General features: G+C 40.4%; 1 protein-coding gene across 1 annotated transcript; it reads left to right on the top strand.

Annotated features, from left to right (window-relative positions):
* The first annotated feature begins 84,824 nt into the window (after window positions 1–84,824).
* On the top strand, window positions 84,825–255,923 carry MYO10 (myosin X). Its single transcript, XM_068931458.1, has 41 exons — window positions 84,825–85,026; window positions 119,653–119,751; window positions 158,184–158,342; window positions 175,525–175,712; window positions 182,620–182,754; window positions 184,434–184,558; window positions 185,640–185,653; window positions 185,792–185,876; window positions 186,571–186,674; window positions 189,480–189,609; window positions 190,524–190,642; window positions 191,389–191,535; window positions 191,718–191,818; window positions 191,997–192,063; window positions 193,662–193,754; window positions 194,472–194,540; window positions 194,726–194,808; window positions 196,203–196,311; window positions 199,523–199,603; window positions 223,051–223,175; window positions 223,327–223,441; window positions 226,262–226,368; window positions 227,384–227,593; window positions 227,886–227,925; window positions 228,337–229,239; window positions 230,650–230,773; window positions 232,018–232,261; window positions 234,404–234,499; window positions 237,984–238,077; window positions 238,858–238,913; window positions 241,431–241,573; window positions 242,023–242,217; window positions 243,371–243,528; window positions 244,786–244,909; window positions 246,719–247,016; window positions 248,654–248,861; window positions 249,473–249,609; window positions 250,567–250,687; window positions 253,159–253,611; window positions 253,980–254,171; window positions 254,483–255,923. The coding sequence occupies exons 1-41, from the start codon at window positions 85,006–85,008 to the stop codon at window positions 254,591–254,593; spliced, it is 6,183 nt and encodes a 2,060-aa protein (XP_068787559.1). The 5' UTR covers window positions 84,825–85,005; the 3' UTR covers window positions 254,594–255,923.
* The last annotated feature ends 3,150 nt before the right edge of the window (window positions 255,924–259,073 follow it).

Raw genomic sequence — 259,073 nt, 5'->3', positions numbered from 1 at the left:
AGAGATTATTCCTGTGTGCAAAAACACTGTTCTGCTTCCAGCGAAGGGTCAATTATGGAGATTTCTCTGAAATGAAAGTGTTAGCAGCACATCATCACAGAAAGACCCCAGTGCTTCAGACTTGCAAATCCAAGCACCAGTGGCTGCATGATAAGTTATGCGACCACACCTAAATGACCTGTCCTTTCCAACACCAGAACGGGGTACATTCTCAAAGCACGTGCCACACATTTAGCCACAGGATCTTCCGTGTTGGAGCAAGACACACTGTCTGCTTCCTGAATGCTTCTTTGAAATGCTACACTACTTTGATATTTTTATTTTCATGGTTTTACGTGCCAAGTTTAGTTATCAGAGAGGGTGAAAGTGCTTGAGCTTTAAATAAGCCTTATGATATGCACTACCAGCTGTTTGTAGCTGAATGACAGAGGATCTGTAGCTAAGCTATACCTTTGGCCTATATTGGGTGAATTTTGTGGATACTACAAATGAAAGAACAGATGGGAAGTCCTGACATATGGTAGGATCAAGGCCGATACAGTACATAAATTTAATGCTTACACACACAAAATGATTCAAGCTTTACTGAAAAACTTAAGAACGAAAAAGATAAAAGCCAGTAGGTTCTATGGATATCCATAAGCTGATAATTGATTATGCTGCAGCACAGAAGCATAAGACGTCATCTGCTTTATCAACTATGGTTCATTGACCAGTGTAACTGAATGCATTCATGTAACAGAAGCAGACGCTGCTTTTGCTTGCCCAGTGGCTTAGATTTCCTTTAAGACAGGTAATAGCCTTGCTGACAGGCACAGGCTGCTATTGTCACCACCTGGGTCAGTCCTTCAGTCAAGATCAGCAAATTGCACTAACAACACCTACCTGTGAAAATAGTATCTCCAGTTTCCATGTAGTGAGTTAAATGAAGAAAGGCTGAGAAAGAAGCGTCCAGTGGGACAGACAAAGGCGTAATCTTTTCCGATCAAAATCACTGAGAGTCTCCACTGCTGGTAGGTCTGACACAAAGTTCACAGAACAAGAAGCCTGTTTGACTGGAAAGGTGTAACTCTCTGTAAGGAGCAGTTTCCAAATGTTTCTTGGAAACTTTGTCATAGTTCCCAAGTTATTCGAAGTCTCTAGCTAATCTTCCAGAAGAGCTGTGACCAGCTGGTCGCTGTATGGCCTTATAGCCTAGATTTGTATTGTATTACAGCCTAGAATGCATTGTCCAAAAGGACTTATGTGAAGAGGCATATAATTTTAACTCTGCTTAATGAGGTTCATGGATACTATCCTGTCCTGACCCCAGGTGTTCTATAGTCTCAAGCAAATCTGTGTGTTTTAATTTACTTCTCTGGAAAGCAAAGCTAATACCGCGCTTGAAGGTAAGTCAGGGTTTAGTAAGCGTATCCTGATTTCCATGAGCTCCATAAGCCTGATGCTGAGTTATTAATACGCAAAGCTTAAAAGTTAAATCATTAAGGAGTTGTTATTCCAAATATGGTAGCCACCACATTAACAGAAGGGCCTTTAAGCAAGTATTCCTTAGTAGTGAGAAAGTAAACTGGGCAACAGCATATTACAAAATGGTTGACAGTTAGCTGAATGGAGAATTCTTTATTTAGAGTTTAAAAGATGCTTTAGCTTGGCTTGATACTCTCCCTGCCCCTCCTCTCCCCTTCCTTTCTTTACAATCCAGTTTCTTGGCTTCTTAGCCCGAGAGGTTGTGGTACTTAAAAGAGCTACGGTAAGCATTCATACTCGCTTTCACCAGCGAGGTGTAAGGGAACTGAATACATTCATAATGTAAATAAAAGTAAGTCAGAATGTAAGTCAGAATCACAACGCAAAATTGCCATGGTTTCTTTGCTTTCTGATCTCTCACCTGCCTTCTCTTTGCACGTTCTGCCTTGTTGTAGTGTCAGGTCTTTGAGGCAAAGGCAGAAACTTCTTTTTATGCTCATAAGCACCAGTGCAATGCAGGTCCTAGCCCAGTCAAATAGATTAGTAAAATCACAGTGCTGGCTAGGCTTCTGTACAGTGTAAGGGACCATAAAATGTGTAAAGATGAGCCATGCCCCAGCTGAAGGTAAAAGAGCCTACAAGGCAACAAAGTCAGAATTTCTGAGGGCTTTTTCCCTCTGACATATGGGTAGCTAATGATGGAGTAGTTGGCAGAGAGTCCCAGTGTAGCCAGTATGACCAAATTTATATATCAGGGAAAATTACTGATGCCAGAACTACACCTAGAGCAGATAATTTTCTCCTTGCAGAAAGAGAAGGAGGAGGTCAGAGGTGCTATCGGTTCCTAAGGAAGCTTACCTATAGGCCCTATTTTTGGCACAGAAAGCATCAGTAGCAAGGATAATTACTGTTGCATTTAGAAAGAAAAGCTGAGCAGAGCATACTGGGGCAGTCAGATTCTGAATAAATATACTTTTCCACAACTGATGAGAGAGACTTGGTTTAGAGAATTTCATGCTCAATTTGCAGTGATATGTCATGAATAGTCGTATGTATGGTTTGAAGCTCCAGTCTCGTTCTAAATTTTTTCCTTTTTGGTTCTGCCAGTACTACTAAATGTATGTTTCTTTCATCTGTACAAGCTACCGATGTAACTTGAAGCAAGCGCTGGAACAGGTTGCCCGGAGAGTCTGTGGAGTCTCCATCCATGGAGACGTCTGAAAGCCATCTGGACAGGGTCCTGGGCAACCTGCTCTTGCTGACTCTGCTTGAACACGGGAGGTTGGATCAGGTGATCTCCTGAGCTCCCTTCCAACCTCAACTATTCTGTGATCCTGTGAAACCTTGTTGCTTTCTTTCTGTAGGTGTGCTTTTTTTTAAAGACTATTTTCAAACAAAAGTGATTGTATATTTGGACCTGAATAATTAGGCCTCTGTTTGAGTGCAGATCAAATGCAGAATTAGAGGACAAAAGCATAAACTTTCCCCTATTGCCTTCTTAAATACTTCCTTCTATCTGTACAAGCAAGTGCATGCTAGCCTTCACTATATTATTTTGAATACCGTTGCCAGGATTACCAGTTATGGTGTAGGCCTTTCTCAATGAGGAGCCAACAGTAGCTAGCAATTTATTTCACGGCCATACAGCAATTTAGTCACAAGAGCTACTAGCTGCCTCAACCAGATAAGGAAACAGGAAGCTCGAAAGAAGTCTGTCTTCTGCTCCTGTTGCTTGTAACCTTCCAGATTTGTAAGGCTATTTTTGAAATGATCTGCAAAGACACTTTAAGCTGATATGGCTCATGCCTGATCTTTTGTGAGGAATGAAAGCTGATGAAGATTTCCCTCCACTTCTTTCAGCATTCTCATACCTAAAAAAGCCAGAACAAGATTAATCCCTGTTATCTAGTAACTAACAGGAATGTTGAGTCCACCACTAGCTAGTTCTTCTTCCCATGAACCTTGGGAACCTTTGCAAACTCCCTTACCATTATTACAGAGAGGCTGAACCAAATCATTTTTCTTATGAGCCAAGGTATATCAGAGCTGATATTGTAAACAAAAAATAAATGTTAGCAGTTTGACTTGAAGTTGCGTTCTATTCAATTGCTTAATTATCAGTTTCTCCATCTATATTCAACCCAATTTTAATGGTTACATGGAGTTTTCAAAGCATAGGGCCTGAATATACCCTGTCTCTTTTATCTCCAAACAAACAACTTTGATAAATTACTGCTTTGAGAGAAAGATGAAAAATATACCATGATCTGAAATGAATTCTTATTCAGATGTATTCCTATACAGCCTGAATCGTATATCCTTAACTGAGAACATGCAACACAAATAATATAAATTCTTTGGCACACAAGGTTTCAGCTTGGGCTAGAGACAATTTCATCACATACTAGAAGTGCTGTTTGGAGAGGACCTCTGGAGGTGTATTGTCCAGTTTTCTGCTCAGACCGGAAAAATCATCGATACCAAGTGAGGTCCACCATGGCTTTGTCTAGCTGAGTACTGAAAAATTCCAAAGATGGAGATTCCACAGTGTCTTTCATAACTTCTTCCAGTGCTGCACTACCCTCCCAGAGAAGAATATTTTCCTAATGTCAAATTTGTACTTCCCAGGTCACAACTTGCATCCCTTTCCCCCCATCTGCTTTTTGTCTGCTATTGTTTGCTATTCCCAGGAGAAGTTTGGCTTTGTTATCTTTGTAATTTCCCTTCATGTAGTCATAGGCTGCTATTAGATCTTCCTTTAGCCTCTCCTTTGCCAGACTAAACAAGCCCTCCTCTGTCAGCGGCTCCTCATAGCTCACGTGCTGCATGTCCCTGTTCATCCCGAGAGCCCTCTGCTGGACCCACTCCAGTTTTTAACATCCCTCCTGAAGGCGGGGCAGGAGGGGGGGAAGGGTTCCCAAAACTGGACGCAGTAGTCCTGGTATGGCCTCCGCAGCAGCAGCAGCAGCTTAAAGCAAACAAGAACCTCCCCTCTCCTGCTGGCCGTATTCCTCCTAAGGTAGCCCTTAGTGGCTTCCTTTCTCCATGGTGAGAGCGCGTGGTTGGCACGCGTTCAGCCTGGCAGCCACTGTAGCCCCGGCTCCTTTGCGGTGGAGCTGCCGCTCCGCCAGCCGGGTCCCAGCCCGTACTGATGCGAGGGGTTATTCTGCCCCTGGTGCACTTCTCCTTACTGAATCCTGTGAGATATCTGTTGCCCCAGGCCCGGTCCTGACTTTCTGAGGTCCTTGTGGACTGAAGTTCTACCACTTGCAGTGTCACTCCCTCCCCCTAATTTAGCACCATGCACAAATTTTCTGAGGGTGCCTGCTGTCTCATCGTCCAGACTGCTAATGAAACACTGGATAATATGGTCCTTAGTGTTGGTGTCTCAGGGACTTCATTCCCTTCCAGTCAGACCTCAAACCACTAATTTCTTCCCTTTGAGCCCCAGTGGTTCATCCAATTTTCATCCTGTCCAACAGTCCATTTTTCAAGCCTACACTTCCTCAGCTTCTGAATGAGCTTAGGGATACAGTAGGAGATGGTGTCAAACACGTTAGTAAAATCAAGGTATAGTCTCCCTACCACTCTCCCCTTGCCTACATTGTTAGTCATTTTGTCAGAGAAAGTGAATTGGCAGGCAAAGCATGATTTGCACTTTGGAAATCTGTGCTGACTGTTCCTCATTATCTTCTTATGCTTTTAGGCTTTGAAAATGTTCAAGAGGATGTGCTTCTCAGAGCACTCCTGATTGTCATTATTTTTAATAGGGGATAAAGGTATCAAAAGTACATCAGCCAGCTCTCTCAGCATTCATCTGTTCCCATGGACTTGAATACTTCCAGCTTATCTAAGTAGTCCCTAAACTGTTGCTACCCCTTCTTCTTCCCAATATGGGCTGGTAAACACATAGTTCTGGGAACAAGTTTTGTCCGTGAAGACTGAAGCAAAAAAGGCATTGAGTACTTCAGCCTTTTGCATGTCGTCTATCACTAGACTGCCTCTCCATTCGTCCCACTGGCATACATTTTCTCTGAACTTCCTTTTGCAGCTAACATACCCATTAAATACCTTCTTATTACCCTTTATGTCCTTTCCCTAACTAGCTTTAGTTCCAGCCTCACCTTCTGTTTTGGCCGTCCTGATTTCATCCCTATAGCATTTGTCCATAAGCATTGCTGAGAAATGTTTTTCTACTCTTCTTTCGTTGCCTCTGTCTCCACTTCTTGTACGCTCAAGTTTTAGTTCATTGAGAAGCTCCTGGCTTAGCCAAGCAGGCCTTCTGCCAAAATTCCTGGTCTTCCTGCACAACAGGATGGTTTGTTCCTGCGCTCTCAAAAAATTTTCTTTAAAAATCAGCCAGCTTTCCTGGGCACCCTTCCCCTTCATGGCTCCTTCCCAGGGCATTCTGCCTGGCAGTTCCCTAAAAAGTAAGCCAAGTCTGCTCTCCCGAAATCCAGAATCCTAACCCTCTGCTTTCTTTCCTAGCCTTGCTGCAGATCCTGAACTCAATCATCTTTTGGTTCCTGCAATCCCAGGTGCCAACTGTGACTACATTTTCCCCTAGTTCTTCCCTGTTTGTGAGCAGAAGTTTGGTAGAGTATTACCTATGGTCAACCCTCTAACATTTCTGTGTTAGGAAATTATCACCAACACAATCTAGGATTTTCCTGGATTGCTTACAGAATACCATGTTGTCCTCCTAGCAGATGTCCAGAGGATTGAAAACTGCATGAGGGTGAGGGCCTAAAGCAGGAGATATCTGCTAGCTCTTTCTAGAGAGCCTCATCTGCTCTCTCCTCTTGGTCAGGCAGTCTTAACAGATCCATCCTCCGTGTATGTCTCCTCTCTGATCATGACCCAGAGGTTCTCCATGGGCACATCCTCCAGCTTCATGCTGGAGTTCTGGGCAGTAAAACAGATTCTTCATGAGACTCCATCCTTTTCTTCCCTGCTTGTTCTTCCTAAACAGCTTTTGCTCATTCCTGACCATGGGCTTCAGCCTCTGTTCACCAGGGATTCATGTTATGCAACAGGGAAATCTGGGTTCTACATTCAAGTTTTCCTGTAACATCAGTATCTGTTATACTTAGCTTTCAGTTCACTTATACAAGCCATGAAAAACCTGGTTTGTTAAATGCTGTTTCTTATTTTGGAGGGAAAAGAAATCCAGGATCTCTCCTCTTTACCCTTCTACAATACAGAGGTAAATGAAGTTGTGATTTGAAAAGGGGCTACACAGCTGTTCCCTCTGACATAGCCAGACAAGCATTCAAAACTAAGTGATGGCAAAATGGTGCTGCAGCTGCAAGCTCCCTCTTCTAAATTCCATTTCATTATTTATGTTACAATTAGGAAAAAGACATCAATTGCTGAATAAGCCATCCTGCTGTTTTGAAAATACCTCTTACTGTCACTCATCTCTTAATGTTTTCTTTAAAAGTTAAGATTGCTTTAAAAGTTCTTTGTTTATACACCAAGAACTACTGTACTTAAATTTTATAATATCATTCCCTATTTTGGATGCAGCTTCTTTTTTACTTTGCATCTCTTGCATGAATGTATAATAGCCCTGTAAGGATGCAATCATCAGCACAGCTTATGCTGCTCCCCATGACTGGAGCTCGTACTCGGTTCTGTTCACTGGTCATATCCTAAAAATATTACTGCTATGGGAGCAATTCCTGTCTTCTTTTGGGTAGTGAGCAGCTAACGAGGGACACTGTTATCTTCCCTTTATAGCCAGGGTAGACAGAAGACAGTTGTATAGTTTTCAAGGAGCTGAGGGTAACATTGGGCCAAAACTGTCTATTGTAAGGATACAGTAGTATAGACAAGGATGAGAAATGTGAAGGATAAGTCATCACAGAAGCCCCAGCACTCAAGTCCATTTTTTTACTTATACTTGCATTTGTAAACATGAAAAATACAGGAATGATTAGAACAGCAATGACTTTATTTGCACAGTGATACTACAGTTACAGTGCACCCATGATCATTCAGTTCAAGGCAGAGCAGAAAGAGTACTTGCTCTCAACTTCAAAGAAGTAGGTGCATTCCTTTAAATCAAGAAATTCTAATAAAAATGTAAATATAAACTATTCCTATTGTATTTGGTAGTGCCTCTATATTTACAAGCCAGTACACACCAATCTTTTATAGAGCTTCAGAGAAGCTAAATGATTTTGAAAAACTAATGAACATAATGAACCAATTCTTAATGACCCAAGATACTGCTACGCTCTCAACAGATAAAAAAAACATCCTTAGGAAGGACTGACTATCCCTCTTCACACGGAAAGCTTAGTAGGTATGGATTGTAGAGCTTGTGAGTGGGAATCCAGAGCCACTTTCAGATTAGTAGTCATGGATTTCGTTATATGCTTGATTATTTCTAAAGCAGCTAGTTTAAAGTATGTTTCAGCTACCAACAGGGAGAATGATACTTGTGCAACAAACTGTAAGTCAGATTGTGCATGGCTTATGGATCCTCTTGAATTTATGATGCCATCATCATCACTGCCCAATTTCCTCACCACCGCAAATAGGAGTGCACCCGCCTTCTGAGAAAGGTCTAAGTGTATATGTAAATAAGTAGATATCCCCTGAAAAACTAAGAAGTACTAATGACATGCATTTGAGATGACTTTGGATTTATCTTCTCAGTCTTAGAGTGAATGACAACTGTGGAGAATATATGGTTTATGCATTTGCTATTGGCTGACAAGCACAAGAATTCATACTGGGGCAAGAAAAAGAGTTTTGTGGCCTCCAGGGTACAGAAGAACATTGACAGTGCCACTGTTGATGCCCTAGACGTAGTAAGGATTGGATGGAAAATACAGTGTCTCCAAGCAGGAACCACAAAGTCTAAACTTCTTATTTCCCCTACCATCCCTACAGCTTTGAATCTGTTGGGCAGTTTCACCCGAAAGAGACAGACATCTCACATGGAATACTTACATGTGTTCATTAAAGAAATGATCTGTTTTTCCAGAGATATTCCGTTTTTGCTCCACTCCAGAGAAAGGTTGCAGTGTGAGCTTGCACCTCAAGGACATCAGAAAGTGCTCATATGAGCATTACGAATGCCTTGGTTGCAGTAAAAGCTTTGGACAGCGTTCACATCTTTAGGTAGAGAGTGGAATCATGAGGTAAAAAGCTATGAAGAGCATGTTAAGAACATCTTTCTTGTGGCACATGTACATAGCAACTCACCATCTCATATAAATGAGACCAGATGTGCTGCACAGATGTTGAATAGTCTGCTTTCACTACACACCTGCTTCACAGTTGCTGTGCGCACATGCATTGTAACGTGCGTGTGTGTGGTAGACACTGAACACCAGCTAGAGGGTTCTGGAAAACAACCTTCCACTTGTTACAGTAACTTCTATTGCTCACAAAACTCTCTGCTTTCTTGCACAAAACAGAGGGGTTTTTTTGAGATTTTTAAACTAGCAGGGAGGGTAATTTCCTTCAAACATTATGAAGCTATTTAGTGCATAATTCTTAATGCTTCCCAATGTGCTCCTGCCTTGTAGAATCCATAAGCACCACAAACTTAGATACTAAAAATATCACTCAAAGCTGTCAAAGGAGTTCAAGGCAATGTGGTTCTAAGTCCTAGAGAATGGGTAGTCTTGTTGTAGTCTTTGCTTTCTGTAGTGTGTGAACACTCCCCAGTAGCATATTAAGCAAAAAATGAATGATTTGTCATGTGTTTAGCTTCCCTTTTGAGAACAGTTTTCAGGTTACTTCCCTGGGAATAAACAGAACAGTACTGTTTGCTGCACCTGTGTGCCCAACTATCACGGAAAGTGGTGAGCCCTTCAGCTGACCTAATCGTGGTGGCAGACACACTTTGAGAGAGCAGATCAGGGCAGTTCTGTTGAACAGGCATTGCTAGAAATAGCTCCATTCAAAACGTGGCATGCTTCTGCTCAGTTACTGAACCAAAATTCAAGCAGAATGCCGTCAGGGTCAGTTTTTGTCTGGGAGGCAAACGACTTGTTTCTACAATTTGTGATCCAGGTGAACTTTTGAAGGAGTAACATTTTCATCTTAGGTCTCAGCAAATTAGTTACTGATCAGTTACTGATTCCAGATTTCCCTCTGTTTGAATCTGATACTCTTTGTTTTCTATTTTAAACTTACACAGGTGGGATCAGAAGCAGCTCTCAGGCAATTCAGACATCCCAGGTTGCATGCTGGGATGCATGGTGGACGTATGCCAGTGCATAGGCAGTACGTCTCTGATGGCTAATTCTAACTCCGAGTTCTGGAGAAGCTACAGAGATGCATATTGTCTATTTATGCTGAACTCTTGCTACGCCCAGTCCTACCCTACCATATCTTGCAGTGGGAGTCCTGGAAAATCATTGTTCTGTCCATCCCATCTTCCATACTTACCACGTAAACTCTAGTTCCATCCTGTACCTCTTGGCCAATTAAAAATTGTAGTGCATGGTTTGTAGGATCGGGAGTGTCGGCCACAGAACATCTGCTGCATTTCCTCCCAAGAATGAATTACACCACGAGTGGATCTTCCAGTGATACTATAGCTGGAATCAGCTGAGGGAGATAGCACTAAAAGCCGTGCAACTTTCCACAGAGGAGAGAGAACGGAAGACATCTCACTTCATCAGCCAAAAATCACTGCTTATTAACTAACCTGAAGTGAATTAGAACAACTGATTTACTCAGAATTTGACCGTCATAGCAAGGGAAGAGTTTTTTTGCAATAAAAAAAATTCAGTCTTTTCTAAAATGGTGCTTCGTACATTACGAGGACATGTCTTTTTTAATCAGGCCCTCAACATCTTTATAGCTTCACTTCAACTAACAATAACTAGAACTGAATGAGATCTGAATAAGGCCATACTAGTACATTCATTAATAGAACAGAGGCCTATTTGGGAAGTATAAAACATCTGAGATTTCTGAATTGTCTTTAAGGATTGGAACATAATATGTTATTTTTGTTGACATTTATTGTGCTTCTGGTGAATAAATAGGCTGGAAGAATATGAACAGGAAATTCTATTCACAAGATAAGCAGCTGTTAGCCCCTAAAACTTCAGAAGTTCATAAGGGCCCAAAAAATTTCTTTCTATGACGGATTTAATGAATAGTCAGCATTCCACATCAGCCAAAGGAAATGCTTGAGGGCAGTTTTTACAGATGCAATCAAATCTTGTGTTTGTGTGAAGACGGACAGAGCCTGCCATTTGTTTGTGAAATAACAGTTTCAAAGGTTATGCTTTCACCACAAAAATCTTGAACTGTTGTCATCCTAAAATGCTGGAGAACCAGACTATTTTGTAACTTACTGTTCAATTTCTGGAAGCAGACTTGGTCCAGATCATGTTATTGTTTTCAAATTGGAAATCCTCACTGCTTTTAATGCACATTTCTTGAAAAGTGTTCCAGCCTAGCTCATAGTCATCTACTAAATAGCTAACAGAAAACTGCTTCAGTCTTTTGATCTTATATTTGTGGCCCATAGACTCTACAGTTTTGCACGTAAATTCACAAAGGAAGCAGTAACAAAAGCATGTCAGGAGTATTAATAAGAACATGAGATGGATATGTCTTGCCAACTTTCTCACTGCAGTGCAATGAGACACATCTTTTAGCTGGTGTAGATAGCATAACCTCATTTACTACAGCTATGCTAATTTACATCAGCCAAAGTTGCAGACCTGATGAATCACTGGTAATTCTGGGAATAATTCATGCTTCTTCTGAAATATTTGTTCTTGGAAATGTGGTGTTTGTACACAATGCATGATGATTAGGCAATATGATTTTATATGAAATCATGAAAATGAACGTGAAATTCAAACAACTTACTGCAGGTTCTATATGATCTATTTGTAGAAGAATACTGAAACTTTAGAGCCCTGAATTCCTTCCAGTGGAAAAAATATCTAAGGAGATTGGCATTCATGAAATCTTAATCCAAGAAGGCCAGAGAAGTAGTAAGCCACACTCCTTGCAGGGAGGCTGACACAATTACTTAAAACCCTTCACAAGCCCATGACAGAGAACATGACTGGTCTTCAATTAAATTGGACTTAAGTTGTCTTCAACATATAATAAGCCAAATTATAATATTTACGTTCTAAACTTCACTACTCTAACAATAGAATTTGGCATCTTTTCTGTATTTTCTCTTCCAAATCGAGGCTAGAAGGAAGTTTTACTTGCAATGGACAAGAAATGTATATTTAAATGTCTCTATGATCAAAACAATGCAACTCTGCATATGGAATTCTCATCAAGCACAGGGTAGATTTATCTTCTGAAGAAAATATAATGGCCTGAATTGCAATTATACACAAGCATTATGTTACTCAGTTTCAGAAGGAAAAAATATAGTAGCAGACAACCTAGACAAGATAGAATATCTTCAAAATGCATCATTAATTGTTTGATAAACTGAGAAACTCCTCAAGCACGATGGAACTACAGAGTAGAGACAGCACACTGCTCAGTCTGTGTTACACAAACAGAACAGAGCTCTTTTTGCATTCAAACTGCCTCTGGGCCATGGCAATTCCAATCTGATAGGCAGCTGAATACTCAGCTACCTTGGACCAAAACAGATCCAGTAACTGTAATTATTTCCTCTCACTTCCCTATCACTTACACATCCTTGGAAGGTGCAGAATCTGGAAACCATATTGTGAAAAGGGAATAAAAGATTTTTCAAGAATGTCTTTATCTCAACCTGGAAAATGATGCTTTTTTCCCTCTATTATCTAGTATACTGTTTTCCCAGTAATTCCTAAAGTGCACAGCGGTAGAAACAAATTGTGACATTTATACATATTTATTCCTGTCCTCATATTTGGAAGTATATTTTCCCTGGAAAGAATTGAATAATTTTATTTTCTTCTTCTTCTGTTTTTTATAAATACTTTTTTCAAAATGGAAATAGATGTTTCAATTCTGATCAAGCTTGAAAGAAGTATTTTGTTGCAAGAGAAAGCATTATTTGAACTTTGATGTTTATGTGCGTATGTATTTCATTAACATGTGTTTGCAGATGTATGTCATTAATGTCTATTTGTATAGTAAAGCTGATATAAAATTTCGCTAATTAAAGAGTTTCTGCAATGTTTCAGAAACGTATTTATATGTCTAGTCTACAGGAAACTAGAATTTCCCTTGAATCACATTCTAAATTAACAACCTGCATTTTAGAATGAGCATTCTCCAAGACCTAACTGCCAAACTAGGGCGTATCTCACTAAGCTTGGACAGAAGTTACATCTTTTTTCATCCCTGTTTTCCTATCCCGGGCATTTATGCTTCTTTCCCCACTTTTCTCTGAATCATTACTTGGGTAAACTGAAGTTCCTGCTTCCCTGTTGATAAAGGCAACCTTCTGGATTTTGCTGAGTGCTAGCACATGTTACAGTGCTAGCACTGCAATCTCAATGGATTAAGTCAGTAGGCTCTTGTGTTTTTATTTATAACAACCTTTTCATTTGTGTCTGTACTGAAAAAGTGCTGAGGATTCTTGTTTGTATTAGCTGAAAGGATGAACTTCCCAAAGGCTCCCTTGGAAGCGGCAGGACTCCTTGGTCACAGCGGTGAGACTCATATTGAGTTCAACGGGAAAATCCACCCTGAATTGTCTCCGAAACCTAAACAGAAAACTACGTATATCACACTTAGCTGAGCTATTGTCTCAGGCTGTCTGCCAATACTACTTCAGAAAATGTTCAAGTCCAGCTTTCCAGGCTACCCTTCAAATTCATATCGACAGCTGCCAAGAAGCTTTTTTAAGTAAGAGTGAATCTGAAGCTTTATTGACACACAAGGGGAAGACAGCTGGGTTTAGTTATCAGAGATAATTTACATATCACCAGGTATTCCCAGCTAGGCATGGATAGACTGACCTCTACAGAAACCGAAGGCAGCAGTTTTTATGAAGATACATTTGTGCTTGCTTTGCTGTCACTATACCTAGCTGCTGGTGCTCACGCTGTCTCCTTTGCTTGCACAGGAAATCCAGAATATCTGTAACGAAGCACACCCCAGCCTACTCTGAAATACTCTCAAACAAGGTGGCTTCTCCTCTCCCCCCCCCCCATTAAATTATTTCTTTTCAAAATCAATCTGATGTTTCGTAGGGTAATTTTTCATCTCAGTATCGCATTAGCCATGTCGCCACCACACGGGCTGTCACGGAATAAACGGCACCTGCACCATCCAGCTTCCTGAACTCTCCTCTCTCGGCAGACCTTGGTAAATACTGAGTTAGCTAGAGGATACCTTTTGCTCCAGTTCATGAATCAGATAAGCTTCCTGCATCTGCTTGTCAACCTCCTCAAAGGATTTAATGTTCCCCTTCCTTTCCCCTTAGCGATCAGTTAACGCATTAGCAAAATAGTTTGACGTTTTGATGTCTGCAGACTACTTCCCTTTGGGACTTTGAAAACTCCTTGCCATGTTACCTGAACAAATATATTGTATTCGTTCCTCTGAAACCGGAGCAGGCCAGCGGCTGAAGCTGTAAGGCTCTTTGCAATGTGGTTAGAGTTAGGTAGTTACAAATCCAGCCGCTCCCCTGCCTTCCTATCCCTTTTCCCAATGCTCACAATCCAAATTCCTTTTGGCTTCAATTTTCCGCACTCGACCTCAGCCCGAAAGTGATTATGTTGGACGTCTGAATAAAATCTGCCGAGGCATTTTTGAATGATTCAAGTGTGAAAAAAGCACTGCCATATGCTCTGACCAGAAGTGTTATACTGAAATAAAAATAAACAGAGGGAAAATTTAGACCTTTTTTTTTTTCTGCAGAAAACTTTTTTTTTTTTTTATTTCCCTTGCTAAAGAGAGTCTGATACACCGGTTTAGAATGAGAAATTTTGGTGTCCAGGGTAACGCAGCAGATCCCCAGCCCAGCCCGGTACCCCAGTTCTGCAGGAGGGGGCTGAAGTTTCAGCCGTAGGAGCGCACGGGGACACGGGCAGAGGGCGTCGGGCAGCAGAGCCTCCTGTCCGTCCGCGTGCCTCGTGCCTTGCGGGACGTTTACCCCTCCTGCAACCGGCGCCAACCGGCGCCAACCGGCGCCAACGGGCCCAAGCGAGGCGCTGGGCGGCAGCCACGCCCGCGGAAGACTCGCCCGGCAACAGGGACGGGTAGGAAAGGCCATTGGCCGGCTTAAACTGAGGAGGGGGCGGTTTAAACTGTAGCGGGAAGGATGCCCGTGCGTTGGCCTGGGGCAATTGCAAGGGAAGGTGGAAAGAGCGGAAAGGGAAAGAAAGGAAGCAGCATCATGGAGAGCAGGGTGGGAAAACAAAGCGGCGGCACAGGGCCCTCGCGTCACCTACCTGGAAAAACAGGTTAAAACTTTTATTTGTTGAGGGAGCGGCACAGGAATATCTCGTGTGATATCTTGATGTGCCGAAGCCCATCTTAAACCACTCATCTTTGCAGTGAGGGCAGGGGTAGGAGGGCAGGATACCTTCAGCACTGTTTTTGAGCGCCCGATGGCTGGCATACCGCTGTGTCAGCCGCCGCGCCCCACGAAGGCGGCGGTGCGGGCTGTGCGAGCCCCGCTGCCAAAGGGCCCGCAAGCCCCGGTTTTATGGTATAAAACACTCAATATCATAGGACATGAGGGCTCCTCTTATTCTTACGTGAACGCAAGGCATTTTAGTAATATGTGCCAATTTCATTTTCCAGACTCGTTCAAAAGTTCATTAAGTAATTGGGCTTTCCCATCCACTGCTTGCTGGCGTTGAGGCAGACCTGACGTGCCATAGTGGAAGTAATACTGGTAGGTTTGACTCGTTTTTCAGTTAGGACGATGGTTCAGTTTGTATTAGAGAAATAGTGGCTATAATTGTAAAGAAGATTAGCTCCCAGGCAGATAAAATGGAATGGATAATGAAAGACTGTGATAATAAAGGGTCATGAGAGAGCAAAAGGAAACCAAATTTGCTGAACAAGGGAGTGAACGAGGCATCAGAACAAATCGGTTTGTGTTGGAAAGTAATGTGGATGAATTGCTGGAAGCAGCAATGGAAGATGGAAAAGCTGTGATCTTAAGATAGCAGGACAATATCTTTTTTCAATAACTTGAGTACACAACCAGAGTAATCAAGGATTTAGATGGCTAAGAAGGAAGAGCAAGCACTTAACTACTTAGGAGTAATGTATGATCAATGGCTTCATCTTCAAAAGGAGGTTTACAGAAAAAGTTTGTTTCAGTAAGAGGTATGTTTGCAAATCGAAGTAACAAAAATGTTGATATGACATACTTAGCACAACACTACCTGCACCATATGGTAAGTTTTACTACTCTCACACAACCCAAAACCTCCTTGAGGCAGAATGGCAGAATGGTGGTGTGCTACATATCTTTTAGGTGCTGTTAATCTTACCTACTTTTTCTTAGCCCAAAAACATCACAATCCGGGTAAGAGAGTGATCAAATCTCTGTAGCTGGGATAACATTTTTTCTTCTCCTAGTTCTACTTTTTGGGCTAGCCTGTATTGAACACACAACTTTTTTAAAATAAAAGAAAGAAAAAAAAATGGCCTGAATGTACCAGAAAGCACCAGAAAGAGAAAAATATGATTGATTTTGCATTTGACAGTATTCAAAGAGAACATAGCTTACTCTTAGATATACTTATCTTGGAATACAGGGCGTTCTCAATGTCAATGGAATCATGGTGTATTAATGAACACTTGATAGCAAGATATTACAGATGAGGGGACAAAATCCTAAAAAGTAAGATTACATTACTTTGGAGTGCACTATTGGCAAACCTGTGTGAATACTTTTGAGAACTGAATTTTGACTTGGAAAGTGAAACCTGCATGCATGACTTGAAGTCTGAAAGCCATGACTAAGAATGAGAAGTGTAAATTTAGTCGAGTGAATGGAAGTCTACAGAACCCTAATGACTGCCTGTATCACATATAAACAAACACCAGTGGAACACGACTGGCAAACAGAATTGCAAAAACAGTAATTGGATATATTTTGTTTAATGTCAGGATTCATACTGAACATTTTCTGATGTTCCTGACCCTGTTCTTATTATGTTTTATTTAGGTTTATAGCGCTGGAATGAGAATGTTAGAACAGTATATTTGTCAAAGATATCAGGAGACAGAGATAGCCTCAGGGTGCTCCACTGACCATGCAGTAGTGAATTCTGTGTATTACAATGCCTCTGGAGTGAGAATGGTGAATGTCAAGCAAAATCAGTCTTGGATGAATAAGAAAAAATTCTACAGAAAAGCAGTTTCATCTGAAACTAGTAAAAATAATCACTGACCTTGTCAATATCCAGGAGTTCACGTACCTGGTAAGAGGAGAACAAGGAGCGAGTGCTCAAGAGCTGCTGTCTTTTATTGCTTAGCTGTCTTAAAAAAAAATGACTTACTACTTCTGTTGAAGTATGATGTTAAAACTAATAGGTTATCACCAGGGCATAAAACTGAAGGCCACTTATTGATAAGGAAGAATTAGAACTAAGCTGAAATGGGAAAGAAAAATTGCTGGTATTTTTTTTAAAAAAAAAGGAAAGACACTGTGAACATTACTGGAAATCAGGACACTCCATTTGGTTTTCAGTAAGACTTTTCTGTGCTGTCATATACAGTGGGTATTGAGAGACCCGGTCCATAAGTAAGTACAGTTGATGAATGGATCTCCTGTGCAAAGTGGTATGGGAAAGGATGACAGTTTATCTTATCTGGAGATAGCAGTTCCCCAACGGCTTAAATACACCTCTTTAAATAGAGGTGTACTTTAAATGTCCCTTCACTCTCTCCATTTATTTCTGCATGGAAATTTTAGTTTTTTCACTAGTATGGGAGGCTGAAACGGTCGATAGCTTGTTCACCAGGAAGGGAAAATAGCAGGCAGTTCTGACTGAGATGTATACAGAATGATCTTCAGTACAGTCTGTGCGTGAGTGATTATAGACTGAGATTTGAGCTTTCAGGGTCACTGCTTGGTTGCCTCTCAGTTCTTCAGTTAAGTCATCTGACAGCATTTGAGACCTGCAGTGAACTGAGTATATTAACTAGGTGACTAGTGTTCTGATTTTATTCCTGTGGCTCTCATGTCCTTTCACTCTCATACCAATTAGTTTCCAGACTGTAGCAGATACTACTGTGCGGACATACACACTTGGGAATGCTCAGCCAGGTAAGTGTGAAGTGGTTTCAGGTCAACAGAGCTTAAGCCATTTTACACTTGGAGGCGTGCATATGTTTAATCACATGCTGAATTACTTTGAGGAGTCTCATATAGATAAACACATAAATAAATATAAACTTTACAGCAAGTAGTTACATAGTTTTGAAGACCATCAACTGAAAGAAGAAATCAGTACTAGATAAATGGTTTCCTAGAAACCAGGTTTACTTGGCTAGAAGTGTCCTGGGTGCCAAAATCTCATCTGTAAAAGATAAATGGCTCTGCAGGAAAATGGAAGGACTGTGCAGGCCATGCCCTTCCCTTAAGGTATTATAATGAATGGTTCAAATAGCTTGTTAGTTTAAGAGACTTCCAGCAGGAACTGGAGCACTCTGTATACTGTTTATATTTTAAGATAACATGGACTATTTTGTCTCACAGCTCTCTAGGTTTTCCCTTTAAGCAAAAATATGGACCCCAGGTGAATTCCATGAAAAAAAAGAAAAAGCAAAATTCAGAATAAAGCACTGAGAGTAGAGTTAGAATAGTTAGGTAAGTAGCAGCATTTAGTTTTCCAGTTTCACCATCTGCTTTTTAACTTCATTCCCTATGTGAAAAGCTAAAAATTTTGGAAGGGCACAGGGTCACCATTACTTCAGATAACTGGTATTTTAAATATGTTAGAAATACCATGAGCTCTGGCAGGAAGCCATTAGCTTAGAGAGCAGACAAGGAAGCAAAATTTGTCTTCTCAGATTTATAATGAAAAGTTCATGCATTACACTAAAGCCCAACAAGGAAAGATTCTTTGGAGAGCGGTTCAACTCCCAAAAGTGTCATGTTTTCATCAGAATATTCCACTGTCTTGTGTATCTTAAATAGCTGTTTGTACAAGACAATTCATAACCAATATGAACAGAGTTCACACTTTGGTTCTCAGAGCAAAGATTAACTTTAAAGTCTGCTTTTGAATGGCATTTGCATTCAGGTATGTTTTGTGCATCTGCTGTATATCTTGCCATTTCTCCATTTAACAACACAATGTTTTGCTTTAGATTTATGAGTGCAAAGGTACTTCTTAAATGTTGTTTAATTGTTAAGGGATGCTCTTAAAATGTTTAGCCACTCCATCACAGAGTGCAATGACTAAATCTCTGAAGTAGAATATGCCACACCAAGAAACTTTCAAAACTAATTCCTTTTTTTTTAAAAAAAAGGAAAAAACCTAAGTCTTTCAGCAGGCACTCTGGCATTCTAATCCACGACAGAAAAAGGAGTGTGCTTAAAGGTCGATGCAAAGCAGCAGATCTCTTTTGATAATCAAATTTCTTCGTGAAGGTGCTTCTGGATGTCATCTATGGTAGTCTGACTGAAGGAAAGAGGATGTTTTAGACCTATTTAGTTTCAAGTGAAAATTTTGTGTACATGAGGACTTGTTCCCTCCTCACCAAGTCAGATCTGTTTCTTCTTACTCTGGGAAGATCCCATCAACTGTAGCTGAATGGAGGAGGAGAATTTAGCAGCATAAACTGTTTGAAATTAAACCTAGCTCATACTAGTCCATTTCTGATGAACTGGTGCTTTCACGAAAATGATACTTATTAGGGAAACTCTCATTTATCTACCATAAATAATTTGAACTAATATTGCTCGGACAGTTCTTAGAAATGTGATATTAGTTTTGGCAGAGTTTCACCTATTGTCTACCATTTTCCTTAAAATTATGCCAAGCCACAAGTTAGGTCACCAGTGCTTTTATAGACTCAAGTAAACCAAGCTAGCAATAGTCTGCTTTTGGCAATTTTAGAGTTACTATTTTAAAGCTTCTTTGCTTGGAGCTGTCTAGTCTCAGGGGTTACAAAAGGAATCCTCTGCTTTCCAATATAGCATCCCAGACAAGGATATACCCTGAATTTGCAGTAATTGAGAATAGCCATAGGATTAGGCCATCATTTGATACTGTGTTTGGATAAGACCCTCAATTTAGATGTTATTCATATCAGATGTTTATTTTGAAGTGAAGCATATTTAGGGTTTTAGTAGCTCAAGCCAGATGCCACGTCAGCCTTCTCCGCAGGAGCCTCTACTCTATACATAGCCACCATCTGGTGTAACTGCAGCAGCGCACACCCCAAGGCTACAAACTACAGCTCTCTGTGACACCAGGGGAGCTTAGCATGGTTTCAAGCAGGTGCAAATTCTGCTCAAACCACAGCTCTGTTGCTGCAGATTTAACACCAGGGCAGCTCACTGGTGGTCAGTATCTGATGTGCGACAGTGAGGCTGCTGAAGATGAGGCATTTGTTCTGTGTTTAGCTGCATTTATCTAAATTGTGGGCTGAGGAGCTTTAAATGGCATCTTATTTAAACAAGCACACTGGGCCCACTTTGTATAACATTCATAGCACTGGCCCTCCAGTCAGCTTACTCATGGGCAAGGGCTTGCGGGTCAGGTCTCTAGAGAAACCACACATTACCTACAAGAACTGCATTACAACAAAGTTGATGAGGACAACAAAGTCTATATAGATGAAGATATTTACTGTTGGACTGCTTAATCAGTATTCATTAATTCCGTTGGCTGTTGATCTCTCGGCTAGGTCCAGACTATATTGACTAAGTCTTTCAGATGAGACATTGAAACTTGAAATGCTAAGATCTTCACCTTTTAGGGTAGCCTTTGGATTGATATCGAATATCCGACTGCAGCTCTGACATTAATAAACCAAGTATTTTGCACAGCATATAAAGATTAGCTAAAGATGCAAAATACACAGTGGTCTGCTCTGTGATTATATTTCTTTGTGGAAGTCATGATGAACTGGCCTTAAAAAAGTATGTGTAACCTATTTCTAATTCACATGTGACATGTGACACTAACTTCCAATCAAACCCCACAGAAGGATGACTTATCTAGGTAATTACATAGACAGCCTGCATGACCATAATTGCCATGTTTCCTCACTCTTGTTTGCAAGGGTAACTAATTAGAAGCAGCTCATCCAAACATGTTAGAAAAGTGCTTAACACAACACCTGCTGTGTGCAGTTTGTGTGCTGCATACACAAGTAGTGCAGAAGTACACAATGGAGAAAGCCAATGTGTTGTGTTGCTAATCAGTGACCCTGCATTTGCAAAACAGCAGAGCTTTTGACATTTCTGATATACTGAGTAAAATGGAGGTTAAAATTTTGAAATTATCTGTTTTATACTAAAACACAGAACAAGTGAGGGAAGTAGGGATATCAGCACTTTTTTCTTACACTTCTCAGTGAAGTCTACTGAAACCCTTATCAATAACACCAAGTATTATTCATCAAGTCTTCTCTCTGTGTACACGTGATAGCAAAGGTGCTGTTGAATAAACATCAATAGCTATGGTTGCAGCTTACTGTTTGATTTCTATTGGGCTCTGTATTGTAATGTAAAACTGAAACAAAGGAATAAGAGGGTGTAAGGAGAACTTTGAGATACCCTTAGAGAACCATTCTTAAGGGAACTTCCTCATGTTGCAGACAGAAAATGGTGCAACAGTTCAACATGGTTATAACAAAGGTCCTTCCAGCCTAACAGCAACTTCTTACAACAGTTTAACTACACACTGAGTGAAGAGCTCCTTCCTTTTGCTATTTACTTGGAACCTTCTTATTTCTAAGTTTGTCTGATGACCTGCAGTTCTCTCTTGGAGGAAACAACAGAGAGCCATTCCCCATTCAACATCTCATGCCAGTCATGATTTTGTAGACCTCAATCTTAGCTCTCCTCAATTATCTCTTTTCTAAACTGAAGACTTCTAGTCTTGGTTGTTTCTATCAGGGAAGATCTTCCATAGCCTACTGGCTATCTCAATGCCTCTTCTACTTCTGCCATATCCTTTTTGAGATGACAGACCAGAACCGCATGCCATATTCAAGATGCGGGTGTTCCAGGAAATTATTCAGTGACATACTGATATAATCAGTCTTCTATTTCTTTGCTAATAACTCTCAACACTTGCTTTCTGAGCCTTGCTTTCTGATTACCGCTCAGCTGGTGTTTCCACAGATTTATAACCGAAAGCTCGCTTGTGAGTGATAATAGTTTGCTCAGAATCCATCAGTTAATATTTAAATTTGAAGTGTATATTTCCATGAACACCACTTAGTATTTGTCTACAACTAAATTTCATCTGTCATTTCAAATTCCAGTTACTCAGTCCAATACTGGCTATATGCAGTTCATCCTTACTGCTCTGTATAAATTAACGTCACTGGCGGACTTTAATCTTGCCTTGGCTTCTCTTGCCTTTCCAAACTGTTTAGGAACAGCAGATCTCATCACATTTCACCACAAGATGCTGCTGATGACCTCTCTCCACAGCTAAAAGTGAATATGTTCTTCAACTATCCTGCATCAACTCATTAACTACCTATGGAATGATCTTCCCTTTTACTCAAAGGCTGCCTCATTTCCTTAAGAGCCTTCTGGAAACCCAAGCAGATTAAATCAACCACATACTCGATTGCACCTTCAAAAAGCTCCAAGAGATTTATGAGACGTGACTTCCTTTACAAAAAACGTGTTGACTCTTCTGAAGTGTATCATTTACCTAAATATTCAGTAATTTTTCTGTTGGTTTTACTAATATAGTTTAGCAGAAACAACAGCCTTACTGATCTAGTTTCCTGAATCTCCCCTGGAACTCTTTTTAGCAAAAATATTAAGGAAGTTTATCCAGATAATTTTAACATGCTAGCTAAACTTTGCGTGCTAGCCAAAACAAATCAAGATATTTATAAGTTTCTTGCTGAAATCTACAGATTATATTCAGGAAAACATTATGCTCGCATGCAAAGTCTTCTGTACTATTCTTTATTAATTCACAGTAGTATTATAAAGAGAAAATGAAGAAAAAGCTGATACGAAGTAGATAAAAGGTTTTCAGAGGCCAATACATGGTGCAATTTATATATAGTGAAGACTATAGTAGCATTGCACATTTATGTTGATCCAGGATCAATATTTTTTAAACAGGTGTATCAGCAGGGGATGACAACTCCTTGTCTTACTTCGCCTACAAGATTGACTCCTGCAAGAAAAATCATCAGTGCCTAAGCACATGAAGAGTCTGTGATGCAAGGCACCAGAAAACAGTAATTGTGCCTGACGAAGCAGATATGTTTCATCTTGTATTACTAGAAAACAAATCATCCAGACCAGATGATCAGAGGTCACAAGATCACACAAGCCCTGATCAGGTGGCATTTCAGATGCTCCAATACTCTATAAATTGGGCTTTGTGAACATCTGCAGAAATGTTGACCAGGCAATGCAAGAGCTTTTCTGGGCACCCTGTTTGGAACAGATTATTAGGTGTTTACACTAAGGATTTACACTGTATTGATGCAAGAACTTCTCTTACTATCCTCCTTATTACTTAAATATTTCAATTAGAATAGTAGTTGTTGCTGCTGACAAACTGCAAATACTGCAAGATAAAATGACATATTAAGTTATCTCGGCCTCCTCAGTGCAAACCCATAAAGCGTGACTACAATCTGAATAGATAGTTGTATGCTTTAAATTTGCATTCATTTGAATACTGCTGAAAAAAACAAAGATCAAATGACTTCAGTGTTGCAAGGGCAGCTGATTAGTGGGCCAGGACTACGTAAGCTGTAGTGTGTAACTAATATTGACTCCCTTACCTTTCAGTAAGATTTACAATACGGAATAGAGACTTTAATCTTGGTGAGGTCTTTGTTGTACTCCTCTGATATGTTGGAAAAACGAATATATGCCATTATTATTCTGGGAACTGATATGATCAGGAACAAACTGGCAAATGTAAACAGATTTCCAGGCGATCTAAATATATTACCTTACCAGCTGGAGATCTAACTAGTATTGCTATTCACTTTTGACTTAAGCTTCTGTCTCTGAAACAAATCTAGGGATATTCATCTTATAAATTACAGTGACAAATGTCTTAAGTAACAAAAAAATTCCCTTAATAGAGATGATTTTCTAAAGCCTGCTTTAAAACCTTCCTCAAAGATATGAGGGTCGCTATGGAGTTATTGCCGAAGAGACCTAGATCCTACACTCAGGATTTACACTGCATCAATACAAGAACTTCTTTTACTTCATGTGTGACCAGAATTCAGCTAATGCTGATATTGCATCTCTTTGGACAAGCAGAAAACAAAGTTATCAAACTCTATTAAATAAAAAGACACAACTTCTTGCTCAGCACGCCCCTGAGCCACAAAATGTTGGAGGCTGGGAGGTGTTCAGGAGAAGTATCATTACACAGTAGCCTCACTCTTGTATTCTGTATATGTCTGCAAATGGCCATTGCTCTAACTGGCTTTCCCTTAAGCATAGAAACCATTCCCCCTCAAACACCAAATAAGAGATAGAGAAACATCAAAAGAGAGGGGTAGAGACAGAAAGTTCAGGGAAAAAAACAAGTAATCTCACAGGAGATAAGTGTGAAAAGGATGAGGAATCAGAAGGGCAAAATAGCCAGAGGAGGTTATCTGAGACCCCAGCAGTGCACGTTGCTTCATGAGCATTTCCTAGGAGTCAGGGGATGTTGCTCAGGGTGCTCAACCTGGTGACAGGACAGGACAAGGGGACAGAAGTAGGCACCACAGTTGCTGGGGTCTCCCCTTGTCATGCTTTTTTCTTCCAGCGCTGTGGATGGTCAGCTCAGCTAGGACAAGGAGGGCTTGGATGAGGATGTCCTGTGATTTTATGGGACTCCAAAAGGGAAAGGTATTCCAGAAACAAGGGGTAAAAGTGCAGCCAGAACCTCAAGAAGAGGGTTGGAAGTCAGAGGAAGGACTGCAGCCTGAGACACTGAGTATCCAGGTACACTAGGGTCTCCCTTTCACCACTACAATGTCATGAATCAGGCAGTGTGCCTATGCCAGCCACTCTATAGTACATTTTTCAACTGAAGTCCCTGTTAAGCAGTGCTTTGATCTCAACCAGGATGCCTGTTCTTACATATATTAGCTAATATATCGCCTGGCAAAGCCAAAAACAGTACTGCCTTTAAGCTAATTCTATGCAACGCTTTGGAAATCTGCATTCAAGATGGTACTGCTGCACTGTATTGCATTTATGAACCCAGTACTGTGTTCCGTAGTTCCAGTTTTTGGCTAGACTCAGTTTTACTCTCAGCCTCCAGCTCCCTTGAGTTCATGTAGAGATGCATGCACACTAATGTGTAGTAAAGTCAAAGTTCACAAAGGCCAGGGAATTATTTTTTCACTGATTTTTCAGAGAAAATGGAACATGTTTAGTTTTTCATGAAGTATTGCAGCTCTTTGATTTGTAGAAAATCATTTACATTCTGTCATATTCTAATACCCCAAATCATGAATCAAACCATAAGAATTTTTGGTAAATAATCATTAAGAAGTTGTCCAAGATAATACTCTGTACTATATAGACCATTTTTCTGGGCACAGAAAACAGAAGGTAAGCTGTTCTGAAAGCACTTGGTTACAGTGAATTAAGAAATGCAACAGGTTTATTTCTGGTTCATAAACTCTGACATGCAGGATATTTGTGGTAGCTGTAAAGCTATCTTAATATTTCTGCTTCAGTGTGGTTGGACAATCAGTTAAGATTATTTCTATTAAAATTCTCCCTGTAATGGTACTCTTGTGTCTCTCAGGTATTGTGAAGGTTGCTTCATTAATATTGTTAGAGCACACCTGGACTCACTGGCAGAAAATAATTGAAACGATAGGCACTATTTTATCCTAATTCTTTAGTATTAGACATGACTATATAACACCAAGAGAGCAAAATTTCTTTTACTACACTATAGAGCTTTCTCTTCCGTATTTGAAAATAGCAGTACTGCCATAATTTATTTTTAGAAATAAGATTGTATTGGTTTTAGCTGTATCTTTTTAGCCTTCATCACTCCAACAGCACAGTCTCTTAAATTCATCTCCTTTTTGGTGAGTATATGTGTGCATTTACATGGTGACACTATGGGAAGAAACAAGTTGTTATACCGTATATCGATGAGATTTCAACTCTGTCCTTAGATCCAAATGGTACAATTAACTGCTTTTTTCAGCATATTGGTGAGAAATGCTTTGAGCTGGTTGGTTAAAGCTCAGTCTTAATTTAGGTCACTATATTTTAATTTAATTCAGCCTTGCTGATAGGCTGAAAAGAACATCTGAAATAATATTGCTTCCACAACATTACAGAAGTTGTCGTTCTAAGGAAATGCCTTAAAATAGAGAGGAAATCAAATTATATTCAAGCATGAGCACAAGCATTGCAACTGTTGGATGTTCAGAATCCAAACTTGGCATCCTCTGTTATCTTTGGCGCGGAATGTTTGGGTTGAGCTAAATGCTTACATCTGAGAACCACATCAATTTGGAGATCACTTTTCATACCTTTCCTCTCCCTCAGTCAAGATTTAGAGGTCTTTCCTTCTGACATTAAATTCTGAATGTTTTGCCACAGCTGTGGTATGTTTCTCACTTGGAAATCTGACTCCAATTGTTGCTATACTTGGTGCGGAGGAGCAGATGTGCGAGATGGGAGCTGGTACAGGCAATCGACCATACGATCATTCTCAGCCAGCGGTTCATATGAGCTCCTTCCCTTCTCCTCACAAATACGGGTTACCTTGTTTGTGCTGCAGAATAAAAGACTATACAAAGGCAGCTCCCATGGTATAGCAGGTTCACAGTAGCTTGGCAGGAGGAGAGGTTAGCGCTGATATGCTGTGTAGCTCCAACCAGTGTGCACCCTGGACTGTATCCCATAGGCGAGTGCTATGGCAGACAAGGAAGACCAGTGAGATTAGATTTTTCTTTCAAAGGGAAGGGTGAAGGAAGGGATCCCAGACCTACCTGTCTGCCCTGTGGGTATCTGTTAAGAAGTGATGAGAAATGAATTTTGTCCTCAGCAGAAAAAGAGCAATCAGAATCAAGAGAGCCAGGATGACTCCACAAAGCAAAAGTGCATTTCAGCTGCATTGAGGAAAGCTAGCTGAGCTGAGTTCCTCTGTCCCAAGGGAGAAAGAGCAGCCCTTTTCAAACAATACTCATTCTTAACTCTGTGCAAATACAGTATTTAACTGATTTTGTAAATCATGGGACCCTTCTTTCCAAGAGCTGTAGAAAACTATGAAGGCAAGAGGCTTTGCACTAAGACTTTATGGAAAAAGAATGTGTCATTATTCTCAAAGCTCGAACAGTGTCCAGGCTGGACAGCAAGAGCTGTCTGTGCTGACAGTGGAGGCTCCAAATTAGGAAAGAGCATTGCCAACTACATGTGCTGAAAGATGAGGAGTTGTCCCACATGGAGGAGCAGGGAAAGGTTCTCTTCGGAAGGACAGACTTAGGCATTAGTAAGTAGCAGCTTCTATTAAAAGAAAACACATTACACGAGTAGGTGATTATAACTGGGAATAGGCACTGTTACTCTTCATCACTAAATGCGAAAACATTGCTGAGTGTTTGACAAAAAACTGCCACACACGAGTAGGACAAGAGTGTACAGTCTGAAAGTAAGGACTGTGGTTATAGGGCAGAAGCTGATTTTTTTTTTAAGCTAACCTAATCTTTATAGCAGCCACTTGACAGAGGCTTTGGAGACTGCCTTTTTGAAAACTGAAAGACTGTCAGTTATTTTTCATCTCAGAAATTAACGGCAGGATGTTCGTTAGCTTTTAGATCAGGTTAGACACCATAGAAACCCAAAACCCTAGTTTACTTCCTGCTCTTTAGGCTGTGAGTGCAGTTGTATTTCATGACTGAATTCTACATGGCAGCACACTTATTGGGTCCAGATTCGTACCCTCTGAGAATAAGTACCTATCGCTGGCCTTTAAACAAGAAATTTGCATGGAAAATTGATACAAAACTTTAGCTGCAAGGAGCTTGCATGTACTGTTTTAAGCAGGAAAAGCCAAGGTTCATAAGCCCTTGAAAAAGATTAAAGTATCCTTTACAAGTATGTTTTGTTCTTTTTACCAAGTGTCTTGATACTTTGGATTGTTGATAGATATGTCAGCATAGCAAAAGCTGGTGAAAGCTGCTTTTTAAAGATGAAGTTAGAAAGTGAAAAATAAGCATGTGCTGTGACAGTCTTTCACTGTATAGTCCTGTACCAGTTTTTCCTCTGGACTATTTCATTAAAATTGAATGAACAAAGAGGGAGAGCTGACAGCAAGCTGTCATTACTAGAAGGCATTGAAGAAATAACCGCATAAGCTATTTCTACTTAGTTGTAAGCTTTAACATTTGAGTGGAGACTAAAGACTTAATGTGGGGAGTTGATGTTTATAGTGTTTTCACTTCTTGCTATCTTTGACCCTAACTGGGAATACATAGAAGTGGAAACATCCTTTGTTTGCAGAAGACCTGGCCTTGTATTGTTCTTTATACTCTTCTGGCATATTTAAAATGTATATAGGTATAAGAAAAAGGCAAACCTTTGTCCCGAAGGCTTATAGTGGTGCCAGCTTCTCCATCCTTTCCTCTTGGATTTGAATCTACATCCCTTTGTACTTAGTTTGTAGTCAACAGGATACTGCATCATTACCGTTCCTGATGGAGGCTTGCTTCCTTTATTTTTCTAAGGGAGCTGTGATTGCCACATGTCAGTAAACTGTTGTAACCCACTCCTAATAATTACCCTTCTTCAACAGTAAACTTAATACCACATGTGGTATCTTTTTATCCATCACAATATCTGTATAAGATAAGAAAAATACTTTTAAGAAAATTTGGAGTTGTAAATCCCAAGCTTTCAGTCTAAATTAGGAAGTACTGTTGCCATTTTAGCCGTAGGAAAAAAGTGGAAATTGATGTCTGGTGACACAGGTAAGTCATTTTTTCTGGCATGGAGAGCATTCAGTTCCTGGCTCTTGGAGTTGTGCCTACTAGCTGCGATCACAAATGATCCTGCAGTGGAGCAGTGATAGATCCCTATTCCCCCTAACTTGTTAAAGAACGTCCTACTTTCACATATGTGAAAGAGAAAAGACGTCGTTACATGGCATTTTCTTAGAATATATATATATACAGGAAAATATTTCTAGACAAATTTTCATAATAGACCTTTAATTTTGTCCCAAAAGTATAGGGACAAAATCAATTTTTTGACAAAATCAATTTTTTGACAAAATCAAAGCCAATTAAATTGGCTACTATAGGCATATCCACTGTTTATTTTGAGAAGAAGGAGGTTGATGTAATGCCCGTGACTGAAACCTCATTAATATCTGTTATGGGAAATGAACAGTCACTTCCCAAGGACTCCAGATGGGCAGAAGTCCCAGCTAGTGAAGGGAGGGAGTATCTGCTCGCAACTACTGGTGTACTGATGGGCTTGACTGGGTGAGCAAGACCCTATCTGCAGGAATGTTTGTGTTACAGCTGCTGCCTTTTAAAACTGGGCATGCTATTATTTGTGTTCCATGTTGAGGAAGATCCCCCTTCTTGCTCACTGCTAATCCAGTTGCTGTAGGCAGGCCTCCAGAAGCGTCCTGTGAGTCTGAAGACGTGTATCCTGCTCCTGATGTGTACTGTTACAACAGAGCTTGCAAAGGCACAGGGCAAAAAGCAGGAGCCTATAACACTTGTTATGGCACAGATTCTTCAAGGGATAGTCACCCTGCCAAAACCAGCATTTTGAATCCCTTTGCACTATTTTTTCCCTCTTCCACAGCACAAGAAATTTGACACATCTCTTCCTGATGAATAAGACTGGCTTTAAGGGAGGTTAGCTGGCTTCGCTGACACCAAAGTAGGTGGAACTGAGATGGGAGGTTCCTCTAATGCACACTGTGTAAAATGCTATTGGCAATAAATGCAATAATTGAGATGAAAGAACAGATGACTGTTTAGACTGACAAAATGTGTGAGCTGGGGATTTCCAAGGTCTCTGAGGACATAATTATTATGAGAAAAACTGCCAAACAGCTTGAGTTCAAAGGTAGGGAGATACCTTTTTGGTTGACAGGAGGACTCCATACTGAGCCTCAGGGAGGCAAGGCCTTTGTACGTCTTTAGGAGACACGCTGGAGTGCTGTGCACAGCACCTGCCTGGAGCTGGTGGACCTGCTTATATGCAGTGAAAAGATCGTATTGAAACTGAGCTCAAAACAGTATGCTATTACAACTGCAAAAATAAGGCAGTCAAATTTTATTATGTTGGTCCTCTTAATTTCAGGGTAATTTTCCTGGGAGTAATGGTCAGCATAAGGATTCTGTTCTTCAGCCCACTTTTGACGATCAGGAAGTAAACCAAATCTTCTTTGGACATTGCTACATTACGTTTGTGCTATAACCCAATCTTGCACAGTGAAATAAGGAAAGTCTGATTCTCATTTATTTATTTTGGTGGGAGTGAGATTGTCCTGCACTATCTGGTACTGTCATTAACACACTGGGCGGGCATGATCCAGCCACCTACAAGATTCATACAAGGTTCATAGATATAAGTGGAGCCAAATGAGGGAAGGATTTCCTCAATCCTGAACGGGTGGAAAGAGAATCATAGGAGAAGTTGAGGTGAGCAATACTGCTGAAGTTACTTTATCTAAAAGCTAAGCTATATTTTGAGACAGAATTTGACTTCTTTGTGCATGGAAACTGAGGATTTCAAACAAGTCATAAATTTAATGTTTTGATATCTTACATGGCCCTGGCAAGGGAACAATGGATTATTTCATGTTGAATAAATGTTAGTGAATGTATTTCTCCCTGAGTTCCCTTGGATATGTGGGCTGAGCAAGGAATAGACCTACACCCCTGAACTCAGTTGTTATCTTGCAACGTGCAGTGATAAATGTTGGGTAGTGCTTTGACAGATGTAGCGCAGAAATCAGCAGTTGTCAGACTGTGCTGGGAAAATCAAAGATTTCCTTAGGGAAAATCAGCTCAGAGTCAGGTCCCCGAGGGCCCCCCCTAGCCCTGCCGTCCCTGCCCCTGCTCTGGGCCTCCCCACCTGCAGTTCCTGCCCTCCTTTCAGCCCAGCCTGAGGCCATCAGTTCCTGCCCTGCAACACCACAGCAGTGCCAGGCTCCAACCCCACCATGGCCCTGCCCCGTGGAGGAACCTTAGCCCCCTAGTTCAGTACTTGCCATGTCTGGGGCTGTAAAGGGTCCCCAGCTCTGCCTACCCTGTTCAGACCCTGCGAGACGGTGTCATGTTGGGAGGGTGCTGGTGCTGGGGTCCCCTCAGCTCCCAGCTCACCCTCCTTCGTGGAGCAGCTGGCCCGTGTTGCTGCCTAACACCCTGGGTCCTGAGGCTGAACAGCTCAGGGATAGTATAGAAAAGCCACTCAGCAGTCAAAAATAACAGTAAAATGATTGAGCAAGCCTTACAGCTAAGACCTTATTTGGTTAGCAGTAAATGATCTCTGTTTTGAAAGGACTGTGTTTTGTTCCTTTGTAAACAAATTCCTCTTTTGAAAAGCTTTTCATAAGTCTTTAATTTTGTAGCTATTTATCTCTGACTGCAGGATTTTCCCTATAAGCTTATGTATATGCAGTAACAATGTTCTAAAGGTTGTAGACTTCCCTCTAACACAAACAAAATCGTCCTGGCCCAGGCTGGCTCTGTTTAATCCATATTTGACACTTCCGATTGTCACTGGACCAACCAATTAGTCCCTATGTTTGCTGTGTGCAGTTTGGACACTTCCTTTTGTTTTTTCCTGTCTCTTTAAACCCAGCATTAGAGTTGACAGGTATGACTTCTTAAGAGAACAAATTTTTTTGTGTTTCCAGACAAGAGAGAGGGAAGAGAGATGAATAATACAAAGACGTATGCTGGTTTGGGAATTTCAGAAGCCAGGTGTGTTTGATATTTTCCAAAGGGTCAAGTGCATCTAGTTACTGCCAATGAAAGATTTCATATTTTGTTGTTATGACCGCACTTACAGTGAGTGAGCAATAAAAACCTCACAGTTAGTGCATTTTTAGAAAGTTTGATTCAACATGCCTAGCTCTCTGAAGGTGATTAGTACAGCTGTATCCACTAGTCGTGGTCAGGGGAACTTTTCTCCAAACCCTAGAACTGTTCAGGGAGAGGAGCATTCTCAGGCTGACTTTCAACAGTGTTTATCAAGCTCTTCCACACTGTATCATTCCACCTTACGAGAAGAAATTGCCTCAGGACGTTTTCAGAGGCGCTTTAAGGAGAGGTGGTGGCCTTTTCTGGTAGAGTAGGAGCTCAGAAACAAAGAGGAACCAGAGCAGCCTTGATGGTTCTGCTTCTTTGTGACCTACAAGATTCCCTACCCCTTGCATCCGAAAAAGACAGCCAATCAGCTAAAAGTGGATTCTACTATTAAGAGAGAGAAGATGATTTTTTAGAAAAAATGGATGATTTCTTGCAATCTAGAGCTATTATTTTCATAGTGGTAAGTTATTGCAAAGTGAGCATGCACAAATTGCTTTAATTTTAACTTGATGTGGAAAAAATATTTCATTTAAACTCACTCCATGATGGAAGCTTTTAAGATCATATTCTTTAGAAATTGTCAGATGTGCTAATAAATGTTAGTCTGTTCTCTGCTTATGGTTCATTATGGCTCTGGCTGCTGATCTTTCACTGCAGGCACTGAGTTTTTTAATATGTAGTGAAGAATGAGTCTGATCTCTTCTGGGCTGCATGTCTCTTGCGTGGCTGCCTGCAGCAAAGTGGGGCTGGACTTGGTGATCTAGGTATTCTCTTCTGACATTCCTGGATGCGATGTGTACTGAATCCATCAAGTGAGATCAAGCAGAGAAATTTCATACATTTGGTTACAAGGAGGTTAAGAGCAGGGACTATAGGCACTGGCCTGTGAGGAAACAGGATCAACTTAGGAAAATGGAAAGCTTTTTTGCAGAAGGGAGAGAAAGAGAAGATAAACAAAGAAAATGAAACTAGATAGATAAAAAGGTGGATAGAAAACAAGAATGCAGATGAAAAAGAAAAAAACAAAAAACACACATCCCCAATTTCAGGCTAGTAAATCATATACACTCATGTCAGCAGGTTTTCTATTTCCTTGGCAGGCATCCGGCAGCTCTGTAAGAATAAGGCAAGGGATTAAATCTGATAACAAACAAGATTTGAACCTTTTTTTTTTTTTGGTATGTAATAGCGTATGACTGTGCTCAACATCCGTGATTTCCTAGAACCTGCTAACTGGTTATTATGTTATTCATTTCATTGTAGTGTATTGGAGGTGTAAGAAACTAATCTATTTTGATTCTGTTTTCTGTAACAAAAGGAAATTGCAAAGCAATGGAGCACATTTTTGAAAACCATGAAATTATTTTGTGCATATTTGACCGCTCAAGACTTGGCAGACTAGTCAGGGCAAGTGTTTCACCAGATGAATTTACTTGCATGTCCCTTCTACATATTCTCTAATGGGTAGACTTTGAACCAGTTTGGGATCTGGAAGCCATATAGCCATGATAGCACAGTGCTGAGCTCTGCTCATAGCCATGACGCTTGAGTAATGATATGGCAAGGAACACAAAATTTCAGTACCCATGGCAGCTGCATATAATAAATAAATTCTCTCCGTAGCAAAGACGGTGAAAAAGGCAAATCCAAACTGTAGGGCTGTTATAGCTGTGGATACACCTGAACTGACAAACTGTGGCGGTCAAGATCACCAGAAGTTGGTCTATTTTTTTATCTAAATCTAATTGGGCTAGAAATCTTGCAAGATTCAGGTTTCTTGCAAGATTTCCGGTAATAAGTGATTTTTGGCTTAGGAGGAAATACCATAAGAACAGTCTTTTCATAGACCTTTAAGTAATAAATTTTGGTTGGAGCCAGCAGCACTGAACATGATGAGGTGCTTGCCAAAGGAGAATTGGAAAAGATGAAAAACTCTAAACATTTTAGGTAGAAAAATAATGATGGAATTTAAGCCTCAAGGAAGATTCAACTTGGCTGCTATATTATCTAAACCTGTTTCCTTCCCTCGTTAAGAAGATGGCAATCTTCCTATTGTCTTTGTTGTACTTTGAACTGGATCTTTAAGCAGTTATATGGATTCAGTGCAGTTGTTCATTATGAACATGATAAGTGGAGGTTTTGAGGACAAATATATTCAGCCTCTGCTTTTCTTCCTCAGTATGAATACATCTTCACCTCCTCCACACACTTACTCATGCTATCTTGAGTGACTGTCACTCACTCACGAGTATACCAGTACCCTTACAGTCATGACCAGGCTTTCCTTAGGCTTAGCTGCCTGTCTCTGCCAGAAAATACTGTGGCTCTATATCTTGGTTTATAATGCTAGTTTCTTAAGGGAACCAATATTTCTGTATGGGATGGGGCTGTACTTCATGTCATGTCACAGTGAAGTTTTCTTGAGCCTGTAACAAGGCCTCAGAAGTACTACATTTTATAATGTTATTCTTAGAAATTAGAAGTCCACTGTTTTACAGTAGGTCATGGGGGGGAAAAAAGTGTTCCTTCCCAGAGCATATTGCACATAAAGAGTATGGGGTGGCTAAAGTAAGTCAATAGAGGAAATTGTGCCTGAGGTTTCAATCTTTTGGATATCAATCTGTGTGTCTGAGAGATTAGAGAATGCAAAACCGTACCAGTTTAGATTCACATACCAGAATGCCTTGTAAATAAAATTATTTCCAGACAAATAGTTCTTGCTTCTGTTGTGAGGGGGCAGGTATTTTATTTAGCTGATGATGGTCTTCGGGTGTCTTCCTTGAGTTACCAAGATTAGATGAAGGTAGATAGGTTAAACTAAAGGTTTTCTGATGCTACAGACCAAAAGGGATCATCCTTTCCCTACTAGCATTTTACTCAGCTCTGGCTTACCAGGATCTTTCCAACTGTACAGTGTCAATCTGTACATTAATTTCTTGCTTGCTGAAAGTACATCCTTTTCAGTAAGGCTCACAGGGGACTAACGGCCAAGCCTATATAAGTAATTCTGTGAAAATTAACAGGCTCCTTTAAGGAACAAGGACCTATTCCTTGAATAACTGAGTAGCATAAAGTCATCCTCCATCTTTTACTTGATAATGAACCAACGAGCAGTTTTCTTTTCAATTTCTGTAAAATATGCTCAACCTCTCTGCTTTAGCTTTGTTATTGGAGAGAGTAAGCCATAGGTAGTTACACTGTCCCCAACCAGTCGCGTGCATATTTTCTCTTCCCGTGCTCTTTCATAACTTTGATTCTTTGGCAGACTTCAACCAAATTTACCAGAGATATAAAAGTCTATGGCAATTACTATAAGCCTCATAAACATGAATGACTCAAGAGTTTCTACTCAGAGGCCTACTGCAATTTTTGATTTCCTTAGAAGACATCAGTAACCCCATCCAGAAGAAATACTCACAGCTGGGATTACCAGGAGCACACATGCAGGAAATCAAACTTCATTAGTACTCACATTCAAAGCACCTCAAGGTGCTCTGTTCTGTAGCAGCTAGCAGGAGATGTTGTGGAACTTGGCTGCTTTCTTCTCTGGGTTATATGTCTCCTTTTTGCTGTGAGGTAAGGAAATAGAGAAAGACTGTTATTAGTTCTTGCTTACTTGTTGAGTAAGAGCAGAGCTAACAAGGGACAGAGGGATATAGCCAGAGGGAATTTCTTGTCTTGCTGAGAACTACTACAGTGCCTGCTCTATTGCCCTCTAAAATCTCTATTTAATGGGTAAAGAGATCTGTTTATTTGGGTATTTACTACTGATCTCAAAAGAAACTGAGGAAAGAGGTGAGTTGTATGTTTTCTGATAATGTAAGATGTTTTCCTTCTCACTAAAACTATTTTTCTTCATTTTGTGAGGGATTATTTAATGCATTAAATAATATGGTAGCAGAATTCCCCGGGCAGGGTGTGCTATCTGAAGGTCTCTTTTTCTTTTTTTTTTCTTTTTTCTTTTTTCCCCTCTCCAAACTCTGCAGGGCCTCTAATTTTAGGTTTAGTGAGATAACTTACTCCAATGGCTTTGCCACAATTCTAATGCAAAAATAGCTTTTGTTGCTGTGCAATCCAATATAAACAGCCTTAGAAAACACCTTTCAGACTTATAGCAGCCACTTGATATTCCCTTTGGATAACTTTTGCTGTAGTAGAGTTGTAGAGAATCTATGAGTTTTTCACTTACTTGTTTAACAAGTGTACCTCCAACCCTGCAAGGAGCACTAGACCTACAAAAAAGCCAGATCGCTGCTCTGAGCGTTTCTTAAGCAAGCAAAATTTCCACTCTTCTGCCCTCCCCCAACACTTTGTAGCTTTTACTCAGAGTATCCTAGCTTTTCCTTCAGTCTTTTCCTTTTTGCTTTTTTAAATTAATGGGCACTTCATTGATGTTATAGTCCCAGACTAAGTCTGGCTCTGAAGATTCTTAAACTGAGTGGAAACTTGTACTCAAATTTTGGTTCTGAACCAAAACAAAGTCTTGGATGAATTTGGATGAAAATCCTGTTCTCAGAAATGATGTTAAAAGTGGATAGAGATCAAGCTCACAGATTGTTACACTCCTTTATATATGTTTGTGTATGTTGTGTTGTAAAAATTAAAACTTCTTTTATTTCTGTTTATTTACTTTTTCCTGCTGTATTTTTGCAGTGTTGTAGCCCTAATGGCAGTTAACATGAAAGGGGAAATCAATACTGGTGAGAGTATTTGGTGAACTAAATTTCATAGCATTAAAATCAAGTTATCCTCTGCAGTCACCATTCAATAAGAACTAATCAATTCCCTTTCTTATCAGTACAGTTCAAACTGGAACTTGTCATTTAAGTTGGTGGTGTTAAATCTAGAAATGAATTGACATCCTGAAGATGACTGTTTTGACGTGTACCTCATTTCTGGTCCATGTTAAGCAATGATGATTACCCTTTAGATCATGTATCTGATAGCTTATTAGCAAAATACTTCATATCACTTCTTGTTAGTGCTGCCTGCCTACCTAAATTCCAGATAGGTAGTTATGTTCTCTCTGTAGTGAATGAATGGATTGGAGGTGTTTTCAAGCATATTCTAGTTGGTATTCTGGAAGATAGGTAGCTAAACCAGAACAGATTTTATATAAACATAATTGTTGGGCAGTAACAAGTTGGGCAAGTCTTTGGTTTGCTATAATCTCCAGGTTCTTTCCCCCACCCCCCCCAAAAAAAAAAAAAAACCACATTGTCTGAGCTCTCAAAAATGAGCCATGTTCCTCCACTTGCAAGCCTCGCTTTGGATTAGAGCAAAGAGACCATGGTGAGGTGAGGGAGTAGGGACAAACAGGGCTTGGGAAAGATGAACAATATGTAGTGGGGAACACAGCCAACTCCATAGTAACAGTCCTACTAGTGGCTGAGGCAGCTAGCTGCTACCCATCTCATCACAGCAGCTGATGGGCAGGTTGCTACAAGGTATGTTTAAATTCCAGGAATCTGTTACCTGTCCCCAGTTTAACAATTAAAGTTTCCCTCTCTGCTAGTGGACCGCACTAGGCTTTGTGTCCTAGGCAGATGCTTTCAGTTGCCAAATCATCCCCAGCTACTCAGTCCTACTGCTGGTGACTGCTAGCTGTTCTACAATATGAAACAAACCTATCAACTGAAAACTTTTTCTGCTGAGTTTTTCAATATGTAACAGGAGATCATGGAGGACGCATCATCAGGATATTAGCATCTAGATTTGTAGATGTAGGAGAGGCTTTTTTGACCACCCTTGAATAGGTATTTGTGTAAACTTGATGATGAATGTTAACACCCAATGGCCAGCAGTGACAAGAACAGTCCTTTTTCAAAACTCTGAGTAAACAGAGCCTTATATTAACCCAGTTCCCAATCCTATGGGTGAAAGAATGACTGTCAGCAGCTTTAGAGAATAGGGGGAAGTAGCTGTGATAGCCTGAGTGTAAGCAGGCTTAACTTTCTGAAGATAATAAAGCATCACTGAATGTTTCTGTTAAAGATTATTATATTTTAAACTTGAATGAACACTTATTTGCACAGTGCAGTCAAGCATGCTGCACTCTGTGAGTGCATATAAGCTCTATATTGTGGAGCATAAGCCAGTCTCCCAGTATCAGAGTCTAGAAGAGCTGTTTTTGCAGCCACCTGCGTTCTTTGGGATGCAAGTAACACGCAGGTTTTGGATTTGGTAACTTCAGTGCAGGTCTTTGGAGGGACTACACGGTAACCTAAAACTACAAGTTATGCTTTTTGACCTCATCAGCACGGGTAGCTAAAGGCCATTCTTGGTCTTCTGTTCCTGTGTTGTTTCTTCCTTGACATGCTGAGATAAATCCATCCTCCTAGAATTTTGTTTACATACTTCTGTGACTTTGGACAGGTTTGTTTTCTGTTGAGAAATTCTTGATCACAAATATTTTTTGACCTAAACTATGCTGTTGTGTGTTACAGAGCACTAAATAGGTTTGTTTCCCAAGTAATCTGCCTTGAGATATGTGCCTCAGTAGTAGTCAGGGTAAATTGATGAGACTCATACTGCAAGACTTGGACAGCCTGACAATCACTGTGGTTTTTTATTTAAGGGTGGGGAGAAACAGGGTGCATCACAAACACTTCTCTTACGTTTTTCAGCTCCTTCCCCAAAGCAGTCTCCAGAAATTGGACATTAGTCTGTGTCATGGAGCTTGCCCCAGTTCCTCAGGTACTGGAAGCCTCTATCCCATGTTTCATTGTCAAATACAGAGCTGCAATTAGAGCCACGGTTTTCTGTCCTGTTATGGCAGATGTAGTCTTCTTCAAACTGTGTAAGTCAGAAAAAAATAGAGGAAAAGAATCCTTTTTTCCCTCAAATTTACAGTACAGGCTGCTTAGGAGAGATCAGCTATAATTTATACTGATTTGACTGTGAGAGGACTTACAAAGGAGACAGTTGCACATCTTCCCTAGCTATTTGGTGTGGATTGAGTTCAGACTGGAATGCAAGCCAATGCTGTCACCCTCAAGTGAGCCTGCCTGTGTAAATGTTTCCATTAGGGATGAGCATTCAACCATTTCCCCCACACTCCACCCCTTTTCTTCTGTGAACAGAAAGTCATAAAGTAGATCTGGGCTGTGGAGAGTTCAGGGAGCCTCAATTGCTTATTTTCTGTCAGTTTTCATTGCAGAAGTTCTCATACAACCATGGAAATGTTAGCTGGAATGGACACATGGAGAGTCATTTAGTCCAGTCTTCTGTTTAAACCAAGGGCTCTTACTCGCACTAGAGAGGTGGCTTTGCCTAGCTGTGTCTTGAAAACCTCAAAGAGCAAAGTCCACCCCTGCTCTGCATTTTGGATTTTGGTGCTGCACTACGCTCCTGGTGAAGAAATTTCCCTAATATCCTATCTGAGCTTTCCAGGTCACAAATGTGTCTTGTAACACATAGAACATTGGCCCTTGTTATGCTCTTTGCTATTCCCAGGAGAAGTTTGGCTTTGTTATCTTTGTAATTTCCCTTCATGTAGTCATAGGCTGCTATTAGATCTTCCTTTAGCCTCTCCTTTGCCAGACTAAACAAGCCCTCCTCTGTCAGCGGCTCCTCATAGCTCACGTGCTGCATGTCCCTGTTCATCCCGAGAGCCCTCTGCTGGACCCACTCCAGTTTTTAACATCCCTCCTGAAGGCGGGGCAGGAGGGGGGGAAGGGTTCCCAAAACTGGACGCAGTAGTCCTGGTATGGCCTCCGCAGCAGCAGCAGCAGCTTAAAGCAAACAAGAACCTCCCCTCTCCTGCTGGCCGTATTCCTCCTAAGGTAGCCCTTAGTGGCTTCCTTTCTCCATGGTGAGAGCGCGTGGTTGGCACGCGTTCAGCCTGGCAGCCACTGTAGCCCCGGCTCCTTTGCGGTGGAGCTGCCGCTCCGCCAGCCGGGTCCCAGCCCGTACTGATGCGAGGGGTTATTCTGCCCCTGGTGCACTTCTCCTTACTGAATCCTGTGAGATATCTGTTGGTCCTGACTTTCTGAGGTCCTTGTGGACTGAAGTTCTACCACTTGCAGTGTCACTCCCTCCCCCTAATTTAGCACCATGCACAAATTTTCTGAGGGTGCCTGCTGTCTCATCGTCCAGACTGCTAATGAAACACTGGATAATGCTGGCCTCTGTTGTTGATTCCTTGAACCAATCTGCTCTACTGTGCTTGCTTTTGTATGAAAAAGAGGGAGGGACTGTTTCCTTGAGAATTCTCAGACACCTGTGGGGGGAGTGGGTTGGGAAGTGGCACTGAGGTAAAAGTGTTTGCTGGAAGTGATAGGGCACTGGTGAATTGCTAGAATTTCGTAACTCTCTTAACTTTGTCAGCTTCGAATGGAAGTTAAGATTCTGTGTTTAAACACTTCTTAGAATATTTTTAGTATTTTCAGTGCTTGTTTCAGCATGGGAGAGGAAACTATCTTGTGATTACAGATTGGTTAAGAAGTGCAACATCTTAATGCTGAGAGTTGATTCTAACCTGTTCCTGGTTTGAGTTGTGAAACATCTTTCCCTTATGGCCTGGACTCTAGGTGACTGTTGTGGAGAGGAGGAGGTGACCTGTAAAGCTCACCAGATGGCTTCAGCTGTACGACTTAGAGTACTTCTTCCTGTGCTGCTTTCCTACAAGCTGGTCTGCTTTAGCTACTTAGAAAACAGCTGTGGGTAATTTTTAAATGCCATTTACTGACTGAAACCATGTAATATTATTAGAAACATTTTTTAAGTACTGAAAACATAACAATACTGAATGATCTAGCATCTTTGTGGTATTCTGGTACCATTCTCTGAGCTAATGTTTTTCATCTGTAAATTGTGATTAAAAGGGAGAGGGGAGGGGAAATAAACACAACAGTGGGAACTTTTCCAAGGGTAATGATAAGGATCTCTTTTCTTGTCTGGAATTGCCCTTTAAGCATTAGACTCTTAATCAGCAGCAAAAGGAAGCAAAAGCTTCCTTCTCTGACTAGACCTGATTTCAGCTAAGATGTGAGAGTGTCTTTTACAAATACTCCTGTCACAATCTGTGTAAGAGCTATGTTAATAATAAAGTAATTTTAAAAACTTGATCTTTTGCTTCCTTCAGTTGTTAGACTAATGAGAGGCCATCGCCCTTTCTGATGGTCACTTTCATGAATGCGAGGCCGCCCCTGTTTTGGTGAGATAAAGCAGCTTTGGCAGTGTGCACTCTGTCTACTTTGCCACATAGTTTACCTCCTCTAGATGATGATCCTTCTGTAGAAAACTTTCATCTAAAAATGAAACCTACTCATTTTATAGGAGAATAATCTAACTGCAGTTTAGTAGATGGCTGTATTTGTCAAAGCATCCCTTATCTGAGAGGAGTTTTCCAATCCCAGATCCAGTGGGGAATTGGGACTGTTGTCCTAAAGTGGATTTCATGCCATGCTATAAGCTTTGTCATTTCTTTATGTGATGAAAATCATGGAAAGGGCATAAGCTCAGATCTGACCAGCTGAAGATGGGGAAGACCTTGGGACATGCTGAAAACCAGATCATGGACATGTGCATCTATATCTCTTTACTGTACGAGAGATGTTGCCTCTGGCCTTTCCAATGCTGGCAAAGCCCAAAGCCCATGTATAACATGATGCTGAGGCAGTGACTAGGTCTGAAGAATGATAAGCCCATATAGAAGGAGGTAAAAAGAACAGGAAGACTGAAAACAATCGGGATCAGAGACAGAGCAGAAGCCAGTCAGCTGGTGAGACAGGAGAATATGCTTGGCAGGCTTCTTGAATTCCCTCCTTTGAATACAGAGAACAACAGTGAAAAATATGAAAGAGTATTTAAAGATATCTAAGTGATCTGTTTTGGGTGGATAAAAGTTAGATATTTCCCTCTATAGCATCTACCAATACGTGTTGATAATGAGAGAAACTTCTGTTATGGGGTAAAGAATTTGGGTGCTTTTGAAAAGTCCTGTTAACCACTTCTGTGAGTCCTTAAGTGCTGACAGTAGTAGCTTTGGGCACTTGGGAGGCTCTTAGGAATCTCCCAAGAAGAATATTGTTGTTGGTTATGCAGAATAATCATTACTCAGAGCATAATGAGCTGGGCTGTAGATCTGTCATGAAGAGCTCTGAACTCATAGAAATAAGCTATAATTCATAGCAGTTGCTTTCTGGAAAATTTACTTAGGACTGCATGTGGCCATGCCACTGCACAGAGTAGGAAATGTCTGTAAATCAATTAAGTCACTGATTGAACTGTAATGAGGGTTGTTCCATATTTCTTTTTTCATTAGTCAGCTCAGAACTAGAATCCTGAATGTCTTCTTCCTTAGAGGAAAAACATTTTTTCCCTTTGTTTGCCTATCCTTGTTACTTGTATGACCTTTGGCAGCTTCTGAAAAGTGCTATGTTGAAGGCAAAAGAGCTAGTCTCTGATGTATGATTGGTGGACTAGTAACTGTAGGCATATCCATAAGAGATGGAGAATGGAGCTGCATTGTACTTCAAGTGTTTCTATCTGGAGCACTCTTGAGTATTATGTTAAATTCGGTTTGCTGCCAAGTACCTCAGATCAGTCAGGGAAACCTCTTTTCCTGTTAAGGTTTGCTAGCTTTGATGTTCATATCTACAGTACTTTAAAAATGTAAGGTCCACATGGGGAAGTTCAACCTCTGAAGTTAAGTGTGAAGTCAAACCAGTATAAATACCCCCTTTTTGCTGGAACAGTTCCAGTGCTCTTCAGTTATTTGTCTTGCAGAAATTGGTGAAATTAGTGGATTTGTTTGCACAGTTTGCATTTTTGTTCCTGACAAGCTCTCTTAGTTTACAGTTGATATTTAGGTTAAGTGCTGATGACAACACTTTATTTGAACACAGATTGGAGACTGTCCAAAGAATGTTTTCACTAAAAAAAAAGCTCAAGGTTGAAAACCTCGACCTAAATAAAAGGCTTAAATTGAGCATCTCGGGCAGTGTGATCTGAAAAGATTTTAACTTTGCAATGAAAACTTACTAGCTCAGTCAGAAAATGTATTCACCTGTCTGTCAGCATGATGGGAACAAATTCTTTATAATTGATGTTGATGTTCATTGCCCCTGCTGTGTTGTGTAAGATGCTTTTAGCAGACTGTATTGTTCAGCTTAGGTCAAACACAGATCGAGTATGCATTTTTTCCAAGTAAACCTCACATATCCATTGGTGTTTGCTTTTCCTCCAGTTTTAGGCAAACTTCCCAAATAACAGAAATGGGCTGTTTAGCTAGCAGGAGTCTTTGAGGAGAAAGCAGAGCAATAACGAGTGAGCAAGACTATTTTCAGCTGGAAATTAGAAAATGCAAAGTTTATAGATGGCCATGGGATATTCTTCATATTTGATCACACAAAGTGGATCAGTAGTAAAGAGCTGTTAGGACTCCAAAGGGCAATGAGTTTCAGTGAGTAGAGGAACAAAGCTGACAGTGGTGTTTGCATACACAGGGGGAGCGTTGTTACTGTGCTTTTTTATCTAAGTTAGACCCATGAATACAGATGTCACTCAGAAAGAATTTGAAATGTTCAGGTTGCCAGAGTTTGTGAAGAAATTAATAAGGGGAGATAATATGATTGGTCACGTGTTTGTTCTTAAAAGTATTTTTCCCCGAGAAAGCGTTAGTCTGGGTTATCCATCCTGTGCAGAGTGGAGGGCATTCATGCTTATTTTGACTCTGCAGTGCAGAGTGGAGGGCATCCATGCTTATTTTGACTCTGTACTGTTAGATGTTATGCAGTGCTAGATTTGGAGCAATAGTTGTTAGCTGTGCCGGAGATGTAGACTCTGCTCTTCCAACCCCCCCACCTCCATTGTCATTCATTAGGTTAGGATTTGGAGCTTTTTTTGGATGTGATAATACAAGCATGTGTACAAGATAATATATATCTGCAGGGTGCCACTGTTTGTCCTTGCTTTTTGAAATAAACTACTTAGGGGAAAAAAAAATTGTAACTTTCTCTTCAGAAAATAATGGATTGCACTGATGTTACTCACTAAAGGAAGAGTCAGGTTGCAGATAGAGCAATGTAGGGAGAGGGTTAGTTTCTAGAGTTCACTTTTAGTGATTGAATTCCAAACTAAATTTAGAGGGCCTTCATTACAGACTTTTCTAATACTGGCAAAAGATTAGTTAACTCTTACAGACAGCTTGGTAGCTAGGATTTTATATAAGCTTATATTTACCAAATGCTTATATTTGCCAAACACAAGAAATTCAGGCTGAACTTCCTTTGGATATTTGTCTAAGAATAATGTTTTTTAAGTGAGCTTATTTCTATGACTGATACCAAAAAAAAAGCATGAATTTGTTCATAAAAATAAAGCAAATTTGAGAAGATTAATGAAACAAGAATAAAGAGGATAGGACAGGGTAGCAACAGGGTTTTAGTGTGGGCAGGAAGACTAGTAAAGGGACAAGGACTGATGTGGAAGTGAGCAGACAAACAGAAGTGGTCTACAAAGGTAGGATAAAAGAAAGCAGACACTAGGGTCTGTGAAGATCTAGAAATTGGATTATGTTGCTCTGCTATCTGAAATGGCTTAGCACAAGCTATAAGTGTCTCCTCCAGCTATCTCTCTGCACAGGGAAGAGCACTCTGCTGTGCAAATTACTGTCAGCTCAAATGGCAGAAGTTTGTGCCATGATATTAAAATTCCAGCTCTGCTGATGTGTATTGCTGGGATGCTGTATGCTAGGATTTTCTTGTATTAAAATTTGGAAAGTGGCACGCAAAAATACGACATGTAAAATAGTATTAAGTCTGTAACATCAAACTCCCTTGGATCATGTCAGAAATAGTCAGGTTAGTACAGGTAACTATCTGGCTCGCATGTGTTATCCTAATTTCTAAATAGAGCACAGTATGATTTCTTTCCCAATGGCTCCCTAGGTTTTCCTAATATGTTTTCCTAAATGATTTTTTGCCAATATACTGAGAACTATTAGTAGAACCTACTGGAGATCTTACAGATATTTTTGTTGTACTAATGATTTTTCATCTGAAGTAAAGTAAGTTTGTGTGTGTTTTTTTTTTTTTTTTTTGCTGAAGTAAAATTTTGAATTGAACCACAAGAAGAATGCTCTCTGTGTGAAATAAGTTAGGGTGGTTTCATCTTCCCGACAGGATTTAACTTTTTAAAAAGTCTTGCATTTAAAAAAAAATTTATCTCAAAAATAGCTCTTAAAGTTAATTTGATCTTTTGAAACTACCATGTTCTGCAGGCATGTCAGATCTAAAGAGCTTGTAGGGATTTAGTAAAGTACCGTCTTGTAAATGAGCTAAAGAATGCTCAATGTCTCAGCTTTCTCACTGATTACTGTGTATTTTTGGTGACTCCTATTATATTTACTAATTAAAACTAGACTTGACGTGCTTCAAATATATGTATACTGATGTTAGAGGGGATTGTTGGTTGTAGTTTGTAAGGAAGTGCTAAACAAATGATGAAAGGATACTGTTTTCAATTTAATTTATGCTTTTGCTGAAGGCTTATACTGGCCCAATGTTAGTCCATTATTGAATTCATTCCTGCTATGAAGTTTTTAGTATCTCTGACTTCCCTTGAGCCAAAAATCCTTGAGTGGGTCGTAATCATGTTATCGATTTCTAAGCAGCTTTGACATACCAATAGAAAATACTCCTTTAAAACCCCATAAGCCCTGACCTGGAGTTCTTAACCTATTCCTCCTCAGGCAAAAAACACTATTGATTTTAACAGGAATGCAATCAAGTTCTAAATAGAAATTCAGCATCCTTAGAGGTAAAAGGACCAACCTTCCCCCACCACTATCAGCCTAGCGGCACTCAACTTCAAAAAGGAGATATGTGAAAATTGGGAGCTTCTTAAATTGAATCTAAAAGAAGTAAATCTTTGCATAGTACAGGGAGGTTACTGAAGGACACTGTACTAGAAGCCTCGCACCAGTGCAAACCACTTGATATGAAAGGTTTGAATAGGAGGAAGAAGGAAGCAGGCATGTCTAATCAGCAAGATTAGCAGGTTATTAGAATAAGACATCTTTAGAAGAGCTGAAATTGTATCTAAATGAAGAAAAGACAAAGAATTTTAAACTCTGGCAGATTAATTGTATAAATGCAATAGTGCATGTCAAAATAGAGTTCAGGGAACAATGAGCAAAAGGATCAAATGAATACTAACAATTCCTTCAAACATATCAAGAGCTAGAAGCATACCAAAGAGGCTGTAGAGCTGAATGGTGCTCATAGTGTTAGAGGAGCATTGAGAGGGCAAGGCCACTGCTGAGAAGCTTAATGAATTATTTACATAAGCTTTTGCTGTGGACGAAATCAGAGATCCATGTTGGATCCCTTTGGAGAGGGAAGTTGTTCATCAGAGAACATATCTGATGCTAAAGGAGCTACAGAGGTTGTGGAAATGTTGACAAATACCAACAAATTGCTAGAAACGTTGCTCACCAAAGAGTTCTAGGAGAAGTTGCGGATGAAATAGCTGAATTGCTAATGACAACATGTTTTCGTATATTAGGCCTGGACCTGATGGCAAACATTATGCCCATCTTTACAACAAGTTCCAGGGAGGATAAAGGAAATTACAGAAGCGTAGCATGACGCTTACGCTCCCCAAATTAATAAAACTCCAAGAAAGAATAGAATTAGTGGGCACTTAGATATGTGATCTGTGTGGGAAGAGGCAATATGGCTGCTTGATATAGTCAAGCTGGTTTACTTTAAAAGCTTTCAGAAATCCAAGCAGCCAAGGCATATATTGGCAATGAGACATGATACAGGGAATGGAAGTAGGAGCTGCAGCACTTCAGAGATTGTCATAGAAGGTCTGCTTGCCCTGTTCTTACTCCTCACTGGGGTCTGCTTATTGCAGTTGTTGAACAGAGATTATGAAGTAGGAGACTTGGTCAGAATTTGTTTCTAAATGAGCATGCTTCACTTCATGCATACCACTGTGGTTATTCAAGGAAGATAAAATGTACCGTAGTGATCAATCTAGGTTGTCCAAAGTCTTGCATAGTTATCTGCACTTGAACAAATTTAATCCATGATTCAAAAACGGTATTCCTAAAATATTCCTAGAAGCATTCAGCCAACTGCTTTATTGTGGTCAAGGATGTCCAGGACTTGAAAGGCTTAAGGGTGTCTGATATGCCAAAATAAAGATGACCCTGATTATTTAACCATTGGATAATGCTTGTTGTCACCAAAAACAATGTTTTTCCTTTGCAGAGGAAGTTGGATCAAGCACATTGAGACAGAAAGTGTTATCTGATTCAGGGTACGATCAAGAACATAAGGAGAGCTAGACTGATTCATATGAAGGCTCGTCTTGATATCTTCTATCTGACAGCAGATGACAGATGCCTAGGAATGAATATACTGAGGCATAAATGTTGTCCAGAAATTTGTCCAGTGCTTCTCAAATTCATCCACAATCCTAGTATCAGCAACAAAGTTGCTGGGAGTTACACAGCTCAACTGCATGTTATGGGAAGAACCTTATCTCTTTGTTTTGAATCTGCTGCCTACTAGTATTGTTACCCCTTGGTTATCTCTCTTCCAGCTTGCTTAATCGCTTCCCAATAGAAACTGCTCCATATCCTTTGCCCTTCTCTGCAACTTTTCCAGTTATACTGTATCCTTTTTGAGATGGTAAGAGAGCTATTTACAATATAGGTGTAGTAGGGTTTTATATGGTGACATGATATTTTCTGCATTGATCTCCATTTTTTAGCTAGTAATTCCTAACACTTGTGATTGCTTCTGGACACTGAGCCAAGGTTTTCATGAAATTATAATCACTTGATCTGGTTCCTGAGAGGTAATGAGCTCAGAGCCTACTATTGGGTGTGTAAAGTTAGGATTAGTCTACTTTTATCTAAATTGTATTTCACCTGCTATTTTATCCTTCACTCAACTTCATAACATCTTTAGGTTAGCTATTTCTCTTTACTGTCCTGAACAACTCTGTATAAGTGGCAGACTTTGTCGCCTCTTTAAGTCTTTTTTTCCAAACCACTTAACGAAGATGTTGAACAGCGTAGGTCCTAGCTGTGAAATGCATCACAACTCCAACCATTTTCTGTCTTTTAGCCATGCACAGTAAGAACCTTTTCTCTTATCTGAAACCTGCTTAGCTTCTTCAGAAGTATTAAAACTATTGTTCTGGTTCTGTAGGCCTATGCTTGGACTCTGGTCTCATATAAGTATTGGTCTCAGTCTGCATGTAGCTACAGAGAAACAGGGAGCCAGACACTTTCTGGGACTGCCCTCAATGCATTGCTCATAACTGAATCTGTGATTCTGCAGTCACCCTTCAGACGCTTTCTCAGCTGCTGGAATAAATTGTGGATGTTTCTGTTACCACTACATGTAGTAGGGGAGAATCTGAAGAGAATTTGCACTGTTACTCCTAAATGATGCCTTTTTATCACTCATGCAGAATGCTCTTGTCTCCTCTGTTTGTCTCTTGTTAATGACCTGGAGTAGAGGATGTGTCCAGAGAGAGACTGTGTTGCAGAGCTCTGCTTTATTTAAGCCAGTCCTCACTCCATTGCTAGTCCCTTGCTTTCACAGTGCCCTTGGAGAGGTATTTCCTCTCTGAACACTATGCTGAGAAACAATAAGTACATGTGCAGTGTAAAACAATACCATTTACCATTGGTTTCATGCTATGTTTTTCTACAGCAGACCACTGAACGCACCAAAATACTTTGTGAGAACTTGTATGTTGTATTGCTCAGAGTTATGAAGCTTGCAATTGCTGTTTTAAGGAAGGAAAAGCTTCAATGGAAGTCTGACATTTCCCACAGCACTTGAACACTTTTTTTCAATAGCATTGTTGGGCAGATCCTTTCAGGATTGCCGTACAATTGAAATGAACCAAGTGCTGCTTGGTACTGTTTCTCATGGCATGATAAAATGCCATTGTGTGTCATAGTGAACCCTGCAGAGAAAAGGATATATAGTATGTTCGCTCTCCTCTGAGAACTCTTATGATATGGAGCTTTTGATACCATCAGAAGAAAATAAATGTTAGTGCAAAGATGGACCAAGTATAGAATGAAACGGGGGTCAGCAGTTAAGATTGCATACAGATAAACTGTTGCTATCTGTGGGTGGGACATCAGGCTTAGGGAGTGGCTTCAAGGCAGTCTAACCCCATCAAAATCAGTGCTGCCACAATCCTCTCATTCGCACCAGCTCAGGTGACCTCTTGGTAAGCTGGTTCTAGGGCATGACATGCCAAAAACCAACCTGGCAAAACAGTGAGAAGCTTTTCTTTTGTTTTATCATGGACTAGTTCACTACTAGATCAAAACAAGTTAGTAAAAGAAGGGGACTGGGAACATGTGACTGGGAGGAAAGGGAAACCCGCAGTGGTTCACAGTCTATAACATATTCTTAACATACTGCATGATCTCAAAAGTGTTTTTGCTTTGATATCTTTCTTCTACCTGCAAATAGTTTGTAAATTGGTAAGAGAATATTTCTTAAGTGGATAGGGCATAGCACTAAGTGCTACTAAAATCACTTCATCTATTGGCCATTTCTCAAACTTGCAGGTAAAGAAGGGGCAAACACTGTACTCCTCAACCTGGAAAACTTTTAAAGGACCTCTTTAGCTGTGATAGATTTTTCTTTCTGGACTAACCACTTTAGTGAGTAGTAAATAATATCAATTTTGCAGAAGAGTAATTACAAGGGGCCTAGCTGTGCCATTTTCACAGTTCTGCCTGGCAAGATGTATGACTTGAAAGTAAGAGGAGAACAATTGCACTTGTAGATACTGCAGGTTCTCAGATCAGTGATTATCTGTAAGGAAGAACAAAATAGGGCTAGCTTGATAATAAGACAAGTTTGATAGTAGCTAGAGCTGAAATAACGCCATCTGTTTGTTCCTTTCTTCCCTTTGTTGAACTTGTTAAATTTGTCATAAATAGTTCCAAGGAGTGTGGGCAGAAAGGAATTTAGATGACTCATATGGTCACACTGTCCTTTTTTTAGGGCTGTGGAATTTTCTTACAAAATTGTGCTGTTCTGTACCTACAGCTTAGCCTCAAATCCCTAGATCATTGAAGAATTTTCGTCAGTTGCCTGTTTTTAATTGTCAGTCAGCATTTAAGTGGCCTAAAAATAAGATTCATGCATTAGTTCTACACTGAGAAGCATGTTTCTTTAATCTATGCAGATAGATAAATGTAACCTTTGTAAACAATTACAGATCTTATGTTATCAAGAAAATCTAAAGGAAGTAGTTTCATGATTAGTCAGGGAGGAGAGACTTTTGGGATTCCTACTTTTCTGCTTCTTCCAATTGTTTGTGTGGTACCGTGTTGAACGAATCACTTTTCAAGAGAAGTTAAGTGGTATCGGGCTAGTCTCGTTTAAGTGCTGGAATGTACTTGATGAACAAAACAATGAAAACAAGCTATGTTTCACTGACCTGTCTAAAATAAGTTTTCAGTAAAGAGCAGAATTAATAAAGACTAGTTTTGTGTTCCCTAAATCTCCCCAAAGTCTGATATACCAACTGGGCACTAGGCTTGTAGTTTTAGTCAGGTAGCTGGTGGCAAGCAGGTGAGTTCCACCAGGTATAACACAGGAGTTCAGCCTGTGCTTCTTGCAGTATGGACCTTCTCTCCAGTTAATTGCAAAATTGGCCAAAAAAAAAAAAAAAAGAACAGAAGTCAGATCACAGGTTTAATTATTTTAGTAAAATAAAAGTAAATTTTTCCCTTAAGAATAATTTAGATTAAAGATAAGTTCACAAAAATGAAAAATGCATTTTAGTTATGTTTTGCCATTCAAGAGAATCATGCTTCTGGGTTGGGATTTTCAACCAAATACCTGTACAATTCTTAAGCGAAATCAAAGACTTGTGTTTACTTTCTATATAAGATGGCTGATCTTCCACTTCATAAGGATGATGTTAATAATATGGTTTCCTAAATCATTGCAGTGTACTCAAAGGTGCCTGGGGGTTGTACTGTGCATGTAAACAATTATGACTGAAAAATATTCTATATGGTTATACAGCAGTTTGCAGCAACCATAATATGACTCAGATCAGAGTATGATTTCCTGTGATTGTTCACAAACCTACCTCAATTAATCTCTGGGTGGAATGCTGTTTCACCTTTTACAAATGCCTGTCTGCTCTTAGGTCCTAATTCATCGTAATATAGTATCAGCTATTTAGTATGCATATGCTGTATTCCGATGATATTCCTCTTACCAGTGAGATATATTTAATCTTTGCAAAATGTCAGAAGTGGCAGAGGAAAAGTGACTTGCAAAGAAGAAAATGCAAGTATGCACGCTGTTGCATTGTGAAGATGGCCTGGAAACTTTTTTATTCTCTCCCCATTGGTTCTCATACTATATCAGTTCTGTGCTATTTCTTACTAAGAGTGATTAGAGAGAGAAAGAGTTAAGGTACTGAGGAGGAAGAAGCAAGGATGTCTTTAATCAAACTGTTTAAAACTATTGCTTAATCTGCCTAGCCCAATATTTGTAACTCAAACCTCAATGGTCTAGAGAAGGGATATCTTTAAGGGTCAGGAATCTCTAGCTTCTAATAATTTAGTGGAATGACTCTAGTTCTGTCATCTGAGAGACTCTTATCAAAGCAGGAAAGACCTCTGATGTGCTCAATTATGTTCAAAAGATACTCCTCAGGCATTTTATAAAAGAAGTCATAAATGGCATACCCTGAATTTTCAAGAGGTGCAAGGCTTAACTTTCACTGTTTATAGTGAAAGCACATTAGGTATTTGATTGGGTATTTTGAACTCTAAATTATGCAAAGGTTGTTATAGATATCCACACCTCAAAGTATACATCAATTCTCTGAATGTATTTGTAAGTCACTGTTGCCACTTTGACTTCTCACCAAGAAACAGTATGAACTATTCAGCAGAGATGACTTATTGTTGATATAACTGATATATTTAACAAGCATAGCAAAGAAACATCCTTCTGATTTCTTTTATTTGTTTATTAAACAAATGCAATTTAGGAGATAAGGTGTCCTCCAGTACTCTTGAATGTGGGCATACGTGAAAGTGTTTTTTGAGCTTGTCCATGTTATTAAAAGAAAACAGTTAAAAGATGATATTGCGCCCAAATAATATACTTTTTTGAGTTTGCACGGGGGGGGGAAGTGTGGCTGCTTTTTTTCCACTTTGTGATGTAGTCGTACATAGTCTTCAGAATTAGAGTTCTGATTGTAGAGAACTTCCAACAGCCAAGCCCAGACAAAATTAATATGGCCTACATTTATGTTAGGAGAAACACAGCCACAAGCTGGGGAGCGTGACATTAACTGCTGTAGTACCTGAAGATAGTCAATAGTTTATCTTGCGGTAATCCTTACTGACTGTAGCTAACTGAGGAAAATATTTGCTGTATTGGCACTATTAAAAAAAAAAAAAAAAAAGTTCTGTCCTGTAAAGTGCTAACAGACAGAAAGTTCAGGTAGTCTTCCTGGAGCAATATTGATACCTGTTTTATCTGAGCATACCTAAACTAGACACATCAAAATAAAAACTATGGGGTGGGGGGAGAAGCCCTGAATTTTATGACCAATTGTTCTGAACTGGTTTATGGTAGGGAATTTTTAAATTGTAGTCTTGGTGAGGTTTCAGAATAGCGTGTGAAACTCCTGCAGGTGAGAGTACAATTATTTATTCAAAGAAAACTTCTCCTGGAGGCCTGAGTGGAATGAATGGTGAATGGGACATCCATCAGCTGAATGGGTTGGGAGTCTGTTTGTTTTGTTTCTTCCTCATACCTGTAATTGCCTCTGGAACTTGACTGCTGATGCTTTCTGCCTTGGGTAAATCTGTGCCAGGTAAACACAAAATGCTTCCAAGGTTTGTATGTTGTGGTTTTGCCCTCACTTTTTGCGGTCACTATATCGTTATTTTGCATGTATTGATGACTGAAAGGAAAAAGTGTTTGAATTCTCTATTAAAAAGTATAACCTGACAGGAAAAAAAAGATACTTTCTAACAATGCAAGAGTGAAGTCAAATGATAACTCAACTTTTTAGACTTTCTTTCCTCCATTGAGCAGAATTTTACATCTTGGTAGGAAAACATAGGTGTAATGCTTAGTTGCCATTGTGCCTACAGGTGCAATAAAGATAGCTGTAAAAGCACAGGAAGGGTGGTGTGGTGAAAATAAGTCTGACAAACTCTGAAGCTCCCAGTTCTGACCCAAACTGCCAAATCTCTTGAGGGGTACCCAGCCCTGCCACTTTGTGTGTAATTACCACTTCTGTGCATGCTGGGGACCACTGTCTACCGGACACTTTGCACAGAGCCCCATTTCAGAACAGCTGCACCTCTGAAAGCAAGAAAATGAAGTTTAGGAGTGTTATCTCTCCTTTAAACAGTCTGTGTAGCATCTTGACTCCATATCTACAAATTCATCTGTCATATGTAGTTTTAAAGAGGAATGTGAGGAGTAGGAAGGGATTCCAACAAGCTTCTATGGATTAAGCAACTGTTCATCACTGGTGGTGATTGCAAGAGCAGGACTTTCAGCCCTGAGCTTCTAACAGCTGCCAAAAGCAGTTTTGAATATTAAATAAACAAAAGCTAATGTTTGTAAGCAAAACTGGACTTTGGTCAAGGTTTACTATTCTATATTATCTATTTAATAGAGGCCATGCAACTTTCCTAAGCAATTTCCATCCAATACTGTAATTTATGTATGCTTAACATACTGTAAAAACTATTTGAAAGAAAAGTGCTATGTCTGTGTGTAAATTGTATGAGCAGTTAAACTTATTTTAAAACTCGCACCTGATTTGTGGTGTGAATTTTGGCTCTGTTAGCTTCGGCTACTGAATCTTAAGTCTTTCCATGGATAACGAGCTCTCTATCAAAAATCAAGCAAGACTTGATTTTGACTTAAAAGCAAGACTCTTAACCCTACTGCAAATAAACTAAACATAATCAGCTACAGAACTTCTTTCCACTAGCTCCTCCTTGTTTGCCAGTTAGTCCCTTCCCTTTTTTATCTCTTATCAGCTTCCCCCAGTGCTTGTGACTTTTTTTATTCTTAATCTGATTTACCTCAGACTTGGAGACTTTTTACCTGATGCCATGTGTTACCACTGCTTGCCAGTTTGTTTTCACTGTTGGAATACATTGTGCCATATAACCAACACAAAGTTTATAATACCAGTGTTCTATTATTAGCATAAGTATACATGTGCAGATTTTTCCCATGCTTGTCAGAGTCTTTCTTTTTTTGATTATCTGATTTGATTTTGATTTGATTTTTTTAGTCCTGAAAAAAAAGTCTCTCTGAACTTTCATAATGCTAGAATAAATACGCCTATGAACTTTACCTCCAAATTCCATTCACCCCAGTGAAAAGAATTAAGAATAAGAAACTCAAAATACACTATGCTCGGGATTTTAAAGGATGAGCGAAATAACTTCCTATAGTTTTGTCTCTATATGGATTGGTCCTTTTGCAAACTCAATGCCAATTTGGGTCAAGTCCTATATTGAAAATACTAGTCCTTGCAAATTCTTGAGGGCTTTCCAGCCACGTCTTTTAGAGATAAAAGTACATCCTCACGTGAGCATGGGGGAAGTGTGTTCTTAACCGTGTGTTCTGCAACATGATAAAATCCTGTGAAATTCTTATAGGCTATAATTTATGCCTGCATTAAAAAGTTAAAATTACTCCACAGCACTTGTTTTACTAAAGCTGATCTGTTTTAGACATGACATTGCCTGTTACAGTGTTAAGAGCGGAACGTACTCCAGCTTTTTTCTCTCACCTAGTTATTGGATACAGAGCCTATAAATCATTTACCAACTGCTGATAGCATATATGGGTTGTCTTTTGATAGGAAAGTTTACTCAAACATCATTAATTATAGTGAAAGGCATAAACAATTCTTCCTTCCACCTCTAGATGCTGAGCAGGCATGGATCTGCATTTAGGCATGTCTGAACTGTAAAAGTCTACAAGTGTATTTTTTTTTCTTTCAGTCTTATCTACATGGTGTATGTTCTTGTTCAGAAGCTGAATGATAGAAGAAAGCACAAATCCTTAATGCATTCTGAGGGCTCCTTTGTGGTAGGTTGAGCATGCTGCAGGCCACTTCCATGGAGACAGAACAATGTAGACCTGTCGGAACAAGCTATAAACTAGTTAATGTGACCTGTGATTATCACAGTAGCTTGAAAGAGCACTAGGTACAAAACACATTAATTGTCCCATAATTTAAATAGTTTATCAGGTGAGCATTCCAGCCTGGGTCAAGTCTTGCAATATTGCGCTACTCCTCTTGACCAGGCTGGTGTGGTAGGTTGCAGCAATATTCACAGCGAAGATGGCCTCTTAGACCTTGACTTGGAGCGATCTCAGGTCTAGAACTGTTCTGGGTTAGGCTGAAGTCTACATTTTACTGAACACTAAACTAAAAACTTGATCATGCGAGGAAGCATGATGTTAGGAGCCATGAAGTAGCTGAGAGGACTGATGGATCCACACAAAGCAGTGACGCCCAATGGTGTTTCAGGAAGAAGGTCGCTGAAGGCAGTGTAGCTGTTGGAATTGCACTGACTAGAAGTAAAGCAAGAGTGCCTCTTGCATGAGAGGTTTCTTGGATCCTGAGCACGAATTCTCCAATACAGCAATACTCCTTGCATCTCTTGGGTATGCTAGACCTTATCTCATTATACAGCTGCATGCCCTAGGAGAGCTTTTTGTACAAGATCTTAGTCTCCTCGATCCTTGCCTTATGTTAATTTAAAGATATGAAAATCATAGATACAAATATCCTGGATATTCTTGACAAGTGGTATAGAATAATGTCTTTGCAGACATTTCCCATCTCTGTCATAACAAAGGGAGCTTGGGAGAGCTTTGTCTGCCTTCTCCAGAACATTAGTAAAAAATATTTTTTGTCATATTCCCCCCAAAGTCTCAAATAGTCTTAATGTTCACTCTTCAAGTTCTTCCTGTTTATTTTTAACATTTATATGAAACCCTTCCAGTTGTGTAGCGTTCTTGTTGAAACGGGGACCAGGTTTGGTTACACCCCTGATTTATGAACAGCTGTATCCCCCTGGCATTATTTGCTGCCTTGTACATTTGGATATCCTGCCAATAGATTAGCATCAGGCACAGAATGTTACCAAGTTGTCCTCAAAGCCCAGGTGACAGCCAGCAGCTCCCTTCCCTGCAATGATTTATGAAGCTGTAAGCTGGGATGTGGCTGTAGAAGTAGTATCTTGCCCTTTTGGTGAGGGAAAATAGAGAAGGGACTCCTTTCCTAGCAGGTTAGGAAATGTCGAGTAATCTCAACTTTGCCCATCACATGTTACTTTGTCAGCACTGCTTTTCATTTGACAATGTGTTGTCTGCTCACTTACTGAGGTCATCCTATATTTTTTTTTCCACATCTCTCATCTTGATTGTTTGTATCACCTGAAAATGTCACCTTCTCAGTTCAATTTTATTTTCTCCTCTCCACAAACAGTGATACTAAATATTATGAGACATGACATAGTACATAAGACTCCTCTGTTAGCTATTTGTCATGGTGAAAATTAACTATTCGTTATTCACTTCTCTCCTAAATAGTTTTGATCAAAAGAAATGCTTTGCCTCTCATTTTATGGCTACCTTATCTTGTCATCCTGCATTCACATTAAGGTATTATACTGATGAAGCGATACAGCTTGTGCAGTTGCTGCATACTTCAGTTTTCACTTAGAAGTGTGCTGGATTAATGGTAGCAAAAGGTGGTTTTCAAAATAGCCGCAACTGAGAGAACAAATTTTGATATAGTAAAACACCTTAGTGTGGAAGATGAGAAACCAGGTTCAACAAATGTTGGAGTCTGAACAGATATGCATAGCTTTCAAGTCAGGGAGCAAGGAGCTTAAATTACTAGGGAAATTGTGCACTGAAATATATGGTCATGTTTACTGTTCTGCAAATACTGCTTTTTGTCTGCTGAAAATACTACCAAATACTTTGATATCTTTTCCTGGGATGTGGAGATAGCTGATTTCTGTTAAGTTTATTTCTTGCTGAACTAATCTTATGACAAAACCAAAGTATAATTACGTTTCTTTATAAGATGACTGTAAAGTTTAATAGCCTTTAAGGAAGACAATTTGAGAAGCATACACTAGTTCTGCAAAAGACTTGACCATTTTTCAGTTTAAGTTCATCATAAGTCAGGCTGAATTCATTTTAAAATCTCTTCTAAAAGGGGGGAAAAAAGATATGGGTTTCAGTTGCAAAATTTAGATTTGCCCCTGAAAGCAATAACAAACCCTCCACAGCATCACCGAAAAGCTAAGTTTGTTTTGTATCATTTCCTTAGGCTGCGGAGGAGGAGGGAAGGAAGGGGACAGATAAATGAGCCCGGGATCATTTGGGACCTAACTTCATCCTTTCTCTGTGGCCTTCATCCTTAGTGGTTTCTTAAAGAGTGGATAGAGGTGAATGTCCCAGCCTTGCTCCAAATGAGGAAAAAAACTCTTCCATAGTGAGACTAAGTACTTACCCATGAGGAGCAATTGGGTCTGCAGTAGATTAGCAGGTCATTGAATCTGTTGTTCTTTTGGTACCAGATGGTAGGATCAAAATGTAGAAAAAAGGGTACCTAACCTGAACAGCACGCACTCAAAGACGCATTGTTTGATATATTATGTGGGAAGGCTTTCATGATGGGAGTGCTGCAATGGATGGTTACCGACTTGTCAGGAAAGACAGGGAAAAAGAGGAAGGCTTTCCTCTATGCAAAGGAGAAGTTTGGATGTGTGTAGCTCTTCTGTGGGACAGATGACAGTCGAGGTGAGAGCTTTATGGGTCAAGATCTGAGGAGAGGCCAGTGAGGGTGACACAAGTTGGGAGTGTGTTACCAACCATGGGGACAGGGTGAGGAATTAGGCAAAGCCTCCCTTAAACAATTTGAAGTCTCAGGATCACAGACCCCCATGCTCCAGGGGGACTTAAACCTCCTGGTCACCTGCTGGAAGAGCATCCTGGAGGGACACAAGCAGTTGTGAGGATTTCTGGGGAGTGTCAGGGATAATTCTATGACACAGGCCTAGAACTGGGCCAGCCAGGGGTATCACACAACTGGTTCTGCTGGATATGGTAATCCGTGGCGGCCTTGGCTGTAGTGACCATGACGGAGTGGAGGTGAAGATCCCAAGGTGAGTGAGGAAGGAGAGCTGCAGAGTGCAGACCCTGGATGTCAGGTGAGCAGACTGCTGCTTGTTCAGGGAATGTACATGTGGGATCGTTTGGGAGCAGCTCTGAAGGGCAGAGGAGATTAGAGAAGCTGATGAGTCTTGAACAACAGCATTTCCAGGTGCAGGAATGATCCCTCCTGATAACCAGGAAATAATATAGACCTATCAAGTTTGGCTAAGCAGGGATCTCATGGTGTAGGTCTACTGCAAAAAGGCAGTGTACAGGAGGTGCAAGCAAAGACAAGCTGCAAATAGAAATATTGCCTGAGCATGCAGGGATGGTGTTAGGAAAGGCAAAGCCCATCTCGAGCTGACACTTGCAAGGGATATCAAAGGTAATAAGAGCGTTTACTGCTACGTTAGTAGTCAAAGGTCAAAGAAGGAAGTATGGGTGCTCTGCTGAGTGGGGCAGGGGATTTAGGGGCAGTGGACGTGGACAAGGCTGAAATCCCTGATGCCTTCCTTTCCCTAGTCTTCACCAGTAAGGTCTCCCAGCCTCTCTGTTTAGTGTAAAGGCTCAAGAAGGAAAAGAACAACCAGTGGTAGGTGAGGACTGAGTCAGGGAGAGCTTGAGCCACATGAGTCCATGGGACCCAATGAGCTTCATCCACAGGAGAGGGAGCTAGCTGACAACTTTGAAAAGCTGCTTTCCATCATTTTTAAAACTTGTGGAGATCAGGGAAGGGCTCTGATAGCTGAAAAAAGAAAACTGATGCTCCCCATCTCCAAGAAACCCAGAAGGACAACCCAGAGATCTATGAGCCAGTCAGCCTCCCTTTTGGCCCTAGGAAAGGCAGGGCCAGGGAGCAGCTCTGCAGGAAGGGCCCTGGGAGCCTTAATAGGCACAAGCTGAACATGAGTCAGCAGCGTGGCCCAGCTGCAGAGATGGCCAGCAGCATTGTGGGCTGGCTGTGCTCACAGGGGCATGCTCAGGACATCAAAGGGAGGGATTATCCCCTTTTACTCAGCACTTATTAGAGCACATCTGGAACACTGCATCCAGTTTTGGGCTCCCAGTACAGGAAAGGCTGACAAACTTTAGTGTGTGCAATGGCTGGCTACTAAGGTGATCAAAGGCTGGAGGAGCTGAGGAACTGGGACTTGGTTGATCTGGACAAGAGGTTGCTTTGGGGGGCCCTAGCAGTAGCTTTCCCCTACGTGTAGTGGGGGTTATCAAGAAGATAGAGCCAAGCCCTCCACAGCAGTGCATGGCAGGAGGATAAGAGGCAATGGGCATAAGCTGAAACAAGACAAGTTCAGACCGGATATGAAGAAAAACTTTTCCTCCACGAGTCACACAGTGGAACAGGTTGCCCAGAGAGGTTTTGCTGTGTCCATTTAGAGGTTTTCAAGACCTGAGCAACCTGGTCTGACCTCAGAGTTGACCCTGCTTTGAACAGAAAGTTGCATGAGAGACCTCCTGCAGTCCTTCCCAACCTGAAATTATCCTATGGCTCTGTTTAGCAGTGTCATTTCTCATTTTGTGCACTGTATGACTGTTAATTTGGAATTTACAAATTGCTTGTATATTGTGAATTATAAAAACAAATCTTAACACACTAAATCCTAATGATATATTATTGATTCATAAATGAGGAAGTTACAGGAATGTGATCCTCATGAAGAAATATTTGTATGCGGTATATGGCACAGGTTTTTATTGTGTGGCTGTTTCCTCATTGGAACTTTAATTCTTAAGGTCATGCGGGTTTTAGTGCTAACATTAGGTTAATCTTACAATATTATCATGGATAGGTGAAGTGAATAGGTGCTTTTGGAAGTCGTAACTCCAAGGAACAAAAAATGTAATATAGTTTCAAATGAAGTACTGCAGGACTCTGTAGCTGCCGAGGAAAACTTGGAAACACTAAAAGCCTATCCTGAAGAGTAGGGGGTTAAAAGAAGAATGAACCCAAGATGATTATTCAAGTCTTGAAGGATAAGCTTCACTTGGATTTTGAGGATCAAATGAATGTTTTTGAATAGTTTGAAATGCCTGATACAAAGCTGGATTACATTAATGGACAAGCTCTGGTTAGTTTTAGTGAAGTCTACTGTAGTAGGAATAAAATGATAAAGTAGAGGTATCTTTGTTAAAGCACCTCTAACCGGTCTGTTGAAATACTTTCTGATTTCCTGTTAGTTTTAGGTGATGTCATGTTTGTGGCTATAACTTTAATGAAGTATAAAATGTATTGCATAAAAAAACAACCCTGCCTTTAAGGGTACTTAAGTAGAATTGGCAAGCCATATGGGTTGCAGGGGAGCTTTAGCTTCTTTTAAATACAACGAGACTGACTCAATGGCACAGTGTCCCAAGCTATGGTCAGAGAAGAATTTAGCAATATTACTGGAAGGTAGATTGTAAGACTCCTGGTTCTCAGCTGTAAACAGAGTAATGCCTTCTGGGTTGTGGGGTATTTTTCCTTTTGTATTAAAAGGAGGGAGAAAAAAAGTGTTTTGAAGCCTAGGAAACTGATATTAGAAGAGCTGATGCTCTAAAAGAAGCTGGTGACTTGTTACAACCATCTCGTAAAGTGATGCAGTTGTGATGCATCAGAGAAAGAAAGATGGGCTTAAACCTCGTCCTATCTCCAACCAGTGTTACAAGAGGTTAACAGCCCCCATCCTTCAGGAGCTGCAACAGCATTACTTGCGGAGTTCAGTTACTAGTAGTACTGAGCCGGTCCAGATTCAATAGATGTTAATGCATATTTGCTTCCCCTCCTGCAGCTCTTTGCCAGTACACTCAAGTCATGATTTGCATCAACATTGCAAGTCCTGTCTATCGCTTTCCCTGAATAAAAACTATCAATATTTGATACATCCACAAAGAGCTGGAAATGAGGCCCCAATTTTATTTTTGCTACTGATATGAGAATGTGAGTAGCCTTGTTTTTCCAGCAAGAGATTTGATTTGCAAAACAAGTCCGTTCTTCTGACTCACCTCTTTCTCATGGTGTATATTCCAGCTTAAGTAATTCCTTTGCAATCCTTTTAAATACCATCTGTTCTAAATGAAAAATAATTCAGGATGCTGTGTTTATATTCGAATTCCTTAATAGTGTATGTGGATACTACCATATGCTCTTTCATTTCTAAAAGGAAATTCCTTCAGGTCCACCTGGGTAGCAGCTGAATAGGAAACCTACAGAGCTGTTACAGTTCCCAAATGTATTACTTCCTCCCCAGATTTCCATAAGTCCTCTAAACCTGCAGGGCACTGCGCTATACCCAGTCCCTGCTTGTCCTCTGTCTTGCATCAGTCTACTTAAACAAACAAACAAAAAAAACCCTCCTCATCACTTCACTGCTGTTGTAGGATATAGGCATGAGGGGAAATTCTTCAGACTGAGACCTTCTCTGCTTGATATCATTGACTAGGACAGTAGGACCCCACCTGAGATCAACGTTTCTGAGCATTTAGCCGTACAAATCTTTCCCTTTTACACATGGGCAGAGAGAGCACTGTATATGAAACCTGTACTTTAAGATGATGCAGAGACGGACAAATGAAACTTGTGTCAAGTCAAACATATACTACTGTTCACTGTTATGGATGCAGAAGACAATGTGTAGGGCCAGAACCTACTCGTGATAATTCCCACTGCAGGAAACAAAGCACAATTTTAAACTAACTTTGTATTTGCCTAGACTCAGAGGCCTGGGAGCCAGATGAGCTTTTGGTGCAACTCCATATAGCTACAGGCCTAGAACTGGGTGGGAATGTTTTTCCTATACCACACAAATTTGTTTTAAAAACTATTCTCAATCCACCAAAATGGTGAAGGAAGATGTCCTAGAATAGCTAATGAGCCTGGGTGATCCTCTGAGCCGCTTGGATTAAGTTCTTGCTCTTGCATCTTCCTATGTTTATATGGGAACTTGTTACCCCCCCAGGCTGGTTATTTTTGGAAAGAGTAGAAATGGGCAGAATGTTTCAATTTCTCCTTTTGAAGCTTTTCCTCATTAATCATGAAATATTTGGGCAAGCCCAGCTGTCAGGAGTCTAACTTGGGGTGTTAGAAGCTATGGTTTAATTTCTTGTTCCCTAGAACATCATGCAAATAATTAGAAGTAGAACAGCTTCAACAGAAGAGCCAGAGAAATCCACTTGGGAACAGCCAGCAGCCTGGTGGTTAAATTACTGAGCAGTAATTTGAAACTGAACCTAGGTTATTGGCTATTGTAAGTATATAATTTGGATCAGAAATCCTTCCAAGCAAAATTTCCATTGATATTAACATGTTCCTGCAAACCTGTTCTGATTCATTGGTATTTTCTGTCAGTTTGGCTGGAAAATTCCCAGTTGTTTGCACTTGACATTAATTATGGTGATTTATAAAAATAGCCAAAGACTCACAGGAGTAGCTGAGATTAAGAGCCGCAGAAAAGAGCGTACTAGTCACAGACCTGTTGTCAGGGTGAACTAGCAGAGGACCGTACTAACAGCATTGCACCATCTACAAAGTCATGTTCCTGTAAGCAATTCTCTCGGAGGTCTGTAACAACTTCCCACCTCCCCACCCCTGGCTGTTCGTGCTGTTGTGATTATGTAAGAGCATCCTTAGAATTAACGGCTGTTTCAGTTGCTTTCAAAATAAAGATTTGATGCAAATTGAACTTTTATCTTAATTTTAAGAGGGGGGAAAAATGTTGATCTCTGTCTGGTAGTTACCTAAAGGAATTAGTCACAATACCAGCCCAACAGATTAATTGCAAGCAAATTCAAGTACAGGAAAACAACCTCGAAGTTCCTCGACAAGCCACCTAAGTCTTGTCACAGACAATATTCAAGTTTGGCTATGCAGTCACCTATGTTAAAAGGACATTATCTGGCAATTAGACCATCTTAAGAGGTGCCAATATTCCCTGGAAGCTATACATTTAATTTTGCTAGATTCAGGTTAAGTTGAAACACTTTATTGCTTTAGCCCTTCATGTAGACCTGTTGTTTAATCTTGAATCCTTGATGCTTAATTGTACCTCCCATAAGATAATACAAGAAGTAGCATAGGATAACCTTAAGAGATAGAAGAACATGATAATACAGAGCGCAGCTTGGTACATAAGAACAATAATTGTAGGAAGCATATGTTCAGTTGAGTTTTACTTATGTCAAAATAAAATAAGATGACTAGAAGCTGTTGCACATCAGAAGTGAGAAATGAGCAGAGGTTTCCAGAGGCAGAAGTCAGAGCCAGTTGGGTTGCTAATCTACCAGCAAGTTACTTTATACAAGACAGGATAATTCATATTAGCTGTAAATACCTTTATTTACCTTATTAGGGTAATATTCTTTTGTATAGATTAGGACACTTTTACATTATTAATAACAAAAAAGATTAATTTCCAGATATTAGCTGGATTCTGACCTGATATTACCAAATCTTCTTTCAAAATAATCTCTGAATTCAGGGAAAATAATCCTTTCTAACTTGGAAAATGGGTTAGCAAGCTGCTGTTTTTCTGAGCGACTTTCTAGTTTTTAAATGTAAATACTCCATTCACCTAATCATTAATCTTGTGTGTTCTGCATTGCTGCAAATCTCTTATTATAGATATCTTATGAGGTATCTGTTTTGTATTTTTCTTTAACTCACATATGTGTGTTAGAAAAATTAAGCTTTTTTTAATTTTACTATAAAAGCTTAGGTTTAGGGGGGATGGATTCCTTGAGTTCCTCTGGTTACCAGAAGATGATGTCTGGTGATTGATATTTTTGATTTTTCATTTTATGTACTATGCCCTTATTCACTGTGCATGACAACAAGTTAATGTCTTTTCTGGTAGCGGTGAATGCATTCTTTTTCATAAGGTATCACAATCCAGGCACTCTTTCAAGTGTTAGACAGTATATTCATGTTACAGATCCTACTGGAGTCTTAAGTCTCTCACTTTGTAATCCTATTAGTTAGCTAATTTTAGCAGGGCCGACTGAAAGCTTAGTCTCAGTAGGATTGTTCTCTAAGGCACGAGACCAGGATGTCTATGTTCTTTGTCCTTTTTTGCCAAATTACTCAACCTCTTTGTGTGTTACCTTTTGCTTAAAATGGGAGTAACACATGGAATGCTTAAGTGTGTTTAAATTAGTAAAAGGCTTTGAGATCCCTGTACAAAAGATGCTGTCAAAAATCATAAACATTTGACTTTCTAGGTTCTTATCTACAAATGATTTATTTCTAAAAATACTAATGAGTTCCAGGTACCTGTATATGTGAATTGGTTTCAGTATGTTTTGCAAACTGAAAAACAGCCCCCAAATCTCCCTGAAAAAATCATTAGCTTTCTTTACACTTACTTTAAAATCCTGGTTGTATTTAGGGAGAAATTGTGTCAAAGCTGTTAAGTAAAATGCTAAGCTGTGGTGTTTAGCCTGTTAGTGGAGACTGTCAACTTAGTTTATATGTCATACCACTGAAAAATACCTTAATCTTGGAAGCAGAACCCCAAAGTTAGTTGTAGACTCATTTAAGTGCTTTATAGTACCATTTAGCTCTAATTTAAGTTTGGAGGTTTCTTTAGACTTAGGAAATACATTAAGATATTATTAAATTAAGAAATATGAGAGGTATGAAAATACCGGCAAGTGGATGTAATATTGAGATTAATGACTGCAAAGCATTGATAAATTGAATTGGTGAGCTGGAGAACAAGCTCAGATTAAGATGCTGAATGAGCAGTGGGGATGGAAGGTCCAGTATCAAAGGTATTTGTCAAAATATGTTAATGATGCCAAGTATAAAATATTTAAAATATTACTATGATTTTATTTCATTATGGGCCAAATCCTGCTGGTATTTTCACAGCAACAAAAAAAATTGTATTTAACTGAATGGGAATATTAAGATTATTGCATCCTTATGGGGGAATGGGGAGAAGAATACAGATGGACAAATCCTGGATATGCATATGTATATAAACTTGGTGAACATAATCCACTCTCTCATGTTCTTTTTTGCCATTTGGTATCTGGCAAATATTTCGTAAGCACATATAGTCTTGGAAAAATTTTAGTAGAATTTTTAATTGTTAGTAGATTATATTTTATTGTTTCTGAATTGATCTATGTCCCAACCTAAAGTTGGGAAACTAGTCGGGTTGACTAATACAAATGCAGATTTATCTTTATTTAAAAAAAAAAAAAGGCATGCAGGGAAGGAAAATCTACCTTTTTACTAATGTTATGCACTATAAATATCTTGATCAAATGAATTTTGACCTTTCAAATGTGAATTTAGATGTGCTCATGGGATGGATTAAAAAAGTGAAATTAATAGCAAGAAAATCACATCCCCTAATTTAAAGCAGGATCTGGACTTCATTATCTCGCACAACAGATGAGCTACCTTAACCACCAAGCTCTTTTGGCATGTCTTCCTCCTTTCCACTAACACTTTATTCTGGCCTGAAAATATAATTAAACATGTAACACGTTCTTTTTGTTTTTCTAGTGTCCGTTGTAGAAAAAAAGCATTTTGTCCCAAAAAAAAAAAAATTATAGTGTGTCATAGTGAAGCTTCTTACAGGCTTATAATCCTGTGGACAGAACTGCTGAAGTGAATCCATGGTTTAAACCTTGTGAGTGTGCTTTATCTGGATTTTTGCCTCCATCCCAAATGTGCGGTGTTTCTTACCCGCCTGGGGAGGTCCCACAGTGTTCCCCAGTGACTGGGAGAGAAGCTGCGGGTGGGAGAAAAATCCTCCCTGCCCTGGCGCACACTTGGTGCTGCTCTTAGTTGTGTGTTGATAGTCTGCTGGCTCCGACGCTGTAGGTCTTCCTAGGCTGACCTCAGAGGGGGAGCCGCTGGGCATTTAGGGGCCTGGGGCAAAATCCCTTGTTTGTTTTTAATGCCAAGCCTCTAGCACTTCCTTGCACTTCACAGAAACTACCAGCGGAGCTAATAACATACTGTTGTCTTGTTAAATCATGCTTAGCTAGAGAGGTAAAATTTGGGTCCTAAATGAATCCTCCTAAGGGATTCTTCTGAAAATTTTTTATGCTAGTTTGAAGTTATGATCCCCTTATAGACCTTATAAGAGCATGAGGATGCCCATGCCAGGACAGTCCTTGTACCCTGCCACCCACGGAGCCAGCGGCCAGGGGAAGGCAGGGTGGCTCGTGCTCTGGGCCTGGAGCTGTGCCTGAAGAGCGAGGTCGAGTCCTGACGGCCCCCTGAGAGCCGCCCTGGGGGAAGCGGTGAGGGTCACGGGCTGGCGCTGCGGGCCAGGGGCAGCACCCCCTCTGCGTGGCAGCAGCTATGCTGGGGAAACTTGGCGAGGCCGGGTGCCTTTTTGCATCCCCTTCCACCCGGCAGCACCTCACACCAGCCCACATCATGATTTTAAGGGCCCAAAATAAAAGGGAGTTGAGGGAAACTTTTGTCCTCTCTCCCTTCCTGGAAAGCTCACAACCAACTGAACCCAAACATCGGTATCAGGTGAGCTGTAACCCTATTGTTTAAATAGGCAGAAGGTCTTTAGGCTGTACTGGTGTTTTCAGCTGCTTTTAAATTCCATGTCAAAACCTTAGTTTCAAAGTAGCAATAATGTATTTGCCTTTGGGTGTGAAAGCCATTGCATCCTGTTGTAATGGGAGATAAAACAGGGAAAAAAGATTGTCACAAGTACTTTTGAAACTCTTTGATTAACAACCTGATTTTAGTTTTATGGCTGACGTGCTAAATCTTAACACTAGATTTGTTGTAAGGGTTAACTGACCCCAGAAGAGACGTGAGTGGTTATTAATGGATATCTGTGATCTCCTGCTTCGTTCTTCAGAGCCTTTAAGTCAAGAGATTGAAATTCTGAGGAATTTTCCAGATGCGGCCAGAAGGAAAGCAGATTCCTGCTTTTCTTGCAATACTTGCTCATCAGCTTGCAAGGCTTTTAGATTAATTCTATACTTGATTTATTATTATATCATCGTTTGCATTTTATTTATTGCTGTTGCTTGTGTGAGATTTCTGCTTTTCAGCTTTGGTCCATCTATAACTGAAACATACTGAATTTGACACATGCAGAGCCCCTGTATTAACGAATTAATAAGATTGCTGGTTACTCACCAAGTATTCGGTAAATGTCACAGTTCAGATAGCAGGGGTAACCCTGTTTTTTCCTCTGTACTGTCTTTTATTTTGTAGTTTCATGTGGAAGTATTTATCTTGGATAAATTAGTTGCTAATTGACTCTTTATTCTTAATATTTTGTAAATTCTGAAGCTGTTATTCCTCAATTGCTCTAGATGCTTTTTTTTCTTAGCCTGATTATTAGCTTAACTGGCTATAGAGAAGAAGAGGGGATTATAATCTATAGTTTAGTCCTGGGGAGTACTGCAGTTGCTAGTCTCCTCAAGGTACAGACCTAACATAGCTGATCCATTAGAGGTGGGGAGAATAATCTTACTGTATTTCCAGCTGCAGGCTCTGTTAAATCAAAAAATCAACAGCGTTTGTTAGAAACAGTAACTTTACTATAGCAATGTTCTTTTGTCTGCAAATTTCTGAGGGTTCTAAGGGAATAATTTCTCCTAAAAGAGGCCTTTTAAAGAAATGTGGCTTGTATTTGAATTTTTTGCATACTGAAAGACTTTATGTATTAAAAATCAAATTGTAATATATTGAAAAAGTTTTTTCAGTAAAGTCAGAAAGCTCTTGTTTGAAAAATAAACTCAATGGCTAGGAAACTGAAAGGACCTCAACAGTGGTCAGGACTGGTCTTCTAGCAACTTTAGCTTGTTTAGGTTATACTGAGCAATTGGATAAACTCATATCTGCATCCTACAGGTATCATTTTTACCTAAGATGGGCTTTCCTTGTTTTTGTCTGTGATTCCTGGTCCCTCAGTTTTTCCTATTACAAGTGCAAATTGAATGCACAGGTGACCAGTACAGGGCTCTCCTCAGAACTAGAGGATGAGTAAATTTTCATGCAGACTTAGCCACTGTTTTTTGTTGTTATTTTTCCAGCGTGGACCTCCTAGATACCTTGAACCTTGTGATTGCTTGTAGACATCTGGTGAGAAGTCTGCTGAAGGGAGAGTCTTTAGTGTGTGATGACAAAATTAAAGACTGCACAAATGGAGGAAATTAAGGTTGCCTAGGTTACCTTAAGGCATTTCCTGACTTTTCTGTGCTTGGCTCTGCAAACTTGTTATCCAGTCATTTTGATAAGGCATCTGTATGTATGTGAGCCTCAGTGCTTTAAAACTGCAAGCAGAAGGATGTCCTAAAGTGAAAAGTACTGCCACGGGTCCCAAAGATAATTCTCTCCTCCTTTCATGCAGCAGCTTCCCAGCTGCTCTTACCATGGGCCAGGAGCCAGTGGTGCAGAAGGCAGATATGTTGTGAGGCTTGGTCTATCAAGAAGATCCGATGAAGGGTTGGAGCTTGCCAGCGAAGGCAGTTGTTTTTCTGTCTTTGCTTAGGATGATTGAAAGGGAAAGGTATCGGCTAACACTTAGAGTTCTTAAATGTTCTTAGACATTTGGCAGGGAGGCTTTAAAGGGCAGTATTTGCTCTGAGGCTCTAACTGTGTCAATGGATGCAGGGTTGAATGCCTAATCCTCCCATACTTCTCATCACATCTTATGGGACTTAATGTGTTTGGCAGTGTACCACTGCATCATCTTAGTGACTTGTTCGAGAGGAGAATCTTTGGCAAAACTGGGAGCAGAATTCAGGTTTCCACATTGCATATCACATAGGAATACTTCATTTTGGCAATGCTGATGCACTGTTAAGGCTAAGCAGTTCAAAAAGCACAGTAGGTCCCTGACCCTGATACTAATTCATGAGTTATACTTAATTTGATATGCTGTAGATGATATTATGAACAATGCATAACATGAAGCATGGGTGTAAGTCTTTGCAGTGTCGTAGAATAGAAAACTTAAGATGATGACAGTATTGTGAACTGCACATAACGGTCGACTTAATTATTATTTTGTGCCAAACTTGTATGACCTGAAGATCATATTTGTTACTCAAATATATTTTATGCATCTTTACACATCTTTACAATGCTTGAAATAGAGCAGGGTATGTAGGAAGAAGGCTGACAGATTTTTTTCCAGTATGCGCATTTTAAAAGGTTATCATAGTTCTTGTTTGTCTTTGTCTTGACATGACAAAATGGCCATTTAAAGGTGTCTAGTTTTGCCTTGTCTGTGCCATTGTACAGTGCTTTGTGATAGATACAGTTTCCACACATTTTTTCAATTACTTCTCTTGGAGAAATGGGGATCTGTATTATATTAAAGGGGGAAAAAAGTCAATGTAGCATATGGCCAGTTTCCATAGGAGACTTATTGCATTTTCTGATTTGACTTTAGTTGGTTATCCTAATAGTAAGTTAGTGCAGTCTTTGTATGTGATATGTCAAGGAGATCCTCTCCAAAAAAAAAAAAAAAAGAATGTTCAAAAAAAAAATCCACTTTTCTGCATTGGTATAAACGCACAATATAAATTGGATCATGAGTCATGTGTGCAAGATTTTCCATCGACTTAGATGGGACTGTTCATGCACTTAAAACTGAGCATATATTTACTCTGAAGAATCAAAGGTTAAAAAATGAATATGACCTTTTTTGTGTTGATTCATTTTCCTCTGACCAGCTACTCTCCAGAGGAGGAAATAATTCACTGAAATTAGGTCATTCTCTTATGCCAGTTTGTATTTTACTCTTAAAAATACATCTGCTGACAAGCTGATGGTGAAAATGGAGGATTTTCAGTATGGGGAAATTATCTGAGCTTTCTTAATGCCCTTTGACTAAGGAGATATATCTAACAAGATGTTTCTTGCAAGGACATTTTCAATCTCACTAAGTACATTCTATGAACAGATAAAATAGTAAATCAGATGGATGTGGCTTTGGGCTCAAAATGGTGGCCTGCACTTTCTTTGAAATGATTTTTCACGCCAGTTTTTAAAATGGGGTCTGAGATGTGGTCTGCAGAGGCTTTCCCCCCTGCTTTAATTACTGCTAGTCATACTGAAACATAGCTAGTGTCATAAGCATTCATTTCATTTTGTGAAATCCCGGACTTGTGAGCACCAACTTTGATGTGCAGTGTCCCTGCACTAATTGCAAGGGAATTTCAAGAGCAATTTTAATTTGCTCCTTGGCTCTGATCATATGCAGCTGTCATATTTCTGCACCTGTATAATCTGTTTTTGAGTGCCAAATTCTGCAAGTCCTGACTTTTTGCAGCTCTGGGATTGGAGGTCTCATTGCTAGCTATTAGATTTATTTAACCCTTTCAATGTGGTTTGAACTGCAACATTTTAGAAAGCTACAAAAATGCTAAATTGTGAAGCCTGGAAAAGACGGCCTGAGGAGTACCTCATCCGGGTATAAACTGTGGCCTTTTATGCATTGGCATTTCATTAGAGCAGACTTTTAAGTGATACGTCTGATTCATAGAGGCAAGACATGCAGAGGAAATCTGAGTATCATTAATTTCTTTGTAACTCTGTTAAGCAGAAGTTAAGAGACCTTCATTTTTTTTAGATCTTCCATACGGGCAAAATCTGTGGTAAACAAAAGAAAACACCCACTGCATCATGTTTTGAAACTCTTTAGCTGGTTAGCAGTGGGAGCCCTGGGACACTGGTGACTTGCTGGCACTGGGCAGCGCTTATCATGGTACTGGCTGGTGACATGTACCTGGCCCTTCCTCTTGGTTTCCAGGTCCCCATACTTAAACCTTTCAGGAACAAGTACCAGATGAAATATCTTTTCTCTCCATGTAAGAAATGGAAGGAACTGTAGTTGTAGTTGCCAACTATAAGTTATAGAGTCATAGATGTGTTGGATGAGTGTCTGTCACAACAAGCATGAAGGTAACCTGCAGGACGACTTCTGATACATCCTTACTGAGAAGAAAATTTCACCCTATACTCTACTGTGCAGTCCAAATAGGGCAGGAAAACACAAAATGTATCATCAAAAGGGCTGACCTTAAAAATGACCTGGCTTCCTCCTTTAAAGAAGGCAGAAACCCTTTCTCCCAGGGCTGTGGAAACCAAGGAGGAACAGACGGCCAGTGCCTTCTGTCAACCTATATTGATATAAATGAGAAAAGTGGCAGGACAGGGGATGTACCACACCACAGATAAACTAGTTCTCTACCTAAGAGGTGAACACAGCCACTGTCACTGATGGGTTAAGCCAGTCTGCTGGCCTGTGAACTTGTGTCTCACCACTGACCAGTGTTTACTTTTGCTGACTTTTCTGCAGAGCGCGGTTCAAACAGTGATAATGTAAGTTAGAACAGGCACAGATCAGAAGTCTTGACCCTTAAAATTGCAGCTGAACCAGTGGCTACAGTTGCCACTGACCAAGTGGCCCAGTACGAAGGGATGTGAGGAGTCATGAAAAGGAGGGAATGAGAAAGCAGGATAAGTTAAAAGAAAGGAAATCTGGGCAAGGAGGTGTAAATGTACCAACATTTCCTCACAGAGCTTATGTATAAAATTGCAAGTGAAGTGAAAGTTACAGATCTGTAATTCCACTGGGATTTTAGTGAATCAGATTTTTCTCCTGAGGTTTATGACATTACTTAAATCTTTTGATAGAACTACAACCCTATAATTCACAGCTGGTTGTAATTCGTTCCCAATATAAATCTGTCAAGGGCTTTCAGTGATATCATAAACTGACAGCACCATTCAAAATTTAAAGTTATACTGTTTGTAAGTGGGCAAGATGCTGATGTCTGTTAATTTTGATAACACATGGGGAAGCTGAAAACTTGTATTCAGATGTTAAATGCACATGTAAACATACATGTCCATTATATCCCTTTGAGTGTGAATATCATTTATTAAGACCTTTCTGCCGTAATTAAGAGACTTTTTAAATAATCTGTGCAATGCAAATAACAGATTCTGATGTGTCTTATATTTTTGTAGTCCAGCAAGCTATAATATTTATATATTACAAATATAAAGGACATCTGTGTCACTAGCTGTCATCTAGCAATAAGCAAAAGCAGTAAATAACTGGGCCAAGAATGGGTCAGTGGGTATTTCATTGTCCCTGAGCCAAATCAGTAACTACAGCTCGTTTACTATATCTCTTGTCATCTTCCCTTGAGTCAATGGTGTTTTATTGACCTTAAGTACTATAATAAAACCAGTAGAAATGAAAAAAAACTCTGCTCTGTAATGTAAATCTGGTAGCTTTTTCTATCATGCCGTCCTCAGCTATGTCCATGTACAGAGCTATGTTCATTCTGCTCTAGGATTTCATGAGGAGATATGTTGCAAGCTTATTAACTACTACAGAATTTCAGATGAAGTTAATCTTCTAGCATTCCTGTCAAGTGGTATTTCTTCTGCTCTGTTTTGACCATTAATAAATTGAGTCCTCTTTGCTTCTGCCTTATATTGATAGGACTTCTTTAAACCAATGGATTTATCACCGAGGAGAAAAAGTGTAAGTGGAAAGAAAACTAGGTCTCTATTGTATGTCATCTCTCTTCTGTTTGACTAAAATCAGATGATCTTAAAAAAGTTGTATTCAGAATTTAGCCCCCATGCTCATTGCCTAGATTTCATCCCATGAAACAGCTGTGAAGTGCGTGTTCCCTCACTGCATGACTAAAGTACCTAAAGCCACTGGTTTTGAGAGATCTTTCAAAACACAGTTTAACTTCCATAATTATTTGCACTCTGTTAGTGATAAGTATGGTGGTACCAGTTTTGTGATGTGGATATTTAAGGGCTGTTTCAGAACAGGGAATATTTTCTTCATTTTGCGCTCGTTTAGTAGTAAGAGCACGTTTGCTGGTTTCATGTAATGTCTGTGCTTACCATGTGGTAAAAATCCAGTGGTGTTTGTCACTACTTGAATCACCTGTTCACAAGTGCAGACCTCACTCATTACCATCGCTGTGGACTGTGTTCCTGACGAAGCATAGCTCTGTAAAGAAACATCAGCTGCTTCACAAGTTGCATATGTACTTGTGCGCTACTCTCGGGAATATCCCCTACTGACCCTTTGGGGCAGGCTTCCCAGACAAAAACTGGATTATATTTGGAAGCCTGATTACACTTCATTAAGTGATACTACCTCATATACGCTTTATTTTGAAAGGCTTCAAATGCTGAATGCTACTTGTGCCTTAGAATGCTTTCTTGTGTTGTAAGTCCCAGCAGCTGAATCAACTAAGTTTACTAATTTGTATTTCTCCATTGCATAATGCTCAATTTTAAGGCAGGCTAGTTAGGCATAAATTGCCCTTTTTGGCTGCTGTTTTATCAGGCTGAGCATAAAGACCAATTGCAAGAGATCTCATGAGATTATTGTACTGTGAGCACTGATGCTGTCCTGTCAGCATTTTAAATTGTGCTACAGAGCAACATATAGATAAGTCTGATGCTTGGTCAAAGCAATTTGGACAATAAACTTCTACAAAATGAAGACAGTATTCTCTTTGTTAGCCTGTTTCTCAAGATGAGAATGCTTCAGTCTCCATTCTGTTTCCTGCTGGCATTAGTTTTTGGAAAATCAATTCTGCCTTTGTGAATTTTTTAGGAATAGTGTAAGATTGAACGAAGAAAATCTCATGAATGGATCTGATGTAGTTAGGACAAAAGATGCTGGGGGAGGACTACAGAGGAAGAAGTGGTCAGTATGAGTGTCCTGATCATACCACACATTATATAGTCCGGGTAATTTAAGGTCACCCAGAAAACAAAATCTCCTATTCCCTCAAAACCAAAAAGAAACCCACTTTGGAAAGTTTTAAAGCAATAGAAACCTCTTAACTCCTAAATACTCTCCATATGTATAAGTTGAGAAGCCTCCTGTGGAATTATGTTCTTACAGATTAATCCACTCTCCCTTTGCAGTGGAACTGTACTGGTACCTTGCACAGGTCAGGGAGCAGCTCTCTAAAAGCACCTGTGCAATGGCAGGAGACTACTAGAATTCCCATAGGACTCCGGCGTATAGCATACTGCCTTTCTGTGCAAGGACTCTTCAAGCACTGAGGCTAGGCATGGTTTAGCAAGAAGCAAAAGGATTTATGGATTTACCCTATTCACTAAGCGGAGTGTACTGATGAGCAGTTGCAGACTGAGAGCTGAACAGCAGTTGCTTGGCTGAAATTGGGGATACTTTCCCACTACGTTGCTGTTCAGCGTGCAGTCCGACTGTTTGAACTTAATTTGTCCCTCAGTTACACAGTTATAAATCCAAGCACATTTCTAGTAAAACTACAGGAGCACTTCTAGCTAGTCGTGTATAAACAGTATTATCTACCTTAAGTGCTTAAAAAAGGAAGGAATTGAAAATTAACATTTTAAATTGCTTACATGTTGCTTCAGATTCCTGGATTTCATTACTAAACAGTAGTTACACATGATTTAAGGAACAATAGTAGGGCGAGGTTACAGTCATTCAATCCAGTTCAGCTTGAGTTTGTGCTTGAGCACAAGCTGGTCTTCACGCAGCTGAGAGCTCATGCCAAACCAGATGTGTAGTGTGAAGCACATACGTTTCTGTGCTCAGCATAGACTAGACATAGACTGAATTGACATATTCCATCTAAATATTTAAAGCTTAAAAAAAAAACCACTTGAACTTGTGTCCTTTTAAAACCATTTAGACCATTGATAATGATTACATGTTGCTACACAGCCAGGGGTACGATTAAAAATACATACTTTTTGTACAGAATTAGTTATGCTTTTAAAGTAGAGTTGCTAACTTGCTGAGGTCAGGCCAAATATCTGGAAAACATAAAATGAAGATGTTCTGCCTGAAGTACTCTGACAAAGAGAGTCCTTTATCATCTTGCTGCTGAGAAAGTCCATTTCCTACAAGCCACATATCTTGTGCAGCATGAAGACAGAAAATCCTTACAAATACTTTCCTTTGTTAATAGTCTTCATGTCACACTATGGAAACATCAACATGATTCTGACTGCTAGAAGGTCCCGATGACCACCCTTGCATAGCAGAAGAAGGCGACTTTCACTGCAGAATTTGAATTATTTACCTGCTTTCCCTGAAGGCAGACACTTTCTGCAGCAGTAATCCTGTCATCGGAGTGTTAGGAAAAGTTGAATTTCTAATCAAGCTAAATAGCTCAAGTGAAAACATAGCACTGAGCACAAGAGATGTACTCACTGTTAACGTATCACTTCATGGGAACAAAGCAAAAATAATTGCAAGTGTGGAAGTGTAGTGTGCTCCTCTGACCTGTTTAGATGAGGATTGTCTGTGGCTCACAAATCCCTGCTTACACAAACAGGGTGAGGTGACAACTTGCCAAACCAATGTCTGAGTGGGTGTGAAGGGGCAAGTATTTGAAGGCTGCTGAACCCCTGAGTGTTTCCTGTTAGAAAATCTCACTGGTAGCTGAATAGCCTCGCCAGATAATAGATAACAGTTCCTTTTACAGGGCCCTGACTAACTTGAGAGCTTTGTTATGTAAAGTTGTTGGTGTTGCAAAAAAATATCAGATTGACCTGGAAGCTTCTTTATGTAAAGAAAAGGGAAGAGCTGCCCTGGTGTCAGGATTAGTGGCTCAGAATGGGTCCCAAACCACAAGTACTTCAGTCATCTAGTGAGTCAGTATCCTCCGAGAATGCTATTAATAACCAGAAAGACAAAACACACAACCCTAATTTAGCACACATTTTGTTCTTAACAACATCCAGCTTAGTCTTTTGATGTTCCTTTATTTATTTATTTTAACATTAGCTTTTCCCAAGAAGGGTTTCACCTATTCGTCTGAAAATAAGAAACCTTTCCCCATCACTTCTAGCTAAAATCTAGACAAAAGTTGATTCGCTAAATTGCTGTACAAAGCTGAACTGTTTGTCTGTTTTCAGCCTGCTGTTTAGTTAGCTCAATTAGTAGCAAAGGCTCCTCTGAATTCAGCTATGCGTTTGTAGTTTCTAGTCAAGACAAAAGAATCCATCAAGTTTTTTGTAATTAAGAAATGCAACAAGTTTGCTAGTGTGTTAGTCAACTTTAGCCTTGTTGTTCACCCTGGATCAGACTTTAGAGATTGCCTTGTTGTTCACCCTGGATCAGACTTTAGAGATTGCCTCTCCGTGCCAAGTAAGAGTCATGCTGCCAGATTGCTGTTCGGCAGACGAACAGGGTCTGTGGTGCTTTACCTCCCCCTCCCCCCCACCCCCCCCCCCGTGGTTTTCATTCTGATAACTGTGACTTGCGGTCACGTGCTGGCAACAGGCCATTTTTCTGCTGACCATTGAGATGCCAGCTGGGTATTCTTCCAGATTTTCCTTTAGATGATTTCCCTCCCTCTAACTTGAGTCTACTGGGATTTTCACATGAATACATTGGTCTTTGCTTCCTCTCTGAAGAGGTTTCCATTTGCTTTTAAAGCTTCTAAACTTGGAGTAGAATTTGTGTTAGATGTAGAAGAAGCCATTAGTTATGTTGCAAGGTTTATAGAAGGCTTTAGGATGCTTTTGAGTGAAAATCTCTTGTAAACGTTCAGTAGGCTTCTAATGGAAAAATTTACTGATATAATAAATAAAGGACAAAACCCCAAATATACCACATTGTTGTATTCAAACGTCTGCACAAACAAATCTTTCCAGTTGTGGGATTGTGTAGCTAGAAAAAAAAAAAAAAGAGAGAAAACGGGAGTCATTAGTCTCTAGCCATAGGGAAGGTATATCTGGAAATCTACCTATTTTCACCAGCTGTGCAGAAAAGCCATGAGGTTCTGACAGTGGACTGGACTTGATGCATCTACGTAGGTGCTAATTATGTTGCAAATAACATTGCAAAGATTCAAATGGCAGTTATTTCCCAGTTTCCCTTTGAAAGCCTGTTGGTCTTAGGGGCCTAACTACTGCCTTGTTTTTGAGAAATACCTGTTTTGCTCCTGTGTTTGTTACCCAAATGTTAACAATTGTATTTATGGAATAGTTCTCTGCTTTATTTTTTGTTTACAGCTGGCTGCTGCATCCTGTGCAAGTCCTGTAGTTCATTGAATAAGAAAAGAATGAGCATTGCTACTGTTTGTTTTATGGGCCTTAGAGGAGCTGTATACCTGAATCAAGGGAAATAGAAGATACGGTCTCAAATATTCTTTAATGAACCTGAAACTAAACATCACTATGATGGCTTTTCAGTCTGTTAGTTGTCATACGTGGTCACTAAACACAAACACCAAATACTGCTACAGGCAGACTGCATGCCAAGAGCGTAGCTAGCATGCTGCTTGCTCACTTCCCCAGTTTCCTCTACGATCTCGACCAGAAGTGCATAGTATCTGTACACAAAACAAAGGTCTTCCTTTTTCTAAATAGGGACGTAAACTAGCCCAATAGCCTTTGATTCTATTCTGGGATAACAAGGTGAGGTAGGCCAGGGATTCTGCTTTTGTTTATACTAAAGAAATTCTATGTTTATTCATTTGAATGTATCCAATAAGCAAACCTATAAAGCTGTAATTCCACAGAGACCAAAAATACTTCCTAAAACAATGTTTGAATAAGATCTTAAAACACTTGTATTTGGGCAAAATTTAATCTACCAAATTGGTATGTATCGCATCAATGCACTGCCAGAGAAGATTTTGGGAGGACTTTAAGGATGGTTTGTTAAGTTATAAATGTGGTTATGAAAGGATACAATGTTCAAACTTCATTTTTGTAGTAAAAGCATTTTTGAGGGTGCTTCTCAAGAACACCTTCCTCCGTACCGTGTATATTTGCAGTATTCTATGCGTCTCAGTAAGACTGTGTGGTCGCCATTTAAGCACTCTGAGGGTTTGTGGAAAATTCTTTAAAATGGGTATTATGTTCTCCTACACTATAACGAGATTCCTTAATTTCTAACACAGGAAGGAATCTAGGGGAGAGAGGGAAGTATTTTACTCACCATGGCAGATGCATGGAAGGAAATCTCTAACGGAAGAGCACTGATGGACTAATTATTGTGCAGGCTGATAAAGTCTAAATATCTGGAAGGCATAAACGTTCTCTAGAGCACAAGGGATGGTGAAAGGCTCTTCCTCCTGACTTGTTGAAGCTGTAGTCTACTGGGAGAAATAAATGCTAAGAGCAATGCAGGGCACTCTTGTCCTTGCACTGCAGCGTGCCTTTCTCTGCTGTGCCGTTTGTTTGCAAGGTATTTCTGTGAACAAGACAGGGCACCAATCAGAACGAAAACTTTCTTTTTCTGCCAGGGCTTTTTTAAAAAAAAAAAAAACAACAACAAAAAGTTTTTCCATGGTCCCATTTGTTGCACTGACGCATGGCAATGAGAGAGCTGTGCTACATGAGCAAGCAGTGCAGAGAAATAGGAATGCATCTGTAGAGTGAAGCAAGTCATGCTGAGGACCCATTATCCATGCTAGGTGCATTTCAGGAGGGTTTATTTCAGGCTGGCTCTAGTCAGGTCCCACATACTGAACACCCTTTAGTTGGCAAGAGTGCTCCTATTTTAGCTTAATTTCCTAGGGAGGGAACGCGGTGTGCATGCTCTGAGACTGCTCTGCAGTGCAAACCAAAGCATGAGAAGTGGGAAAGATCTGGAAATTCACTTCTAAGGAGCCAAGCTCTGATGCAAAGGTAGGTTCACCCTTTGCATATATTACAGCTGAGGGAGGGCTAAATGGTGGGGCTTGAGCATGAGCATTGTTTAAACTGGCCTGGCACCGTATGTGAAAGGGAAGCCTTTGATTTATATTTGCTAACTGAACAGCTGCAGTGGCTTAACATATGCTTGTCCCTTGCTGTGGTTTGCTGCCCTTTACTGAAGCTTTTTCCTTCCATAGCACTGCCAGTGACACGGAAAGCGTGCGTTCCTTGTTGCTTCAGTAGAGATGAGGACGACCTAGATTAAATTGCTGGAGGAGGTGTTTTGAACTAACCTGGCTTCTGAAGCCACAAAAGGTGCCTTCATATGTTCCCTTTCCTGGTCTCTGCTCTCATGATGGTTAACCGTCAGGAGAGGGGTAGCAATATTTGCACTTGATACTTGATAAATGAACATGGCCATAAGCTGTGACTGAGGGGTTTACAACTCTAAATTGCCTTTAAGCGCCTGTCTTACGCAGACTTCCTGGGAGAAAACAAGGAAAAGGTATTCACAGTCTGGTTCTGAGGGAGATGAGAAAAGCTTTCCTCATTTCTTTTTATCCTTTTCTGTATGCTTTCCCACTGTCTTTGCCCCTTAACTGATTATACTTTTTTGACAGCTTTTATCAGTTACTTCTGGTTTTCTTCCAGCAGAGGTCTTTATGTGATAAACCAATAGGCTTTTGTACAAATACAACTTTATCTAGGTGATATCTTCTGTATGCTTTAAGCTACATTCTAAGGTGATGCACAGAATTACAATGAATAGGTTGCAAGTAAGACTGTAAGAGAGGAAGAGCTGAGTTAAGAGATGCTTGGGAGGAAGAAATGTGGCTGCTATCTTAAATGGGATGAGTCACTGAGGCTGAGACACCCAAGGATGACAGAAGCTGAAGGTAGGGCACAGTCTACCACTATCAGCAGTAATGCTGCTGAAGGCCCAAAAAAGAAACAGGCCATTTCATGATAGGAGGACTGAGTGAGAAGGGAGACTAACTCTCAAGCAAGTGAGAGAAGGCTCTGAAAAGGCAGTGCCTGGGAGATTGAGCAGAATTCAGGAGCTAGATAATAAAAATGGGGAGTTAGAAAGTTGCCCATCTTGATATGTGTATTACCAGCTGTTAAATCAAGAGGTAGCGCTATGTAATTGAGAAAAAAAAAAAAGCTGAATTCTATGAAGTTACATTTTAAAATCTTATAATAGAAATGGGTTTAGTACGTATTAAAAAAAAAAAAAAAACCCACCACCAAAACCCTGAATCTCCCAGGTCGAGGTTCTGGTCAGAAATTGTGTATAGCAATCTAGTTCTCACAGTCACAGAAACACAAACACTAGGGAAAATCAGAAGAGAGACTAATTGGCAGGGCAAAATGTACTTAATGCCTTTTGCCTGATCCCAAGCTGATAGGGCTAGATTTACTAACAGTGTATTTACCTCCACGATAACAGTTTCGGACTTCTATATCCGAAATAAAGAGCTTGCTGCTTTGGATGTGTGGTCAGCCCAGCAGCACAGAAGGTATCACACCTGCTATATCTGTGATTGCCATGTGGGTTTTCTGTAGTTATCTTTTCCTCATCACAGACTCTAAAAAGTATTACTCTGGAAACTAGAGTTATGGAAATTAGGGTGTAAAGAGGTGAAAACGATGGAAAAAGTTGTTATGATTCAGAAAAGAGAGAGGCTCAAGGAGCCAAGAAAACATCTCCCAGCTTTATTTCTCTTCATTCTTATTGCAAGTTTGTTTATATATGAAGGAAATGTTGCAATGACTTACAACTATAGTAGCTATCAATGAAGCTGCTACAAAATTCTGCTAGCTGTTCACTTTTTATTTATTTATTTATTACTCCTGAAGGTTAATAACTAAAGTTCATATGTGAACATGAATAATTAGTTTGATCCATTACTTGTCACACTTCAGGGCTAGACTCGTCCTGGCAAGATGTAGTTTAGTGGAACAAGACCTAATGCTCAGGTGCCTCGCATCTAATGGAGTTCACAGCTGGGAGTCAGACAGTCAGCTCCCTGCGTGGTGCATGCGGACAGCTGGCTAACTAAAAACTGGAATCAAAAAGAGAGGAAGGCTATCCAGCCCAGGTATTCACTTGAAGAGAATCCACTAATTGTTTTGAAAACTAGAATCAAAACCTTGAGCTAGCTTTACAAACCGAGCACATGCTTGCGAAGGAGTTGTGATAGACATGAATGCAAGAAATTTGTTTTTACTTTGCAGAGATGATGACAATTTTGTTGAAGCAATTTTTTATTTAATTATATACTTCCAGAGTGGTGCGGTAGCAAATTGTGCTCCTTAGGCTGTCACCCAGTACAGAAATATTTCTCTCTCCACTGTTGCCTTGCCCCTGAAGTTTGAGATTAAGTTGAATAATGTCAGTGCCAAACATCTACCAGAAGTGAGCTGAAACCTGATTGGAGCGTACAGGTGCAACAACAGCCCTGGAGAACAAATATAAGAAGCAGTTAAACTCTTCTTTTGGAATAAATTTAAAGAAATAGTACTTACCAGAAATGTAGACCGTATGCAAAGTCGGTCTGAATATGAGGTATGCCACAGACAAAGACCCCAGCAGGAAAAATCTGAAAGCAGGTTTTGGAGAAAGTACTGGCTGAAATAAGACCTTGAATTGTGAGCAAAGTCAAGTCACTGCCTCTTTTTGCTGAGAAGAAAACTTTAAGTAAGAAGATTCAATTAACTGAATCTATCATCATTTAATTCTTTGACTGAAAACAATTTGCATGTCCCACGGGCTGCTTGGATCAGAGGGGGCAGCCATGCCATGGGCTGTGGGAGATAGCCAGTGTCCAGGGTAGTCAGTAGAGAAAGGTAAACCCTTCCAGAGGGTGATTGGAGGAAAAGCACTTGTGAAACAAACTTGTCAGGCCCCCTGACTTGCAGTAGTGCCCAATGTCCCCTGGGGCTTCCCCTGGTGCCCTGCTCCCTTGGGGTGGGGAGATGGGCCCTGGTGGCCCCTGCAGCACTGGCCTCATACGTTTATGGTAGAATGAGTGTGATGAGAAAGGGGGGGAAAGTTACCCTGAAAAATGCATCTAGCATTTGATCAGCAGTGCTCAAGGTATTGAATGAGTTAATGGTTTGCTGGGATGTTAATTGCATCTGCAAACTTTGTAATAAAGGCAGGTGTAATAAATCTTTAAAAAAGGCCCTACAAATTTGGTCTGTGGAAATTCCCTGTGAAGAAGCGTGGCTCTGGTGAAACACCTGATCTAGACGTAATTGGGTTGCAGTTGTTAATTTCTGCTCTGGAGGCAAAACAGCTTAAGATCGCTGTGTCCTATGGGAGATTTCCAGTAAATGAGAGACAGATAGGAGTGGTTGAAAAGTGTTAGAAGTCCAGGCTCTTATGACAATTGTAGCTGCAAAGATTATTTTGGAGCTAAAGAAGGAACAGAGGTCTGTTATTTGTCTGACATTTGGGTCAAATAGGGAGTTTAGCAACTACTGGCAGGGGAGGGGAGAAGGTCAGAAAAGCAGGGTGAGATGTGAAATAATTTATATACTGCAGTGTATTTAAGTGAGGAGTATCAAAAGAGTCTAAGAGAGTGGCTGAGAGTAAAACCAATCTAGCAAATGCAGAAGCTGTACTGGGCTAAGCGAGAGAGCTGCAGGGGCCCATTTAATTGGGCAGCAGCACAGAGAAGAGACCCTCACAGCCAGGGAGGAGATATCTCCTCAGAGGTGGGACCGAGCCTTCGGTCCCTTCCTGGTCCTTACCTGGGCTGAAACCAGAGCCCAAATACATGGGAGCAGCTTCAAAAGGAGATAATTTACCTTAGGCACACAATCAGTGAAGGAATTTCTACTGATTAAAAGAAAATTGAAGCTGTGCAGAAAAGAAAATTGAAGCTGTGCAGAAAAGGCCAAGTTCCCAGATGTTCACAGACGTATGGAGTCTGGTACAGCAGATCTGTGGGGTTTTCCAGATTCCAAAACCATTGCATAAAATGAGTAAGAAACCAGTTTTAGGTCATTTTCAGAGCTGGGAAAAGAAAAGCCATGTTTCAAAACCCCTTCCTATGAAACACAGATGCTAGTGCTTACAAACTGTGAGCAGGACAGATGTAAGAACACAAAGAACAAGAAAAGGCAGTAGTTGTCGGGAACGACAGTATAAACTGCTGTTCCCGTTTCCTCTCTGCTCCCCAGCACCCATCTTGCAAGGCCCCTCCTGTTCTTTGCAGTTGTTCTAAATACTCTGAAAACATCTTAAAAGCTTTAGTGTTTTGCAATACATTCACACCACTGGAGAGTACTCATCCTTCCTGTGATATATTTTTAGATGACATAAATCTGGTCCCATTCTATTGGAAATGGTTTCTTGCAATTTACTGAAATACTTATTTAAAAATAAACAGGCTGCTTTTACTGGATGAAAGGAGATGTTTGCATAAGTTTGTAAGCTGTTGTGCTTTACAGGCCTTGCTACATGCAATACAGTAGTCAGACGTGTGCATCGCATTCCTGTAGCATGCTGTCAGATGAAGTACTCAATCAGAGGTCAGAAGAACTTAATAAATATCCCTGATCTGATTCAGCCATTCCCAACTTAGGACTTCCCCTGAGTGGGTAAGCTTTCTGGCATAGTGATAGTGGGAAAAAAACGATTCTCCTGGAGTAACGTTGGAAGGGCAGCAGTTAGTCTGGAATGGAGTTACAGGGTGTGCACATAGGGATTTATACCGTTCAGCTGTAATGGAGTAATGAACTATTTAGGCTAACTGCACCACGACTTGCTGCTGTGTAGACAGGCCCTTACTAACTCAGGTGAAAACCTGTGCAAACCCTGAGTTTTAAAGCAACTGTAGAAAGGAAAGAACTGTATAGTTGGGTGTAGAGACTAAAGTGGGGGGGGGGGACTGGCAAGACAGTGACCCCCCCCCAAGTTGTGGGGTGTCCCATGGATGGCTCCTGGCTGTGCTTGGAAGAGATGCAGCCAGCGGTCCTGGGATACAGTGGCCTGGGTCCTGCTACGCTGAGCTACAGGCAGGGTGGAAGCGTTTCTGCTGTCGCTGCAGGGAACTGTTGTGGCTGGCCATGGTAAGAGGAGCAGAGAAGAGCTGCTGAATTACAGGAGGGAGCTGTGTCTGAGGCAGCTGCTGCCTTCTTGGGTACTTCACTTCGCTTTTTTCTGTCTGTTGGGGTTGGTGGCCACAGCCTCCACGCAGGGACCTAGCAAGTACCGGCTCAGCAGAAAGTTCCCCTTGTGCTGGTTCTTTCCAGCCCAAACTCTTGACTATGCAGCATTTTGCCTGGACATCAGCACAGGAACCTCCAAGACCAGCAGAGGCCCGTTTTGTACATTATTTATCTCAGAGCTAAACCTCCTTTACCTGTTTCTATCTTTATTCTTTTTTTTTTTGATGCAGGATTTGAGAAAAATTGAAGACATGAGAGGAATGATTTTCCCTGCACTGTGTATGTTATTTTAAACTTGCTTTTTAAGTGGTATTTGTTGTGCTCTACACATTCAAGGTGCTGTTAACGCCTTAAAAAGTTGCACGTTTCATGCTGCTTCTTGATAGCCAGGGCTGGTCTCCTGTATTATTAGCATGCTCTAGCTCTCATAGAAGCGTTACAGTTCTGCCTGAGAACAAAAGACTGAACACTGCATTTATTTTCTTTATGGCTGTAACTTATTTTTTGTGCAGTTCTTCCAATCAAAGAAATAGGCCCACCTCAGTAAATTGTATCTGCAAAATTTGATTCTTGTGCTGTGACCCTACAGCAGCGCGGGAAAGCAGAATGATACTAATCCAAAAGGTTAGTGCTTTGTATTTACTTTGCACAAATGCAAACGGCTGAGAAAGCTACAAAGCTACAGAATGAGGCCCAGCACGCGCCTACAAGGTGGCACGAAAGAGCCATGCGATCTTGATCTGTACCGTTTCAGCAGTGTGACTGTTGCAATTTCTGTATTTAGTAAAGGAAGACACGTATGACTGGCAAGAGCCTGCACACCAAGTTGCCACAAAGTTTCCTAAGAGCTCGTCGCACGAAGAAAGCCTGCAGGTACATACTCCTTAAAGGCGATTCAGCTTCGTCAACAACTTTCGTTTGACGGGGAGGGCTTGGCATGGCAAAATAAGCGAGCAGCGGCCAGCGTGTGCGGCCCGGGCCGCTCGCCCTGGGCGCCCCAGGAAGGCGCCGCCGCCGCCTCGGCGCTGCGGCCCCGCAGGCAGGCGGGGGGCTGCCCCGGCCCGGCTGGGGGTCGCCGGCGGGGCGGGGCGGGGGCGCGGCTCCGCCTCTGCCCCGCCGCGACGGGGCGGCCCCGGCGCGGGCAGGAGCGTGCGGCGGGAGCCTCCTTCCTCCTCCTTTTTTTTTTTTTTTTCTTTTTTCCCTCCTCTTTTCCTCTTGGCTCCCAGCGGCGGCGGCAGCTATGCGCTGCCCCGATCGCCCGGGCGAGCGGCTCTGAGGGGGCGGACAAAGGCTGCGGGATGGGGCGGCGCGGAGGCTGAAGCGGCTCCGCTCGGGCCGGGCTGGGGCACATGGTGCGCGGCTGGGGCCCGGCGCTGCGCAGCCCCGCGGGCGGGCCGCGCCGCCGCCGCCACCATGGACAACTTCTTGGCGGAGGTGAGCGCGCAGGGGGCCGGGGCGGGGGGCTCTTCCTCCTCCCCCCCCCCTCCTCCTCCGCGCCTCGGGTTGGCTTTGTGGGACGCGAGCAAGAAAGGCGGGAGGCTGCCGAAAAGCCCTCCGTGAGCACTTTGTTTCTCAGGCTGACGCTTCGGCGTTTGCAGAAATAATAGTCCTCCGCGCCGAGCCCGCTTTGAGGCGAAAGCGTGCGGGGGGCGGGCCAGGTGTGCCCCCGCCGAGCCGGCTCCGCCGCGCCTGGCCGCCGCCTGCCCCCGTCCCTCCGGCCTCCCCCGCGCCGTCGGGCACCTAGCGCTGCCCAGGTGCCGCCTGGCAGTTTGGGTTAGTGACCGAGGGCGAAACTTCAGGAGTCCTGCCCGAAGCCGTGGGCTGCAGTCAGGTTTTGTTGGGACGGTGCTCACAGTTAACGTGAGCTCGTTAAGGCGAGCGGCGTTGGGGGCAGCAAACGGTCCGGCCCTCGGTCTCCTCAGCTTGCCCCCACCCTGCCTGCAGCGCAGACGCTCCCCGTGGAAAAAACTGAGGGCCCGTATGGTCCCTGCGGGGGGAGGCGCGTGTCCCCGCGCAGCGCTGCCGGGCGAGGCGAGCGGGTGGCGGCCGCTCCGGCCCGCGGCTCGGCTCCTGCAGGGCGCTTGTGCCTTGCCCGTCGCTCGGGGGGCGCGGGGGCGGCTGCTGCTGCTTCGCCCGCCTTTCTGTCTCTGAAGCCGTGGCTGTGGGGGGGTGTGTGGGTGTTGTGTTTTTTTTGTTTTTTAAACCGAATCCTTTTTTGTTCCTTTGGACTCGGAGGAAAATGAAATTTATTTGGGGGGAGGGGGAAAGTGATGTGAAGTTATACCAGCGAGATTATCCGGCTGTTTGAGCGCATGCCGAGTTAGAAGCTTGTGAAGTTAGACAGTGAAGCAGCGATGAGGGTGTTGCTGAAGGAGTAAGTCCTGGGGGATGTGGTTTTGTTTGGATTACCACAGGGTTTTAGCTACAAAGCTGAACAGGGAGAGTGTCACCTTTTGTTTAAAACGGCACAAGGTATTGGAAATGGCAGATCTAGCTTCAATTCCTAGCTTTGCTATCGATTTGCTATTTGATGTTGGGGAAATCGCCCTCCTTCTCCAGGCTCCCTGCATAAAGTGGGGGGTATAATTTTTTTCCCCCCTCATATGGGCACGTGGGACTTCAAGTGCAGGCTGTTTTGGAAGCCCTGCTGTTGTTATGTATGCTTTTTTTAAGATGCGCGTATAACGTACATATTATCAAGTACAGATAAAATCTTCTGATGCAAAATGCAAAGTAGGGAAGCTTCGGTCTCGAAAGTAGTTTGAGCGTTAATTATCTTGCCAGTTGTGGTCTTGAAAGTAGTTTGAGCGTTAATTATCTTGCCAGTTGTGACACCTTCGTTATTTCAGGTGAGGAAATCTGATCAAAGACGCTTTGTTATTTAGTCATGGTAAACACTAAAAATAGAAACGTAGGTTCTCTTCTGATCTGTCTAAATTAGTTAAAAGTTTATATGACAATATGTTACCGCAACCCTATGCATAACACCATCACAGCCCTATGGATATCAGGTGTTTGGTATTGATGCGGCTATTTCTCTGCCTGTGGGTATTTTGGGGGGAAGATGACTGGCAAAGAAAGCTTGCACCTGGATTGTGTCTTGTAGTGAAGGACTGCGCGATTAAAGTAATCACCCTCCTTGCTGAAGTAGTTGTACTGTAAAGTCTTAAATACAGGCCAGGCAGCGTTTTTCTGGGACTGTGATTCACCTACAGAACTGTCCTTTGCCCTTATGGAATAACTTCCCTCGTGGTCTCTGTGCTGCTGATGCTCCTACAAGAAAAACAGCTGATCTGTCTACCGGAATAGGAATTAGTCAAACAAAAGGAGGTCATATAGCTTGCTGCTTGTTAGCTTTTCGCTTGTCACACAACAGAAGTTTTGTCAAGAGCAGTAAGAAGGAAGAACTGCAGGATTAACTTTCAAGAAACGCGGATGAAGCAACACTATTGGATTTTTTGTTTTTCCGGGAGGAGACGTAGCCCTCATCTTTCAAAAGCTCGCAAGGCATGAGCAACGTGGTAGTATTAGCCTAGCCTCGCAAAATTAATCTGAAGAGTCATTAGCTCTGACACAAAATGTACTTCCACGCTCTACGAAAGGATGAAGAAGAGAGTTAATGGTTTTGACTCCCCTGTTAGCCAAAATTACATGCCCCAGGCAAAGAACAAGTAAATTTTGCCAGTCTGTGTTAGTATTTCAACATATATTTATGTTAATTCGTGGTTGCTGCATGCGAACTTTGATCTTTCTTAAGAACTCTTACTCCCTTTCAACATGTTGATATTACTTTAAAAGATCGGTAAATAAAGCACCTTGACTTTAATCTGTATCCAGAGTCCCACCCGTAAGAGTAAACATTTTTCTTTGCTAACACTGGAGCATATATAAATTGCATACAGAGCATAACGGACAATAGTAGAAACGCACAGGGCCTGACCCAGCTACCACAGAACAACTTCTGTTCGAGGCACTGGACTGAGCCACTAGCTGGCTAATTTAATTTGCGTGAGGCAGACATCCTGCAGCTGTTCTTTACGAAAATATTTACTGACTTATCTGAGAGAATTATTGTTCTCATTAAAATAAGTTCTAGTGCGCCTTGGTGAAAGAAAGAAGGAAACTGGATGAAAGGAGCAGGTAACAAGACTAATCTGCTCTTGTTTGATGGTGACCTAAGTCCGCTGCTGTAATTATGTTTTGGGAGAGAAGCTGATAGGAGAGTAGAGTGTATACCAGCTTAAAGGGAATTAACGTGGCACCTTACAGGGGGAGCTCCAGCATGCTGCCTGTTGAGCGTGCTCCCCAAACGTCTCTAATCTTGGCTACTGTAGAACCATATTGTACAACTGAAAGGCATTGTAGGAAAAAAACCTGCACATCTTTTTCTCCCGTATTTTTCCATAGCTACATAATAGCTAGATACTAATTGGAAGGCACTCTTAGGATAGCAGTTTATTCACTAGAAGAGAATTACAGAATTGAGTAAGATATTTGTTAGAGCATACGCACGTGCGCGTTACAGAGAAAGCGTTCTTGTTGGTACTTGCTGCCTTAAATGAGATCTAGGATAACTCTTGAGCTCATGCCAATCAGCTAACGCTGCAGTCTTCCACAGCTTCACAGCTCTTTTACTTCTGAATCCTGCCGTTCAGTTTCTGGTTTGCCGTTATTTTCCTTTACTACTTATATGACTTATTTCTTCTCTGTTTCTTTTATTGCTTGTTACATGCAACGAATGGTCCTGTTTGTCTTTAGAGAAGCTTTGACTTCCATCCCTGCCTCAGTTTTCTAACTCAGCCAATTTAAAAAAAAAAAAAAACTGAATAAAAAATTAAGTTAGAAGAGTGAACCCTGGAATTTACCCTTCCCCCTGGGCTGTTATTGCTAAAAGTTGTTAAAGTCATTTTAAAGTTATATTTTAAATACAGAGGAGAATTGTTTTCTTGAGATTTTTGTAACATAAGGTTGACTCTTTGAAACTATTTCAGGCTGTTAGGCTGCATACTAACTTTTTTCTTTTGAAATAGAGTAGGTATTAGACTCTTACTTTTACAGTATATTTACAATGTCATATTTCCATATGTAAAAACTTTAGAAATCCCAGAGATCCATAATAAGAATTAAAATATTAAAAATGTGGATTTGTATAATGGAGCTCTTTGGATGTGTTCCTCAAAGCAGATTAAAAAAACAGTTCCCATATGCTTTACCAGCAACTGAGGTGCTCATAAGGACACATGGTAGCTGAGGTCAGGCTTCTTTTATTTCAGTGAGAATTTCTGTCTTAAAAGGGGATATGTGCGACAAGCTAAGGAGGAGCACCAGCCCAAGCTGAGAAGGAACACAAGGAAACCTGGTACAGAAAAGGCAGAAGGGAAGCCCAAACTGCAGTTTCAGCTTCTGAAGTTCTCGAGTGGTGTTTGCCAGGGTAGCAGAGGAAATGGATGGAGAAGTCAAGTTCATCCTCTTTGTCTTATGTGAGGAATCACTTTACCCTATATATGCAGTATATTACGCTGAACAGCGAGCGATAAGTGACCTTGTCATGTGGCAAGTGTTGAGGTTGCTGGGTGCAGCTGAGGCTGCTGGGGGAGCAGCAGCACCGTAGGAGATGAGAGTGCCAAGTGAACAGTCTGTGGTGGGCCACGGGCCCTGCTGGAGGGGCTCTGCCTCATCAGAAACATCATACGTCCCCAACAGATACAGTTGGAGGCCTTACAAAGCGGTCTCGTCGTGCCTGCTTTTGTGAACAGAGTGGGCCAGAAGTGCTGCGGCGTACACTTGTGGGGGATTGGCACATTGGAGAGGGAGTTAAACCCTGTTCACCTCAGTAGCGGTTCTCCTTGCTGTGCTATTGGGGGTCAAGTGCTCCAGCACGTCCCTGAAAGACAAACCTGCTGTGTAGAATGGGTCCAAGCCTGCCCTCTGACCGCTTCTGCTGAGCTCACGGGGGCTTGGGTACTAAGTGGCAGCTGCAAGATTGCGTTTAGTTATTGGTATTGCTAAAACTAAAAGTTGGAGGATTTTGTTTTCCTTAGTCTCCACGAATAGAAGAGAAGGGGGGAGAACAATACGTGAACAAACTGAAGGGCAGCCTCCTTTGAGGAATGGCAGATGCTGTGTCCCCCAGCGTGCTTCTGCATCTAGCAATACTGCTTGAATTCAGAACGGTTTCCTTTGTGGTTGCTTTCCGCAGTTGAGTATGTTTGCTTAAGTGTCTGAAGAGCAGGTCTATTGGCACAGGGCTCTCAGCATGTGTCCTAAAGGAGCAAATGTTGAACCTCCCTTTGTGGGAAGGATGCCGGGGCAAAAATTAATTCAGAGGTTTTGAACTTAACTTTAGGGGACTGTCAGGGGTGGTATCTGCCAAGTACAGAAGCTCTTATTCCAGATAGGCAGTTTGCCTCTCGTGCTACGCGTTTGGAAGATTACTGCCTTCCAGAGCAGAGTCATTCAAGGAAACCTTTGAGAGCATCACAGTTTTCTGCAGCTGCATGACCTTGACACTGAGAAGTGTTTGGTCCCAAAGTGAACATTTGCTAATAAACTTCAGAATTGCGTATGGATGAGTTCTGGCTGTGCTGTACAGGATAACTTACCGAGTTTAGGACAACCTCAGATGCCTCCATGTTTTCCTTTTAAGTGCTTTACAGGTACGTAAATACTGATCTGATGTTTCAGATTGTGATACAGGGGTAGATTACGCAAGCAAAGCTGCATTTTAGGCTGGTGAGGCAAAACCATCATCCCTTAAGCGATGGCTTAAATGTTACGTTTCTCAAGGACTTCTAGATGCAAAGCTATGCCAATGAGGGGTTGTGCCTCTTTCAGCTATTGACATTGGCTCCGTTTTCAGAAGTTTGAGGTGTGCATACCTCATATTTAAATCTTTTTGAAATTGTTGATTGCTTTGTCAACGGTTATTTTTATGTTAATGAGAGAAGGTATTTTGAGTAGAATGTGTTTCAGGGGGCTCCAACTGTCTTACTGAGTCAGAAAGAGGAGAAAGTTGTTGTAGGTTTGTTTCTGTAAGACAGGAAATCATGTGTTCGGCTCATTGGTAGCACGTAATCTCCACCGCTTACTGCGTATATTTCACATGTGCCTTTCATAAGATGCATTTGTACAACTGAAGCACAGTCATAACTGGGCTGGAGCCTAGCAGCCCTGCTGGCACCGTGAATATTATAAAATGGCACAAGAATTCTCTTAAAGCTATAAAACACGTAACTATAGCAGTAGAAGCTGTACATTGTGCAGAGTCTGCTTGTGATTTTTTTAGGTATGTTCAGTCAGACTCCAACTGCAGGAGAGCTATGAGAACCCACCAATATAAAAACCATGGTTTCTTCAGTCTTTTCTCCTTAACTCCTTCTGACGCTTTACTGAAACAGTTACATTTTTTTCAGTGTTTTCCCCAATTGTATGCTCTTGTCAGCACTTTGTGTATAAGCTATTTTGCTTAATCAGATTTTCTTATTTATATGTATTTTCACGCAGTGAGAGGGGATGAGAGATGCCTTTTTGCAAAGGGAGGGCAGATCTATATGGCCACAGACACCTTGGGAGTGGATTTGATTTCAGTTCGTTTGCTTTGTTGTGTTGAAGCAGGCAGGCAGCGTGTTCCTAAGAGCAGCTCTTGGGCAGGAGAGTCCTTCTTTACCATGTGCCCGGCTCCCCGATGTCCTGCAGTCCCCAGGTGGCCGTGGGAGGTGAGATGAGGCTGAAGCCAGAGCAGGGACTCGGCATGCTGCTGGGCTGCAGGAGCTCTGTCTTCGCACCGTAAAAGCGAGATGTCCAAGCAAGCTTCATCTCTGCCGGATTCCCTGGGTGAACACTTGAGGATCGCTGGTGCAGCTCGGTTGGGTTGTTCTGCCCCCCCCCCCCCGGTGAATGGATGGTATCAAGGTGACATTAAAAACCTCTTTATTCTGTGTGATTTTTTTTTTTTAAGCTGTTGCACAGTCTGCTGCCCAGTAAAAGGAGCTGCATTGGAAACCATAGCCAGTCCCAGTTATTTTTTAAACCAAGCAGCCTGCTCTTTTATCTGAAACGTTCCACAGTTTTTCTGTCCTTCTGTGGAGGTAGAAGGTGCTGTGAAATCTGCACCGAAAACTACTTTAAGAAAAGGAGAGGGAGAGAAGGGGCAGAAAAGAAGAGAAACTTTTTTTTTTAGTCATTTGGAGAGTTTATTGATCAGTGAAATGATCTATGATTATTTTATGAGCTTGAAGTAACTTTTTGTTTGTTTGTTTCCTGAGAAAGCCCATGCTTCAATGCATGTTTGACAAAATAGAGCTCATACTATATTGCTAATAGAATTCACTCAGTGTGGTTTAATACCCTTATCAGATAACCTGGTGCCATGAGTAACCTGAGAAATCCTACAGCCTCTCAGTGTATTTGCTGCCCCAGTATACTGCAAAAGATGGAAGGGAAAGTTTGGGGCCCCTCAGCAATAATTATACTGTCAGTTGGTTCAGTTGTACCACCTTGTGCTTCCACAGTGGTGATTTTAGATGAATCTTAAGTTTCAGCTTGGTAAGACCATATTAGTTTCTCAGGAATCTCTTACATTTTTTTGGCTTTAGAAGATAGTTCAAGGAAAACTGATAAGTCCCTGATACATAGGTACAGTCACTGCTTTTACATAGAACAAATATAGGCCCTTGTAAGTGAATAATGTACCTGGTTTTTCTTTTAATGTGAGGAGTAAATACTGATAAAACTTCAAAAAAAAAAAAAGAATTCTAGCTATATAAATTTCTTTCTATATCTCTTGGGTGTATGGAGCCCCAGTGTGGGTTGTGAGTTAGGAGGAAGCTGCAGCCATCTCCTGTAACAGGGCGTGCTCTGGCAGGCAGCAGCTCCATCCTTTGCACACGCAGCATGGTGTATACAAGCTGGTCTCCCTGGTGCTTCTCTAAAGGTCTGCGAGATGTTTCCTCTGGGCAGTTTGATCTCAGACCTTTTCAGCCACAGGGCTTGTGATTTTCATAGTGAATCACAGTCTCCAATTGTGGTCTCAGCTAGAAACATAGTTTTAGGTGGAGCCTTGGTAAAAGTTCAGGAGGTAGAAAGTTGCTATGAATTAAGACTTTTGCTGGGAGGGGGAAGAATTACCACTCTTAAGTCACTAATTGTGGCTACTCTGCAAGTTCTGGGATGTTGCCTCAAAACTTGCTAGACTGATTATAACTTCTGGCTTGTAATGAGAGGGCCATGGCTTGGGTACTTTCATTTCTCTTGAGCTTCTTCCTCTTGTTTATCATGATATGATAACTTAACCACTAATGAGACATGAAGAAGGATGGCTAGATGTTGAAGAAGCAGTTCTGGGCAAATCACTGATTGTTTGTATTTTTTTAATTCAAATTTTGCCTGAATTGCATGTATTTTTTACTTACCTATGATTTTCTAAGATGTCCTGCGTATATCTCAAATATAAATTTGAGTGTTATCCATGGGTAATATTTACTCAAATAAAAGAATGGGGCACTTCAAATACTTAATAGACTTCTAGCCAAAATGATAATCCAATTAACCTTTCTTAATCAGTGGGCTGTCCGAAACAAATTTTTAAAGATGCAACTTTTCATAGTTTGAATGCAGAATGAGATCTGATATTAACTGTCGTCTTGGTCTATCTTGTGAAGTAAACTGCATCCATGCTGAAGAAGAAATTACTGTTTTGTTGCATAGTAAATTTGAACGTTGTGTTGAGAAAGTATGTAGGGAAAGGATTATTGGGAAAGTGTAGAAGAAAATGAGTGAAGAGCAACACTGAGCTTACTGGTATTTCTAAATGTACCTGTAAAAAGTAGTAGTATGTTGAGGGAGAATATGCTATCCAATCCTAGGCTTATTTCTGCAAAGTCTGTAGTAAAGACTGTAATTTCATGTAGGTTCAAATATAGTCTATGCTTTTTTTTTGATGTCTTAAGCTGGATAGGTAGTGTAGAACTGAATAAACGACATGTTTTGTGGCTGTTCTGTAGGGCATCATTTCACAGAAATCATGATTACCTTGACATTTTCCCACTGCAAACTAATGACTGACTGGACAGGGTTGCTAAATTATTTCAGCTGCGAAGATGTCACTCCTCTGAGGAGGTATGTAAGTACTTATTCTCTGATTAGATGTTGTTTTCCATTGCTGCCAAGTGACAGTTTCTCCATGTAGCCTATAAAAGCCATTTATTTGGCAGAAAATTAAAGGATGGGTTTCTTGCATTGAAATCTCAAACATGAGTGATGTTGGAGAAACGTGAGAACATGTTAAATGACTTACTGGTAGCAGACCTGACTTTGGCTCAGGTTTGAGACATGGCAGATACTGGTTGTGTGTTTAGTTTTACTGACCAAGGTTAACGCTTTTATTTTGTGTAAACTCTTCTATAGAGTGGTTTAACACTCAGTTTCTTTATAAGAACTTGTCATTTCTCCTAATGAATTATTTTGTACTTAGTTATTTCTTGCTACAAAGAAGCAACCATGCTTTGCAATTGGAGGGGGGAACAAAAATAAAACAAGGTACGCTAGCCCTTTTAAAGCTTTGAGGAAAACTGTTTGCAGGTTTGTGTGGAAGAAAGCATTTAGAAGTGAAAGAGAGTGGCGATTTCTATAGTTTTCTGAGCTTGAAGTGAAAATTCAAATCTGATGCATCTGAAGCTGGATTTCGCATGTGGCCCAACCTCCAGTGGATGTATTTCAGTACGTTGGATCAGAGCCTAAATGTGGGAGTCGGTATGACACCTTTTACTCCTTTTTAGGATTAATGACATGCTGAAAAATGAAGGAAAGCAATCCTGGAGGATAGACTTTGAATCAGTCTCCTGTACCATTCAGTAGACTGACAGACTTCAGAGCTGAATAGAGTTCCTACATTTGTATGTTAATATATTTTTGGAAATACAGCATATACTTAAATCGCTTTAGTGGGTCATTTTCTTTGAAAGACGTGTGATCCTCATCTTGTGGTAACCTTTGCTACTTTTTTTTTTTTTTTTTTTGGTCAGAGTAAATGTTAAGCAAAGGTGAATATTGAAGAAGTTTCCTAGATGGATTAAATCTTTCTGTGAAAGTATTTGGGTTTTACTTTTGCATTGTCCCAAATGGAGAAAGGGGAAGGAAGAGAGGGAAGCTTAGCAGAAGACTTCAGGAACTAAGCCGCGTCTTTGTTTGGGTGATCCTGACTAATGGCAAGTGACTGGTTAACTGCTGTGCTGAAGACTCAGGAAATAAAAGGCTAAGTGCGCTTTGATGCGTTAGTGTTATCTCTTCCTATATGTTCTTGGGAAACTATTCATAATCCTTTATTATAGCCCAGTGATATGAGAGTGTGTTAATACAAGAGTCTCTTTGTTTTGCTTTGGAAGATGCCCTTATGGGAGATGCTGCGTACCTTAGCAGAGGAAAACATTGGGTTGTTCGTTGTTTCCCTGGGGGCATAGCTACGTTCCCACCCTCAGCAAGTTTACCAAAGGGGTTTTTCTCATGGCATTTCTGCCTCTGCGCTGGGATAGTTGTTAAGTGCTATGATTTTTTTCTTTTAATTAATTTGACGTGGTTATGCTTGGCAGAATGGCACATATTTGTCCAAGACTGCTATCAGTCTCCAAGTCAGAACTGATTTTGGTGTCAGTAGTGTAACCTTGGATAGAGACCTGAGGCTCAATTGTTTGAGGAGCTGTATATGTCGTTAACTTCAGCTGGAATTACAAAGCTGGGTATTTTTGAAAGCTGTCATTGAAGTCAGACACCCCAAACCCATTGTCTCTTCTTTCTCTAGCACATTACAAAAGGCTTCGTAAAACTTATTTTGATGAACTCTTCTGGCATCAGCATTATGGCAGTTCTTTATATGCAGCTGGATTCTGAACATGGTGCTATATCAGTCTTGTATGTTTTTAATGTTGTATGTTGCATGCATATATCCTCCTTCTTCCTCAACTTGCCAACAGAAATGCTGAGTTCCTTTGGAAAGATTCTTATGCTTTCCCTTTGCGTTCAGTGAAATTGGCCCTGGTTTTGGTGCCAAAGGAGGTAAGGGAAGTGGCCTCCTTATTTCTTCTATTGAAAACTGGCTAGGACGAGAAGTAGGCAAAGATTGTGTAGGTCAGACTTCTTGTTTTGGTGGTTGTGTTTTTGGGTCTCTTCCCCTTATTAAATATAGACTGTGGTTTTGTAATTTCGGTTTATCTCCTTATTACAGCTTTCTGTTGATAAGTACAATGAATAGATTTGTTTGCTCTGTGTAGCGATTTAGCCTTGTATGTTCCATAGAAGAAAATCAGTGTGGCTTTTATGGCAGGGCTTTGAAGGGTGGCATTTCCTGTTTCTTTTCAAAGTGTATATCACGAAGGATGTCTGATGAAGTGAGCTCTTTGTTGTTTAAACTCTGAGAATTTTATTCTGCCATGTGATACTTAATAATCCATTTTCAGGAATAAACAAACTATTCAACACAGCAAATCTATGCTATAAAGCATAATTTGCCTGGCAGCCTTTTTTTTTTTTTTTTCCTTTGCAGTTACGTTGCTAATATTTTACACACCAAATCTGAAAAGTTAACAGATAGCAGATGGAATTTTGATGTGAAGTTGCTTAGCGTTTGCTGCAAAATGATGATTCTCTGGTTTGTATGACAGTGTTGAGTCTCTACTGCTAATTTCCATGTTTACGTTATACTGTTCTTTTTTAACTCCACCATTCTGCTTTGATGATTCAGTACCTAGATGACTACAGCTCTGGCACAGTAGTAAACTGAGGTCCGTTCCCTGGGTTCTTGTACAGGAACCAATGAATAAGCATAATGCATACTGTAGTGTGATGAAATTCTTGTGCTAAGCTTTTGATAACACTCAAATCAGTGGGGTTCTTGCAAGCTTCTAGTGCCCCATTGTTGATAGCTCACTTCTGAGCAGTTCTTACTGTGATTCTTAATGTGCCAAAGAGAAATGCTCAAATATGGGATCCTTTTCCTACAGATAGTAATTCAGTATCTACTGTTTCCCAGGTGCTTCTGGACTCTGATAAATACAAGTTGTAATAATTAATTTGGAGTTCTTCAGCTCCTGTGCTGCTTACTGAAACACTTTATTTATATTGCTTGCAGATTTTTGATTTGGAAAGTGCCAAACTGCTCTATGCAGTCAGAGGCCACAAAAGCTTGCTGTTTTCCTGGGGCTCTCGTCTTTTTGCTAGGAGGCAACTTTTGGTACTCAGCATAAGCTGCAGTTGTCCAGGAGCACAGGGGTCTATATACCTCACACTTCACATATAGATGGGGGTCAGCTCACACACAGTATGAGAAAAGAGTAGGTGGGCATTAATCAGTGGCTAAAATGAAGGGGCGAGAAGGGCTCAGGACTGCGAACTTTGGGACAATTGCAGCCATTGAGCACGAGATTCAGTCATTAAGGGAGCAGCCTGAGGCGTTCCTGGGGGACACTGTGAAGAGTAGCTTGTGTTAGACTCTGAGCAGATATTTAGCGGGACCGCTTGCCCTGTCAAAGAGGTCAGCTCTGCTATCTGTGATCATTAAAAAGTGCTTCTGCAGTGCCTCACCAACTCTTTTGATTACATAATCATGCTTAATAACTTGTGCACGTTGGCAATTAGAGTTTTGTAACACTGTTGCCATGATTCTATGGTCAGTCCTCTATTTAGGACAGGTAAGTGTCTTATTACTGATAGGACAGGAGAAGCATATCTGAAAGCTAACTGAGTAAATTGAGTAAGTTAAGCCCAAACTTTTTTGCCTTTGTAATTCTTACCAAATGTCTCCACATGATCTCCTGCTGCTCTGCTGAGGGCAACTGGAATTTTCATGTCAGTAGGTACTTTGTATATTTTTTGTGGTTGAGTCTCTGGCATGATAACTGCTGGCATCTTCAAAAATCTTCGTTGTTGGGGTTGGGTTTTTTAATCTTTTTTTTGTGCTGTTCAACAACGATGAGTTTTTTGGATAGTTTCATGTAGGCTGATTCGAGAAGTCTGGGGTTATACTTTAGAAAGCTGCTGCAGTAGTGGCAATATTGTGATAAAAATTGTCCTTCCTGTTCTATTGACACTGAAATTTTTACTTTAGTGTTGTTGCCAAGTGATCATCTTCTGCCTTAATTTTGTTCTAGACGTAATACTAGAATAACTAGTAACTGCTGATGAGCTCTTCTTCCCCTTCAGAAGAACAGTCGTGGTGCTGCTGTTTCCCCTTTGGGAATTGGCTGGGTTTTTATCAGATCTGTATAAGTGTTAGAAGAGGGAGAAATTAGGAGTCCTCTGACAGGGTGAGTGCTCTGCATGAGGTAGCCTGTGCTTGAGATCATTAGGAAGTCCATCATTTAGATCTTTACCTGTGGAAAGGGTCTGTGAATTATCTGGAAGCTAGGATGCTCCTTATATGGGCTCAGAAAAGAAAAGGCAACATCAGGAAGCTCAAAGCTATGGCTGCATATGCTATCACTTCTTTTGTGGATAAGTATATTTATTTAGCTTGTTGAGATTTTGTTGTAATCCAGTTACAATGCTGTGTGCTTTTTCTTCCTTTCCCTTTATACCAACAAGGAGGAGAAAGGTGGGGGAAGCAATTACTGTATGCTCATGGCAGATACAGAACCAAATACAGTGTTTGTAGTCTTTGTATATTACCCTGTTGTCTATTGCAAATGCTAATAGTGCTCACCTAACATTCCTGTATTTTGCATGTGACTTTTTGTTTCTTAAATTAAGTGATTGGGCACAGCTGGGGAAATGTCTTTTATTTGGAGAGAACAAATAATACTAAAATAATTCATTGTCATTAAAAAAAAAAAATCCTGCAATTGATTCATTTATCTGCTCTCTTTTACTTTTTGGCTTTCTGTCTCTGGAGTTAACTGAAACAAAAACCGTTGTCTTTTTTTTTTTTTGGTTATTTGTCAGTATCCTGGGAAGCGTGCTGACAGCTCAAAAACCATCCTGAACAAATCTAACAAAAAAATGCAAATAGCTGAAGGCTTAAATTCTGTACTGGCTAGGTGGTTCATTGAGGAGGAAAAAATATGTCAGGAAATGGTAACTGTTGATGTCTATAAATAAAAGTTACTCGTTTAGACTCTCAGATGAATAAAAGAGAGAGGTTGTTCCAGATTTTCATCTTTGCCATGTGGGAAAAGACTAAGGTACAGCCTGCCATGTCATTTTTTTTAAGATAGCACAAGAGCAGCTATTTTTAAAGCTATTTGCACCACAAGGAAAATTAGGGCTCTTCAAGAAAACCTGCAGAAATGCCATATGGTATTTGCCTTCAGTCTGAAATAGATAAGCAAACATAGGAATACATTTCATTTTTAGTAAGTTGTGTTCCCCTCAGAGCAGCGCTGATAAAAACACTGAATTTTGTTCTAAATCGATATCTGTAATCATAGGGACATATGAAAAGAGTATATGAGAACACCTCATGTGTTTGGTGCCCTTGTGCATCTGTAACTCTTGTCTTTTGGAAAATAAAACCTGATTTCCGACTTCTTGCCTTGTGCAGTAGCAGGCATTTTTCTTCCTGCTCTTCTTCAGTCTCCAAGGATTGACACTGAAGGGTTGGGGACAACTTCTGTGGTGCTGAGGGGGATGTGAAAAACCAGTGTGAAAATAGTGCTGTGCTGTGATACTGTTGGAAGAACCCCCCAGCCCTGAAGAGCTGGTACCTCTCCAGAGAGTTTGGGAGCGATGCCAGAGGGGTTGAGGGTTTTTGTGTTCTTTGGGAGTTTGGATAAACCTTTTCCAGAGAGGCTCCCAGAGCATCTTCTACGGTCTTGGTCGCTTGGTTTCTTCACTTGTACTGCATATAGTATTGCTGCCGCAAATTACGTTTCTAGTTTAGTTTTAAGTTTTCTTTTAAAGAAGCAGCTACCTTTGTACACCTAGTTGCGTTTCAACATAATGAAACAAGGAACTTGGGCCTTGCATGAATAGTTAAGTATTAATTAACCTCTCCTTGATTTTTGCTGGTGCAGACTTGGGGTCAGATTAATTCAGCCAGGTCCCTTTGCTCCCTTAATGCTGAGTATATTTGTGGACGTGTTACATTTCAAAGGAGTCTGAAATCTGTCACTGTAAATGCTTGTAAAGATACTATGCGCTCAGGCATATCCTGAGTTAAAAGAAGTTTAGTTCTGGAACTTCCTGCTTGTTCTGGCGCTTTACCTTTTAAAAAATCCTTCTCAGGTAACGTGTTACTTCCTGCTTACAGAGCTGTTACCAAGGTCCCTTCTGAGCTGTGGATAATACAGGCTAACAGACTGTTCCTGACCATGAGTCTTGCTTCTCTTATCAACAGATGTTAGTAGTTTCCAAACAAGTGGCTGTGATAGTGGCTGCTTATTGCACAGGAGGGGGGAAGTAGTTTGCCAAGGAAAGGTGCATGTGTGGGTAGGTTTAAAGGGGCAGGAGGCTTTTAGGGTTTCAGTGATCTGAATTTAAGCTATGAGATCATAGCTAAAGATACTGAACCACCTAAAACAAGCAGTGAGCCTTGGATTTCTAAAATTTGATGCCTTGACTTGCATAATATCAGGATGTGTAACTTTCCTTAAAGGTCCAGCTCCTGATGTTGCTCTTCTTAAAATAAGTGAAGACGTTTTGATTCAGCAAGGTTGGTAATCCCATGTTGAACTTGGGAAACAGAGTTCCGCTTGAATTAGAGAAAAGTCTTGATGTGTTTAAAATTAGGCATGTTTTAAAATGCCTTGTGTGTTTGGATTCTAGCTGGGTACAGGTCTCTTGGATTCCCAGAAGCGGTCGGAGTTTGCTGTGGGAGAGTTAATGAATACTGTCCCTGCCAGTATTCCCTGGAGAAACCCCCAAAGCTCTGAATTGTCACTTAACAGTAGCTGATCAAAATGACTGACATTCACTGGTAACTATTGCTGATCTTGGTACAAATTATATTTAAGTAGTGATAACCATGAATCCAACATAGCTTCTGTAGAGCTATCCTAACGCTTACTGCTCAATGCTGAAGTGCTTTTTCTGCATCACTGCAGTAATTTGTAAGTTGATAATGGAGTGAAATAGCCCCACTTAATGCATACTGCTTTGTCTTTCCTTTAATCAAGAGTATTGATGTGGTCTCTGCAGCCATGTTCATACCATGAAGCAATAGCACAGGAAGTCTGTATCACAATTGGGTCTCTGTGCTCTCTACACAGATGCAGCTTTGTTAACAAGTGACTTTTCTAACTTTACTACAGGTTTTTAAGCCATGTCAGTATCTTTATTACGTTGGTTTTTACGTTGACTGTAGAGCTTCTCTTTTCATAGACGTATTTCTGGAGAGCTGGAGATTTTTTTTCTTTTAATATATGTTTTTTCTTCTTCTTTCTGTAATGAAGCCATCTCCTTACCAGTGCAGTGCAGGCGTGTGTTCATGGAAGAACTGTTACTATTGGTCGTATTTATAGTGGAGATGTTTCAAATGGACTCTGAAGTACCATAAGGGAATTTTTGGCTTTTTATGAAGCATGAGAAGCTTTAGAGATGACTGGCTTTGAAACAGTGAAAATGTTGATATCATATTGGTCCACAGAAGGCTGAGTTTCAATAGTGCTTCTTTTAATTTAGCAAGAAGGAAGCCCAGCAGTGCATGAATTCAGGAGCGAAGGAGAGAGTGTTTTTTGTAGTTCTTAGCTCTGTTGAAGAAACAGAATTGCGTTAGTAGTGGATAGGGGTAATTGCGTGCCATCCTGTGTCTTTCAAGCACCAGATGGTGTGGTGAGAGTTGCTGTTAAGTGAAAATAAAGTCTTAAGTTGGAGGCATTGCATAGAAAACAAGTTTAAAGACAAATTGGGCATCGCCGCCTCCTCAAAATGAGCAGTCATAACCAGAGTATGATAGTGTACGTTATTCCTTGTTGTGTAAAGCAGAAGGAGTAACTGAGTTATACAAGGCAAGCAATGTTCAACGTTTGTGGTGAAGTCTGTGTTATTCACCTTCGCATCTGTCTCAAGAGGAGAGGGTGTGAATGTACGTGCACTTAGGATGATTCATTAGCAGTGTGTGCTCTTTCTTGAATATTCAGTAATCAACATGTTGGAAAAAAATTTCTGCTGGAAATCTTTTTTTTTTTTCTTTTCCCAACAAAATGACTATTGAGTCTAATCACATATTTTTATTTCCCTAAGCACACCTGTAAAATATTTTTAGGCTTGTATGTTATATGGAGTAAAAATAAATATGCTCCTTGTAAGCTGGCTTATTACCAGTTGCTGTTTTACTACCAGTTTAAAGTTCCTTATTACCTCTGGAAATTAGGTGGTTGTTTATGAGATGGGTCTTAATATGGTCTTGGGGAATTAAAACTAAGCATGCCTATCCACAGACTTTTAGCTGTAGGCCTAGATTCTGCATTTCTTTTACAAACATGATCTTGCTTGTGTGAATATGAAGTGGGGATTTAACTCCCAGAATAAAAAGAAAGCATCCTGAAAGCATGTGCATATGTGAAAGCGTATCCAGAGGTTCTGACAATCACGCTTGTGTATGAATAAGCGTTCTTTTGCCTACCTAAAGACGAAAGGGAATCGTAGGCGCTCTGTTCAAAGATCACAGTTCATCACACTGCCAGCGTTAGCTGAACAAATTTGTGTAGTGTTTAAAAACAGTGTACATCATCTGCATGAGTAGCTAGGACTATGAGAAAAATTTAGTCACTTTTGAAAACAAAGACAAGTTGATTCCTGAAACAAGGAGGTTGTGGGAAGAACAGGTAGCACGTGAACAAGAGAGAAGATGATGTCATGTGAATGCTGTAGTGGAATTTGGACAATTTAGACTTCATTGCTGGATCTGTCAAAGACTTATGATCCTGAACAAATAATTTAATCTACTTTTGCCTTGGTTCTCCAGCTGCCAGATACAGCTACAAGACTTCCATTTCCCGAATCTTTTTCCATTTCAGTTTTAAGCACTGGTAGAGAGGCGTAGTTGGGCCTCTGTGGGCCCCTGTGCTCATTTATGAGAAAATTGCAGTATTGCAAACGGATCCATCACTATTCCTCCTTGAAGTAACAACAATTCGTACAAGTTTCTGACATGAATGGCATTTGCTGTTTTCCAGTGAATACATATTTGAATATAAACTCTTTATTTTGCAAATAGATCTAGTTACATACAGAACCTGATCTACTGCCCATGCTAAGGAAGTGGCCAAGTTCTCATTGACTTTGCTGGTGAAGGATCAGGCACGTAATCCTTGTGGTTTTAAATATTTGCTGCTGCACACATGAAACTTCTGTGGAGCCCCAAGGTCTCTAAATTCATTTCCTTGCAGGTGAAGAAAACTTTGTTCTTACCTGCTGAATGGAGTATTTTATATGCTGCAAGGGGTTAAAGGTAGCATGTTCAGTAAGCAGAAGGTTACTGTTCCATTTTTAGTTATTTATGACTTCTTTGGAAGGAAAGCTGTTTATGTTTAAATCCAAATCTTTTTGACCAGAAATTGAAAGAAGTTAATATGGAGCTGGCACTGGAGGAACACAGAGCTGCTGCGATGTTTATTTGCAGTAAAGTGTAAGTGGCTTTCGATGATTCCTACTGTCATAGAGTTGAGAAGCACTGCAGGGGCACCAGATGCAGTTTTGGATGGATTTTCTGGTAGTATTGAGCAAGATGCTTCTCAGATGTTTTGCTGGTCTGAGATTAATAACAACAGGCTAGACTTTTTGGTTTTTGAAGAGTAAAAAGACCATTTAGGCTAAAGCAGCCTGAATAATTAATAACATACTTGGAAACGTCATTTAAAAAAAGGTGATTATTTTTGAGAGCAACCCAATAGGGATAGGCTTTTCTCTAGGTGACCAGGGTTGAGCATTCTTCTAAGACGAGACCTAGATTTTATAAATATTCATTCACATATCTGTGTCTCATTGACATCCACTGAAATCAAGCACATACTTTTACTGACCAAGGAGGCTTTCTTGAATCCCCTTCTGTTCTTCTGTGATCTGCCCAGATAATATTTTTCTTTGCACATTTGTGTGCTTCAGCATTTATGCAAAAGTTGTTTTCAACAGTGTTTAGGTCACTTCATTTTACCTAAATGCTTAAAAAAAAAACCCAAAAACCAACCAAACAAACCAAACCAAAATAAGAGAACACACACAACAGCAAATAGCTTATTTATTGAATCACAGTGTAATAATATGAAGGGTGACTTTACTACTAATATGAAAATAGGGAAAGCTATTAGCAATATTGTGCAAAGGAATGTATTTATATCGGTTTTAGACTTATTTGCTTTAGTGCCATAAAAATCTGATTATGAATGTGTAAGATTAAATATGTTTTAATAGCACTGTGTCACGCAGCCATGGAAAATTCCAGATCTGAGCCTGTGCAGGCATTTGGGTACTATAAAGTTTATAGACTTTGTGGATTTTGTTTGTTTGTTTTGTTTTTTAGAGTAAGATCTCTTTTTAAAAGCACTTCTGTGGGCAGGCCAGAAACAGGAATGCTACATTTTGAACACTACACTTGCATTTTAATTTTGGCACCATGCTAATTTGACTTGAAGTTATTGTGCGGTCACGTACTATTAAATAATTTTAAGCAACATCCTTGTCAGGGCAAGTCTATGAAGTCCTCCCAGGTTTCACAAAGTGGGGAACTGCCCCATCCTGCTGGAAGTAGATGTTTGCAGCATTGTCTAGGTTGACATTTACAACCGAATTGGTTAACTTAGTTTATTGCCAAATAAAAACGCTACTGTGTAAAAGGTGCGTGCTCCCGAGTAGACATATTTCCAGAAGCAGCTAGGAGAAAAATCACGGTTCCCTGGGCTTTAGGGTCGCCGAGGGTTACTTGTGGAAACTTCTTCTCTAGTTTGTAGACTTGAAGCTTCCAGCTTACCTTCCAGGGCAGCATGGTGAGGGAGGGAGCCAGGAGATGCAGAATAGGGATTTATAAGCCTATTAGAGCCTTTTTCCCACAGGATAAAAACATATTTCTGTCAGATTTAAAGTTGCTGTATGTTGCATATATGCTGTCTATCTGTTGCCTGATAGAGGTACATGTTAATTTTGTGAGGAGTTTAAGGTAGTAGATAGCGTATTTTTAAAACATGGCTGCTTCTCGAAGAAAATATGGCCATAGTAGAAAGAACTGCTCACTTCTGATTGTGTTCTGGCTAGCGACTTGACTCACTCACTCAGTGTTGATGCTTCCTTAGCTCTCTACAAAGATGTTTGTACTTCACGTGCAAATGTATTTCACGCTGCTGGGTCACAGTCTTCATTTTATTATCTTCACCAGTCTTAGTCTGTTGTTCTGTCTAAAAGCAGCTGTTTTCTTTTCATGTCTTTCTCTGGTCTAGCCTCTCTTTAATCTAGAGGCGCATGGTTTTTCATAGCCTGTATTTGTGGGTCTTTCCAGGCTGGGGGAAGATGTGACTGTTAGTCACAGCTGGCAAGTCTTTGCATGGAGGAAAGAGCCTCTCCTCCCAGGATGTGCAGGGGGGAAGAAAGAGAGTTGAGAGCCTTGGCCTGAGCAGGTCATGTTGGAAGTAGAGAAGTAAACAGTGTTTTCTGAGTTCAGGCCTGATCCTGGAGAAGAGGGGAAGGTGTCTCTAGTGCAGTGGCACCCTGCTTCTTTCTCAGGCTAATTTACTTGACTACTGGGAAGTTCCCACCTTTAAGTATGCCTGTGCAACTCTGGGAAAATAAAGTATATAATTAAAATCATCTGGCTGAGGCGGGCCTTTGTCCTTTGCAGCTGGTTGACATTCAGCTGTTCAACCTTGTTTTTACTATGCTTGTGCACGTAGGAAGCAGCAATCTAGAACAGAAATCGTAGCCCACATATATTTCCCTGTGAAGACTAGCTCCAAGCTTGGGCTGTGTTTCCATCATTTATCTCTGGGATAAATGCCCATTTTTTTCTCTCAAATATTAATGCCTTAAATCACTTCTGTTTGGTTAATCTCTCCTAATTGCTTTGTGGTTTAATGCCGGATTAAATCTTCTATCAGCCTGCAATTCAGAACAACACACATCCATTAAAAAAAAAAAAAAATTACAGGAGCAACTGCTCTGTTTCTGCTGTCTCTGCTCCTGCCCGAAGTGCTAGGTTGAGGTGGATGTTTCTCCTGTTAACAACTGCCAGCTCATGTAAACTTGTGCTGAAAAAAGTCAGTGTCGCAATGATGCAGGAAGTGTCGGTCCCTGTCATGAAAAAAGGAAGAAGAATGGGAATGCGTCAAATCTCTAGGTGTGCCTGCAAGTGAGGAAATTACCAAACCTTTTTGTTGAAAGGGGGGGGGTGCAAATGTTAAACTTCCTGAAAAAGATGCTAGAAGCCAAAAAGAAAGGTGTATTGTTGCATATCCTAGGAACCTGTGAGTTACTTTCTGTAAGATTTCTCTGTAGATACCAGATTAGAAGTAGGTTAAATTCCAGGCTATGGTGTGAGAGTGAGAATATCTAAGATAGGAGCAGGGTTGTGCATGTTCTGTGTGCTGGTATAAATGCATGGTTCCCCCGCCTCCATTGAAGGTGTTCACTTCTGGCACTTTCCTGGTGAATGAGTTTAAAGAAGTCAGTGTCCATTATGTGTAATTTGAATAAACAATCCCAGTAAAAGAAAAAAATAACTTGCCAAAATGAGTCAGGTGACTTGCCCTGTAGCTGTTTCATTTTATAGTGGTAGAACTGAAGAAAAATCAAAGCTCTGTATGCAAATGAAGTGTAGGATTACTGAAAGGAAATATATCTGGTCGAGGAGAAGGAGGGGTCTATGCAGAAGCAGGAGATAGCTTTTCAGGGGGTTGTGACCTTGAGGGGCTGGATATAATGAATGCAGTGTTTCAGGCCCTCTTTTTACCTTGCAACTGCTGCATACCGCTGGTATTCATCAGCAGGGAAGAGAGTCTGCACGGGAAGCTTTGCATCACCTCATCTCTGAGAGAAGCTTAAAGCTGATAAGATAGAAAACTGTTAAAGTGCATACAGGAAACTACCTTTTTTTCCTGAACTTAATGGTTCTCTAGCTGTACCTAAGATGTAACCTTTGTTGCTAAATTTGCCTTCAATACGGATTAGAAAGTCTCTTTTCTACCACGTTGCACGTTTTGTAGTCATTTATACTGATGTAAAACACCACCAGTCCAGGATGCTTTAGTGTCACCCAGCCTCTGGGAAAGCTGGGATTTGCCCTGATTGTCAGTCTTCTGTGTACACCATTTACCAGACAAATGAGAGAGTGTGCTTGAATTCATTTTTTTTTTTCCCACTGCTGCATCCTAATTGCCCCGTCTCCTCAAGAACTCTGTCCTGCCTCTAGGATGAGGAAGTGATTTTAGGTGGTTTCAAATGCTTGTTGCAACGGATGTTATTTAAAAATGCTCAATCACCCTTTAAGTAGTAACTCATGAATGACTATTTCATACTTGAACTTTGCTGTTTGTTTCAGGGTTGGAAGATTAGAACTGAGAACATTTACAGCGAACTTGCATTATTTAAAAACCGAATGAATTTCGGATTGAGTTAACAAAGCATTAAGGGTTATAGATTTTTATCCTCCAATTTGACATACTTTCTTGAAATTTTAGGGCAGTGGTTCTTTTACATCGAAATGTAACAGTGATCAAATCTTGGGTATTTTATATCTCAGTTCACGGCTGAGCGTTAAAATCTATTGGGAGCTCTTCCTGAGTTTCTAACTTGGAAACAAGGAAGAGGCTTAGTAATTATTGGAGAAGGAGGAAATAGCAACAGCTGCTGCTGGCAGCTAATCTTTCAGCCTACTCTAGAACCAAGAGAAATATCCACTGCAATCTCAGGAGGTGGTTCATTCCAGGTATCTAAATCAAGTCGATGGGGGTGGGTAGGACAAAAGAAAGTAGGGCTTCGGAAAACAGAAGCTTGTATCAAGCAAAGCAGAAGAAAGGACGCTTGTTTAGGGCTGTAGAGGAGGAGATGCAGCAGTTCCAGAGAGTTCTGTTAGTATCCTTTTTCAGCTGCTGTGAATGCAAATTTCCTCTAAAACCGAGAGAAAGGGAATAAACTCTTTTATGTCTCTGTAGCCTTGTGGACCTCTTTACAGATCTGCTAGAGACTCTTAACCTGAGGGTCAGCCTTTGACTTTTTTTTTTTTTTCTCTCCTCCTCCTTCCTGAAAATTTGAGAATATCTGTTTAAGTCACGTACACCCTAACTGCTCCTATAGATGCTTACTTCTGTCTGATTAGTTGTAGCTCTTATAGCACCCTCCAGCAAACACGCATGTGCCTTTCTGCGTAGAACTCATGTAAGTTACTTAGTGGTGTTTTTTAGTTCTTTAATATGATGCTAGGATTTAGTTAGAATAGTGTTGTCTGCTTGATTTTGTTTTTTAAAACATGCTTTGTGTTGTTGCTGTGGATAAGACAATGAGCTTCAGGAAGTTAGAGGGCAAAAGATGTCTGATAGATATCAGGTGCCATAAAAAGTGCAAACATCCTCCTGAGTTATCTCCGAAGAAGGAAGAGACTTTGTTTTTGCTGCATGTCCTCCTCGTTCAAAGAGCTGCCATGGGGCCTGCAGCGAGGCTGGCCACATGTGTACTCTGTGAGAAGCCACGCTGGGCTCAGCAGATCCTCTCTGGGCACCGTGGCGTGCCTGAACACCCTGTAAACGCCAAATTATGCATGAGCTGCGAGTAATTGTGTCTCCTGAACCGTAAGGAGCCAACCAGCGGCTTACCTGCTAGTATTTCTGCATCAGGTACATGGGAAAAAGTCAGTGCTCTGCCCTTTAATGATAAAGTGTTCCATTATATTTTGCTTAATTGGTCATGTTTTCATCAGGTGATCTCCAGGCAGGCAATTTGGAGTTCCTCAGTGATTACTGTGGTTTACAGCATACAAATTAGTGTGGGAAGTTGCTAACACTAGCCTTACAAATCAGTGGTAGGAGCTGCTTTTTCTGTGTTGACTTGAAGCGTAAAAGACAAGGAGGAAAAGCACAGAAGGGTGCTGTGCTGCCCCTTTTTGTCAGGGTCTTAATGTGGTGCTCTGGTATCAGAGCTGTGAGGACCATCCCATCTTCCAAACCTGTTTGTAAAACCCAGCCACCATAGGTGGGTTTCTGATGGAGGGAGTGCTCTGCCCTGAGGCTGCTTGCTCTCCTTCTGAGTTTTTGGTGCTTCCATCCTGGGAGCGTAGTACTAGTTTCCTGCCTCCTCGAGTTGTTTCATAATCCCCATTGGCTTCTCTGTGTGTCACCCGGCAGTTCTGAGAGTGCCTGTCTGAGATTCCAGTACCAACCTTAACTCTGCTGCTAGCAAGTTGTGGACGTTAGTAGTTGCAAGCCGGAAAACTATATTTTCTTGGCTAGGTATGGACGTGGCATGTATTTTTATTTCATATAACTTCCCTGCATTCCCTTAGCTGCCTTTGAGGTCTGCGCTCCCTCCCTCAGTCTTGAGGGAACGCGTGGAAGGGGTAAGCTGTTAGGCTGTGGAACAATTTAAGCAGTTGGAGTTGATGCGGTAAAAGATATTTTTCTTGGATTCAGTACACTGCCTCTGACTTACAGGGAATATGAACAGAGTCGAGTGGGTGGTGTTGGTGAAATTTAATAGATGAATCATCATAGCTTGCTGGCATGAAAGACCTGAGCTCTGTCTGCTGGGCTTGGTACAATGCAAACCCGTCGACTAGTTGCGGTCAAAGGGTAACTAGTAATTTTTTCCTTAACGTAGTCAGATGAGCAGGATTTGCCTTCAGAAAGGTAGGGGTAAAATGGTGGTTGGAATTGCCAGGTCCAATAGCCTATCCTGATTTTCCTGACTTTCAAACTGCTTTTTCTTTTCCTCCTCCTGGTTTTTGTGTTCTGTTACATATTAACCATAATAAGGCCTTATCCTACTGATGTTTACTCATATAAATGGTTCAGTCAACTTTTATAGGACATGGCAGTTGGGCAAAGTTAAAGGGTTCTGGTATTTGTAGGGTGAGAGCTATAACTTGCCAAATGAAATTGATTAAAAAAAAAAGGGGGGGGGGAGGGGGATTTTCTTGGAAGCGTGAACTAACAATCTAAAGAAATAATGCAACGAAATACTTCAAATGCTTTAAATACTTAAATTCCTGTGGTGAAACAAGAGACATTTAGTGATCATATTGTGAAAGTGAAGCTGCAATCAGAAATGAAACTTGCTGAATGATTTGTTGCAAATACAAAGCGAGGGCGGTCAGTAAAATGTAGGAAAAGAAGTTATATGCCGATATTTAAAATTCTTTAGTTTTCAATAACTCTTCTGTTATTGAAATAAATAAAAGAACTGTGTGCTTACTGGTCCATTATTCTCTTTTCTCCTTGCCTTTCATGCTTACTTTCTTAGCCTTGGGATACAATCTTGCTAATCCTTATTTTTCCACATTTTGAATTGGGATTATCCAAAATCCTGAGTTTTAATTTTCAGAAAACATGGGGTTGGGGGGGTGGGAAGGACATTGGCAAAGAACGTGGTGTTGGTTTGCGTTTGTCTGAAAGCCCTCATCTTACAGTTATTTTCTCCTCTCTGCAACAGTTAAGGCTGGAAATATTCTCCCTTTTCACCTATTCTTCCACTTCCCTGACCCAGGAAAATATGAATAATATGTAAATTGATATTTTTGAGTTGCAGGGAGGTGTTTAAACAAAAAATGGCCCAAATACTGTTGAACTTGTAATAGGATCATGAAAATTGGTAATGTGGAAATATGACCTAGACTGGAACCTTTTGTACTTCAGTGCTAGTAACTTGGAAAGGGAAAGCTGTGGTAGTCATGGGAGTATGTTTTAACTGTGCTTATTACCTTGCACAGTCTACTGCTTAATGCAAACAGTTTTTTCACAGAAGAATCCCATTTGACTGACGGTAACTTTTCCAGGAGCTGCCAGCTGGTTAGACGGGGGAAGGGAAAGCGGAGAGAAAAAGACAAGACTCAGTTTTGTAGAAACACGGAAGAGCCCTTGCCTAGCTAATGTTCACTTCCTCGTATGCATCTTCAGGTGCCACATTGGTATTTTACTGATGTTTCTTGATGCAGGAAGACTTTGATAAATTCTACTGGCGGGGGGGGGGGCGAAGGATGGCTGGCAAAAAGTGGTTAATGGTAGAAAATTTATCTTAATCAGAAATTTCACCTGTTTTACAAACTCAAAGCAGGTTGAAGCAAAATAATGTCACTCTAGACAAGGCATATGCCTGTTTCTACAGCACAACTAGTGTCTGTGGGGGCGGTGGGGGAAGCATAGTATAGTTGTTCTGTATTATATTTTGTTCTTAAAAAGTCAGTGTCCTGGTACATCTTCTGTAGGAGAATGTTAAGAGTTGACTAGTTCCTAATAGATCTGCCTTCTCATGAAAATAAATAGTAAATGCTTCTCTTTAGGATCCATGTGTCAAAGGAATTTTTTTTCATTTAATCAGCCTTTAAGTACTCAAATGAAAGATGTTCTTCCTAAGTAACATGTTTAGAATTGAAACTGAACATCTGTCTTTGTGAGCAGGAGTTCCTGTTTTGCCAACAAGGCTCTTCATGGGATTTATAGGCAGTGAATATGAATCTTTGAAGCTCGGTCTCCAGCTAACCCTTATTTCAGCAGCTAACCCTTATTTCAGAGCAGTCCGTCTCTGACTTATTGCTCCCAGCACACCATGTGGTGCTCACAAGTCAGCTCATGGTGCCCTCGTTTTGTCTCCTGTGCAGGTGGGAGGCAAGAGAAAGGTGGAAGAAAATACTAGGACGTTTTACAACAACTGTGAAAAACGTTTCTGAGATCCTTGGCAGCCTGTAACAGACCACGACTTCAGTAGCACAGAATGTTTTAAGCGTGAAGTTTCTGAAGAGCAAAGTTTTGTTGCTGAGCCCTAATAAAGAGGTTAATGAAAAAGAAGATAGTCGTCCTGCCTTGGAGCCTCGCTGGCCTTTCAGACACCAGCCCCTAGAGGGAGGGTAGCTGAAGGAGGGAATGGAAAAAGCATGCTAGGCACCACTTCATGGCTGTTATTTTAGAAATCATGCCCCTCCATGTGGATTTATAAACTTGTCAGGCAGCATATGCAAAGTGATTTTTTTTCTTTTTTTTACATATTTGTAGAGTCATGAATATAATAAAAATTTGTTCGCTTCTGAGAAACTTGACTTCTTGGCACGACTCCGCTGTCATCAAAGACAAATGAAACTTCTTCTGGAATCCGTAAAGGCAGAATTAGGGCTTGTTTACCTCTTAGGATAATTTTACAGTTTCCGGGAGAATACTGTATAGTTCTTCCTAGGAATCCAGATTAGGGATTCAGTCCCTTGATTGTTATATTTTTGCAGCCACGATGCCGTAGTGTAGGTTGAAAGCACAAAGAGACAGTGTTTTGCAAAACGTGTCAAAAAGTAAAGGTAATGCTTGACTCTCTCCTATTAAAGTGTAGTGATTTAGTAACCCTTTCCAAAATACTTGATGGCATCTCATTGCTGGATTTTCTTTTGACGTTATTATAAAGCTGCTTCAAAAAAGTCTGCCGGTAAGAGAGGTAATATTTTCAAGCGTTGTGTACGCCTAGGCCCCAGGAGCTGGCAACCACAGCTTGAGAGCTCCGTTAATGAAGTGCAGTTGTTTTGGGCTTTTGCTCCAAGTCTGTTAATGGTAAGTGTGTAGAAATCGGCCAGCAGAAGGTAAGCAGGTGGGCAAGCACGCGCCTATATGGAGGTTAATCTCTACGTTCTGCTTGTATTGAGACCAATGGAGACTAGTAAAGTGTAGTGTTAAAAAAGTAAATAAATAAACACAAATCAGGGTTTAGTGTAAAAGTAGTGGTCTTGTCCATAATGCTATGTAAGAAGCACTGGTATATTCAAAAGGCTGGGGAAGGTTTTTAAAACAAAAAACAACAAAAAAAAACCCCTACTTCCAGTTCCTCTCAAGTCCATAGCAGTAATAGTATATGTTTTAATTGAGTAACTTGTTTTTAATGCGGCGTGCTCTCGCTGATGCTGCGTTATCTCTAATTACTGAAACAGAAGGAGATGGATTCTGTTCAAGGTTAATCAGCAGCTGTTGCACAGACCTCAGAAGCTGAAGAGCTGATGCTTTGATCTGCTGCGGGGTTTGGATAGACAGCAGAAACGTTTAGCTTTCAAGGAGATTTTATTCTGCATGAAACGAACCCCCTAAGCAGTGCTTATCTCCCATGTAAATATCTCCATGTTTTTGTTCTGCTTTAAAACAGTAAAATAAAGCAGTATAGCTTAGGAGGCAGGATTAAGTCGCTGAGAGAAAGGTGTCAGTAGTTTGCTCCTGTGTGCTCTAAGGAAATTGTAGTTAGTGCCGTAAGTGTTTGAGAATAACTTGGATCCCATTCAGCTGGATTAAAAATTGTGTGCCTAGATTTGAGCGTGTAGTCACTTCATGAAGTTGAGTTTAAGATACTTGGATTCAGATTAAAGAGGCAGGTACCTTCCAAAGCTGTGCTGTTGCTTGCTGTCTGCAGAGACTTTGGATTCAGTTACTCCTTTGCAGCTCCCTCCATCTCTACCCACTCTACCTCTGCTGAAAGAAAACTGCTGGTTTTCTGACTCTTAACAAGAGTAGCGGGAGAATGCCTGGAGAGAAGCAGAGCTTTAGTAAGGACGTTATCTTAAACTGGTTTCTGGAATATTAACTTATTTCCCTTTCATAGGTTGTGCAGTGGTTGTGTACACAGACTTGTGTGCTTAATGTTTCAGTCACCATTGAAATCTTTGTGGAAACGTTTTGCTGATGAGAACAGGAAGGCTAAGCTGGGGAAAACTGGTACTTGCAAACAAGGGGATGTAGATCCAGTGGAATACTATAAATTACAAAGTAATATGAGAGACAAGCGGGTCTTGCCATTTGTTTGTTTCTCTGGGCCTACGTATGGAAGAACAGGTCTGGCTCTCTGTTTAAGAGGCTTAGCGCTTCCTTTTGAGTTGAAGTCAGCGAGAGATGTGAAATCTAGCTTCCGGTGAACTTCACCTGAGTTTGCCACTGACTAGCACACTGATCTAGCCTGGCACGCACCCAGCATAAGATTTTGGGTACCTATACTGGAGAGTTTTCAGTAGTAATGAAGTCAATGTTTTCAGAAGCAAAGGTGTTTATTATCATGAGATTTACATAGTTATATTTTTGTCTGGAAAGCAGCTTTCTTCCTGTGGCTCTCCTCGTGATCAATGTATGAGTTAGTAGTGATGAGGAATGAAGATAAATGTGGGTTTGTTGTTAGGTAGCTTGACCTCGTTAAGTGTCATCTATACCTGTCTCGAACTTTACGTTTATAGCCAAGCTACTGGACTGCGTAAATGAAAGGTCCTCTAAATACATATTGACTGTTGTTCCTTTTGCTTTGCCAAGTCCTAATGATGGAATACTTTTTGGCTGGCAGATACAGCATAACCTACATTCATCGTCTTTGATTTGAAACAGTTTTAACAGGAGCGTTGGTGAGACAACTGGTTTTACGTTATAACGTGTAAATGAGTAGCATTTCGACTTGGATGAAGACACAGTTGTTGTACAGTACGTTCATATACATGTGTATATTTAGTTTATATATAACAATGTAATTATTGTAGAAGCAGTTACTTGTTCAGCATACAACCTTTATACATACAAAATCTAGCTTGTTTGCAAAAGCATAATTTTGTCAAGAGTGCTCTTCCTTTTTACTTGATTGAGATAAACTGCTTAGCTAATTCAGTGATTTCCAGAGCATATTTAAACTAGAAGGTTAAAAAAAAAAGGGGGGGGGGGTAGGGTTCAGCATCTCTGAGAATAAAATACAGAAGAATACAAGTAATAATGTTTCCATTTTCAGCAGTGAAATCTGCAAGGACCAGGGACAACTTTGGGTGGTTTGCAGCTGTGAGATTTACAAACAATTCCTCTCCCTTTTGCAGAGAAATTTATTTGCTATAGAAATGATGGCATATGGCTGCTCTTCTATAAATGCTATTCTAAATGTTTTTACAAGCTCACTTGCTGAAATAAAAAACATTGGGCTTTAATACATGCTTTTTGGCTTGATTTCCCCCCCCCCCCACACACTTTTATCATAGAATAGCTGAATGGCAGTATGCCAAATTGCTTGTCAGGGAGTTCTAAAGTAACAAAGTTATCAGGCTTCTCTTCTAAAAATAGTTTTAGAACAATATGCACTGCTATGTGCGTTCGGTGGAGTCCTTCCTCATACAAGTCTTGTGCTGATATTTGCACAATTGCCTGGCTCACAGGCTGCAGTGGCTGGATCTCCAACAGATACAGAAGCTGGCCTTTCCAGTTAATCTTTGTCGGCAGTTATTCACACCTATCCAGGAGGCCTTCAGACTAAAACAGTTTGGTTTCTGTTCCTTTCCTCAAAGGGCTGCAGGTCAGTCCTCACTTTACCTCAGAGTGAGGATGTCTGTAGCATTATTCTCTGCAGTTGCAGGTAACTTGAAGGCTCTGCGTGCCTAAGAAAGGGCAACTCAGAATCTTATTTCAGTGACCTTTTGAAGTTTATAACTTAACTTTCTTTAGTGGAGTTTAACTAAACATATAGACCCTCTTCAGAGTTGTTGACATCCTTCTAAAATGACCTGCCAGAGATGGTGGGCAGTTTCAAAACACCATTCATTGTACTTGCTTGAGAATTGAAAAATAAAAACAAACTTGGACTCTTTAATCAAAGTAGCCTCACTTGTGGCTTTTGTAGATCCAAAGACTCAATGTAAGTATATCTTAAATCTTCTCCATAAATTAGTTATTAGTGAGGATTTTGTTCTCGAAACTGATTTGTGAGTAACTTGTATATCGCAGAGAGATTGCAGGATAGTTGCGTAGCTAGCTAGACACAGTACAGTTTTAACTTGTGGAGCTTGTATGGAATCCCTTGTGAAGAGTGTCCCCACCACTGAGCGGAGAGTCTTGCAGCGCACCCTATACCCCTGGACAGATACTGTATTGTTGAACTACCTTGCCAGGGAACACTTTGTATTTGCATTTCAAATGCCTCGGGCTTTGTGAACTGCATTGTTCCAGCCTCCTCTGAATAGTAGCTGTTGACCCTTAACAATGTACATTTGTTTAAATCAAACTGTTTCATACTCGCTTTAAAAAGCTTATTTTAGGACTAGCCCAACCAACTGAATGCTTCTGTGCAGGCAGCTTTTTTTTTTCCTTCGTAGTCAGAAGGATGAAGAATGAAATATTTAATTTCAAGATGGAAAACATTCTTCTTATTAGAGACTATTTTGAACGCAGAGGTTTTGGCAAATATTGTTGTGGCTTAATGTTTATAAGCTTTTCATTGACCTTGAAAGCATAAACTTCTTGTCACTTGAGCTAGGAGATTTTGGCAAATAATAAACTAGCTGAACGACAGGGTTTTGCTTGTATTGAAGCACTCTAAGAACTTGTCACATCTTCGTTCCGTTAAATAGTTTTTTGCAACTTATTTATGTATTTAGATAGATCAAATTCGCAAGGGAGGAGGTGGGGTCTGACCAGTGCAGATGCTTCTTGCCCAGCAATAAACTAGCTAAAGCATCTCTCTGGGATTCCAGGGCCAAATTTGCTTCTCTGCTTGTGGTGACTGTAACACATGCCTCCACCCCTCTAGTCGTCAGGTCTCCACAGCTTGGCAGCGTCGGTCACCTTCATTAAAGTTGTTGGGAGAGGAGAAGAAAGCAGAGTGAGGGGAAGCTTTGTTATGCCTTGCTCTTGTGGGAACGTTTTGTCAAGACAGAGGATCCTGACCAAGGGGACATTTGCCACGATTTGAACCATGCCATTACTTCGGTTTCATGCCAGGATGATTCCATTAATAATAAAAATATTCAAACAGTGATTGTCAGATTGAATGGGGTTGTTTTATAGGCTCCATATTCTTTTTCTTTTAGTCTCTTATGTTAATGTAGGAGTATTATGTCTAATAATGCTTTTATAAGTATTTCTGTTTGATACGTAGGTTTAATGACAAGGCTAAGGATGTTAAAAAAAAAAAAATGAGGAAAAGACTTTGTTCCAATTGCTCTGACCATTTTATATAGTAGAGTGTGCTTAGTAGATACTTGAGTGTGCACATGTATGCAATATGTTTTACGCCAGTTGTGTGTATAGCATGTTGACATACATGTTTTTTGTAGCAGATTGCTCTTTATTTGTAAAGGAGTTTCTGAAAATCCCCTTGTTGCAAGGGGAACTTCAGAAATCAGTTTGTTTTAGGAGACAGTATTGGAGGTAACAGCAAGCCAGGGCCTAATGCGTTGCCTGTCAGGGAGCACAGCTGCACAAGGAGGAGCAGCGTGCGGAGGAAGAGCCTGTTTCTTGCACTGCTCCGTGTCCTCTTTCCGCTCTGATAAACTGAGCGACCTGAGTCCGTGTGCGTCCGTGAGAGGACACAGTGCGGTTTTAACTTGTATTTGATCAGGAGGCATGTGCCCGTGTGGCTGGCTTGTTTCTGCATAGGGAGCAAACGAAAACGTGAACGTTCAAGAGCCAGTTGGCAAGGTGGCGAAGGCAGCCACGCTTCCTGGGCAGCAGCTGGCTGCTGGGAACCGAGCTTGTCGAGTTGACAGGCAGCTGCAAGTGTCAGCTTTACCTCGCAGCCCGCTTCTGTCGTCAGTAGGCAGGATGCTTTGGTTCAGAAGGGCGTGCAGCCATATGGGAACAACGGGATCCTGTGGGAGCTGGTACCGCATACGTGAGGGAGGGACTCCCTCTGGGGTGGTGGTGGTCGTGGCGGGGGGGGTGGGTGGGTGATTTACAGACTGTTTGCTGATGGTAACAGCTGTGCTTTTCAGTAGTTAATATGAAAAAGCCTTTGTCTGCTGCACTTGTAGCTGTGGTAAATATTGCTCAATACTGAGGATGTCATCTTCAGAGTTGTCATCACTCTTGAATCTGTGTTGTACTTAAAGGCATAGGAAGAAAAACCTATTTTTTTTATTTGTTGGCTTTAACTGAAACGTAGCAGAGAAAATTCAGATGAATGGCTTGCTGTGGAAGCAAACATCTGGTAGCTCTGAAACACTGTGCGGATGAAAAGGCTTCTGTATCTGTTGGAGCATGTCTGGTTTCACTTCAGCCCTTCTCCCTCTTAAAAACACAAAGTGAAAGGTGCCCTTAAACTGGTCAGTATGAGCGTATTAGTCTTACCTGAGACTATTAAAAACAAAACAGGTACCCTGAGCGTCAGGGTGTTTAGTCTGCCAGAGTCTGATTTGGACCTGAGGATCTTGGTGGAGAACTTCTCACTGTTATCATTGGATTAAATTTTTAAATCCTTTCTTACTTTTACCATTTCTCAGGTGTCCTCTCTCCACTGTTCTCTTAGTTCCCTTGTTCCTTCTTGCCTTTTTCAGTTGCTAGCTCTCTGCTTTCCGCTCACCTCTGCCCTTCTCAACACTGTGTGCTCTTTCCTGCTCTGCATTGACCCTGTGCTTTAAGTCGACATACCACGTGTTTGAACTGCCTTAGATTTGCTATGAACCTGGAAACCATCTGGTTTCAAAGGTAGAATGGAGTACGCTTACAGCCTTTAAAATGGAATGCAGTTTGCCAAAAGATGGAGGGAGAAAAGGCCAGGCCTACTCGTATGTATGTATGTATGTAGTTAAGCTGCTACCATTCAGAGAAGTGAAAGAGCAAAAGTTTCTTCTCCTTGAGAGTATCGCTTTGCTTTTTGATGCTGCTATTTGCCCGACATAGAAACAAGAATAATGTGTATCCAGTAAAATCTGAAGGGTATCCAACTCGTAACACGGCTGAACTCTATCATAGGGCCACTTACCTTCAGTATGTAACAAATAAAAAGGCTGTACTTGTTCTGATTGTCCATAAGGAACCCCCTTCTCCCAACTTTTAGAAAGGTTGTAAATCTAGTTTCTATATGTACACATTCATAGACTGTAGACAGTCTTTGGATGCTGAGATATAAAGTTAATTATTTGAACTGAGTCTTAAGTGATCATTCACACAAATTCACTGATATTTCATAATCCCTTTCTACTGCTCCTTTACTTCTGGAGAGAATTTATCCATTCTGATGAAAAAATCTCTTCTGTAAATACCTGTAAAATACTGCCTTTCTGATGTGGAGCCTGCTATCCAGTTTTGGAGAATGACAGTGTAGTTTGGGTTTAAAGTCAGACCATTGGGGTGCTGCTGCTGAATATCTTGGTGGCAACTGAAGGCTTCTTCTACACTGAAGCAACTTCAGTGGGTATTGTTGATGTTTTGGATGCTGCTTTCTTCTGTAGTCTCACTACAACTACAGCCGTACTGTCAGCTGTAGGTTCCCCCTCCCGTAGAGGAGGCTCCCTCCCACATCTGCCTCCCTTCTTAGTCTTAGCACTGTACACTTCTGCTTTCTGGCTGCTGGATCTACCTTGGAGGGTTGTGAATAGCCAGGTGGAAATTAAAATAGCCTGAGCCTACCCTGTCTTAATAGACAGGTGTAGGTGGCTGATTGTGTTTCAGTTGCCTCCCTAGCTCTAAAAATTAGACATTATTATTCCTTTATCACTTTTTTGCTAGTGTGTGTTTTGTGGTTTTGTTTGTTTTGTTTATTATCCTGAGCTCTTGTGCAGCCATGAGAGGAGGACAGTATAAAGGTCAAAGTGGTTTAGAAAAAATGTGAAACGGAGCCTATGCAGATGATTGGGTGGAAGTGCACTGATCCAAGCAGAGGTTGAAAATAAACAGGTAGTGAGCCTGACAGCTTTGAGGAAGATCTTATAAACTGTGTGTAAAGTCGGACACTAGTTTGTAATTTTATATGTACTAACATGAGGAACATGACTGAGTGAATTAGTTCCAGCTGTTCTTGCTGGCATTTAGGAACTTTTATAAAAGGGGAGACAAAACTGTCTCAGCATTAACTGACAAATGTTTGATAAGAGATTATTTTATTCCTGTCTTTCAGTTGCTTCTTTGGATTTTGCCTTTGTTTTCTCTCCTTTTACCTGATAAATATTTCTCAAGAAAAATATTTGAGTGGAATTCTTTGATCAGCTTTGAATTATGCCATCTGTAACTTTATTTTTTTTATTATTTATTGTAGGGGTCTCGGGTCTGGTTGCGAGAAAATGATCAGCATTATCCAAGTACTGTTCACTCCTGTGCGGAAGGAGTCATCGTATTCAGGACAGATTATGGTCAGGTACGGGCATTTTTTTTTTTTCTCTCCTGCCACTCTGTGGAAAGAAACTATTCCCCTTAATGAGAAGGGGAGGGAGTAAACATGTAAGGTGTGTGAATGCAATATTTATTTTGCGTGACTTGAATGTAGAACTTTGGTTTTAATAGCTCTTTCCATTGTGCATTTGGTAAATTGCTATAATTGTGTACAACACAGCTGAAGAAATGCTATCACGTTTGAGAGCCTTGTTCCACTTAGGCCTTTGGTCCAGTTTACTGGACTTGTCTCTTCATCATAGTCTTCCTTTACAGCAATAGAAAGAGGGGCTGAGCACATGGCACTCAAGCATGACAGTAGTGAAGTGTTGCTAATTCAGTGAGAGGCAGCAATGCAGACCTCCCAAAGCAAAATCAGGACAATGCACTTAGTGTAATTCCATCAGTTCTTATCACCGAAGAACTGTAATGGAGACCGTTACTCCTCTCTCTCTCTCTCTCTTTCTGTCTGTCTGTGTGTTTTTGGGTTTTTTTTTCCCCCCTTCCTCTTCTGGCTGTCAAGTCCTTCGGTCTGCCTAGAAAGATGGGAGTAGATTCCAGTGGCTCCATTCCATTTGCTCAAGTTACTTCAAATATCTCAGGCAATGTATGCCTGCTGTGTTAGCTTATTACTGGCAGCGTCTGGTTGCCAGCTGATTAAGGAGGCTAGACCTCACTACTGTAAACTTGCCCTTTTTTTAGACAGAAGAAAGCAGAACTTGCCCTGCCAGTTGCTGACAGCTTGGAAATGCTCTACTTTCTGGCTTACTTAAATTTTTTATTTTTGTATTTATTCTACTTTCTATTAGGCTGCAGTTTATTCAGACCTCCCTTCTTGCAGCTCCCCTGAAGAAATTTCGGTGAAAATCAAGTTTTAGACTGAGTTGTATATAAACAGCTAAATTGAAAGAGTCATCAACATCTGGAGAACACTTTCCTTGACTTTTGGAGGATGTTTTTTCCCCTCAGTTTGGCTTCCTTTTGTTGGTTATTTGCACTAGATGAAGTTAGCTTCAGGTAGTGAAAGAGTCTGAGAAAAACGTGATAGAAAGGAAAACATGGTGCCTTTTGCTGCAGCCTTTGATAAAAGTCTTTCAGGGTTAGCGTGATGGAAAAGTATTTCTTTCAGAGCTGGGGAATCCTTACTTTTCTTGCATGCCTTTTTCTGGACAGGAAAGGAATCGGACAGAATTGATAAATGTTTTTTGAGCAAGATATAACCTAATTTAAGTTAAATTACTGTTATCGTGGCAATGAAGGCATGAAAGCAGGCATGAAACAAATGGGGTCTGAGGCAGAGAAAATAGTGTTCCTTCTTTTTAGAGTCCCTGGGAGGGTAGCAAAGCTTGGAGACAGGATGACAAAGAGGGAAGTCGCATCCAAGAACCTGTGTATGGTTATGTCTCTGATGGCAAAACTTAGTTATGCTCTTCTCCCTGCTTCTCCAGAGATGTAGATGGAAGTCATTATTATCCTCAGGATCTGAAAAGACAGTCAGGGAGCCTTCGTGTTTGAGCACAGCTCCCTGATTGCTGTTGCTTTCCTAGTCTCATCCGCTGCCCTTCCAAGATTCCCAATCAGCTCTCAGGCCGATATCTGCATCCTTTTTTACTCAGAAGGTTCCCTTGTGACAAGAAGGGATAATGCCCTCAAAGAACCCCAGGACATCTCCTTTTTGGAGAGGTTTGCTTACAGGAGGTAAGTGAAGAAGATAGGAGATTGTTAGCCTCAGAAAACATTTTAAGAATGTTCCTTCTGTCCCTTCTTCATGGGGAGAGATGTTTAAGGAGGAAGTATCTAATAACAAAAAATAAAATAAATGGAAGATGCATGTTGACAGACAGCAATGTAGTTGCTTAAGTGGTAGCAATAATAGGCTGTACTGCATTCAGGTGCCCATCTTTCTCTCATGCAGGATGGCAGACTAGCAGTGAAAATCGGGTCGTACAAAGTTGAAGTACAAACATAATATGCTTTGAGTTATCACGTTGCTTGGATTGGTGACTCGGAGACATATGGTACTGGGGAAGACAACCACAGAAGTAGACTGAGAATAATTACTGCTCAGTGCAAAGCCTCCTCGCAGAAAAACAAGAAGCCAGCATATGTGCTGGTGTATTTACTGTAGGATGCATATTAAATTATGTACTTAATGTTGCTTGAATTTGGAATTTATACGTTTAGATTTTTCCCTTGCCCTGCTCTGCTGAAATTTTTGGCCAAATTGAGCGGAGATGCTGAAAGCATATCCTCTGTTGGTTTCATAAAGCTGAAAAGGAGGAGGATGTATCACATTGAAGCATCACAGGTGTATTCTGTTTGCAGAGTAGGAAGATTGTTTGGAGCGTATGTTATTGTAACAAGATACAGGACAATGTCCAGTGCTGGACGTTACGGTATAAGCGTAAGCCATATCCAGCTTCTCGTAGGAGTGACCCAAATGCTTAGGGAGGAGGGGCTACCTTTAATTTTTCACAGAATTTTGTAATTGGACACCTAGCTGTGAGGAACCAACTTCTGGAAGTGATTAGAATTTCTAATCTTTACATTTATGGGAATTGCAAGTTCCACATACCTCTAAAAATTGATCTATTCTGTGCCTTAACCAAGAATGATAAAGCTAATATTGGCATCCATATTCAGAAAAGTTCCTTGCTAGTAGTCGTGCATACATTACCTGTAATTTTGCCTTTCCATAGTGTATATAAAACAAGCTGAAACTAGGTAATTCGGAAAAGGCTTCAAGTCATTACCTTGATATAACCTGACTGATTCCATTTCTTTAGGAAATTTGCTAATGCTATAAATATCACTAGAAAAAAAAATCTTTTTAGTTTGGCCTGCTTGTTTTAAAAGAAGGCGATAGACACAGCAACCTGTGCTGTGAAACACCTAGGATGTTGGAAGCAACCTTCCACTGTTACCTTTTATTATATAGCGTTTAGATCATGAATGAGTCTTGAGTTGGCTACTGTCCAACTAAAGATATGTTAGCAATTCAGTGACTTTTTCAAGTCTTACATTTTCAAGAGTGTGCTTTGAGTTTAAATGGAATGGGCCACTTGACATTAATGCCAATTAATATTGTTCCCCAGTTACTTTTCTGTATGCGCTTTTAAAATGTCTTCCCTTTCCTGTATTGGTTACTTATGTACTGCATAAGGTACCAAGTGTGTGGAATGAAATTCATATAGTGCGTGATAGCTACCCCTGGAGACTTGATGGTCTATCTGTTGGAATGCTACACATATCACTTTAAAGAATGAGGCAAGGGAAGTAAGGGATGATATCTCAAAAGTGTGGGGTTATTATGATTTTGAAGTGTGGCCTAAGATACTAGTGCATTGATTTTTCAGCCACTTTTGACAACTCCAGCTGGTGTGTTCATATCTAATGACAAACTGATGAAAGTGTTGGGGCTCTATCAACTTTATCATTGTTATTAATCTTCTGATTCAGTAGCTTCTGCTAGGATTTGCAGTTCTCGGCTTTCAGTGACATTTGGAATGAATTCTCAAGATGTGATTGACATGGCAGTGAGGTTAGGAAGGCATTTTTTCTAGTGTGTTGTATTTTTAGAAGTTTGGATTTCAAGTCTTTGCCAGGGTCAATTTGCAGAATAATAAAAAAATCATAGCAGAGGATGTAACTTCTTACTTTCTTCCTTCCCTTCTGTTCTGACTGGTGTAAATATATTTGCTACAAAGAGCTGCAGCATACAGTTGCACTCTGAAGGAGTGCTGGTTGTATAGAATGGTATTGCATGTAAATACTCATGTATAGAATATGCCATACTCTTTAAAGTTTTAACAAGTTACATATCAGGTCATGGATCCCTTCTTTATAATCATATGGGAATATAATTATTCCTTGAGCAAGATTAATTGATCTGGTGTTACCTGAATGTTTCAGTTAAGCAGTCCATTCGTTAATTTTCTTTAAAGATGATTGTGGTGCTCCTTTTTGCTGTTGTCACCGTGTCTGTGAGATGGTTGTAAGACTTGCTGACCGGGTAGAATGAGTGGAATATGAGATATGTAAATCTATTTCAGGAATTCAGGAAGATGTAGGTTCGGGGCTCTCTGAGTGAGTAGCTAAGAAACATTCTTCACTCTTTATGGAAAAAAGAAGAGCGGTACTGTGTTGGAGCAGAGGAAAACCTAACGAAATTGGAGGAGGGGGGATGAGAATTACACTGGGGCCATGTTCACCATGCTGGCTGATGGTAATGGAGTGGCAGATGAAAACTCTACAATCCCTCTGAGCATGTTTGCATGGTGTTGGACTGTAATTAGCTCCGGACCGCCTCTCAAAAGTCTGCTGCTGCAAGCTAGCTTTCAAAATGAGGTGCGATACTCGGTCTGCAATGACTCAGGAAGTTGTGATGAGTGGACAGTTCATACTGCAAATGTCTTTCTCTTTATAAGCAACTCTCTCAGATGCTTTCCAGCAGAGAATATACTGTCCTCATTTGCTGTTCTTGATTTTTAGTTCCATTAGTGTGCACAGACATGGTAAATGAGTCTGTGCCTAATGTTTCGGAAACATGATGTCTGTGAATGTTAAATAAAGTATGTCAGGGCAATCTATGAATGCTCAAGCTTAAGAAAATGAGCCCTCATCTTTCATTGGCTATATATTTTTTGAAGGTTGCATTACTGTTACTGTAATTTTTTTCATGCTTGACTGCTTTTGTTGCATCTGTTTTTAGGGTTAAAAATATTTCTCCATTAGGGGCTTTATTTACAGTAAAGCAGACATTTCCTCATCGCCATATTCAGTAAATTTTTAATGAAGTTGTAAGATTATTTGACATTCACTTGAGTATTTTTATAAAATGCTAAAAGCCCTGCTGTCACAGTATACTTTGTTTGAAATGACTTACTTGCATATTTTCAGCAGAGTATCAATGGTTCAGCTGGGAAAAGAACTCTTTCCAGTCTTCATCTCTTTCTTTTTTAGGTAATATGGACTTCACCTTTTTTTTCTGATGAAATACCAGCTTTTGCCCTTACATTGAAAGAGGATTGCATTGTGCTCTTAGCGTGTTGTACATAAGCACATGAAAATGTCCCCAGTCAAAACATAGCTATTAAAAATTTCACACCCTTTGAGCTTTTTCTATCAAAACAGCTTTTTTGAGTTGCATAGCATTAAAGTCTCCTAATTAGGACTCTTTTTTTCTTTTTGTTTGTACATCTGAATATATAGAAGTACAATGCCAACAAATATGTACTCAGCATTCCTATTAGTTTTTTTTTTTTTTTAATAGTAATTGTGGTTTGTGTAAGCTGCGCTGTGTTTAAGCTAGTGAGTTTCTGGACTTTCTGAACAGTGCCTAATAATAGCACACCTTTTAAATAACACCTGTTCCCTTGCAAGGGAAATTTTCTATAAATTTTCTATAAAAGAAGACGTGACACGTGTGTGCAGGGAAAATCTGCTGTGAAGAAACTCATACAGAGTGAAGGAAAAGTTGAACTGATTGATGCACACTGGTTAGAGTCTGACATGAAGATTTCAGGTACTTAATTGCATACTGGCTTAGCTGACTGAGAGAAACTTTTAAATCAAATATGTTATAAATAGAAGCAGCTGAGCTATAATATCCTAAAAATGTAGGTTCTTTTAAAAACAGATGTCAAATATCAGCAGTAAAGACTTTGTCAGTTAAAACGGCTTTTTGTGAACTTTCTTTACAAAGAAGTCCTTTATGATACAATATTATGTCAGCAAACAGAGTGCTGCTCAGAAGCCTTAGCTTCAAATAAGAGGCACCTGCAAATGGTTTGATCAGCAACAAAAGTATTTTTTCCTGCGTTTTTAACTTAATATGGCTCTGGTGGGGCATTTATGCACCGCAAGAATGGGAAGGCTACAGATGTTCCTTGTTAAACACAACTCAAGTATGCTTTCCAAGGAGGTTTTCACCTTTCTTTTTTCCTCCTGCTTTGAGGGCTGAAAGAGTTGATGACCTCATTCAGGCAGGTTAGACATAGGCTTTGCTTGAGCTTTTGTTTTTGTTTTTTGGAGTCAGTGATGGAATTACATTGAAGTTACTGTAATTATTCCAGTGGGGTTCATGTTTTCCTTGTTTGTTTATTTAAAAAGAAGTCCAAACCTGCAGACAAAAGGATAAGCATTTATTGTAAATGCTCTTTCCTTTGCCTCGTGTCCCTTTTCACTCTGCTTTAGGATTCTCTTGTGCTAATCTTCACTGCAGTGAGTTGTCCTTTAAACAAGAGTCTTCCCTGTATATTCCCGGGGTATGAGTAATACCGTGGAAATTATTTGGCTTGATGTTTAAGGTGGTGAAGTCAGTAGGGCTTTTATCAGTAAGCGCTGTGCTTGACTGCATAGGTTGTAGGATCAAGCAGGTAAGAGGTAAATCCTTCTGGAAAAGAACTCTGGATCATCGGTGAAAAGCATCGTACTTGCTTTAGTTCCTCCATCGGATGAGTTGAGTGTATTTCCGAGCGGTGTTTTTTGACATTTCCCTGAATTTAACATCTGTTACCCCTGAAGCACACCCTTACAAGGAACCGTTTTAAAGAAGTCCTTTATGCTTTTCCTTGTCTGTACCCCCTCTTAAGAAAATACACAATTACACTCAATGGACTTTGGTCTTGGCTGTTTTTAGTATTAAACGAATCAATCTCTTTCTGTAAACTTCATTTCTGAAGACTTTCATTCTTCTTAGTTCAAGGGTGCTTTAAAAAAGTTGTGACTACTGACTTTTAAAGTTACGTGGTTCATGCACGTTTCAAACAGCAGATTCCCTGCCTTTAGGGCATAGGGTAAATTCCAAATTCAGCAGCTTTATATCAGGAAATCGAATTCCATCTGTCTAAACATTGTAAAGTTCATATTATTCTGCAGTTAGTTATACTTGGCTTAGCTATAGTAATTCTCATAATTATTTCTAGTGTCCTTTAAAAGCTTATTGCTGTAGCTATTTGGATGTTAGTTTGGGGAGTATTCTGGGTTTTCTACTGATTTTGTGTGGGGCTTTTTTGTTTTTTTCTTTTCAGGGATGTGTGAGAATTTGGGGGGAGGGGAGGGGCGGATATTAAGGAGAACCAGAAGTTAGCCGGACGCCTTTTAGTCCCCTGGATTTATTTTCTGTTGAGAAATGTTTACATCTTTATGCGGGATGTCAAAGTTCAGTGTCTCTTGCTAGGAGCCTCTGTTGACACGCTTGTAAACAGAGCTAATGACAGATGTTAACTGGCTGCTGCCTGGCGAAGCGCGCTCCGTGCAGCAGTTGCTTGGGAGCGAGGGGAGATTGCCTTCTTTCAGAGCTTGGGCCTTTGAGAGCTCTGTCCATCCTTGCAGAGTTTTGGGCCCAGCCCCCTAAGGTGCAACTGCCAAGTTGGCAATGGCATCTTTGGATCCTGCTTTTCATCCTGCAGCGTGTGGGTCATCACCCAGAGGGGGTCACAAGGAGCTGCTGGGGAGAAGGCTGTGCCGGACTCGCCCTTGCTTTGTCTGATACTCTTTAGAAGTAGAGCTCTGTGAGCTAATTCATTCTCCAGAAGCCCTGAGTGTCCTCCAAGTCCACTGAGCTGCGTCGTACAGTCCCTCCTAGGACGTGTTTGATGGACTGTAACTGAAACGCGCAGAAGCCTCTCCGTATCTTGTAAGGGTTTCATGCAACTGCACACCTCACAGCAAATGTTTTCCTTAAAAGAAATGCTGTTTCAAAACCCTATCCTTTTATTTTTATATTAAAGTATTATAATATCTTGTCACTGATTCAAATTAAATCACTTAGCTTGAGCAGTGTTTTTCTGATGCGTCATTGTTAAAAAAAAAAAAATAAATTACTTACTAATTAACAAATCATTGACTTATGCCTCTTAAATTCTCCAAAATATTAATTACTATAACATAGAAATATTTAAAAGATATTTCATAGTCCCAAAATCCAGTAGTATTTTTAAAGGAAAACTTTTTTTTCCACGATAGAGCTAATTCAGCTTGCCTTGTTACTTGCTTTATGTCAAGGGCAATATTTTTATACATGACTTATTCTCTGAGTATTTGTTATAGGGTAATAGGGAAAAACTTTGTGTGTCTGTTTGTCTGGACTACTGTGAATTTATTACTTCATAACCTGCTCTGTATTTTTATGTATCTTCTGAGATATGTTGCATATGTGCTGTCTTTACTTTTTTCCTCTTATTTGCCTTTCTGCCAAAACCGCTATCAGTTTGATTAATTCCAGGCAGGGGAAAGTTTTAATTCTGGAGTGAGATATTATAAAATAAAGATTGAATTGAAAGAAGTGACCGCCAGAGCAAGCTGATTGTGTTACGGCTGCAAAGTTAACGTTCTAGTTACTAGCACATAGCCACTTTTTTGTCAGAAATTAGGGAGCTTAAAAGTGGCCAACCCAGAGTGGTGTGGTTTTTTTTTTTTTTTTTTTTAATGCAGAAGTGATGGGGGCAGATGGGCTAAGCAGTGGCCATAAATAACTTCTTTAACATTGGCTTTTCAAGGGTTTTGTTCTTTGTTTATTAAACATAATGGTGGTGTTTGCTTTAACTGTACTGAAATTAATTCATTTGGCATTAGTGTGACTGTTGTTAAGTGTTTTAATAACAACATAAATTAAATCTGTATGGAGTAAAGCGTTTATCGCTACTGAGCAGGGAATTTTTTTATGCTCTTTATGAGGCCTCACTGAAAGCGGTTAATAACTGAGATGCTGACAAAGAGGTACTCTTTGTGTCTCCTTGGTCGGCTGCGGCCACGTAATCGGTTGTGGCTACGTAAACAAAGATGTCAGTCTTCGCTGTTGCTTTCTGCAAAGAAAATCTAAACCATCTGTCCTTTTTTTGTGTTTTCATTATGCTTGTACTAAAGATAGCAAAACTGCTTTTGTTTTAAGATTAAAGCAGATGTACACAGGCTGCCGTATAAATTTCTTCTGTAGGAGAACGCAATTCAGCTGTTCAGAAAACATGGAAGGGAATTCGGATTCCGTTGTGCCAAAAAAAACTGTCCGTGTTGTGACGTGTAAGCTTGTCTCTTCAACTGTTTTGTTAGTAAATTCTCTTGGATGTGGAGCTGGTTTCATTGTTGAGTATTTTTTGGTGTTTTAGAACACATGATTTAGGTTAAGCAAAATGGCACATTAGGATGCTCTGCTCTGCAACGGAGCAGTGCCTAGTTTTGTTTTGGTGAGATTTTGTACTTTACAGTTCAGATAAACCGTGAGCTGAGCAGTGAGATTTTTACTCAAGGAAAACTCCCAGCAACCTGTATGGGAATTTGTCCCCATTAAAAGTTGAGTGAAAAGTAATAGAAGAGTGCCCCAATAATTAAAAAAAAAAAAAAAAACCCCTCAAAGAAATGACTGGGTAATTATGAAATTACACAATGAGGCGTTGTGAGTAAACGCTAATGTATGTGAGCAACAATTTTAAAAAGTAGTGTAAGTCCTGAAGAGAGACGGTCCTTACCTTATGAAATAGTTGCTCTCAAAGCTGTAAGCCAATCATTTTAGCCTGCAGTGTTTTGCATCGTGTTTTGGTGTGCCTGGATTTGAGCTAGCACAGATACCAGCATCTCCGAGCTTCGAGGGGAAGTCTTGCTCAGTAGCAGCAAGAGCATGCCAGATGCAGATGGATTTTTCAAAGGTGTTTAGCTGCTAAATATCTGAGGTTCTTCTGAATGTTCACCTTGGGATTTTTTCAGTGTTTTATAACTTTGTGGAACTGATGACTTTCACAGGAAAGATAAAGTCTTGCCTCTTGCAAAAAAAAGAAAAAAGAAAAAGAAAAGTCAGTCTCTTAAATTAAACATAGCTACTCCAAAAACATGATCTGATGCAGTGTTCAAATATTGAATCACCAGGTTTAATGTATGCCTGAACAAGAGAGAAATATTGTTTTCCCCTCCCTAAGTTTTGCCTATGATGATAAAGTTAAAATAAGCTACTCTGAAAATATACTCATTCTTGATAAGATGCAAACCTACAATTGAATCTTTCCTCTGAAGCTTTCCAAATTTAGCAAAACTGTAAGCTATTGAAAACAGATTGAGGAAAGCAATGTTTAGCAATGTTAATAGCTGGTATCCTGCAATCCTCTAAGAAAATAATAAAAATAGAGACTCTGTATTCTACTGCTTGTTATTACTCCTTTGGAAGTGCAAATTTTCACTAGAATCAGCAAGGAGTTCTAATTAGGAGTAATTCACAAAATCTGTTCTATTACTAATGCTGCTTTCAGGCAGGCCTTTAATATACACTGAAATCTCATGACCAGACGTTGTTGACATTGTAATTCCATCATCGTGGTCTTAAATGCAGTTACACAAGATATCTATCACCACAAGATTTACCCAGGAACTGTAAAGTTCAGGCAAGGACAATTCAAGGTCTCCTCAACATTTGAGGTATGTTAGTATTTTTCACGTGTCCTCTGGAGAGAAAAAAAAATATATATATATATATTTCTTTATAATCAGGAAATGTGAACAGAAAACTGTGATACGGGCAGGGGATGCATCGAGTAAAGCCTCTACAGAATATTAAGGGTAGAGGGAAAGGCCAAGAAGACGACGACTGCTATGAGTCTAGCTTTTCTTAGACGCCATGTCTTCTTTTTTATTCTGGGATGTTTCCCTGGGCAGTTCTCAAAATATTCGCCCAGGTTGCCGAATGTATGGCAATGGTAACAGAATAGACCAGCCACTACTGTGCATATTCAGTTACTCTAAATCGGGTGCTGATATCTGTTAATCCAAGGCATGCCCACAGTGTATGTGCAAATGCGTTTGTTCAAATGCTTTCAGAAAGTAGCTGAGCTATTGCAGTGTAATGCAGCCGCTGCCTCTACTCAGTTGGTACAGCACTTCTGGAAAGTTTTAGGTCTTATGTACGTGTGCTGTGTAGATGATGGAGGAGACGGGTGTATACAGGTGCACACAAGCACATCTAGTCTGCACTGAACTTAAAGATGTGTACTCTACATCCTGTGCACATCCATTTCTTTAGAAAAAATTGTGCACAGAAGTGTAGCAGCCTACTGGAATTGTCTAAGAGAAGGCTTGATTTTTGGGGTATAACATCGTGCTATTGCTCGATTAAAACAAAAACTCAGACCCGACGGTATTCACCCTGTGATGCTGATAAGGTCTACAGTCAGAGTTTGAAAAGTCCTTGAACATCACTGCCTGAGTCAATGCTGTTTGAATACAGAGTCCTTAAATCTGACTGTCTACAGGCTGAACAAACTGTTTGCTGTACCTGATGTCCTTAGAGTAGATTAGGCAGCTTGAAGTAAACAAAGATTTAGACACCACAAAGGTTTAGAGGAGCTGAATTGCTGAAGCTGCTCCAAATCATGCATTTTTACATGATGTTTAACCTCTGTGCAATGTGATGTTGTTATCAGTTACAGTGTGGACATTGTGTAAATATTAAGCAGCCTATCCCAGGTGGGGCCGCGTTGCCGTTACAAGCAATGCTTCCTCTATTCATAAATGAAACGAAATGGCTGATTAAAAACGGTCAACTGATTAGTGAACTAGGGGCAAACACTACTGAATTTATGCTTGAAATACAAGTTCACCTTTGCAGTGATAACAACTGAAAACAGTAACTGCAAGAACTCGCTTTTCTGAGAAGTTACTAATTGGAGAAAAAACTGTATTTATAGTGGAAGGTGTAATTGACTTACAAGGATGTTTTTAGGACTTGGTTCCAGATTTTTTTAAACTTTTAAGTTGCACTCTTGAGCTCTTAGTGCCAATGAGTCAATGAAGATGATCTTTGCTGTGTTAGAGAGAATCTAATGAACCTTGTTCTTTTAAATAGTGAAAATTTCAGATGGTTGTAATTGGTATTTGGATATGTTCTAAAAGTCACTGGTCTAAATAGCTTAATAGAAGTCTCAGTCAACTTCAGTGTCAGCGTGACAAGAATTTCCTGTAACATCCGTAGGAATCCCACATAGGGAGGGATATAAAATAACAGCAGGACAGAGTTCCTCCTTTTACAGCAGGACAGAGTTCAAGCAAGTAAGTTACTGACAGAGATAACCTTTCTCATTCAGTTCTCTGATTGATTTTTTTTTTTTTTTTGGTAGGTGTAAAAGATAGTAAAGCATAAGTTATCTAAAGAGAAATAGCTACCCTCCATACCTCCAAGTTTACTAAATCAATCCAAAATGCACTTGCCTTTTGGAAGAGTTTGTGAGATGGAAAAGCAGGTGAAAATCTGGATGCTAACCTATTAGTTTTGACTATTGCTATAATTAAGCCCTGAGCACTTGTAGTTTTGTTGAATCTGTTTTATTTGAAGCTAATTAGTTCAGTCTGGTGGGAACTGTCCACTTAATGTCAGCTTTTTGTTTATCCCTCTTAGCGCAGTGCATGGTTTCAGGAGACTAGTACATTATTTCTGTCTCCTGAAGACACCCACAGTATACTGATCTAGTTCTTGAGTTGTACAGCTATCAGCCTGCATGTCTGTAGGGTGAGTAGCAGTTCTTTAGAGTACATGGATAAATATTTACATCTGATTCCCTCCCACTTGGTAAAATACTCCATTTTTGTACAGCACAAAGTGCTTTGTTTATAGAAAAAAAAAATGCTGTTTAGTTCTTCAGTTTTGTTTTGAGGGGGTGTTATGTTTTTTTAACAAAGACCAAACTAGACAGAGCGTGCGTTTTGCAATGAAGTCCTGCTTTCATCCAGTTTCGCAACTGGGCTGACAGATTTATTAAGAGGTGGTGGACTTCCTCAGGGTCATGCAGTGAGTTGGTGGTTGAGTAGAACCCCAGGTCATGCTGACTCCAGTGCTTCGTTTCGTAGTTAGAACGTACAGCTTCGCCTTTGCAAATGATTGCAGCAAATAAACCAAAGGTATCCGTTATCCCCACCCCACAGTTAATGTCAATAAACAATATTTATTCGTGGGCTGTTAACGCTCATTTAAAATGAGGTTGGTTGGTATGGATAGGCTCAAACTTGTCCTGACGGTGGGTTACTCTGAAAATGAGTGTCATGATTCACTTTGACTCATCAAAGATTTGAGTTCTTAAAAACAGGTAGTTAATGCAGGTCAGTTTGTGTGCTGGTTACTGCTGCGTTGTGCTAACTGTGAAGTAGTAACGCACAGAGCATAATTGGTTTGATATTTCTTTCTATTGAGTACTGCATAAGGGCAAGTGGCAATTGTGAGGAAATTGTAGTGCCAGATCAATATGAAAATTCATTGCAGGCTTGAGCCAGTGTCTGCCTGTGCTCTGTTACAGTTGGGTAAGGTGAACTGTAGATAAGAGGGTAGGCTTGGGCCCTTTAACAGTGACATTAACTGTGTTCCTAAGGAGCAAGTTCTTCCTTGGAGTAGGCCAGCAACTACAGGAGAAAAATTGATCTGGATAGGACTTCTTGACATTTTCATTTAAGTGAATATGGTGTGTGCTGTATGGCATACATATTGCTAGGAAGGCTGACTTTTGTTCCTGTGGACTTGCAGGTTCCTTACCCTTAAAGAGAGTGTATCAGGTATGTCATGCTTGAGATGGTAATTTTTTCCTGGAGTTTGCGTAGAGAACAGGTTCTGGACGTTGCCTTCAGCTAGGGGCACAATGGGATAGATGCTTGGTGACTAAGGCAGAAACGGGTTCATGAATCACATGCAGCAATTTCCAGTAAGGAAACTTCAAAAGTGATCTGCGTCCTATTAGAGAGAGAAAAAAAAAGTGGTCCACCAATTGTAAAAGGTTTAACATCTACCTTAGCACAGCTTTGCCTACAGCAGAGCATCCAGTAGTGTTGTCCTGGCATGTCAGCACAGTTCAGAGTCACCTGGAGGGATGTCACTTAACTGATCTGTCAGCACCACCTCCAGCTTCCTTCCGCGTTTTCCTGTATGCTGCTTCACCCAACTTCGGACCTGGCAATCCCTGTTTGAATACATAAGGTCTTATGAGTTTATAATGTGGGAGGTTTATTAATAAAGTTATTGTTTACTGAATTTGTTTATTTATTAATTTCTTTGCAAGCAGTATTTAAAACAGGCATAAGTTTTAATTAATTTTCTCATCCAACAACATGTGTGCTATTGCTAACAGCAAGTATTAAAAATTTCTTTTGTGTGTTGAATGTAGTATTCTTGGGGCTTTTTTCCCCTGAATTACGTTTTGTTTGGTTCCCTTGCATATGTACGCAGATGCAAGTGGATATATTCATTTCACTTCCTTTATGATAACAGGAGTTTTGTGCACGATATGAATTCCTCATATCAGTTGTGTCTGCATGCAGAAGTTATGGCACGTCATGAAGGTAAGGAATGCTCTTGCTATCTGTCAGTTACAAGGCAAAAATAATATCTCTAGCTTCATGCCTTTAATTTATTATAAATTAATAGAGATGTTATCAGTTGGTAGAGATGCATATTGCTAAGCTCAGCTGAAAACTTGATGTGTGGTAGGAAATCAAGCTCCATCCGTTCAAAGGAGCAAGCACAGCGAGAGGCCAGGATAATGAGAAGAGTATAAAGGGCACAATGGATTTTACTATTAGACATAGTTTTAAAAGCTCATTATGGAACAACAGGTTTGTGAAGAGGCTTGGGAGACAAGCCAATTCTATTGTTAGAGTACAAATGGAGGCGGAACTTTATTTTAAAAGATCCTGAATCGCTTACAAGTATTTGGAACTACATGGTAGTGGTAAGAGTCTGAGTTTTGGTCTCTGAGCTCATGGAAGACCTTATTTCTGAGACTGGACATTTAGCATTAAAAGGCCTTTAAGGCCTTACAAGGCCTTAAAAGGCACTTTTTGCTTTGTATTTGAAAGTAGGTCTAAGGACCAAAAACAAGAACTGTGCTCTGTGCTTTTACATTCCTCTTGAGAAATGTTGTGGGGTTCTTTACTGTAATCAGTTGGAAACAGCACTACAATCATGGGAGTGTAAACATTTTTCTTAATAGAAGAGAGAATGAAACTTCTTGGCTCCCATTGAGTTTCAAACGAAACTATTAGCTGCCTCAGGAATGATGTTTAGCAGCTCTATATGCAGCAGTACTCCAGGCAGTGTGTGCATTGCATTTGCACAAGGAACGTGCTTACATGTGTGAGACCTGATTCAGGGCTTGGTTTAGTCAAAGGCTCCCATTGACTTCATCAAGGTTGGGATCTAGCCTGGAGCTGGTTTAAGCATCCAGCCGGGATGAAAGTTGTGTTACAGACATAGATTACAGTTTGAGTGTTGGTGCTAGAATAGGCCGGAATATGCATTCCTTACAGTCCCTTCCCACTGGAAATAAACATTTTGTGGTTGCAAATCTTAATGCACTTCTTAGGGCTCCCAGCTAGCAGCATTTGTGGGGAGTGCTCGTTCGAACTTGTAACAGCAGTATATCTTTTGTGATCTTTAACTGAAGATGGCAACCTCTTGCTAACATTTAAACTCCTGCGTGTTTTGGAAGTCTGTCCTTTGCCTTTCCTTTGTAGTAAGTTGCTGTGTGTACGCTTCAATAGCTCGAACTGTTAATTTTCATTCTCGGTCTTGAGTTTTTTGTGTGAAGCATCTGCTTCACATAAAACATTATACTTCAGGGGTATATATCTGTAATGATTCAAAATGTCTTTCAGATCGTATAGTTGATTAGACTTTATGTGCTGACTCGTATTTTGGCACAGTCATTTGGAAGTAAGTTTGCCTTTCTCACCAAATCTGGTACGTAAACAAGTGCCCTTGTTCTTGGTACTTATTGAAGAATCTTCAAGATTGGAAAAACATACCTTTTAATTTGATTCTGTGCTGAAGTTATTGGCTACTGCCAAAAGGAGGTACCTCCTTTTGGGGGCTGTTTTACAGGATAACTTCTAAACACTTGAGGCATGTCCAAAGAAAGCTATAAAACAAATTGTGACTATGCGCGTTACCGCTACACTGATCGACGTTCTGATGTTAGCATTTTATTTTGGTTTAAAAATGTCTCTCCCCCCCCCCCCCCTTCCCAGCACTTTTACATATTGCTTTCTGGGAAGTGGTTTGTGCTAAGTCAAAATAAAAATATCTGTATGGGCACTGATACCATTAAGACTTCAGCCGATACAGTATAGTGGTTTAGGAACAGTGGTGTGGTTGTACCAGTAGAAGGACTTACTTGTAGTTAAGCACTGTATTCTGCTGAGGCAAAGCTGCCCTTGGATCCCGTGTAACTCTGTAGGGAACTCCCCTGAGGTCCAAGGACCCAGGGTTTGCCAGCATATTTTTAGTCTCAGAGGCACATGGAAAAGGGTCAAGTGATTTCTACAATAGCGAGACAGCTTTATTGGAAAGGATTTGACTTGTGTTACTTGTGCTATAGTAGAGTGAAAGACCTTTAGACTCCTGGAGCCTGCAGCACTGAGAGAAGAGTTTTTGAGTTTTACTACTTTTGTATGTGTTTTAATTGGATTGAACTGTGCCCCAAAGGGCCTAGAAAAAATTTTGGCAGATGTGAGCCCTTCCTGGATAAGGGAACAGGCCGCTAACCTTGAAATGAGTAACCCTAGTAGCCCTATGAGCAAAAGAAAATCCACTGGAAAAGCACACTCTGTCAGTGTAATTATGCTGAGGTCAAGGGCCTCTGCTAGGAAAACTTCTCATATTTATGATTCACAGAGCTACATCAGCAGGATCTAGTGCAGACCTGTCTTAATGGAAAAACCTCTGATGTCGACCAGTTAATTTCTTTGGAGGCCAGCGCTTACTTAAGTTTTGTCAGCAACAGAGTGTATCTGAGGTATTTGAATTACCTTGCTGTGAGTTGCAACAGACGGAGGGGATCAAAAAGAGTGCTTTTTCAACTTTGTTATCTGGCTTAATCTAATTGAAGGATTGTACGCCCAGCATATGCTTTCTTTGACTTGTCCTCTAAAGCAGTGCATTCTGGTAGTCTAGCTATAAACCTTCCTCTTAACAACAGAGTTCCTCCGCGCTCCTGTAGCTCAAGCACCGGGGAGGATGTTTCCCTGCCTGAGAACATGAAATAATATTTGATAGACATGATCTAGTGGTGGGGTGGGAATTCTCAATTTTTAAGCAGTCTCTGATATTTGGTCTTGGGCAAATCAGTTAAATCAAAACCTATAAATAATGGTAACTGAAATCTCTGATTTAGAAAACTGAATGTGAACCTGCATAGCTTGTTCTCAGGGATGCTGATTTTTCCTAGCAGTTTACAATTATTTAGTGCCTTATACTAAGATTTTGTGCCTAACTTCTAGCACCTGGCTTTGAACCTTTCTTCTCTCTCTTGATCCATTTCCTTCTCTGAAAAATTCCAACTGCAGTGGAACATAGCTAAAACGAAACTGTGGAAACCGTTTTGTAATTTGGCACATTGGAAGCTTGTACTTTAATGGCTTGTGTGGTTACTGCAAGTGGGTATTCTACAGGTACGCTCTTGCAGGACTTTTTTCCTCCTCATAGTATAAGTAGTATTTGTCCGTAAAAGCAGAATCAACGGGTGAATTTCAGTTGCATCTGCTAGCCATACAAGGTTTTGTGGTGATAGTGGCAGCAAATTTGTTTGGTTAACGGAGCTATTCAGATGAGTGAATTCCAGAATTGAGCAGTTCCAATAAAACAGCAGCTATTAGCTTAAAACACAGGGTTCTCCTGAAAATAACTATATAAATTAATTTTCAAACTATATCAGAAGTAAGTATGATTTTCTTATACATGTATAAGAAGTCCTCATTATCTCTTCCTTCTTTGTAGTCACTGAACTTGGTCGATATAACTGACAGTTGAGGTTTTTGGATACTTTGCCTGGTTATCCATAGCTTGTTTTTATCAGTGTGGATGTTGACAGAAAAATGAGTGAAGATGTTGGTGTAAAGATTTGCATTTGAAGCTATATATGCAGAAGAACAAATAGTAAATAATGGATCTTATACGTTAATAGTTGGTGAACGTTCTACTGTGCTCAAAGGAAGGAATATGTATCTCTCAGTGGACTTTGTTAGGAATTTTTTCTTTTTTTACAGTTTAAATAGTTTATATACATTTTTGTTTGAATTTCAGAAATCTGCTAGTGGGGCAGCTGATGCATGTTTTGATCGTGAGAGAGTTTGCAATGCAGATGTTAAGGCTTTTTGGTAGGATCACAGCATTTTCTGCATTTTGCGACTGATTTAGAGTCAGTCTTCAGTTATGAGTCATGTGAAAGTGAGTCAGCTCAATATGATTTGGCTGCTTTGTCATGTCTTCTTATTTCCTTTGATGTGGGGAGGTGATAGTCAGGACTGCAGATCTAATGTCACACTGACTGCTACTGCTTTCTTGTTAATGGGAAATAGGACTCACTGTTGTGTTGTCTGCTGCTCCGCCTCAGTTCCATAGCTTCAGTTAGCGTTTGTGGAGATAAAACAACTCCAAATAAAATACTTACTGGAGGTGTTTGTTTATGTTTATCTCTTACTAATGTGACCAATTTTTTTGCTTCTCGTTTGGGATTACTTTCACCTTTTTGTCCTGGCTGGGCCCAGCCTAGCCAGTAATCAGAAGGCACAAGTCTGGCCCTTATTCCAGAGCCTTTGAGTTTAAAGAAGAGATGATGGCTTGTTAAGGGTCCATCCGTGCTGCACGTATTGGTATGGTGGAAACCAGTCTCACGATGCTGTCTCTGCAGATGGTCTTTGCTCACGTGCAGCTTTGCGAGGCATGATTCTTTATCGATGAGGATGTGTTTTCATGACTGCCTTGATGGTGTGCAGAACTGCTCTATAACTGCCACATACTACCTCAGTTATGAGGTGGTACCTTTGTACCCTGTGTATGGGTATCCAGTTATGCCCGCCTAACAAGCTTTACTTTGCACACTATTCCTAATGCCTTCCCTGTATGTTGTATACTGTGGTACATGGTCAGTACCATAACGTGGCGGTTCTAGGATGAGTACAATTGAGGCTGAGAACGGCTTTTAAAAACACTCTGTGCATCGCAAAAGAGAATATCTAAACAGATGATAGTAAGTAAGAGCTATTTTAGTGGGGAGAGGAGAGATTTGCAGTCTTTCAGGGTTGAGACTTTACTAAATAGAAATTTAATTTAAGCATGTCTGTTCTCTGTGTTGTGCAGCTGCTCCGATTAAAAGATCATAATGTTCTCCCTAGCTTCATCATCTTTCATTGTAAGATTAAAACATGTCATTGTAAATGTTTCTAGAAACTTCTGATTTAATCTGCCAGACTGAAGCTAAATGTAATGAAAATCGTCACATCATCAGAATAAGAGAGCTTATGCATGGAACTAAGTCACTGAATTTTGCCAATGTGTCTTCTGTAAGTCTAAGTCTCAGTCCTGAACCATACACAACTGAAACAGGAGAGGGGAGAGCATAGCTTGAATTGTGTTAGATAAATACTTTCAGGGGAAAATGGCATTAGCTGAGGCTTTGGCTAGCTAAACTAAGTGGTTATTTAATGCCTTCTTTTTCTAATCTATTTCTATATTTATTCTGCAGAGGAATTTTCAAAATTATAGCTTGTTTGCTGTGCCTTAGTAGATGAGGGCAAGTAATATTCATAGCTTGCAAGTTATGTGGATAAAAATATGTAGAACAACTCCATTCATTTTATTTTTCTTCTACACCCCTTGCAGCAGAAGTTGCTTTGCTTCCTTTTGCCTTGGAGTGGCAATAATTAAAAAAAAAAAAATTCCTTGCTCACCTTGCATTCCACCAGAAATTGTAGTAAGTGAGATAACTTCTCTGACTGAGAATTTGAAATCTACGGTCAGTTCTGATGTTTGGAGGAATAGGGGCTGGCATGGGAAAACAGAGATAACCTGCGCATTATGCAATGTTCTGCGGTGCATGGTGTCAGGACTCAGCATCCCTGGAGTCAGCAGGGTTCTCCAGAACTTATTTAGCATCGGTTGAACTCTGTCCCAGGGCACGTGCTGCTTTATTCCCTAGTTTTTGAGCTTGTCTCATACTAAAGACAAAATAATCTTGTAAGTATCTGTAGTGAGAAGAACAAATAGTTGGTATGCTAAGACGACGACTGCGCACTTGACAGGATCATGCATGTAATAAGCTGAGGGTGTTTCGGGAGGTGAAGGGGGTGGCATCCATAGGGGAAGTGAAAATTAATTTTGATATGGGGAAAAAAAGCCTCTTGTCACTTGCATGACAGTTTTTTCCAATGAGCTCTGAAGATGAGTTTATTTAAGATGTGATATTTGTCAGAAAACACAATAAAATAAACATTTTTGGATAGTTGAGAGTAGCCTAGGAAGATAGGTAGAATGTGACGCTGTTTACTAAAATGCATATATCTGTGACACAATCTTTGCTCCCATGCAAGCAATCAGAAAAGGCAGTCCGATTTTAATCTGTTTTGTCTAGCTTTAGCATGTTCTTAATAACATGCCAGGGTAATCTGATCATATTTCCTGTTGAGCTTATATTTAACGTTTCTTTTAAAGAATACAGAACCAGGGCTTTTAGAGCTTTGTGTGCTTGAGGTTTGTCAAGACAAATTCAGAAACAAACAACAGTATCCTTACAAAGACAGAGAAATGCTGGTGTATCTCTCTCTGCAGCAAAAGGTTGGATTTTTCTTTTTAGGACTATAAGCATTACAGTTACATACAAGCTACCAAGTAATTCTCTTAGGTAAGAAAGTTGTTTTATATTATCTCCTTCATAATTCTGGCACAACTGCTAAAGAATTCTGTCCTTACGTGCAAAAAGGTACTTAGGAATTGCTATTTGCTTGTATCATGAGAACTGCTTGTAGTTGGGCTCCTCAAACATATACATACATGCTCTCCGGTATATAATACAAATATTTTTTTGTACATGTAAGCACGGTCTAGCTGTGAAACATTACACTGGGCATGTATTCCGGTGAGCAGGCCACCTCTGTATGTTTTAAATTTGCTCTTTTGCTTCTTGCTAAGTAGAAGGGTCATAGTTCAAATGCAAACCAATAATATGATGATTTTATGGGAGCGGGTTATCAAACAGCGTCTGTCAAATTTTTACTACCAAGAGCAACAACTTTTCCTTATCGATGTATAATGCTTGTGCTCACACATGTCAAAGCAATATCTATCTCATAAAATTAGATATGTTTTGAAATATAATGCATCTTTTGACCACTCCATCTGCCCTGTTCCCGTTGATCCATCCCCTGGAATGACTGATGTTCCGGTCTCCTGAGCACATTCTAGCAATGCCGCCTACTTACGTATCTGTTTATTTTGTTAGCAGAAGCCTACCACAGATGTATGGCCCAAACTGGACATAGCCAAACTTTCTATCTGTCTTTTTTTTTTTTTTTTTGGAAGAGGTTTAAGGTTTTTATTTTAACAGCCACAGGCTTTTCACAAGTGCAATAAAAAAAGATTCTGAGCTTAATAGTAACAGTTTTTTTTTCCAACATAGGTATATTAAGATGCAGCAGTGTTTCTGTATTTGTACTGCAGTATCTCCGAGAGCTTTTGCAGTCTTTGTGTGAAACACTGTGCAGTTTTGCAGTACACAGCTTTTGTCTTAAGATGCTTTCATTCAAAGAAAGAGCTCAGTCTGGCATACCTAAGAATGTATACTTCTATTTGTGTAATAATAAAATTTATTAAAATACCTTTGAAAGAAGCTAAGCAGTTAGCGCCTCGCAATATAACACTCCTGTTCAGCGTAAAATTGAAGATGACTACAGTGTGTTGCTTATAACGAAGGAGAGTTTCTGTTGTTCCCAGTCTACACTTAAAGATTTTATGTTTCAACATAAGTATGCATTCACGGCCAGTGCAAGTATTTTCTTACAAACGAAAATCTGATTAAAAATTTGCATTTACAAATAACTACTGCGACGTGTACATATAAGCCATAGTCATCTGGGCATGTAGTTCAAACAAATACACAAAAATCTAAAATTTCTCTGAATATCCAGATTACAAATATGCCCTCCTCTTCATTTGTGTATATTTTAAAGATACGGTAAGTTTTTTGTTGTTGTTGTTTAAGGTGTGTATTCTTTCTTCTTTTTTTTTTTTCTTCCTGAACTACTTCCCTTTCTGTGCAGCGTGGTTTCCTGATGATTGAATCATTGTGAAACACTCAGCTGTTTTTGTTGAGCTTAAACCAGAGAGCTGTCCATGGGCAGAGGAGGTCTGGAAAACATTAATTGTGTAGCTCCTTCCCCCTCCCCCCCCCCCATAAAAAAATAAATAAAAAACAAACTGGAGAAAAAAAAGGAGTTACAACAGGAAGATCTGGACAGATTAGAAGTTAACTGTCAGTAGCACTTTAGCTCCTCTGACTCAGCTAAGGCTGGAGCGTGGCCTGGAGAAGCCTCTGGTCTCGGCCGCGTGCAGGGACGTGTGATCTCAGTTGACAGCAGCCGCTTGTGCTCCCGGGGCGTGGATCTTGGTTTCGTATTTGTAATGAGAAATGCGTAACTGATGCGGTTGCTGTCGTAAGATACCCGCAACTTATTTTCCCGCTTGTCCAAACCTGTCTCTCTCTTTCTTGCAGCAGCCATCCTTCTTATTTCAGTTAACAGTGTTCTGGGGGGAGGGATAGCCAGTCCCGGTTATGCTGATGTAATATGTTCAGATCGCGCTGCTGGTAACGGTTGTGGTGACTGTGACGATTTAAGGCAACAAGACATGTTGTTGGTGGGTGCATTCTTGGGAGAGTACGACAATAGAAACAAATGCAAGAGTCCTGGCTGTCTTGAAGTTTTAACCTTTGCTTTGGGCCGCACCTAGCAAAGCGCCTTGGCAATTTTTATGAGGGTTTCTCATTGTGTACCTCAGGGTAGAGCAGAGTGAAATGAGGCCCTGCTGCGACAGGCTGACGTATGTAGCATTACTAAGTGACTAGCAGTGCTTTCCTTCAAGCATCCCATGGCTGTCTGCTGGAATTGGCTACTGATGTCTAACCATGGTTTTTCCAGAGAAAAGCAAGAGTCTAAGGGCAAAATAAGCTCTTCAAGACTTTAAAGAACAGTGGCTTTGTGCTTTTGGACACTAATAACATTCATGCTGGCTTAGGATGACAAAACCGCCTTGAAAATTTAACCTATCAGAATATGTTTTGCGTGTTCTTCTTGTTCCCTTCCCCCGCTTTTCCCTTGTCATCTACTATTTATGTCAAGTCATTTGAAAGCCGTATGTAACAGTGGAAGGACTCCCCTGTCCTCCTGGGTTCAGTGGATCTTAAGCACACCATCAGTGGGAGAAAGGGTCACACGCGACCAGCGCAGCAGCCCGTGGTTGTCTGCTGGAGCGGGGAGGCTGGATCCATTGCTCGGTCCCCCTGCAGACACAGGGCTCTTTGTTGAGGTTCTGCCAGCAGCATATGCAAGAGCCCTGGAATAAATTCCCCTTGAGGGGGATTGTTGCAGAATTATGATTTCAAGAGATTTGCAGACTTGAGCAGCCATCCCTGCAATAAGTCATACATTGGTAAGTTCCCTGTCAGCGTATGAAAGCTGGGATGTCTGTTTTTTTTATTTCTGTATTGAAGGTGAAAATCTGGTATACAGCCAGCTCCCCATCTTCTAGAAGAAATGGGAATGTGAGGCACCCCAAGTTCATGCAGGATGTGCTGAGAAACTCGGTGTAGCCATGCCCAGCCATCACTGTGGACATGGAGGTTGCAATTCCCAGTGTCCCAGACTCTGGAAGGACTGGTTCACTGTGATGCTGAACTGAAGTGGAGCTGCTTCTCTTCATTTTTGCAGTGCTATGGCAAAGCCAGTAAATCCTTCCAGCATGCTGTGTGAAGGCTGCTTCTGTCACTGCCTCCTTGTCCCCTTTTGGGACTGCCACTGGTTGTAACTAGCTTTACTGCTAGGCCCAGAGGGATCAGCAGTGGAACCCAGCAAATGATCTCCTTTTAGGGCCTAGGCTGGTTTCATACACAGACGATCATGTGTCTCTGAACTGTACGTACAGGGTTCCCAGTTCATAAGCGATGGTCAAAGGAGACTCTACAAGAAGTGCATGGAGGCAAGTGAGTTTTAGCTCAAGTGTAGGCTGTGCAAGTGTGACTAAAGCATCTTCTGACCCTTGACTGAGCAGATCTTGCCAACAGTTTTACATGTTCCACATGCCATACCAATGGCATTGGCTAATTCTGAGCGTGGATAAACTACCTGCACATATTTTTCCACCTGACTGCTTCCATGCATGGACATCTTTGGCATTGCTATACGATGTAAAGGTCAGATTGCTAACAGCAAAAAGATTTTGCTGACGGTTGCGTGCTTGGGTCAGGGGATACTGTGCAGTTTTGGGATATAGCCCTGATTCAGATAGGTGGAAAGGCAGCTTTGGAGACACGCTGAAGGTTGGTCTGTCCTGCCCACCCTGGAATCACTGCTGAACTGGGCACGGAATGGAGGAAGGGTCCTCAGGGACCCAGACCCCTTCCCGCAGTCACCAGAAGTCATCTTCCAATTGCCTTCAGTTGGAGCTGGATAAAATCCTGACTGCTGTTTGACTGAATTAGTGAATATAGCAAAGGAGGAAGTGGCCTTGCTATTGTTCCTCAAGTAGCCCTTTTCTGAAAGGCGTATTATTTGTTCTGAGATTACGATAGAAGTTAACTTTGAAATGACATAGCCTTATAAGCAAGTCTGCCTTTACCTAGAAACTGTACGGTAGGCTCAGGTTTGGGGAAAATGCCATATTTTAGGTTTAGCTATCTGTATTCTGCTTTGTACATTCCCCATTATGTATTATGTGTCATCATGTACATATTTGCTTTCATAGATATGCGTCCTTAGGAGCTTATTGTGTTCAGGGCTTGAATTCCCCTCCTCTCCCCCCTCTCCCCGCCAGCCACTAGTTACCATTATGAACTTGTGCATTTTGAGAAAGGGAGTTGAATAGACAGCTGCCTCTTTAAAGGAGCATGTTCCTAATGAACGGGCTTTGAGCTGTGAATAAAATGCGTCCTTGGCTGTCTAGGTAGCAGCATAACCGTGTTAAAACCTCACACCGCAGGCAACCTGCAAGAACAGCTGGTAAACACTGGCTTAATGAAAAGCACCTCTGTTCCTTTAAAAAAAGAATTAGAGCGACAGAGGGAGCTAGGGTTTGCATTGCATTTGGATCAGTTGTTATCTGGTCCCTGTTTTCTGGGTTAGAACAGTAGTAAGTGGCAGGGGTATGAGAAGTAGTGCAGAGTACATAGTGCCAGTCAGGGGTGTTTTTTGGGCTTGTCTTTATCTGCTATTTGGTGATACTGTAGACAAAGATTAGACTGATCTTTGTTTTTAAATATGTAGAAAGGGACTCACGCTTTGATATCTGCAGGAGGTGCCCCGTCCTTTACAGAGCAACGACCAAATCAGTTGCTTTTATGAGAATGAAGAGTGTAGTTGCTAAACATTGTGAGAATTCAGCAATATATCTGAATCATGACCAAAACTGAGCTGGTGCTTCTTAGATGTGTCCCATACCGCTCTTCTGTGTGTGATATCACACTTATCTGATGTTTTGATGAAATTTGAACTGGCATTTTGGTGTCTGTTCAAATGAATAGCTTCAATTCGGATTTGTACTTCCAGGTTCTCCGCAAACTCATACAGAGTTTTGTATTGATCATTTTCTGATTTTTCTCTTTGCTCATAACTATAAAAGAAAAGAAAATTAAAACTATTATTTTTTAAAGGATCAAAGGTGATGCTAGACTTGTATCTAAAGTTTGCCAGAGCCGAATCAAAAGATCTAAGAAATCAGCCCCCAAAGATGATTTCGGAGCACTACCAATTCATTGCCATGTTAACCTTTTACCTATTATGCTTTTCCGGAAACCTGTTCATACAGAAAGATCTGAAGGACTTTTTTGAAGTAAGCTGGGAAAGTCATAGTTAAACAGACACGTTGCAATGTGAACAAAAAGTGATTTGGCGAAGAAGTGATTTGAATACAATCAAATAATGTTGCTTTGAGGTGTGCAGTATTTACAGTAGGAGAAACCAAGCCAAGATTTGGAGAGACTATAATAAAATGGAAACAAATATTTTACAAGAGTTTCGTAATGTCAGGAAATCTGAAAACCAAGATTGCATATATCTGAGCTTCATTTATGCGTGCACAAGCTGTCATGTCTTTCATTCACAAACTGTTTTACAAATCATGTAATGCAACGGCATTTTTTGACTTAAACACTGGATTCATGAGTAACATCTGGCAGGATACACTTCTTTATATTATTTTATTATGATGATGTTTCAGGGCACCTCACTTAAAGTTTGCCTTCCTATTTTTAGTAAGGGCTCTATGTTGTTCTTTGTCAGCACTTGTGTGTTACTCCTTTTGGTTTTTTCTAAGGTTATATCCCTTTTTAGGTGTGGGCAGATCAGAAGAAGAATCAGTTAACTGAAAACTTGATTTATTTTCATTTCTGTCTGTGTTTCAGGGAATGGGTAGTTTACTTTAAAGCTAAATTTAAAATTAATTTTACCCACGGATTTGAAAGTAGCTTCTTGCCTTGCCAGACTAGCCATATTTAGAAGGTTTGACTGGAAAACAGTGACTCCAAAGAGAAGTTTGTCTCTATGGAGAGAAGAAAGTGGGGAGCAGGGGAGGATGGAAGGAGAAGAGGGAAGGGAACCGAGAGGGTAATAGAGGAGAAAGAAATTAGTATGAACAGGGAAAGTTTGTAGCTGGAATACAGAAAAAGTTGTTAATGGAAAATCCTGGAGAGCATGATTCGATCGTTAGTAAGTGATGTAACATCTGCAGGAGGAACAGGCAGAAAGAAATGGGACTGCTAGGTGGACTGTGAAGATTGCTGTTTCAGACTGTTGTGGATGCCGATTTTCAAGACTGTGATAATCCTGGGTCATTAGATCTCTGTTGGCCCAACTAACCTGTTTTGCCCTAAGAGTGCACTCGATCTTGCAGTAGCTCTGTGGTTCTCTCATGGGCCTTCTTCCAGCCTGACTCCAGGATTCGTTATCTCAGAGCGTCCCGTATCTCTTGTGACAGATGTGTGTGGCAGCCTGTCAGCATGCTCTTGTAGGTCACTCAGCCACACTTGCCTCTGAAGGGTGCGAATTCCTGTTGGCAGGAGCTATCCCGCTGTCGGCACGGCTGCGTGGGACGCTACACACTTCTCACCCTGTTGGGTCAAGCGGGATGGGGCTCTGGCAGAGCACCAGCTCTCCAGGCTGCTGGATCCCCTCTGATGAGCACTGCGAGGCCAGAGAGGTTCCCATAGTCCAAGCCTCCTCCTTGCTTGTTGTGTTTTCTTTTCCTTTCCTCCCAGTCATTTGTAGCAGTCTTTCTGAGCACCTGGGCCTATTGGGTGCTGCCTCTCTTTTGTAGGAGCTGAGTGAGATATGCTTCCAGCTTCAGCTGGAGTTGGGGACCTTTAGCTTTTAGAGTTGATGCTGTGACAAAATCTCTCTTTTGGTGATAAATTCAGGAACTTTTTTTGACAGGAACTTCTAATGAAGTTCACAGTGCAGTTACCTGGCTGTCACTCTCCAGATGAGCAGTCCTGTGCAGGGGACTAAGAGCCTAGTGGTGCCACTGCAGCACGAGTGCTGCACTTGCTGTCACACAGAGAAGGCTTGTCCCCACCATACTGACTGTGCAGCACTTTGTCTTTGCTCTCCTGGAGAGTTGCAAGCAAATCAAGCGTATGTAAATGAATGAGTCAGACGGCAGCCTTTGGGGGGTGCAAGCGATATCCTTGTTCTTGGAGCAATTTTGCTTGCAGACCTTGCCCGTCATCCTCCCTCACCTTCTGATGGGTGCAACAGATTAGGGAGGTTATCAAAGTGTGAAGAGGGGAGAAAGAAAGATCCGTGCAGGGTTTGGGCACCATCTGCTCCTGCGGGTCGCAGTGACTTCCCTGACATTCTGGGAGGTTGAGTTCATACAAAGTGTTGGACTGAAAGAAAGGTAGGAACGAAGCCAAAAGGTTCAGGTTGATGTTGCTCGGGTTTCGTTTGTAAGGTGGAAGGCCCGAGGTTGCTCTGGTACTCTAGGACTGCTGTGAAACGTCTCCTCATAGTTCAGAGGAGCTCTGCTTGTTCTGCATCCCAGCAAACCTCGTCAGAACAGAACCTTTTTCACTTAGTTCAGAACAAGGCTTGCTTGATAGGGATAACCCCTTGAGCTCAAGCTCCCGTGTTTAGCACTACTTTATATTTGCCCCTAAATTTATTATTACAGCATTTCACAAAGACCATTCGTATTCCAAATTCAAAGTAATCCAATCAGCGCTTGCTTTTTTTCTTTTTTAAAAAGAAAAAACCCTATTGAGATTGTTTTATTGTGCCTCAAAAAAGCTAGTATAATTTTTAGGCGGCTGCTTGAACAGAGTTGTTCCCATTCTTCATAGCAGGGCGTTTTATTCAAATTCTGTCTTGTTCATTCAGTTGCAAATAATCATTGTTTATCTCATGTGAATCACTGAGTAAATATGAATTTAAAATTGGGAGTTCCACTCAAGCTCTGAATGATCTTGACAGTCAAGCTAGTGCTTTCAGTGCTTTGTATTGTCTGTAAAGGCACTTTCTATTGTGCAGAAAATGATGCATAAGTGGTGAAGGTTATTTATGCATTTTTTTTAATGTTTTGATCTTCCTTTTGAGAGGAAACATCAACTTTCATCCTCTTTTTTTTTTTTTTTTAGCTAGTTAAGTTAAGGTGGTGTACGTTAAAAGTAAAGGGAGTATTGCTGTTACTTCTGTTTACTAGGTGCTGCTTACAGTTGCACACCCTTGCAATGCCAACAAGTGGGGGCTGCCTTTGGTAGGGTGACCCCTGCCAAAAGGAGAAGTGAACTCATTGGAAAGGTTGGCCTGGATCTTGATTGTTCTGATACGTACTTGGCTCCGCTTTCTGCTTCACCTCAGAGCGCCCTGCAGCCTCTTCCATGACTTACTCTCTAGGCTTTCAAAACTGAGTTCCAGTTCAGACTCTGCTGTTGACCTGATGTCTCACAGGGAGCCAAACACTTCATCTCTTAGTATATTTTCTACGTGTCCTGCCGTTCAGCTATTTTTATTCAGTTATGCGTTCGGGGAAAGCCTGGGCCTCTGTGATCCCTCCACTCTTCAGTTCACAGACAGAAGGGGGTACTTTTCCATGGTTAAGCAATTGCTAGTGACATGCCAGGAATGTTTTGTGTTTTCTGCAGTGCCACGGTCACGGTATTTATAGATGGGTGGGCTTTTTAAAATCAAGCTTTGTGGTGTCTTCAGGTGCGGAGAACTGGAGGTTATACAAGGTCACTTCCAACTAAAGTTAGGTACTTTTTTTTTTTTCCTTCTTCTCTTAGAGTTAGTGTGGTCTGCCTAGAGACTTACTATACTATAATCTAGGTAAAATTTGTATGTTTAATTTGAATTAAATTTCCTTATTGTGTGTTTAGACAAGCTCAATTGAAGGGTCATGAGCACTGAACCTGTAATTGAAAGCTTGTTCATACTTGATGGTAGGGCTCGTCTACAAATGGAAACAGATGAACGTGTGGAATAAATTGTCTTGAAATACCTCTTGCAAAATAGGCGTTCAGTGGGAAGTCTTGATCAGACAAGCTTGTTGACATTGGACATTTAGGGAAACAACAAAGAAGTTTCATTTAGTGGCTTTGCGGAGCTCTACCGTGGTGATAAATGGGATTGCCATCCTGGCAGTATGCTTCTCCATGCTATGAAGTTGAGAAGCAAAAAAGGATACTTCTGCATGGGTGTGAAAATGCCAAGGTGTTAGTAGGAATGCTCAAGGAAGATGATGCAAACCAGAGATTAGTAAGAGACGTAGGGAAGTGCAATGGGGCAGGCTTCCAGGACTTGACCTGGGTGGTAGCTGCTACCCTGTATATCCTAGGGGCAGGCAACCTCATTGGGTGCAAGGATGCAGGCACAATGCAGCAGTGCAGACAAATCTGAAGAGTGTTAAGAAGGGAAGAGAGAGGGGAAAGGTCTAGATGTTTTGTTAGTGAAAGCAGGAAATAAGAGTAAGAATAGGTAGAAGTAAGGTGACCAATGGGTAAGATAAAAATAGAGGATTTTACAGAATTTATTTGGTAGATGCAGTAATGTGCAAAGTGGACTAAATCAGAAGGGAGGATTGAGAGTGGGGTGATTCCCAGGGTAGAGGGGCAGGAATTTTACCTAACAGATGGGAAAACAAATGGTGCGTGTATGGGATATTTGGAGAAAAGGCCAGTGTTGGCCATAGTGGAAACAATGTCAATTTAGTTGGTAATATCTCTTTTCTTGACATCAGTAAGTGCCTTTCATTATTTTCTTTAATTTTCCCCATCACTTAATAAATAAGAAACTCCATTGTGTTTTTCTTTGTTTTGAAAAAGATTAAATTGTGTTGCATCAAAGCAAGCCTTGAGCTCTGGTACATCTTGTTGCCTGAAAGATTGTGTTTTGACAATGGAATGGATGTCTGAGGTCAGCTCTTACAGAGAAATAGTAAATTATCAGACAAAAATATTACTTAGAGCACGCTGTTGTTGAAACTAACCATAGAATTTAAAATACTGGTAGTTAGTCTGTTTTACATTCGTGTTTAAATTGCTTAGGATTTATAAGAAAGCCTCCTTATCCTGCATTGTAAGTATCTATAGTCTTACAGATGTGTCCAGAAGAAAAAGGTCAACTACTGGATTGTTATTTTTGTTTTTAATCTGTGGTTCCTTGGGCTTTTAATGATTTATTTTTTCCCCTGGAATGTTGCATTCCACAGTTTGTAATGTGAGCTCAAGGCCTCTTTTCTCTGCTTGGACTCAAGTTTAAAGAGATTTGGTAAGGTTCATGGCATTCTTTTAACTTCAAAACACGAGGGGAACGCAAACGACGATCCTCAATCCAGACCAACAGCAGAGAATGAAAAAGTTGATATTTTGCAGTGGATGTTTCTGTGTACAGTCCGCTGTGTTATGCTGGCATACGTTCATTTCTCTGCTGTGGGGTCAATGACCGTAGGCAACAAGATGCATTGGGGAGCTGAGGGCACTGATAACTAAAACATATGAGCCAACTCCTCCAGAGGTTTCGGTCGAATCTTTCAGATTTTCATTGACGTCACCATAGCAGTTGGAATTAACGCTTTGAAAAACTCGTGTAGATGAGCTCTCAGGGCAGTAAAAGAAAGACTGTTGGCTTCACTTTGGGGGAAAGCAATTAACTTTGCTTTCTGATGTCTGTGGGCTGACCAAATGCTGTAGTGCTCAATTGGCTAATATCATAGGTGTTATTGAAGAAAGGTATGCTTGTATTTTTTGCTGTTTTGTAAACCTGTTTCCCGGATGACATCAATATGAAACCTACTTCCATTCACCTGCCTGTATCTTACTGAATTTTATGTTTAAGCAACCATGTCTTCCATTATCCTGTTAGTTATATGGATCTGAACAACTTAATTTAAATTACATGCTTGGCAAGGCCGGTGTTTCTGTTTTCAATGCAAGGATATCAGTCTTGTCTTCTGCAGCTTGAAAAGCACACTTAAGGTTAACAGAAAGTTAGGAAGGGCAGCAGAGAGATGCTAGTTGTTTCTTTTCTGTTATCCTCTACCAAAAAAAAAAAAACTGATTTTTTGCAACAGCATAGATGACAAGGAAGTGCTAAATTGTGTAAACGCTCGTGAGCGCTGCTGCATTCAGTACTGGGCATTAATCAGATACCATCAGATTAGTTGAGTCTAGTGTGTTTTATTAAGTTGAGTTAATCATGCTTGAGTGCTGCCTGCGTAGTGGGAAGAGCTGGACCACAAACAAAGCGGTTCCTGAACTTTCCCAGCTTACTTCCTAACGTATTAAGGTAACTTGAAGTCTGTGCCAATTTGTTTTAGCATGTGCAGTCTGGGCTATGAATGCTGGTTCAGCCATTCTTGCCATTAGGCGCTCGTCTCCAGGGGGTAGAGGCAGCAGAAAAACAGAGGTGGTAATTACTTTACTTTTTCTAAATTTAATCTAGCTGTGTTAGTGCCCTCAGTTGCCGATATGGTTCACAGTGCTGCGTATTTGCAGCAAGACGAGCAGCAGTTCAGTAGACATCCCTGGTGTGAACACGCAAATAGTCCTGTCTAGGGGGATTGTAAGATGCTATATTTCAGACCGTGAATGCTGGAAGCTAGCAGGGAGTTTAAGGCCACTGGCAGATGTCCTGGTCCAGACACAGCTGCTGGTAGAAAGAGTAAGTGCTCATTGCAGCCCTCTGCCAGAGGCTGCTGTAAGAGTCCTTACTCTTACGCTCCAGCATGAGATCACTATCCTGGCTTTTGGGAAGGCTTAATGTCTTCTAGTAGTGGAGCTGAAGCCAAACACTGGGTGTCCTTAACTAGAGGAAGGTGTGGTGGGTGTTCTTTGCGTTCATTTGGCAGAGGTTAAAGCCTCTGCATTTTTACATGAAGAAAAGGAAGTAAAGTTACTCTTTTCAGTTTTTCAAGTAGTGAAAATAGCTTTGGATTGAAAAAAAGAGAACTGAGTCTGTATTGATTATCAGTTGCGTTTGGGAGGGACGAGAGTTCAGGTTTCTGTATAAAAGGGACTGTTTTAAAATGCTTATAATGTCTAAATTTTTCAACATATGGTATTACACATTTTCAGAAAGCAGACTCTGTAAATGACCTAACTTGTGTCAGAGTTTTGAAGTTGCAGACAGACCTAATTCTGCCTCTCAATGCAAATCTCAAAGAAATCGCACAAGAATCATGAAGATTCCGTCATAACTGAGATACTTAATTGCTGGTGAGGAATCTTATAGGGTACCTGCTGCCTTTCTCCCATCAAATGTTGATCATCAACATCAGAACAAAAACCCAACTGCTTGTGAAAAACACTCTCTGAGATTTGACTCCGTATTGGCTCTGCGCGGACTGGAAGGCCTAAGTATGACTTGGAGGTTTTGCAAGAAATGGAGATTGTGTGTTTTTTGATGTGCTTTATGTGAACACTTAATTCGGCATTCTCTAAATTCACTCGACTGAGCTGTTATGAAATCCCCTGCTACTGCTTAGTAACCGTATTTGAGCAGGGATTTTTGTCACTTGGTACCACGTCATTAAATGATACAGTGAGAGAGAGAGAGCATGTGTGCTCCTGTCACTGAGGGCCCGCTCTGACATTTTTTCCTGGTGTTAATAAATTGTATTGCCAATTAAATCTTGTGTTAAAATACAATTTCCGTTAGCTCTTGAGCTTAGGGCTAATTTGTCAGTGCAGAAAATTAATTATACATTGTTTTATGTTACCCTCCCCGCCCCCCATGGACTACTTGAAAGACTTCTTGTTTTGTCTCATGCCAGATCACTTGTGCAGGATAAAAATGTCTTTTCAACATAAAGAAGTGAGGAATATTAAGTTCTTCATGCTGATTTCCATGCTCTTTTAAAAGCATCAGTGAAATTATTTCAATTGCAATCTTTTGCTTCAAACTCATGGTTTGTTTGTGTGTTGTTTTCATTACTTGCTGTAATTCTCCAGTAATCTCCTGGGTAGATTTACAGGAGTGTATTCACTTGAAATACTCTGTCAAGTTATTCCAAATTTCATGGCTTACTAGAAACTATTTCTGTTAACCAAGTTACAGACTCACCTAATAAATGCTTGTAAATTGTGGAGTACAATATTGCATTGCTGATGCAGCAGTATTCATGAATAGGTGCTGTATTTATGAATAATCAATATTAAATATTTATTTAGTAAAGCCATCATTTTCATTATATGTCTTTACTTTAGCACGTGATTTAGGAGTTGCCAGCTTTCCAGAGGGGAGTCCCATATGAATTGATTTATTCCAGGAGATTCCACTATTTTGGAACAAAACCCATCACAAAACTTGAACCATCAAAAAATGCCTCTACCTAGTGTTCATCTACAAAATCTCACCTTTAATCTCAGGGCGTGTTGTTGTAAGTTCTTAAGCTTCCTACAGTGTATTAGAGAGTATCTTACTGGCATCTTCTGTAAAGAGAACGTACTTCTTGCAGCAGCAATTGGGGATCTGGATACTGTTTCAGGGGGTGATGGGGGAATCTGGCCTGTGAGATGCAGTCATATCCATATCCTGGAAGAGCTTATGTGCTGTCACTGACTTCCCTCTAGCTTCTTTTCCTCTATGTGCAAGGCAAACATTGTCTTTGCGGGATGATGAATTAATTTTTTCTGTTTCTCATTCTTTCCCATCTGGGAAATACTTCTGAAATAGGAATTAGTTCCCACACTCAATATCTAGGGCTTGACATTGTATCTTAAAGCAGGTCTAACAAATGCTGCAGATGGTATTGTCATTGGGCAGGGAGACCTGGATGCTACTCTGGCTGCATCTCTGTCCTGGTGAGATTGATAAACTTTATGCAGTTCTGGAGAGAATAGAGTTGAGCTCATAAACCTGTTGATTACCAGACAAACATGAATCAGGACATGGGGTCATATCTTAAAACCTTTGAAATAGGCTATCATAACTAAATCTGTGTGTTTTGTATGCATGCTTTGTGTGTGTCACCCTATTTTTAATGTTCAGGCAAACATTCTTGTCCTTGTTTATCTGTTTTTCTTGATTTTTCTTTTTTCTTTTTTCTTTTTTTTTCTTTTTTTTTTTTTTTTTTAAACTAGTGAGAGAAATCTGACTTGGCAGCATATAATCACCTCCTTTCAGTCATGTTTACTTTCTTCTTCGAGACTGGTACTAAACAGTGTTCCTTCAGCCTGCAGGTGTCGGCTCTCCTTTCAGAAATTAATATCTGAGTGTTTGACTGCTGCCTTCCTAATTCCCAGAGTACCTGTGACAGCTTTGCTCTGTGCTATCTGAGGACATTGGAATCATAGTGCCCTTGGGTTTTACGGTTGCTACTTCATTTGGGTCCGTTTGTGGTGTGTTTATCATGGCACCAGTAAGCCATGATAAGGACAGTCAAGCCGTTCTGAAGTATTATTCCTCTTTCCCAATGAGATACTCTTTACTATTGTTTAGCAGGATTTACTGCTTTATCTTACATTTCTTAAATTTGTTCTTTTTGTTGCTGTTCTTTGCATTGTTTGTTCCTATCTCAACCTCTAATTTTCACTTCCACAGTAATTTTGAGAGTTATTGTTTTGCATGCTGTCTCTTTGGGGCTTAATTTATAGTTTTCTACGTATTCAGCATGTTTTCTTATCTTGGTCCATTTCTATCTTGAGAGGAAAGTGTTTTTTTGCTGAATTTTCGTTTAGGTTTGTCTTAAATCTTATTCAAAGTTTCCTGCATGTTTTACTTGACCTTCCAGAAATGCTGGAAAGACCTTAGAGGATGCAAGCTCCTGTACTCTGCCAACATGCTCTTCTTAAAGTTCAGGAACCTACTTTTTCATCTTCCTTTCTTGCATTTTGACCCTGTAGGATGACTATGAGGTTTCTATTTCCTGAGGATTTCTTCTGCTGTACTATTTTATAACATGACCTTCTAATTAGTATTGATGAAGTTCAAGGTTGTTTTTTCACATACTTATCTTAAAAAAGGCGTGAGCCAAGATGAAACAACAAAAGCAGGGTCTGCAGGGCTTCAATACTAGGACTACCAGCAGTCCATTGTAAGGAAATGAGGCCTATGCATATGATCCTGCTACCTGCCTGCTGACTTTGATCTTGTTTGCTGATTTTGACCAAATTTGGCAGCGAGGTTATAAAGTTTGAAAGGTGCACAGTTCTGATAAAAATCAAAAACAATGGAAAAATAACTCTAACATGGAGGAAGAAACCCTTGTCCTTTCTGCTCTGGGTGACGGCCTGTGTGACCAGTGAGTGTGCTTTCTAGCTGCTCAGTGTACAAGCAGAGCTCTAAATCAGCTCAGAGAGCGATTTCCTCATCCAGACGAGAAGGCAACCTGTGGACGAGCTGAAATTATGAGATGGACCAGCTTGAACAAGAGGAAACTGGTTTCGAGAGAGAAGGATTAAACTATAGAGACCATAGTCCTACTCCTCTCAGGTCAATTGTCGTGTTATTTTTCTTAATGTGTTTTTATTAATTCCTTATGCTTATAAATGTGCTTAACAATGAATGAAAAGCTATGCATAGTCTTATGAGCCTATACATCACATACCAAAGAATACAAATCACTAAGAAAAATTCTCCTCTTAGAAATGATGGTCTATCTCCTTTCTATGTTCACATGACCCACACTCACAGAACATGTGCTATCATATTCTGATTTCCTAATTCTCCTATTGAGTCTATTTTTCTGTTTTAATTCCGTCTCCTCCCTGATATGTAGCCTCAGTTTGAGTTGCTTACTTTTCTAAAATTTGCTCTGCTTCCCCATTATTTCCAAGGCTTCCAGCTTATGTTATTTTTTGCTTTGCAGTATTGCCTTTGCTTTTTCACCATAGCTCTTCCAGTTAAGAACTGCAGTTTATTCCACTTGAAATGTGATTATCTCTAATTCTAGATTATTCTTTGTGTGGTTAGTCTGGGGTCCTCTAAGACTGTTTTCAACCCCAAAGTTTTGCTACTGATGGTTCAAAGTTTTGCTACTGATGGTTCTGTTCTCATTCTTTCTGTTTGAAACATCTGGATCACTTCCCCTTGAATATGTTTAAGTTGCTCTTTTCTTCATGCTGACCAACCTCTCTGCCCTGTACAAATGCTTGTCTTCTCACCTTCCATCTGATGAGCAGTATTTTACAGGAAACAATTAAATCCCTACATGTCTGTCTTTTCCCATGGTTGTGGATCGTATTTTGGATTATCCTGAATCTTTAGGAACGTTCTTGGTGCTTGTTTGTATGTCTCATTGATGTTTGGGCTTTCTTCCAGCTCCTGTTAGAAATTTGTTTCCCAAATCTTCCTCCTCCTCTTTTTCCCTCAGCCTTCCCTCAGTATACTCTGTACTGGTACGAATGACAGCTGTAGCTGTTTGGTCTGTGCCAAAAGTTGGTATATTCAGTCTGGAGTATGATTTTAGTGAACGCTTTTTATCAGGCAATTCTCCTTATTCATTTGGTGGGTTATTCTGGTACAAAGCTTTAATGTTAAGTCTGTTCTACATTCAGCCTGCTGCTTCTGTAATTCCCTTTTCTCACTTGTCTCAGCAAGACAGAAAAAAATCATGCAACACTGACTGCCAGGAATCTATTTTCATGAATAGCATCTTATAATGATACTGACTGTCCCCTTTCAATCGTTCGTTGCAAGAAATATACACGTGTGGGTTTTTTCCTGAAAATCTTTTGAGTTTTCTTTTCCTTGGAAGGCTTGGCATCTTGCGCTGGACTGCTCCATTCCATAATACTGTGTAATCCACAGCCCACACACGCAATTCTGAGATGTTCACAAGCAGTTGGGCTGTAGTTACTGCAATTCTTCAATCAGATGAAAGTTTTATAAATATTAGTTCAAAATATTTTGGAAGATTTTTATGTTCCACATTATTAGATTATTCACATTCACCAAGAAAGTCGAGCTGTGGGTTAAACAGTGGTTACGTTAGCCAGGCGATACACGTTAGTATCGCCTAAGTAGTGTTGGCTTCAAAATGCAGATGTATGTCTATAGGGATGAGTTGCCAAGATGTGAATTAAAAGGAAATGGGAAGCTGAATTGCAAAGTGATTTATAGTCTTTAGTGATGTCATTAGTATTCATAAAAGTTTATTTAACTTTATTGGGGTTATATGCAACTTCTGAGCATATTTATAGTAGTTTTGCAGAATATATGTAGAAATGTTTTATGGCTGAGTATTTAAATCACGTTTTTTTAGTGCTTTTTACTGTCCATTTTGAATGGACTTCAGATATTCATCTCAATAGAGCATTGATTAGGAATTGATTCACTCATTCATTTTCAAATATCTGCAGCCTGCTGAACTTGGTGCGCTAATTATGCTAAGAGTAATCTTATAATGATACTGACTGTCCCCTTTCAATTGTTCGTTGACCTAACCTACTAGTGATCCTGATCAGAGAATTGAATTGAAACATTTAAATGGAATTTGGATCGAACATACAAACACTTGTAGCCCTGTTAGATCAGTCCATTCATTTTTGCTTTCTTGTAGGGTGAAGCATGTTTCCCCAAAGTAATTTGAATATGAGTGGGTTTTACTGGGGGGGGGGAAGGGGGACCAGCAAATGACGTTTTGCCTTGTTGTTTGGTTGAGGGTTTTTTTGGATTTTCTGGGAATGGTAGTTTGCTTGTTATTTTCCAGATAAAGTCCTTAAGTAGTCGAGTGTGAAACTAGATTCCTTTTGTCCAGAACAGACATCAGTCCTCAGGGTATTGTCAGTATGGGCTAGTTTCATATGACCCCTGCATATGTCTTTGGGGCCTAATTATTGTCAAAGAAGGTATAAATGGCAAGCTATTATGTCTTACAATTCTACCCCTTGGTAAACTGAATAGACAAGAACAGGTATGAAAGCTCCCTTCTTAAGTATTGAGTTTTTGAACGTGTATTCTGATTTTTTTTTCCCCCTCTTTCAGGTATTCACTTACAAACAGAGCACAATCACACACCAAAAAGTAACGCCTATGCATCAAACGAGTGCAGAGAGTGTGGAAGACATGGCGGCACTAGTAGATCTCCATGAAGGCTCCATCATGCACAACTTATTCCAGCGATATCAGCGAGATAAAATCTATGTAAGTTTCCTCTAAAATTAAGAAAAATATCCAGAGGGGATGTTTTTGACTGTGTAACTACTGTGTGTTTTGCTGTTCTGTGGTATTTTCCTTCCTAATGTTCTCCAGAATTCTTTATGTATTTGTATAGTCCTGAAGTATGCCTAATGTAGCAACTTCTCCCCAACAAAAATGGCAGGAGAAGTTAGCCCAGGGCTGGCAAGGCAATCCTTTGGAAACCTTTAAAAACTGATATAACTGATGTGCCTTTCCAGTGACTGGGTTGTGTAAAGGTTCTTGTTTTTCTCTTCTCCTTTAGACCCTCTGCACCAGCAATGTGGTCTGTGTATGTGACCTGAGAGGATGCAGGGGGATTTAGTCTGTGACTGCCATTTGGAGATCTCATCAAGTCAAGATGCAGCTCTGATCAGCTTCCCCCTTTTTTTTTATTGTAATAGAAAGGGGGTGGAATCTTGATTGTCCTGCTGAGAACACATATGATGATAAAATATACGTAGTTAAGAGTTTTGGGTACGTGAGACCAGCCAGCTGTTGAGCAGTTTCAAAAATTAGGATTTTGTCTACACAGAACTTTCTCTCAACCCTGTGGTAGAGATTTTTGTGATTAGATTTACCTGGTTTTAAATAGTTTTTTTACTCTTGAACTGACTAGATTTGAATCTTTCCTGAATCTAGCATTACGCTAAATGTGAGAAGGATATAGGGAGTTTTAGTGACTGCCATAGGTTGTGAAATTTCACTTTTGTAGGTTGCTCAGTGGTTTAATAAAAATAAATTAATTACAGAATAAAATTTTTTTTTTCAAATCGTGTTTCTAGATCCTCGGTTTAGCCATCTATATGCTTTATTCCAAGTTTAATCTATTTTATTTGGCTTCTTTATTTTTAAGCATAAACGTATCTTAAAGTAAAAATAAAATTCCCCCATATTTAGAAATTTTTTTATGACAAAGAAGCAAAAAAGGACACAAGTAAATTATATTCCTTTGTGCGTCACCTTTAAAGGGGCTTGTAATGAGACTCTTAAATGTTGAGTCTGTATTTAGTTGTCATTAGAAAGTCTTTGGTTTTCTCAAAACAAACCAATCGTTTTGCCTTTCAGAAAAATCAGCAGGCAAAAAATGAACATATATGAGCATGTATGAACAATTCTACGTGTGCACGAAAAAAAATATTGGTAACAGTTTGCTTTTCCCCTAGTGTTATTACATTAGAATATAATACTCCATGTGAGTTAAAATATTCTATTTCCTGAGCTATTATATGTACTCAGATAATGGGACATGAATGTCTGCTTTTCCCCCCCCCCCCTTTTAAAAAGTGTGTTGTGTGGAGGGAGAACTTTTCTGAAGAGCCAAAGCATAACCTCGCTCTGAAGAGACGTGTCCCAGTTTATTTCCTAGCTTGTTGAGGCAAGTTTAGGGTACGCTGATGCTTGGTGCCGAGTTCTAGACAAACAGGTTTGTGTGCTGTTAGTGATGACAAGTCCGTTGCTGCTGTGAATACTCATTGTCCTTACAGTTTGGTTAATTTTACTGCTCGCTCTTTTGGGTACAGCTCTCCTGAAAAAGCAGGGTGATTGGGGAAAAAAAGGTGCGTTTTGAAATGCATATGAAAGAGTCTCTCTTGTCCTATGTATGTAACCAAGGCCTGATGTAACAAGCATTTTCTTGATTCTTTCCCTGTTGTTCTTGCTACCCCGCTCCTGGCGTGCCAGAGGTAGTGTTTTAGCAGAACAGGGCTCCAGGAACAGAGAAACTGAAAAAATCAGATTAGATGCCTTGAATAATTTTGTGAAATGTTACTAGGTGTATGAGTATGTGTTATAGGAGGAGGTAGTGTAGGAGGAGTCTGCAAATGAACCATGTCATCTCAAGCCAGAATGAAATAACTGTATGAGCAGTTCAATGATTTTTTTTAATGTTTGATGTAAAAAAAAAAAAAAAAAAAAACCCTAAAAAAAAAAAACAACCTCACACCACATACACTAAAAGGAAAAAAATCAGCTACATTAACTTTACCTTGCCAAATACATTCATGCAGCTAAAGAAATTAGAATTCTCTTCATTCTACTTTGGGACTAGACTGGTTCTTGCATAAGACCAGAGGGACCATTGGAGTTCAGGCCAGGAGCATCAAAACTTTCCAAAATATACCTCGCCTTTTCCCTTCCCTCCGAAAAAGTCGCCTCCCATGGCCAGTAATTGCTCTGTCAGTATAGTGTACATACTGTGTGTGGTGTCTGTCTCAGGGTTTTGATAGTATCTCTCCCCTGTGCATTGTAGGTAACCCAGGAAGGTATGTGCACCTCTGCATTCTGGGCTTGGGGGCTAATTTTACCCCCTTGGAAGACTTCTCTCCATCCCTTAATATAAATCACTGTATAAATGCCATGTCCTGGCTTTTGGCTTATAGATGCTTGTTATTTTATCCTTGTTTTGCTCAGGTCTGTGCACTGTTGTCCACCTCCCAAGTAGGAGAAAAATGTGCTATGTATATATTCATAAAATAGATGCACAGAGTTGTATTCTGGCTTTTTAGTGGTGTACTGGCATTTTCAAGTTACATATTTGAAGTACTACAGACGTATTGGTGTGGCCCTTGAATTCGGTAGCTCCTTGTTAGTTTTCGCAGTGGCAGTGAGACTGGGAAGCACCGTTGTACCCTGAATGAGGAACGAATGCACTTAATTAGGATATAAGTTTTGGTGTTTGGTTTGGTTTTAACCAAAAACAAAAAGTGAAGTGCAATATGCTAAATTATGGTGTAAGGTATATATTAATTTTAAAAATACAGAACAGTTCATTAAAAGTTTAAATAGTTGCTTTCCAAGGAAGAAAATATTTATGCAACTCTTTCCATGTTAACTTGTGTGTTTGTATTTGAGGAGCTGCTTCTCCAGCAAAGAGCGTTTAAGTAAATATCTTCAGACGTTTGAGTTCAGTTTACTTTTCCTTTTCTTAATAACATTTTTGCCTCTTCAGCTCACATGATCATGCCCACATTCCTAAACTCTTCACTATTTCCCCATTAATTTTATAAAAATATTTGCTAGAGATGCCAAAAAGTGTCAAAGCGTGTCAGTGCCTTTCTTTGCTGCTGCCAACCGCTCCAGCTGTAAAGGCCAGTGTAGAATTTTCTGTATTTCGTGCCGTTTCTTTGGGAGGAGTTTGATTTGGTGCATAGACTACGTTCACAGCGTGGATAGCGCCTGGCTCTGTACTTAGTAAGGTGAAACTCCTGACAGAACCTGTGTTGTTAGTGAGAAGATGAAACAAAATTTGTTATAGACCGTGTGCAACCATCTTCTTGTATTAGCATCTGGTCTGTCAGCCTCTACTTGTGATACTATTTGTCTGAATTTCTGTAAGAGAGAAGAGTGCTTGCTTTCCCTTTTCAGTGTGGGAGAAGCATGGGCCGTACATGCCCTTTCTAGGTTCTTCAGAACAGGCTCCTGATTGGTATTTTTTGGCCTTGTTGATTAACACCGCTTTACGTAGGAGCTTGTTTCTGGGTTATCACTGCTCTTGTTGCCCAGGAAGGGAGCAGGGTTAGTATGCCAGGGATTATATGTTGCTGAGGCTTTCGTTGCTACTCCTTCCCTCCTCCCGCATCCCCCACTTTGGTTCATCAGGAACAGCTGGATATAGGAGATCCAGCTTTTGGACAACTGCACGCAAGGTTTAACTCCTGTGTTCTAGCGCTCAGATTACCTTACGTACTTGGTAGGTATGTGCCAAATATAGAAAGATAAACACCGGCGCTAAATGTGGCAGCCATATGAAGGTGCCCACATTTGAAAATTGAACCTTTTGTGGAGGCGAACGAGGGATTTCATCATCTCTCTGAAGCAAAGCCAGTGCTGAGCACGTACTGGTAATACAAGCAGCTGTGGGAGGTGGAAAGCGGAAGTGCTACAGCGGTTGCCTTGTTGCTGTTCAAAAGAGAATTGTTCCCGAAGCTGTTGATTCCGGTTTACTTTTACTTAAGAACGCAGCATGCGGGAGACTGGCATAGTCTTGGAGAAGACACCATAAACCACATTATTTGGATTGTACTGCAAGCCATATAAATTATGGTGTTTAAGCAGGCTCTGAAAAGAGCTGCCTTTCTCTTGTCTCTGCGGCCAGTGGTTGGTTACTGGTCCAGGCAACTGTATTTAAGAAGAGCAGATCAGAGGATTAGAGAGGAGCTTTTGTTGCGGTGAGAGGCGAGTTAAAAATAACTTCAGTACACATTTACTTGGTACTGTACACTTCAATATGGAAGTTTTCAGTGTCAAAAAAATCCTCATTTGACTATGTTTAAGCTAAACTAAACAAGTTCCTAAATGTGTTTGATTGTTTTTCCCCTTTTGAATTAAGCTCTGAAGTAGCAGGTAGATGCTTTTCCCTTTGAGGTGGCAATTATTTGATGCGTGCACTTTAGTTTAGGTCAGAACCGTGTCCCTTGGGCCCAGAAAAGCATACAGTGCGGGGTGGGGCGCGGCAACCCCTCCGCCGTTTTCCCCAGTGGGTGCCAAAGAGCCTCTTGCTTCATGGGCCAAAGGCCTTGTCCAGGGGGAGAGAGAGTTGCCTTGAGGTCGTGAAGCAGTCTAGCGCGATGGCAAGGAAGGCTGCAAGAGAAAATAACCTGTTTTGCTGACTTTCAAATTAGAGTTGTGGCCTGCCTGCAGATAATTACAACCATCTGTTAGGTTTGCGTATGTGTGTATAAAAACTGTTTTACCAGCCACGTAGACACATGGTGCTGAACCAGCCACATCCACATCAGAGGATGATGGTGGTGACTGGGAGCTCAGTTTTCATGCCTTTCCTTCCTTTTTCTCTTCAGCTGAAGCAACAAGCATGGGATAACTTGCATGAGAAAGCAAAAACCCTCCAATTTTTAAAAAAGGTGTTAATTTGGAAAAGTTGTATCTTTCCTAACAACATTGTGTGCAGAGTTTGTATCCACCTCATTGCACTGAATGCTCAGTTATCTGTCCTTAAAGGGTGTATTCCGTTATTCATACATTGATTTTTAAATCTGTTTGTGTGGGGGGGGTTGTTTGTTTGTTTGTTTGTTTGTTTTTAACAGCATGTTCAGTTGTAGTTTGTGAAGTCACCTAATTACTGCATGTTTTTCTCCCTCCGTAAGTCGTGGGGGTTCCCTGAGGGAACTGGCTGATGTTTGTGCAATATTAATCAATAGCAGGATGAACCGTCGGGGATTTTTCAAATTCCGTTTGCAGACAGAGACACTTTAGTATCTAGGTCACTTGCTGTCTGTGACTTTGTCTAGGTTTTTGCATACTCAGGTTTTCTGAGTAAAATAAAACTCACTTCAGACGCTGTGCAGTTCCTCTGTGCCATGTTACAGTGGGTCAACAGGAAGTGGAAGTTGGTGCATGTTATACTGGGAAAATAGCAAGGCATACCAGAGTAGTGGTTACTTAAATAAAACCAGTAGGCATTAAGACAGGCGTAATTATTGCACTTCAGAAGCACTTCTGTTTGGATGTCTTCTACCACGGATACAAGTTTTAAGTAGAGGCAAAGAGACAAAGGAAGATCGGTAGGAGGCCATAGCCAAAAAGTGGAGACTTATGAAGCCAAAAGTTGTCGTGGTTATTTTCTTCAGTAGAAAAACTTGGGTGCATCCACTGCAGAAACTGAGCTTTAAGAGAATGTGTATCAAGAGTCTATGCACCGTGCTGAACATCTGAGCAGTCTTGATCTTTGGGCTACCAAGCTGCATGGCACAAATTAGTGTGGGGCCATTGACTTAAAAAGAGCAATCACAATTTAAACCACCTGGTAATCTGCATTTCTGCCCCATTTTCACTAATGCTGGAAAATAGCAAGAGTAAGTTTCTAAAAGGGTCAGGCCAGAGCATTTCCTTACTTTTACATGAATTGTGTCATTAGTGAGCACCATAAAACACATATGCATTAGTATTGTGTATGATTTTTGAAACCGAGTCCTCAGTTATTCCTCTAGGTCCTAGAACTGCACTTTTTCTCTAGTCTGGTCTGCAGCTTGGTTGTAAGTGCACGGTTCCTCCCTGCAGGTATCCAGCAATCCCAAGTAACCAGGTTGTAGGAGCCTCTGAATAGTCGCTACTGTTTAATTGCTATACTTTTACAGTAAATAAATGTAAAAAGTATGCTGATGAATCACAGTGTTTTTCATGCCTTCTGTTAGGGCACTTCCTATATTACTGCTGAGATGGGGATAATTTTCTGTTCCTCCAGCCTACACAAACCAGAGAGAGGACACTTGTTAAGAATACATGAGAAATGCCTATACGCAGCTACTTACCTCCATAATTAGCATGTTATGCTTACACACATCAGATAATGTTTTCAAAATGTAGTTCAAAGTGAACTCCTGTCTCCAAGCATTAATTACAACTTCCATTTCACGTCTGTTACTGGAGAGCGGTAGACAAAGATCTATATAAGCGCAGCAGGCTTTTAATTGGAATTCTAGTGGAATTTGTTTTTGGTGATTGCTGTTCCTAAAGGATAGTCGGTTATATAGATCAACAATTGTTTACCAAAGGACACATCATTTTTTTTCATTTGTTTTTCTTTTTTTGTACGCATGAGAGGAAGAAGATAGCTGTAATGATATGCCTCGAAGTAAACAAAAGCCTTTGGTTGGTTAGCCAACTGTGCTGCTTTCTGAATTTGTCCTTACTGCAGAACTTGTGGGACTGCTCATTAAAAAGAAAAAACAATGTTTGCCTAAACTGTGTCCTCGCTGCTGAATATAATGGTGGTTTTTCAGGTGCACGTTTTCTGGTTTTAGCAATTGCTTTGGTTTGAGGGGTTGTTGTGATCAACGTGGTATTGAAAAGGGAGCTGCTCAAAAAAGTCTTTGTAACGTGTACTATCATGCATGTGGTGACAATTTACTATTAGGTAAGTTTATATTGTGAATGTGTAGCACATGAGGTTCTTTTTGGTAACGTACTGCGTGCAGAGGCCCCTGCCGGGGATCCTGCCCACTGCCCGGGACAGGACGGGCTGTTTCAGGGAGGGAGGTGGGGAGGAGGAATTCGGAAGAGAAACACTCCCTTAGAAAGAACATCAGACAATGTTTTCCTTCTTTGTTTGACACAACGTTAAAGAAGTAAATACAAAATGTGTAACATGTTTGCTTTCTAGGAAACATTTTCCCCTGTTTAGTTGACTAAACTAAAAAAGTACTGTCTGCTCAGTACCAGTATTTTCATCGCATTTGGCCAGTTGGTAAAAGAATAAATAATACATGGGTCAATTCCTGTTGACTTCCATGTGTTTTGAATAAGACCTAAGCCTTACTTACTGGTAGCTTTATATTGAAAACTGCAAAGTAGAAATCGTTATCTTGCAAACGTTTCTCCCTGAGGAAGGTATACATCGCTAATGTCTTCTCGGCTCTGAAGTGTTGTTCCCAGTGGATGTCACTGGGAACTCTGAGCTGAGAAGAACAGAAATACAGAGGTATCTAAATCTGCAGAGGAGGGCAGGATTTGGATGCTGAAACTTATTCCACTTGTCTGTCACCGGCACATGTTTTGTTAACGTGATTGGGCTTTGACTGTAAAGGCCGTAAGCTGCACACAATTTACTGCTTGTGCTACACTGTCCAACTGCCTTTTCCACATGTTTCAACAGTTTAAAACTAGAAAGGCCATAAACAGCCCATGTAAGTTGAGCATGAAATAAATTATTTTTACAGCTATTGTTTACCTGTGTAAATGGACTCTTGATTCATAGTCAGACTGTTATTTTCATTTGAAAAGATGTAATCCATTTCTCACAAGTAGTTTAAACTATTTCCTTTTGATGTTTTTCAGACTTTTCTTTTACGGGCGAATGGGATCCAAAAATTCCGTCCAGGAGATTTTTGGCTGTTAATATTGTTTGCCGTCTTAGTGCAGATTTTTAGAGCCATAGCTTTTTGATAGCAGTACAGTGCCATGCAACAAACTCAGAGTTCAGGTCTTCTGGCTTTTGACTTCTACTCTGTTAACAGCATAATTCATGCTGTCCTCACAAAAAAGCCCTTTCTATAGGAAAAAAAAATCTTAAAACGTTAAAGTAATATGCAGGTTATGAAAATCTGGAATCAGTATATAAAATACTTGCAGCCAAAATGAAACAACAAATATCCGAAGCTTTATATTATTTAAAATTTTTGTTCTGTTTTCTAGGAACGCTGTTTGGGATATCATCTACCAGTTTTTTTGTTCCCATTTGCCTGTGTTTTCTCTGAAAAGCCCCTTAATCTACCTAAGATATATATATATATATAGGAAGGAGGAACATTTTTTCTTTTCCTTGCTAAGGGTCAGCTATACTCTTCAGATAGCTTTGAAAGACTCACGTAAGTGTTGTCCAATAACAAAGCAGGGAAAACAACCAACATATGGCCACAAGCCGTCTGAGATGATGAGCCATAGGGTCTCTGGGGTGTGTGGGGCCTTTTCTGATTTCAGATTGAGATCTTCTGGTTAGAATTAAGCTGTGCACTGGCACACGGGTTGATGCAATCTGTGATGTTGCAAAGCATGTGATCACAAAAAAGCCCAAAAATGAAAGCTAAACGTTTCTGGTACAGCTGAATGGGTTGAATTCATGGTAGGAAGCAGATGTAAAATAGAGAATTCTCCTGCAGATTTTCAGACTTGAAGAGAAAGAAGCATGTCCTTCATCCTTGAGGCATGAAAGCTTCTCACATACAGTCACATTCTGTATTGCAGGAAATGAAAATGACAAAAATCAATCTCTCCTCCTGATAAATCAGACTTCTTGTTCAGGAGGCCACCTCCCCTCTTCCCCTGGCAATGGTGAAGAGATTCTTTGGTAAGCAGTCAGTGCTTATACAGGACAGTCCGTGCAGTAGATCACAGAAGATCGTTATCCTGACATTCGGTAGATAGGATTAATACTGGGTAGAGATTCTCTTGTATTGTATTAGTCAAGAAGAGAAATTTAATAAAAACAATGAGTTTCAATCCTTTTTATAGTGGGGAGAAAATCTACTGGCAACCAGTAAAGTTCCTAAATGAGGAAAAATGTCTTACCTGACATCTTTGTTATGGTCTCTTATATCACAATTTTTTGTTTTGTTTTTGGTTTTTTTTTTACCTGTGGCTATGATAACTCTTGTATCAACCTTTTTGTTTATATTAGTTTAATTTTCCTTGCCTAGGTTTTGTCTTTCTGTTTCTGAGTTTTTTCTGTTTTGACCCTTTGAAGATACTGAAGATACTTGGACATATCTTCAATTCCACTTCAAGTGCTGGATCCTCCAGACAGAAAATCTTTGGAGAATCTGTAAGCATCCTTCAGATTCTGGATGACATTTGTGGTATTCCTTGAATGTCTCCATCCACTTGGAATTGCATATTCAGTAGGAGCAAATTACTGGCAAAAGAAGAGGAGATCAAGTTGTGAGTGGGTCTCTTGGTCTTTGGAGGGCTCTTAGTTTTATGCAGGTTCTTCACTCTATCTGAGCCTTCTTCAGAGTTAAGGTGAAAGATAAGACTGCCTGTGTGCACTAGTTTGGTCACATCTGGATATTTCCTTTTGATAGCTAAGGTGAACAAAACCCAATTTTTTTTAACTCATGAGACACAGGTACAAAGATTTTCTAGCCTCGTTTACTTGCCTAGAACAGGGGCATTATAAATAGGCAGTGCTGAAGCTACAGAAAGGGGAGTGGAAAGATTAGCTTAGTTGAGAAGTTAGAGGTAGCTGGGCAGCAAAGTACCATTTTTTTGGAAGAGGTAACATAGCCTTTGTCCTCGGAGGGGCTCGGGGACAAGGATAGTGTTGCTTAATGCTCCAGACCAAGGGAGGCTTACGATCATGTTAGTTGGGTTAAAGGGTGAACACAGCAGACTACGATGCATCTAATAGGGAATGCTGTTTCCAGAGCTGGTGCCCTTTCCTAACAGTTGGCTCTAACATCTCAAATCAGGTGTAAATAGATACACATCTTCCAAAATCTCTCTTTGCTAGCCTTACCAGTAGGCACAACTGTAAAGTTATTGGCTGGTTTTGAAAATACTTGGATCAGTTGTTTCTTGGATCCTGGTCTGTGCTCAGCACAGGAGTGGAAAAGGCCATCAGAAAGGTGGCTGGTAGGACAGGGTGCTCTAGCTTACCTCATGGAGTGGAGCGCATCAGAAAATACAGTTAACCGGTGTGAATGTGGATGAGAAGCTTGCAGAAAACGACGAGAGGGAGAATCTTTCACAGGCAGGTCTGAGTGTAGGTAGCTGCCTGTTATCGCTTGATCTTAGTGAGAATTTCAGTGGTGTTCTGGTTCCCTTGAAAGGGTCCTCTTTTATGGATGCTAACTCTGGTGTTTGTAGTGTTGACTGTATTTTTACAAATACTGCGTTTTGCAACTAATTCTGTAATTGGCCTTGAGAAGTGAAAAAAACAATTTAGGCATTGTAATGGGGTGTGCCTTAACAGAGAACACATTGATAAAGAAAAGCAAAGCAAATGTATATTTGTGGGACTGTTGAAAACCCACCATGAGTCACCACATGGGAGAAACCCATGCATATAAGGATGATTACAGAGTATGACTTTTACATCACAGAAATGGCTTGATGGGTTGAAAACCTCTGAACTTGTAGTTTAGTACTTCAGTTTGATTATGGCTTTTAAGAAAGGAGCTTGGCATCAGACATTCTAGGTTGTAATTTAGAGAGAGAACTGGATTCCGTCCCACTGAAATTAGCATGGGACTAGCTGAAATACAGGACATACTTACCACAGGGAGGATAAATCAAGATCCTAGCATGAACAAGAGCGTAATTATCATCCTGTTTATGATATGTCCCTACCCCTTCTGCTCCTTCCTCTAAAAAGCATGCCAAAGTATAGTCCAGCCCTTTCTCTGCTTTTTATGCTGACGTGTGTATGGCTGTTGACCTAGTTATCTTTGCCTCAGAATATACTCCACCACGATTATGATAAATCCTTTTACCTGGGAGAACTTGAAACAGTGAAAGCTGTACCTACAGTGTTAGGCAGTCTCTTCTCTTCCCAGGTTTTTGTCTCCTGAAACCTCTAGACATTTGGCATTGAAAAGATGAAGACGTTTGACAACTATTTTGTGATCTTTCAAACATAGTCTCCATCCACATGTGCTGTGAAAGTGCAGGTATTCTAATTTGGTAGTGTTACTGTAGCCCTGACAGTTTAAAGATATGATGAAAGTGCGACTTCTGTGGAATGATGATAAACAACTTTTTCACATGTTTTGTTTAAAGGAGCCGTAAAGTAGCTTTCTAGAGAACCAGTTGCTCTACGCTTTCATTTGAAGTTTCCACATATTAAGGGGCCGCCCAGCAGACTATGTTTGAATAAATTATCCGCTTGATACTAATACCATTTTTCGAAAGGGGGTGGGGGACGCACACCTGGCCTTTACTTTTCGTGACACAGACTCAGTTCCTAGAGTGATTCCAGCAAACTCTGGAGTTTCTTCCAAACAATCCAGAAAAATAACTTTTGTTGCACCTGTAAGCATGCTTCCATTTCTATGAGAATAGATTTTTTATTTTTTATTTTTTAACTTCCTATCTCAGAACGGGGTATCTTTAAAGTGCTCTGGAAAGAGAGTTGTCTGGAAAAAAAACCCTATTTCTCACTATTATCTGTAACAAAGCATCTACATTCTCTATTTGGTCAGTTCCAACATTCCATCTTAGGCAACACTAGGAAGAATATGTTGTTTTTTGGTGTCTCTGAAGAAATGTGAAGACTGAAATTGAGGCACGAGGTCTCCTAGTACCAGTTCCAATAGTGCACGCAGTTTTAACTTCTCTTATGATTATAGATGGAAGACTTAGTTCAGAAACAGCATATAATGCCCTTCAGGAGAATTCTCCAGCCTGCTCTTACCTTCTTCCCATCCTCCTTGTATAAAAGAAGATACTCAAAGCCTGAAAGAAGTCTTTTCTAAAAAAAAAAAATTTTTTTTTTGTTTAAGTATGATGGTGTCACAGATGCTAGAAGTACTAAGGAGTGCAGAGGAGCAGCTTGATGCAGTGGGTGAAAGAAGGTCATGAGAAAAACTCACTGTGGGAGAAAATTGAGGACCTTACATGGGAAGAGCAGACTTGGGGAAAACACAGAATCATAAAAATGCCTCAGGAAGAGAGAAGTGGTTGTGGTGATGCAGCAGTCTTGGCTTAAGCAGGAAGAAATGGAAGGCAGATGATTGCCGGACATGAAGCAAAGCTGAAAGGATGGACCCCAAAAAGAGTCTGTGAAGGGGAAACGGTAGAAAGCCCGGGTGGTCCTGATACGTGTAGTGTGTGTGGTTTATGGGATTCATGAAGTGATCTTACATGAGGTCATTCCCCTTATTTGTTGCTTTTTCTACGTGGAAAACTTGAAACAATTATTGACGGGGGAAACTTTTTGCTTTTTCATATTTTAGTATCAGAGCCTTTTCTGCATGGGAAAGAAGGACATTTCAAACTGGATTTAGTTAAACGCTTGCAAACCTTTTTCTAATAGTTTTAGGCTGACTCGGAAAAGCTGATTTTAACGAATAAAGCTTTTTACACTGTTTAAATCTATTACCATCAGACTCGATTAAACTGGTTGCATTTTCCTTATGGAAACAAAGCCCCTGTAATGATAGGTGTGACCCCTCTGACTGCTCTGATTTTTTTTCTGGAGAATTGCTGTGGGTCTTGAAAAACTTTGTGAGCTCTTAACTTTGTTAAAGAGTTGAATTGGCCTTGATTGTTGGAAGAAATCTGAGGCAGTTTGAAGACATGAGATTTAAAGTTGTTTGCTATCAGAAGACAACAAGCAAAACAAAAAAGTGCATTCAAAGACCTGATGAACAATCTCTTCCGTTCTCAAGTACAGCTCTTTCATCTTGACTCTTGTGATGCCATTGTATTACTGAATGTCTAGGCCAAAAGACAGAATTTGAACTTCTAATTTTGAAAGTCCTCTTAGGATCAGCAAGCAATCTTATTTCCCCTTTTTTATGTTAAAGGGGGGGGCAGCAATGTCTGTGATTTGTGACTAAAAGTGTTTGGGGAGGTGCATTGTAAATGTAAAATTTCAGTAAAGATAGGAAAGTGAATAAAGAGCCCATCCATTTAATGTGGTAGTCAAAATACTGCATTGGGATTCAAGCTGAATTACTTACCTTTCGTTTTTTATTGGGTTCAAATAACTTTATTAGCGGTGATCTGATAATGAGTTGTTGCTGATTTAATCTGTAACTAAATAACTCAAGAATGTGTGGTTCTGCCTAAAGTTTTGGGTTGGTTATGTACTAGAGAGAGAGAGGTGAACTGTCCTATCCTGTTCATTGCCAGTGACTTAAGAAAACTGAGTTTGTGGTAGAAGCTTTACACAGTATTTCTCTGAAATACTTCTCAGACTTTTTCAACAAGAAATCTTGAGAAATCCTGTCTGCTTGCTAGTACTCTGTCAGGGGTGTGAGTGTTTTTCCTATTCATAACTGCTCTTGAGTGTTTTCATTAAAATGAGTAATTCTTGGCTCTGAGAATGAGATTAGAAACTGCAAAGAACAAAGAGAAAACTGAATTCAGTCTATTTTAAGCAAAGTGGAAATGACATGTGAAAATACTTTTTCTGAATGGTTTAGTCTAAATTTCTGCCTTGTGATGTTAGCATAATAAAGTAATTTAGAGTTCGTACTTCTGACTGTTAACTGCTTTAATTTACCATATGAATGATACCTGATGGAGAGCTAGTGTTCTGCAGATAACATCCATCCACTAAACAACCCTACATTTTTTGTGCATCCCTACACGGTTTTAACTTGCGGCTAGCATGCTTGTACTTGCAAAGCTGGAAAGTCTGCCATCAAAGAAAGTAGTGGAGTCGTGAGGATACTTAAGAGTCCCCAGGGGGATAGAAAGCAGAGCCCTGCTCAGGGCCATGCAGATTGGTGAGCAGCGGAAATGGCACTGCTCTCTATGTGGATTCTGATCATATCATGTGTCAAGTCTCTGACTTAGTGGCTCTTGGAGGTGCCAGGTAGAGCCTAGCAGAAGCAGGATTATTTTGACTAGTAAGAGTATATGGCATTTTGTGAGCAGGAGAAGTAGTAAACCTGGAACTGATGTAAGAAATAAGTCTTATAAACAGAAGTTGCTAGCAGATCTCATTGCTGTAGAGTATCCCAGGAGAAGTTCAGGAAAATTTTGGAAAGATTTGTCCTTTAATGGGAATTTTTAAAATAATGAGAATAGTTTTTAATAACTCTAGAATAGAAATATGTGAAAAACTGTGCTGCTTAACTTCATCAATATCTTGCTGGACTACCTTGGGTTAAGGTGAAATGCTCACTTGGGTCATTGGGTCAGCTAACCCTGAATTAGTTCTTGCAGGGGCAGTTGTGGTCTGCTGGATATCTCGTCCTGACTGCTCCTGGGTTGGATCGCCTTGCTAGAAGACGCATCTAATCTGCTGTGCCTGTGAAGACTCTCGCCTTTTAGTGATTGTGTCTTGAGATGAGAAAGCTATTTTTGTGGGCCTGAGTCTGTTCTGGCTTGTATTGTTATAATTTGGTAGTAGTTTGTACACATTTAACTTGTTTTGCAAAGAGATAACGTACACTCAAAGCGGCAGAAGACTGGAACCACAAAATGTTACCTGTTTGAATAGAAATTACGGTTCTCTAGCTCTTTGCTGAAAGAAGAAGAAAGAGAGAAGAAATTTTTAAAATAGTGACATGTCCTAAAAGCTACTCCCTGAGACAAGAATAGTTTTCACCAGTATTGTTTCTGCTCTTCACCAGGTTTCTGCTGTTACCATAAGACAGTATTTTTCTATTCATGATTCTTGACATTCATTATGAGGAATAAAGGGAAGTGACTAGCTTTAAAAAAAAAAAAATTCTTATTCATAGTAATGACTGACGTTCTGCAGAATGTTTATATCATTTTTTACATTAAGCCATGCGAAAGATTGTTTTGAGCATTGGTGCAAAAGCAGGCTGCTGGTGCCTCTGGTGGTATGTACAGGTTGAAACAGGAGAAGCAAGAACATTTGTATTGTAGTCATTGGCAGTGCAATTTTGCTAGTGCTTTATCACGGGAAGGTCAAGGAAGGAGTGTTGTGATGTTCTTCTGTGACGTTATGTGATCATGTGAAAGCAGTAAAGTGGATGTTTTTGGTTTTATGAACACTGATACTATATAATTTTATGTTTGGGGAGGGATTTTGTATTTGCTTATTTGGTATGGGATCTGTTTTGATAGTATGCCCCAAGCTGGTGTTATTACTTAAACGCTCAGACTTTTTAATGAGGTAAGGAACTAGATGGACAACAGTCTGTTTTATTGACCATGTCAGCACTGTAGTCACACCATTTAAATAAATCTGCTAAAATTTTGCCTATCCAATCTGTATTGAAATCTGTACGAAACCGAGGAAGTTTGTTCTTAGAGACTTCCTCATTAGTTATTTGAGAACCCCAAGAGGGGATGATGCTGGGAAATTAAACTGTTGTCTCAGTGCTGCAACTGGCCTATGATACAGTCTTGTGCTGAAATGGTATCTTTCCTCTCGATGAAACCTTACGAACTGTTGCACAGCATGGGAATTTTTATAAAACACACAGATGGAAAGTTCACAGCTCTGTAAAATATACGTTAGGTACAGCAAGGAGGAAGGTTCCCCTTGTATTTGATAAAATTGTCATAACATCAAGGATGTTGTTGTAGTCCCTTTAACAAAAGCTGAGCTGCTACTTGTATTGGGCCTATTTGAAGATCAACAGATGGGTGGTGGGAAATACGACAGCAGGATAACAGTGAGAAGGGAGAGCTAACTCGTAATTGTAATTACATATTAATTAATGGGAAGAGGAGGGAGTCTCGCTAAATCCCATTGTAATGGCTTACTGGAGAAGGGAACAGCTACAAGCAGAGAACTTGGGGCTTCGTTTTTGTGAAGCGCGAGCAGCTGCATACGAAGCCCTTTTGAGATAAGGTGCGGTGTAATGAAAAAAGCCCCAGTCGCGCTGCGAACTTCACAGCTGGGTTCCTGAGGATGGTTACAGCATTATCTGCAGACGAAGCATCTGTCCGTGTGTTAAGCCCTTGTTACAGGACTTGAACCTTAGCAGTCCAGTACTTCACGAGTGCCCAGCAGGGCTACTGCAAGCCAGGTGCTAGCTTCCTGCATGCAGCCTCCGAAAGAGCGCTTAACAAAATGAAATTAGTGTCACAGCAGTAACATCACACACACCATGTGATATATCAATTTGACGTGCCCCAGAAAGATATCTGTAAATTCAGGAGGTAACGTGCTTAATGTTATCTCCTATCTTACTTAATACGATCTTATTTGAAAAAAATATTCAAGTGGGTAGGAGATCACTGCAAAGGGGGAAGAAACGGAGAAAATGAACAGCAGTGTGAATGGACTGTTGCAAATGATCACATTATCACAGCTTAATGAGTTAAGGCAATGGGAATGGGCTTAAACTGCTACCTGGGTGGTTTTAACTGATGGGCTCTGTAATTGCTGTGTGCTAGAAATGAATGCCTCATCAGTTGCCATTGTACATCAAAGCAGTAGCAAATTAAGTTGCAGATGCTCAATTTTTTGAGATCACCTGCCTGTTCACATGCTCTTCTTTGGGTATTTTACCACACAATGGTTCTAATGGCTGCCATAGTGAGGGATATTTCTGCTTAAAAAATAGGGAGCAGAGCAGAGGATTTTGATACGCTGCATGGAATTACAGAATTTGCACCAATTTTTGGGACCTATGGGTACAGTAAGGTGTTCAGTAAGTTCGGTATGTCCCTAGGAGTGCATGAGAAGCAGACTTTCAGCAGTGCTTGTTGATGTTACTGCGCAGCTGTAAGTGCCGCTAACACAGATTTGCAGAGAGCAGAAGTTCTGTGCTGTAGCTGGGTAAGCATGAAAACGTGATGGAGGTGGCAACGATTTTCACCCTTTTGCTTTTGCTCCCTATTTTTTTTTGCTCCCGATTTTCACCCTTTTTCACCTGTTGCTTTTGTCAACAGGAAAAAAGCAGGGGAAAATGCTAGCAGCTATATGCAGACTGCATAAGGCTTGCTAAGCTTTTGCAAACGTGTATTTTTTGTCTTTCTGTTGACTTTTACTCTGCTCCGCCACATGTGTAATAACTCTGGGGGAATTGTGTGCTTGCAGACATACATCGGTTCCATAGTTGCCTCAGTGAACCCGTACAAGACCATTCCCGGACTGTATGACTGCGCTGCCGTGGAGCAGTACAGCAAGCACCACATGGGAGAGATCGCACCTCATATCTTTGCTGTGGCAAACGAGTGCTACCGCTGCCTTTGGAAGCGTCATGACAACCAGTGTATCCTCATCAGGTAAATGGCGGCTGCTTAAATTATCCCTGCTGGTGAGCGTTTAAAGGTGATTTAGAAACATGTACTTGGGCCGAATGGAGAAGAAAACTCTAAAAGAAAGCATGTTTTTAAATCATCAGAGTTCTGGAAGAGATTTTTGCATTTGCCAAGTATCGTTCTGTTGACCTCTGACAAAATGTTCATTTTGCTTATGCATCTTAGAATTTAATGAGAAAGAAATGTTGGTTTTGTGCGTTTTTGCTACTTACCTGTCTGATTTTAGTTCAAGTGCTTTCCCTGCTGATTTATGCATCACCATGCAGCTCAGGAGTTTGTCACCGCTAGACCCTGAGCCCTGTATCTAGAGAAGAAAAATAAAACAAAACTCCCACCTCAGAGTTGAGAAAGGCTGTAAATAATAATAGCAAAAGAGAAAGCCCTCCACATTTCAACCGCTTAATTCTGCCTGATTAATTTTCCTTGCTTAATCTAATGGTGCTTTAATTTAATGATGATTTAATAGCTTCCCTTTTGGTCCGCTGTGGAGCTTATGTTCAGATCCTCGCTGCTGCTGAACGTACATGGAGAGGAGTTGGCATTTCGATAGCTGTTAGTTGCTTTCCGCTCCTCCTGCCTTCGTGTTCCAGAAGAGAAGTAAAAAGAGCCAGCTCTTTTCCCGAGGTGGCTTCCTTCCGACAGAGTGCCAGCTCAGCTGTGCTGGCTCGCACATACAGCGGGAAAGCCGAAGCCTTGCCTGCCCCGTGCGCTGGCACCGCGCGCTGGATCAGCCGCGGCAGCTTGGTAGCAATTGCTGCACGGCACCTTTCTGCTCTGTATGGGGGCGGGTGCACAGCCAGCGAGAGAGCTCCTGTTTCCGCTCCCTCGCCTCTCTCTCACTTCTCTGCAGGATTTTGGGTGCAACTGGGCCTTAATTAAGCCTATTTGCTCTCGCCTTCCAGCAGCCTCAAGCACAAGCAAAACGTGACAGAAGTGAGAACTCTTCAGGCGCAGGCTGACACGATTTTGGCCGTCTCCCGACTGCCTTGAGAGCCCTTGCAACAGCCGTGGACTGGGGCACCAGGCAGAGCGGAGAAGGGATGTGGCAAAGTGACAGCCGCACCTTTTGCGGTTGGGGGTTTCTACCTGCGTTTAACATTACAGGCGAGTTTGCAAATTTTCCTGGAAAAGATGATGATTTGGCACGGGTAGTTAAAAACCGAAGCTGTTTTTGGAAATGTGGATCAGATACAGCACAGTTAAGTCTATTTTCACCTTCTCTGAAAGGTCTTAGCTAGCAGTCCCACTCTGTCCTGCTCTCCGGGCAGGATCTGCCTGGTAATGGCACAGAGATAGAGAGGGCTGCATGTATTTTTGAACTGTGGACTCGCTTCCTTTGTTTGAGGGGCCTTTTATGTGTTTATCATTGCACATTTAAAGCTCAGTCCAGGTGACACTGCATGAAAAAACGCAACGTACAGGTGTCTGTGTCATCTGAAAAAACTAGTTTGGAATCATGATTGCATGGCATAACGTCAGGTAATTATTTGTGAACAGTCCACATACCCTGCATCTTTGGGACTGAGAGCATTTCTGGTGCCTACTCAGTGGCCACTGGCATTTTTATTAATCCCATCCTGTACTGGCCTAAGTATTTACCTTTCCTTCCAGTTCTCCACAAGCCACAGAGAGAGAAGCAGGTTGTGTCCTAAAAAGGAAGTAAACAAAAGTCTTGGATGCTCCAGGGGAGTTCTCCAGCAGTCTCTGCTCTGCAAGCCGTGTGCCTTGGTACAGACAAGCCGTAATAAGGAAAAGTTTCATGTTAACAGTCCACGGCTGTGGACTAAAGCAGTAGTCTGGAATAAGTTCAGTGTTTTGGACAAGTGCAATAATGCCACCTTATATAAGGGCATCTTCAGTTTCTACAGAATATGAGGGAAATTGCAATTTGCAAGAACAAATGCAAAATAAAGTCTCCCGTTGTAAAAGAAGACAATCTACTGTAGCTTGTGAAGGACTCAGAGCAAGATTTTTTTAAACTTACTAGATGTTTTCAGTGGCTGTTCTGAGGTTGGAAGGTCTTCATGATCGCATATTTAGTTTGGGGCATCCAAAATGGAGGTCTAGCCAATTTCCTAGTCGTGTTCAGCATCCTGCGTGTTTCACTCGCTTAGAATTAGATGTTGCAACCGCTCACTGTCAGGTTCGCTTGGTTACTGCGGGCATGTGAAAAAATGCTCCAGCTGAACTTTGGCTAATGTCTGAATTCTGGCAAATAGTTTAGTATTATATTTCATGTAAGAGATGGTACAAAAGAAAATTGTGTTCCCTTGTGAAAGCAGAAGAAACAATTACGTTCAGTTAAAATAAGTAAGTTGTCAGAGCAAGTTTCAAATTCTCATGTGCGGCTTTCCCCTGTTCCTAATTTTGGGATCTAAAACCTCAGTAGCAAGTTGAAACTGCTTTATGAAATAAGGCATTTACTGTGTGTGTGGTGGGTTTTTTTTTTGATCCTCTGGACTTGAAGTGCCCCCTGCTGGCAGTCAGAATTTGTTCAGCTTTGTTTTGGAGATGCTTTCTTAATAACGTAGTATTTGGATTCAAAACCTGTGAAGAGGCTTCTAGATTGTTTTGCAATGTTTTGAATTTTTCTGAGTGGTGTAAGATGAGAGGGTTAAGGCAAGACTGTGAATCAAAACCTGTCACCAGTGGTGACCTAAAACGTAAAATAAAGCCCAGATCATTTTTCCAGTATAACCATTCAGAATAAAGGTAGGAAAGCAAGGGAGTATAGAAGGGATAATGTTCCATGAAGTCTTGTGAAGATGCCTGATTATTGATCTGTGTTACACAGGCTTATGCATGATAATGCTGTAGAAGAATGACTTAGCAACCTGTAATGTCAACAGAGGGGCATGCTGGACAAGCCATGCAGAACCTGTGCATTAGAATATTGACACAATTGTGAAATGGTGTTTTTGCTCTGCCAGGCTAGAAGTTGCTTGTGTGCTTATTGAGCTAAAGCTTTTCATTCAAAAACGTCTGTATCAAAGAATGTTCAACTGGATGTTGGTCTGAAGCTTATCGCAAAGGCCAGTTTCATTTGGGGGTGGGGGGGAAAGCCCACCACAGTTAAATTTGGTGCTGTCTGAGACACATTACAAAACTGTTAACATCATCTGATTTTTCAGCCAGCTTGCTGCTGTTAATGGAAAACCAAGTGAAGAGCTCAAGCTGAATAGCTGTTCTGGAATCTGGGCACCTTGGTGGGAGCAGGGACTTGCTGTGAGTCAAGGAATAGCCAGTTTGTCCTAAGAGGCATAACTGAGTTCAGCTCGTGATTATCTGGCAGGTATAGGTTGTATTTCTATACCTTTAGGTTGTATTTTTGTTGCTTTTTGCTTAAGGTGGTCTAAGAAGTATAGAGCAATCAAAGGAGCAGCATCAGCCACACTGAGTTACATTCTTTTCAGGTCAATGCTGGGAGTGGGAAATCACAGCCAGAAACCAGTTTGTTCTCTCTGTTATATATCTGTTATCTGATGGCCTGACATGTTGTTGTTGTTGTTCAGCTTGAGGATCAACATAAAACAAACTGCTCTTTGGGTATGATCCAGACTTTTGGTGGAAGAGTTGCTTGTGAGACTGACATACTAAAATTCTCTTGTGCATTTGAAAAAACTGTATTTGCTGCGGAGGCTTATTTTGCCTATGTGTATCTGTCTTTGGGGTTTTAAAGGCAGAAGAAAGAACTGAGAAGTGATTTAGAGTTGTGTTGATCCAGCCTTATTTGCAGCAAGTCCTTCAGAATGAGGAAGTCTCTATTACTGACCCCATTTTCCATTGCAGCAGTCTGAAGTTCAGACTGTTGTGCCCTTAGTGAGATGCCCTGTGTAGAGCAAGTCATGGAGAAAGATTAAAGATCTCCTAAATGAGGGCCTCGTGGGTTGCTGTCATACTTAATATATTCAGAATACTGAGTGTAGTGATGTGGAACCAGCTGGGCACTTAAGCTCGTGGGGAGAAAAGCCCATCCTGGAAAGGTTGAGTATATACTAAAAATTCCCCCTTCTTTTACTTGCCAACTATCCTATAGGGATAGTCTCTCTAAGGATTCTGAAAGCTTGTTCCCAGCCTAAGCTACTTCTGGTGTTTGTACTGTGTGGGTTGAATAAACAACCTGAAAGATTAGTATGCTTGTTTTTGATTTTCATCTTATTAATTTTAGCTGTCTTTTATGAAGCATTTTGCAAGGGAAAAATCAGAGCTACCTTCACAACAAAATAATAGGCCTTGAGCTGAGCAGCACCATGCAGGACTGAGGCTTGCAGTCATGCTAGAGGGATCCGTAAAACCATTCACTCAGTGCTCAGTAGTGTTTGTAAAACTACATAGAGTTTAGAATTAATAGAATTGAAGTGTTACTGGTAAAAGAATAGGTAAAGATCGTTGTATAAATCCATGCTTTGCTTATGTCTTGAATATTGTGAACAGGCCTTTTCTCGCTAGCTTTATGTCCGAAAGGACTTCTTGTAACTGGAGATGATTCAGAGGAGAACAAAAGGCAACAGAAGTGTAGAATGTGGGAACGGCTAACCTAGCTGGACAGCTTGGCAGTGGGGTGATGGATGTCTGTGAAGCTGGGAGTAGCAGGGAGAGGGGCTGCAAGGATGTATTGTTTGCTGTTCCTTCCAATACAAGAACTAGGCAGCATCAGATGAAGTTAATAAGAGGTAGATCCAAATCAGCAGGAGGTGGCTTTTTGTACAGTGTGTACAATCATCTTTACAGTAGGATATTGTGAGTATTAGAAGTTCATAATGTTTTTATGGGATGTGGCTAGAAACTCATGGAAGATGAGTCCATTGGGGATTACAAGATGCTGGGAAGCTGAAATATGGAAGGCAAAATGCTATCTTCCCTGGGCGTACCCTTTTAGTCACTGTCAGCTACAGGACGCTGAGCAGGTAGATCTTTCACATGAGCCAGTTCTGAGCCTCTAGTGTTCTAAGAAGAAGTCAAGAGGGTATAATCATGCATGATACTGACTATACTAGAAATAAACGTAGAACATATTTTTAAATGAGCTTTGAATACATCACTTACAGAATTGCTCTTGATTACACCGGGGTAACTCTCAGCTTCCATGGCACTGCTAATGCTTCAAAGCATAGGCTGTGAGATGGTGACAGGTGAAGGAAAGTGTCCTCAGAGGAGCTGATGTCCTCCTGACACCCAGATCACTGCAATGGAGCTCAGAGCAGGAGAGTGTAGGCAGGAAGACGATTGTGCCACTTGATGAGATTTTTGCACCAGACAAAGATAAAGCAAGTGAACTTCTTTCAAAACTAGTAGTAGAGGCGTTGTGCTAGTCTTTTAAGAGACAAGAAGCTGGTATCAAACGGGGGGAATAGTAAAGATTTGCTTCCTTGGCAAAGGAGCGTGAACGGGTGTGGGTCTGCGGAGAGAAAGGGAACAAATACCAAAAAGGCTTAGACCTTGAGGGAAAGTGGTTATAAGCTGAAATCCCGAATGTCAGCGGTAAAAATAAATTAAACATAGTACAGAATTTGTTTGAGATGCTAAATGTGTGATAGATGAAACATACGTAACTCGAACATACCACCACCATGTAGTGTATCTTGTGTGAAATTTTATGAAATATTTTGAAGGCTTGCTAATTCTTTCTGCGAAATGTTTGAAAATATATCTCAGCTACAAGACTCTCGGTGTCTCATTCTATATTCCTTATGCCTCTTCCCTGATTAGTTTTGTAATTGTTTGTGTTCATTTGCAGGAAAATGACATGCGGTTTCCTTGGGCTATACCTTTCTTTGCTTTTTTACTAGAAACCATCATTATCCTTTGTAATGACCTAAAACCGCTAGGGTCACTGCTTAACAATGGCACAACAAAAGACTCGGCTAAACTGTGCCTGTTACATATGCCCAGTTGTGCTCCATCAAAGCCAATGACAGAACTCCCACTTGCTACAATGAAAAGGGTAGGGTGAGGCCAAAATATACCTCCTTCCCGTGGGAGTAAACAGGAATTAAGCTTAATTAGGAATTAAGAAAACTAGGAAAACTAGGTTGCAGCTTAGAATGTGATGCTGTGACTTCAGATGAAAAGCAAGCAAAGTACACAAACTTAAACCGCAAGCTTTATTTCTTAATACCTCACAGTGTGCTTTTAATTACAAAGATATATGATTGAAGAGAAATGAAGCTGGGGAAGCGAGCAAAATTTGCACCTTTCAGTCAGATGGTCTAAAAAAGGAAATCTGTTTGCATCAGCAGCGCTGCTTATTAACAGTTTGCCTTTCAAATGTCAGTTTAGCATTCCTACATAGCTTAGTTCCTCTGTTGGTGAAGAGGAGAGGTTCTACATCCTGCATGTGCACTGAAGGAGAGCAATAAAAGACTAGGTGAAAATGCACAGAATCATGAAAGATTTGTTTAAAGAACATATATACCTCATGAAGAATATCAGTATTAGTGGCCTTTATGCGCTGGTGTGTTTCGCAGCAAGGCTCCCTCCTTAGCTAGACTGCAGCAACTTCATTCCAGACCTTCCCAGCTTCATTCGTGTAGGGGAAGTCTCCACGTTCTGGACTTTCTCACGGACCGTTTTTGAGCTGTGAGGCTGTGCCTCTTTGTGCTATTTTTTGCTTTTCTGTATTGGTGAGGTTTGCTGGCACTATGTGTTCAGAGAGCTCTGCTTAGCCTCATGGATATTCTGTGCATCTGTATTCAACGAATGCTTTGAAGCGCTCTCTGAAAAGTGGTGCAAAGTGTGAAGTTAGCGTGATATTTTTGTTGCATGTCATACTGCCAGTCTCACTAGCTTATAGTAGTTTAGAGAGCTGGCCAGACAAAGGGCTTTTTCCCCCTGCAGCTGGAACTGTCAAAACACTTTCTTCTTCTTTCAGTGGTGAAAGTGGTGCTGGTAAGACAGAAAGCACTAAGCTGATTCTCAAGTTCTTATCTGCAATGAGCCAACATTCACTGGAACTGTCTTCCAGAGAGAAAACCTTCTGCGTGGAGCAAGCTATTCTTGAAAGCAGGTACTTCATTCATGTCCTTGTATGTGTTCCTGGTTGTTGCACAAAGGGTCTGTTAACTGAGATGGGACATCACAGAGGCGGAAAATGCTTGAAGTCCAGGTTAATGTAAAAACATTGGTGGAGCAATTAAGGAAAAATCATGCACTGGTACCAGGGGAATGGACTGACCGGTACAAGTTTGCTCTGTTAATAGTTTAGGTAGTCTTATTTAGTTGTTGATTTGTTGATATGAGAGAAACCAATTCTCCACGTTTTACATGATAGTTATATTCTTGTTAGTACATTCCTTATAGAAGTCTGTCTTATACTACATGCCTGTTGTTTATTAAACATCTATTAATGTGTGGTTTCTTTACCTGAAAGACACCGTTGGGTCAAAAACGTATGAGGTTGTGCAGGATCTTCAGGCAGCTTGTGAAGGGCTAGAGAATCTTTAGTTTCTTTTGAAACTCCTTGCATATGCCTTTCATCCCTTCTGAAACCCATTTCACTGAGAAAGAAATGCTTGCTTTCTTCCTAGCACAGATTTGTGTACATTATTGCCAATATTGTGTTGGTCACGTTTTAAGAGAAAGACTGAATCACCGAGAAATGGTTTAGGGACAGTCTCTCTACATTTGCAATGTGATGTAAGCTCCCTGATTTTATAGGAGTAGTATGTACTTCCAGTGCAGTGTTAAAATTAAATAACATGCAATTAGTTAATTTTGCTTTTCCAGATCTCTAAATACACAGATGTTTTTTCAGAAGACATAAGTCTTGTCAATGAAATGAAACAGCTTGCAATGTAACTAAATATATGGGTGAATTTACTAAACAATAAAATGAATGTTGTTGGGGGGGGATAATTTCCATTAAACAATATCACCTGGGTGCTCCTAGTGAGTTAAGAGCACGGTGGGATATCTTAATGAAGCACACAGATGGAGATTTTTGAAACGGATGATGATTTAAGGGTGGCTTCTGTTACTGTCTGAGGCTTGAAGTCAGATAATCAAAGTAAGGGAAACAATTGATGGAAGAGAGGAACTGCTTGCTTGGTGTATGTAGCCTGAGGAGAAGGTAAGGGAGATTAGGCATGATAAGGATAAAGAGTGCAGGTGGTAAAAGCGCACCCAGGAAAATGAGGATAAGGAGAGCTGATACGACCAGGTGAGTAGATGCATCAGATAAGTTGGACACCCTATACAAGCATAGAAATCACTCAGCGCTCAAATGAAATAACACATAGCTTCTAAACTATTTAAAACCAAAGACAATTTAAGGTCTATTACGTCTGTCTGTCACGCTTCATCTCTGTTTACCTGCTGTGTCTTGATGTAAAGATTTTTTTTTATTGCCGTTTCTCTGCATCTGTCCAACAGCTTGCCAGCATTGATGTTTCTTATTTCTGCAGTTTGAGTACTGTGAAGAGAATTGCTTGCATCTTCTTGCACAGTTATAGGTTGAACTGTGCAGTAGTTCAGTACTGTAAATCTTCCTGTTACTTGAATTTTTACATCTGTTGGTACCAAACAGAGATGTTCATTTTCAGAAAAATACTGAGGATATAGGTTAAGGCTGAAGAGGATGTCAAAAACAGGCTTCACACAGTGCCATTCCTTTTGCCAGTCCCATGTGAAACTATTAGTTTGCTAGTCACACAGTAACGCTTTTGTCATTTTTCCGTATTTTCACAGTCCGATTATGGAAGCTTTTGGAAATGCGAAGACGGTTTACAACAACAACTCAAGTCGCTTTGGGAAGTTTATTCAGCTGAACATCTGTCAGAAAGGAAACATTCAGGGAGGAAGAATTATAGATTGTATCCTTGTTTGGTAATTTGCCTCCGTGTTTCCAGGCAGCCCATGTATACCTCCTCTGTGGAGAGCTGAGAAGGAAGTAGCTCACCCTTTTCTGTCCTTTCCCCCTACTCTGAAACATGCACAATTCAATTGACCTGATTTAGGTGGGAAAGGCAAGCAGTCCAGCCAAGTTCTGTGGGTGCCTTTGCACTCATGCACACATGCGTTCGTAGCAGGGTGGATCGTATATACGCTCTGAGGACCAAGATCTTGTATTGCTACTGTTGCTGTGGTTCATGTACGTCTTCCTATATCATGAGCTAATAGGACCTTAATTCTTGGGTCTAATCTCAGTTCTCAACTGTTTCCCTCAGCTACTATAACTATATCTGAAGATAAATTTCTCAGTTACTAGAAAAGTACTTGAAAGAGCAGAGCTGCTGAATGAGCATGGGTGGTCGGGTCCTTGAATATGTCCTGGATTTGACAAAATTAGACTGTCAGGCAGCTCCAACAGAGCACCAGGGGTAAAGGGATGAGGAATATACCCGGAGGATGGGGAAGCTGTATAGATGAAGATGTAACTGATTGTACTGAATGTAGGCACATTGCAGACTGTGCTTGCTGTTTCAAAACAGTAACTGGAATAGTCAATGTGAAAATTTTCTCCGTCCTGCTTCCCTGTTTTGGGGAAACATGCTGCTCATGCCACTTTTCAAATCCTGCCTAGTGTTTTGAACATAAACTGCTTTTGCAGTGGGATGAATTCATCCTTAAAGCTTGTTCCCAAGCTTTAGTAGGAAAAAGACAAAGTAAAGCAAAGCAGATGCCATTTAAAACCCAGACTGTGACAAGTCGAATTTTGGAGGGGATGGAGGAAAAGGAGGTGGAGGAACACATTGGTATTAGAACTGTTGTAGTATTATCATTGTTGCTACTTTATTCATCTTGTTATGACAGTAGGCAAGTTGTAAGAAAAGATCGTGAGGCTTTTCCTACAGTCTGAAATGAAAGCGTAAGGAAGGTTATAAATAGCTTGTGCGTTAAATCATTTGTTTTTTGCTTTATTCCTTGACTGAAGTTTTTTGTACGTGGCTGTAGATTTATTGGAAAAAGTAAGTTGATACTTGCTTTTGCTCTGTTAATTTTGTGGGGGGCGTGTGTATGTGGTTTTTTTTTTTTTTGAAATTGTGGCTAAATAAGTTATCCTTAAAAATGATTCCTTAAATGGAGACTATTTTTTACTTTGACAGAACCGTGTAGTAAGGCAGAACCCTGGGGAAAGAAATTATCATATATTCTATGCTCTGCTGGCAGGGATAGAAGAGAGTGAGAAAGGTGAGTGGCAAAGCACAAGTCACACAACTGTAGCAGCTCTCTGCTAGTAGTCAGCCATGGTGACGGTGGTAGAGAATGTAACTGCAGGAACCCAATATCCCGAGCAGAGGAACGGGTTATTTATTAAGTATGAATTCACGGAGCGTGAGCTTGAGGACAACTTGATAAAGCAATCTGCTTAGCTGAAGAATGTCCCCAAGCCGTGGGTAATTTTACTCCCAGCTTTTCCTGAAGCCTTGGGAAAATTATTTGGGGACAAACATGCTTCATTCTGTTCAAGCTGAATATTTTTGCTGGTACTAAATAACTCCACAGCAACAAAGAGAAGAATTCTTGTTCCTCTAATCCCCTCTCATAAAGAATAAATCCACAGAACAAAAGAAATGACATTTGTATATGTACAAAATTGCCTGAGGCTGTCTCAGCACCTCCCTGTGGGCCCGCTGTCTTTGCATGCTGAAAAGTAGCTTTAACTCCATTGTGCAGCTAAATAAAGCAAAAAACCAAAAACAAAAAACGCAACACACAACAGCATGATAACCCCCCATATTTTTTTTTAAATGTAAACTTTATTTGTGCAACATGTTTATTTCTGAGCAAATGAATTGTGAATTATTTAACTGTGGCATAGGAATTTGTGGAGTGTTTTTGTTTTGTGGGTTTTTTTCACTCCTTCTCTTTTCTCCCTCATTAGATGCTTTTTACTTATCTGTGCCAGAGAACTACCACTACTTGAATCAATCTGGATGTATAGCGGATAAGACAATCAATGACAAAGACTCTTTCAAGGAAGTCATTGTGAGTTGTTTCATTAATTCTTTATGCTGTAAGGGTGCTAGTGAGGCAGATGCCTGAGACCTCTTGATAGCTAGAGCAGGGCACGAAGCCTTCTTATGCTTACCTGTGCTTTTCTTGGCTTTCAGGCACTATATGGAGCTCTGTCATACAGGCACTAGACTTGTAGGGATTTCGTTTTTCTGATAACGTTTCACTGCCGTTTTGAGCGTGGCTCTGCCTTGCCTCCAATATTTGATTTTACTTTATCATTTCTAAGCGTGCTATAGTTTAGCGAAATGATTACGTTTTGGAATCAAAAGCGTGTCAGTTGGAAAGACGGCGAGACAGTCACGTGCCTTTACCCTTCCGTTCATGCCGAGCAGCAGTGACGTTTACAGGAGTTTAGAATAATGAACGTATCCATTTGTATTTGTGTCAGAATGCTCCATGTGCGGTGTTGGTTGAAGAAGGATAGTACAGAGTAAACCTAAGGGTAATCCCTTTGTCGTGGTAGCCTGTCTCTCAAATAAAACACAGCAATATGAGCAAGGGCGTTGGCATACAGTAAGTTTTAAGTGTCGTGCCTTAAGATCTGACTCGTGCCAAGCATCCTTAGGCTACGGGGTTGCACTTTTGTTCGCGAATCTAAAAGCTTAAAAACATGGCAGTAGATTTCCTTTTCCTCCTTTGCCCTCCTACAGTAGAACTGCTGTGAGTACAGTCAGATGGCTGGTCGTGTTTATAAAAAGGCTCATTTTCACGTCTGCTCATTAGTTATCCGTGTGGAGTTGCTAACATAAAACTGTCAAAAACATGCAGCAATTGGGAAGCAACCTGCCTTTTATGGGAAGGTAAAGCTTGATTTATCAGATATTTTATATTACATGCATGTGTATTTACGCTGCTTTTTCATGCTAAAGCTTTATATAGATTACGTAAAGTCTGTCGGCCCCAGCGTGTAGTGCAACATGTGGGGCGTGCAGCTTGTGGGCTTTTGTAATTCTTTAAGTTGCAGTTAGGAGATGCAGTTATATGAAGTAATGTACAGAATACGGTTGAATAAAACGGAAACCCAGGTTAAAAACCAGGTCCTGATGGAGACTTTCTTTGAACAACTTTATATCTCATACCTACACTAATGTCAGCAGTTAATAACAGTAATTAGCCAATACTAACTTTTAGGATAATTGCTAATGGCTTGCCATATTACTGAAGTGATATGTAATAGTTTTTAAAAATCAATAAAAATCATGTTTAGTGCTCTTCAAATTATTTTTGCTTAGTTACTTTAATTTCTTTGCCAAAATGACAAATTATTATGTAGCGGTTGCAGCATTATTTCTACTGTGAAACCTCCAAATCTAGTGTGAGGGGGACTGGAAAATTTGTTAGCTTATCTACACTATAGTCACATAGCTTAAGCTGATTAGCACGACATTTAATTTGCACTGCTTACCCCACAGCACGTAGAGCATGAAGTTAACTCGACAGGTGAGGTTTGCATTCTGCCGTAAACACCGGCACACTTGCAGCACCCAGAGAGGCTGCCAGTCCGCTTCCCTAGAAAAGCAGAGGGCCCAAAATTTTGCGCTTTGCACTCTCCTGTCTTTCCTATTCTGTTCGTCCCCTTTCTGCATTTTTTCTTGCAGTTTAAGTCCTAGAGAAGTTACTTAAGTGAGATGTTTTTTTTTCAATCAGTCCCTCTCTATGCTTTCTTTATGGACACTTCCCTAGAGGCGAGATGATTTTCAGGTGGCTGCACTTTAGACGTTTTTCTTTTCTTTGTATCTGGCCTTTTCTGAGGGGACGGGGAGGAACAGTACCGTAAGCTTGGAGTGGAGAGGTATTCAGAGACAGTGCCGCCAGCTTTCTGAGAGCACTGTTGTGAAAGCTCTCCTCTTCTAAATAAAGCTTCAGCGTTTCTTAATTGTGGGATGATTCTGAGGGTGGTTTTAGTTTGTAACTGCTAGATATATTGAAGATAAAATATGTCAAGTGTCCTCTATCAGGCACCTGCAGTGACCATAACATTATAAATCAGACAGAAGCAGAGTAGACCCACTTTTGGGAAATTCAGGTAATTTCCAGAGGATTGCAACTTCATACCCTCTCTCTATCAGAAAAATGCGCATAGCTCTTCTTATTTTAAGATTTCTCTACACAGAGATTTGCCTTTTCTTCTTGTTGTATCGTAAGAGCCTCGATCATTGCCATGTTGGTAATTCATAAATTCGACAAGTTTGATATAGATCTATTTTTCTTGCTCAACTGTGCTCTAAGGTGTCAGAGTATGCAGGTAAGACCTGTATTTGGACTTCACTTCTTTCCCAGAATACGCTACCGAATGCCTCCTCCGACTTCACTGCGGCTGAGAAAATGCGTGTGCCAACCCAGTATGTTGCAGTGTTTCCTCCCTGCCCCCGTGCCTTGTCACCTGCCTGCCTGACTGGCAAACCTTGGGGAAAACAGAGGAGGTTAGCCGTTATTAGGGCACGTTAGTGAAGTTGTCTGATACGCAACTCGGTAAAGCATTTCGGTCGTCTTGTAATTTTAAGCTTAATGAAGAATTTGAAAGCAATGGGGCTACCACAACATCAGGAGAAAGCGAGTTCCTAAGAACGGTGATATTTGCATGTTCAGAGTTGTCCCTGTAGTGTCTTAAATTGTACGTGATCTGGGATGAGACCAAAGGAATTAACCCCTGCCAGTCCTCTGTCAATACTGACTTGCCTTTCTAAGGCCATACAACACAGCTGGTGGTTTTGTCCGTGTCTCCATTTTTGCTTCAGTGTGCCTTTTACTTAAGAAGTTCACATGTCATTCCAGACTGCGATGGAAGTGATGCAGTTCAGCAAGGAGGAAGTGCGAGAAGTTTTGAGGCTATTAGCTGGCATTTTGCATCTCGGAAACATTGAGTTTATCACTGCTGGTGGGGCACAGGTGTCCTTTAAAACAGGTGAGAAGGCTGTGGTTCCTTGTAGAACATAAATGTTTCTTGAGGTTATGAAAGTTATACTCATTGCTAGTAGACCAGACCAAAGCAAGGACAAATAGTGAAAGGGATCTCACTGCTTTTTAGCTTCTGTAGATGTTGATTACAGTATTGGTTTTGTTTTTTGTCAGGTAAGACAAATCAGTCTTTGCTGCGGAACACTAGATCTCAATTAGGAAAGAACTTGAGTACAGATTTATTTCGTTAACAGTAGTGAAATTCCATCGTATTCTAATTCCTGGCTTAGAATATTTTCAGTATGGTAAAACTTACGTGCTCAAGTGTGTTCCACAACTGAGCCTTCCATTTAAACTCTCTTTTGTTAAAGCATTCAGTATTGCAGTTGCAATATGAAAGTATGTGCTGCTAGGTCTGAAGATTGGGCTTACAAGCATTTTAAATGTTTGTTCAAATATGGCAAAGAGTAGCATTACGTAGTGCTTTATGTACCACAGCACAGCAAAACTGCAAATTAAAATATGCATATAAGAAAAGGTTTCTTGGTTTTCCTTATTCTCTTTGTCCCAAGGGGAGCTGAAACATGTTCATGTGGACAAAGAGGAAATTACTGCTTGTAGCTGGAGAAATATGTTGATGAAAGTAGTAGGTTGTTTGAAACCTTGACTTGTAAGGTTAGAGGAAAATAAACATGTGTGACTTAATTGCAATGAATATGTACTATTAAATCCCTTCAATTGTACATATTTGTACAGCTTTTCGCAGCTCTTAGAAATTCTAATTGTGTTTTTATTTCTAATCCTTATCATTTTAGAAGCATCTTAAATGGTGATCTTAACTATAATAGTAATAAACAGGTTGAGTTTCATACGCTTACACATGTAAGCATATATTTATATTTGGCTCTTTTCTCTTGCCAGCTCTGGGAAGATCTGCTGAATTATTGGGGTTGGACTCCACACAGCTGACTGAAGCATTGACCCAGAGGTCGATGATACTCAGGGGAGAAGAAATCCTAACACCTCTTAGTATACAACAGGTAAAGGCATCTCAGTTTTGACTTGTTTCTAGGGTCTATTAAATGTTATTGCTCAGTCTTCAAGTCCAGTGAAAATATTCCTTCGCTTAGGAACAGAAGCTTGTTTCATGCATCAAGGTTGCATTGCTATCAAGACCACTACCTAATTTTTTTTTAAGAAGGGTATAACTGAATTTTTAGAAATCTCTAGAGATCCCATCCTATCATTCTGGTCAGGGCTTCTAGCTTGGCTCTTGTGACTATTGTTAAGTCTTATTGCTTACCATTTTTAGCAAAGTATTAATTGTACGGGCTGACATTTTTTATTATGGATGCCTGTGTTAGGTGAGCAATTTTGGAAGCTTTCAGCAAAAATGCTTTAGTTATTTGCAAGAGTGGAATTAGAAGAAGGTATACATTAATAATATGCTTACCTATAAAAGGAGTAAATTAAGGTAGTATCTCCTGCCCTTCGCTTTTTCCTCCTCCTGACCTTAAGTCTGTTATTTCCTGTTTCTTGAATGCTTGAGCTTTGAGATGTAGTTTTCAGGCCACGTAAGTATAAAACTGTCATAACTTACAGTGTTAAAACTTGAACTGGGACTCTTAGTAACTGATAACATAGCTGCCGTCAAGGCACATAGGAATACCAAGCTGTATGCGTTACACCTTGCCGTATGCTGCGCAAAGGACGCTGACTGGCAAGATCTGGTAACTTCTCAGTTCCAGTGATGATGATTATATTGTGTGTTACTTCTCTAATGCAGGCAATAGATAGCAGAGATTCTGTGGCTATGGCACTTTATTCGCAGTGTTTTGCTTGGGTCATTAAGAAAATCAACAGCAGAATCAGAAGCAAGGAAGACTTCAAGTCCATTGGAATTCTGGATATATTTGGATTTGAAAACTTTGAGGTAGGTTTTGCAGGGTTGCTCAGGTGGATTGTCTGGTGGTGTTTATGCCTCATCGTTCTACGTGTCTTTTTCATCTTCACTGTAACTTGATTATTAAACATATTATGACTTAAATTAGTTCATTGTTTGCAAAGTAAAACACTTTGAACATAGGCATTTTTGAAAGTTTCTTGTCTTTGTAGGTTAATCGTTTTGAGCAGTTTAATATTAACTATGCAAATGAGAAGCTTCAGGAGTATTTCAACAAACACATCTTTTCATTGGAGCAACTGGAATACAGCAGGTAAGAGTTACAGATGAAATTTGAGAGCAGTTTGAACATACCCTTATCTTTTGAAATTTGGGTTCCCAGCTGCTGTAGCGTCCTTTGGAAGTACAAATACGGCAGCTTCCTTAACTCCTTTATTTAAAATCTTTGGGTTTGTAATTGTCAATAAAAAGCTGCTCCTTGTTTTCACTAGGGAAGGACTAGCTTGGGAAGATATTGACTGGACAGACAATGGAGAGTGCTTGGATCTCATTGAAAAGGTAATCAAGTATTTGATATCAGTTCATATTTCTAGTTTTTGTTGTGAAATGATATGTTTTTAAAACGCCTGCTGACACAAAGAACAAGTGAAGAAGTAGCTCATGGATGTTTAAATAGTGATCTTTTAATGTGATCGTTCTCATACGTGGCCATATTCTAGATTATATGGTAAGGTCAATATACGTATCTTTCCTTGTAACTTTTAACAGGGTGTGGCTATATGCGAAAGCAATATTTGGATATGGTTAAAAAGATGGGATAGAGATTGTCTTTGGTCACAAAGCTTGCTGTCCTGTTTTTTTTTTTTTCCCCCTATTTATTAGAATGTAACTACTCAGTATACCTTACAGTAAAAATAATGAATGTAACATAATAAAGTCATAAACATAATAGTGTTAAGTACTGGATAATATAAAATGCAGGACAACTTTTGCTTTGAAGTTTTTGCAGCCAAAAAGACAAGATTGACAAGCTGCTTGGTGGGAGGTGGGGGGAAAGAATGACAATGCCTTGTTGCATTATTGCTGTTCCTGGAATGTGGGTAATCATCGTTTGTTGCCTGCCAAGTTTTGTTTGAGCCACAGTTTTTCTGGTATTCTAACTGCACCAAAGAAACATACCAAAAAAGCATGAAGTATCTGCATAGTTATTGGTAGGAAAGTTAGCAGCGAGGGGCAGATGTGATCCAAGTTCACTGCCTAGCAATTCTAACTCCAGCGTTTCTTTCTCATCTTTAAATAGTTAGAGACTGGATGGCAAAGGAGAAGTTTTTATAGAGAGTTTTGGTCCTGTTGACTTTTGTCAGCCATACAAGAGGGCTGTGTGAATTAATCACTGCAGTGGGTTTAGCTGATCACAGAAACTCTCTCCAAAGAAGTGAGCAGAGGATTCAGTTGTCAGGATGTGACTGCAATGAGGATGGAGTGGTTTGTCAGAAGCTGCTCTAGGCTAAGGGGAAATGTCTTATTGAAAGGTGCACTTGGAGAATTGTGTTCTTCTGAGAGACTATATTAACCTGAAGTTTACTGGACACATTAGCTAACTGTAAGGTAGCTTACTTGGTTTACCGTCTTTTCTAATACACGAAGTAGGGAACATCAAAGGAAATTATCCAGAGGCATAGGCAGAACAATGAGGGGGGTTCTGTTTCATATGATGCGTAGTTAAACTGTGAAAATTTTGCTGTGCCCCTGGGCATTGTAAATGCTAAAAGTTTTCATTGGTTCAAAAATTAATTAGATAAATTCATGGAAGAAATTTTTTGGAAAGGCTGTTTACTCAACCTCCTCAGACTTAAGGAATCCCTGAGCTGCTGATCACTGGATATCTTGGAGGCTGGGAGTGTATTCTGTGATAATGTACCTGTGTGCACCTGAAAGTTCCCCTACATCAAGAAGGCTGTTGCTGCTTCTGGTAGGAGTATTGTCAGAAAAATAGGATTGCAGTCTCCTATGAGAGTGGGTTTATAACCGTGTACTGGTGATTTTCTGCCTCTCTGCACAATATCTTTAAGAACTTTGTGATGTTTGCAAACTGGGGACGAGGTCAGTGTCCACCTGTGCGCTAATTTATCTCCTGCCTGTTTTCACTGTTCTAGAAACTTGGCCTGCTGGCACTGATCAATGAAGAGAGCCATTTTCCTCAAGCTACTGACTCCACCTTACTGGAGAAGTTAAATGCCCAGCACGCTGTATGTGATGTTTTGCTAATGTATTTTGTGCAAATTGTGGAGCGTCTCTGCTTTTGCCGAAATTTGTGATTCAGATATGTGTTTTGGGCCTGGTTCTACTTCCATTGCAATCCATATCATTTGCTTTCAGGACTAAGCCAGTTACCATGTGTCCATGTTACCGTCCAGTTGAAAAGTTCCACTTTGGAAGAAATGTCAAATTTTAATCTTAGTTTCAGCTCTGACAACCTGCAGTAACTCAGTTTGCTTAGATCTTCAGTTTTCATTGATGCATTGAAGTGTTCAGTTGATGGCATCTATTAAGTGGTTGCTGCTTTCTTTGTACGGGTTAGCTTTACCTTATTTGTGACCCTAGAATCGTATTCAAGAATTTCTGTGATACAAGCTTATGGTTGTTTTCATAACACCTATCTTAAGACAGATGCTTCTTTATCGAAGTGCCTTTAATGGATGGCTCTCCCAGATGGGTTCAGGTTTAGTATAATACCTTTTTAGTTACAATAGATCTGTTATTATTGCATTTGCAGCAACCCAGACTAACAAATCCTATTATCGTTATAAGTCGGTAGTTTGCTTTCCGAGCGCTAATCTTCCAGGGAGTTCACTGGAAGACAGTGGTTTGTTTAAATCTGGGTTGAGAGGATAATGTAACCCTTTATATTATCACGCTCCCTGACCCCCAAATACATTTTTCTCTTTTCTTTTCCCTCCAATCAGAGCAATCCTTTTTATGTAAAACCAAGAGTTGCCGTTCACAACTTTGGAGTGAAACACTATGCTGGGGAGGTAATTTTCTTTTCTTTATTTGTTAAAATTATTCCAAGAAGAGTTTTCATTAGCTTAATTTTAGCTTGAGGCTGTTCAGAGTTAACTAAAGCACTCAGTTCCCTCAGCGCTTTTTACAGTACTGCCATTGTGAGAGGTGCAGGATGACTTGGCTTTTTGTTTGAATCTGCACTGTTTCTTACTAGGTCCAGTATGATGTCCGAGGGATCTTGGAGAAGAACAGAGATACTTTCAGAGATGATCTCCTGAACTTGTTGCGTGAAAGCAGGTATGTTTCTATGATTTTGGTTTAAGCCTCATCTTAAGGGGGTGCCGTATCACCTTATTCTGCCAGGGTTTGAGTGCAATAAATGTTGGATAGCATCAGGTCTTAACAGAGTTGAAAGGAGCATAGAGGAAATAGTAGAGCTGCCTGCAAGCAGAACTGACTGTAATCAGTTCTCACTGAAACAGGTTTTTCCACATTGTGTTCCTGTTCACTTCAGAGGGTTGTTAGAAAGTTCAGTTGCTACTCTTCGGTGAATTAGGATATCGAAAACTGGTGGTGATTTTTAACTGCTTCAGGGTGCCTTCATAGGCCATGTGCATGCCTGTTTTCTTACTTCATATACAGTCCAATTTGTTTATATTTCTAGCATTGTCTTTTGAGCTAAAGCTTAGTGATATTGGTAGTGTATATGTCACTAGTGTACCGCAGTACAAATTGCCGTCTAGTTATGTCATAGAAAGGAGAATTTCTCTAAACAATTTATACTACTGAAAATCTGCTCCTAGTTGTCTTTAGTACTTGTGTGCCTCCTGTCATTCTGCTATATAAGGTCTCATGATCGGTACAGTACCTATGTGAGCTGGAGCAATCATATCCCTTTCTTTACATGTATGATTGAGACTCCAAGGCATATAGAGTTTTCACACCAGAACAGGGAACTGAACCCAGGTGGTCTGCGTTCTTGGCTGCTGCCCTAACCCATCCAGTCATCCTGCCTTGCTGTGAGAGTAGTTTCATTTTAAATCCCTTAAGCCCTTGGATACATGGAAACTATTAATAAATATTTCCATCTGTATGTTGTTAGTTCTGTTTTCATGACATATCTGACATAACATCTGTCAATTGAAGTATGTGGATAAAAGTGGTAAGTGAGTTAAAGCTGCAGGGCCTGATTTTACAATTGCATCAGTCTGTCTGGAGTGACTCCGCTTAAGTTAGAAGACTTACGTTTCTGTAGGAATGGTAGCAGGACGATACAAGATAGGCAGTGTAAAAAACAGCATATATAGGTAGCATCTGAAAGTGAAGCTCATATGGATGGTTATTTTTTGTTATAGTCCAAAGCAAACTGGAAATCTTCTTTTATTTATCTTTATGTAGGTATAGTTCCCATTACAGTCAGCTGGAGTTTCGGTTGAGTGTCTCTCTAGGACTTCACTCTTCATTTCCCTAATGGTATGTGGGAAATGGAGGAAAGAACCTGGATTATCCTTTTTGGTTCCCCTGCATACACTCTGCATAGAAAAAAATTTGTAGTTTAGAAGTCATGAGTGTTTTTTAGACAGAGAGGGGTTGATTGCTAAGGGACAGTGCTTCCGCGGCACTGCACAGTGGTAAACCTTGTGATTTGTTAAGATACGCCTTTGAGACTTTCTTTTTCCTTCCCGTTTCAGTCTTGATTTCATCTATGATCTATTCGAACATGTTTCAAGTCGCAACAATCAAGACACTCTTAAATGTGGAAGCAAGCATCGAAAACCCACTGTCAGCCTACAGTTCAAGGTTAGTTAATGGGTTCTCTCTGCTCTGTAGCTAATCAGCAATAGATAAACTCTGTTCAGTAAAGAACAATTGCAGATTAAAACTTTTAAAACTTCAGCATCAAAACATTGCTGCCTCTTCTAGGAAACTGCAGTTACTAATCGACTATTTGGCCATACTAGCTTCAAGCAGAAACTAACCTTCGTATTACAGCATTTACACAGAACTCCCATTGCTTTGCATTTGCTTCCTTGTCCTTATTTTAAAGATCTTCCATGTAGCTAGTCTCTCTTTTCTCGGTTTTCCTTTCTAATCTAAAACTAACCACAAAATGGCAGAAAGCCCTAAAGCGGTGCCTGTACGCTATGAAAAATAAATATTGAATACATTTCTCATTAAGGTGTTGCCTAGCCTTTTAGCTTAAAGTTTGGAAAGTGTTTTTATTAAACACCTTTTTACGAAGCTTTATAAACCTGCCATCAAAAATGGCACCAAATTGAAATCTAGCATAAAATCTATCTGCAAATTATTTAAAAGAGGAAAGATTGGCACAAAATCTTCTCTAAATTGCAGTAGTACAAGTCTGGATTAGTTGTCTTTCATTTGGCTTAAATTAATGCACATTGCACTGTTCATTCTTTTTTTTTTTAAAGGAGCAAACTTTGAACCCCTTTAGAGCAGATTTTATCCTAATAGACTGTTGCTAACTGTTGGGCAGAGCTGGAAGGAATGTATGGTGGGGTGCACACAGTTGCTTTTAAACACTAATGTTAGTGTTTCCTGGGCAGCTTGCTATAGACTAACATCCCTGGTCTCGCACAATATCCACTACTTGTGATGAGGTGGTGTTATTTGGTAGCTCTCTGGGACAGTATTGGGTACTGTTTCTACGTAGTCATGCATACCTATGAAAAGTAGATCTAAACTGTTACCATGTGAAAGTTGTCTATATTTTTGCTTCCACTTTGCAAGGTGGAACTTAATGTAGAGTAGAGCTCCTTCCGTGCTCCATCAGGGACCGTGGACAGCATAAAGCATGATAAAACATCAAATCAAAACATCGCTGCCTCTTTTCTAAAGCTGCAGTAACGGCTCATTTAACCAGCTGTGCTGCTTCACAAGAGGTTGACCTTCACATCATGTCATCCCCAAAGGATGTGGTTGCTTTCTTTTCCATGTTTTACAGCCTTCCAGGGAGCAGTCTGTCTCGTTTCAGCTTAAGATGGGAAGAATGAAACTGTGAAGGCAAAGTTCTTGCAGTAGATCGATTATTAACTTACTGGTTTTCTTTTGACAACCTTGATTCAGAACGCGCCTTAACGCGATCCTGAGAGGTCACCGTAGAATAGCTGAGGTTGGAAGGGACTGCTGGAGATCACCTGTTTCAGCCTGTTGCTTAAAGCAGGACTAACTTCAAGTTAGCATTGTCATGTGGCATGGACTTAAAGCTGTGCTGCACTGTGCAGAATCTGGCTACCTTTATCCAGAGCTGAATGTGAGAGTAGAATAAATCACTTTTATTTAGAGAGACTGACTTTCCACTTTCTACAAGTAGTAGCACGTGTTGCTAGAAAGCCTGAGAATTGGCTTAGTTCTCCATAGATATTTTAATGTTCACACAGGTTTAATGCAAATGAAGCCTTTATTTTTGAAGCTGTAAATATTTGTCTTTACAGGAGAATATTAGCCTCTGTGTCCTCTCGCCATTTAATATTTGCTGCCCCTGGCTTTGTGTCCTTAAGCTAATGTAGACTAGCAAACCAAAAAACTGAAATTTATATTCCCAGTCACTTCACCGTTTGCTGTCTTCATTGTGAACCAGTTCCTGTGCACAGCCACAACTCTGCCTGATGCCTTTATCACTTCATGTTTAATCATCAGGAAAGCCCTTTGCAGCTTAAAGCAATGTTTTAATGTAATAGACTGCCGCCCTCAGTTTTGCTCAAAAACACATGATAGGGCACACATTGCTGCTCCTTTAAAAAGTGAATTTTGTGTCTCCTTGGCAGCTTGCTCTATTTTCTCTCCCCTGTCTGGCACACGGTGCCGCCTTTGAGGGGTGAAACATTAGTGTTGCTGGCTCTCTGCGCTGTTTAGAGTCTGGCTTCTGCTTCTGTGCAGTCATTTATATCTCTGCAAAGTAAACATAAGGTTTCAGTTTACAATGGTATCATACTTAATGATACAGAGTGAGGCAAGCTGGCCTAAGATATGGAATGGTGGCTCAGGAGGGAAAGGGGCGGATATATAATTAAAATAATCAGAGAAGGGCTGCAAGGGATTTTGTGATTTTTATCTCCAGCTTGAGGTTCAGATAACTGATAGTCTAATGTATATTGGGTCATTCAGAGTTCTAAAACTAGGAAGAAAAATGTATATGTTTTTTAACTGAGCCTTATAACCTCCCTTTTTAATTGTTAAATGGAGTTAGTTATAAAACGGAACAACTGTGATACTATTTGGTTAACGCTGTTACAGTCATCTTTCAGTAAGATGTTTTTTGTTACCGCTGTATCCTTTACTCAATTTTTGTTAATTCACGGGGTTTTGTTTGAAAATGTAGTATTGATAAAACAATGGTTGTTATACTTCAAAGTACCTCTTTTTTCTGGGAAAGTTTTAAATTTTTTATGCCCTCATTGGCTTATATTTGTCATTGCAGTGTTCTTTTAGCAAGAAAGATAGGGACTGTAGTGGGGAGAGTAACTTCTTGTGCACAGAATGCAGCTGATTACAGGGAAAATGGAAAATGAGTGGGTGAGGGATGGTTGTAATGAAGTGAAGAAATACATCTTTGCGGTTATTTTAGTTTGACCTTAGTTTTGCTTTAGCCCCCTTATCCTGCCTTGTGACTTGCATGAGTACAGCAATTTGAGAATGTAGCTCCTTAGTCACAGTCACTCAAAAGACGTTTGTAGTAGCAGTTGTGCAGTTTGGTGCTGTTTCCTCATGAGCAGGTTTCTTCATGTCAATCAGTATATCTTGATCTCTGTAAAGGAGTGATGATGGGTGTAATCAATGATGCCAGTGGAGGAAACCAACGGGCGTGTATTTGTTCCCTATGTTCGCTGTATAGCAAGTTTATATATGATTGTAATTCCTAGTGTGAACCACTAGGTGTTGCGGTAGATGTTGTCTGCAGTGCTAAACTGAGAGAGCTTTTCCTGACCGTTTTGGCTTGTACAAGAAGTCCACTTGTAAAGTGCTGTCTTTTTTCCTACTTGCCTTTTAGGAATCGCTTCATTCTTTAATGGCAACACTGAGTTCTTCAAATCCTTTCTTTGTTCGATGCATCAAACCCAACGTGCAGAAGGTAAGATTTAAAATTGCACCTGATTTTTTCTAAATGTTTCAGGCCTAATCTTTCACTGCTGATTTGGTTATTTACTGCTGTGTGAGGCAGGAGGTAGCATTCTGTACTAACTTCATAAAAGGTTCTGCAAGGTGAAGGCCCTGGAAAAAGTTTTTGGATTTTCTGCAGGCTCTTTCTTTGGGTGCCATTTAAATAGTCATTGTTCAGAACTCCCTGATAAATGATCGATTCTAAGGATTTCTGTAAAAGTGAGGTAGAATGCTACACTGTACATTTGACAACTTGGTGAGAGCCTTGCTTTGCAGCCACCAGCTAGCCAAACCCACATGGATGACAGAGCCTTGGCAGGAAGCTGGATCAGTGAGAATACATATGTGGCAAAGTCCCTGATCACTGAGGGACTGCATTTTTGAAACGCCTTTTTTCTTCCCTGTCCCTGTTGCTGCCAGGGAATTCCACAACCCTTATAAAGCCCACCTATTCCCGCTGGATTATAAGAAGGATTTCGATAACTTGCATGTTTCAGTGACTTGCATGTTTTGATAACTTCTCGTATCTGAGTAAGGCTCATCTCCATAGGCCAAAAGTCACGAGGATTTGCCATGGTTAATACCAGGACCAAGTGCTGCTTGCATTAGATTGCATTTTCATAGTAAGGAAACCACTGAGTTCCCACTCCCATGTTCACTGAAGCTCATGCAGTCATTTCACACTACAGTGGTCCATCCCTTCCAAATTTGGCATATGCTACCGTATCCACGTGTACGTTTTACTAGCATTAAAAAAAAAAAAAAAGTTCGCACAAAATTTGCAGAAACTCTAAAGGAGCTTGATGCAGCCTCAGTCGGCCCTGCCCAATTGTAGGATTGTGTGGAGGAACAGATTGGGAAATTCCCGTATACCGTCCCTTTCAAAGTGTATATAAATTGTCAATGAACTCTTACACAAAAATGTATGTCCTTGCTTTCTTTCTTATTTGGTAAAGCCATCGAATCAAATTAAATTTACAAGCAAACTAAAACAAGAAATCTTACTTGAAGAACTAGATTGATGGTGTACGAGCAGAGAAAAAGGGTCACACGTTTTACCTGTTGTAGTTGGTTCAGTAGAAAACTTAAAAGGGAATGGGAAGGAAAGGCATACGTGTTACTCGTCAATGGCATTTTCACTCAGGGAAACGTTCTCAAAATCCATTTGGGGGATTCACTGTTTAAAATTTGTCTGCTGTGCACAGCTGTCTGTTTCCACCTCTGTTTCACAGACATGGTGTGCTTTTAAGCATCTTTTTGCAGTTTTTAGATGTAAATACAGTTCTGCAGTTAAAAAACAGTATTTGAAATTCAGTGGCAGCAGATTGATGAAACTACCGGATGAAGGAATTGCTAATAATCCTGACTGCAGAAACGGCAAGAAACGAAAGCATGCAAGAAAGGATGCATGAGGATTACTCTGCTTGTAGTCCTCTTTCCTCCTCCAATGCCTTTTTCAGTTCTTATCTTTCTAAGTCAGTTTTGAACGTAGTGGGGTAACCAATACTGGATGTTAGTAACACTGAACATGACCATACTCTTGCATTGAATTTATTGTCAAACTTGTGCAGTTGTTGGAATTACTCCTAGTATATGCTGTTGGTGTAGCAGCAGGCCTGTGAGCTGCATTTAACTCTGCCGTAGCTCAGTCGGATTCTGCTGATGCACAACGCAACTAATGCTTTTATTTACTTATGAAAAGAAAAAGAACTTTCAAATTATATCTACTGCTTGAAAATATTTCTAGCTTACCATTTTACTATTATAATGTTAAACCTTTCATAGTTCATCCTGTCATAAGACCTGTTGCTTTCTGTTTCATTTAGACAAAGGGGAAAAAAGGTGGGTCAGTTCGTATAGCTCTGAACCAGCGCGACTCAGAGACAAGTTGCCTGTGCTCGGACCAGCAGGGATTATCACATATGTGATTCATTCTGCAGGGCTGGATAGAAGCATAGGTGGATGAGCCATCAGAGGAGCTGCTGAAACAGAAAAATGAGGGTTGAAAGTACAATCTTCACTAACCATTGTTTCTGTGTTTTTACTGTCCATAGTTTTAACTCAGTATAATGACTGAGAGTGGTATAGAATGCTAGAATATCACCCTTCAGAAAGTACTTAGCTTAAGCAGCGCGTGCAAAATAACAAATGATGTGAAGGAAAGGGCCATTTTTGATTGCTTTTTTGAAGCATGTCGCATTAAAGGAGATATGGACCGGGGAGACTCTGGGGAGAGCGCAGAAGTTGTGTCATCAGGAGCAAAGCCTCCCAAACTGCTTCTTACCCTCTGGATTGAGCATAAATAGGTGACACACCTATCATTGAGCATCCTTTTAATTCTGGAGGGGAGGAAAAGGTGGTGCCCAAGAGCTATTTTACTTCCTAAGTGTATTTGAATTCTGTAGGTGAATGAGGTTGAACAAATGAAAGACAAATTCAAAGCTTTGCAAAGCAGAACGTACAGCAGACAGTGCTTCCTCTGCTCTTCTAGACATTAAAAGCTTATTCACGTTGGGTAAGAGATATGATAATTTGCAGTAAATATTTGATTTTTAATTGAGCAAAAGTTTAATTTCTATATATATTACAGTGGCAAGCAAAAACAATTCACCATATGCAGTAAGCTGCTAGACATTTACATATCAAAGCAGAATCTATACTCATTAGAGCAATTTCCTAAAGGGAGCACATAGAGTACGTGACCTTTTGTCACAAGGCATTTCAGCAAACAGGCCTCAAACAGAAGAACAGAGGTCCCATTAATCTTTGGGAGACCCCTACACAATCAGTGTATCTGTTTTCACAGTTTCCAGTCTGTTCTGAGCTAGCCATAAAGTGGAAACTGCTCCACTTGGTATGCTTAATGAGTATTTTCTGCTAATGAAGGATCTTTCTCCTCCCTTCGCCTTAACTTCAATGCAGCATTCAGAACTGTGCATCATTTCATCCTTCTGAACTCTGATGCAACTTTGACTGTTTTTTTTTTCTCAAGTTTCTTTTCCTGCCTGGTAGTCTGTCTGATCTGAAATTTACCCCGAACAGTCTCCAAGTGGCACAAAGCCTTAACAATTTTATTAAAAGCTGGAAGAAACATTCAACTGAATAGTTGTAGAAATGGTTGTAACTTACTTCAAAAAGGCACTGGGATGCTTTTTTTTTTTTTTTTAAGGTGCACGAAAAAGGAGGAGGATAGACAGAGAAAGGAAAAAGCAAGGTCTTAATGCAGGGAGAAATCATTAAGATGTGAGCTTTCTGTACTAGCTATTTCAGAGGTAGAAATTCTCCTTTTGGTGAGCCACCCTCAGGGCTCCCTTCTGCAGTTCCTTTCTCCGTTGGACTCTTTCTTTAGAATCTTAATATTGGCACAATTGCTGTGAATGCCCTCCCCCATCCCCTGTGTCTGCCTTTTTGTTGAGCGTAGCCTTATCTGTGCTATTCTCTATTAACATATTGATTATTACAACTTTCTTCTGTAATTCTCGGCTCTTGAAACTTCAACGGGTTCAGAATGCTGCTGTTTTCTCATGCATGTAGCTAGCTACATCTATTTCAGTTTGGTTACTTAAATAGGCCCAGATCTAATACCAGCTTGGTCCTGCTGGGTAAAATCCTGGCTTCATTAGAGTCGGCGTGAACTTTATGATGTTATGATCACTTTTTTGATTTTTGTTTGTCTATTTTTTAAGAATCTTGTGTTGTAGTGTACCAGCTGAACAGAATGTCTGTGCCTCTGCTCACCTCCCTTTCTGCTCCTTTACTGTTGGTCTCGTTCTTCTGTTGCAGTTGTGGTCTTGCCACTGGCAATATAAAAACCTTCTTCTCTGAAGCTTTTGATCTCTGAAAGGGCAATTATGCTTCTCTGCAGTTATTTTTATATTAATTTTTTAATCTTACAATTTAATTCTGTCAGGTACAGAAATGAGACAAAATTAAAGCTGTATATTGTAAACCTACTGCAGGGGAAGGGGTCACAAGGAGTGACAGAAAGAGTAAAACTAGTAATAACTTTGCAATTCAAAGGAAGGCTGGTAGAAATAAGTCTGTAATAGGTTCTGTGAGCCTTATTGCTATTTAGGAGTCCTGTCATCAGGCTGCATATTTATTCTGGGAAAATTACCGTCAAAGCAATGAGATTACTAACATAGCTGCCAGGGACATAGGCAGTTAAAAGGGATCAAGGTATGGCTATTGGCACCTATGATGTACTTTGAGGTATAGGTCATTAGTAGCCGTGACACACCGTGGAGTAGCAAACATGTCCCCTAGTATGAGGTAGGATGCAAACCTATTGTGCTTGGCGTCTGAAATAAAATTGTGCTCTTGAAATAGCCCCGAAGCATTACAAACATGAGCGCAGCATGATAACAACCTAAACGCCAATTAGAAGTATAGCTCCAGAACGCGGTACAAAGGAACAATGGAAGAAGAGCTTGGTCCCCTCTGTAAAGATGATTGTGTATAGGGTGTGGAGCAGCTGCAAATTCAGTGAATGCAGTCTGTGAACTAGTTGTCAAGCTAGAATTACAATATTGTTGTGTTAAGCTTTTGACTGTATGAATTACTGAGTTTGCCTTGTAGAGGGATTTTGAAAGAAACATGCATGAAGACAGTGCAAGTCAAATGACGCTATATTGGGAACAGTACCGACGTAAAACCTGAAAGAAAGAAGGGAAAGAGACTCCGAGTTTTAAGCATATTCTGTCGTGCCTTCAACGCAGCGTTACTATGCATTTGGACAAAATCAGGGGAGTCTTTATTTTAAAAAATTATTCTAAATCAAGTGGTCCAGCTTCAAATTTTTACACACATCCTACTACAGTTCTACCGCAAACATGTGCTTTATACACCAGTCCCAGATAGTCGGCAGAGACAGGGTTTGTTAACTGGGAAGTAGATGCTTTTGTGGGCTTTTTAAGTGGCAGAACCCAAAAGTTAAAAGCTAAAAAAGTGTTAGGCCCTAAAAGGAGGTGTCTTGATGTCTTTATGGTATTTACTCAGCTGTAGAGCCCTAGGGTATACACTTTCTCCAGTGAAGCTACAATGCTCTCTGGTGCTGGGAGCTAGCAGATCACAGGGTAAATTTGACTGCTTACATAAAAGAAAGAGGGAATGGAAAGCCTGATCGCCACCCTAAGAGCTTCTCTGTAATACTTTGAGACTATAGGGAGTAGATTATGTGGCTCAGGTACAACTACTGGTTGTGTGTGCGTTGCCACCTGTAGAAAGCAGAAGTCTAGTAGTATTCAGCTACAGGTGTATAAACAGTTCATGTATTAGAGCGCCTCATTGTCCCTTTTAAGAATCTCTCGTTAATCTCTGTTTTTCTCAACAAATGCTTAAGCAGGCTCTCTGACAGCCAGTTACTGCTGTCATTGCTTCTTGAGGAAGCCGAGCCCCAGGTTTTACGTGTGACCCAGGCTTGCTGTGAGAGATGGTCTGTGAAGGGCTCAGAGAGCTGCTCTTCAGGCTCATCCTTCTGAGGAGAGCAACCACCTCAAAAAAAAGAAAAAAAAAGAAAGAAAAAAAAAGAAAAAAAAGAGGCGTATTTGCCCACTCTTGCATCTTTTGCCACAAGTGCACAGGGTCGAACACAAACTGTTTATTCTTAGTCCTCTAACTAGTGCATAAGGCTTTATTGTTCTTAATCAGGAAGGCATAGTCATAAGCTGTGGCATCCTACCCAGATGACGCTGTGTAATTCAGCTACCTGGATCTTGTCGCCTTGGGTTTTGTAGCATTACATAGCTTCAAATCAAGACTTGTGAAGTGTGTCCCAGATGCATCATTTTCTGGCACCTCACTTGAGTGATTAGGTCAGGCACTAGAAGACTCCTAAGGTAAAAGTGAGGAAGAGGGTGGGTGGGAGAGAAGGAACGCTTCTTGTTTGTGAAGTGCTGGAAGTAATATTCTTGGGGGATCTGAATTCACGACTGAAAGAATGAGATGATTTCTGCAGCAAGTTTTGTGCTGCACAGGCAGTGCCCATCTTCTGTGTTGCCTCCAAAAGATCGCCCCCATCGCTTATGCAGGGCAGAGCATCAGTTGTGCTGCTGGGGAGCACCAGGTTCTCCCTTTGTCCCTGTCTCGGAGCGTAGCTGCTGCTGGGCTGAAGTAGGTCATTCCTCTCTCCAGGCAATCACCCAGACAGGCATGTCCTCCTTCTTCATCAAGGTTTGCTGTTTACTAAGCAGGGCTGACTAGGAAACCCTTTGCTAAGTATATTAGAGTATATTATCTTTCAGTGACTGTGGTGTAAGGAGTTTAAAAAGTGAGGTGTTTAAAGCTCAGGATGGAAACATGAAATGAGGTACTATAGGAGAGGGGGAAAACAGGCATTGTAAAGATTAACTCATGTTCCAGGCGGTGCAGGCATATAGACATCTGCACGTTTTGCAGCATGTTGCATGCACAGTAGCCGAGTTTCCCAGAAAGATCATTTGTTAAGAACCTGCCTACAAGTTGATAGGAATCATTTTCAGATCTCAAAAAGGCAAGGTCTTGTGCTCTTGTGGGCAGGGCAGGGTGGGGGGATGTGTGGAGAATGAACCCCGTTTGAAGAGGGGCTTGGAAGGAGGTGGCTCAAACTGCAGAGTTCCAGCGCTGTGCCCAGCAGTCCTGTGGAAGGACAAAATGCATAGTGGCAGCGAAGTTTTGAAACGTAGCTCTTGCTGTGTAGTTAATTATTCTGAACTGATGTTTGTAATATTTAGAAGTGAAATGAATTTTGACTGATGCAGCAGTTGGTTTGTCAGCAGTGAGGTGGTCCTACTGCCTCAGTCTGTGTTCAGGCACTGGAATAATTCTGCAGTTTGTGATATTTAACGGTTGTTTTTGTGTTCTGTGAATCCCTTCGCATGTGATTTTAAGACGTGGATGGGACATTTGTGGAATTGCAACTACGAAGCACTAGTTTGAAGTATTTGCTTTTTATAAATACCAAGCAAAGAACTTGGCTTTTCTTCCTTCTTGCGCACTGTACCAAGTATCTGAATTGCAAGCGTTGTCATGCAAATGTATGCATGGAAAAGCGTGTACTTCATCAAGGTTGGGGACTAGTTTTCTCTTTTAACTACAACAAAAAAATCCCCCAACATCTCTAGATGGCCATTTACATTCAAATCCTGTTTGCTGTGTTCTCATGGTAACTACTACAAGAGAATATGCACAGTCCATGATAAATAGCCATCGTTAAAGCTCCAAAAGCATGATTGGGGAACAGAGTATTGTTTTCTAGCAAAAAACTTTCCTGTTCGTAAGTCTCTTGATAAATTGTGTCTTAGGGCATTTTGTGCATTTTCTCTCTTAAGGTTTAGGAATTCATTGGCTTTGAAATATATTTACATTCTTGATGCTTATAAGGTGAGATTAGTCCTCGTGTCCTGTTAGTCAGGAATATCTACAGCAATTGCTGTAGAGCCAGCCCTCGCTAGGCATGACTTCCTTTGAGTAGCAGCAGGAATGAATTAAGCAAGTACAGCCAAAGATATCACATGAAAGACTTGAAATACCAGTGAGCTGAAGAAAGCCCTGTTCTGTGTGTGTCTGTGTGTGTGTGCATAGCTGCAACTGCTAAAGATTCAGTTTTGCACAATGGGCGAACGCTGAAGGGGGAAGAAGCCTTAAAAGGTAAGGGGTTTTATTCATGCAGATTTTTTAGTAATTTTCATCTTGCATGCTTGGAGCTGCAAGTGGACTTGTAGAAAGAGAAAAGATAAGTGCCTGGAGTTTGGCAGAGCAAGCTGTATTGGAAATGTTTCTAGCCTTGCATTTTTTTTAAAGAGGGTAAAAGCAAGCAGAATCAGGTTAATGAAAAACTGACTATATTACTGGTCTAATCGTATTTTAGAATGCCAGGAGAGCTTTCCATCCAAGCAGTCTGCTTTAATAAGTCACACTTTGTTTGAAAGTTAAAGGAGTGATTGTTCACAGAGCAGGAAAAAAAGTCAGCAGAACTAGAGCTGTGTGTGCGGAGAGGGGAGGATTTGTGTTGTAGTGATGATCTGTTTTGTAGAGAAAGACCCTTTCTGTTTATTCAGCAGTTCATGGCATATGTGTAGGAAAACCAGCCATGTAAAGTTGTGGAAAGCAGCATTCCTGTAATCTATTAAGGCAATAAGGCATGGCTGTAGTTTTGCTTTGATTACGTTATAAGAAAGTGACAGTGGGGATGAGTGTGTTGGGGGGAGTCCAGTGAGATATCTGCTGCACCCACAAGTCTGAATTAATTTTGCAGTTCTACTGGAGAAACTTGATGGGGCACATTTGAGACAATAATTCTTTTGCCGTAGAAACACAGGAAATGGGCAATGCATGAAAAAGAATGTGTAGCAGTGGAAGGGATATTATAACAGCAGTCTACTCTGACTTTATTTGCTCTGGGTCAATTCCCCTCCCCCTGCCCCACCAAGGAAACAAAACCCCAACCCAGCAGGTAAAATAGCTTGTTTCTTTACTAGTCTGACCCTCCAGAACGTAGACTGCCTTTGCTTCTGGATGCGCATTTTGCTCCTTGCTTTCCCACTCTAGGGGCTTGCCTCTGCAAACTCTAGGATTCAGCCACGGGGTAGACAATTTGGATAAAAATGCTTGAGAGAACCTGTAATGAAGGGAATGGGTTTGATCCTGCATCACTGAAGTCTGTGGGAGCTTTATTCTGGCCTCAAGAAGAGCAACTCTAAATTTGCCTTGCAAATCTCGATGGAGTTGATATGATCTAATAAAATGCATATGGGACTAGGAGCGGGGTTTCTTGCAACTTCTAGTTGTTCTTCTCTCACTGATGTTAAGATCTGTCCTTTTAAACCCCATATGTTAACAGTGGTCAAAATGTAAGTATTTTTGTTTTGCGGAACATCAAATGTATGTATTTAGTATTTTTTTTTTCTTTTTTTTGCTAAAGCTGCTTAGTTTCCAAAAAAGATGAGATTCATTTTGGTTTTCGTTTGTCATTTGCATATTCAAATATGTTTATTAACAATGTGAACAACTTGCAACATAAATGGAAACATAACAACAGTATCTTTTTCCAGTACAGCTAGATTACTGATTGAATTTATCTAAAAATTATAGGAGTATTCACAGAGCTTTTGTCAGAGGTACCCTCAAAGCAAAGTTAATATTAAAACCAAAAGGTAATGCTGTTTTAGAGAAGGCTTGGGTTAGTGTTTTTATTTTTCTCCTTAACCGTATCTATCTATTATCTGTATGTATATACACTTGGCTTTTCCTTAATTAGTCACAGGATACTGTAAACAAGCAACTTAGTAGCTGTGAAGTCCCCATTTCAGGACTTTAGCTGAACTGGACCCGTGTGATAGCAATCGGTCTAAACTACAGCAGCTTTTTGGCTAAAGCATGCTGAGGTTTGAGTCTGCTGTTATTGGTCCGCCTCTTGCAAGTTCCTGGGGTACGTTCCCCATTCAGCCAGTAAAGAGCTGGACAGCAGACGTTGGTGCTGCTGCCACCAGCTTGGATGCGGAGGTGTAAGGTGCAACTCCTCAGGCTCCCTGGGCGCTATTAATTTTGTTGTTCAGTCCCAAGCCCACGGTAAACGCGCACTTTATTTAGGCATTCAGTTCTGCGCTGAAAAGTTACCAATTTTCTGCAAAGGAGCCAAGAAATCCTTGCACTGCGTAAATAATTCAGGACACTGAGAAACTCTTGGTTTTGGCTGCCACCTTGGATTGTCACACGTACCTTTCAATGTTGCATAATGTTTAATGTAAAAAAGGCAAGTTTGTTCCTAAAACTCTTAATGCTATGGTATGTTTTCACAGTTTACATGATGACATATATCATGGCATTTCTGAAACTTACTCTCTGTTGACCTAAGTATCTTAAGCATTAAGTATGTAGTAAGTAGGTGCTTTTTTGGTTTCTCAAAACTTTTTATAGTCGAGCAAAGATAAATGGGTTGAGAGAAATTATCCACTTTCAGAAAGCCAGATAATTGCCAAATGCTCTTTGGTATCAGCTTTCTCAAATGAACGGTTGCCCCAGATTCAGCATGAACAGGCAGGGTATAGCCATCTGCAGTTTGCCAGCCACACCATTTGTTATTATTTAACCAAAAAGAAGTACTGTCCAGCCTCAGAACTACAGTCTCAAAAACTAAGTAGTCTTTCCAAGGAAGAAATGGTGATTTTTGTTAAAAGTGGTGTCACACTTCAATTACTTCACAGAAGTTTTAATATAAGCAAACAATTCACATTAGCAAACAGCGAATCCCGTTTAGGAAGGCTGATTCTAGCTTTCTGACTCCAACGTTAAGGATTATGTTTTGTTGTATGCTTACACCAGCCTAGGAATTTCTCAGGGAAGAAACTGTTGTTTGGCCATCTCGAATTACTACTTCCCTATGACAACTGGCGTGTACAACCTTGAACGTCTCAAATCGGCAAGGCTGTTAAAGCGCATGTACCTCTTGTTGGCGTCTGTGAGCTCTAAGCCTATATCTCAGTGCTTTGCTTAAGTTATTGCTGGCTTTATGCTGCTGTGAGTGTGCTGGCCAGCACGTTACCCAGAGTACATGGAGCCAAGATACCTCTTGTCCCATAGCTTTGAGGAGGAGTTGGGCATACATGCAGCTCTGCTTGTAAGTGTATACCCAGCCAAAAGTTACAAGTTGCCTGTGCAGAGGAGGAAGGAAGACTATTTACATCAGTTGCTCCAGTGGTGTGAAGTCCACACTACTGTCCGGTTCCAAGAAAACACCGTTCTGTTATGTTAGCAGTGAAAACGCATCAAAATGATCATGGAGTCTCAATGTTGTATTCTCACCGTGATCAGAAATTCTGAAACAAGGACAGAGAAAATCCACTTCTAGGGGAGGGGAGAGGCATATTCTTATTTAAATGTGACACAGCAGACTGTAAAACAGTAAGGGCAGAACTCATCTGCACAGGATCATCTCAAAAAATGAATAGGAGTCAAGTAAGCATATGCTACATGTAATTAAGGAGAAATGGAACTTGCCTTAAAAGAAACAAAAGACCATTGGTCAGAGGCCCTGATGTAAATCCTGCATGTTTCATAGATATGAACAGTGACAGCTCAGCTATCTCACTGAGAAGGTGGTTGAATTTTAAGTTATTTAGGTCCTGATCTAATATAAACATCTATTATAATTCAATTTCTCTCTCTGTCTCTGTCTCTCTCTCTCTCTCTCTCTGTGTGTGTGTGTGTGTGTGTATAAAAAAACCTAATAACTAATCACACCAACTGTTGCATTGATGTCAAGGAACAGTTCTTCCAGTCAGTTTTGGGTGACTCTGGACCATGCTAAAGCAAAGTTGATTTTCCTCCATAGTTAATTCTTATTTCACAAGATGCAAACTGAAACAAACAAGTAATTTGTGCTTAAATATATTTAAGCACATATATTTATATATATAATATATATATATAATTTGTGCTTCAAATATATTTGAAAAATATATGGTGACTTTCATTACAAAGTTAATGTTTGCCGATACATAATAGCAATGAGAGCACAATTTTTTTTGCGCTACAAAATGGGTTATCACCAATGCTTATAACAAGCCTTGGTAGCTGTCCGCTCTTCTGGCCATGATTCTGCTACTGACGTTGGCCCATCTGTGCATTCAGCCTGGCCACTGGAGTAGTATAACAAATAGCTGTGATTTGCAAATGGGGAGAGTAGGAGGAAGGAGCTCCTCGAGCGTGTGTTTCTATAATATATGAAGAAATCAATGAAGGGGCTTTTTGTTTGTTTTTAGGGTGGAAATTTCAGAATTATCAGAAATACCTAATTTGATTTTTATGTGGTTCTCAGAAACATCAAAGAACTAAAATAGGAGATTTTCCAGCTCTTAAAAAGAGGGGAGCTCCATTGCGCTGTAACAGAGAAGTTCAAGGAGATCTGTTGTCTTTTTTCTGTGTAATGAGCATACACAAAAACAAACAGTCTTAATGTTGTGTCCCTTCCCACAAACACATTTTCCTTGGTCTTCACGTCTTACTTTCTAGTTGGTTGTAGATCTGCAAAGCAATTTCTGATTTTATAATGTAAAAATATGTAGGGTTATAAGAGCAGCAGCATGATAGCATCATTCTAACTTTGCTGTTTTTCTTTGAATTTGGTCTATCTGAGCTGTTCTGAGATACAAGAGGCAGGAGTAATTAACATCCTGATTATATGGAGTTAAGCTGAGTCATTTTTCTAGGCTATCATGCGACTCTTGTTGTCAGCCAGGTAGAGAGATGATTTCTGCACTCATCAAAGGGATCCATGTGACTTTCTGTAAACTTGAGTGTCCCTCTGTGGATTGGAAAAAAATGTTTCTGCAGCGTCACAGGCTTCCTACTACATTTCTTCAAAAATTTCAGGCAGATCTTCAAGCCTTCCACTGCAAGTCAGCTTAAGGATACGTCTCAGTCAGCTCCAGGATGTCCTGGGCTCCCCTAAGTTGAAGCAAGTCTTTGGTAAAGATGAAGAATATCAAGTGCTGTGCTCAGCCAGAAGGGGCAGCCTTCATGAGAAGTGGCTGCGGCTCTTGTGGGAGTTCGGAGTGGTTCAGCGTTGGGGCCGGGAGAGCTGAACACCAATTATCCTCCGGGAGTGCTGGGTCACAGTGTCTTTGCAGCCAGCACCCACGGAGTCAGGGCTCTGGCATGAATAGAGCCCTGTGCGTTTTCCAGGGATGGGAATAATCTGCCCTTTGAATGCTGCCTGACCTTTGGTTTCCTAGCAACTCAAAGCTGTTCAGTAGAATATTTTGCAGCGTTCCTGATTTACACATATCAAATATTGGCTGTGATTTAAGCCTGGCTAATTTCCCATTATGACTTTCAGACATGAAGAAGAAAATAAAAAAAGGGCTGCTTAGGAGAGAATTTTGTAATTCATGGGTTTTTTTTTTTTCAGAGCTGGAGTTGCACTGAAACATTTACCTGCTTGAGAAAACACTGAGCGGGAGAACTGCATTATGTCAGATTTGTATTTTGTAGGCTTCTTTTATGTTCCACTGATGGAATAAGTTGTATGCAGAGGCAAAGTACATCAGAGGAAGAGAAACTGTTTGTGTCCGTAATATCAAAAAAGAATATGATCAAGAGCTGGCTTTTTAACTTTGCTTGAATCTGTTTATGATTTTTAACTAGGAAATTGCCGTTATGGCCAGGGAAGAAGCCTGTACACTCCAGACTTCTAAGTCAATTAAAAATAACTCAAACTTTTATTAGTTTTAAACCTTATAGTTTTCAAAGGTATGATTCATGATTGTTGCAGGGCTTCTCCTGTTTTTAGCAATTGGAACTGATTTCCTGGAGGGATTTTTGTTAGCTTGCAACGAATGTGTGAAGGTCGTCTAATAACTTAATCCAAGCTAGCCCCATGGTGCTGCAGCTCGTGTCTTAGTAGACAGTCAACCACAAGAAAAACTCAGCCAAACTTCTCTTGCTGGATTGTCAAATACTTTTCTAGATAATGAGCTTGCTTGCTGCCAAGATGAAGCCTGCACGTTGGAAGTGCAGTTCTGGATTATAACGTGTGCTGTAGGTCAAAACTGTATGTCTTATTCCTGTCTTTGATACAAATTCAGTTTTCAGTCAATACTGCAAGTTAAAAGATTAAGTCAGCGCTAAGCTTTTTTACGTAATAAAAGTAGTATTTTTTCCGTAAATAAAGTGCTGAAAGGGGACTAGTGAGATCGTTTAATCTAACCTGCTGCATGGCAAACTGTAGGGAAACGCTTAAAACCTGCTGGAAGGAGGAAGTTATCCAGTATTTTCTTTAAAGTTTTCAGTGGTTTTAGAGGGTCCCACGACCCTGGGTATTCCTATTCCAATAGTCAGTTACACAGGGAGAAAAATGTATGCCTTGTGATTTGAATGTGTCTTGCTTTGATTTTCATAGTCCTTATGTTTTTCTCTGCTGTATTTTAGAAACTTCTGTTGTTGAATGTGTACCTAGTTTCAGATTATTATCAAGGCCTCTTAGCTTTCTCATTGATAAGCTCCTCAAGTCTCTTACTGAAGTCTCTCGCAGCTTTTTTCAGTCTGATCTTTATTCTCATAGCTCTTCCCTAAATCCTTTCCAGTTTAGCAGTCTCCTTTGTTGTGCCCCAAACTTGGACACGATGTTTCAGTAGCATTCACTTTGCTCACTAATCACAAAACAGACTTCATAATTATCAGAGGATTTTTCATATTCCTTTTAAAGCAGTGCCGCAGAAGAGAAGACTTTTAAGTCCTGAAGGTATTCAGCCATGCAGTCCTAAAACTATAGGGTGTAACCAGATCAAGAGAAGTGACAGGTAGGGGTCCCAGTAGTAGAGCAGAGATTTGGATTTACGGTTCCTCTTCTGCTCTCCTTGCGCTCCATGAATTGGTGGTGTCTTTTGTCCTTCTGGAGAGTGCTATGTTCACCACTCCCCCTCACCCAAGTGCGTAATGAACTCCTGTGACTGGAAATGAGGTTCTTCCAAGCCATTTCCACCTCCTCCTTCCTCCTTGCTTGCAGTAGAGAGGAGGAGACAAAGGTCCCTATAACCTCTCCCCTGGAGCAGAGCTACGGTTTGAAAGAGTCTCTCAGTTTCCTGTCACCCAGGAAAAGCAAGGAGAGTTTTGATAATGTGGACCCAAGTTATTTCTGCAAAACTGTTTCAGGATGTACTGCTGAAATGATACTGTGTTAACACTTCAGTGAGAACTAGCTACATGGAGGGTTTCGCATTTTAAAGTGTGAGATTACTCATAGTAATATTACACTAGATATTAGAAGTACATAGGGATTAGCTTCTTAAAAGGATGGCTCGAATGGAAAGCTTTACAACTGTCAGACTTCGGTCATGCAAGATCTAACTCATTTCTTGGTAACAGGTCACAGAATCACAGAATCATTTAGGTTGGAAGGGACCTCTGGAGATCATCTAGTCCAACCTCCCTGCTCAAGCAGGGTCACCTAGAGCATATTGCCCAGGATCACATCCAGACGGGTTTTGAATATCTCCAGCGAAGGTCCTCTCGAGTATTTTTGTCCTAATCTTGTATCCTCTGATAAGCCTTCATATCTTTCAGGAATAGAAATGTGACACTAAACTCCGTTTTCTCTGTGCCACACAGGCAAGATGAAATCATGTTAGAGCGCCCATCATGTTACAGCAGCCATCCTAAAATGTGACCGACTACTTTTAAATATAGAAATGGGCTTATGCACCCAGCCTGCCGATAGATAAACTGTCAGCTAACAAAAATCTGTAAGTCCCCGTTGAAAAGTCCAGTGTGGAGGAGTGAAATTGCAGTGTTAAAGTAAGGAAAGGTATGGGTGAGGTCTTGGTCTGTGCAAGTTAGGCAGAGGTGCCGCTGACAGGAAGGGTCAGAATTTCACCATATCGGATTGGTTTGTATGTAGCCTCAGCAGACATGGAGCAGTGTACGCTGCAGGCATGTGGCATTGTTCTCTTGACCATTGTAATGAACAATGATGATATTGGTGCTGGCTATCTTGACGTGGGGTTGGTAGAGAAGGACAGCTGCCCTTGTAATTAGTACCTCACAGCATGTTTCTTCATGGTATGCCTGTGACTATCAGGCAGCCTGATTGATTTTCTTCAGGAGAGGCCTGCTGACTGATCACAATGTGGGGAGAAAGAGGCCAGGTTGGGGTTTAGTCTGCAGGGATTGGAGGCTTTAATTAGGATGACCTCAGTTGAAATGGCAACAGATTATTCACAGGTGGAGAAGGAGGGTCCGTGAAGATTTCCAGCTGGGGTCTGTGCTGTGAGTTGCACCTTCTGTCAGTGCACTGAGACTCTGCCAGAGCTGCTTCAAATCTTAAATCCCCTCTTTTCCCAAATGCTCTTAATTGTCTGTCTCACATGGATGGCCGTGCAGTTGCTGTTGTGGGATAAACAGCCCATGAGACTTGCTGTGCATTTCAATGGACTCCCTAAGTAATGTATTCAAGCAACAAGGGGCTTGCTTCAGCTGAAACCTTAGGCACGTGCCTAGCTCTAAACATATGCTTAGATAACTTAGAAGTCTCTATTATTTAAGCCTATGCCGTGAAACTTCATGGAATAGGAATGGACTCTTACACTGGCGTGTAAGTAATTATACACTGTTTTGTTTTTTTTTTTTTTTTTAGGAGGCAGCTTTCCTCTAGGTTTATATATCATCACTAGTGAGAGCGGTGGGCAAATTCTGTCTTCTGATACCTTTAAAAAGAAGCTTCACAAAGAGGCTGTTGCATATACTCAGAGTAGAATTTAGTGCATACAAACCAAACAAAAAGAAAATTGCTCTGAAAGTCAAGACTGCAGTGACACTGACTAATAAAAAGTAGTTTAAATGACTCCAGTATTGTGACTTTGTGGATCTTGGTTGATGAAAATATGAAATCACAGGCCAGGCAGTGAGAATCATTTCAGCATCTTTACTCTGTTTCATAAAGCTAGTTCTAATTCTTATCTTTGCTACAGAAACGTAGAACCTGAAAAGTGACTAAAACATGTTTGTAGATGGGTTTAATTCAATAGTCTTGACCTAGCTGAAGTCTTCAAACACTAGTGCAAATGGTCAATGTGATAATGTACTGCTTTGCAGCTCTTAAATGGGTGCTGTCTTACAAATATCCTTGAGATGCCCTTGCTTGTAAAGTAAGCTGGATGACAGGCTGAATATAAATGCAAAAGCATTTTCACGTTCATTTATTGAGTTTCCTCCTTGGACTGTTTTGATACAGTAGGAGAAGTCTAAAATTACAGTGCACCCTCTATACAGCATTATTTTTAGCACAGGCAATTCTAACCTGTGGAATGATAGTGGTTAAATTCTGACGTCTGTCACCTATCTGAAATATTCAGGATTGGAAGATGAGTCATGCAGATCAGATGCAGTAACTGGAATTAAAGAGAAGATCAGCTAATTGTGTAAACGCTTGCTGTTGGTAAATGTAGCACTCTCACGTTCAGACCTGTAGAGATTGTATGAAAGAGCCAGCATATCTTCATTGAGTTAACAGTGAAATCTGGCCTGGAGTTTGCCACAGAATTTTTTAAGGTTTAAGTGTTGATTTAATGTACCTGTGTTATTTTTTTGGCAAGTTACCACCAGCAGTATTAGTAATCTTTTTTGGGTTTTGGCTCTTTTTTTTTTTTTTTTTTTTTTTTTTTTTTTTTTTAAGATGTGGGGATAAAGATCAGGAGAATTTTGGACCTTCAGAATACTTACTGATGTGTCATATTTACCCACATATTCCATGACTTTCCACTGCAGTACAGTGGAAATACAAAGTAAGCCTTATAGCTCTGACATGTTCTTTGTTGTTATTCTCCTGTACTCACACAGTGCCGGCCTGGTGTGGACACACATATTCTCCGACAGTGAGGGAACGTCTTCAAAAATAAAGCGAGCATCGAACTTTTCTATTTTAGTCTGAATCTTTTTCAGTAACTGCTAGCTACATGCTGGAGAAAACCATAGAAGGTTTCTTATCTTAAACTCTTTCCTTGAGATACAAATGTATTTAGAACGGCGGGACCCGATGGTCCAGTTGCTTGGGCAGGCTGCATTCAGATTTGCGTGCTCCGTGTGCCGTAAGTGTAGCAATCGTGAAGTTGAACCTATTGAATAAGCACACACCATCAGAGCTGATGGTGCAAACAGGTGAACATATGATGGCTAGAGGAGTAGGGGGCAGAGAGCTGAAATGATTTTTTCAAGGTAAGGGTGGCCAACGTGGCCCTAGCACTCAAATCTCTTGATTTGATAGGTGAGTGGCACCGGCCCCTGCCTGGCCTGGCTCTGCAGTATATTTTCCGATCGTGACTGCAGGTATTTCCCTTTTACTACTTTCGGGTGATTGGATTGATTCCTTAGCAGAAGTAAAGGCTGTGGAGTAGTATGTGTGAACAAGGATCGTTAAGCGTAATGTGGATTAAAAAAGGCAAAGACAGCAATGGGCGTGCCAAAATGTTGATATCAGCTCATCTGGATTTTATATTAGAAGGAATTTTATTCACACTCTTCAACTGGGATAAAAATTAGGCATTAGTCCTGAGTGGACTTGGTGAGTTGGTGATTAAGATCAGAAGCCCATGGAGACTGTTTCAGAAGGATCTGGCTTCATAAGTCCCCCTGCTGTAGCCCTGCAGCAGGGCTACATTTGTTTCTGAACAAAAATCAGTATGCTTTAGGATGTGAAAACAAGTTAAAACCCACCATAAATTGAGGGAAGATTGACCTCTTTTAATTTGTGCTGCTTTCTCCGAAATCGAACTGCCAAAGCTACGTTTTAGGGGTGAAAGAGAATACACTTAACAAATTAACGCTTTGGGAAAAGTTGCTATTTTTGAACAAAACCTTATTTTTATGTCCTTTTACCTTATTTTTCATCTTTTTCTTCTCTGACAGCAAAGTCCTTCTCAAATTCTCTCAGAGAAATCTAGAAACAAGGGACTGGCTCTTTTTGTTTAATTTTTTCTTTTTTGTCTTGTCTTTTTTTTTTTTTTTCCATTCCCAGATTCTCTCTGTGAAACTCCTCCTGCCTAAGTGAGCTCTGTGAGATTGTTGCAATCTGGTATTATTGTGGCTGTCCTCTTCCAAGGCAGCTAGTAGTTCTGTGATGAAAAAGGATTTTTGTGTGGGGAAAGTCAGATATTCTCTTTGTTTGAACTGAACAAATGATCCGCAGAACAAAAAACCCCTGTAATTTTATTTTGTATATGTGTTATTCACTTGGGCTCTGCACTAAGGGCACTGTCCAGGGGAAGGGGAAGTTGTTTTTTCAAACCTCAGTCAGCCTGTAATCTAAGGAACTATTTTATAATGAAAACTATGCGTAGGTGTTAGATGTCTGGCCTAGTGGCTTCACCTAATTGTGATTTTAGGCAGAGGCTTTGCCCTTTAGGAGGCTCAGAACAGATCAGAGCAAGCATTTAGCACTTGAGAAGCCAGAGACTCGCCAGCACAGACTCCAGGTCACATTAAAGCCTTGGCTTTAGTGCTGTCTGGCGCAAATTCAGTGGAGACTTTTGGATTTGGGAAGTGATAAATTACAAGTTGCGTTATGAAAGAACGCACCGCAAGAAAGCACCTTTATCAAGTAGAACAGCCCTGACTTGTAGCTGTTAAAGCATAAGAAATTCCAAGTTGCTGTTGCTCAGAGCCCTAACGTGGCCCTGTCCCAAGTGAGTCAGTAGCTGATGTCTGGGGGGTGTGGGGTTTAGGGTGCTGCTCTTTCTTGATAAAAATGCAACAACTATGAAAATTGAATAGATTTGAAGTTGAAGGCATCTCAAACAATTTTAGAAGCCATAAATTGACTTCCTTTTCTGATGGCTTCTATTTCATACAGTTGATCTTTATACGACTCGTAATTACAGCAATTAATTCCAATTTTTACTTTGGAAGACAGTGTGAATTTGATATTGCTTCGAAATCACTTACGGTTCTGTTGACTGTCTTCAAATTTTTACAGAATACAATTTATTCCCTAGTGTTCATTTGTGAAGCAGGTTCAGTTTAAAGCAATACTGGTAGAAGTTTACCACACCCCAGAGGTGAATGCCGCTCTATGTGGTTTGGGTATAAATCTGAAAGTTAGTTTATTTATCACAGTAAGTCTGACGGAATACCGGTAAACGTACCAGAATGTGCTCCAGCTACTTAGATAGCCCCTTGCGTGAAGATATTATACTGCTGCAAGTTTTGTCAGTGCTACACTGAGCATAGGTGCTGCCAGTGGGAGATGGTCCTCGTTCTCCATCTTGGAAGTGTCTGCAGTTTAATAGCGGTATGTATATGCAGTAATTACGCTCTGGTTCGGTAAATGCATATGCAATTGATTTTTAACATATGAGGAGTCCTACTGACTAGAAGTTAGCGCCTGTAAGTATTTATATGATTGAGGCTGAAATCCTGTTCATCCGCAGAGTAAAACTAGCTGGTGTGAAACACATGACCAAGTCATAAGGTGGATAGTGCTGAACGCTCTGGTATTGTGCACAGGACTGAATTTGTTATTTCCTCTGGTGTTTTGCATTAGAGGTGGGAAGCCCTGGATGCATTTACATGTTTTGGGTTTTGGCTCCCTCCCTGCCTGCCTGCCTGGCTGCAGCTCTTCTCATTGCTTAGGACTGAAGAGTTTCTATGATGTCTTAGACGATATTGTTTCCCTGCTAGTAAGAAAGGAAGAGCTCCGGGAAGCCCAGGAGCCAGGATGGCACTGCCTTTGAAAGACCTCAGGTAGTAGGAACTGTCTCTTCCGGGCTTCCAAATGTAAAGTGTAAGATTATAAGCCCAGCATGTCTTCCCTCCCTCTACCCCCCACCAAGGTTTATTCACAAGAAAGACAGATTTGTTGCTTTGTAACGCCAGTGCTACACCAGGGCAGGATTTGGTCCTCCAGTTTAATAGCCTCATGTGTCTGTGAGTAATTAAAAATAATTAGTGATGTAAAACGAAGAGGTAAGCTTATGTGAATAAAATTGTGATGGTCTCTATGTTGCCCTGCTGATGCCGTATTAACATCTCTTGCAGTGTTTCATGTTTTTCTTTAAAAATGCAGGCTTTTGGAGTTGGATGGTTGTTCCACAATCTCAGTTTTTAGTGAGAAAACAGGCTATAGATGCAGGAAGAAAGTCCTGAAAATGTTTCTTCTTCCCATGTGGCTCAAAACACGGATGGAAATAAAAAAAAAACGGAAAAAAGCAACAGGAGCTTTCAAACTAATCTTGTGGCTGACTTTTGACTTTTTAAGTGCTTGGGGTTGGCAGTTAAAGGATTAGGTAATGTTGTCGGGATCTGGCTCTCGAAGCGGGAGGTTCTCCCTGGTGGAGGGAGAGGCTGCCTCCCGAGACCGGCGTCAGTAGTGTCACTGAAATTTTGCCTCGCTTTGATGTATCCGCACTCGCGGCTGTGCGTCTGCCTCCTCACCTTGCCACTCTGAAAATGCTCTTGTCCTTACCGAGTCACATGAGGAATGTGACCCTTTGAGCCCGTAAGGATAGAGGTAAAAACTCTAAAAGCAGGTATAGCGTCAAAGAAAAAATATGTATTGCCATGTGTCGGTTTGTGGCGTAAATCAGCCTCGGGTTATACAGGGCGAAAGTGAATTCGTTTTCTGTCTTGGCTTGTATGTGCGTCTGTGTTCAGTCCTTCCCTTGCCTTTCAGGGACCATCAGCCACCTGCGTAGAGACAGGCAGGCAGCTTTTGCGCGTGTCCATCGTAACGCAGTTTTGCGGGGCTAGTTCTCGGACACATGCAACCACCACGCGCTGGGCGCTTGCGGAAAGCACTCTTGGCAATCTCAGTCATGACCATGCTGATGCCTTTCTTGTAAACGTTTATATGGTGCCCTAGACTATCTTGAGTAAAACGTAAAAGTTTTACTCGTGTATTTTACAAGTGCTGGCGAAACCCAAATTAAGTATGGCTAGTGACAAGAAAAAAGGAGTTTGTATCACCTGTAAAGGCAGTTTTCCCTTCCGGAATGCTAACGTTTTATATGTGGGGGTGTGGAAACAAAACGATAAATCACACTGTAACGAAACCAGTAGTCTAACAAGGGCCGACATGGTGCAGAGTTTATGCGGCTCCCAGGTCTCCCTAGGATGCGAGCACCCATCTCAGTGGGAGTGGCTGAATTTCCGCATAGCCCCCAGTGCCCCTGCTCGGGCAGGAGCAGACCCTGCGGCCGCACACCACTGATCACCCTGAGAAGGGCAGGGCTCACCATGCCGCTGTTTGAAACACAGATTGTTTTCATTTTTGTCCAGTGCTGTTAACTGTGGAGGAAAGGTCAGGCTGGTGGCGTTTTTCCATACGAGTTTTGGCCTCTGCCCCTAAGGAAGGGGTGGAAAAGTCTTTTGCTGGCGGCAGTGGTGTGCGCTGGGGAGCCGTTCGCCCGTGGGGCTCTGTGCAGAAGGGCTGCTGCATGCGGAGAAGTCTCCCAACTCGCACTGCTCCAGAAACGAAATGAACGGCCAGAAGACAATCACGGCAGTCTGCTTTAGACATTTTACCTTTTGCAGGGGGTAGTTAAAAGCTAATCTGTTGATATTTTGAAAGTTACATAACTAACAAATCAGAGCCGCTATCACTAGCAGCGTTTTTTGTTTTAAGCAGAAACAGGGGCCAATGGAAAAGTTTAATTTGGATAGTTTAAAGTAACTTTTGATTCTGTGTTTCCTAAAATTGCTTCTGATAAGTTACAGTTTTGGGGAGCCATTTATTCGCTAAGTTGAACAAGAAGCATGATTAAAACCAGTTTAGAAATAGCAGAAAAGCCCTCTGATTTACAGTTGCTCAAGGCTCCATCTTGATGCCACTTAACATTAGTTGAAGAACTTGCACTGACTGCAGTGGGAGCTGGATGAGTTTTTGTGTAAACCATTAACTATATCTATGAGATCCTACCTTCTGAATTATTCTTGCAAAAGATTAAGCACTGTACTCCAGTCCTGCAGATCATTGTGCAGGAGGCTAAACTGGTGTGTTCAGGTGGACTGTTGGGCTGCTGAATTAAACTGTGTTTACATGTGTTGTGATTTCAGTATCGGAGTTGTCAGCATTTTGCAGGATTGTGATTAGCACTAACTTGAGTAGCTTCGTGTGGCCGTGTGGCAAAAGCACAGGTGATGTAGAGGATCCTGAGAGCTTGGATAGGAACATGACCGGTGATCACTTGCAGGTTTTCATGACTGAGTGGTTGACATTATTTTCTCAATGAAAAAAAGATGCGAGAAGACCTAATGCAACCAAGAGGAAACTTATTTCACATAAGCAGATATTTTTTCTGTTTACAGATGAAAATAATATTTCTGCTGTTCAGAATTAGTAGAGAATAGAAACTCTTTGCAACATAGCTCATTTAAGCTTTGAAGTAACACTAGCAGACTTCCATCACTCTCAATAGAAGATGAAACATCACTACGTTTGAAAAATTAAAAATCAAATCTTCTTTTCTGCCTTTTTGGTTTTGTTTTGTTCTTAAACAGTATCATACCACTAGATTAGTATCTTTGACACTTGGCATTATCTCCAGGGAATATAAATTCAGCGGCTAAAGAAACAAAACAATCAAGCTTGTAGCTGCTGACTTAGCCATCTTGTGGGTCTTTCCATCGCTTTTTTTCTGCATAGCAACAGTTAGCAAATAAAAGAGGAATGGAGAGGGGTAGTTGACTGGGTTAAATGACTGTAAATACTCTAAATGTGGGGATTGTATTGTGTAAATATCCTTTTACTTCCATCCTGTAGGTAGCTTTTTATATGTTCTGAACTGACAATGTGCTTAAGAAATTGTGTGGCTAGCTTTTTAGTCTTTGTGCATTTCAGATTTACATATAGCCCTTTGTTTATTTTCCCTGACATCTCGCATTACGAATACTGTAGAATGATAGTGATGATAACCGTTGCTATTAAACAGCTCATTTTGAACCTGCTTTTTTTAGATGCCAGACCAGTTTGATCAGACTGTGGTGCTTAACCAGCTGCGCTATTCCGGGATGTTGGAGACAGTAAGGATTCGAAGGGCTGGCTTCCCAGTCCGAAGGCCCTTTCAAGACTTTTATAAAAGGTAAACAGGCTGAGCTGTACCCATCAGGAGTGGGTCATGGGTATCATATCCATGTTTCTCTGTTGAGGAATAAATTGGAAATCTAATGCAACGGCAAAAATAGGAACTCTCTCTCTTACATGAAGTAATAAAAATACTTTTTGGTTGCCAGGTATAAAGTGCTCATGAGAAACTTAACTCTGCCTGAAGATATAAATGAGAAATGTGCTGTCCTCCTTCATCTGTATGATAACACAAGTACTGAATGGCAGCTTGGAAAAAATAAGGTAAAATAATCTGACTGCTTATACAAAGCTTTGGGACAGGATTTAGCTTGCACGCCTGTGGAGTTGTAGTTGTAATGGTAATTACCTTTCACCTTAGAAGAAGCTGAGCACTCCTGCTGGTGCTCTTGAAACCATATAGTAACAATTAATAGTTGCGCTAAGGAATTCGCTGGCTAAGGCACTTAAACCTACTGCTGCTGACTTTATTTATGGAGAAAGAGTCCCCTTGAATTTTACATCACTGCTCACAAACACGAGCATTGGTGAGGATCAGAGCTTAAAACACGGTTGCTAGATTTTATCACTCTTAGAAGAATCTAGCGCATGAAATAATAATCCATTCTGCAAAGAGGTCCATTCATTCTAGTAGATCCACTTGCATGGTGTCTACTCAGTGGGTGACATTTTTGAGAGGAATTTTACCCAGTATTTGTGTGACAGAATTGAGCTCTCAGTGTGTCAGCTGTTCTAGTTTGAGAATCGTCTTCTCAGGTACGTGAATCCTCAGTGTGTGTCCTACCAGACAACCTGAACTTTGCCTGCCTGACCTTTTTTTCTTCCAAGAAAATTTCAAATGATTTAGACCCTGGACAGTGCTTTGGAATCTTAGGGAAATACGTTTATGGGAACCCTAAATTATTTGAACAAACTGTGCTTGTCAGGACCTCAGCAGGAGCCAGAGATCTGTTTATAACTTCCCCTGCTGGGGCCAGCAATAATTGCACCCAGGAGCTGTGTGCATGTTTTTAAGAGTCTCCATAAATAGCTTATTTTAGAAGAGAACAAGAGGGCACTGGTTTCAGACTGAACGGAGTGCAGTGCGCTCTCCCGTCCATGTAATTTGAAAGAGGTCATAACAACATTGTGAAGATTAGCTTTCAGTGTGAATTTTCCTTGTTCTTACATGTCTAGCTGCAATGCACCTGTTCAGGAAAATGCATTAGTCTGTGCTTAGTACGTGCTTACATCCATTTTTCTTCAGGAAGTAGCTGAATGCCTTTCTAAATCTGACTTTCAGTACGTTTTTAAAGCTGGTGTGTGCAGGGCAAAGAAAGATTGCCTGTTGGGTGACACAGAAGGCTTTTTCCATCACAGCCTATTTTATACACACGAGTAAAGACTACATATAAGGGCTGCATAGTGCAACTTGGACATTGACGAGTTCCTAGTCCGTGGGACTTCCTGGCTGTTTGTTAGTGTTGAGTCATGTGTTGCAAAATCGAATCCCTTTCTAGCTACTCTCAGAACTGCCCCTCTCATCAGGAGGGCTGTTGGTCTAACTGATGATGGGCTTTTTTCCCTAAACACAGAGGGAAAGACTACACCTTTTTTCTACCTCAACACTCCCCAAAGGCAGCGTTTTAATCTGTTTTCACAGCCAGAAAGAAACAAAACACCTAAGAAGGCATTCCTGCAATAGAGCCTGGGATCTATTGTAGTAGCAACTGCAGCACTCTTCCCTTAGTGGAGCCCACACTGTCCATGTGATTTCCTTATCCCCACACTGTGGTGTTGTAGCCTGCCTCTGATCCTACACAATCAAAATGTCATTGAACTAGATCTTTCCAGCTACTCATGTCTTATGCAACAGAATCTCAGGCTGTTGTCACCTATAGCTGATGCCAGAGGATTCATCCTTTGAAAAGTAAACATTGAGAACCGGAAAAAGCATTGACGAGAAAAAGCAGACAACTCACCGCTTTGTGAGGGTACAATAAAGAACGGAAGTTGAGATATTTCGAGCAGTGCCAGTGGAAGAGGGTAGCTGCATCCCCAAGTCCTCTGCTTAGCTGGAAATGCAGTTTAATTCATTTAAGGAAAAGTTAGCTGGTTTAGCTAATTTATTTTAATGCTTTATGCTAAACTTGCCTCTAAGAGTCCATGCTGTAGAGGCAAATAGGCTTTCATCCTTTTTAGCCTCATGCTTGTAGTTACTTATGCTAAGCACTATTAGTTCAGGTGAACAATCCAGGTCTCTCAACCTTGCTATAGAGACTGGCTTGGAGAGTTGGTAGGTGGTATGTTTTAGGAGAATTTATCTGTCCTTCCTAGGCCTGTGTGCACAAATAGTCTGCTGTCATGCTTAACTGAGGCACCTGTGCCTCTCTACACTTCTAACTCCAGTCAGTTCTAGCTGGAAGAAGAGTGTTGTAGCTGTTGGAGGCACTGCAGCTATTCTGTGTTAGAGAGTGGCTGACATTTCCTGAACTGCTGACAAAGCACAGATGAGAGGAGGCCTTGGGGAGCAGGTCTTCTGTGGGAGGCTGCACAGCTGTGAGGCCATACCTGGCCTCAGCAGCTGTCTCAATGTATAATGGCAGGAAAAGACAGTCCAGTCAACCTCAATATGAAACCACTCTCATTTCTGTTTACTTCTGCATTTGAAGGAATGAGGCTTATATAAAAGGTTGTGGAGACTTGCTCTAACTGAGACACTGCTGAATTCCCAGCGGTGTTATTCCTGCCCCTCAAATGAGAATGTTCACCTTAAATCCTACCATTTTTTTTTGGCCTCTGTTGCTCTTTGGTGGGAAAGCCTGGTTAATGAATCTAGTAATTATGTTGCTTTTGGAAAACCCCTGCTCCTAATTAAAATTTCTATTGCCATAGTTAGGGTTTTCCCACTGAAATCCAAAGTCAGAGGAACATGTCCAGGGATTTTCTTTGAAGAGGAAAACTTTTTTTTTTCTTTTGTGTTAAGGAAATGATACATTTGACTCTGAATTTGAAGCCCAGGCTCTGCTCAGAATGACATTTGACAGTACCTTGGCTGTCCTTGACACTACCACAGGTTATTAAGCCAAGTGTTTTCTTGTGTAGGTTTTTCTCCGGGAATCCTTGGAACACAAGTTGGAGAAACAGCGAGAGGTGGAAGTCACCAAGGCAGCAATGATTATTCGAGCGCACATCTTAGGTTATGCAGCCCGGTAAGTAACTGGCTGAGAATATTCAATAGTTAAGCTTCTGAATAAATGGGTGAGGTGGTGGGCAGCTAAATTCTTTTGGCACAGTTCTTAATTTCTCATAGGGACCACACATCCAGATCTTGTAAGTGGCTTTTGAAAATACCAGCTTTGTCTTTGCCAGTCCCATAAATAAAACAAAATGGAGTTTAAATTATTTTCATGTAGTGAATAGGACAGTATAAAGGATAGGAGGTCAGCCAGTGTCCATATAATTGTATCATGGTATTTGATCGTGGTAGGAAATTTAGCTCCATGGCACCTAATGGGTCTACCCCAAGGTTACCACCTGACTGTCAAATTTACCTTTGCCATGCCATGATAATGACAGAGAAGGTAAATAAAACTGGTCAGTTTGGTTTCTAAAGAACTATGATATTAGATAACTGGTTTTGTTTGTTTACCTGGCTTCATGCATTATGTATTAGGTGGAGTTGCTCATCCCATCTATTTATTTCTCTGATTGTTGTATAAATCAGTAGAGGACAGTTTAAGGAAACTTGTTTGCATAATGAGATCATTTCTTTTCATGTATATATGAGCCTTGTCTACGTATTCTGACCAGTATGTCACAACAAAACTGTAATTCCCTTTTTAATGACAAAGCTATCCTGCTGTTTATATATTTTTTTTTTTTAAGAGATGTGGGATAGATATATTTGTATCTTCTTTCTCCACAGGCACACACACAAGCTGTACTTTGTAGAACCTTCTTGTCAGGGTATGAGAACACTGTAAGACTGGTATTTACGTTTCCTTAATAAAGATGGAGATAGCGCGCTCTCAGAAACAAGAGAGAAGCTCTTTCCTTTCCTAAGGAAGAGAATGTGAGCCAGAATGGGGAAAATATCACAGAGCTGGAAATAATAAATGGTTTGACTACTGTGGGCTCGTAATTGCAGGTCACCATGGCAGGACCTCTCAGGACCGTTCCATTAGATCCTTCTTTCCTTAGAAACTTGCTTTGTCTTTTTTTCAGAAAGCGATATAGAAAGGTTCTTTACTACGTGGTTGTGATACAGAAGAACTACAGAGCGTCCTGTGGTAGGAAAAGGTTCCTTTGCCTGAAGAAAGCAGCCATAATCCTTCAGAAGCAGCGGCGAGGCCAGCTTGCTCGACGCGTTTACAGAGAACGACTAGAGGAGAAGCGGCGGAAAGAGGAAGAAAGGAGAAAAGAGGAGGAAGAAAGGTACAGTATGCACTCTTACCTCACTCCTTCCTATCTATGCCATATTAAATCTCAGTCTGAATAGCCTTTGCTTCAGGGAAAATAAGTGACTTGAGAAATCTTTACTTCTGTTGCTGAAAGATGCATGTAGCTGTCATGTTAGTTTCATATTCACAAACACATCCTTATTTTTGGCTTTCCTTTTTATGTGGCAAATGATCTCTGTAAATGCAGCCATTGCCCCAGCACAGGTATGTGATGAGCTTATGCTGAATTTGATTTGCTAACATTTTTTTTCTTCCTTTACTTTTAGGGAAAGACTAAGGCAAGAAGCAGAGCGTCTTGCCCAGCAGGTAAATGATACTTAATGCTTTCTGCCATTCTGTTTATTTGAGTATCTCAGCCTAGCCATAAAAAAAAAAAAAAAGGCATCTGTGGCATTTAAACTGAACTTATTACAGTAGTTGGCAGATAAAGCCAAAGGAAACTTGATATAGTTGTTTGCATGGAAATTTCTTTCACCTCATGCTTCATTTAATTTCTGGCAGAGACTGAACTTTCTGCACGTACTTGAGTTTTCCAGTGTCTGTAAGTAAAAGTAATCATACTTTCATTTCTTTTTCTTTTCCTTTTCTTTTCTATGTAGGCACAAGGGTCCTTTTAAATGAACAGCATGGCTGGAGTATAGTGTTTTATTAAACAACAAAATAAGTAATCTTAGGTTTGCGGGTTTTTTTCTTTTTTTTTTTTCTTTTTGAACGTAGGCTGAAGAAGAGAGGAAGCAGCAGGAACTGGCTGCCATTCAGAAAGCCCAGAAGGAGGCAGAGCTGAAGCAAGAGGTGGAGAAGCAGAGAGAAAACAGACAGGTGGAAGAAATCTTGCGTCTGGAAAAAGAAATTGAAGACCTTCAGCGCATGAAGGAGCAGCAGGAGCTGTCCTTGACAGAGGCTTCGTTACAGAGGCTGCAGCAGCTCCGAGATGAGGAACTCAGGCGGCTTGAGGATGAAGCATGTCGAGCAGCCCAGGAGTTTCTGGAATCTCTGAACTTTGACGAGATTGACGAATGTGTCCGAAATATTGAGAGATCGCTGTCTGCGGGCAGCGGGTATCCTGCTGAGCTCACTGAACGGACTGGCAATGCATGCAGTGAAAAGCCCAGTTTTAACTTCAGCCAGCCATATCCTGAGGAAGAGGTAGATGAGGGCTTTGAAGCTGATGATGATGCATTTAAGGATTCACCCAATCCAAGTGAGCATGGCCATTCTGATCAAAGGACGAGTGGCATCAGAACAAGTGATGATTCCTCAGAAGAGGATCCCTACATGAATGATACTGTGGTGCCAACAATTCCTGCTGCTAGCAACACCATGCTTATACCTCCTACACATGATTCAGTCAGTCTCCACAACTCTTCAAGTGGTGAATCCACATATTGCATGCCAGAAAATGTATCATGCAGACCCCCGAATTCTGTGGAACTCATTTCTCCTGATGGAGACTACGATTACGACCAAGATGATTATGAAGATGGTGCTATTACTTCTGGTAGCAGCGTGACCTTCTCTAATTCACACAGTAGCCAGTGGTCCCCTGACTACCGATGCTCAGTGGGGACATACAATAGCTCTGGAGCATACAGATTTAGTTCTGAAGGAGCTCAGTCTTCTGTGAGTATCTTTGTTTTTGTTATCTAATAATTGGCAGAAGTTTTCTGATTTTTTTTTTTCCTTGAAAATGATGAGAGTTAACTCTAGTCACTGTCACTGTTCCTATAAATGTCTGTGTTGGATAAGGTTAGACGTCCTTACACTGCACTGGGACGTAGTTATCTGTTGCCGTCTAGATGACACTGGGGTGAGTGCGTTATAGTTTGCAGTCAGCATTTGAGCTGGTTCTGTCTTAGTTTTACCAGACTCTGCTCGTGCAAGTAGATTGTTCCATCTGTTTCAATGCAGAGCTGCACATTAATTTTGCAAGGACCTCTGTGTATGGCCTCAGATGCAATTCATAAGCAAAATTCTTTTGCTTGTGTATTTGCAGAGAGGGGCATGGCGGGAGAAATGATTTCAGGAAAAGTGTATTTGTTTGTTCCAACATGCAAGTTGGAACAGTACTGAACAAGCTGCCTGCAGAAATCCCTGAAATGCCAGATGTATATTGATATTATTTGAGAACAAATTTCACATGATGGCAAATGTGGGATTCTTGAAATGGCATTCTGGAGACGCACATTCATCTTGAAGAGCTCTTCTTCAGTGATGTTTACTGAACATACTGTGAGCTTTACTCTTACAAATATTTTTGCAAGAATATGATTTGCTCTACCACCTCAGAATACTTCTACGAGACTGTATGATTGGGTAAAGGAAAAATGGTATTTCAGCAACACTGACTTATTTCTAAGGAAAATGATAACAATAAAATGTCCGTTACAGTTGAGGTAATGAAATCCAGTCAAAGAGCTATCTTGATTTAGCTGTCATGGTCCTTGGGATGAGCTGACGATTCTTGCCTCTGAAGAGAACAGTTTTAATTTTCTACATTGAGGACTCCGATGTGTTTCATGGAGGGAGGTGTGGGTGTGGGGGGGTGTGAAATAGAACAGAAACTCAGCTAACCTCTGATTCTTTGGGGTGAGGGTGGATGGAAGCTGACTGCTACCACAGGTTGTGGAATATGTTTTCTTTTCAAGAGTCATCTAAACTGTTACCCACAGTACTTCAGTGGTGGAGGGAGATAGCAAAAGAGGGAATACCCCAGTCAGGCTCTTGCAAATAGATAACTTCCCTGAGCAGCTACAAAGCTGCCTCATAGATTTGTTATATGAAATTAGGGCTAGTGTGTAATCAAAGAGGACAGGCTGCAAAATGCTGATGCATAACTCTCAATTTTTAACTTTGACCAGTGACTCATTCCACTTACTACAGCATATTCCACTTAGTGAGGTGGACAGAACACAGCTGGGAATCGTGTTCTTTAGAATACATCATAAAAAGTTTTGGCTAAAGACTTGTAAACCTATTTTTTCTACGTTCTTTCCTGAAAGATCGTTTCACCTTTGTTCCTTTCTTCTGTAGTTTGAAGACAGTGAAGAAGATTTTGACTCCAGGTTTGATACAGATGATGAACTTTCCTACCGGAGGGATTCAGTCTATAGCTGTGTCAGCCTGCCCTACTTCCACAGTTTTCTGTACATGAAAGGTACTGGGTGAATCAGAATTGGCTGAAGTTACAAAATAACCAGAAATGTTTAGTACATCTTGCACTCCAGTTACTGTAGAATTAAGGTATTTTCTGAATTTTCAAATGGCAATAGGAAAGTCTGGAGAGAGGTGCTTTCGAATAAAGTTACTTGCATTGACCTACATCTGCCAGTGTTTTTATCCTCTGCAAAGAAACATTAACATTTTTAGTCTGTCTCTGTTTCATATTACGTCTTTGCTGGCTCATAAACAATGGAGTATCCAGTACAAATAGAGCAGAATAACTCCCAAAGTCCCATTGTAGCAAATTTTGAGGAAAGCTGCTTCCTGTCCCAAAACACCTGCAACATAGGCAGCATTCTGTATTGCTGGCCGGTTTTACTGACCTTGGTAGACTTTCAGTGGGATCTGAAAGATTGGAAGAGCCCCTGTAATAGCGTAGGGGCACGAATGTCTCTGAAAGAATATACACGGGTGTTGTCTGGTTACAGTTCTTGGTTTTACCTTTGATGATTGGTACTATTGTATAATCTAGGCGAGTTCTTGTATGCTACCCATCATGGCAGCATAACTTAACTTTGATTTTCATGGAATTGGAACAGTGATGAATGGGTGCATAGGTATGTTTGTGTGAAAAATAATATTTGCGGTCGTCACTAGTATGCCTTTTACCCTCTGATAAGGCTAGCAGTAAGTTTTGGCAGAATGACTGGAGTAAAATCGTTTGGCTAAGGTTTTTATGATGGATGTAACTATAGTAGAAGCTATGTTATCTACCATTACAAACCTCACATGAAGTTAAACAGTATAGGCACTTTGGTATGACTGAATTCACACAAGTTTATTTTCTGCTCTACGTATAGGTTTTTAGGTTTTTGTGGTTTTGAGTTTGCCTCTTAGTAACCACCAGTATTTAAGAAAATTAGAAAGAGAAAAGGGTTGAACGCTTACTAACTTCTCTTAGATTGTCATTGAGATGTATTGAAAATAGTGTTGAAGATCTGGTTTTCGTTTGCAGTAAAGCTATTTTATAATTTAAGGGTCTTTAGATTGTAAACAATATGGTGGTCTTCAGAATATGTGAAAATGAGATCTGTGGTTTCATGGCTTACAGCAGAGACTCAGATTAATTGCAGCATTATTGATCAATGTCTTCCAGTCTTGGTTTGGTAACTGCTTCTGTTTTATAATATAATTGTCTGTCTTAACTGCTTATAAACCAGCATCTGTCTCTTTTGCCAGGTGGCTTAATAAACACTTGGAAGCGACGCTGGTGTGTCCTGAAAGATGAGACCTTTCTGTGGTTTCGTTCCAAGCAAGAAGCACTTAAGCAGGGTTGGCTTCACAAAAAGGGGGGTGGATCATCTACGCTTTCCAGAAGGAACTGGAAGAAACGATGGTTTGTTCTCAGACAGTCCAGGTTGATGTACTTTGAAAATGACAGTGAAGAAAAGCTAAAGGGCGCCATTGATGTCCGAACAGCCAAGTAGGTTTAATATGTGTTTATATGTGTCATAGTTCTTCCTAAATGCTTCTTGGGGCTTAATCTGTTGAGTGCCCTGACTTCAAATTGTATGTGTGCAAGCATGTGCATATGTGTGACAAAGATCTTGAAAGTAAGCGTTGTCTTTACTTGGCTCTCTCTTAAATCCACAGAGTGCGCAAAGTTAAGCTAGTGTTGACTACTTGGGAAAATGGCAGCTCTAATGAACCCATCTAGGCTTTCTCCCAGACTGGAGGTCCCACTTAGCCTGTAATGATCCCCAAGGCAAATTGGGGCATGCTGCCAACTCTGTAGCCATAGGCAAAGCTAGAATGGAGAGGGTGGAATTAATAGGCCATGAATATATTTTTGCTAGCATAGGTCAGAGCTTCTATCTTCTATATTCATTTATGATTTCTTTACATCTTTGACGTAGTTGTGGTACAGAACTGTGGTACAGTTTGACAGAAAAGTCTTTAATGCACATATTCATTTCAAAAATTTAGAATTAGTAAACGTAATTTAACAATTTATGTCTTGCCAGCAAAGTTCCTTATGCCTTATAATTTTAAGCTTCTTCGGGCATGCATCAAAAAAAAGTTTTTTAAGGGATAGTACTTTTCCTTTTAAACAGTCAGTACATTTTGTGAATTTGTGGATTATCTAACAAAAATCAGAGCGTGCTACTGTTGGTCGTCTCATTTCTGCATAAAAGTGTACCTAAGCTATTTTCCATGGTTCTGGTAGAGAAAAGTAGGAATGTCTGTAACACTCACTTTCACTCTGCTCCTTGTAAACTGCAACTATCCATTTTATTTTATTAATTTAACAGAGTATTTAACTTAAATTGAAAACGTAGATTAATTTTTTTCATTTGGAAGTCTTTGAACCTGATTCAAGCAGAAAAAAGTAAATAGTTTTAGTGAGCATCCCGACTTGCTCTTGTAAAAGCAATGGGCAGCTGGCTGTCAAGTAAATCTGTATAGACTGCAGTTCCTACCACAAATTTCTTGTTGCAGCTGACTTTGACTGTCTCATGTGATGTAGCATTTATTAAACTTTTTTTCTAATTTATTGAAAACTTTTTTATTGTCGCCATATAGTTTCATTGACTGTGCCCTGGAGATTTTTTTTGTTGAACTTAACTTCAAAATTGTCATGCAAAGGTTCTTGAACTTACCTTGAACTGTAAGTTCGATCAATGAGTATTTGTACGTAAAATTACTAGAAGAAAGCCTACTTGTATTTAAAGTGTTGTACGTTGTGAGAAATGAGCAATAGCTTTTCTAGGTAACTTTAATATTCACTGAGCACGCTCCTAACATATAATATCATATGGCTTACATACTTCACTACTCCATATTAGGGACCTTATTCAAATAAAGTAAATATTGTGCTGCTTCACTTAAAATTCACAACTGGGACGTACTTTGCAGACACTGGGAAGAAGGAAGCCAAATTAAATAAAAAGATGTGGAATTATATCTTTTTAGTAACAGATAAATAAAAATTTCATCACGAGGCTGATAAGCGGAGCTCACATATATTGTATATAGGAGAGACATTTATGAGAAGAGTATAACTGAGAAGGGAGTATAGCTGATTAAGAAGGAAGTAATAAGCCTCAGACAAATGCGGTAAAGCAGCAGAAAGAAAATCAAGTTGGTGTTTTAAGCTTAAGCAAAATCTTATCTTCCATTAGAAACTTCCAAATTTAACGTAATACTAATCAGGTTTTTTGGCGTTATTTTTTGTTCTTTAAGAGCTTTCCTTTCACCACTCCTAAAATTACATGGGTATTCAATGAGTTCATAAATAAATCGATCTCTCAGCTCTGGTCATCTTTGCCTCTTTCAAGGTTTGATAATGCATTTTCTTAGGTCTTGTTAAAACAGTAACAGAATAGTCAACTTTGAATAGTAACATTCATAACAGTTTGAATATTTATAATGTATAGGCAGAAAACACTAGCTTTGGTGAACTGATCACACTGTGCATCCTGCAAATGACCCTGCTTAATGTTGATTGCTTAAAAATGTCTTTTTTTAAGTACCAGTGGTTTGCGAGCCTCTCAGCCTCTCGTGGCATTTTCAAAATATGTTGATGATTTCTAATACTAAATCTTTGTGTTTATCTTGTTCGCAGAGAGATTGTTGATAATACAGGCAAAGAAAATGGTATTGATCTAATAATGGGTGATAGGACCTATCATTTGATTGCTGAGTCTCCTGAGGATGCAAGGTATGAAAATAATTAAGTTTTTTTTTTTTTTTTTTTTAGCTTCCATGCCATTCTGACTCATGCTTATCATTTTATTTGCTCGTTATCACAAAATACTCCGGTTGAGTTAAGTGCTTTGTATTTAACACTTTTTTGAAAGGCCTGCTGAGAAAATAAACCTGTGGGAAGAGTCAAACTGTCAATGAAATATTGCCTAGAACTTGGCTGTGCGTGCTTTCCCCATTAATTACTAGTAACTATCTGAAATACAGTGTGTCTGTAGAGAAGCAATAATGCTGCCTTTCTTGTGCGTTACCATGTCTGTGTTTAGCTCCATAAAAGCTTAATTCAACATTTAAGACCCTGTCAGTTCTGAAATAAAGTATTATCTTTTAGGCTTGGGATGTTTGCCTAAGCAGAGCCTAAAATCTTTTCAGATAAAAGCTGTAACACGGTCACTGTATTTTAGGGTGAAAGCGTGTTCACGAATAAGAAGGGATTGCACCAGTGTTGCCTTTTTTTGCTGACTTAAAAGGGCCTTGCTTTTGTTTCTAAAGGATCCATATCAAACTTTAGGGGGAAATGACAAGGCTGGCAGGTGAGGAGCAAGCTTAACTTGTCAGATAGGTTGTAGTGTATCTTTAAAAAAAAAAAAAAAAAAAAAGCAAAATAAAACAAAAAACCCCACACTGCAGTTTCTGTGAGATAACAACATACTTGTCTATCATTTATAAAATCAAGTATTTAAGCAAAGTGAACTCAGTAATCAAATCTTATTACCCACTGCCTTGCTGCCCCAAGGCCGGAATACAGGATGCCTATGTCAAAATTGCTTGAGCTAATTTTGCTCTGGAGCCTTGAAAATTGCTTCATATTTTTACTTTTTTTAAATAGGTACAATACTTTCCTTTATCACAGGATACTGGGTATAAATTTAGCCGTGCTTACAATGCAGAATCATTACTTATTTTTAGGCATCCTTAAATTACACTTGAAATAAGTATGAACTTTCTAGCATTCATTATTAAGATTCCTGTGTGATGCGATTAAGTTTAAAAGTGAAGATTCAGTTAAAGTTTTGTTAAACTTCTGTACAAGCCCTGATAAAGGTTCCTCAGGGACCAGTAACAAATTACCAGTGTAAAGACGTTCATATCTGTTTTCCAGTATATATCTCTTAAGTTTTTTCCTAAATGTGGAGAGAAGTACATCGCTGTCATTGTCTATAGTACCCATAATACACACAATCCAGATTAAATTGCTTTTTACTGGTGTATTTCATGTTTTTTTTTTCACAGTCATCCTGGAAAACTTTAATGTGTGTGGGAGATGTGTAAGGATTTGCAGACGGGCTTAAGTCAAAGCCTCATAACTGTTCAGTATTGTTAAAAAATGAAGTACAAAATTATGGGACTGTGTTGGTTTGTTCTAGACCTGCTACTGAGACCATCTGTCCTTTTACAGTTACTGAAGTACTGACCTAAAGATGTCTTTTCCCTTTAAAAACTTATTTTGCACAGGGGCTGGGAATGATCTGAGTTTCCATCAAATGAAGGGGAAAAGAAACCTGAAAAAAAAAATATTTTGATCATGGAAGTCTATTTGAAGAAAGACATAACATTTTAATGGGCAGCCATTCTTATGGGTTTACTTCTTTCAACCCCAAGTCTGTCTTTTTCCATATTCCTGGGTTCTAGGACTCAACTGAAAGTCAAGGGCAGTCCTGAGAGAGAAGAAAACAAAGGGAGGCTAAAATCTGCCTTGTCTTCTGCAGAGTGCCACGCTGAATTTCTTTTTCATTGTTTACACAAAGATTACATGAAATTAGGAAAACTCTGCACTGGTTTTTAAAAGCCAGTTATAAATTATTAATAGCTGTGCTTGTAGTGCTGTGAAGTTTTTTGTTTTCTTTTTTTTAATAAAAGATTGACTTTTAAATAGGCTTGCAATTCATGATCCCAAAAGGAAAGTTGAATTTAATCTGTGGGAATCTTTTGGTAGTTGAGGTCTAGGTTCTTCAGCTCACTGTTTCCTCTGTCTAGATATCCCTCCCTCATTTGGAAGGGTTTTCAGTGATTTTGTCTTATGTCAGTAGTCCTTCCAGCAAAGTGTCACGCACAACCTGTCTGTAGATATGTCTCAAGTCTTAACAAAGAGCTTTTCTGAGAGGAAAAAATCAAAACTAAGTAGATGATCATGGTAGATATGTATTATCTATCTAGATAATACCTATCTAGGTAGATAGGTATCAGTAGATTATCAAGATCTTTATGGTTATTTCTAATGGAAACATAAGCTGTTAGGAAGGATTTAAGATGACATGGAAGCAGTGGTACTGCTTGACTGACTACGCAGGTTTTCTCTAGCTATTTTGACAGCCCGGTTTCCAGATATCTACAGTTATGGAGAGCAGCTGCTTTCCAGATGCTGGAGTTCAGGAGGCAGCAAGTTAGTTTGATAGGCATGAATTCTGTGACTACAAGCACTTGCAGAAGAGAGAGCTTTATGTTTAAAGCCAGTAATTTTGCATTTGTTTTCCCACTGGTAGTGGCAGGAACCTTCTGCAGAGAAGTAAGGAGACAGTTTTAAAGGCTGGGCTTTTAAGACCTTTGAAAACTTGGCCCCAGGTGGTTTTAATGAGAATGGCAAATTCATATCTCAAAGAATGGCATCCAAGAACCAGCCAAACAGGCCAAGCTCTGCCTTCAAATTTCAGTAGGATTGCTTAGAGCAGTTGAACTTTAGCATATACAAGTGCCAGGAGGGCAGAGATTTCCCAGAAGCAGAAGGTGTGGTTGGAATTAAAATCTGCAATTACTGCTCAGCACTAGGTGTTGGAATACTGGAAACTTGACTGCCAATCTCCTGGTAGAAATACAAGGCCACTGGAGTGGCGCAAATTGACTCTGGTCTTTCCAGCAGCTGGACGTTCCAGTGTTTCACTGGGAACAAAAAATGTAGAGGTAGTTGCTTGGGGTTTTTATTCTTTTTTCCCCTCTCAATTGGGCTTCTACAGAAGATTTGATGGACTTTTTTGGCAGCCTTTGCAGAAGTATCATGGTAGGAAACCATTGGCAGTCGCATCATCAGTTCAGCAGAATTTATCATTTGAAGATTGAGAGTCTCATTAAAGGCTTTGTGTGTAGCTAGTGATGTATGTTTTTGGATGACATGGGTAGAATGTGTTACAGATACTTCCTAAGCATTCAGGTGTTTCCGTGTGATTACTGCCAGTTTTTTCAAAGGTGCCACTTTTTTATACAAGGCATTTGTCTTCAGACGGAAGGGTATGACATGAACTTGGAGGGGAGATCTGAGGGGGCTTGTTAGTATCCAGTATTACTTGAACTGACATAAAGCCTTGCTGCTTTTATGCATGTTGACAACAGGAATCTTAAGCAATTTCAAAAACCTGAAGAACCTGCTAGGTCTCTGCAGAACAAAGGTGACAAAAGGCTTGTGCGCAAGCAACATTTTACTTACACTGCTGCCTTTCCCTCCACAGCCAGTGGTTTAGTGTACTGAGTCAAGTCCATGCGTCCACAGAGCAAGAGATCCGAGAGATGCACGATGAGCAGGCAAATCCACAGAATGCCGTGGTAAGTCTAGAGCTGAAGAACTTTCCAAAGCAAATATTTTTAGAAAACAAGGGACACACTGTGGTGGCTGCAGGACTTGATATCTTCTGAAAATCACAACCTAGATTTCCTTGAGTGCACTGGTAGCTGTGACACTGGCTACAGGCTGCAGTAGCCTTGTACATACAGAAGAGGAGGGACAGAATTCTTATTCCCTCTTGCATTCACCTTAACAAAAAGTGTGTGTGTTGGGTTCATTTTTTTCTGGTCCAGTCCTCTGTCGAACCACAGTGTACACTTGAGTTTGAAGTCTTGCAAAGATACAGTTAATGAGTAAATTAAAAACCCAAGAGCAAAAAGTTGAGATTTTTCCAGCCCTGTGCTTATCATGTTATACAGCATGCACTGGGAATAATATGATAGGTGTAAAACCTACTATCAAGCAAAGGGAAATAAAAATTTCTGCTTAATGACTTCATAAGTTTGTTCTGAGAGGATGCTATTTACAATGAGATGGCACTTTCAGGTCAAAACTTCAAGCAGGTGTGGAAACAGAGAAAAATAAGAGCAATTTTTGAGCTGCCTCCAACTTAACTAAAGATATAATCTCTTATTGAATCTGTTCATCTAAGTCTTTTACTTTTCCTCTCTGTAGTTTTAATGGTTAGGAGAAAAGCGATGCCCGAATCTGCAGCTCATTTTGTGTAATCAAAGTTGCTACTCCTTTCACCTATCTCTGAGCAGTGTACAGTGAGTAATGTAAATGTCTTCCTCCTTCTCTGATTTGATATTTGTTTATAGGGTACACTTGACGTAGGATTAATTGATTCTGTCTGTGCTGCTGACAATCCAGATAGGTAAGTCAGAACCATGTCTGGTAAATTCCTTTCTTCTTCTCCTCTCTCTAGCCAAAATGAGATGCTTTATACTTTAGTCTCCATATTCTACTGACCAACCACGCGTGAAAATGGTTCGTTATTGCCTCCCTTTTGATAGTACCAAACGCCATGTTTTAAAACAGGAGAAGTGGGAATTTTGTGCTTTTTCTGTGGGGGCTTCACTAACCTCCCTGACATTGCTCCATATATGCACTGTTCAGCAATTTTGCTTCTACAGTGATCCAAAGGTTGAAGATAAGTATGTCTTTTGCTTATGCAAGTAATGCTTCTGAAAAGAGAAGCCTATTTTCAGTTCAATTTACAACAGGGTAGGCAGAAAATTCCTTTTAACGTTTTGCTATTCATCGTCTTGTGCAGGAAGGTTGTATTGTACTAAGGTAGTGAGTTGGATGAAAATTATTTCCTAGAATGAGAATGGTTTAGGGAGGGGACGGGGAGTTTATAACAAACATGACTGCAGCATCACAAATCTGGTCATTATATTCTTAGTTCTTGAACTAAGAGAGAAAAAGTAATCTGGGTTCAGGCTATGACTCTAGTTATAAGGTTACTAGCTATCAAGTATTATTTGTATTGTACTAGTTCATTCCAGTCTCCTCATTGAAAATGTGTGAAACAACTGGTTTTAAGTGATTGGCTTTTCTTGGTTTACCAAAGTCCAGATCCTGTAAGTAATTGTGATTATAAGCCTAGGCTTCCTAAACAGTACAACACAAAACGTGCAAAGCCTTCAAAATATTACGTTAGAAAGACTTTTCTTGCGAAAGCATTTTTCACATAGAGTTTTTTTCTTGTACGTTTGCCAATTTCTTTAATTCTCTGAGTCTAGGAATGTAAATCAGAGATGGAAGGTTTTTCAACTGTTAGCAGTTAAGAAATGAAGATAATCTGTCTGATGTAGGCAATAGAATATTTTTGTCTTGACACATACAGACCCACAACTGCAAGCTCAAAAGAGAGGCTGAGTTGAGACCCTTTGATTCTGTATTCATAAAGAATCCCAAGAACGGTCTTACATCATTTTCTTAAACTGGGGAGGAGGAAAGGGAGCCCAGAAGGCTGGATACTTTTGATCATAACCTGTTGTTCGGTAGCTTGTTCAGCCTTAGTTTTTACCCTAGCGGTGTTCTTTCTCATCATAAGCTACAGCTTATCTGTAACATCTCTTTTGGATACCATATTTATCCAGCTTTCTATAGTGTGCTGCACTTAATTCAGTCTACTGGTCCCTTCTCTTCACACTGGTTTTAAAATATAGTCAACAGAATTCTTCAGTTCACATCTCCACCTGTTTCCTCCTCCACCACTCTTCCTGAATAATTTAACACTTTCTCCAATGTGCATGTGACCAAAACTCTGATCACTCCTTTACCCTTTTGTGGCGCTGATCAGCACAACAGTAGATAAATCTTTTCCTCTCCCTCTGTAAAAGGTATCCAAAAAAGATGCTGCTGCTTGCTTTTTCTCTGTATTCACCTCATTAGAACTTACTTGCATGCTTCACATCTGTGACTTAGCTTACCGTAACCCCCCTTCACCATGTATTCTAATTTTACCTCCTAATCATTTTATTTAATGTTTTTTTTTATCCCATTCTCAATCTGGCTTTTAAATGGCACAATGCTGTTTTTAGAGAATGGTAACATTTGTGGGTGAACATCTCCATCCCCATAAACAACTTTTTTTGACTGGTTCCAAATTCCACCCAACTGCTTTCTTGTTAGGACTGTACAGTGGCGACCTATGAGCTTCTTGTCCACGGGGCAGCCTGGACTGCATTCTTCCCGTTTGCTACGTCTGATACAGTTCTTTAAAAGTTTGTGTGTTCCAGGATGAAAACACTGATGGTTAAAGGGTTAAAGCACGTGGTTTGTAGACTGAAAAACCTGCCCCTCTAATCCAGAGTGCTATCAACACAGTTCACTTGGGCTAATTCCTCATGCTTCAGTGAATCCTGGTGTAGGACTGGGTGAAAGCCAGACTCTCATTAAAAATAGATTGTACTGTCTGCGAATTGAGTTGCACTGCCTTCAAATAAAAGGATCTGTGTTCACATACTGCTTCATTATGGACCTTTGTAAATTGTAGTTGGTTTTAGCTAATGTAACTACTGAAGCAGATACTTTAAATAAAACTGACCCCAAAATACAGTTTTGATTCATACCCAAAGCTGATTAAAGACTGGAGGTTTTTCTCACCATGGTTTTATTTTGAGATAGGACAAATTGCAATTTAACATAAACTTTCCCACCATTTGGAGCCCTAGAATTTTGGTGCGATTCCAAAGTTATTAAGTCTTTTCAAATGCTCAAAGTTTTTAGGTTTAGTGGTGTTGAAATAAATGGTTTAGAGGTGGACAGTATTTGTCTGAATAGAAAATGCAAACAATGGATACTGTTTATGCTTATGGCAAGCAAGGTAAACAGTACATATTTTTATTGTAGAGGCTTTTTCAATCTTCATTTGTTTTCATAGACCCAATTCATTTGTGATCATCACTGCTAATCGTGTTCTTCACTGTAATGCTGACACTCCTGAAGAGATGCATCACTGGATAACCCTACTGCAAAGGTCAAAGGGGGACACCAGAGTGGAGGGACAAGAATTCATTGTGAGAGGTAAGAACTGAGTGAAATAGTACCAAAGTAAATAAGATCCATTTACCTGGAAAGAGGTTGTTCCCAAATTACAGTCTGTGAAACAAGCTAGTATAGCGTGGCAGTGTTGGGTCCTCACCTTGTACCGTGCAGTTTACTCGTAACTAAGTACGTCTGAAATTATGGTCATACTGTGCTATGTAAGAAGCCACTGTAATGATCACAAAAGTTTTTTTGTATATTGACAAAACAAATTTTCTGGGTAAACAACAATGTTGCAAATTTGTCAGACAAATTTTATGTAATACTTTAAACATTTCATTATTTGAAAATTTTCCTCCAAGTTGTTTAATATGTGGGCTGAACAATTCACATCATATTTTCGTTGTAAAAAGTATACAACTAACTTTTAGCAAAATAATTTTGTCCAACTCTGTAAAATAAAGTGTGATTCAAATTGTCTTTAACAGGATGGCTACACAAGGAAGTAAAAAACAACCCAAAGATGTCTTCGTTAAAACTAAAGAAGCGTTGGTTTGTTTTGACGCACAATTCTTTGGATTACTACAAGAGTTCCGAGAAGAATGCTTTGAAACTGGGTACGCTGGTCTTAAACAGCCTCTGCTCTGTGGTCCCACCTGATGAAAAAATCTTCAAAGAGACAGGTAATTGTTTGCGTTTGTTCGAATATGCTTTCAGTTGCCTTCTGTCCTACCTATTTATGCAACGAACAATGCATTAAAGTATTTTAAATGGAGTACTAAGGTGGCAGTTTGACCGAATTGCGCTCCTAAGTCACTGAGGCGTTATACAGGGACAAACTAGGCAAAAGACAGCAGTAATAACGTATAGAGTGGTAAAACTTGTTCTTACCAACATTCACGTTATCTCAGACTGACACTTGTGCTAAGTTATCTTGAATACTCATGCGTACACATCAAAGGTGTGGGAAAGGCATATGGGTAGTGCTTTTTTCATACGTTACTTCGTGTTGAGGAGCTCTGAAGACTAACATTGATGGAGCAAATAGAAGAAGATCTAGGGTAAGAGTCCAGTTTGTGCTCACCTATATACTACATCTGAGTCAGCTCCCTAGTACAATTTCAGAACTGGTTTTCAGCTCTGATGTGGCTATTTGCAAATGAGAAGTGATGGCTGACTGTCCTGTGTAACCTCATTGGGGTCACTGACACTTCGAAGAGGTTTTTGACAGTGAAAGATTAAATAGATTTTCCTTAGTTGAAACTGCTTCATAAAAAAGCCTATGCAACGATGTAGAGAGAAAAGCTGAAATGAAATGCTCTTCCTTTCATAGTTGCCGCTTCATTTGTGTGAAATTAATCACTTTTTTACAGAACAGGTAGCTTGTGCTTTATATCTGTTTGTATAAGTGCCACAGATGCTGTAAGACTCTCGCGTGTAACACAAGACTGTCCTTTTACAGACAGGACTGGAAAAGTAGGGCCTGCAAACTGCATATAGCTAACAGTACTCCATAGTGTTGTCCTCTGATCACTTTTACTATCATCACTGGATAAAGCGGAGTGCTACATGTTGGTGGCCGTATTCTGACATTACCCTTCTGCATTCATTCTCTCCTTTACAATCATAGTCTGTTTTAGGATAATTAATTACTGGTACAACTTCTTAGTTCCTTTAAAACAAAACAAAAAAAAAAAAAAACAAAAAAAACACCTGCCTGCAGGTCCTAGAATTCAGCAGTCAAGGTCTGATGAGACTACACCTGATTTTAGCTAGAAGTTGTGATATTTTTATAGATATACCTTTTACGATGAATAATTTTTACTGTTGTGCTAGGCTACTGGAATGTAACTGTATATGGACGCAAACACTGTTACCGTCTCTACACAAAGTTGCTTAATGAGGCTACCCGTTGGTCAAGTGCCGTCCAGAATGTGATTGACACAAAAGCACCAATTGACACACCGACCCAGCAACTTATTCAGGATATTAAGGTAGGAAGAAGCCAGAGGTGGATGGGAAAGAAGGGGTTATTAGATACTTGAAACCAGTCTTTTTTATGTTCCCTTTGTCAGGAGAAAACGTACGTTTTAATCACACAGTGACGTGCACTGAAATTGCAGACCCTGAATATAGTCGTTCACCTGCTAAAGGAATTTCTATTTAAACAGTCTAAGAGCAAAATATGAAGTGTAACTTGAAGGGAAAGAGGGATAACTTTTTTCCTTTAAGCTTTACTGGTTTGTTGAATTTAACAGATGCTGCTCTACCAGGCAGTAGACTGCAGTGTGGAGATTTCCAGGTTAGCAGACCTGGTTGGCTATGTCCACAGTAAGCAGTGTACCAGGAGGTGGACTAGCCAGGTCCTGTGATGTTTTTTCACTTTGCTTCATATCTTGCTCTAAAATAGTGTGGCCTAAGCATTTCATGCCTCTGAGTGATGGTAAACATACCCAATTAATGCTTACTGCTTTATGGTCCTGTTGGAGATACTGTGTACACAGCCAGCCAGGTCTTTCTGAAGATTTCTGCTAGTCCCCCTTCAGGATGACTCTTAGGAGAGCCCAAAAAGGGGGGAAGGGTACTAAGCTACTAAGTTTCTCCTACAGTTGGTCCTCCCTCTTCCCCCATGGAAAAGACATATCAAATCCTACACTTCAAAAATATGAAGACTGTTCTTTAGTACAGTAGAAAATGTGGGGAGGTTCAGAAGTGAAAGAAAAGAGTTCTCACACATCTGTCAGACTTCGACTAAGAACAGCGTTCAGCTGTCAGAGGCAGAGTGGGTGCATCAGCTTTGCAGCAGCTGTTTTTCAGACTATTTTGTTATGGTAATTCCTTTAGATGTAACTGAAAAGGCTGATTAGTTATGCTGGAGAAACATTTTTAAAGAAAACTTCTATCAAGACATCTGTCTAATTACAGTTATGAAAGACTGGAATAAAAACAATTGCAGAATGAAAACGCATTTCAAAATGTTTTATGAAACCGTATTTTTGTCCCCTGCAGCTCTGCTGTGTTTTTTTACTGCATAGATAAGGTAAGCGTGCGTAAGGCCTGAGGTTAGCAGCCACTGAGCATTCACAGCGTGCAGAGTGCCATGGGAGCCACAGTACCCATAACTGGATTTACCACCAGACAGTGTTGTTAACACTAAAGAATAATTTTTCCACAGCCAACTTACAGGCACTAAGTATTGTATTAGTGTTAATGCAGGGCCCCAGATTAAGCTTTTTTTCTTACCTCAACAGGAAAACTGCCTAAATGCTGATGTGGTTGAACAAATTTATAAAAGAAACCCTATTCTCCGTTACACTCATCATCCGTTGCACTCGCCGTTACTGCCACTGCCGTACGGGGACATCAATCTAAACTGTAAGTTTTTCAGTTACAGAAACAAACACTTTTCCCTATAATAGACTGAACCGTAGGACAGGAGTTTTCAGTCCATGTGCCATAGTGCAGGACCAGTAGGCGAAATGTATATTTTTATATAAAATATATTTTATATTTTTTTAAATGTATATTTTTATAATAAACAAGTCTCAGTTCCCTTATGAAAGGGAGAGAATAGCAGTGTATCTAGCACAGAACCATGAGCTGCTGTTGCTTCTACATGGGTGGTAAGGAAAGGACGGTTGCTAGTGCTGCTGGAATACAAGCTTGTTACCCTCACCCCCGAGGCAGCTAAGCAGACAGGTTTGAAATAAGCAACAAAACCCAGTTCATTCAGTCTCCTTGAACAACATATTCCCCTTCTCACATAACTGTTGCTTCCTACCCTATCAGGGTACAACTGATACTGCCACAACTTCCAATTCACAACTGTAAGTTTCATCATATGTGGTGGGAAGCGTTACATATATTAAAAAAAAAAAAAAAAAAAAAAGATTTAAGTAGACATGATTTGAAAAAGTAACGATGCACTACTGAAACAGGTGTAATAGTGATTGAGCAAAGGATGTTAAAAGGCACTAAGCTAGAAGCGTGTTTTGAACCAATGGTTCAGAGCTGGTTGTGAATTTGGTTTCTTTAATTTAATATGCTTCTGTTATTTTGAAACTGCTTACTAAACAAGAGATGATTCAGAGCAGAAGTCTCATCCATGGGAGGACAGTGGGAAGTCATGGATGATTAAAAGCTAAGATAGTTTGGGTAAGACGTCTTAATAACTCAAACGATACCCTGCTGCTATCGGGACGAGGGAAAGGAAAATGCTAGAAGAAACCTTTTCCTTCTCTTCCCCAACTTCCTCCTGCCCAGTGGCAAGGCACAGTTCTGTTCTTCTCATTACTTGAGCTGGCTGTCCCATGCACGAGTGCAGCATAGGTGCTCTGTATGCCCCATGGACAGAAAAGGCAGAAGTCTTGCCAAGGTCTTCTCATATGAAATGTTGCTCCACAGAAGGGCTAATGCTGGGCTATTGCCTTGAGTTGCAGTTGAATGCCAGTTATTTTCAGTAATATTATAATGTCAGGTTTTAAACTTTTTATTCATAATCAGATACGTATGTATGGTTTTATGCTTTGATGGTAGTAGGCCTAATTGACTCAGACATCAGAGCAATCTCCTCCGTCCCTTGCACCTCAGCACTGTGTGGTGCTTCTAAGTGGATTGTGAAAGTCCTTAGCCCACGCTGAATAAACTGTAGGGCAAAAAACAATCGCCTGCTTTTCCTGCACTTAAAAAGGAAGTTGCAGTTATCGTGACAAAGATTTAGTTCAGTAGCACTGTTTGGGTTTAATCAAAATGCTGCTGTCATAGACAAAACCGATGTCCTACATTTTTGCCACTTTCTATAACACAGTCATGCTTTATCTCACTAACAACCTGATCAGCTTTTCACTTCTTTGTGACAGTGAAGAAGTGATAGATACTTCAACAGTGTAGCTCACTCTGGAATGAAGCTTTTCCATCAAAAAACGCTGATCAAGTAAGATATGCATTTGAAATTATGTTGTCAGAAACTTCAAAATGGGCTTTCATTAAATTCAAAAGAAACCTCAATAGCAAAATAGCTCATAGAACAAGCTTGTTTCATAGATATGAAATGGAAAAGATCCATCTACTCTCCTGACAATTTCACTAAGTAATTTTTACGTTAAGCCTGAGTTAGTGTTTTCTCTTCCATATCTCAGTCTAAACACCCTTCTCTTTTTTTTTTTTTTTTTTTTTCTTTTGTAGTGCTGAAAGACAAGGGCTACACAACTCTGCAGGACGAAGCCATCAAGATATTCAATTCTTTACAGCAGCTAGAGTCTATGTCTGACCCCATCCCTATAATTCAAGGAATCCTCCAAACCGGGCATGATTTACGACCACTTCGAGATGAGCTCTACTGTCAACTCATCAAGCAGACCAATAAAGTACCTAACCCTGGGAGTGCGGGGAACCTGTATAGCTGGCAGATACTCACCTGCATGAGTTGCACATTTCTGCCCAGTCGCAGCATCCTCAAATATCTCAAGTTCCATCTCAAAAGGTGAGAAGCTTTAAACTGCTTGAGCATGACAAAAAGTTCCTTCACTCACTGCTTCCCTCTTCCCCCTCCATTTAAGAGTGTTCAGACATCTTGAGGTGAGATGTGAAGATACATTCCACTTAGTGAACTGGTTCTGCCAAATGATGAATCTAAAAAAAAAAGTTACAAGAAAGCAGTGTATGAGTTGATCTAGGTGGAATTATTTTCAGTTGGAGAATCAAGCGAAGTCCCACTAAACGGAAGGCACTGTTTAACACTGACAAAAGCGTGGCTTTCGGTAACTGTAAAAAGTTGCTTAAATGACTTACAGCCAGTACCTGCAGGTCCTACTCCTAATTGTCCAGTTAAAAATTCTTCATCCTGTTTACTTTAGTTTCATGAAGTATGCATCATGCACATAAAAGAACATAATGATGTTTATATTTAAGGTAAAAATGTCTGCTTGCAAATCTAATTTTAATACGTTAATGACTATTTTAAAAAAAAAAAGCAAAACTCATTTGTGACAGTTGAGCATTAACTACAATGTGGAGTTCCTCTTGCTCTCCTGCATCAGAAGAACGCAAAGTGTGTGTCATTAGAAAAGTTAGTCCATTAAAAACAAACCATTCTCAATAATTCAAAAGTCAAGTCTGTATTTGTGCTAATACACAGACTTGGTAAGTCACTTTATTAAATCTGAACTATTCTATACAACTATTCTGTAAATATCTGTAAAAGGCATGTATTGAAGCTATACCTTTCAACCAAAGTAAATTTAGTGAAAAACATCAATCACTTAGTATCCAAGTATGTACAATTAAAACAATCTAAGATGGATTCACTTTCTCAATTTAACTCAGTCCATAAAATAGCCTCCCACTTAAGAAAACTGCAGTTACCTGATGTAGCATTTATAGGTGGTTTCAATATTACGCACAGCCATCCTACAGCTGTATATATATTGCTGTAATCCTGCAGTAATCCTTTTATGCCTTATAGATCAGGAATCACTGTGTTCTTTCACATGTTCATGAATTAAACCTCGGTATCTCTAAAAAGTTGGTATTTTATCTTTGGAAATACTGTGGAAACATGCCGTACTGAGAGCTACCCAAATTCAAAAGTTTGCAACACTCAGAGCTGCGTTCATTAAAACTGTTACTGAATACTCTTAAGAGTAACTGCTGAACGGTACGGTCTAGAGAGAATCCGTAAGAAAATCAGGAATAGAAACCAAGCATCCTAAGTGCCACTGCTGCAGAAGCGGGTAGTCAAAAATCTGTTTCATTGCTTAGTTTTCTGTATTACCTCAATGCAATTTTGTCTTCATTCAACAATTATTGACAAGCAAGGGAATTGATTACAGTAACCTTACGGTTATCTTGCTGTCAAGTCTGAATCATTGCAACGTTTCTTGCTCTGCATTGGGTTTGTAGAACAAAACGATTAACGTATATAAGTTATCCCACAGAAAAGCACGCTTTAGGACACTTTCAGTGTCGATTGACAGTGTTGACAGTGACGATTAACCTTTGACTGTGTCAATTAAATAGCATACTGGATACAGAAATACCTTATCACTTTAAGGAAGAAGTAATACGTAAATTTTCTACTTCACAGACTGGCAACTTAAAGTAATAGTATTTGTCTCACAGGGTTCGTGACCAGTTTCCAGGAACTGAAATGGAGAAATACGCACTTTTTACTTATGAATCTCTCAAAAAAACCAAATGCAGAGAGTTTGTGCCGTCACGGGATGAAATAGAAGCTCTGATCAGCAGGCAGGAAATGACGTCGACAGTTTATTGTCATGGTGGTGGCTCCTGTAAGATTACAATCAACTCGCACACTACAGCTGGAGAGGTAGGAAGTGGTGACAAAACAACTTTGGCACAAAATCAGTTGGTGTTTCTCTTTATGTGAAAGCTGCAGACAGTAGGAGTGTTAAACTCTGGAAAGACAGCGGATTTCTAGTTGCCAATTGAGGTCCAGTTGAGAGTTCACCACCTCTCCTTTTCAGTCCCTCCTCTCCCCAGTGTTTTAGAGAAATCTCTGCTATGAAAACTGTCTTTACGCCGCAGAGGATTACCCAACTCCAGTCCTCTCTTACAGGAAAAATTACTGGAAGGACTGAGCAACGCAATAGTGGCAGTGCCGAAATAATTTCGGTACGTGTTGGTGTGTATGAGAGCCAAGTTGCTTCCTAAGGCTGGAGGACTAGCTGAGTTGGTGAAATACAGGGATTATATCTGGCCAAGTGGTAGCACAGATATATATTCTAAAAGAATCAGTAGTGTTTAGGATAAAAATTAAAGCTGTATTTGAGAACAATGAATACAGCTGCTAAGAACATCTTAGCAACGTTTTTATTCTAATGTAAAACCTAGTTTCTAATGTTCTCCTAAATATGTGCCTTACCTCTGTGATACTACCTTTTCATGCTATGGGTTTGTTGATGTGTTGCTTTTCATTAGGTGGTTGAAAAGTTAATTCGTGGCTTGGCCATGGAGGATAGCAGAAATATGTTCGCTCTGTTTGAATACAATGGAACTACTGATAAAGCAATAGAAAGCAGAACCATTGTGGCTGATGTCTTGGCAAAGTTTGAAAAGTGAGTATGCCTCTCTTTCTCTCTCCCTCCTCTAATAAGTAACAACTAAACATATTTCCAATGTCAATAACGCTGAATTTTCTCTTTCTAAGCCTTGTTTGTTTGTTGAATGACAGCACACGGACATTTCTGGAAAAAAACATCTTTTTTTTTTTTTTTTTTTCCTTCTTAAAGGAATTAATGAGCTGCCTGTTCACTTGGGGTTGATTTTTTTTCTTCAGTCTCAATACTGGCAGGGTCGTATTTCTTATCACTCTTTCCACGTTTTGTTTACTACTACTACTTTTTTTTTTTTTCATCATTACTAGCACTGTGGCTGCCCCACTGCCAGGAGAACTGAACTCTTGGCAGTCATTGCTCTTCTGATCGCCTGTTGCATAACTTCATATGGACCTCACATGGAAGTCCCCACAGTACAGCTCAGAACATTTCTCTTACCAGTGGAATTGAAACCATCTAGTGCTGCAGTAAAAAAAAAAACCATAATACAAGCCTAAATACCTGGTTGTCGTCGTTATGTTACACACACGGCAACCAGCCTCCTTTATCCAAATAATGGAAAAACAAGGACCATCAAAAACGTTGTGCGATTATATTTTTTAACAGGATGTAAAACAAACTTTTTTGTTGTTTTTTATCAACACCTGACTGACTGAGCCACAAACAAAAGTTTACTAGAGAATTTGGTTTAGAAACATTTGACTGAGAAACGACTTGAGTCAACACTTGTAATTCCTGGGTTTTCCTACAGGCTCTTAAGAAAAGAAAAAAATATCCAAGTCATATGAGTAAAGTATACTAATGAAAACAAGTAACTCCTGTCACTGATATCAGATTTATACCTGGTGTAACAACAAAAATTCAGCCAAGGCTGTGCTTAGATTCTTTGGGTGTCAATTTAGAAAGGCATTCGATTATACAGATCTGATCTCTCCCTCTCTCTCCACACACACGCAGGCTTGCTGCTTCTGCTGAGGCTGGGGACATGCACTGGAAGTTTTACTTCAAGCTCTACTGCTTCCTGGACACAGAAAATGTCCCAAAAGACAGTGTGGAATTTGCCTTTATGTTTGAGCAGGTAAAAACCAAGGTTTTGTTTTGAAGAATTTTAAAAAGAGAGAAAAGGCGAGATATGTAGGCAACACAGGAAGATATTTTGTTATGTTTTTAACTAAACCTACTACTCAGGCAGCAAATGCAAAGAAGGCAGTTTACAGGTCAAAATAGGCTTATCCTGAGATAAGCAAAGCGAATGTGATTTACTTAGTGTTCCGACTCTTCTGCCTGTGCATTACAGCACCTTTTTTACTTGTGAATTGCTTTATGTATTGCAGTGAGAGGCTAACTGCTGGATCTAAGCTGGATAATTTATATCCAGAACAAGAGCAAATAACTATACCTGCTTCTAATTTTGTGCTTATGAGTCCATTTACTTAAGAAAGTGCAAGAAACAAAGTAAAACTATGTAATTGCCAAGCAAACTATTAGAGACCATACTGGCAACTGCACACAACTAAACAGACAGTGGCTCTTCTATTTTCAAAATTGATTAGGATTTCATAGGCACTATAATAAAACAAATCAGTCAGGTCTCAGCAGTAACCATAAGATAGCTATGATAAGCCAAAATCCAGTTAGTTAATGTGCAATTGCGAAACATAAAAGAAAAGTGAAAGAGATTTACAGTGAAAATTAAATGCCTTAGCCGTTTAGGAAGTGCTGTAGTTACTCAGAAATTCTCGCTGATGCCATTTAACTGTAGATTGACTGCTTTCTTTTCTACCGTACTGCAAATGGCTAAGAAAACTGCCAGTGGACAGCCTCTTTCAAGTACTCAATACAGACAGTTGAAGATTGCTGTGTAAGGTTAAGCAAGTCTGATGAAATCAGGGACTGACATGTATTTTGTTTTTTTATATGAATGAAGCCTTCTTCCCCTTCTGCAGCGTCAGAAACATCCTGGTTGTAACAGAGTATTTCTTCCTTGTTCTCAGTTTAGGACTTAAGGCACCATATTACAGCACGAGTCTACCAAAAGTCTCCTTCCAGACCCCATTACTGTAGCTCAACCCCCACCTGCATATTACTGGCTAAAGGATCTGGGCAATAGACTGCCTTGGTTGGGCTTAGAAGTGTTGCCAGCCTGAAGACGTTATATTTTTACATATTGAAGAGTCAGGCAGCTAATGCCTCTGTTTTGGAATGAAGTTTGAACAGTAAGAAGAAAGCTAGTAAGGGCTGTGCATCAGCAACCTTACATTTTGTTATTGGTTTAAATGGCAGATTTATGTAGTTTGCAATATAAACTACTGAAACAAGCACATTCACTAAAGCAGATTGTTTTCATGCAGCAGTCTATGCTGACTGATGGTTAGCCAAATGTTTTGTATCTTGCCAAGACCAATAGTATTTCCGTTAGAAAACACGGCACATTCAGTCATTAAGATTAACATCGCAGCACTATCTTAAGGAGGTAATGAATTACATTCTAACATCAGTTGTTCTATTTTTTTCTTTTTTTTTTTAATTGCCTGGTTTTGCTGTCAGTCATTGATTCTTCTTCAGCAGATAAATTAAGAGTTCCCTTGTGTCTTTAGATTTAGTTCTCTCATTATTTTAAAATCTGAATTAATTTGCAAGATGCTGAATAAAAATCTTTTAGTTCTTCTTCCTTATTAAAATGCTGTCCTTCCGTTTCTACAGTACAGCTCTTCCTTCTGCATGTGTACAGTCCCAGTTAAAACTGTCTTGCGTGTCTACAGGCAGATTCTGTCTCTGACTTAACTATATGCCTAGATGAACTTGCTCTTATTTGATGTGAATCATCTCTGTGCTTTTACTAAATTGCTTGCAGTTCCTGCATCTCTGGACGTGAGGCATGTTTGTTTCCTGTGTTAGTTTCACATGAACAAAATCCTAGATGCTGCACAGTTCCAAAGGCTTAAATGGGTATACAAAGAAAGAACTCGGATTCGAAGGGTCATCTTAGTTCAGAATCAGATCCCTGGTGCTCCAGACAACTATGCCATATAAACATTTTGTTAATTTTACCTAGAAACCTTTTAAGATTCATGCTCTTCTCTCAGTGAGGTTTATTATGAAGCTGTCCTAGGGCTTTGCTCCTTTGGCTGGAAACTTAGGTTTCACAGCCAGATTTTTAATAGCGGTAAGTCAGTCTAGATATCTATTTCTTCCTAATGTCCTTTAACACAAATATTAAACCCCACCCTCTTAACCCTCCCATCAGGTGTTTTAGATCCCGATTTTCTCCCCTTTATGTTTTCTTTTCCTTTTTGGTAACCCGGTTGGTTCTTATATATTCCAGTTCTCTAAGCGCTGTACTAGTAGCAGTAATTCTCCTTTAGCGAGTTCCCCACTTGCTTTGCAGTTCTTTGCTGTAAGCCTTGCTTTAGCGACTGACAAATTTACCATACTTGGTTTATTTCAAATCATAGGTTTGCGTGGCAGTAAATCTACTTCCCGTTTCTCTTTCTGTCCTTTCAAAGACTGGGTTTGTACATAAAAAAGTTACATTTTCCCCCTCTCTAGGCTCATGAAGCAGTGATTAGAGGACACTATCCTGCTCCAGAAGAAACCCTCCAGGTCCTTGCAGCTTTGCGTCTTCAGTACCTTCAAGGAGATTACACTCTGCATACCACCATACCAGAAATGGAGGAAGTCTACCCCTTGCAAAAGCTGAAGTCTCGGATTACACAGTCTACCAAAACCTTTACTGCAGCGGAGAAGGCTGAGAAGAAGCGAGCCAGCTTTCTCGAAGGAACGCTGAGGAGGAGTTTCCGCAGTGGCTCTATCAGCAAGCAGAAGGTTGAGGAGGATCAGATGTTAGACATGTGGGTCAAAGAGGAAGTCTCAGCTTCCAGGACTAGTATTATTGACAAATGGAAAAAACTGCAGAGAATGAACCAGGAGCAGGCTATGGCAAAGTATATGGCTTTGATTAAGGAATGGCCTGGCTATGGGTCAACGCTGTTTGATGTAGAGGTAAGGCTTCCTCAACATTCACATCATAGTTTATACTGCCACAGCTGGTGGTTACATTAGAGAGTAGTTTCCTAAATACCGTATCACAGTGCTCATTCTGAGAACTGATGTGATTAAATGTTACATACTAAAACATATTCCAGTTAGCATACACTGTGGCCGTTTAACCCCCTAAAATTCAGAGGAACTGAATACTAGCCGTATGGGTTGCATAAAAGTTTGAGAGAGGTGTAAAGGCTATGTTCAAAGATGGACAAGCAACCTATACTTTTTTCTTATTTAAATAAGTACAGAAAAATTACCTCAGCAGTAAGTGTTGTGCAGCTCACCCAGTTCCATTTGTTGTTAATTCACATCCTTTTCTCTAGTGTAAAGAAGGGGGTTTTCCACAAGAATTGTGGCTTGGAGTCAGCGCTGATGCAGTCTCTGTCTACAAGCGCGGGGAAGGAAGACCTTTAGAGGTGTTTCAGTATGAGCATATCTTGTCCTTTGGTGCTCCGCTTGCCAACACCTACAAGATTGTGGTGGATGAGAGAGAACTACTTTTTGAAACTAGTGAGGTAAGAGAAAGAAGGAATTTTGTTGATAGTGTTATCTTCCTGTGCTGATGGCAAGGCTACTTTTAATTAAAGAAATAGCTGCAAATTGCAGTTATTGCAGTTTGTAACGTTCTCACAAACATACTCGAGACCACTGCAAAGCTAAAGAGAAGAGGTAGTAAGATGGACAGAAGTTTTGAGTATTTGCATTTGTTATACTCTAAGGGCTTTTCTTGAAACCTTGACAGTTTTATACTGTGGTTGTGTAAAGAAATTCATTTGCATGCTGTTACCTTACTAAGGTCTCAGGGCTCGTTGTACTCTTTTTGCAGGTGGTTGACATTGCAAAGCTGATGAAAGCCTATATCAGTATGATTGTGAAAAAGCGCTACAGCACCTCTCGATCAGTGAGTAGTCATGGAAGTCAAGGCAGCTGCAGGTGAAAACAAAACCAGTTCTACTGTGCTCTAAATAGAACTTATCACTGCTTCGCCTCAAAATGACCTGATGATACTGATCACGTTTGTTAACAAGCTAACCAAGAACCAGAATTTCCAAGGAAAATACCTTCAAACCTTGTTTTAAAAAGACCACAGGGTGGGGGGTGGGAAGGAAATCAGCTGGAATACTCACATACTAGAACTGCTGGCTCTTTCAAAAATTCCAAAGCGTTATCATCTTCAGTTTATGCAACAAATGCCTTAAGACTTGACCCACTGCAATACAAGCAGTAAAAGTGCCTTACAACATTAAAACCAACTTGTATTAACTTAAAATTGCTGATTAAAAATTAAGACTTTTTCCCCCAATCAAAACACTGAGAACAAAGTTCATCCATTCTGCACTAACCTACTGCCCTGCATACATGTGGGAACGGGGGAGGGAAGAAGAGGGAGGTATATTTTTGGGGAGCTGCTGGCAGCCTTCCTTACAGATGCCAACATTTTGTTTCCCCTTGCTTCCATGGATATGCACATTACGTGTGCATATTTGAGCTGACAGAAAATTGTGACTAATTTTGTTCTGTGTTTCACAAGTCTTTTGAAGCAAAGGGAATAAGTATGTGCAATGGTGTAAACAGTCTTTCTGTACATTTTAATAGTTCAGAGGTATAGTTGTTACAATTGTATGGTTACTTTATAAGCAGTTTTATTAACAAGTAAATTCCAAAATTTTCATACATTGATTTACTATTGCAAATATGTATTACCATATATGTAGCAGAAGTCTGCATTCTGTACCTGCTGTACTATAAAGAGAGATGTAGCTGAGAATATTTATAGATTACCTTAATATGGAAATGCAATTATCGGTTCAATATTCCATAATGTCAGCTTAAGTTTTTAATATTAAAATTTTCTTTTAAAAAGACACTATTCTTGTAGAATTCTGGCTGGACTCTCCAACCCAAAGTGCCTGGAAAGGGTCAGTGCCCTTCAGAGTTGACTAGAGAATGCACGGTTACACAGTCAAACTGCTTTATTATAGCGCTGTCTTTTACCTGGTTGCCTAATGAAGGTTCTTGACACCTGTAAATAACTTGGGAGATGTCAGCTAATAATAAGCTGATTTTGGACTTTTGTTTTTGTACAGAAATATTGTAAGAAGATAAAGCAAAACTTCGATCAAAGGTATCTTTTTGTCCACAAGAGGGAAAAAAAACCACACATACACAAACCCCAAAACCTTACTGTTACTAAAAAACTAAGCCTTTAAAGAATCGTGCCTACTTACTCAGAGAAAGTTCAGCAATAAAGAAAGTATCATATGTAATATGATTTGTTTCCCTTTTATACTGACTTAGACTTCCAGCACAGTTCTGATTTCTCAGGAGCCAAGACAGGAACACAGCATAAGCTGTATATGCTTTTGCTTGGAAAGGTGCATGTGCTTTATGCAGTAATGGGGAAGTTTCAGTCTGCATTCAGAATGATTTACTTGATAATGTGATGTGTGTCAATAACACCAAACCAATGCAAGGGAAGAATTACTGAGTCCCCTCAAGCAACGTGTTAGTAAAGCTTTTGCTATTTGTGCATCCCTGATGTAACTGCTTGAACAGCCCTGATGGTCTTTACTAGCCATATGCATTATATTATTGCAGCACAGACTGCCCTCATAAGTGCACGAAGCCTTCATAGGCTATAGTGCTTGCGATGAATAATCCTCATAGCAAATGCATTTATTCACTCAAGCCCCTCAGTGAAGCTGCCCCTCAGTCCCTAAGGCTTTCTAAAGAATGTCATTCATTTTTTTTTTCCGCATTTCATGTTTTTCCCCCCTCTCTGAAGGTGAACTCCTTCAAGGAAGAAAAGGACATAGAACTACATTGTTTCTGTAACTCCAGTGTATATAATATACATGTATGGTATCTCTGACCATAACCATTCTGATTTTTTCTATATATAAGTTGTTTAGAAAGAGCTTGATTGCTTTTAGCAAGGCATCCTTGGAATGACACTACGTACACATTCAAGTCAATGCAGCAAAGCTGGGTTTTGTCTGAGTGCTGTTCATAGACATGCTCAGAGAAGTCCCTGCCACAAAGTCATCATTAATTGGTCAAAAAAAAAAAAAAGGAATATAAGGTGACAGTCTTGTTCAAGGTCACACCCTCAGAAGCTGAAGCCCCATCTCTGGTCCCGTTTCATTGACCTCCTAATTAACTTGTGAATGCTACCAACGATTAGGAGGTATGTTCACTCTTAGCCAATACACAAAACAGTCTGCCACTATGTCTAAGAATTAGCATGAATGAAGAGAAACTCTGCTGACTTGCCACACAGCTCATTTCAAATACTGCTGCTGAGGTAAATAAAAGCTTTCATAATTGCTGATACTCATAAGGAAGAAGACACAATTTATCAAAATTAATATTGGCTAACATGTAAACCTGGGCTCGTGGCTGCCCCAAGTTGAGCCCATCAGAAATCACAAAGTACAGAATATTAAGAAGTTTAAGGATACTAGGACAAACACAGTGCCTCATCCAATTACAGCAGAGAGAAGGATAATTTTACTATTTTGTGATTTTCAGAATTTGAAACGCTCCTGTTCTCCGAGAGCGTTAAGGCCGGCGGTTCCTGTTCCCTTTCCCACCTCCCAGCCCGAAGCAGACCCTGCCTGCGCCGCTCCGGGCCGCGTCCCGCCGCCTGGCGGCGCCCCCTGGCGGCCTCCAGCCCGCGGCGCGGCAGCGGCCGCTCGGAGCCGCCGCCGGAGCGCGGCGCCCGCCCCTCTCCGCTCCAAGTCGCTTCGGCAGCTCCCGCGCAGCTATACTGTCCCTGCCAAACCCCCGGGGGGACGAACGTACTGACTGTACCTGCTCCATGTAATCACGGTGAGAGAGGACCCGCGACCCCACCAGACAGATATGCTACTACAGCCCCTCGCAGGCAGAAAACTATTCAATTAAGGCTAGCAATCGGCCCTGGTTAGCTGCAAAATAATGCAGCAGCCACAAGGGAAATAGGCTTCTATAGCATCTTACCCAGTACCCAAATCCCTTAAAAGCCGGCCATTTGTAAGGGTGCCAGAATTTTTAATAATTATACAAGTTATGCACAGGAAATTGCTTCACCTGGAAAGTATTGCATCAGGACCTAGGTTTCAAGACCCACATTTCTGAGCCGTGTAGTTAAAACACGTACACGCAGGTTCATACCAGTACAAACCCCTAACACAGACATGCTACAGAACCACAAAATCACGCTGGCATATGTCCATCTTACAGCAATCCAGACAGAACAACGGCCACTTCTCAGATGCAGACGCTAGTTCTCATAGCACGCGCACCTTTATCATTTATCATTTACAGCTCTGCAAAGTAAATAGAGAAGACTACCAAGCAAGGATAACAGCGCTGTCTTGAATACATGTAATACTGGAAAGTGCCCAGCACTGGAAATCCACTACATGCAGAAAGAAGATGAATTCCTCTCTTCATTCCTTCTGTCCGCCACACGCGGTTAGGAGAAGGAGTTACACTCAGGCTCTCAGGCATGCCAACATCCAATCCATCTCTAGCTTTGGCCAATCACTAATACTTCAGGAGAAAGTGAAAAATAAATTAAGCATCGAAGGGTTTGGAAATGGGGATGACACAAAAAGGATCAGTCAGACTTCACAGGCCAACGTCGCAAGTTTTTAACTGGACAGTCACCTCTTTTTTATTAATACATTTTGTATGAGGTTGAAGACAGAGGGGGTGTTTTGTTTTATTTAGACTGTTGCCCACATTACCCTGTTTAGAAGACTGTTCCTGAAGTCCTCTGTAGACAGACCTATGTTTTCAAAATTTCTTATCTAAAGTTGATTCATGACTAAAGTATTTGTTCCTGTTCCAGCACAGTATTTCTAGTTTAAGGGTTTTTTTCCCCAGTGTATATATTTTTATCCACTCCTCCCTAATACATTCCAATTAGTATTTGCATCATCTTCCAGGCTTCATTTTGCAAGGTTACTCAAACTAAGACTTTTTTTTTATTTAAATAAACTTGTATCAAAAGTAAGTTCTCTGTAATCAGCCTCATATCCCCTTTTGGCATCTATTACAATTCAGGTTCTTTGAAAAAAAAAGTTGATTAGAACTGTATAGTGTTCTAAGCACCTTACCATTGCTTTACACAACAGTACTAATACTCTTACCTACGGAAAGTTCTTTGCCTGCATCTTATAATCTCTCTCTCTTATAGTCTTATTCACAGTGACATCCCTTTAATTCTTCATGGGTATTCTAGACTGATAAAGATGTTGTAGGGGAAAAGGGCCAAATGTAATCAATCGGTAAGACTTAAGTTTATACCGGTTTATTTTTAAAATTATTTCCCAGGTATATGACTTCATTCTGCATTATTACATCTCATTTCTCTTACTACTGTACATAAGATTATCCAGTCCTCCTTTTATGATTATCCTACCTAATTT

The sequence above is a fragment of the Struthio camelus genome, chromosome 2, assembly GCF_040807025.1.
Source record: "Struthio camelus isolate bStrCam1 chromosome 2, bStrCam1.hap1, whole genome shotgun sequence".
NCBI lineage: Eukaryota > Metazoa > Chordata > Aves > Struthioniformes > Struthionidae > Struthio > Struthio camelus.
The sequence above is the reverse complement of the archived record's forward strand: the minus strand, read 5'-3'. Positions and strand labels throughout refer to the sequence as shown.

Excerpts from the sequence above, each read along its gene's own strand:
- MYO10 (XM_068931458.1), top strand. The coding sequence starts at position 85,006 with ATGGACAACTTCTTGGCGGAG. Across the intron at positions 194,809-196,202 it reads AACTTGTTGCGTGAAAGCAG|TCTTGATTTCATCTATGATC; the intron begins GTATGTTTCTAT and ends TTCCCGTTTCAG. Across the intron at positions 243,529-244,785 it reads AACTTATTCAGGATATTAAG|GAAAACTGCCTAAATGCTGA; the intron begins GTAGGAAGAAGC and ends TTACCTCAACAG.